This window comes from Dunckerocampus dactyliophorus, chromosome 8, assembly GCF_027744805.1.
Source record: "Dunckerocampus dactyliophorus isolate RoL2022-P2 chromosome 8, RoL_Ddac_1.1, whole genome shotgun sequence".
Classification (NCBI taxonomy): domain Eukaryota; kingdom Metazoa; phylum Chordata; class Actinopteri; order Syngnathiformes; family Syngnathidae; genus Dunckerocampus; species Dunckerocampus dactyliophorus.
Window position 1 is genome coordinate 26,378,570 of NC_072826.1, and position 238,676 is coordinate 26,617,245.

The 238,676-nt window shown below is 40.4% G+C and overlaps 1 protein-coding gene and 1 long non-coding RNA gene across 12 annotated transcripts; both read right to left on the reverse strand.

Annotated features, from left to right (window-relative positions):
• Positions 1 to 1,376: 1,376 nt before the first annotated feature.
• Positions 1,377 to 231,852, reverse strand: ptprt (protein tyrosine phosphatase receptor type T). 11 transcript variants are annotated; one of them, XM_054784604.1, is made up of 37 exons: positions 231,538 to 231,852; positions 209,569 to 209,694; positions 186,233 to 186,405; positions 184,379 to 184,489; positions 183,561 to 183,642; positions 180,150 to 180,265; positions 178,171 to 178,345; positions 162,826 to 163,119; positions 137,360 to 137,475; positions 135,340 to 135,520; positions 125,318 to 125,427; positions 103,637 to 103,838; positions 100,622 to 100,724; positions 99,309 to 99,585; positions 94,176 to 94,212; positions 92,095 to 92,142; positions 82,484 to 82,619; positions 73,520 to 73,552; positions 57,255 to 57,409; positions 53,412 to 53,492; positions 51,327 to 51,362; positions 43,896 to 43,988; positions 43,569 to 43,678; positions 41,940 to 42,027; positions 27,833 to 27,918; positions 24,366 to 24,402; positions 24,005 to 24,102; positions 23,306 to 23,422; positions 16,961 to 17,115; positions 15,043 to 15,178; positions 10,023 to 10,172; positions 9,074 to 9,247; positions 8,868 to 8,999; positions 7,376 to 7,501; positions 5,448 to 5,611; positions 2,849 to 2,984; positions 1,377 to 2,727 (listed from the first exon to the last, which is right to left on the reverse strand). In XM_054784604.1, the coding sequence occupies exons 1-37, from the start codon at positions 231,623 to 231,625 to the stop codon at positions 2,674 to 2,676; spliced, it is 4,536 nt and encodes a 1,511-aa protein (XP_054640579.1). In that variant the 5' UTR covers positions 231,626 to 231,852; the 3' UTR covers positions 1,377 to 2,673. The 11 variants fall into 11 exon arrangements, with proteins under 11 accessions (XP_054640579.1, XP_054640577.1, XP_054640576.1 ...); XM_054784602.1 differs by lacking the exon at positions 73,520 to 73,552 and adding an exon at positions 65,687 to 65,713 and having other exon boundaries at positions 92,095 to 92,151; XM_054784601.1 differs by lacking the exon at positions 73,520 to 73,552 and adding an exon at positions 65,687 to 65,716 and having other exon boundaries at positions 92,095 to 92,151.
• A 407-nt stretch (positions 231,853 to 232,259) lies between these two features.
• Positions 232,260 to 237,649, reverse strand: LOC129186572 (uncharacterized). Its single transcript, XR_008572254.1, has 3 exons — positions 237,516 to 237,649; positions 236,233 to 236,345; positions 232,260 to 232,532 (listed from the first exon to the last, which is right to left on the reverse strand). It is a non-coding gene; the product is annotated as an uncharacterized LOC129186572 (long non-coding RNA).
• Positions 237,650 to 238,676: the final 1,027 nt, after the last annotated feature.

Here is a 238,676-nt window from a genome sequence, read left to right on the forward strand (position 1 = left end):
CCCAGCATGCCTTGCGGCATTTGTTTTGTAAGAAGTGATTAGAGTTAACGTAGCCACGAGTTTGAGTGCCCTACTCTAAACTGTCAGGCATGCTTAAAAAGATGCTTGGCTTCATCCAATCACAGCAGCGGAGCTTTTCGACCACCGGTGTTAATAATCCTGACAGGGTGAAAAAGCAGAAAGCTGTCATGGAGTTAGCGAGCATCACGACGGCCCAAAGCCGAGCTGACGGACGTCTTCCCTCCCGGGAGCGCCGCCGTGTTCCTGATGAACGGTCAAAGTGCCAAAGTACAGGCAGTGTCCTTGTGCGCATGCTAATGCAGGCGCATGAATATTAATGAGCTCCTGTGGGAAGCAAGCAGCTAAATAAAGGATGAAGCGTCGGCTTCTCTCCGTTTATCACCCACTGATTGATTGGCAACGGAAACAGATCAGGCTGCTTGTGGTGACTTTTTCTTTCTTTTTATTTTTAAATTTGAAGGATTGCAGGATTTTCTCTTCGTGATGCGTTCAAATTCCACATGCAAGCCAGAACAAGCAAAGGTCTCCTTGACTTTGCACATTTGCATACAATCATCATGTGCTTTAACATTTGTGACGAACTAGCCTTTCTTTGAAAAAAAACATTTTTTTTGGCTTCTTATTTTTGATTATTGTTGAACTTTCACAGCAAAGTGTATTTTATCTCAACGTTTTATAATGGCCATGTTTTTGAAAAGTGATTTTTTTTTTTTTTTTTTTACAAAGCATTCAAAACATTAGGGGCACCCGAGGCCAAAATATTAGGAACACATTTGACCGCATTATAAGGTATATATGTGCCAAAATATTAGGTACACCCCAAAACTATGTACACATCTGGCCAAAAATAGTAGGTACACTCAAAACATTAGTGTTGCGGGGGTGTGCTGGAGCCTATCCCAGCTGCCTTTGGGTGCGAGAAGGGGTACACCCTGGACTGGTCGCTAGCCAATCACAGGGCACATATAGACAAACATATATTCACACTCACATTCATACCTATGGACAATTTTTGGTCGCCAATTAGCCTAACATGCATGTTTTTCTGGAATGTGGGAGGAAGCCGGAGCACCAAGAGAAAAGCCACGCACGCACGGCGAGAACATGCAAACTCCACACAGAGATGCCCCAACGGAGATTCGAACCCAGGACTTATATTAAATACACATTTGGCCAAAATATTAGGCACACTCAAAACATTAGACACCTGAAACCAAATTATTAGGCACATATTTGGCCACACCAGTGCCAAAATATTAGGTACAGCCAAAATATTCTACTTGGCTTCAGCTAAAATGAGCAAATATTAGATTTTTGATGACATCACACGGTAGAAGATTTAATGAGGTCAAACATTCAGCATTTTGGTCCCTTTATTTTATTTTATTTTATTATTAACCACATTTCAAACAACTAAACAACCAATGTCAATCTAAACACTCTGCTGGACAAATCATCTTGGAATTATCCAAAACAAATGTACAAATTCAAGACAAAAACCAAACAAAAGCCAAAAGCAGCTCAAGTGGAGGCCTCACCAGCCTGGGCCTGTCTGGACCCAAAATCAACCAACCAAAGAAGGATCAACACTTTGCTAAAACGTTAAAAAAAGTTGCATTATGCAAAATAAAAAAAAGAATAAGAAAAATATTAAAATAAAAAACAATAAATAAATAAAGCAGTGTGATGTACATAGACGTAACAAACAACAAAGAACGTAAGAGGATGCTCCTTGTCCTTCTGTGAGGAGAACAAAGACAAGTGTTGATGGTCTCGTAGGCCACAACATGAATGATGGACACAAGAAATCATTTCTCCCATTTGGCGTATTCTTCTTCCGCATGCGCGTCCAAGCACAGCTGAAACCAAAGAAAAGAAACATCCCAACGTTTGGACAACGTGGACAGAATGCAACAAGATCATAAAGAAAGGACGGGATGACTGTTTGACTGTGGTTGTCTTCTTATTTACAGCGAGGGTGGATGCACACCAGCATGTCCACTCGTCCAACCGTCTACGTTTGCAACAACGTTCAAACCTGCACTCTCGCCCTTCTCTTCTGATAGAGGCAGCATGAGGTGGTCCTTAAGCTCTTCTGTCTTCTTGACCGTTGACCAAAAAGAATACAAAGCTAACTCAGCTCTCTTATTCATCTTTGGCAGCCAATCAGTGGACAGCAGTGTGTCTAGCTCCGCCCTTTAGCAAACTGGAGCCTGTATGTATTTTCTTACTGCGTTCTCCTCTCTCCTGACCCACAAGGATGCTCAGGTTTAAAGAGGCGGGGTTTGCTGCTGTTGCACGTGACTCCGCCCTACAAGTCCTTTGAAATGCGGGCAGGGGGCGGAGTCAAGGCCACATGTGTGTGCAGGTGTGCATCCAGCATGTCGAGGGAGACAACATTCAAGGCGTAGAATAATCTAAAAAGTCAAAGACTGTACAATAATCACATGACAGCCTGCAGCCACACAAAGCCGAAAAAGCTTTCATGAACGTCTCATCTTCTTTTCTTCCTTTGTACACGTCCTTCAACGTGACGGAAGCCAACGCAGACGCACGCATCCTGACAGGTTGGCGTCCGTCAACGCAAAGCTTTGTTTTGTGTTTTGTTGTGCGTCCGCATGTTGCCTTGATGGCACATCAGCGACGCTCCAATCAGAAGGAGCTGAGGGCCTCCAGAGCCACCTCATAGCAGAACTTGTATTGTTCCTGGCAAGAGAAAAAACATCTAGCTTACTTTTCAGCATTTTTTTTACCGCATGAACTGGTGTTCGTGACTTTTTGTTTTGTTTTTGTTGGCTATTTTGGCGAATAAAGAACTCCTCCTCACCATGGTCTCCACCATGTTGGTCTTGTTGTTCCTCAGGGTTTTGACGGTGTGGAACACGTCCACGATGTTCTGCTGCTGGATCATCTCGTTGATGCTGCAGATGGCACAGAAGGTTCCCGAACGCCCGCCGCCCGTGCTGCGGAGAGGAGAGGTTTGTTATTAAACCATCTACGTCGGGTCTGAAGTTCACCGCTCAAAAACAGACAGCGATCTTGAGAGACGAGACGCAGCATCTCAGAATTGTCTGCGGTGGCGCTGGAGGTGAGAACACTTTCAACACACTTTCATGACGGCCTTTAAAGCAATTTGCGAGAGGCGAGATGTGGCTGTGCGCGAGTCCTTTCCCACTCTGTGAACACGCGCTCTGATTGGACAAACAAATTGCAGACGATATGTAATTAGTCAGAGCCGGTGGCTGTCGACTCTTTGAATGTCCGAAAACAAACTGAAGCTTTTGTCTAATAAAGTGCAGCTATTGATTTGAGATGTTTTATTCATGACCGTGCACACGTCCAACTAATAGACTGCTTTGGTTTGTTTAGCTTGTTAGTTTTTAGCCTCAAAGGCTGATTCCAAGATAAGATGGAAATAACTACTTGCTGGAAAGTGACTAGAATGTTATCAAGGTAACTAGAGAAGGGAGCTTGTGTCCAAACTGCGGGTGAACATGCGGAAAATGTGTGAATATTTGGGATGTGGAAAATGGTCAGCTCGAATGCTTTGATGCCGGAGTGGTTTGAATGGGTTGAGAAATGGGAATATTTGGCCTGGAAAATGTGGAATTCTGGGAATTCTTGGAAAGTGGAAGTGGTCCTGGAATGAGCTGAATATGTCGATGTTGGAATGGGTTGATGGTCAAGCTAACTTGAAGGTAGTTTGTGTAGAAATTGCTGAAGAGTTGATGCTGAACTAAAATGCAAATACATAAAATGTGGAGTTACGGGAAAAGTGGGAATTTTGGGGACGTAGAAAATGGTTAGCTTGGATGTTTTGATGTTGAAATGGGTTCGGAAATGGGAATTTATGGGCTGGAAAATGTGAAAGGTTGGGAAAAGTGTGCAGTTTGAGAAGTGGAAGTGGTCCTGAAGGAGCTGAATGTTTTCATGTTGGATTGGTTTCAATCGACTGAGAAATGTGAGAAATGTTGAAAAAAAATGTTTATTCATCTTCAATGGGAATGTTGTGGTGGAAAATGAAGAACTGTGGAAAATGTGGGAATTTCCTGGAATGTGTTGCTAGATAGCCACTGCCTCCAGAATGAGCTGAACATTTTGATGCTGGAATGGTTTGATTATCAAGCCAACTAGGGAAGGTCATCAATGTAGGCATCGTGTGTAAATGCTTAATTATGTTTTGATGCTGTAATGGTTTCAATGGGGTGAGAAATGGGAATTTTTGGCCTGGAAAATGTGGAATTGTGGATGTGGGAGGAATCTGGACACAAGAAAAAACCCTCACACGCGCAGGGGTGGACACCCCCTTGAAGCCCTTGAAGCCAGAGTGGTGCGACGGCCCTTTCAACGCTGCTTGCAACTTTATGAGAAGTTCACAAGGGACAAATAAACCCCCCCAATGGAGGTCAAATTCCTTAAAGGGAGATATGTCTGCCAGGAGTCCTCACCCTAGACGCCCCTCGGCGGAGCAAAACATGCCAACTCCATACAGAGACTACTTCAATCTCCTAACTGCGAGGCCACCACGCGGCCCTGATACACATCCATCCTTTTCCTTACAAACTACTTCAAAGTCTTACCTTGAGGTTACCTGAGACTCATAAATGGATTTTTTTGGGTTTTCATTTTGTCATTCAGTGAGTCTGTAGGCCACGCAAGGCAAGCATTCTCTTGTAGTTCTCAGCCAAAGGTCTCTAAGTGCTTTGTGTTCAGCGAGTGATGCTACTTTTTCCAACTGGAACAAACCTTTCAACATTACAACCTCCCACAGAGCCAAGTGTCAAACTTTCTACAAAATAAACTCTTCAACCTCTCAGCATTCCGCAACTTTTTGGCTAAATTGGCTAAAAAAAAAGGTCATACTTTGGTCATACTCTAAGTAAATGTAAAGCTTTCCTTGAACCATTTGGAGCAGAGGTGGATTTGGGCTCCTTTGAAAGCTAAAAGCTGCATTTTATCCCCCAAAGACAGAATCTGTCGAAGCGCTCCTGACTGAGGAAGATGAGTTTGAATACAAAAGAAATATTTTAACATTTTCTTTGGAAAAAATGTGCCTTCAATATAACTAATTTGGTGGCGTGGACTGGAAAACACAATGGGAGCTGCACAGTCTTTGAGTTATGCCATTTTTTAGTTGGAGATGTACTTGCAGTTGGAATACTCTGGGACTTCAAAGGTGAGTTTTATCTCTGCAACGGGTCTAACATTAGTGTTGTGTGTCCCTGCAGTTATAATTGCATCCTGGATTGATGTATATCAGTAGAATCTCCATGAAATAAGCTTTTCAATGACGTATAACATATGTATATGTACATGGTGTCAAAGTTTGGGAACCACCATGCTAAGGGGTTCAACTCCACATGTTTCCATATAGTTCTACGTCACGTACAGTGGAATGACAGGCCACATGTTTCACTGGGACTTACAGGCAGTGCACGACGGTCCTCCCGTCTCCGCCGTCGTACTGCTCTTGCCACTTGGCCAGCCGCCTGACCAGCTGCAGGATGGAGCGCTTGGAGAGGGGCGTGTCCCTGTAGGCCGGCCAACCGATGAACTGGAAGTGCTGCACCAGGCGATAGCCGTCTTGTGGCTGAGGAGAGATGAGGCCGACGTTACAAACTCAACCTCGGAGGCCAAACATCCTTCATCCATCGCCTGGAAAATGATTGATTGCAAAAGAAGCACACGTCCCAAAAGACCAACGCATACCTGCTGAAACGCAGACCTAACGTCGTCAACATTCAAAACAACAACCACATACAGAGTACATACAGAAACCTTCAAAGACATACTTTGAAACATTTTTTGCATGAAAGATGCTAATCCTACGACCAGATGCAGCCAGATTCAGCCCGCCATATTATGGTTATAATGCACATAAAAAGGACACTTTTAAATATTGTATTTTCTTTTTTTATTTTTACTATAATAATATATTTTACATTTATTCCTATTATTTACATACATGTAAATTTTTTTTTAAATATAGTCATACTATATTAAGTCAAAATTAAAAAAAAATCACAGATAATTATTTTTGTATTATTTCATTTTATTTTAGTATTATTTTTTAATGTTATTTCCTTTTTTAAAATTATTTTTGAAATATTTATGTATTTTATTTTATTACTATTATTTATGTAGATTTTTAATGTTTTAAAATATATTTATATTAAATTAAGTAAAACATAATTCAAACATAAATAAATGAAAAAAATCATATTTAAATGTTATTTTAGTATTATTTTTTAAAATCTCATTTAATTAACTTTAGTCTTATTTAAAAAAATATTTATGTATTTTCAAAAATGTATTATTATTATTATTTATGTGCATTAAGTAAAAAAATACAAAAAATTATTTTAAAATCAAAACGACACAAACATTATTTTTAAAATTATTTTTAGTATTTTTTTTGTTATTATGTTATTATTTTTAGCATTATTTTTAAATATTAAAATCTTATAGTTACTTATTTACATGTTTTATATATTCATATTAAGTATTTTAGTAAAAAGACAATCTTTCTTGCTAAATGTATTTGTTCTGTCAGTTTCGACAGAAGATTTGTACCCCATTCAACTGGGCTTTCTTGTTGTCAAACGCTACTTAATATGAATGATCAATTATCAATTGATTGCTTTGAGATGTAAAAAGTACATATAAAATCATCATCAGCATTGTTGCGTCACAGCGCTGGCGGAAGAAGGAGAGGGCGGGGCTTCCTGGGTAAAAATGTCAAAGCGATGCCAGAGGGAATCGTCCTATTTGCCGCTGACTGAAATGAGTCATTTTTCATGTTGTTCTCGCACTAAATGTCTTTTCTTTGGGAAACCTTTCATTCAATTTCATGGCACTTTTGGCTCGACGGGGCCCGAGGCACCTTGGCATCCGTCGCCCTGAAATAGAAAAACTCCGACGCCGCTGTCAGGCCGATTTGCCGTCGCCGGAGTTGACGCACAAAGACAAACGTTTCTAAAGCTTCTCCGCTTCCTGTGGGGATTGCACGGAGCCTCTCTCTCTGCACCTGATGGCTTAGTGCCGGGCGTGGGGGCCATGATTCCAACTATTTCACGCTCAGCTGGCGATGTGTGCGACCAGCGAGAATGAGCGTGGTTATGGGGGGGGGGTTCAGGTAGACGAGGCCACACCGGAGTCTGCCGACAACAGGGCGCCGCCAGAGTGCTAGCTTTATTGATCGTGTGGACAATGAGACGAGGGGGACGGAAGAGGACGAGGGGGGTCGAAGGGAGGGTGTCCTCCGGAGACTCACTTAGCTTGGCTGCGACACTGCGTGACAAATATACAGTATATGCGGGAAAGAAACAAAGGCGGTTAAGAATAGCGTGCGTACCCTGGCCATGTTGCAGATCCTGAAGATGCGATTGATGATGTCATCATCGATGTCTGCTGAGATGAATTCCACCTGAATGGGTCCGTAGCAGCAGGAGCTTTTCTCCGGCCAGTACTGCATACATAACTGAGGAGGAGCCGAGTCTTAGTGACTTTTATGACAACATTCCCTGTCCTTCACATCAACACATTTGACTGCAATTTCCCTGATTTTTGTGGAATATTTCCAGTCTTTTTTTCCAGTCGTTCTGATTATTTCTTGTGTGCCAGGGGCCGGCTGTCACGCCTTACTTACAAGAGGAGAGATGGCATTCATTAAATGACACATCTATATTACACGCACACGTCGTGGCTGGTGAGCGAGCATGACTTTTAGATTATGTTGAGGCTTTCTATTGTATTTAAATGATGCATTTGTTGAATTTGAGGATCTTGTACAGAGTCTAAAGTGTGGACACAGGAAAAAAAAAAGCATACAATATATTATGCATAATTATTTAAAAAAAACTTTTTATATTATCTATTTTCATATTAACAACTTTAATATGTATGATATACATAGATTATACAATAAATAAATAAATGTTCTATCTTTAATGTAATTGATTAAATTTAGCATGTATTTTTTACAACAATATACATCAATTCTACATGTCTTTATTGAATTATTTTAAATAATTAATTATTTACTGTATTATCTATTAATTAATTACATTAAACTTTTTAACATAATGAATAACTATAACTACTAAATTGCATTTTATGTCAATTTGGAAAATAAAAAAACAGCAGAAATTGAAAAATCAGCAGTAATTTAGCAAGAATAAAGTCCAAAATAGTAAGGGCAAATTTGTAATTTAAATAATAAATAAAAAGTTGTAATTTTACAAGATATCGAGAAAAAAATAATGTCATTTTAGTAGCATCAAGTTGAAATATTAAAAGAACAAAAGCAATGACAAAAAAAGACACTTTTCAAAAATATATTGTTTTGATAATAACTAAACTGGATTTTATGTAAATTTGTTAAAAAAAAAAAAAAGAGCAAGAGCAAAAATGGAAAAATCAGCAGTAATTTTACAAGAATAACGTCCAAATATTAGGGCAAAAATGCTGTAATTTAACGAGAAAAGGCTGTCATTTTACAAGATATCGTCGTACTATTATGAGAACAAATACTGTCATTTTACTAGCATAAAGTTGAAATATTAAAGAACCGAGGCAGCGATTAAAAAAAGGACACATTGTTTTAAAAATTGTTTTCAAAATAACTAATTTGTATTTTATGTAAACGCATATCCATTTTGGAAATAAGGGTGTTTTGTTTATTCTGACCCAAAAGGCTCTTTTCATGCTAAAAGTTGCAGACCACTTTGCCAGACTTTGCTGGCGTGCAGCCGTGATGCAGTTGGGCTGGTGTGAGTACACCTAAGGGGGAGAACCAGTTGGCCAAAAGCAGGAAGTGTGGGCGTGTGTGCGTGCATGTCTTGCACCTGTGCGGCGTCCATCTCGTTGAGCATGACGATGGACGAGCAGTTGTAGTCAAACACCAGCCTCCAGAAGTCGCCCATGGTGTTTGGCAAAGGATGCTGGGTAACGATGAAGGCCGCCGGCTGTTTGTGGCTCTGGGGGAGTCAAGATGGAGTGTGCATGAGCAAGCACGCACACACGCACACACACAAGCTGCATCCATCCTTACGTCCATCAAAGCTGCGTTGATGTAGTTGGAGCTCTCGCCGTCCACAGAGATGAGGAAAGGCAGGCAGCGGTCCGCCGAGAGAACATCCATGCTGCGGTTCTTGTCGTGGTTCCTGGGTAGCAAACCTACACTGCAGTCCTCTGGCCGCACTCTGGGGGTCACTATATTTAGGGTCTGGAGAAAAGAAATAGTATGGAAAGTATGGAAGGAAGTATACAGTGTCCCTGAAGCCGACATAATAGTACAGTGCAAAGTACAGTACAAATAGTACACAGTCGCGGTCCAAAAAATATATCATGAAAAATGTTTGTGTGCATCTTAAAAATAAAACAAACAGTTATTGAAGCAAAAAATTTAAGTCACTCCCTAAATTTGTGGCCAAAACTAAAATATAAACATACAATATACACAAATAAGTTTCAATGTTTATTTAACTAATCGTTCTTGAAAAATATGTGAAATCATTAAAATACATGTAAATGTTATTTATTTTAAATAAATATAAAACAACAAGAATAATAATAAATATTAATATGAAAATAATTACAATTACAAACATAATTTGTGCAATAAATGAAAACATTACCGTTACTAATTTAAAAAGAAATAAATAAAAATAAAAGTATAATAATAAAAAAATAATATATATAATTAAAAATAATAAAAAAAATTATTTAGATTATATTATTTATTAATTTCATATATTAATTAAATTTAAAAAAATACTATACATCCTCAAATTCAACACGTATACCCCACAGCTCCCCCTACAGGTGTGAGGAGCAATGCACTTTTAACCCAAACGTAGCGTAGTAGTCCTAACAGAAAAAAAGGAACGTCCGTGTTCAACAACACAAATATGAACGATTAGAGCGGCGATGTATGGTCGCCGTGGCAAAGACAGAGATGCTGTTCTCCTCATTCCCACACCATGACCTCAGGACCTCACCTGGAACTCGTCTTTGATCTGGCTGGAGTTGGTCTGAGGATCCAGTCTGTTGATATTGTAGTAGATGGCTCGGAAATCACACACGGGGATGGCCGTGTTGCCGCACAGGCACGCCTCCAAGATGGCGTCGTGGACGAACACGTACTGTTCCTGCAAAACAGAAGACAAGAAAATTTAAAAAAAAATCTTCGTAGACACAAGAAAAAACAGTTACAGTTAGGATAGAGCCCCACGAGTTCTGCCTAGCAACAAGTGACCATGTGACAAAAAAGCCAGTTTTGTCTGCTGTGGTTTTATGAAGAAGCCAAACCAGGGAGGGGTGTACAAAGTGTGGCCCCAGGGCCATTTGTGGCTTAAAGATGTTTTCTTGTCGGCCAGCGACATATTCTATAAATGTAATTTAACAAGAAAACTAAAAACAGCAAAAATGTACCAGCAAAAATGTAAAATTCGATAATTTTACAAGAAATGCCTAAAAATGCCATAAAGTTTAAATATTAATATTAAATATGAAGTAAGATGTTATTATTTTAAGTTATTAAGTTATAATGTTACAAGAAATATAAAGTAAAAAAAAAAAACAACAACACGAGAATAAAGTCAGAATTATGAGAAGAAAATCTACAAAAGGCAAGTCTGAAATCGTTGGGAAAAAATAGCAGAAATGGGACAAAAACAGCTGCAATTTTACAAGAATAAAGTCTACATATTAAGAGAAAAAGTTGCATTTGAATGTGGAAAAAAGTCACCATTTTAAAAGAATAAAATCATCAATTTATGAGGAAAAATAATGTCATTTTAGTAGCACAGAGTTGAAATATAAATGAAAAAATATGTTATTTTTATAAGTCACAGCACTATGAGATACAAACAAAACAAAACAAAGTTGTAATTTCTGGAAAATTAAGTTGAGGAAAAAGTTACAAAGTTAGGAGAAAAAGTCCAAAATATTTTGGGACTAAATTCATAATTATGAGAAGAAAATTTACTCAGCAACAGCTGAAATAGAAAAAACTGGTAGAATTTTACAAGAATAAAGTCAAATTATTAATAGCAAAAACAGGAATAAACTTGTAATATTATGCAGAAAAATGATGTCATTGTTGAAATATTAAAGAAAAAAAATGTTTTTTTTAAAAGACATAATGTTATGAGAAACAAACAAAAATGTTTTTTGGAAATTTTGGAAAATTGAGGAAAAGTTATAATATTATAGAAATAAAGTCTATACTATGGAAATAAAGTAATAAAAATACGTAAGAAAATTTACAAACATTTATTTAAGAAGAAAAAAAACAACAGCAAAAATGGGAAACTCACTAGTAATTTTACAAGAATAAAGTCAAAATATTAGGAGATTAAGAAAATTGTAATTTTATGAGAAAAAAAAACTATAATTTTACAAGAATAAGATTATAATATTAGGATGAAAAATAATGTCATTTATGCATGAAGTTGAAATATTAAAGAAAAAAATATTATTTAATTATTATTTAATATTTATTTAATATTTATTTAATAATGTAATTATTATTATTTATTATAAGATTATTTAAGAAGAAAGTGAAATATTTACAATATATATGTTTTTATAATACAGTATATAAAAACAATTGCAAAAATGACGAAAAAGAGTGAATATATTGATATTAGTAATGGGCTTTTTCACCTCCAGTATATGACAAAGCTGAGATGCAGTTGTTTTCTTGAAATATACTGTATATAACTTCTTAGCACATCTACATGTGTTGCTTATAAATAATCATAATAATATGATAAATATCAAAGTGGCATTCAAAGTTGCATCCTTTCATTTTTCACTATTTGGCCCTCGCTGTTTGTAAAAGTTTGGGCTCCCCAGATCCATGCAAATGTTTTTGCCCACAGACGCCATCAAGGGTCCGTCAAGAGCAGTGAAAAATTAGTCTTTTTCAACACGTCTTTTTCATTATTTGCTCCCCTTGCAGGCTTGCCAGAGAATTAAAGGGACGGGTGCAGTGTTTCCGTGCTCGGGATCAAGCGGTCTCTTTGTGCTCGAACCAGCGCACCACGGCGAGCGGAGCGCACGCCGCATGCTAATGTCGCTGCCCACTTTGCACACACGCATCTGTTGTTCCAAGTTTGCTGAGCCGAATTTTGATTGTGGCCCTACGGGCGGAAGGGGGACTTCCCCCCTTAGGCCATTGTCTGTGCTTGTAACACACACACACGCGCGCACATGCACGCACATGCACGCACATCCATGTCCTCTGCCTTTGAAAAGATGAATTACTGTGAGTGAGGGAAGCATCCAGCAGTGATACAAAGCACTCCCCCACTTTTAAAAGTCTTCACTTGTCATTTGTTGGTGACGCAGCGATTGAACATTCTGGAGGTGAAGTCAAAGGTTTCAATTGTGAGACAAATGTGCCAAAGCCTTGGATTAGCTCAATTTATGCTGGCACACAAATCATACGCCTGCGTTTGATGACGATATCTCATATCAACGCTGACGTTGCCGAGAAAGCACGCCACTTAAGGAAGCAGGGGAGTATTCAAGGTACTTGGAGCGCAAACTGCAAAATCAAATATAAATCAAATATATAAATGAAATATAAATATAATGACAAAACTTGCTTTGACTTTATAAGTCAACGTAACAAGCCGATATTCAAGTAGTTTTCTTTCATAACACACAAAAAAAATGCTTGGAATACCTTGTTGCAGGATTCGATAATATTAAAAGATGAGGAAAAAAATGCAATTGCATGCACAATGTACAATTTTTCTGTCGAAATTGAAAAAACAACTTCATTTCAAAACAGGAAAGATGAAGTGACTTATCGACACTTTTGCGGGCCACATAAAATGATCTGGTGGGCCGCACCTTTGTTATGATGACACATGTGACATACCACATTTAACTGTGCCACACTTAACAATATTAAGAAACACATTTTATTTATTATCATCAATATGTTATTGCTCAATTTGTATACCACTTATACCTGCTTTTTTCACTTTTATTCAATTTTAATATTATTTTTAAAATTATACAGTGGTATGAAAAAGTGTTTGCCCCCTTCCTGATTAGTTTTTTGCACGTTTGTCACACTTAAATGTTTCAGACCATCAAACATATAAATATGAGTCAATGACAACACAACTGAACACAAAATGCAGTTTTTAAATGAAACTTTTTATTATTAAGGGAGAAAACAAATCCAAACCTACATGGCCCTGTGTGACAAAGTGATTGCCCCCCATTAAACTTACTGAGATTAATTGAGATCTATCAGTCTGGAAAAGGTTATAAAGCCATTTCTGAAGCTTTGGGACTGCAGCAAACCACAGTGAGAGCCTTTATCCAAAAAATTGCGAAAACATGGAACAGTGGTAAACCTTCACAGGAGTGGCCGGCCAACCAAAATTACCCGAGAGCGCAGCGACTCACCCAAGAGGTCACAAAAGACCCCACAACAACATCCAAAGAAGTGCAGGCCTCACTTACCTCAGTTAAGGTCAGTGTTCATCACTCCACCATAAGAAAGACACTGGGCAAAAACAGCCTGCATGGCAGAGTTCCAAGATGAAAACGACTGCTGAGCAAAAAGAACATTACGGCTCGTCTCAGTTTTGCCAGAAAACATCTTGATGACCCCCAAGACCTTTGGGAAAATACTCTGTGGTCTGACGAGACAAAAGTTGAACTTTTTGGAAGGTGTGTGTCCCATTTCATCTAGCGTAAAAGTAACGCCTCATTTCAGAGAAAGAACATCATACCAACAGTAAAATGTGATGGTGGTAGTGTGATGTCTGGGGCTGTTTTGCTGCTCCAGGACCTGGAAGACTTGCTGTGACAAATGGAACCATGAATTCTGCTGACTACCAAAAACCCTGAAGGAGAATGTCCGGCCATCTGTTGGTGACCTCAAGCTGAAAGCAACTTGGGTTGTGCAGCAGGACAATGATCCAAAACACACCAGCAAGTCCACCTCTGAATGGATGAAGAAAAACAAAATGAAGACTTTGGAGTGGCCTAGTCCAAGTCCTGACCTGAATCCTATTGAGATGCTGTGGCATCACCTTAAAAAGGCGCTTCATGCTGGAAAACCCTCCAATGTGGCAAATTACAACAATTCTTCAAAGATGAGTGAGCCAAAATTCCTCCCCAGCGCTGTAAGAGACTCATTGCAAGTTATCACAAACACTTAAATGCAGTTGTTGCTGCTAAGGGTGGCCCAACCACTTATTAGGTTTAGGGGCCATCACTTTTTCACACAGGGCCATGTAGGCTTGGATTTTTTTCCTCCCTTAATAATAAAAAGTTTCATTTAAAAACTCTATTTTGTGTTTAGTTGTGTTGTCATTGACTAATATTTGCATTTGTTTGATGATCTAAAACACATAAAATAATAAATCAGGAGGGGGGGCAAACACTTTTTCACACCACTGTATATATTTTATATGCATATATATTTTATTATATTATATACTGTATATTTTATTTTTGCTGCTTTTGTTTTCTTCCTTTTCCGTAACACTGCACAAGTGCACAAGTGTCATTATTTGAATCCTATTGGTTTAATTGTGCAATTATGTAACCACGTGATGTTCCTTAATGGAACTTGTTAAGCATGTCTGAAGCTAAGAAAGCATCCCATACATCTTATCAATGAACACTCAACTTTGCACAGCCAGCTTGAATATTTAGAGCAGGGGTCACCAAGGTTTTTCCTTGTGAGAGCTACTTTTACAAAATGAAAATGGCCAAGAGCTACTCATTTTTGTAACATTTATTTTCAGAGCTTATTTTAAACCCAAACAAAGCGAATATGCTTGTTTTACCAAACATTAACAAAATGCTGGTGTCCACAACTCACATTTTGTATTTCAGAATGCATTTCTTTCTACTGTTCTTTCATTATTAACTGAAAACCTGAATGAAACGAGGAAACGAAACGTTGGTGACCCCTGATTTAGATCATTTGTCTACAAGAGAGTCATGCCTTTAGAAGAACACACACACACACACGCTCACCTCTGTCTGCACCATGTTCACCCGCTGGGACCGCAGCTCGCGGATGCAGTTGAAAATGTCCACCACGCCTTCGTTCTCCGCCATGTCCAGCATGATGTCCACGGCAATGAAGCAGCCTGTCCGTCCTGCACCAGCACTGCCGCCACCAAACAACACACGTGACTCACCGTGTCTGGCTAATTACGTTATAGTTACCAGTTCCTTTCCCCAAAAAGTCCTTCAATTAGTCAAGAAACTACAGTAATCCCTGATTTATTGCAGTTAATTGGTTGCACACCCGACAGTGATAAGTGAATTTCCGCAAAGTAGAATTCCTTATTTATTTTACAACCTTGTAAATATGGTTTTTAACATTATCAGAGCCCTCTAGACATGAAATAGCACCCCTATAGTCACCTTTACATTATATTTATATTTATTACCCAATATAGGAGACACAACAAGATAAATTAAGTCCTTTAAGACATAAATAAGAGCAAGTCTGGTGGTTGTGTCTCACCCAACATTACAGTAACATTAGTGACACCTAGTGTCCAGTGTCGAACACTACATATCATCACAATGTCTTTGAATGAGTCTTCTGAATGCCTTATATTTCTAGTTTGCTTTGAGCCACTTATCCATTTTTATCATTTCGGCACAAAAAATACATAAAAATACACGGAATTCGAAGCGGCGAAGTGACGAAGGATTACTGTGCTCTTTCGTAAAGGGAATTAATTACCAGGGAAAGTAACTTTTGTGTTACTTTTTTGAAAAACCTTCATATGTGTCAAAGAATTTGTATTTTTGAGCGGCTATCACGGAAAATGGGCCGGAAATGGGCCCCCGTCTGCACGTCACACACAATTGAGACTTTAATAACAAATGTCAAGTGTTTGGGCAACATGTTCTGAAAGATGGATGGAGAGACACATGAGAGGTTGATGGATGGATGGAAGGAGAGGGTGTGTGTGTGTGTGTGGGGGGGGGGGGGGTCAGAGAGGTAGGAACAAAAAGAGGCGTCGATGGAAAGACAGGAAAGGAGGGGTGAGGAGATGGAAAAGGAAGAGGAGGGAGCGCCTCTGCAGATTACCTGTCACCTGCGTGATTAATGTTGAGTCTACAACAGTGTGAGTGTGTGTGCGTGTGCGTGTGTGTGTGTGTGTGTGTTTGTGTGATACAGGTAAATAGCATCACAGTGCCCCCGAAAATTGGAAGCGACTGCCATAACTTTTCCCGCTGTCTCCTGTCATACGTTTATGTTTATTTACATGTGTCCATTGCCTGTCCAATGTTTGCCATACCGTTTTCATTGTATCTTTTAAAATAGCGCCAGTTTACAATCAAAGTAATTTAAGTATTTGTATCATTGTATTATATATTATATGACTGTATGTTTATGGGTGTCAAAGCTCAGTTCTCCCCGCTGCTGACACAATCACTACCAATTTAATAATAATAATAATAATAATAATAATAATAATAATAATAATAATAATAATAATAATAATAATAATAATAATAATAATAATTATAATAATAATAATAATAATACATACATACATTAAATAAAAATAAAATAAAAACAGACATATTGGCTCCTTCACATGGAGAGGAGCCAGTTGAGGTGGCTCGGGCATCTCGTTCGGATGCCCCCCGGACGCCTCCCTGGTGAGGTGTTCCGGGCGTGAGGAGGCCCCGGGGCAGACGTAGGACACGCTGCAGGGATTACGTCTCACAGCTGGCCTGGAAACACCTTGGTGTCCTCCTGGTGGAGGTGGAGGACGTGGCCGGGGACCGGGAAGTCTGGGATTCCCTACTGAGACTGCTGCCCGCGCGACCCGGACGCGGATAAGCGGAGGAGGATGGATGGATGGATGGATGGATGGATGGATGGATAGATATTGATGACAGCCTCATCAAGCATGACTTTTACCTGCAGTGCGCCACAATGGGCCCGGCGTCCGGCGGGTTGAGGAACTTGACCTGACGTATGAACCCCAGCAGTCCGGTGGCGTAGCAGGGAACGCCATGGTCGGGCCAGCTGGTGAAGTGGAACTGTCGCAGTTCTCGTAGTTCATGGTGACCCTTCTGAAACACACCACAGCAACAGTCTTCGATAAAGATACAAGCCATCCATTTCATTCCTCGTTTATATCGGTTTTCATACGATTCAATTTTAGATGGACCCTTTGGAACGCAATCCTAAGAAAAACCAAAGTACCACTCCACAATGTATGAACACATGCAGGTCATAGATGACACCAGGGGGGTCCAAAGGTTTTTCCACATAGTGAAAAATGCAAGGATGGCACTTAGATATTTTGTAAAGCAACACATGGAGATACGCTACGAAGTTAAATATATTTCAAGAAAATACTGCATCTCAGCAGGCACATAATGTAGGTGAAAAAGTCCATTACTAATATCAACTTCACTTTTTGCTCTTTTTTTCCCATTTTTGCTGGGTTTTTTTCCCAAATATGTCAACTTTCTTCTTCAATAATCTTTGTCAATTTTCTTTTTGTAATATTTTGACTTTATTCCCATAACATTGAGTTTATTTGTGTAATATAACTTTTTCCCCAATTTTCCTGAAATGATCATTTTTATTTTGTTTTGTTTCTCATAATATTATAACTTTTCAAAAAAATGTTTTTAATATTTCAACTCTGTCCTACTAAAATGACATCACTTTTCCTCCTAATATCACCAGTTTATTCTCGTACCACTTTTATCTTTCAATATTATGACTCGTAAAATGACAGCTGTTTTTCTGTTTCTGCTGTTTTTGTTTTTTTAAGTTTCCAATATTTTCAACTTTCTTCTTGGAAACTGTCTTCCATAATATTATGACTTTTTCCCATAATATTTTGAATTTATTCCCTTGACAACTTTTTTGCCAACTTAATTTTCCTAAAAATGAGACATTTATTTTGTTTTCCTTGTTTCTCAAATTATGACTTGAAATAAATAGATATTTTTTTCTTATGCCACTAAAATGACATTATTTTTCCTCCTAATATTACCACTTTATTCTTGTTAAATTACAACTTTTTATCTTAATATCTCAGACTTAATTCTTGTAAAATTACTGCTGATTGTCCCATTTTTGCTGTTGTTTTTTTCCAAATATTTGATCTTTCTTCTTAAATAATCTTTGTACATTTTTGTCTTGTAATATTATGACTTTATTATTCCCATAATATTATAACTCGCCCCCACCTACTTTTCTCAAAATGACAACTTTATTTTGTTTTATTTGTTTGTCATATTACAGCTTTAAAAAAAAGCCAAAAAAAACAACATTTTTTTCTCCATGCTACTAAAATGACTATCCTCATAATAGTACGTTATTCTTTAATTAGTTACTTTAATCAATTACTGTAAAAAACAAACAAACAATTTTTGCAGTTTTTTTGTTGAATTAAATTTTTCGAATGTGCTGCGGGACAGTTAAAAACAGCTGTGGGCCGCAAACGGCCCCCGGGCCGCACTTTGGATATCTCTGGACTGTGTAGTAACTTAGTAGGTAATGATCAATGCATGAAATCAGATATTGGTCAGCCTTGGGCCTTGTAAACAGCATAGAAATAAAAGTAAACAGCAAATACTTGCAGTGTTTCTTAAAGGGGCTGAAATAATTCGCACATTGTCGGAGTTCTTTGCTGAGTCGGTTGTGTCATTTCCGGAGTAATCCATCTCATGAAAAGAGGCAGGCGCCGTGCTGAAGACGCCATCCGTCACAGCCCGTGATGGCCCTTTTGGGAAAGTCTGGAGGACCATCAGCGTTCAGCAGCAGCCTGGGAGCCACGCTGACTTGAAACGAAATTGAAATCGCTCTCTCGGATGGCAAGATGGCCGCCTTTAATGAAGGACACGACGACTCAGCCAGGGCCCATTTGTCTCATTTAGCAAGCAGATGAGAAACCTCCTGATCTCATGATAGACCTCCTTTGGGAAGCTTGGACTGGAGAAGATGACCTGACTCGCTTCAAGGAGGCCGCATTCTATTTATGGCACACAGGAAATAAAGTCTACTGTATGTTTGGGATCAAATTCTTCATGTTTTATTTCACTGATTGGGAAATTTCAGCTTCAGAGGCACAACTTTGGAGGTTCCACCGCATAAAAAGTGGGCGTGTTTGCTTCCTGAGGTCAGCTGGTGTGCTTCTGAACCACGGAACTATTCCTGGCACCTGCATCACCGCGCATCTGATGCGCCTCCCTGGGCGTCGATAGATTTCCCAACTTTTGGGCAGCTCTGAGAGGAAGCCTTGTTTCTGTGGCTCCCAGTGGATCCGTACCACCCCTTCAATAATTCACCACCATTGATTCCGCGGCTGCAGACCGAGCGGAGAGTCTCATCTTTCTCTCGTCAGGTAAGAATGGGATCCCTGGTGTTATTGCAGCCACCCGCCACCTTAAATCCCAGGTACGCACCAAACCATGACGATGGCGTACCGCACCAGTGTCCAAAGTGAAGCCCGGGGGCCATTCGGGGCCCACGGCTGTTTTTTATTGGACCGCAGCACGTTCGAAAAATATAATATAAACAAGAAAACTAAAAAAGAAGCAACAATGGAAAAATCTGCAGTAATTTGACAAGAATAAAGTCAAAATATGAAGAGAAAAATAACCTGCAAGTTCACGAGAATAGTTGTAGTTTGACAAGAATAAACTCATCTTTATTTAATAACAGAGTTGAAATATGAAAGAAAAAAGTCTTTCTTCTTTGCAAGGTGCAATGTTATGACAAACCAACAAAACCAAAGAAAAAAAGAAAGACTTTAATATGAGAATAAAGTTTGAATATTACGAGAAGGACATTTACGAGAAGAAAGTTGAAATAGTTGAAAAAAAAAGTTGAAATCAGCCGACATTTTACAGGAATAAAGTCCAAATATTAAAAGAAAAAAAGTCACGACAAAAAAAGGTTGCAATTTCTCATACTATTATGACGAAAAATAATTTAATTTCGGTAAGATGGAGCTGAAATATTAAAGAAAAAAGGCGTTCTCTTTTGCAAGGTGCGATGTTATGAGAGACAAACAAAACAAAGTAAAAAAATAAAATAATATGGGAATAAAGTTAAATATGACAAGAATTTCATTGACAAGAAGAAAGTTGAAATAGCTGAAAAAACAAAAAAAAAACAGCAGCAAAAATGAGAAAATCAGCAGACATTTTACAGGAATAAAGTAAATATGAACGTCTACTGATTTGTATATTAAAAAATAATAAGAGGAAAAAATCTAATGTCAAAAATCATAATATTATGAGGGAAAATTGTGTCATTTTAGTAGCATAAAGTTGAATTGTTAAAGAAAAAAAGAGGTTATTTCTTTATAAGTCGTAATATTATGAAAAAGAAACCCAAAACAAAATAAGGTTGTAATTTGGGGAAAATGAGGGTAAAATGGGGTAAAAAGTTATAATCTAATGGGAATAAAGTCAAAATATTCTGGGAATGAAGAAACAATATTAGGAGAAGAAAATGTACAAGAAGTTGAAATTGTTGGAAAATTAAAAACAAAAAGAGCAGAAATAGCATTTTACGAGAATAAAGCCAAAATAATGAAAAAAAAGTTGTATTCTAATGAGAAGAAAAGTCTCAATTTTCTGAGAATACACTCATAATATTATGAGGGAAAAGAATTTCATTTTAGTCGCATGAGGTTGAAATATGAATGAAGTTGGAATATGAGAAACAAATAACACAAAAAGTTGACATTTTTGGACAATTTGGTTGGGGAAAAGTTATGATGTGATTATGGAAATAAAGTCAAAACATTCTGAGAAGAAAATTTACAAAGATTATTTAAGAAGAAAGTTCAGATATTTGGAAAATAAAAAAAATGCTAAATTTAAAATATTAAGAGTTGTTGTCATCTAACAAGAAAAGGGTACAATATTATGAGGAAACATAATGTCATTTTAATACATTTAAAAAAGAAAAATTCAAGTCAAAACAACAAATAAATTTGTAATTTTAGGAAAATGAGGTTGGGGGAAAATACTATTAAAAATTATTATAAAATTATGGACATAAAGTGAAAATATGGGAATAAAGTCATAATTGTGAGAAGAAAATTCACAAGTTGAAACAGTTTGAAAATTTAAAAAAAAGTAGCAGAAATAGAAAAAAAAAAAGCTGTAATTTTACAAGAATAATAATATCAGAAGACATTTTACAAATATTATTTAAGAAGAAAGTTGAAATATTTGGGAAATTAAAAACGTGGAAGAAAAGAGCAAAGTAGATGAACAATATGTTGTTTTACCTGCGTATACCGTATACCTCCCGACCAAAATTTTAAGACCAGTTGAAAAATTTCAGTGTTCCACTGAATGAAGAAGCACCCCAGACCGTGATGGATGAATGAATGAATGAATGCCTGACAGAAAATGAACATTTTGAGCAGATTTTGGCTTTTATAGCCTGGTCTTAAACTTTTGATCAGGTGATAAACAGCCTCTTTCAGTTGAATTGTTGTTTTCAATAAATGACTTTTTCAAAGTGCTTTTTGTCTCACTCCCCCTTCTTGTTTTTGCATATTGTAGCGCTACTTAAAACCTCATTAAGATCCAAATGTGCAAAATGCAAATTCTAGCAATTTTTCAACTGGGCTTAAGATTTTGATCAGGAGTGCATAACAAAGCTGAGATGGAGTTTTTTCTTGGAACGTACAAAACGTCTCCGCATATCTACGCTACATGTGCTGCTTTACAAAATATCAAAGACTTTCATTCATTTTAATACCACACACACACACACACACACACACACACACACACACACACACACACACGTGCGTGGTAAAATCAAGCATGTCTTTTGACCTTCTCACAAACTGACAGCTCATTTGCAAAGATGTTCTCCCGTTTAGCGTCTCACTCTGCCACGTTCTCCTGCTCCCTTAATCTCCTGGGATTTGCTTTTAATAAACCTTTTCATTAACATCCTGTTTGCCACATTCCACGCAATTAAAACTACTTAACGGGGTGACAAACCAGCACATTAGCTTATTTTGCTCCTGTTTCTTCGTCTTTGTTCTTACACGCACGCACGCACGCACGCACGCACGCACGCACGCACACGCTCACACTCACGCACACACACACCCACACACAGAAAGAGAGGTGATAGGGATTAATGGCGTGCTAAACGAGCTGACAGCGTGGACTTTGAGGCGCGTCTTCATAAGCTGCTTTGGCGTGCCTGAGGAGGAAAAGCCTGGGGAGGAAAAGCCAGAGGATGGAGGACGACAGCGGCAAAGGAAGAGCGACATGACACGGCGGCTGTGGGAGGGAAAGTGAGCAAAGTAACGAGTCGGAGTTCTTCTGACAGCTTTCTGAAAAACGCACGCTGTTGATTTCTACTTAAGTCTGCCGTGAATGCTGCCTTCACATTTCCGCAGGCAGCTGAAGAGGATAAACACCTGCATGACTGACACAGCAACACTCCCTCTTACCTCATCCTTACCTCCTCGTTAGCTCCTCATTAGCTTGTTGTTGTTAGCTGGTTGGTAGCTCGTCGATAGATGGTTGTTAGCTCATCATTAGTCCATTATTAACTGGTAGTTAGCTTATCATTACCTGGTCGATATCTCATTGTTAGCTGCTTGTTAGCTTGTCATTAGATGTTTTTTAGCTTGTCGTTCGCTACTTGTTAGCTTGTTGTTAGCTAGTTGTTACCTCACCATTAGCTCGTTGTTAGCTCATCATTAGCTGGTTGTTACCTTGTTGTTAAATGGTTGTTAGCTCGTTGTTTAGCTTGTCATTGGCTGGTTGTAGGCTTGTTATTGGCTGGCTGTTAGCTTGTTGTTAGCTGGTTGTTAGCTTGTTGTGAGAAGGTTGTTAGCTTGTCCTTAGATGGTTGTTAGCTTGTTGTTAGCGCGTCGTTAGCTCATCATTGTTGTTAGCGTCGTGTCAGCTTGTTGTTAGCTAGTTGTTAGCTCATCATGAGCTGGTTGTTAGGTCATCATTAGCTAATTGTTAGCTGGTTGTTAGCTTGTCATTAACTGGGTGTTAACTTGTTATTAGATGATTGGTTGTTTGTTGTTAGCTCATTGCTAGCTGGTTGTTAGATTGTCGTTAGATGGTTGTTAGCTCATCATTAACTGGTTGTTAGCACGTTGTTAACTTGTTATCTTGTCATGAGCTGATTGTTAGCTGGTTGTTGCAGAGCAAAAAGAAAACAAGTCCAATGACATCTTGTGTCATGTGAGAAGGAGTACTTTACGAGGCTTATTTTGAAAGTTCATGGTTCAAGCTTTACCTTTTGAACGGTGAAGGTGCGAATGACGTACTCGGCCAGCGGCTCCGTCTCTACCAAGGTGACCTTGATGTCGCCATAAACCTCAGTCTCGTCGGGCCAGTAACGCACACACTTCACCTGCACACACCAGGACATGAATGCCATCATGCAACAACATCAACATTACAGTTAGAGTATCATACCATACCATACACCATACCATACCATACTGTACACCATATCATACCATACCATACATACCATACCATACCATACCATACCATACCATACCATACCATACCATACCATACCATACCATACATACCATACCATACCATACCATACCATACCATACCATACATACCATACCATACCATACCATACCATACCATACATACCATACCATACCATACATACCATACCATACATACCATACCATACCATACCATACCATACCATACCATACCATACCATACATACCATACCATACCATACCATACCATACCATACATACCATACCATACATACCATACCATACCATACCATACCATACCATACATACCATACCATACATACCATACCATACCATACCATACCATACCATACCATACCATACCATACCATACCATACCATCCCATTCCATACCATACCATACCGCCGCAATATCGCTACTTTTCAAACAACAAAGGTGGACAACATTTTATTCACCAGCGACTCACCCTGCCCACCTCCACTAGGTTGGTCACCATGACGATGGAGGCTGAGTTCTCCTGCCACACCATCCTCCAGAAATCCCTCACTGTCTCCTGCATAGGCCCTGATACACACACGCACACACACACACACACACACACACACACACACATTAAACACATGAACGCACACACACTATGAATAGCAGACAGCAGTTGGTGGCTTAGAGGTAATGGGCTCTTAAATTTGTCGAGGGGACTTTTTTTATAAGGCGGTTTAAATTTAGGAGGTTGAGGTAATAGCATCCGGACCAAAAGGCCCACATGGAGCATGCATGCACACACACACACACACACACACACACACACACACACATAGTTAAATTACCTTGCGTGGCAATGTAATGTCTGGGTCTGTGGTACCCCTGAGGGAGACAACAAAGGCAGACGTTAAAAGGTATCTGACTTCTCACCTTCTGCTTCCCTCCCAAAGTTCTACACTGGCGTCAACGTCACCTGTTCCACCTGCTCTCGCCACCGTACATCTTCTGCTAAAAATAACATGCAGTGTTTACATTCATCAAAGTGATGTCATGACACATTATGATATGATTTATTTCACAAAACTGTTGTTTATTGTTGCGATTTCCTCTTTTCCGCCTGTGTTCATGTGTTCATCAGGAGGTCTTAGGCGGCATTTCAAGCGGTATTTGTGAGTGTTCAGACTGTCTGTGCTTTTTTATTTATTGAGTATGGCTGCAAAATAACCGACAGAAGGACCAAAAAATTGTGAGTCAGAAGTTTGCTAAAGAAGGTGAGAAATACAAATAAAGTGAAGAAAGAAGTGGTAGCAAAATAGGAAAGTAGTGTCTCTTACTATTAGGTTTGCAATGTAACGCTTCCGAGTTAACACAGATTGCAGGGGGAAGGGTTTAGGGGAGACACATAACAGGAAGTGTGCGTAATGATGATTGTACCTGCTGTTGAAGTTTCCATAATTGTAAAACTAGAATTATTCTCCATAAGGCCCCTTTTGAAAGGGATTAATCATCAAACTCTACTTTGGTCCCAGCCTCGTCGTTATTGCTGTTGTTTTGGAGCATTTGAGTGTTACCAGGAGGAAAGTGTTTTTTGTACATCTTTCTTGACTCTGCCATCTGCGTTAGAAAATGGATGAAATTGCTGCAAAGCTTGATGTTTTTATTTATTTTCTGCATTGTGTTTATTTCCTGTCCTAATTATCTTCTCTCCTCCCACCACCGTCCTCCTCCTCTCCCTGAAGTCCTCTCCCTCCTCCCAGCAGCATAAGTCAAGGTTGTTTTTATGCATAAACATCAAATTAAATAATAGGGGGGGGGGGCTCTACATTCACCCCCCCACCCCATGTGGGAGTGACCACCACGCGGCTACACGGCTAACGACCGTCCTCAACATCCTCACCTTCCTCATCCTCACGTCGCTGGAGATGAAAACATTTATCACGTTCACATTTTCATTAAAAAGACGCTGAGAGAATGCTTTTATCATCACGGGGGGGGGGGGGGGGGTGTTTTGTTGGGGTTTTAATTTTCTCATTTCCAGCACCACGTTTGTTTCCTATCTCACACTTTTTTCTCATATCCTTCCTCTTCGCCTTCTTCCTCCTTGTCTAATTAAAAGTATCCTAATTACTGGCATTATTAAGACACACAATGACCAGTGAGAGACGCTGACATTCGATGAACTCTCCATCATACAATACAATACCTCTCTGACGGTGTATGCCTTAACTTTGCCATACAACTGGTCCACATCACACACTGTACACTCTCCACTTTGCGTTTCAAATTTCGAAAAAATACAAATAAAAAATACAATAGGGCCTATTATTAGACCAAAAAACATTCATATCTAAGCACATTTTATATATGTTTTGCCCAAATGAATCATTTTCAAGCATAAACATGGCTAAATTAAGTAAAATACAAACATAAAGCATTCAGAAGACGCATTCAAAGACATGTTGTGATGATCTGTAGTATTCTACCTCGGTCACTAAGTGTCAGTAATGTTACACGGATGACACAATAGTCTCCAAAGGAAGTACAGGAAGTATAATGAGACCCTACTAATGCTAACATATGAGTCTGTATGTCTTGTTTATGTCTTATTTTTCTCTTATTATGTCCACTATATTGGGGAATAGGAGCGTAAATGTGACAATGGTTATTTCATGTCCAGTTGGCTCTAATAATGCTAAACACCTAACCCTCAGTCCTAACAGGTTTTCTATGCTGTGTGGGTGTCAGGGGGACTGACCTTCAGTGGTTTAGGTCTTACTTGTCAGGGAGATGTCTTACTGTGGGACTGGGTGACTCCACCTCGTCTACCGCCCACCTGGACTGTGGAGTCCCCCAGGGATCAATTCCGGGGCCCATCCTATTTGCTGTATAGCTAATCCCAATTAGTACAATATTTTATGCAGATGTACTTACCTCTTACAAAAAATGACCATGCCCCCCTGACACCCCTTCTTGACTGCTTAAGCGACGTCAAGGTCTGGTTGGCTCAAAATTTTTTAAAGCTCAGTGAGGGGAAGACAGAAGTTATCGTCCTCAATAATAATGACACCCCCTTGGTCTTGGGCCCCGTCACAGTCGGGTCCACAGCCACCAGCCTTGGCGTCATAATAGACAGTGATTTTAAACTTAATAAACAAATCAACGCCGTTGTAAAGTCCTGTTTTTATCATCTTCGGCTTCTATCCAAGGTCAGACAGTTTTTATCATTGCGACATTTTGAGCAAGCCACGCATGCTTTTATTTTGTCACGTCTGGACTACTCTAATGCCTTTACTCTGGAATAAACTACAAATGACTCTCTCGCTTACAGTTAGTCCAGAACTCTGTGGCACGGTTTTTAACAGGAACCAAAAAGAGGGAGCATATTACCCCAATTTTAGTCTCCCTGCACTGGTTGCCTGTGCGTTTTAGAATTGATTTTAAGATTTTATTCTTTGTTTTTAAGGCATTGAATGGGCTGGCCCCTCAGTACATCTCGAACCTCATCCAAATTTACACTCCAGCGCGCACATTGAGGTCCGAAGGCCAGCTCCAACTGGTGGTGCCTAAGACCAGACTTAAGACCAGGGGAGGCCGGGCCTTTTCCGTAGTTGGCCCAAAGCTGTGAAACACTCACCGCCCTCGTGTAAAAACAGCCCCCACAATTGAAAGCTTTAAGTCTCGTCTTAAAACCCACTTTTCTTGGTTTTATTTATTTTAATGGTTTTTTAATGGTTTTATTTATTTTAGTTTTTTTATTTAATTTAATATATTTATTTATTTATTTTTTTACCTACTTCTTGCATTTATTGCTTTTATTGTTTTTACTTCTTGTTTTAAATATTTTACTGTTGTACGTTTCTTTGTTTTTATTTGATCTTTTTGTTTTTACTGTAGTCATTTGTACTTTTACTTATTATTTATGGTTTTACTAGTCTGTGCAGCACTTTGGAAACAGTGTTTATAAAATGTGCTATGTAAATGAAGTGGATTGGATTGGATATGCTTTAACCAAGAAACTATTCCGTTTATAAATAAGGAATCCTACTTTGCAGAAATTCACTTATCATGGTCGGGAATAATTAACAGCCATAAACAAGGGATTACTGTATTTCTATATTTCATATTGTTTTTCATGTTTTTCATGTGAGCAAAAGGATTGGAACATGTGGCTGACAGCTGTGTCCTATTAGAATGTCCACGTTCACCTTCAGATTCCAACATTACCCAATCTGAAAGTGAGCGTAGACATCCAGTGCTATTTATCGATTGAATCGCTACACTCTAATGTGCGTGCGTGTGTGTGTGCACTCACATCAATAAAGTTGGCGTTGATATAGTCCGAGTGGGGCTCTCCGTCGAGCAGCTGCAGTCGCACCCTAGTGTGGTCGTCTGTGGGGTCAGATAACACAAGAACACAACAGGCCTAAAGTTACACTGACCCACAAAGCACAGCTGCCAACTGACTCGGCACAGGTGGCACCGTGCTGGAGGTCACCATCATGGCTTCTTCACATCTGCCACGTACTGTACGGACTAAGGAGAAAACATGCTAATGCTTTGCTTGCTCACAGCATTTACACACTTGGTACCATCTGTCTTACTCTTTTTACACCATTGCCATTACTAACGGAATTACTGGTTAATTACTGGTAATTTAAGTAATTACTGCGTTACAATTTTGAAAAACCTTCAAATATATCAAAGAATGTGGATTATTGAGCGGGTTTCACAGGCTAGTTGCTGCTAGATGAGCAGTGGCGTGTGCAATTGGGAGAGTTTGTCACAACGGACGCGGACAAACAGTTTGCCGTGGTTTACATCAATGACGTTGAAGGAGTGTGTGTACTTCCATCCTGGATAGCACTTTTACCTCGACAGAGCGCTCCAGACTCCCCATTGTTGCATTAAGTTCCCTTGTGTGGCTGTTTGGAACAACACCACCCACCTACCTCAACTCCGCCACTGATTGGGTTACCATGAAATTGTACTCTACCTTTTGCCAATCATCATTACTTATGTGTCTGCCGCCCCTCCCCCTCAACAAAGAAGGACAATCAGAAAAAAACACCCTTTCTTTGCAGTTCCTGTCCTGTGGTCAGCTGTTAGATACTGTATCTGTGCCTACCGCTCGCCGTAATGGCGCTGTAACGTTTGAAAGTGTAATTCATTAGTCAAACCGTTTTTAAACCATCTAGTCCAGCCAGCCCCGCGTCCCCCTGGGCTTGAGCCAGTGTGCGCAGAATGAGAGTCGAGCGCCAGCCATCGAGCTAAACGCCCAAGCTGTCAACCTGATGTCCAGAGCTACTCTTACGACGTCAGGGAGTGAGGATTACCAACATTCTCTCGCACAGTCACACTGGCTGACATCCGTTACACCCAGCTGGTCCAACCCTGTGCACACCCGTGGCTCAAACCAGGGTCTCCAGATTAAGAGCGAGAGGCATCAAGCTAAATGCCCTGAAAGTTCGTCTGAACATAACAAATTGCATATTCATTTTTTAAGAAGACAAAATGAACCTAATTGCGCCGCTGTCAACTCCATGTCCAGCGCGACTCTTAAGGCATCAGAGAGTGAGGTTGACCAACATACCTTCGCACAGTTCCACCAGCTGTTACACTCACCCCCCTGAACCTCACTCTCATCTCGGTCACGGCACCAGTGCAACCCTCCTGGTCCAGCCAGGCCCTCAAGGGCTTCGACCAGGGTCAGAAGAATGACAGTCGAGAGCGCAAACCACTAGTGGTGTAACAATTCATCTACTACATTGATGCATCGATTTATATTCTATATACGTTATGTTCAATCTACATCGATCTGTGTTCAGCAAGTTTCCATTCCGGACGACATATAACCATCTAACATAATTTAAAAGGTAATCAATCAATTTGAGTCGATACTAGGAAATAAAGCATTGGATTTAAGCATGGCAGACTTTATATGAATGTGTGGGTTTTTTTCACACTTTTAATGATAAAGACATTAAACGTTACTCGATTCAGTCTGTGTCTGCAAGGTCATCGTCTTTTTCTTCTTTTGGTCAGTTGATTCACTTCATTCAGTATTCATATTTTCATATTTAACTCATCTGTCCTTATTTGAAACTCTTTTTAAGAGACATTTATGGGGACAATGTGCAAAGTAAGGACGTTTTGTACGCCTCTAGATGGAAGTTTACGGTCCAATAGCAGTGATGCTTTGTGACATCATCATCTAGCGCGGCGTGCCCGGGTCAAAACACATATGTGCGCTACAAAACTTCTGTCATTTGTGTATTCTTGCTAATTGCTGCACCATTCTTTCAAATGGATGCTCTGATCAGGAGGATTATCAGCACAAAAAAAAGCCCCTGCTGCTATTGGGCCGTACAGGTGAGAAAGTTTCACCTAATTGAAGACACCATACCACCTTCATTCCTTCATTTGCTGTTCATCCTGATTTTGTACTGTATTTTTTGTACTCATTGATAATTTATTCTTAAGTATGTCAGTATTACTAATAATTTATACCTGACTCCCTTACAAAAACCAACAGGAATCTAGGAAACTTCACCTGCACTGTCCAGTATCCAGGTATTTATTTTACAGTCACACTGGTTGAATATTTGGTTAAAATGTTACTGAATCTATTTAAAGTTACTGAATCGTTTCGGATCATATCGTTCTAAATGAACCAATATCATCCTTGAATTGTATCGGCAACCACAAATCGAATCGTTATTAAAATGAATCGTTACACCCTAACAAGCCATTGAGCTAAAGCTAAGATGATGTATTTACACTGTTTGACGCATCTATACATTTTTATTAACCCGAACGGTTGATCCCAAAGACGTCTTTTATGTTCTTTTGCACGAGAGGCAAAAAGAGGTGATGACGCAACTGCACACTAGTAGATGTCACATTTAGAGTAGTTTTAAGCCATAAAAATGGCCACAAGTTGGCAGAAGTGCATTTGATAAGAGCTCGGCATGGATTATTTGCATGTAAAACACACTCGACAACAAGGAGGAGCAGTCAAAATCATCTAAAATGGCCAGTACTGAAGGGGTTGTTTTTTGAAAAATGGCTGGGTTTAAATGCGTTAATGTGTCAGGGACGGAGGTTTACCAACCTACTCTTGCACAGCCACACTGGCTGGCATCCGTTACACGTTGGAGGGAAACAATAACGGCCTTACTAACGGCCAACACTGGTGATGACAGCATTGAAGAGACTTTGATCCACCCGAACAAGATAAGCTTTTGTTGCTATTTTTTACTCCAGTTTAGAGCAGTGGGCCTCCATGATGCTCAATCAGTAAGCTGCATCACATGATCAAGATGAACTGGATCCAGTGGGATCACCTTGAGGAGAATCACATGTGGAGATTCTGACAGCCGCCTTCCATCAATGGCACTACAAAGCCGCTCTGCCGCGACAGGAAACTGTCATCCTCTTACATCCTTTTCCTGGCCAACAAACGCAGCCGGGGGTCGTTTGTCCGCCCGGTGCTCCTTCATTACTCCTCATCCTCGTGCCTCTTCTTCCTGTAGTTCTTTTCCCCATCTACCTTGTTGCATCCCCCTCTCCCGCTCCATTAGCCCATGCTGCTTTGCCGCCTCACACGCTGGTAATTGCACGGGGCCGGTGTCAGAAGCTGTCATAACACCACAGCGACCCGTGTGAAGCCTGGAGGGAGGGGCCCTCTCTGCTGCTCTCTGCCCAGGGAGGGGAGCCTCTAATTGGGCTGAGTTGGCAGGAGGTGCTGGCTTGCAAAAACACCGCAGATCTGGACACAGTCCACAGGTTTGCAGAGGCTGATTGTGTGTGTGTGTGTGTGTGTGTGTGTTTGTGGGTGTGTGTGTGTGTGTGTGTGTGTGTGTGTGTGTGTATGGACAATATTCAAAAGTTTTAAATAGCTGCAGTCCACTTGTTCAGAGTAAAGAGTTCGTTCTTAGGTTGATATGAGGACTGTGGGAAGTACTGGATGGAACTGGATGCTGGTTCAACCCTCAGTAGAAGCAACAGCTAAGCCAGGGAGGGACCTGTTTTGAAAAAACGTTCTAACAGCGAGGCGGAGACAGGCATCGTGGTCGATCGGGGGATAAGCTGTACAAGCGACCAAGGCCTGGAACCTGAGCGAACATCTTCTCGTAGCTATTGCTAGTAAATGTCTGGTGCCGATAGCTGGATTTATATCATTGTTTTTACAGAGTGAAAGTCCCCCCAGATTCATTTATTCTAACAGCTGTGCAATGAGACTAGGAGTCTCAAGGACAGTTTACAGTTTAATTCAAGCAATTGTAATGACAGCGCTGGAGAGATTGATTAGCTGCCAACGAACGTTTAGCCAAGTCAAATGGCTCTCCAAAGCTTTTGTCAGAGAGGTGGTCACTGTAAGAGTGACAATAAAGTTGTATTTTATCTCCAGCGTGGATGTGAACGGGCAGAATACAGTAGTTGTGTGTTCATGTTGTTCTCTGCAGCAACATCCCAATGAGCGTAGTCTGAGGGTGAAAGGTCACAAGTCCATTACTCATTAATGAGCTGCACTTCTCTGCTGAGTCTTCCTCTCCTCAAGACCTCGTGACCCGCCCCCCCCCTCAGCTTTTACTTTCTCTCCACAAAGTCTTGTCATTCCCCGAGAGCTGCTGGACAAGTTTTGTTGAGGAAAACTTCTCAAGTGAACCAAGCTGCCCTGAGTTCATATTTCAGCCGCAAAGAAGAACAGAGATGGAATTTGGAGGCACAGAAACAACCTGACGGCATCACAGCTAACCTGGCAGCTGCTGTTGCTTGAGGTCCTTCTTGCAGGCGAATGCTAATCATGACATTTAGCAGGACGTAAACACAAAAAGACCTTGCACAATCTTTACTTTACTTCTATTCAATCCACCATTATAACAATAATAATAATAATAAGACGAAGAATGTCCACAACAATACAAACTCGTGCATCTCACACACTTGCATAATAGAAAGCACTAAAAAACTCCAAACTAGTTCAAAAAGTCAAAATAAAGAAGTGCCATTTACTGTAATGAATGCTGTCACTCCTCCGCACAAGATGCAGACAGCAGGTGAGAAATTGTAAATGTGCGGCCATGTAGAGACACAAATGACATGCGGTCGTGTACATAAGATACATAACATACCGTGGTACCTTGGTTTTTGGTATTAATTCATTTCAAAAGGTCAAAAAAACCCAGCACACCGGTCAAAACACAAACCAAAGCAATTTTTCCCCCTAGGAAATAATGCAAATAAACTGGAACACAAAACCCTGTACAGTAATCCCTCGTTTATCACAGTTAATTGGTTACAGACCTGACCGTGATGAGTGGATTTTTGCAAAGTAAGAGTCCTTACTTATAAATGGATTAGAAATTTTGGGAGTTAGAGCATAGAAAACTTGTTTATGACTTTCTAAATACAGTTTTTAACATTATTAGAGCACTCCAGACATGAATGAACACCCCTATTGTCACCTTTACCCTCCTATTACCCAATATAGTAGACATGATCAGACAAATTAAGACATATAAGACATAGCAAACCTGATATTGACCTTCTAAAAACGGGTTTTAACATTATTAGATCCCTCTAGACAAGAAATAACACCCCTATAGTCACCTTTACACTCTTATAACCCAATACAGTAGACATAATAAGAGAGAATAAGACATCTAAGATGTAAATAAGACATAATATAGACTCACACATGTTAGCACATACCTGTAGTTCCTGGTTGTTTCTTGCAGTACCTCCTGCGGTGGCTATTGTCTCATCAGTGTAATATTACTGACACCTAGTGACCAGTGTAGAATACTACATATCATCACAAAGTCTTTGAATGCGTCTCTGAATGCCTTATACTATTTGTATTTTACTTAATTAAGCCATTTTTATTATGTTTACATTTTTTAATTTAGGCCCAAAATACGTAAAATTAGCTTAAATATGCATATTTTTGGGTCAACAATAGGCCATATTCAACCACGAAACAGCATGATTTATTAAGTAATATATTTCCCAAAAAACGTGATCGAGTGAAGCCGTGGAAAATTCAACGCGGAGAGTGGTGAGGGACGACTGTATTATAATACGCTGAAGATGACAAAAAAACAAATGGGCATACAGTATTGTGTCATATGTGTTGTCAAAATGCTTGAAATCTAGTTACGACACACATGGATTATAGAATGTCCACCTGTGACATTTATCCAGCTACTGTACGATAAACTTTCGCACAATCATGAGCGTTTGCGCATCAAGTGATGACGGATGTTATTGTATAAGAAGAATATCATCAGCATATGTTCTTAACAAGCCAAACCCATTCATCCTCCAAAACATGGCACAGAAATAAGGACCGCGGTGGCAGTTAAACGTCACACGAGCATCCTCGCGGGAAGCAAAGGAGGTGTTAACGTGCGGAGCGGCTTAAAGTGATGAAGTCGACTTTAATGGAAAAGGCAAACAAATTTGCAGCAGCGCCTTGAAAGTGCTGAACAACAACTTTTGCCTCCTTCAATCCTCTCTGCCTGAATCTACAAGCCACTAAACACACACACACACACACACACACACTCTGCTTGCACGCTTCAGGCGCCGCGTAGCACGACTGCGTCCGTCACGGATCTCGCTAATCAGTTAACTCGCCGCAGAGTCAGCCCGACTCAAGGCGTTAGCGAGCTTAATAGACTGGGCGGTTGTGTGTTTGTTTGTGTGTCTCTCTGTGCTTGTTTGCGCGTTGTACGACACGTGTGTCTGTTGTGTTCAACAGGCTTGACGATGTGCGGGTGTGTGCACTTTTTTAAATGGACACTTGTGTATATTTTCTGACATTATGCACAAATATGTGTGCGTGTGCGTATGTGTGTGTGTGTGTGTGTGAGCAAGATGGAGGGTATTAAAGTGTGTAATAGCCTATTAAGTCCGCAGCTCCCTCCAGCTGATGTGTCAAACAACTTGGAATGTTGACTGACAGACACACACACACGCACGCACACGCACACGCACACGCAAACTGTGGTGAAGAAAAATTTCAGAATGTCTTTTCTGCAGGTGCCAAGCAGAAGTAAATGTGTCTTGACTACAACAGCAATAAACTGTAAAATAATGTTAAATAAATACCTCTCAAAAGTGTTTTCAAAATCCAAATTCAACATTGTTACCGTATTTTCAAGTACGAGGTACAAGTCACACTTTTCTTTCGTAGGTTGGTCCTGCGACAGAATACAGTTATCCCTTGTTTATGGCAAATAATTGGCCTCACACAGGCCGTGATAAGCGTATTTCCGGGATTTATAAATGCAATATTTTCATAGTTATGGCACAGAAAACTTGTTAATGACCTTCTAAATATGTTTTTTTAACATTATTAGAGCCCTCTAGACATGAAATAATGAAAAAACACCCCTAAGTCACATTTACATTCCTATTACCCAATATAATAGACGTCATAAGAGAAAATAAGCCGTTTAAGACATAAATAAAACTTGTGGTCGTGTTCCGGTGCTTGTAGGGGAGCAGAATGGGTGGCGGACAGGAAGTGAAGTCGGAGGTTCACAGCTTGTCGTGAGTTATGGCCGCAACAGTAGCCCGTTTTATTATTATGATGATATCATTATGTTATTATTATTATTGGGCCTATGGTGAGTTAAAGCTGCCAATAACAGCCTGTTGTTCCAGTGATCAAGTCTGGTGCTTGTCTCACTGAACAATTACTGACACCGAGTAACCAATGTAGAATATTACATTCACAATTTGAAACTTCTTCTTCTTCTTATAGTTGTGTTTTAGTTAATTTAGCCATTTTTATGCTAAAAGATGCTTAATTAAGGCAAACGCATGCATACAATTGGCTTCAATATGCATACTTTTTTGCTAATAATAGGCCGTATTCAACCACAAAACAGTGTGATTTATTAATTAATATATGTCTGAAAAACCGCTGCAATTTTCAAACCGAGATGTGGTGAGGGACTACTGTATATCAAAATATTTACAGCATATAATTGAACATGTGCTGCCTTAAACTTAAAATGGGGCGGTGGTTGTTTTTTGGCATCCCCTTGTGGCCACGACAGTTTTTAAATAATTGAGCTGGGCTTGTTGTACCAGAGTTAGGCACACAAATAGAATGATACCGGACGTTTTTTGTTAAGGGCCCTGTCACACCTTGACGATTTAGCCAGCGCATGCCTGACGTCATCATTTTGATGGCATACGTTGAACTGTCACCTCACTAGACATCGCAGTGTCAACATCACCATCATGCCGAAGAAAATTTCGAAGACCGCTGCCAAGAAGTATCAGGGCAGTGACGGAGGCCGAGGGCGAGGACGTGGACGTAAGAAGGATCCATCGCCACCCACACCCTACCCCTCCCACTCTCACTCTGATGGAGATGACGCAGGTTCTAACACCTCTTCCCCTCCTGTTGGTTCCATTCCCAGTGTCACATTGCCCTCTACTGGTCAAGCATGTAGCAGTATAAAAATTGAGTTACTACAAGGCATAGCATAGTCTACTGTATCTGCAAAAACAGCAGCCTCCATCTCCTCTCAGTCAACGCTTGCCAAGAAGAGAGCCAAGAAGACAGTTCTGTCTCAAGGTCTGTTGACGTATTACGACTTGTGCGTAACTTACAAACAACGTGTGTGAACGGGCGTCAACGATCGCATAACTTATTGCCCGCGTATGCGGGACGTATGAATCATACGTTGACAGACGTCGAAAAGTTTTTGGACGACTTGGACGTACTACGACGTATGCCGGCGTGCTTCCGCGTGCTCTTAACTTATACAAAACTTACCCATAACTTATTCGACGTACGCCAGCGTATTGGCCAAATTTTTCATACGTTGGCGTCAGCTGGCTAAATCGTCAAGGTGTGACAGGCCCTTTACGGATGACTTTCTAATATACTTCTGTCAGTAAGTAATGTGCAACTGTGGGGTGTGGATTTACAAGTGTGCTATTTTTGACTGCAGTGTTGTTTCAGGAGGACGCTAATCATGTCTAGCTTGGAGATTGTAGCTACTGTGTCAACCACTGAATAAATACACACGTAGAATTTTTTGTCTATTTCATTCATTTGTAAATACATGAAGTTTTGGTGTTAAAATACAGCTGATTGATATGTCCCAGAGCCATGTCACGTATTAAAAGTGTGACATTTATTAAACGGGTAAGGCTTTATAGTATATATACATACAAAAGCGACATTGCCCCCTCCCTCTGCCTGAAGATGAAGAACCTAATGAAGTGCCCAGCGAGTACAGTAGACAAGAGTGTCATGATTACACATTGTTCGTGCTGATCAGCCAATATCACACTGTCACCCTCTTAAATTCGAGACAATGCTGAACCTTCTAATTAAGACTCGCTAATTGTTCTGATCATCATCTCTTCATCTTCCCTGGATGTTTTTTTCTGTCTTTTCACGCCAGCAATTGTTTCAAAAGAGCATAAGAACTCGCCACCTACTGTCACCCCAAAGTGATGGAAAGGAGGAAGCACTGATGAATGCAATCAGCTCCGTCATTCACGAGCCACACCGTAGGTCGTTAGCGCAATTATCTACCGACCTCTTCATCATGTCCTGTTGGGAGGGCTGTTGACCTGGTTTTTGTCTTTGACACAACTATAAGAAAAAGGCAAGTTATACAACTACACTATAAACTACACATGACAAGCCAGCGCGTTTGACAAGCATGTTAGTGCCAAGTAAGTTCACCAAACTCCCGATCTCATTCCACATCACTCAGTTTTTAAAAAAGATATGAATTAATTAAAGCTACGAGCAACGTTGAACTGACCCTCGCACTCCCTTGCAACTCGGGCATTGTTTAAAATTTCCTGTCGCCACTGGGTGGCGCTGATACAAATTCAGGAAGTGACCTACGCATAGCGTCAAGGCGCCGTCTTCATCATATGAACAAATTGTAACGAAGATTGGACCTTGTGGATGGAGCCAAGTTAAGAATGCTTTTAGTTTTGCGGCGAATCGTCTGATTGATCGTCAGAGTTTGTTGCCATGCCCCGCCCACATCCTCTGGCATAGGCCAAATTGGGTCGCAATATATCATTGGCCAACTGTCTGTTATGTGTGACTTTAATTTGCGCTCATATGGTCACAGTCCCTATGACTAGTTCATCTAAGCACGACCCCTGGTTTTTGCCCAAAAATGGGCGCTTCAAATAAAAACGTCTGACTTCTTGTTTGTTTTGGAACATGGCTTCTTGACTTTTTGTGCCTCCTTACATGTTAGACGTCTCCACCAAATTTCATGATGATCCGTGAAACTGCTGGCAGGGGCTAATTAGAAGGGGGTACTTCTGAGTGAGTTTTGGGGGTTCGTGTTCAGAACCCCTAAAATTTTTCGCCAGGCCAGATGCGCTTGCAAATTTTCTGGAGTTTTTGTGTGTAGTAAAGCCTTCAAAAATGCCAGGAAAGTTGCGGAACAATAATAATAAACAGCAATTGTAAATCATGCTGTTTCATGGTTAAATACTGCCTATTATTAGTTTTACATTTTTTTTTTCCCTAAATGAAGCATTTTCGTTTGTTTTTTTTAATACAATAAATAGGCTAAAAATAAATGAAGCATTTTCAAGCATAAAAATGGCTTAATGAAGCAAAATACAAATATAAAGCATTCAGAAGACGCATTCAAAGACGTTGCGATGATATGGAGTATTCTACACCGGTCACCAGGTGGCCAGAAAAGTACTTACAGTGGTACCTCGGCTTCCGTACGTCCCAGCTTTCATGACATTCAATTTCCGATGAAAATGATTGCAAAAAATAACTTTTCGTACACCGTGTCAGTTACTGCATGGCCAAACAGTAAGCGTAACAAACATGAAAAACAAGTGCAATAACATTTGGATGATGCAAGAAATATGCAAACGGGTCATAACACCAGCAGCTTTTCATACTAGCACTTTAACGCCTCCGCACTTTATGTGTCCCTGAAGTCATGGTTTTGTCAAGTATTTCACTGATGTCAAATGCTCTTTTTACGGTACTTAAACATTAAAAAAGTCAGTGTTTTGCAAGTCTCAAGTAAACCTCAAGTCTTTAATCTCAAGTCTCAAGTCAAGCCCCAAGTCAAGACAAGACGGGTCGGGTCAAGTCTGAAATCATAGGCTTGAAATTTCCGAGTCCTTACAAGTCTTAAGCACTGTTTAGTGTTTAGCAAATAAAATTCCATTTTAACAATGTAACAATCTATTGCTTTTGACAAATACAATGAATGCATTTTGAACTGTTACTGTTTTAAAATGGCACTGGTGTAACAAGACTTAGCCACAGAAAAAGAGTGCTGACATGCACTCAGCAGGGGTGTCCAAACGTTTTTCCAGCGAGGGCCACATCGTGAAAAATGAAAGGATGCAACTTTGCCACTTTGATATTTTGTAAAGCAACACATGTAGAAGGAACAAAGTGCATCTCAGCTTTGTCATGCAGGTGAGAAAGCATATTATCAGTATCAACTTCACTCTTTGCTCTTTTTCCAGCATTTTTTTAAACTTTTTCCAAATTTTCTTCTTAAATAATCTTCGTAAATGTTCTTCTCATAATATTATGACTTTTTTTTCCCATAATATTATAACCTTTTCCCCAACCTTATTTTCCAAAAATTAAAACTTTATTTTGTTGTGTTTGTTTCCCATAATTATTGCAGCTTTTAACAGTTTTTGTTTAATATTTCAACATTATTTTCATAATATTAAAAGTTCATTCTTATAAAATTGAGATTGAGATTGAGATTGAGATTTGAGGACTTTTTTCTCTTAATATTTTGACTTTATTCTTGTATAATTCCATTTTTTTCATTTCTGATGTAGTTTCCATCCATCCATCCATTTTCTATACCGCTTCTTCCTCATTATGGTCGCGGGGGCATGCTGGAGCCTATCCCAGCTGACTTCGGGCGACAGGCGGGGTACACCCTGGACTGGTCGCCAGCCAATCGCAGGGCACATATAGACAAACAACCATTCACACTTGATGTAGTTTAAGTTTTTTATTTTCCAACTATTCCACCTTCCTTCTCGTAAAGTCTTTTCTCCTAATGGTGACTTTAGTCCCATAACATTTTGACTTTATTTTCGTAACATTAGAACTTTTTCTGCAACCTAATTTTCCAAAAATTACAACTTTATTTGTTGTTTTTTTTGTTTCTCATAATCTTACGACTTGTGTATTTTTTTCTTTAATATTTCAACTTTATTCTCATAAATGTTAGTTTTCCTTATATTACGACATTCTCATAAAATTCCAACTTTTTCTCGTAGATTACAATATTTTTCCCTTAATATTTTGACTTTATTCTACTAAAATGACTGCAGATTTTTTTAATTTTTGAATTTTTCTTGTTAAATTATATTTTGAGAATGTGCCACGGGCCAATTAAAAAACAGCCGCGGGCTGCAAATGGCACCCGGGCCGCACTTTGGACACCCCTGGTGTATCTCCATAAATCCAAACAGCTGTAAGTGTGAACATCATCTCTCTCAAAGCTTTGCTTTGCTTCCGGGGAGTAGACGCGCGTAGCAAGAAGGTGAAGTAAAGTTTAATCCCAACGCTTTTACTGAAGCAAGTCGTCTAATAAAGACAACGCACCCCGCTGTCCCCCTCAGGGTTTTCCTTAAGAAAATGAGCCTTTGTACGATGGCGGCAAGCAAGATGGACACTTTCCATTACCAGGCGCTGGTAATTAAAGCATTTGTCCTAATAGCAAATTTATCATAATTCCTGTTGGCCATCGAGGCTGTGACAGCCTATTTCACTTCTGCGCGCTTTCATTTCAAAGCCTTCACGCTGGTGTCGTGTCTCCGCCTCGACACCAAGACCTTTAATTGGACGTGCGCGCCCACATGCACGCCCCTGGTGGAAGCTCTCACTGTGCACGACAATGCGACACAATGACGTTAAGTGCATTTTACACTGAAATAACGTCTGCTTCAAACTGTGTTAATGCTTTCACACGTTGCACTCCTTTATCCCAACTTGTGTGTGACATCGAACCACTTGGAAAATGAATACAATGCGCACGCAGGCAAATCTTTTGTCCTTGTTCTTGTGTACCGTTGGTTATGGTGCGATATTGTGCAGAACAAACAAATACGTCGCTCCATGTGTGGTGCGTGGGCTTTGTGTGCTCTGAGCAAGAAAGTTTGAAAGTTACCGCCCCCCATGGAGTAAAAAAAACCTAGGGTGACCTAGGGTGCTTTTTGTTTTTTTTTTTAATAAAGTGATGAAAATGTCCAGGTTTTCATTGTTTTTTCGCTAATTAGATAATATTTCCTATTTTTTAGTTATTTGTCCAGTAAGACTTGAAAAGAGAACTATTACATTCTTACAGGCAGATTTTCCTCATACAGAAGGGAGATCCTTTCTATCATCATTTCATTTTAAAGTCATTTTTGCACCACTGAAATTTATGAAAGATTATTTCAGGCATAATAAAACATGTTGAGGAACCTCTGAGAAGCTTGTGTCAATTTGTGTCTTTGGTTTTAGTTAGTATTTGTATTGTATTATTTGTTTTAATATTTATATAAAATAAATTTATTCCTAATTAATAAAAAATTAAAACTGTCTGTAATGTAAATAAAATGTATAAAATTATTACATATTAAATATTTAATATTTAAATACTTAAATATAAAAATAAAACTACAATAATTATATTTAATATTTAATAATTAAATAGTTTTTAAAAGTAACACAAAAATAAAATAACTATATTACACACTTAGTAATTAAATCATTTTAAAAATAAAAAAATATAAAATATTTAACAATCAAATTTATGTTGATTAATTTATTGTATAAAATAAAAATAACTGCATTAAATATTTTATATTTAAGTAGTTTTATTGTTATTGTATTTATCTATTTTCTATTTATCTATTTCTATTTTAAATGTATGGAAATCGAGTTAGACTTGGAGTGTCCTAGTATTTGATCCTTCTTTTGCTCAGACAGCACCTTTAATTTGGAGTCTTTCTAGTTTGAAAGTTTGTGACATGTTACCACGAAGGAGCAACGGCGACGCTAGGCGGCGCACACGTGCACGTCTGAGCATGTTTCTGTCGAAAGCGGTAACCCTCGGGGAAACACTGAACTGCTGAACTATTTGTCTATGTCCTCACTCACAGGCACTGAAGCACATACAGGTGGCGCTATAACTCCTAACTATGAAGACATTTTAAGTGTGATGATGGTTATTTTGGGAAGAGGTGGCATTCAGACAAAGATGGGCTACCCTAAACCAGACAAAAGCCAAACAATTGTTGTGGACACAACCTTTTTGTTATCCATGGCAAAACCAAACAAAAGAAAAAGATGCCAACATCACGTGATATGCTAACAAGGACGGCGGGCAGGCATAAAGAGCGCGAGTCATTGCGGTACTCACAAGCGATGATGTTGCCGTAGCGATTCTTGTTGCGGTTCTCGTCCTTCTTGGCGCTTTCCCAGGGTGCCGTCTGTCCCTCCGCCAGGGCCTGAAGACACGCACACGTCACACATCAGTTAGGAGAGTGTGGCTATGCAAGTGGTGCATTATGGGTGGCACATATGGCCCGGTGCCCGGGGCGTGTGGACGCTGTCGCACGGGCTGTGAAAAGTGACATGAATATCTACGATGCTAACCTTAGCGTTGCAGGGGGGAGCGCGAACGACGTGGAACATCACTCAAGTACCAATAAGGAGTAACCCAACTCCAAGAGTCAAAAACAAAAAAAACAAGCCCTCATGATCTCCTTGTGCGTGCTGGCGGACTCACGCTACGCCACTTGTACCCTGACGGACTTGGCCGCCACTCCCCCTCCCCAGCCTGGGCACCGCTGGCCTGCACTCACACTGAGTATTCACAAATCTACTTGTCTAGTCTGCTGTTTTACTACAATTTCTCAGACTTTTTGGATTATTTCCATTCTTATTGCAAGTCATTCTAATGATTTCTATCGTGGAAGGCGGCGGCTGTGAGCAATCGTGTGAACTAAATCAGGGGCGTAAATATTATTGTCATAATATTTTGACTTTATTCTAACAAAATGAAACTATTTTTCCTAAACTAATGTCCCAGAAATTACTAATTTATTTTGTTTTGTTCATTTCTCATAATATTGCGAAAAAAAATCTTTAATATTTTAACTCTATGGCACAAGAATGACATTATTTTTCCTCATGACTTTATGATTTTATTCCTGTGAAATTGAAACTTTTGTTCTCCTTGTCATTCTCTTAATATTTTGACTTTTTTTTCCCATTTTTGTACTTCTTATTCTTATTATGACTATATTCCCATTACATTTGAATTTTATTCTAGCAACATTATAACATTTTCCGCAACCTAATTTTCCAAAAATTTTATTTTATTTGTTGTTTCTCATATTACAATTCTTAAAAAATAATATCTTATATACTAAAATTACAATGTTATTCTCACAAAATTCCGCCATTTTCTTATTAGAATACAATTTTTTTTCTTAATATTTTGACTTTATTTTTCTTTTTTTGCTGTTATTGTTCAGGTTTTTTGTTTTTTGTTTTTAGTTTTTTTGTTAAATTGTAATTTCTGAATTAGCCACGGGCCAATAAAAAAACAGCCGCATGCCGCACATGGCCCCCGGGGCCGCACTTTGGGCACCCTAGAACTAAAAGATGTCTTTCTTTGTTATCCACACAAATGTAATTCAGGATGCATTTATTTATACAGGTGGTCCTCTGTTTACAACATTCCGTGTTACGACGTTTTGCGGTCACAAACGGGCTCCCATAAATCAATTAAAGGCGTCGTTTTAGTCCGTGAACAGAAGACTCGCTGGATAACTAGTTCCTAATGACTTACTAGTTACTAGCGACTAGCAAGGATGCAGTGTGCGCCTGCAAAGCCACACTGAGCAAGAATAAATTGCTTCTTAGTTCACTTTTTGCGCTTCATTATGTCTCCCAAGCGGTAGTGCGCCAAAGAAAAGGAAAGCCATCCCTGTGGAAGTGAAAATGAACACCAGCAAAAGAGAAAGTGTGTGTGTGTGTTTACCTCGTACTCCTCCTTGAAGCCGTATCCTTGACCACATTTCATCTGAGTGATGTGTTGGAGGAGGTCTGCCACTCGGATGGCAGGTTGAAACTGACCCGCCTGGAACTGACCTGCGAGATGGACGGAGGACAAAGATCAGCAGACGCACAAAAGTACTCGGACACAGCTCTTAATGAATGAATGAGAGGCTGGATGCGAGTCAGCTAGTACAGTCGTACGTATGCCACTTCGGGGAAGCGCCCTTTTCTGTTCCCAGGCAACATCCATTGAGGCGCGCTTGGAGGAGTTTGCTGTGGAAGAACTAGAACAGAGACGGCGAGCACGTACCGCTCTGGTAGGCGAGCTCCACGGACTCGCGTCCGCCGTACGGGAAGCTCTGCAGCGTCAGCGAGGGCTGGGCGAGCGACGGCTGGCTGCTGTCTGTCAAGCGGGTTTGGCAACAAAATTGAGGCGGGGTTACCGTGACAATAACAACAACAACAACAGCAAGCATTCAGTGCATCCAGACAGGAGTTGATGCAGTGGAGGTGAAAGGAAATATATAATTTAATAATGAAGTCATTATTTGAATGAAGTGTTTTTAATTTTTCCCTCCATGCATCCACCGCTTATCCTCTTTGGGGTTGCAGCGTTTTTAATTTATTATTTTTCATTTACAATCATTTTGTAATTTTATATTTTAAATGTATTTTATTTTATGCATCCAATTATAATATTATTAATAATATTATTATAATATTATTATAATATAATATTATCAATGTTAAATCATTTTACAATTGTTTAATAACATTTTTATTTGTAATTCATTTCACCATTCATTAATTAACTAGCTATTAAAAATGATTGATTAGTTAATAATGAATGCGCTTTTCTCTCACTGCCTTTGTGGTCATTTGACTTCGTCGTGTTCTTCTTTTCTAATGCTAGCATGAGTGCTAACGCAACGCAAAACAGTTGATGCAGTTGTCGCCGTGGCAACCACTTTGCTCCTTGGTGCAAACCAGTGGGGGCATCGTTATGATTACTTTGTTATTTTTAGGTCACATTTAGTTGCTTTCAGGCCTTAAGAGGGTGTCCTGAGTTTGTCGAGAAGGTGTGTCAGAGTGCACACACACACACACACACACACACACACACACACACAACCCCCAAACACACACACAGCCACTGTGACGTCAAGGACACACACTTTTTTTAAATGCAAATGTGTTCATGCAACTTCCTGCCAGTGCACACTGCTATTTGGCTTCCCTGTGTACGTGCGCGTGCATGTGTGCGCATGTGTGTGTGTGCGTGGACTCGGCAAGGTCATATGTGCATCAAGCCAGCCATGAAATGGAGTCATAGCAGCAGCTGCACAACACTGACTATGATGAAGACATCTCTGTGCTAATGGGAGGATTTACTGACCCCACACTGACACACTGTGTGTGTGTGTGTGTGTGCGTGTGTGTGTGTGTGTGTGTGTGTGTGAGACCATGAAGGCCAGCCACTATGTCAGAGAGCGTGCACTCTCATGCTGCAGTTTATTGAAACTCGCTTACAGTTGAATCTGTGACACTTGACTCCGCCCACATGACCAGCGCGCATGTACATCATGGCATGTCTGCGTGTGGCGTGCACCTGCTGGCACATTCTAAAAGGTGTTCCTAATAATAGGACGCATCTCCAATGGCCCGGGATGAAGTGAATGTTTCAATATGTGACAGAGTGGGAGTATGAGAGAACATGTGATCTTGTGTGAGGCCTGCTGTGATTGGCTAGAAGTCACATGGAATTTTCTTTAGTAAAGAGAGAGAAAAAGAATCCCAAGACTTTAAGGCAGAGTGAAGTGTAAGTGTGAAATGTGGAAACTAACAGCTGAGCTCATGACTGGAGGGGCGAACAGGACACAAATGTTGTCAGATGCAACAGAATACAGGGAGGTGTTAAAAGAAATAAATATGTAAATGAGATCAATATTATCAAAGAAGATGCCTGCAGTGGATTGTATGGTGCACTATTTTGCTAAAACCTGTCTCTATTGACCTTAATGGTGCACTATTTTGCTAAAACCTGTCTCTATTGACCTTAATGGTGCACTATTTTGCTAAAACCTGTCACTATTGATCTGAGTGGTGCACTATTTTGCTAAAACCTCTCACTATTGACCTTAGTGGTGCACTATTTTGCTAAAACCTGTCACCATTAACCTTGGTGGTGCACTATTTTGCTAAAACCTGTCACTATTGCCTTTAGTGGTGCACTATTTTGCTAAAACCTGTCACCATTAACCTTGGTGGTGCACTATTTTGCTAAAACCTGTCACTATTGACCTTAGTGGTGCACTATTTTGCTAAAACCTGTCTCTATTGACCTTAATGGTGCACTATTTTGCTAAAACCTGTCTCTATTGACCTTAATGGTGCACTATTTTGCTAAAACCTGTCACTATTGATCTGAGTGGTGCACTATTTTGCTAAAACCTCTCACTATTGACCTTAGTGGTACACTATTTTGCTAAAACCTGTCACCATTAACCTTGGTGGTGCACTATTTTGCTAAAACCTGTCACTATTGCCTTTAGTGGTACACTATTTTGCTAAAACCTGTCACTATTGATCTGAGTGGTGCACTATTTTGCTAAAACCTCTCACTATTGACCTTAGTGGTACACTATTTTGCTAAAACCTGTCACCATTAACCTTGGTGGTGCACTATTGTGCTAAAACCTGTCACTATTGATCTTAGTGGTGCACTATTTTGCTAAAACCTGTCACTATTGACCTTAGTGGTGCACTATTTTGCTAAAACCTGTCACTATTGACCTTAGTGGTACACTATTTTGCTAAAACCTGTCACTATTGACTTTAGTGGTGCACTATTTTGCTAAAACCTGTCACTATTGACCTTAGTGGTGCACTATTTTGCTAAAACCTGTCACTATTGATCTTGGTGGTGCACTGTTTTGCTAAAACCTGTCACTATTGATCTTGGTGGTGCACTATTTTGCTAAACCCTGTCTCTATTGACCTTAGTGGTGCACTATTTTGCTAAAACCTGTCTCTATTGACCTTAATGGTGCACTATTTTGCTAAAACCTGTCACTATTGATCTGAGTGGTGCACTATTTTGCTAAAACCTCTCACTATTGACCTTAGTGGTGCACTATTTTGCTAAAACCTGTCACTATTGACCTTAGTGGTGCACTATTTTACAGAAGTGTAGATTTAATGGTTTAAAATCAGCTTGAATCCACACACAAGAGAAAAGACTGGTCTCGCAGCTTGTTTTACAGCACATCCGTCTCACTATTATGCTATCAAATGTATCTGCAGCTACAAGATAAAGAATAAAACATTGATTGTAAGAGAGCGCAGGCAAAGACAGAAATAAAAGAAGAAGAGGCCGGTGGGCAGAGAGCGCTATGAATATAATATATAACATATAATATGTCATATAAGCTGTGTAAGCAGAGAATCAAGATGCGGCTCCATCCACTCGGAGCACATAAAGGTTAAAAATGACTCTCTCTCAACCCAGCACTCACCTTCAATTACCCAGCGCTGACACATTATGGCCACACAAAATGGCTACTATTAGCTGTAATCACCCTGCATTCAGCTAATGCTATGCTGAGCGAGACCACGGGAGAATAATTGCCCATGAGGGGATAAAACACTAAAAAAGTCCATTCAGTGAGCGCATGTTCCATGCTTGGTGATGAAGACTAATTGTGTTTCATGTTTTTCTAGTTGCCGGCCTTTACTTTCTTCACTTTTATTCCTTCGCACTTCTCCGCGCAACTTTACGCGGCCTCGCCAAAGAAAGCGGCGACAGGCTGTCCTTGCCGTGACACAAAAGGCCGCCCAAGACAAGCAAGAAGAGGACGCCGGCGCGGCCTTGCCGCGTGCGTCAGCGCCGGGAAAATTGATTGTGAGAGAGCGAGACGTGTTTGCACATAAGAGGTGCGAGGCTGCGGCCGTCTTCTCCTGATCCCCGGGATTTGCATGGCATCAGCATTAACGCCCCCAACTTCCCCCACGCGTCCTTGCGCCTTTGGGCGGTGACCGAGTGTTGCTTTGTGTTTGCATGAATGTGTGTCAAACAAATCTGAGGCAACACCTGAGCCGTGCACAAAGCCACGCAGCTGCTACAACACACACACACACACACACACACACACACACACACACACACACACAAACACACCTACACACACACCCACACACACACACTCTGCCTGGCATCCTGGATTTATCCAAGATCCTTCCTCCCGACTTTGATCCCTCAATCTGCACGTCCCTCTTTCTTAATAACTCAGCTCATTTTCCAATTCGGCTTTTGACACACGACTCAGGCTCGAGTCGCTGACTTCCTGAAATGTGTCGGAATGTTGAACTTTTACTTTGGGAATGAAATGTATTATTTTCAATTTTAAAGGGCTGCTGAATATGAGGAGAGCAGAACATGGCAGAATCCTCCTGCTCGCCTGTCGATTACACCTGATGGTGTAAAGGTACAGCTGCTACCTTTCCAAATAAAATTCTGCTTAAGGCCCCAATTTGACCACGGGGGAGTTGATTGCCACTTAACAGGGTAACGCCCCCTAAGCAGGGATGTCCAAACATTTTCCAGCAATGGCCACGTAGTGAAAAATGTTTGCTACCAAAATGACATTATTTTTACTCATACTATGACAAGTTTATTCTTGTAAAATTGCTGCTTTTTCTCATTAGATATGACTGTTGACTTTGACTTTGTATGACTTTCTCTTAATAATTAGATTTTATTCTTGTAAAATTACAGTTGCCCCCCCCCATATTTTTAAAAATTGTCCAACTATTTCAGATTTTTTCTTGAAAATTTTCTTCTTGTAATTTTGACTTTATTCTCATAACACTGTAACTTTTCTGCAACCTAATTTTTCTAAAATTACAACATTATTTGTTTCTCATAATATTTTTTCATACAATAATAAATGTTTTCTTTAATATTTAAATTTTATGCTACTAAAATGATGTCATTTTTCCTCATAATATTACGACGTTACACTAGTAAAAAGGTCTTTTTCTCGCAGGATTACAATTTTTTTATTCGGAGGAAAATTACTGCTAATTTTTGCGGGGGGTTTTTCCTCTGTTTTTTTTTTTTTTTTAGTTTTCTAGTTAAATTCTATTTTTAGACTGTGCCATGGGCTAATTAAAAAAACAGCTGCAAAATATGAGAAAAAATAAATGTGTAACTTTTTGAAAGTTTGGTTGGGGAAATAGTCAGAATATTATGTTAATAAATAATAATTATTATTTCTATATAACAGTATATAATAATATATAATAATAATAAATATACAATAATATATATATATATATATATATATATATATATATATATATATATATATATATATATATATATATATATATATATAAAATAACCATATAATATTAAAATAATTATTATATTAATAATAATACATTATTTAAGAAGAAAGTTGGAAATATTTAGAAAAAAAACAGAAAAAATGGGGAAAAGTTGCTACTAATAATTTGCTTTTTCACGTATACAGTATAACAATATTCTTGAAATATATACAGTATAACTTCTTAGCACAGCTACATGTGTTGCTCTACATAATATCATACATTAGTGGCAAAATTTCATACTTTCAATGTGTCAAAAAACAACAAAAAACATTTGGACACCCCTTGATGTAAACAAAGACAAGTGATCAGTCAAAACTTTGGAGACATTATGTCATGTTAATGTATGGGAAAGTGTCTCTAAACTTTTGACTAGTACTGTGTTCTTTCATTTTTATGTATTTGAAATTATTTTATTTCATTATTTGAAAAAAGTTGTATATACAGTCAAACCTGTCTTAGCGGCCACCTGTATAGAACGGCCACCTGCCTATAGCAGCCACTGAAAAATCCCCCGCAGGAAATGTACAGACCCTGTGTATAGCAGTCACGTGTCTAACGCGGCCACTCATTTTGTATCCCTTGGTCAATATCTGACCGCATATAGTGGCCAAAATAGTGACTCAAGCAGAAGCTTCATGCACGAAAACGTTTCGTTTTTTAAGCAATGAAGCCGTCGTGTGTAGACTTTAATTGACTGAGTCCTAGTTCGACATAAAAAAGCCGTCTTCTTACTTTGCAATGCCGCCCTGAAAAGATTCAATGACGGCCAAAACGGTAATCTTCCCACTTTGCAATGCTGAGAAAAAATTCTAAAATACTGAAAACACCTGAATAAAACATCTAAAATATCACTTCATTGCCGACTAATTAGAGATTAGAAGCCCATTCAATAAGAAAGGAGCGATGGTATTGTTAGTTTACGACGATCTTCGCACCTCGTCCGCACTCGATTGTTCACGCACACACCCATTCATGACTGCTTCACGCGTATCCTGTACATATATCCTCAAGCTCGTTCACTAAAATTTTTATTTCTTGCTTTTAAAATCGTGTTTTAAAAAAAAATCAAAGATGGAAATTTGTGACGTTCTGCAGGACAGGAGCGAGCGTCCCCTGTCCTGCCTCTTATTTGGCGGGCTGTGCCTTCTCCGGGGAGGAAGAGGCAGCCGCTTCATGCCTGGTGGCCCCGCAGCTGCGGTCAATTAACATTTGTGGCGGATAAAATGCCAGCGCCGTCAAATGTGCGGCGCTGGTTCATTGTTGTTATTGATATTACTAGTTTCCTCACCGGAGCTGTTACCTAGATTTACCTACCTGTTTATGTGTCAACAGAGCGTTTTCCCCTATGTCTCTTGGTTTTGCTCCAGTCTTTTTGTGAATACATGTTCATATGTGTGCGCACAAATTCAAAATGGCCGCCAACCTGTCTGTAGCGGCCACCTGTCTATAGCGGCCACTTTTGCTGTTTCCCTTCAGTGGTCGCTATAGACAGGTTTGACTGTATTTGTATTATTTCTTTGATGTTTTGCATTTTGTTCCCTTACTGTAGCCAATCAGAACCAAACCGTGTTCTTAAAACTGAGGTACGGACCGAGCGGTGATCAGGGCAGAGAAGAAATCATTTGATCCATCCCAAAATGTAAATGGGTCTTCCTTAACCGATCAGGTATGGAAATTAGTTCTGTACTTGCTATCTATCTGTCAAGGTAAATAAGAAGATGAAATGATTCACACACAAAGAATCAGAAGACACGAGATGAAAATCTGCCTCCTGAGGCATGGAGAAAAGATGGTGTTTGGGTTGGATTGGATTCTGTGCGGGTGCTACATTGTCAGGAGGAGGAGGAGGATTGTGGAAAGAACATTCTGGAAACATCATGCTGGGCGAATGCAGTCGATACAAATAAGTGTTCTGCTCAGCAGGATGTACAAAACAGCATATGGTCCTGGAGATGGATGGGGGCGGGGACGACGGGAGATTGTGTTCTGGTGGGAATTTATCTACATGGTGTGGACAAAAGTATTGGGACACCTAGGCTGTCTGCAAGAAACTACAACCTCTGACTGATTGATTGATTAAGAGCCGCATCCATATACTTTAGTCCGTCCGTATCAAACGGCCGCGGAGGCCGGTGGTGATGATGGATGGGCGGATGAGGAAATACGCAATTGATGAATAGATGGATGTCAGGGAGCGGGACGGCGAAGGTGTGACGCGAGGTGACAGTAGCAGCAGTAAAATGTAGAGGAAGAGATGAGCGATGGTGCTAATTAGCATAGCGCTCATTAGCTGAGGACACACAGTCAATGTTAATGTCTTCAAGTGAAGGTGAGGACACGCTTGTCTTACCCAGGGACGTGGTGGCAGGGACGGGCTCTTTGGACACTGCATGTTGAAGAACACAACACCATCATTAACACAGACGACACACCACGTACTCTTCTGACCCCCGTCATTGGATCGAATGGTGGGGAAGAATGGCACATCATAAGGAACGGTACAGACCTTGTTTTTTTACATTTATTTGGGGTACAGAATGAGAACAAAATGCAAAACTGCTCAGCCCAGGGGTGTCCAAACGTTTTTCCAGCGAGGGCCACATAGTGAAAAATGACAGGATGCAACATATGCTAAGAAGTTACTGTATATAGACTTTATCTAAAAACAAAAAAATGCATCTCAGCTTTGTGATATACGTGAAAAAGTCTATTATTACAATCAACTTCACTCAACTCTTTTTTCCCCCATTTTTACTGTTGTTTTCTTCTTTCTTCTTTCTTCTTAAATAATCTCTATAAATCTTCTTCTTGTATTATTAGGACTTTATTCCTATAATATTTGGCTATATTGCCATAACATCATAACATGTTCCCCAACCTAATTTTCCATAAGTTACAACATCATTTTGTTTGTTTCTCATAATATTACAACTTACAAAAAAAATAATAATAAGATTTTAACTCTATGTTGCTAAAATGTTCCTCATAATAATAGGAGTTTATTCTCGACAAAATTGCAGCTTTTTTTCTTGTTAAAATGTGACTTTTTTTCTATTTTGACTTTATTCTCGTAAAATGATCGTTTTCCCTCACTAGGGTTGCAGGTATGCTGGAGCCCATCCCAGCTGTCTTCTGGCGAGAGGCGGGGTACACTCTGGATTGGTCTTGGAAAATTACATACAGCTGTTTCTTTTTTTTTTCAAATTTCTGCTGCTCGTTTTCTTCTTTTTAATTTTCCAACTATTTCAACTTTATTCTTGTAAATGTTCTCGTAAGTATGACTTTATACCAATAATGTTTTGACTTGAACATAGTAACTTTTTCTGCAACGGAATTGTCCAAAAATGACAACTTTATTCATTGTTTTCTTTGTTTTTCATAATATTACAACTGTAAAAAAAAAAGGTCTTTCTTTAATATTTCTAAATTATGCTACTAAAATGACATTATTTTTCCTCATAAGAGTTTATTCTCGCAAAATTGCAGCTTTTTTTAAATTTATGCTGTTTTTTTAATTATCCAATATTTAAACTTTCTTCTTGAACATTTAATCTAAATTATGACTTATTTACTGTAATTTTTTTACTCTATTCCCATAATATTATAACTTTTTCCACAACCTAATTTCCCCAAAATTACAACTTTATTCTTTGTTGTGTTTGTTTCTCATAATATTACAAATGTTAAAAAACAACTTTCTTTATGCTACTAAAATTATGTTATTTTTCCTCATAATATGACAAAGTTAATCTCATAAAATTATGACTTTTTTCCATTGGATTACAACTTTTTTCTCTCCATATTTTGACTTTATTCTTGTAAAATTACTGCTGATTTTTGCATTTTTACAGTTCTTCTTGTTAGTTTTTTGTTTTCTTGTTATATGATATTTTTGGAATGTGACAAGGGCCAATAAAAAAACATCGATGGGCCACAAATGGCCCCTGGACTGTGCTTTGGACACCCCTGGCTTAGCCTAAAACAAAAATGTAATTATGAATACCATTTGCTTCCATGATTTCTTCTGTCCAGGCCAAGATGGAACTTATTGTTGACTAGTTTTGTGTTCTTTGAGTTTGCCAAATGAACGAGCCTTACAGGATATCGTTGCATCGTGCCAAGTAAGGGCCTGTGTTCAGGTGGAAAGGATAAAGTAATCCATGGTTTTGGCCATTCATCCACAAGGAAACGGTGTTCTGGGTGCCCTGAAACAGTGTTTTTTTTTTTTTTTTTAAAGCGGCATCCAGAGTGGGAATATCTGACAGTGCTGCCTTGTCGCTGCCGTACGGACAACCAACAATGACCATGCCATCACGTGACCAGAAGTGAGTGGTGCATAGCGCTGCCGAAAGGCCAACAGAATATCATAACATTTCCACTGGCGTGATCCAAATTAGTGACTGGCAGACGTAAGTGTAGGCGTGAGTGTGTGTACCTGAGTAGTAGGAATTGAGCAGGGATTTGCTCTGCAGCGTCTTGCTTCCCTGCATGGAGAAGGAGCAGGAGGAGGGAGAGGCTGAGGAGGTGAAAAAGAGGTGAGATGCACAGTAAACACAGGCGATAATAGAAGATGTTAGAAGACGAAAAGAGAGGAGAGAAAAGCAAGAACATTGACACGAGTGACCTCTTACGATGGAAACATCACACAACACCATGAGGGAAAAAAAGATCAATAGTCCATATTCAAGAGAAACGCTAATGGCACCATCCCCGCTACAAATATCGAATTCTCCAACAAAAGCAGTCGCATGCGACTGAGCACTTAAACGTGCCGCACTCTCTCTTTTGTGAGCGTGCATGTTAGAACTGGTGGAAAAGTCGATATAAAAAAACGCAACAACCGCTGGGAATGAAAGACGAAATTGTTTTGTTCTGACAACAATCGCTGGACACTTCATTAGGTACACCAGAAACTGTATCACACGGGCCACTCATAATCCTTTCACCCTCTAATCAGGTGTGCCTGGCTGTTTTTTTTATTGGCCCGTGGCAAATTCTGAAAACATGATTTAGCAAGAAACCTAAAAAAAACACCCAAAAAAGAAAAGTGAAGAGGAAAAATCAGCAGTAATTTTGCAAGAATAAAGTCAAAATATTAAGAGAAAGAAGCTGTAACCTAACAAGAAAAACACCCTAATTTTACAGGAAAAAAATTTAAATTATTTAAAAAAAATAACATCACCTCAATAGCACGGAATTTAAATATTAAAGAAAAAATGTGTTATTTTTTTAAATGTCGGAATATTATGAGAAACAAACAAAACAATGAATACATTTTTGGAAAAAGTTATCATGTTATGAGACTAAAGTAGAAATATTATGGCAATAAAGTCAAAATTACTAGAACAAAATTCACAAGAAATGAAATATTTGGAAAATGAAAAAAAAGGAAAAACGGCGGTAATTTCACAAGAATAATATCAAAATATTAAGAGAAAAATTGTCACAATTTTATGACAATAAAGTCATAATATTATGAGGAAAAATAATGTAATTTTAATAGCATAGAGTTAACTCATTCAATCCCAGCCATTTTTCAAAAGACAACCCCTTCACTACCGCCCATTTTAGACCATTTTGAAGTTTCAAGGCACACAGAATATTTTGTTCTATGGCTATAAAAACATGGAACCTACTAAAAGAAAGTCTTTCGTCAGAAAAAAAGTTTGTTTCAACCTTTTCCCGCTCTTTAGTAATCAGCAGTAGAACATAGGTATGTTTCAGGAAAATATCAGTTTCTGACTAAAAAAGGGAGAAAACCAGCTTTTTGTGAAAATATCCATACATTCACTTGGACACAATTGTTTTGCTTTTGTGAAAGCTCAAATATCTAAACAACTGTACTACAACACAAAAAAGGGGTTGTTTTACAACAAAAAAACAATTTTTTTGACAAATTTAACACCATGAACTATTTACAATTTTCACATTTGGAACTAAACTGTGTGTGTGCACGTGTGTGTGCACGTGTGTGTGCGCGTGTGTGTGCGCGTGCGCATGTGTGTCTGTGTGCATGCGTTCAAATTTCCCTACAATGCGTAACCTTCTGCCTGCTACAGTCTTTCATGCTCTTCCACTTCCTCCTTGCCGTGGAGTGTGTTAATACATGTAAATGATCCATGGCAAGCTCTTATCAGATGCACTTCTGCCATCTTGTGGCCGTTTTTATGGCTTAAAACTGCAGCGACAGTGACCTTTATTAGTCTGCAGTTTGTCTTTACCTCTTTGCCTCTTGCACAAAAAAAACATAAAGGGAGTTTGGGTTTAGAAAACCGTATAAACACGTATTTGGTATTGAATGAGTTAAAGAAAAAATTTTATTTTTAAAAGTCGCAATATTGTGAAAAACGAACAAAGCAACATAAATGTGCAATTTCTGGGACATCAGCTTGCAGAAAAAAGTCATGATATTATGGGAATAAGTTACAATATTCCAGAAAGAAAATGTATAAAGATGATTAAAGAAGAAAAAAGTTGAAATCTTTAGAGAATTTACAAAAACCCCCCCGCAAAGATTAGGACAAAAAACAACAAAGAGTGAAGTTGATATATAATAATATGCTTTAAACCGAAATGTCAAAGCTGAGATGCATTATTTTCTTGAAATATACAAGTATATAACTTCTTAGCATATCTACATGTGTTGCTTTACAAAATATCAAAGTGGCAAAGTTGCATCCTTTCTTTTTTTTACTATGTGGCCCTCGCTGGAAACACTTTGACTTAAATCAAGTCAGCAAATATTGCGATCGTAATGCTTAATAATAAGACAGGGTGGACATTTAGGACGCACACATTTGTTCTGGTTCTGCAACTTGTGCACCCCTAAGAAGATGCCTCACATTAAATGCACGCGCATACACACACACACACACACACACACACACACACACACCTACACACTCACACACAAATGCGCGCACACACTCGCACACACACATCTTTGCTCTGCCAGCTTTCATCTTTGCAAATGTTATTGACTCCTCTCACATGACTCAGCATTTTACTCTGTCTTATTAAGACTTAGCCTGGATCTGTGTGTGTGTGTGTGTGTGTGTGTGTGTGTGTGTGTGATGACACTGCAAAGTCCCCCCCAGCCAGTGACTACAGAGCGTAATGACTGGCAGTAAATGTGATATAGTTGTGATTTTATTGGTTACTGGCACAAAGCGGAGTATATCTCCGGATGGACAAAAAACACCTGCTGGCCTCCACAACAAGTGTTTTTTCTTGTGTTTCTTTGATTCAAAACTGTTTGAAACTGGAGCTAAATTAGAAATCATTCAAACAAAAAGTGTTAGAGCATAGATTAACCACCTGTTTACCACCCTCTAAATAGGCCTTTTAACATTACTAGAGCCCTCTAGACATGAAATAACACCCCTAAAGTCACCTTTGCACTCCTTTTACCCAATATAGTAGACATAATAAGAGAAAATAAGACATAAATAAGAATTGTGCTTGTGTGTGTTGCTGTAAATGTGTTCCGGTTGTAGGAGAGCTGAGTGGGGTGGTGAGGTGGTATTATTATCTGTATTATTATCTGTCAAAATCAATGCTTATGAGAAGTCAACTATGATGCCTGTGGTTCTCTTTGGGCCACATGCAGCAGGAACGAAAGTGACTTGGGTTCTGGTCCGTGTGCTGGTGTAACACGAGTGCAGCGCTGACTCACTGCAAAGTAGCTCAGTGCTAACCTTGGCTTTCAGTGGCTAAGCACTCCCGAAAGGCCAGCGTGACATTTTCAGGTGAAAAATGCCCTCACATATAGTACTCTATCATTATGGTACTCACACTCACACACACACATATACTGTACATACACACGCACACACACACAGAGCAATCTCCAGAAACTAAAGCGGCATATAATGTAAAAGTATAAAGCAGGAGTTTTTCCAGAGAGGACCACATCCAGGAAAATACAATAAACGTCCCAGTTTTCATACGTAAAATTTTGGGTCTAAATTTTTCTCTAGTTTTACAACAGTGTCTATAATTCTTCTCTATAAAATGTATTTTTTTGTCAATGTTTCAGGGTGTCTGGAGTGGATTGAATGGCTTTCCATTATTTCCTAAAAATAACTTTGGAACAAATTAATGACAAAAACCGAGGTTCCACTTTATGTCTCCTTCATAATAAAATAACTGCATTTTTACAACATGCTAAGGGCCAATAAAAAAATGAGCTGTGTGCCAAAATGGCATCGAGGCATGTTTGGGAGTCACACGCTCTTACAGTTTGACATGCATTCACCAGGAAAGGGACGGGACTCACTGAAGCCGTTGAGGTCCTGGCTGGAGGTGGAGAAGGGGTCGTCTTTGTGCAGCGTGCTGACTTTGGTGGTGCTCTTATCCGCCGTGGTGACGGGCCCCATCTCTCTCTGCTGGGTGGAGCTGCTGGCCGTCTCCTTGTGCTTCTTGGCCAACTTCCTGCGGAGCAAACACATCTTCACTGGCCATTTCATTAGGAACACGTGCACAGGAGATCCCATGCAACAGAGATAATAATGCTGACTGTGGATGGACACTGCACTGTGTCATTCTGACAGCTGTTTGTAATATTTAAAGTTTTAAAAACAGCTCCCAATGTGACGCATTGCAAGAAGCAAAGTGATAGGAGTAGAAATTGCGGGTGAATGCCGAAAACCTGAAGCTGACGTGAAATGCTGTAATGTGGAATTGAAGGAAAGGAGGACATGTTTGGGATCTGGAAAATTGAAGCTTGAACGTTCTGGTGATGAAATGTGCAAAAATGTTGTTCATTTCAATGTGGGATTCCAAGAAAAGCAGGGATTTTGGGACTGTTGGAAATAGATAGCATGAGTGTTTTGGTGTTGGAACGATTTGAATCAGTTGACAAAGGTCGTAGGAATTCTTAGGCCCAAAGGGCATTTGTATGTGCAAAAAATGTGGAATCACGGGAAAAGTTGGAATTTTTGAGATATGGAAAACAGATTAATTGGAAAACAGTCGTCCCTCACCACATCACGCTTTGAATTTTGCGGCTTCCTCTATCATGGGTTTTCAGAAATATACAAATTAATAAATCATTTTGTTCTGAGGTTCAATGGCCTATTATTAGTCAAAAATATGCATATTTAAGCAAGTTGTACTTATTTTTGGCCCATATGAAGCATCTTCAAGCATAAAAATTGTTAAATGAAGTAAAATACAAATATAAGGCATTAAGAAGACGCATTGAAAGACGTTGTGATGATATGTAGTGTTTTACACTGGTCATTAGGTGTCAGCAATGTTACATTGATGAGACAATAGCCACTGCTGGAATTTACTGTACAGAACAGGCAGTAAAAAAACACAAGAGTGAGTATTATGTCTTATTTTCTCTTATTATGTCTACTATATTGGGTAATATGAGTGTAAGGGTGACTATAGGTGTGTTGTTTCATATAAAGAGGGCTCTAATAATGCTAAAACTAATATTTAGAAGGTTGCAAACAGTTTTTCTATGCTCTAACTAACAAAATATTCCATTTATACATAAGGAATCTTACTTTATGTAAATGTGCTAATCACAGTCGGGCCTGGAATCAGTTAACCGCAATAAACGAGGGATTACTGTAGTTGATTGGAAAATGCAGAATTTTTAAGATGAAAGGGAATTTGTGTTTGGAAAATATGGAATTTCAGGAAAAGTGGAAAGTGGTCCAGAATGAGCTGAATGTTTTTCATAGTGGAATGGTTTCAGTCAGTTGTGAAACGTGGAACTTGTAAAACACATCCATTCATTCCCGATGGGAATGATGCTGCGGAAAATGTGGAATCGCAGGGGATGTGGGAACTTTTTGGAATGTGTCAATCGATGGCCTGCATGTTCCGAATGAGCAGAACATTTTGACATTGAAAGAGTTTGAGTCGGTTGAGAAACGTTGAAGCAGTCAAGCATCAAGTAAAACAAACGGAAAAGTTTCCATTCATCTTCTTCTGCTTATCCGAGGTCGAGTCGCCGGGGCAGCAGCCTAAGCAGGGAAGCCCAGACTTCCCTCTCCTTGGCTACTTCGTCCAGCTCCTCCCAGCGGATCACAAGGCGTTCCCAGGCCAATGTGTCTTGGGGCTTCCCTGAGGCCGGTTGGACGTTCCCTGAACACCTCCCCAGGGAGACGTCTGGGAGGCATCTTAACCAGATGCGGAGGAGCAGCGGTTCTACTCCGAGTTTCTCCCAGATGACAGTGCTTCTCACCTTATCTCAGAGCCCAGCCACCCGACGGAGAAAACTCATTTCGGCCACTTGTACCCACAATCTTGTCCCTTCGGTCACAACCCAAACCTCATGACCATAGGTGAGGGTAGGAACAGCGATCGACCGGTAAATTGAGAGCTTTGCCTTTGGGCTCAGCTCCCTCTTCACCACAACAGACCGATGCAGAGTCCGCATCGCTGCAGACGCCGCGGCAATCCGCCTGTCGACCTCGCGTTCCATCCTTCCCTCACTCGTGAAGAAGACCCCAATAGACTTAAACTCCTCCAAATGGGGCAGGATCTTTTCACGGCCGCTTCACATTCGGCTGCGAACCAATCCAGTGAGAGTTGAAGATCACGGCCCGTGAAGCCAGCAGGACCACATCATCTGCAAAAATCCTGCAGCCACTAAACCGGATCTCCTTAACTCCATGGCTGCGCCAAGAAATTCTGTCCATGAAAGTAACAAACGGAATCGGTGACAAAGAGCAACTCTGGCGGAGTCCAACCCTCGCTGGAAACGACGGCATCCCTCACCGCTGATGACGGAATGTTTTCGATGCGAGATAAGAACATATGCAAGTGTCAATCAATCGTGAAAGATGAATTAAGCACTGTTATTGGTAGACAGGAAGGAGAGATGAACAGGAGATGAAGTTGAGAAAAGAGAAGATGTCCAGCCCGACCTAAGCTAACTAGCGCTTAGCGATGGTTGGCTAGCTGAGCGCAAGCGGGAGATGAGACAAGACTGAGAGGATGATGATGATGAAGAGCAGGAACAGCGGGATGAGGAGGAGGTGCAGACGGAGACAGCCGAGGGAATTGCACGTGCGCGTGCACGTTCTAAGAGCAATGGTCTCCGCTAGCTGGCACACATTCATCCCGTTAATGGACTCGTTTAAATGACAAATTCCTTGCATATTGTACGCGGCAACGAGAGCGGCCTGGTGCTCTCCGATGAATGTCACGGCGCCAGTTCATTAAGCAACGAGGTGAGCCGAGTGGGCGCCGACCGCCACGAGAATCATGGACTACTTTGTGCCCCCGGAGCGTTAATTGCAGCCGTTTGATGTGTGGATAATGAGCGACGCGTGGATGTTTTTTAGGAGCCGATGAGCAGAGCGCTCCCCTCCCCGTGCCTCCAAGTGGGGGGGCGTTATCTGGGAGAGGCACAAAGCTAGATGAGATGAAGCCAGGCCACTTTGGGGGAACTATTGAGCGAAAACACTGCCTCTTAATTGGCGCTCGTTTGCTACATTAGCCGTCTAACGCTGGCTAACGAGCTCCCACTTCAAATAAACCACCTTTTTTTTTCTTCTTCTTTGGTGCTTTCCTGTCTTTCATTCCAAACTTGTGTCAGACTGATGGGATCTCCGCCACTTGATGAAAACCTTTTCTAGTCTCTAAAAGAGGCTTAGGACTTTCATTTGTCTGAAAACTGAGCTGATGGGTAAAACACGTTGTTAAGAAAAGTTGACAGAATGATCAAAGTCACATTTGATGACCGTGGAAAAGTGCAGTCGTATTTACAGGTGGTCCTCGGGTTACGTACGAGTTCCGTTCCTGGACTGTGATGTATGTCGAGTTTGGGCCTACGTTGAATATTACACCTAAAGCAGGAGTGTCCAAAGTGCAGCCCGGGGGCCTTTTAGGCCCGGAGGGATTGTGTCTCACAGCTGGCCTGGGAACGCCTTGGTGTCCTCCCGTTGGAGCCGGAGGAGGTGGCCGGGGACCGGGAAGTCTGGGCTTCCCTACTGAGACTGCTGCCCCCACAACCCGGACGCGGATAAGCGGAGGAAAATGGATGGATGGATGGATAGTGTTTTTATCTTATATTTGGCCTTTTTTGCAGTGTACACAAATGTTAGCAAATATAAATGGGACTCTCACGGCATCCAGACCTAGCTGGTGACATACTGTAACATGCATGGGGTATCGGTTGAAGGGGTGTTCCTAATCAAGTGACCCATTTTCAACTTCACGGGATTATTGAGTCGTTCTACCAAGCTGCAGGAGGAGGGGGTGCTTTTATTTCGATAGCGTCCACAGAGGCAACCTAAGGCGTCCAATCAAAGGAGCGCTTGTTCGGCTTGTCCGGGGACGGACTGGCGTCACGTGTGAAGGCTGCAAACGTCCTCAGCCGGCACGCTCAAATACCCTGCGGCAACCCGCCCCCAGCTCCCAACGCAAAGGCACGCCAACATGGCGGCAGCTCCAAGGAAGGCTGCAGGCCAAACCCAAACAAACTTTCATGTGCACATCACAGGCACAACTCATCACAGCATATCATACAAATCCCCAGGTAGGCCCTCTGTGTGTTTGGTTGGGTCACGGTGGGGTCGACATCACAGTAATCTGATTGGATGCTAAGGAAGTGCTATTTTCTTCTGGTGATGCCAGGACATCTCTGCTGCTCTGCTGCATGGACATGATCGGAACCTTTTGCTGCTGGCTGTTGGATGTGAAGGGAAAAAAATCATTCATACAAGCTCATATCCATTAACAATAGGGATGTAACAATTCATCTACTTCATCGACGTGTCAATTTATATTGCTATGATCCAACTACATCCATCTGTGTTCAGCAAGTTGCCATTCCGGACGACATAAATCGATCTAACATCGTTTAAAAGGTAATCAATCGATTGCATCGATACTAGGAAATAAAGCACTGGAGTTAAGCAGTTTTTGGCCTGTAAAGAGCGACTCTAGACGCCCTACACCTCGGACGCTACACTCGATTCCGTCTACCTGTGATGTCATCACCACGCTCCGGCAGACGTAGCATGACGGATGGCGGTGTCATTCCGAGCCGGCGAGAGATAAATAATTAAGCCATCACTGCGGCCCAGTGTGTGGAAACACTTTGGCTTTTGTAAAGAGGGACATGTTCTAAATAAGTCGCCCGTTGTTTATAGGATATGTGAAGGTCGAGTAAAATACCAACGCAACACAACAAAAGGCGCCATGGGATCTCACACAAGGTTGACCGTCCTGGGACCTCCTTGCAGCAGCAGGTAGGATTGTTACAATCCCCGTATTTTAGCGATGCAAAAATTGGACACTGTATGTGCACACTTGATTTGGAGAGTCCGTGTGGACGTCCTTGCATTTTTGAGCTTCAGGACAAGATAAAGGGTATGTAGGATATAACTTCACTTTAATATCTGCAGATGGAATTTCGTTAAAATCTGATGGTGCCAAATACGCTAATTTTGGCCTGGAATTACTGTGTACATGCAATTTGTAGTTTGGCGTGGAAACGAGTACAGCGCGCTGTTGCACTGCGAGAGGGAGCCTACATCAAAATTATGAAAATTGATTTTCTTCCCTGGACTTTTGGATTATCAAAAAAATGGGTACACAAAGGTACACAAAATGACAGTAGTTAATGAGGAACGAACCAACCTAACCCTAACCACTACTCATTAGTTCCTAATTAGTTCTTTATTAGTTCCTAAGTGTGGTAGTTCCTGAAGTGTTGGTTGCACTTTATTCAAATAAAATGTGAATGCATTTGCCATTAATTGTTTTTTGCTTGTTTGTTTATATCCATAAATAATTTATACCCGATTCCCTTACAAAAACAATGGTAATCTAGGAAACTTCACCTGCACTGTCCAGTATCCCAGTATTTATTTTACAGTCACACTGGTGGAATTTTTGCCTAAAAAGTTACTGAATCGATTTGGATTGTTTCATTGTTTCAAAAATGTGAAAATGTTTTTTCTCATAAAATTATAACTATTTTGTCATAAGGGTTTTTCTCATAGTATGACAAATTTCATCTTGTAAAATGGAAATATGTTCTTGTAAAATATTTGTACAATACTCTTACTCAGTACTTTGGCATGAAACTGCAGATTGTCTCACAAAAATATGACTTTTTTCCTTGTAATTGTGACTTTTTCCCTTCAGAGTTTTTCTCATACGACAACTTTCATCTTGCAAAACGGCAATGATTCCGGCAATGATTTTATTTCATAAAATTGCGACTGCTTTCTTGTGACATTGCAGTATGCTCTCAAAATATTACTTCATTTTTGTCAAACTTTTTTTAATTTTTTTTTTTACTTTTTCTCATAAGATGACAACTTTGACTTGAAAAATTGCAGTAATTTCTTATACTTTTTTTGTAATATTCTGACTTTTTTCTTGTGAAATTGCATCTTTTCTCATAAAAAAAAGACTTTTTTTGGTAAAATTGTGACTTGTTTTCATAAAATGCTGATTTTTTAAAATAATATTACAACTTTCAACTTGTAAAATTCCAATAATCTCTGGGTAAAGTTGTTTCGTATTATTCTGACTTCCTTCTCATGAAACTGCAGTACTGTCTCATTAAAAAGATGAAAACAGTTTTTGTAAAATTAGGAGTTTTTTCTCCTAAAGTTATTATTGAGTACATGCAGTGAAATAACCCCATCATCAACGGAATATTAGCAATAACCTCGTTGCGCACAGCCATGTAAACACCAATAACCCTTTTGGAAAAACAGAATATTACCCCCGGGTTACTCCTTTTCTAACCTGAAAATCGGGTCATGTATACGCTTATCGGGATATCCCAATAATTTGTGTCTATTGGAAAGGAATCTTGTGCCTTTGGCAGGAACTACTTGTAAACATGGCGACACCCAAAACCCCCCACATTTGGAGCAAGGAGGAAACAAGCCACCTCGTTAGGGTGGTGAAAGACAGGAACATTATGTCTTTTATAGGCCGCAGTAGCGGAATCTATCAGAAGGTGAGCGAGAAGTTACGTGAGGACCTATTTCGTCGCGTTCTCGCCTTCCATTAATGAAGAAAGTGAGACAGAATAGTGTCAAGTACTGGTGGTGGGTCAGTGAAGCGCAAACACCAAAGTGCAAAGAAAGTAGTTCATTATCCGCCGTGCTGCTATTGTTGTTGTTTTTGATACAGGAAGAAGAAGCGGAAATGACGCACATTGTGTCATGACTATTTCCGTGCGTTGAGGCATCGTCCATGCTGTTTTTTTTTTTTTTCACATCACGCATGTAAAGGGGTTATTCCCGAATGTTTCAGAAAGCGGAATATTGACCTTAACCCGAATATTATGCATGTAAATGTCGTCATTATTTCCTCATAATATGACTCTCAACTTTCAACTTGGAAAATGACAACAATTTCTTATGACTTGTTTTTTCTAATATTCAGACTTTGTTCTTGTGAAATTCCAATATTTTCACAGAACAAATTAGAACTTAATTCTTGTAAAATTAACAGTTTTTATTTTAATATTCTGACTTTTTTCTGCTGAAATTGCAGTATTTTTTCATTAAAATCAGAGTTTTTCTTGTACAAGTACAGTTTTTTTTCTCGGAAAAATTGAGACTTGGATCTTAACTCATATTGTGGATGTTTTTAATGTTTCTTAACTCATATTGTGGATGTTTTCAATGTTTCTTAACTCATATTGTGGATGTTTTCAATGTTTCTTAACTCATATTCTGGATGTTTTCAAGTTTTTTTTCTCCTTTTTTCAGTTTTTTTCTGCCATTCTGACTTTGTACTCGTAACATTGCAATATTTTCTCCTCCGATTTTTCTTTTTCTTGCACTGTGCTGTGTTTGTTTAGCGAGGAGGCACGCTCCCTGTCCTGAGTACGGCGACTCAAATGTACCGCAGGGAAAAATCCAGTTGTGAATACGTGCACGGTCTCTTTTGCACCTGTAGCTCATCATGTAAAAGCGTCTTTGCTAACGAGTGAGGAATGTGCACAGCGACTGCGTTGTACATCATGTACAGGTAACTTCCTGTCTATCCTCTTCTCAGCAGTTGCATTCATTGCGTTAAGAGGTTCGGCGTGGGCGGGCCAAGGCGCCTCAGGTGGTCGGCGAGTTCGAAGAAGTAGAGCAACGACTCGTCCAATGAGACGACCGTCTTCCTGCTTCTGAAGAGCTTGAAAGGCAGCTGGAGAGCGAGAGACCTTTAAAATTCTCCACAAGGATTTGAGCGTTTGCACAGGTGTGTGTGTGTGTGTGTGTGTGTGTGTGTGGGTGTGTGTGTGTGTGTGTGCTATAATAGCAGCTCATTAGAAGTGGTTAATGTGCAGGAAAATGGCCACTTGCTGGAGAAGATAACAGTGAATCACATTAACCTTTTAGCGTGAAGAGACGGATCGTGCAAACAACGACACCAAACTGCCGAGAGTCCAAACGTCCTCCTGGCAACTTTTTCGAGTAATCCCAGGAAAGTGAGATGGAACTGTAAGAACACAGCGCTTGTTCAATGTTCCCCTCTGCAAGCTTCAAACAACACCACAACCGCCAAAGCACCACCACAGCGAAGCAACAGGTGGCGCTAAAACGCCTAACCACTGGCCATTTTCAACCCATCAGACAGAGGAGGAAAGCCATTTTGGGAAACAAGTGTGTGCGTGTGTGTGTGCGTGTGTGTGTGTGTGTGTGTGTGTGTGCGTGCGTGAGGGACAATCAGGATGCAAGAGAAGAAGCCACAAGTAAGTCCAGTGAGATGTTTACTTACAGGTAATAAGAGTAGGAATAAGCATGTCTTCTGAGGCATGGTGAAGGTGAGGCCGATGAAGAAGAAGAAGAAGAAGAAGAAGGAGACAACATTCAGTTGATTGATTAGTGAAGGACGTCCCCTGGATTGGACGCACGAGCCAAAACATCCTCATAAAGACCAAAGAGCCTCCGAACAGATCTTATTAAATAGCATTTATTGAAACACTGACCGTGTCAACTCTCATATACTTGATTCATAAAGTCACTGAATCCTTTTTTATGTCCCAACTGCATGGCTTTCTTCAGTAAAGATCTCGATTTCAAGAATAATAATAATAATATGCAAAACATAAGGATTAATATGTGCAGGAGAACGATCCTGTCCGACATCTTTTATCCATTCCTTGCATCCATCTGTCTTTATTTCCTAAGAAAATGCAATGGAGTTCTCGCTTAGTCTCCATCCTGCATTTAATTACACACGATACGACGTTTGTGTCAGCTTGTAGCCCGACTACTTTATTAACTTCTCGATTGATTATAGAACTGTCATTTGCTTGTATGCGTTATTATCTTATTAACTGTTATTATTTATTTATATGGTTTATTTACATGACTTAATGATTATTTATTTATTTCGTTTTATTTTTCCCCTTTATCTCTGCATAAGCCAGGCGTGTCCAAACATTTGTCCAGCGAGGGCCACACAAGGAAAAATGAAAGGATGCAACTTTGATATTTTGTAGAGCAACACATGTAGATATGCTAAGAAGTTATACTGTATATATATTTTAAAAAAAAAATGCATCTCAGCTTTGTCATAGAGGTGAAAATGCCTGTTATTACTATCAACTTCACTCTTTGCTCTTTTTATCCATGTATTTTTCAATTTTCCACAGATTTTTTAAATTTTTTCTTCAATAATCTTCATAAATTTTCTTTTCTTAAAAGTATGAATTCATTTCGAGAATATTTGGACTTTTTTCCTGTAAGATTCTAACGTTTTTTTCCCCAAGCTAATGTCCCGGAAACTACACATTTATTTTGTTTAGTTTGTTTCTCGTAATATTATGACTTCAAAAAAACATTTTTTTCTTTAACATTTACCACTACGGGCCGCACGGTGGCCGAGTGGTTAGCATGTTGGCCACACAGTCAGGAGATCGGGAAGATCTGGGTTCGAATCTCCACTTGGGCATCTCTGTGTGGCGTTTGCATGTTTTCTCCGGGTACTCCGGTTTCCTCCCACATTCCATATATCTTATGTATATATAAATACATATATAATAATAATAATAATATATTAATTATATATATATATATATATATATATATATCAAGAAAAAACTCTCAGCTGTGTCATAAAGGTGAAAAATATTTCAACTTTCTGTTTAAATAATCTTCATATTTTTTCTATCAGCTGCATTCTTTGCTACGATTGGCCACATTAACTAACTTAATTAAACTAAATAAATCGGAGATTTCGAGAATAAAGTTGTAAATTTAGGAGAAAAAATGAATATTACGAGAATAAAGTCATTAATTTCCGAGAAAAACGTGGTAATAGTACGAGAATAAGGTTGTAAATTTCCGAGAATAATGCCGGAGTATTACCCGTCATACGTCTCAGAGGGAAAATAGAGCATAGCTCTTCAGGAAGGACGGAAACTTTCCTAAGCTTTTATTTACAACGTGGCGGCAAAACAGAGCAGTTGAGCACAAACAGATTAGCATGGCTCACCCTTCTCACTTCTGCCTTCCTTACCCCGCACCCTCCACATGCCCAAGGCCAAAGGTCACATAAGTCCCCCCTTTTCATAGCTGTCTCGGGCAATGCCTGTCACATAAAGTTACATTTTTTTTCCTCATAAGTTTACGAATTTATTCTCGTAATATTACGAGTTTTTCATGTTGTAAATTTACAACTTTATTTTCAAAATCCCAGATTATTTTAACACTACGTCCTAACAGGCATTGCCTGAGACAGCTACTTATGTCACCTTTGGCCTTGGCAAAGGGAATATAACATTTTTTTTCTCGCAAATTGACGAGAAAAAAAGTCGGAAATTATTTTTGTAAATTTAGCACTTTTTTTCCCTCATAAATTTACGACTTTATTCTCGTAAATGTACGATTTTCTTCTCGAAATCTCACATTTTTTTCTTTCAACATGGTCCTAATATTCCGTCGTACTTTGCTTTTTTTTTCATTTATTCTGTTTTTTTTAACTGTCCAAATATTTCAACTTTCTTCTTAAATAACCTTTGTAAATTCACTTTTCGTAATATTATGACTTTATTCCCAGAATACTATAATTTTATTTTCATACTATAACTTCTTCCCCAACCTAATTTTTCGTTCTCATAATATTCCGTCTTTTAAAAAATAGCAAAATTTTTCTTTAATATTTAAACTCTTTGCTACTAAAAATAGACTACTTTTCATGATGACATTACGGGTTTATTCTCAGATAATCGCAACGTTTTAGAATACAACCTTTTTCTTTTCATGTTTTGACTGTAAAACTCCAGCTGCTCTTTGTTGTTGTTGTTTTTAAACTACATCAACTTCCTTCTTGTCAAGTTTCCTTTCATAATTAGGACTTTACTCCCATAACATTTTCTCCTTACCTTATAACTTTTTCTGCAACCTAATTTTCCAAAATTTTGTTTGGTTCTCATAATAATACAACTTAAAAAAAAAATAAAGTCTTTTTTCTTCAATATTTCAGCTTCATGCTACTAAAATGACATTATTTTTCTTCATAATATGACAACTTTATTCTCATTAAATTACGACTTTTCCTTGTTAGATTACAACATTATTGTCTTAATATTTTAACTTTATTCTTGTAAATTTACTGCTGATTTTTCAATTTTTGCTGTTGTTTTTTTGTTTTTTTGTGGTTTTTCTAGACTATATATTCTAGACTATATTTTTATAATACGCTGCTGGCCAATAAAAAGCCATTTTATCTCTTGTTACACATTTGGTATTATTCTCTCTCCCTGTTAGATAATATTATTCAAATATTATTACATATTCAATGATACTTTAAATAATAAGGTAATGCTAAAAGAAAATGTAATCCCAGGAAAAGAAGAAAGTATCCAGTCATTGCTGAGGCATGGAGAAGAGGAAGTTGCGCTCCTTCCTCCTCCTTTTCGCACATGTTGCGCGATGCAAATGTGAACATGTGATGTTCTTCCATTTGTTAAGCGTGTCTCCCAAACTAACACAAGCTTTACCAGTAGCGCTCAAGAAAGAAAAGAGTATATATATTTATATATTTAGTGTATGTGTAAGAAAGGAGCACATCTGACAGCTCCATCACCCGCTGAGAGAGATGGAGAGGAAGAGCAAAAGAAGACAAGATGAAAGGAGAGATGAATGTGTGGCGTGATGACAGGTTCAGATGATCGATCCGGACCTCCATTGCCAAGAGCAGAGCGCGCGCTCTCACACGCTCACACACACATGCCACACACACACACACATACACACACACACACACACGCATGCACACATTGCCTCTTTATTAAACGTAAAACAGAACACAAAAAAATTCCCTGCAGATCCACTTCCTATTTTTGCCAATATTGGACAGAGTGGCCCTCGTACCTTCACAGACAATCTGTGGAAACTTTTTAACAACATTCTTCTTCTCAGGATGTTAATAAAGTGCACGGCGCCCACAGCCTCGCTGTAAAAGCTGCAGATGCTAAAACTGCCCATAAATATTCATATGCTGTGAAAAAAAAAGAAGAAAAAAACACTCACACAGGTTGTGTGCGTGTGTGTGTGTGTTTGTGTGTGTGTGTGTGTGTGTGTGTGTGTGTGTGTGTGTGTGAGTGTGAGTGTGAGTGTGTGTGACAGCGAGAGAGAGAAATAAAGACAAAGAAGCAAAATTAGTGAGAGCAGCTCTATAATGCTGACAACTTCACTCTTTTTTTGCTAGCAGTAAACAAGATGATAACAATAAAAGTCCCAAATAATGAAGGTAATTCCGAGAATTAAAAAACGTACTACAGGAGTTACGTAATAACTCCACAAGGCAATTTGTGAATGCTGAAAAGCTGAACTGAACTGAAATGCTGCACGGAAAATGTGGAATTGCTGCAAAAGTAGGACTTTTGGGGAGCTGGGAAGTTGTTAGCATGAATGCAAATGTGGAATTCTTACTGAGCTGGATGGTTTGCTGTGGGATCGGTTTGGATTGGTTGAGAAATATGGAAGTAGCAAGAATTCAAATGTGGAATTTTAGAAAAGTGGGAATTTTGAGGAATTTGGACGATACGTAAGTGGAATGCCCTAAATGAGCTGAATCCGTTCATGTTGGTACGGGTTGAGAAAAGTAGAGAGAATTCTTAAGATGAAAGGGAATTATTGAATAGTCAATTTAGAATTAGGGGGAAAGTGGGAATTTTTGGGATGTGGAGGTGGACTGTCCTGAACGAGCTGAATGTTTAAATCAGGGGTGCCGTAGGCGTGGTCCGTGACAGATTCTGAAAATATAATTTGACAAGAAAACGAGAAAAATAACGATAACAGCAAAAATTGAAAAATCTGCAGTAATTTTACAAGAATAAAGTCAAAATATAAAGAGAAAAAAGTTGTAAGCTAACAAGAAAAAGTCAATTTTACAGGAAAAACTTTATATTAATATTAGGAAGAAAAATAACATCTACCCATCGATTTTCTATGCTGCTTATCCTCACTGGTGTCGCTGGGGTATGCTGGAGCCTATCCCAGCCGACTTCGGGCGAGAGGCGGGGTACACCCTGGACTGGTCGCCAGCCAATCATTCACCCTCACATTCATACCTATGGACAATTTAGAGTCTCCGATTAACCTAACATGCATGTTTTTGGAATGTGGGAGGAAACAGGAGTACCCGGAGAAAACATGCAAACGCCACACAGAGATGCCCTAGCGGAGATTCGAACCCAGATCCTTCCGATCTCCTGACTGTGTGACCAACATGCTAACCACTCGGCCACCGTGCGGCCCGTACTAATAAATGTTCAAGAAAAAAATGTTTTTTTGAAGTCATAATATTACGAGAAACAAACTAAACAAAATAAATGTGTAATTTCTGGGACATTAGCTTGGGGAAAAAAACGTTCTAATCTTACGGGAAAAAAGTCAAAATATTCCGGAAATGAAGTCATACTTTTACGAAAAGAAAATGTATGAAGATTATGGAAGAAAAAAGTTTAAATCTGTGGAAAATTGAAAAAAAACATGGAAAAAAAAGAGCAACGAGTGAAGTTGATAGTAAAAACAGGCTTTTTAGCATATCTACTGTATGTGTTGCTTTACAAAATATCAAAGTGGCAAAGTTGCATCCTTTCATTTTCCACTATGTGGCCCTCGGTGGACAAACGTTTGGACACCCCTGGCTTAAATGATGGAGATGAAGGGGAATTTGTTTATGGAAAAATGTGGACTTTTTGGAAAAGTGGGATTTTTTTGGTTGGGGGGATGTGGAAAATAGCCTGAATGTCCTGAATGAATTGAATGTTTTCATGTTGGAATGGTTTGAATTGATTGGAAATTGTGGAAGTTACACACAATTTGAAGGAAAACTGTAGGAATTCGGGGGAAAATGGGAATTTTTGGGATATGGAAAATGTTTTCATGTTGGAAACGAGGTAAACATGGAACATGTCATTTTCGTGTCCATCTTCAATGCGAAAGTTCTCCCAAAAAAATGCAGAATTACGGAAAATTTGAATGGTTTGAGAAATGCGGAAGTAGCTGAGTGTGAAAAAATGAGAACGGAACAAAAAAAGAAGAATTATAATGGAGAATAACAAGTGATTGTTCTTCAGCAGTGGCAGGAACTCAAGCTAGTTAGAGAAAAGATGCTAAGAGACGCCGAGGTCGGACATTTTAGAGTAATACGCCTCCAACCTTGCCACAACAGCGCTTCACTTCATTTTACACTTGTGGAACAGCTACACACGTCAACATCTGAATGTTAGCACTGAGACCAGCGTGAAACACAACACCAGAGGTGTCCTGGCAGGTCCAGGTGAGGAGGTGGTGGTTGCTACGACGATGACACGATGGCGTGATGCAATTTGTCTTCTTCCACACCCGAGCAGCATCCTTGCCCTCACATTGTTCAACAGAAAAGTGAACTTTAAAAAGCTTCATTTCACACTCGGGATGTAAATGAGGCTTTTACGGAAGAAGCGAGGTGAGTTTTGAGTTTCATCAGCACGACAGGCGCACGCTGTCTTTGAGCCCACGGCGGCGTGGGTGGAAATGCTTCATTTGGCCACAAATTAATGCATATTAATGCCACTCCTCCGTTTTATTTGCACCAGCAAAATAAATCAACATCTACTGTAATTATCAAAGTTGCACTACAATGTTTCCCCTGCCTTTCTATTGGGGGGGGCCGGCCCCTCTTCATTTTGACTTCCTATTATGAAATTACGTGCATGTGCTCGCCCCAAACGGAACCTCTCGAGCAGGGGCATCAAACTGTAACATAACTGTGACATAAAGTTACAGTTTTTTCTCGTAAATTTACGACTTTATAAGTTTTTTTTAAGAAAAAATACATTTAGCAAGAAGTGTTTTTTTATTTTAAAAAAAGATGTACTTACTATACTTACATACTTTACTAAAAACACTAAAAATAATAAAATACAATTTTTTAAAATAAAACTAAAAATAATAAAAGAAAATAATTCATTTAAAAGCAACATTTTTTATTCTTTTTTAAAATTATTTAACTTATATATAACTTCATACAATACAAATATATTTTAAAAAATAAAAAACGTGAATACTGTAAATAACATGAATAAAAATACAAAGTAATAAAACTTAAAAAAATAATAAAATAATAAAAATAAGTGTTTTAATTTATTTATGTTTTAATAATTTTTTACTTTACATATTTTTTAATTAAAAATGTACATAAATAATAGCAATAACAATTTAAACTAAATTTAAACTAAAAATAATACAATTAAATTGAAAAACATAATAGAAAAATATAAAATAAAAATAAGTGTCTCTGATTTATTTGAATGTATTTATGTTTTAATTATTGTTTACATAATATAATATAAATATATCTTAAATAATTAAAAATGTACGTAAATAATAATAACATTTAAAAATACATAGATATTTTAAAAAAATACTAAAAATAAAATACAATTAAAAAAATAAATCAATCAAATGAAATAATAAAAAAATAAGTGTCTCTCTGATTTATGTTTTACTTAATATAATATAAATACGTTTTTACATAATGCATATAAATGATAGGAAAAAAATTAAAATATACATATATTTTGAAACTCTACAATATATATATATATATATATATATATATATATATATATATATATATATATATATAGTATAAGTATATAATATATATAAAATATATAAAAATAATAACAATTGTTTTCAAAAAGTGTCTTTTTGATGCGCATTATTTCGCGGGTCACATAAAAAAATATGGAGGGCTGAATCTGGCCCCTGTGCTCTAGCGGAATGACCCCATTACAGTCAGCTACAATGCACACGGGCATCCATACACGTGCTCGCTGTGAACGAATCCCCTCCGACCCACACACGCACACACACTCACGTACTGTACAGTACGTATGTGCATCCCAAATGTAACCTATGAGTGTCTCTGTGGCCCCCGGCCCCACAAAGCCCCACATGCAGATGCACGCTGCTCCTCCTTCTGCTAACGTCATTTTTATGAAAAAGTTAGAAATGGTGATGAGCGTGCGTGTTGCTTCGCCTGACAAGATGCGTTGGAAGGGAAAGGAAAGAGGAGAAGAGGTGATGTTTAGAAGCAAACATACGATACCCCACGCTCAGAGTTCTCCATGTGTGAATCTCTCTATCGGAGCAAGGGCAAGGCAGGTACAGGGCAGGACAGGAGGGGGCGGAGCCAAAACCAGGAAGCAGGATGGAGAGAGACATAAAAGGGCGAGAGACTTGAGTCAGAGAGGTCATGAAAGTGAGCATACGTCCTTTTCTCTCTTTTTTAAAAAAATGTTTTTAGTTCAATCCATCATTTCATTGACTGTTCATGTAAAATAAATAAATAAACATTTTCAGCTAACGTGTGAGAGAAATTCATCATTTCCATCTTTGCGGGCGAAATAAGAAAGTCTTTTGAATGATGTTAATTACAGAATGGTGCTGATGTTACACTTTTAGGAACATTCTGCCAATCCTCAATGTCACATGACAATGTCGCTTTCCCAACCTTTCTTTCTGACACATTTTGGAACAATGGAAAGAAACTATTCTTTTTTTTTGTACAACAATAAAATCCTCTCAAATGTGAGCAGCTAATTATTCTTGTGGAGAAGCGTGATCGTGTGTGTGTGTGTGTGTGTGTGTGTGTGTGTGCGTGTGTGTGTATGTGTGTGCATACTTGACTTCTTGTACAAATTTGAATTTAGAGTTTCATCGCTTCATTATTGAAGACGTCCAAAGCAATGACCTGAGGCGAGGGGGGTCCATACTTTTACCACAAAGACCTGCACACTGAAATATCCAATACTGCAGAGGTCATTTTCATTGTTTTCATTTTCTAAAAAGGCTAAAACTCATCCAACCTAGATATGCTAATAAGTGACAAAGCGTATTATTATTATTATTATGATTACTATCATGATATAATGAGTGCAATATCCATATTTTGAATATTTTTTGAATATTTTAGTAGAAAACTGCCTGGAGAGATGTTATGTTTTCACCACGCGGTATGTGCCAACTAATAATGAAGCCAGTATGATAGTTTCACTTTGTGCTACAAATCAAATAGTGTCACATGTCCATTTGCTGAGTGCTGAGTGGAGCAATGACGCACCTAATTCAGAAAAGATGAGTACTTTCAATTCTCCAAAAAGGCTAATCCAACATAGACATGCTAAGATGTTTTACTATAATCCGTCCGTTATCGTGGTTAACTGGTTTCAGACCTGACCGTGATAAATGAATTTCCACAAAGTAGGATTCCTTATTTATAAATGGGATATTTTCATAGTTGGATCATAGAAAACCTTCAAAATACGTGTTTTTAACATTATTAGAGCACTCTAGACATGCAATTACATCGCTATAGTCGCCTTTACACTCATATTACCCAATAAAGTAAACGTAATAAGAGAAAATAAGACATAGAAGACATAGTAAACTTGTTTACGACCTTCTAAATACAATTTTTAATATCTTAGAGCCCTCTAGACAAGAAATAACACCCTTATAGTCATCTTTACACTCCTGTAACCCAATAGAGTAGACATAATGAGAGACAATAAGACATATAAGACAGAGTAAACTTGTCTACAACCTTCTAAATACAGATTTTAATATTATTAGAGCCCTATAGACATGAAATAACACCCCTTTAGTCACATTTACACTCCTATTCCCAATATAATAGATATAATAATAGAAAATAAGACATATTAGACATAAATAAGACTGTGCTCATGTGTGTTGCTGTAAATGTATTCTGGTGCGAGGGGAGCTGAGTGATGGGTAAGGGTTATGGGTGTGTTAGTGATTATTATGCCTGTTGTGAGATCATTCAAAGCTGCAATAAAAGCCTGTTGTTCCACTCATCAAGTCCGGTGTTTGTGTGTCTCACACAACACTATAGTAACACTAAAGACACTTAATGACCAGTGTAGAATACTACATATCATTACCACGTCTTTGAATGCATCTTCCTTATATTTGCATTTTACTTCCTTTAGCCGTTGTCATGCTTGAAAAGGCTTCATTTAGGGAAAAATACATAACATTTTTATAAATATGCATATTTTTGGACTAATAATAAGCCGAATCCAACTACAAAAGAGCAATGATTTATGAATAAAAAACTGTGAGGACTGTGAAGTGGCGAGGGATGACTGTATTGGTATTCGTCCCCAATATGCAAAATACCTCTCTCTGTAATGCCATGCCTTGTAGTATTGCCTTTTTGTATATTATTGATGGTTTGCATCACTGTGACGTGATAGTGGTGCGATTGACAGCCCCCACTGAAGGCCCATGTACCAAATGCACGGCCCGCCACTGATAGAACCGGAACAGAGTTGTTGTCTCCAGAGGGTGTGGCAGGGAGGTAATGCACATTTTTGCAAGCTAAACATGGCCGCAGGTTGGGCATTTTGATGTGCGGAGTTGAAGGCCGTCAGGGGTGTAAAAGGTTTAAATAACACGTGTTTTCCATCAGGGTGCAGACGTCACATCAGTCACATCAGGCAGCCTTTCATTACTTATTGATCGCCATCTTTTGGATAGAAGTGGACCCTCCGGTGTCGGCCCTTCAAGCCCTGAGGGCCGCCCGGCTGCAGGAACATCACATTCCCATTAAGACTTCACTTGTGTCCGACATTCCTGGCTGGCACGCTTCTTTATTAGCAACATCTTCTGTCTTGCCTGGAAGATAAACTCCAGGAGAAATGCGTGTAAACGTCGCTCTGCAAGATTAATCAGACAATCCTGCGTGCTCCCATCAGAATTTTTTTTTTTTTTTACGGGAATAATTTATGGGCTCTGAAAGGCTTGCGAGACATTTTTGATTGGGGGGGGGGAAACAGTGCTTAAATGCGTGGAATGAAATATGGATGGCGCTCGATGATATGGCCAACGGTACCCCGTCTAGACGACTTTCTGTGCAGGAAGTCGACACAAACAAGTTCCTTCGTTCCTCTACTTTACATTCATCTCCATATGGCATCCATGACACGATCCTCCTCATAGCTTCTCCATTGCACCGTTGGGATGCTCCCATCGTGCATTGCTGCTTCTCTCCTCTCCTCTTCCCTCCAGCTGACACAATAGCCTGTTAGCCTTGTTAGCATCTGATTAGCATAAACGCTTGACCCCAGCCAGGTTTTCTGTTAATCTTTTATACTCGTTGGGGTTATTCTTCATACCACACTCACTAACAGGAGCAACTGGGTATCTTGCAAGGACATGGTCGACATGGTCACGGGAGGACGGCGAATCGAGCCTTCAGGTCGGGAGACGACCACCCCACCACCTGAGCAATGTCGCACTACAATTTTACTCGTCATTAACTTGACTTATTTCATTTTAACACCCTTAAAAGTCTATTTTTTTGTTTTACATGTTTTACAAGTACATGGAAAGCTGTCCATGAATCATTTGGAGTAGAGGCATGGCTTTAGATTCCTTACGAAAGACACACTCGGAATTAGAGCACCTGTCAGAATGTGTCTAACTACGACAAAGACGAAGGAATAGGTGGTTCAGTACACTTTTTTAAAAAGTTTGCCTCTGACGTAATCCCTTGTTTATGGCAGTTAATCGGTTCCAGACCCGACCGTGACAAGAGAAGTTCCACAAAGCAAGATTCCATATTTATAAATGGAATATTTTGGTATAAAACCTGTTTACAACCTCATAAATATGCTTTTTTAAACATTATTAGAGCACTCTGGACCTGAAATAACACCCACAGTCACCTTTACACTCCTATTACCCAATATGGTAGACATAATTAGAGAAAGTAATACATATAAAACATAACTAAGACTCTGAGCTATGTGAGGGGCAGACAGGAAGTGACGTCAGGGGTTCAGAGTTGAGTTTTAGCTTGCCGTGGGTTACAGCCCGTGTTAGGGATTATTGGACCTGTTGTGAGATCATTAAAAGCTGGTGTGTCTCACCCAACATTACAGTCACATTACTGACACCTAGTGACCAGTGTAGAATACTACATATCATCCCAACGTCTTTGTATGCGTCTTCTGAATGCCTTATATTTTTTATTTTGCTTTATTTAGACATTTTTATGCTTGAAAATGCTTACTTTATGCAACAAATACATAACATTTGCTTCAACATGCATATTTTTTTACTAATAATAGGCCGTATTCAACCATGAAACGGCATGATTTCTTAATAAAAATATTTTTGAAGATCTGATAGTGTGAAGTGGCAAAATTTGAAGCGTGATGTGGTGAGGGATTACTGTACTTCTTATGGAAACATTTTCGGTTTGAGCCGGACCAACGTCCTTTTTGTCCTACTTCTATCTGCTGTTGGAAAACTGTGAGCCTTCCAAGGTGAGTTTGAGCTAACATTTGTGTTTACTGAGCCTGCAGTTGTTTCTTGGAATGATGTATCATTCAAATCATCATTCAAATCTCCCAAAACAAAGCTTTCCAACGACAGAGAACACACCAAACACCCGGCTTGGATATGTCAGAACAGCAGCACATCTTTATATGATGTCTTGTTTACATTACGGACATAAAATATGCTTCTTTGAGATTTCATTTCATTTTGCTACAAGTCTTTATGCAAGTCTTTATCTCCTGATCAAAATGTTAAGACCGTTTGAAAACTGCACTGTTAAATCTTAAAGGGATAGTTTGAATTTTTTGACATGAAGTTGTATGACATCCCCATCAGCGGTGCAGTACATCAACAATGACTTACCCCCCACTTTGTCCCGTGAGCCGAGTTCTGGACGGACTTCGGTGATGAGGAACGTAGTTCCGGTTAGTTGGTGGGGCCGCTTAAGTAGAGAGTTTGGCTTCTCAAAACAATTTGCGTTCAAAAGAGTAATAAATTTGCATCACTGCGTGCTGTCGCCTGTCCATTGCTGTGTTTACATGCGTGGATGAAGACCGCAGCCGTCCTCACTCCACTGCGCTTCACTACACTACACCGCTTTAAGGAGGTTCTAAGTGGAGCTAAGTGCAAAAGGAATGGGGGTGAAACAAAATAAGGTGGAGTAAGAAACTTATTTCAAACAAGCTAGCAAGCGAGCATTAAAGTGAAAATAGGCTGTTCAACTTTTGAACAGCAGGTTGTGTCAGGTATTCAGACTGCCATGATCTCTTGATGGCAAAGGCAAAAAAGCTTTCTTTCATTGAACGCGGTGTGACTGTTGAGCTGCACAAGCATGGCCTCTCGCAGCACGCCATTGCTGCTGAGGTTGGACACAGTAAAATGTCTCCAAACATCCTGAGGGTTACGGAACAAAAAAGTCAAGCGGTAGACCCATAAAATGTTCTTGAGCCAGAAGATCAAACTGGCTTTACGTCAAAATACGGGACCATCCTGGGCCCAAATGAAGGTTGTTACTGGTGCCGAGTGCAGTCCAATAAGCACCAGACGCCATCAGCCAGAGAAGACTTTTAAGAAGAAAAAAGGTCTTCAAGGGTCTCGTCTCCTTCAACGCCACAAACCTGGGCGTTTGGAATTTGCAGGAGACCACCAAATATGGGACATTGAAAGATGAAATTAAGTTTTATTCTCTCAGAAAAAATGTAACCTTGATGGTCCTGATGGCTTCCAACGTTACTGGCATGACAAGGAGATCCCACCTGAGATGTTTTCCACACAGCTTAAAGTTGTGCAGGGTCATCAAACGGCGGCTGGCTATGTGAAGATGTTGCAGGGGGCATCCCTCATGGCTGAAGGCCCTTGTCTGTGTGGGGATGACTGGCTTTTTCAACAGGGCAACGCTGCAGTTCACAATGCCCGCCTGACAAAGGACTTCTTCCAGAGGAATAAGCTCACTCTTTTGGACCATCCTGCGTGTTCCCCTGATCTCAATCCATTTAAGGACATTTGGGGATGGATGAGAAGGGAAATTTACAAAAATGGACGTCAGTTCCAGACAGTGGATGCCTTCCGTGAGGCCATACTCACCAACATTCCCACTAGCCTCCTGGCAACACTGGCATCACGCATGCCCAAACCCATTTTTCAGTTGGTGAACAAGACTGGCGCAGCTACTCATTACTGACTTCTTTTTCAACATTCGATTTTGATAATTTAGGGGGGTTTCAGGTTTTTTTAGCTATGGTCTTAAACTTTTGATCAGCTGATGAACAGCCTATTTCACTTTAATGCTTGTTTGCAATAAATTGCTTACTCCAAGATTGTTGTGTCTCACTCCCATTTCTTCTTCTTTTCGACTTAGAGCCTCGTTAAGATTTAACAGTGCAAAATGTAAATTCTTGCCATTTTTCAACTGCTCTTAAAATTTTGATCTGTAGTGTGTATCAAGCTATTATTATGGGGAAATCAGCGTGACTTTGAGCTCCCTGATTGCTCTTGCATCTTGTTTTTGGCTCCTTTCAGACACTGAGTCTGAGACGTCGTCAGCCCCTTTTGAGCCTCCCACACTGTTCCGCAAATGTGACTTCTTTTTTTTTTTTTTTGCTTTGAGTACAAACAGGCCTGAGTGGCTCCTTGCTGTGGAAAATTCTATATGTCAGGGGAACATGACGATGATTTTCAAGAGTGGCAAGCATCTGAGAAAAATGCTAATGCAATCAGCAACAAAGCACTTACTCGCCATCCTCTGTCAAAAGTGACACGTGTCGCATCAAACGTGTGGAAGGCTTCATCGTCTTAACTAATGTAGCTCAATTAAAGACACTTAGAACACGCTGCTAAGTTGGACGACTGGCGGATTACACCATCAACTTGGGTGCAATCTGCTTGTTTTTTCTACCTGGCAACAGTGATGAGGTGAAGACGTGGCTGGATGTCTCTCTCTCACACACACACACACACACACACACACACACATGGCATGTAACAGGTGTGCACATGGAAGTGGCGCGTGTACGCTGGTGTGATAGAGAGAGGAGAGAGCAAAGAGAGGCAGGTGATGGCGGCAAGCAGGTGCGCATGTTAAAACATACATGAATAACTCAATAAAACGCTTTCATTCCCTTTGAGAAAAGGGTTCATGTTTAAAGGTGAGCCTGCTTAAGTGACCAGAAGATTTGTTTCAAATCAACTCTAAACGTTTTGGACGTCTTTTATTTGGAAATTTCCTTCACCTGAAACATTTTTCCCCATCATTGACACCACTATATGCATTTTTCATTTCCCCCCGGAATTTTATTTCAAAGCTCTTCAGTTGCTGAAACATCTGCACTTGATTGCAAAAGAGAAAAAACATTGAAATGGTTGGCAAACACTAAATATTATTATTATTATAAATATTATTATTATATTATATATATATATTATCAATAATGAAATTATTAATAATTATGAATGCATATTAATACTAATTATTCATAGTATTATTACTAAATTATGATTGTTGTTATTGTTAATAAATTATTAATAATAAAACATATATAGATAATACATGAAGTAATTATTTAAAACAGAGTAATCATTTTAATAATTACGATAAAAAACAAAATTATATATCATAATAATAATAAAATATACTGTGCCTTAAAAATAATACAGTACATACAAATACAATATTTATAAATACTATGTTATATTTTTTTCGTAAGTGTAGACTATCTTAGTATGGGTTTTTGTGCTCAGACTTAAGGGGCACCCTGCACACTCACTAGCCATAACATTAGGGAGAGTTGTCAGCATGATACACTACACAAGAACAAACATATTGATACATCAAAAGCTCAAAACAAAAGTCCACATGATTTTTTTTGATTGATTTTTGCAAAGGCCCAACGTTTGGATTGGATCTCATTAGATGATGTACCCAATGAAGTGGCCAGTGAGTGAATGTGAGTTACAAACGACAGTGGAACCTCTAACATGCTCCAACGTGCCATCGCGCCAACAATTTAGAATTGACCAATAATCAATATATGGCAAATACAGAAAGCTTGGGATTGGGGGTGGGGTCCAAACATTTTACCCTGAGGGACAAGTATTAAAGCAGGAGTGTCCAAAGTGCAGCCCATGTTTTTTTTGTATAATATATATTAAAAACCAACAGCAAAATTGAAAAATCTGAAGTAATTTTACAAGAATGAAGTCAATATATAAAAGTAGTAACTTGTAACCTAACTAGAACAAGTCGTAATTTTATAAGTTGAAATATAAAGAAAAAGATGTTTTAAAAAGTTATAATATGATGAGAAACAAGCGAAACAACAAATAAAGTTGTAATTTGGGGAAAATTAGGTTGCAGAAAAAAATGATAATGTTAGACGAATAAAGTCAAAATATTATGGGAAAAAAGTCAAGTATGTTCAAGTATGTTGAAATGGTTGCAAAATTTTTTTTTTTATTACAGAGATCGAAAAGACACGTGTAGTTTTACAAGAATAAAGTGAAAATATTTGAAGAAAAAAGTTGTATTCCAACATGAAAAAAGTCACAATTTTACAAGAATAAACTTGTAATATTGTAAGGAAAAATAATGCCATTTTAGTAGCATAGAGTTGAAATTTTAAAGAAAAAATATAGTATTTTTTTTTTAAGTCGTAATATTATGAGAAACAAACAAAACCATATAAAGTAATTTTTGGAAAATGAGGCTGGGGAAAAACATATAGTATTATGGGAATAAAGTCCTAATGTTACAAAAAGAAAATTTACAAAGATTATTTAAAAAGAAAAATTTAATATTTGGGCTTTTTCAGTTTTTTTTCTTGAAATATATATAACATCTTAGCATATCTACATGATACAAAATGTCAAAGGGGCAAAGCTGCATCCTTTCATTTTTCACTATGTGGCCCTCACTGGAAAAAAACGGACACCCCTGGATTAAAAGAGTGTGGGGGACTCTGGGACACTCTGTCATCCTTTACATTTGAACTCACCAAGCAGGCAAATATCCATCCAAATATGATTATTTCGGCAACTAAATCACTTTTTGAGGGCTTTAACATACTAGAACTCTTACTAACTTGTGTATCCTGGCGAATGTTTACAAATTTTAGGGGTGTGGGCACGACTGTGTCGGACATGAGAGGTTCCAGTGTGTCAGAAACGTCTCAACACACAAATACATCTTTTGAGTCTGATGACCAACCTGCGCTTGAAGGTGAGGACCACACCCAGAAGGATAATGATGAACATGAGGATGCCGGTGATCACACCGGCTAGCTTGACCGTGCCGTCAACGGGCTTCTCAGGCTCGATGGCGTCCGAGTCCTGCGTGGACGCGCCTACATATCACAATACACACACACACACACACGCACACGCAGTCATGGGAAAGTAATAGTGTATAATGAGCCAGGTGATTCACACACATTACAAACATAGCAAAAAACACACACACACACACACACACACACACACACACACACACAGAGGCAACAATCCCAAGGTGAAGATGTTGGAAAGTCAGCATGCAGGAGGCAACATCACAAACGATGAACACAGTGCACGCTTGCTGTGGAAAGTGTGTTGAAGCCGTCGTGTGTTTGCTTGGTAAGAATAGCATGAACTCTTCTTGCAACAATATCAACAACTATGCTATTAAAAGGTAGAAGAACAAGCAGAATGTTTCCACCTCCATGTTTGACAGCAGGGATGCTGTTGTTGGATTCATATTCTCCATTTCTCTGCTGAATCCACCTGATGCACGCTAAGAGCTCCGTGCTAAATGCTTTCCTTGCTGACCGTGCTCCCAATGTCGTTGATAGTCTTGTCGTCCATTCCAGTCTTGTGCAGGTCTACAATCTTGTTGATGGTCTTGTAGGCTAGTCCAGTCTTGTGTAGGTCTACAATCATCTTAATGGTCTTTTAGTCCATTCTAGTCTTGTCCAGATCGACAATCTTATTGGTGGTCTTGTAGTCCATTCCAGTCTTGTGTAGGTCTATAATGTTCTTGATGGTCTTATAGTCCATACCAGCCTCGGGTAGGTCTACAATCTTTTCGATGGTCTTGTAGTCCATTCCAGTCTTGTGCAGGTTTACAATCTTGTCGATGGTCTTGTAGTCTGGTGGCTGAGTGGTCAGCATGTTGGCCACGCAGGAGATCGGGAAGACTTGGGTTCGAAACTCCGCTTGGGCATCTCTGAGTGGAGTCTGCATGTTCTCCCCGTGCGTGGGTTTTCCTCCCACATTCCAAAAACATCCATGTTGGGTTAATTGCAGACTATGAATTGTCCATAGGTATGAAGGTGAGAGTGGATGGTTGTTTGTCTACTGTATATGTGCCCTGCGACTGCCGACCAGTCCAGGGTGGACCCCGCCTCTCGCCCATAAGTAAGCTGGGATAGGGTCCAGCATACCCCTGCGACCCTAATGGGGATAAGCGGCAAAGACAATGGACTGCCCATTCCAGTCTTGTGTAGGTCTACAATCTTGTTGATGGTCTTTATTGTAGATTAGGTCTATAATGATCTTGATGGTCTTGTAGTCCATTCCAGTCTTCTGTAGGTTTCCTATCTTGTTAGTGGTCTTGTAGTCCATTACAGTCTTGTGTAGGTTTCTTATCTTGTTAGTGGTCTTGTAGTCCATTACAGTCTTGTGTAGGTTTCCTATCTTGTTAGTGGTCTTGTAGTCCATTACAGTCTTGTGTAGGTTTCCTATCTTGTTAGTGGTCTTGTAGTCCATTACAGTCTTGTGTAGGTCTAGAATCTTCTTGATGGTCTTATCATCCATCCCTCGGGTAGGTCTACAATCTTGTCCTTGAGGGCAGATCTTGGTCTTTCTCATGGTCGTCTCTACCATGGTGGTGGAGAGGTTTTCATGGAAGAGTGTTTGTGTGACTTTTATAACATTTTTAGGAACTTAATTCAATTCATTTCAGAATAAAATTGAAGTTATTTTTTTCCATTCTTTCTCTCTCTGTTAAAATAAAACTACTCTAAAAACATGGACAGTTCATATATTTGTAAGTGGAGTAAACCTGTAAGATCAACAGGGGATCAAAGGCTTATTTCCCTCCAGTGTATTTGGAAGATGATGAAAAGATTGGGCTCTGCGCTTGAAGTTCTGTTTGACATTTGCACGGTTGTAAAGAGAAGGCGTCCTTGCTTTAAGACCATTCTTGCCAAAGCGACGGAAGACTCCTTCAAAATGTCAAGTGCTGAAAAACACCAAGCTTCACTCAGAGAGCATCCTCCGATGTTCACACAAGCAAAAACACATGTGCAGGTGCACCGACGCACACGGTCATGGTCACGTGCATTCAAGGTCACGTGCAACATGCAGTGAATTGTAAACAGAGGGTGGCCGTAAGGTGGGGGTCAAAGAGTGTGGTTATCCAAGCTTAAAAGATCGGAAGGTCATGTGTTTGTGTGCAAAAAAAGAGAAAATGTTTTCAGGGAAAGGTCAGGGGTCCCCTAAGTGAAGACGAGGAAGGTTAAGATAAAATAAAGGACAAAGAAAGACAAAGAATTATAAATATTGGAATAAAGTTCTAATATTACAGGAATATTTTTTTTAATAAAAAGTCTTAATATGAGAATAAATCAAGCAATAAGATTTAAGCGTCCTCACAAGTGAAAAAAGTTCTTCACTTCCTGTCCGGCTCCTTTCCAATATCATAAAGACCTCCCCCGTCATGCACGTTTTCCTCACACAGGAGGCGGGGTGAGTTCAAGCACCTCCGTCCTCCCTGCCCTCCTAATCAGCCCCAGAGGTTCATCACGGTTCCATCATTCCGTACTAAGCGTCACCTGGCACATTAGCACGCGACCCCCATTTGTCCACACTTAACCGGCTCACCGTGGACCGGCTTGACCAGTTCAACGTGTCACAGTGGAGGAGGCCATCTGCTGATGGGTTCAGCTCCATTTAACAGCACTCTGGTCCACTCCAAAGGCCCCTCAGCCCCCTCCACCCATCCCACCCGCGGTCTGACTGAGCTAGAGCTAATGTGGCCAGGGGGAGGGGGGTGGTTAAGAACCCAGCACGGCTAAAGAAGATTGATCGACAACACGTACGTATTAGTTTCTTGGAACTAATCATCATGGATGGCTGCTCATCAGACAAGACTTTAGGGGCCATCTTGTGGAGCATCCACCATCACATCTGCCAGGTGCTGCACAAGTTTTTGGCCTTGGCTGCGTCTCAACTGGAGCACTTACTTACTTACACTTAGTCTTCTGAGTACATAGGTACACAATTGTGTACTCGCATTCAGTCTTTGAGTGAAAGAGAGCACACTTGAGTACTTACACTTTGTCATTTGCGTTCCTAAGAGCATGTTTGAGTGCATACGTGCACACACTTGCGGACATACACTTAGTTTTTTGAGTGCACAAGTGCACACTTGCGTACTTAGACTTAGTTTTTTAAGTGCGGAAGTGCATAAGTGCACACTTGTGTATTTAACTTTACGTTGCAATCCAAACGTTGGCGAAAATGTTTCCGTCGAGTGGTTGCAATTCACCATTAAAAAGGAGAGAAGAAGCAGGTCAATACTGCACGAGGGTTAAAATGCTAGTTAGCTGAGCTAGCATCACCAAGTGTCACGATAGCAGTCAAAACAAAGAAAGTTCTTGCCCTAACGTAGAAAAACAAATGAAGATACGATATTTGTTACGGCCAAAACGGACTTTGTTAACACGGAGCATTTCATTTATTCAAAGCTGTGTTTGCGACGGTAACCATGACAACAGCAATCCTATGTGATGTGTACGTGTGGTATAATAATGCGTTTGTCTACATTTTTTATTTGTTCTTGTTGTTTATCCCACTCGGATTCCACGATGAAATGTTCACAGGGGAATTATGGGTAAGACAGCAGATATTAAAAAGTTAATCTCATCCAAACGCAGAAGATTGATTCTCACAGAGGCCCCGAATGAGATATTAGGTGCGTCTTTATTTTTATTTTGTGTGTGTGCGTGTGCGTGTGTGTGTGTGTGTGTGACAGAGTGTGTGTTCTTGCATATGCAGTACGTGTTCCCAGCCAGGCAGAGAAGTGCATGTAAACATAAAGTGTCCTATATGATTCCATATTTATTCAAACACATGTTGACTTACACATGCATGCATAATGTACGGAAAATGAATGCAACTCCTGGCTGCAAGTCTGTCTGCAGCGTGCACCTTATGCAAGTTTCATGTTTAGTGGTGGTGGGGGGGTTTGCTGCCTGCATCCTCTGCGGATAAGCGTTAGCATGACTGAGTATGTTTAACAGGATTACTGATCTGAACTATGCTGTGTGTGTGTGTGTGTGTGTGTACTTTAAAGATGTATTATTTGTGTGTGCATTAACACACACTGAATGTTTATCATGTCTTGTTGTTGTGTCGAGTCTCTTATCCCTCTGTCAGCTATAAACTAGAGCTGAGCAAATTAGCCCATTAGTACAGCGTTCATTTACGAAATAATTGAAGTGTGAAATGATTATATTTGTCAAGAATTTTCATCGAAAACCAAATCCAGGTGTAGGAAGACCGAGGTTTAACCGTATTCTATTACCGAACAGCGGGAGTGATTAACAATGAGATTAATTGTACAAACCCACATGATTACCATGATTAATTGCACCTCTACGTGATGAATTGTAGACTGCCGCACATTGCTCGCATGTTGATGGGGATTAATAGTGCATACATGTGATTAATTGTGATTAATCACACACCATTGATCGCACATACCGAGATGAATTCATTGAGATGAATATTTACAGTAACTGCCCATCAGTCATTTTGTCAGAAAGCTTTTTCATCATGAGTAAAAGAAATGATGAAGAAATGAATGCGACGCCCCAGTCAAAAATGCATGACAGGGACCTAGAGAATAATAATGAAATTAATCACATAAACCTAAGTGATTAATCCTGGACTGTTGCATATTGCTCATGTGTTGGTGGCGATTAAAAAGGCAAACGTGATTAATTGTGATTAATCACTTGAGATTGATTGCACAAACTGAGATTAATTAATTGAGAGATATGCAATAATTACTCATCAGTCATTTTGTCAGAAAGCTTTTTTATTGTGATTATAATAAATAATGACGAAATGAACGTGACGCCCCAGTCAGAAATAAAGCCAGGCACCTTTGACCCCGACACCTCCCCACCCACCCAGTGAGGAGATGTTTGTGCTGTTTTGCTAAGTGAGAGAACGCAAACATCCTTGGGTCACTTTGTGTGTGTGTGTGTGTGTGTGTGTGTGTGTGCGTGAGCCAGCACGGGTCAGTGGTGGTTTAGACAGCGCTGATGGGGTCTTGGACTCTTCTTGTATTTCAGTCACGCTCGCTCACGCCCACGTTTGCGCTCAGCTAACTACCAGCACCTTGTTGCATCAGCGGCAGCAGCGACGGCAGCGCACCTCGCCGCTAATGGCAACGACGATTGAAAGTGACACCTCACGGTGGCAACACACACACAGCAGCAGCGTGTACGTCACACATGCGCTCCTGCGTCTCCTCTCTAATGAAGCGTCTGCATTCAAGTCACAGCCCCCCCGCCATCCCCTGACTAGAGCACAGGCGCGCCTGCATGGGTCATTTCCAAGTACAAGTCAGCACGACTAGCTTGATGAACTGCAGCAAGCTCACTATTGATTTTCTCAGTGACAACAGACTGGAGGAGGGAGCTGGGGTCAAAGGTCTAATTAAAACGGAACTGGTCACCTATTTATGTGTCAAAACCAACTAGTTTTTTTGCACTTCTGGAATGACTCCTTTTCAACCTACTACTACAAATACTACTACTACTACTACCACTGGTGGTAGTATTTAACTTGAATTTACACTACCAGTTAAAAGTTTGGAGACACTTTCTCATGTTCTCTCATGTTACATTATTCTGAGTGCAAAATAACACATTCACATACTTAGAAAAAAAAATGTTGGAAGCCGTGCCCTCTTGCCTTAAAAGGCAGCAGCTGTACCGTTACACCACGAGCGCCGTGTCTGATAAATCAGCTTTTGTGTTTCTCATTCCAGTTTGACACGGCAGCGATGCACATCCTTTACACATTTGCAGAGAATGCATCGCCTTGCCCTGCGCTAAACGCGTGTTCTGCGTGGATAGGAAAAGGCGACTCTGATCCTAACAATAAGATGAATACGACATGTTCTACCACTACTGCAATCTGTATCAGATATTGCAGGGGTGTCCAAACATTTGCAACTTTGCCACTTTGATATTTTGTAAAGCAACACATGAGGATATGCTAAGAAGTTCTACATATTTCAAGAAAAAACTGCATCTCAGCTTTGGTGAAAAAGCATATTGTTAGTATCAACTTCACTCTTTGTTCTTTGTTCTTGTTCTACTCTTTGTAAATGTTATTATCTTTTTATAATATGATTTAGCCAATAATATAAAAAAAATTACAACTTTATTTTGTTTTGTTTGGTTCTCATAATATTACAACTTTTAAAAAATAATATTTTTTCTTTAATATTTAAACTCTTACTAAAATGTTTTACTTTTACTCATTTTAAGAGATTATTTTCGTAAAAATGTGACTTTTTTTCTCATTAGAATACGACTTTTTTCTATTAATATATTGGCTCTATTCTTTTTTTTATTCCGTTTTTTTTTTCATTTCTGCTGTTTTTTTTTTCATTTCCAACTCTTTCACCTTTCTTCTTGTAAATTTTCTTTTCATAATTCATAATAATTTAAATAATTTCAATTATGACTTTATTCCCATAATGTTTTGACTTTATTCTGGTAACATTACAACCTAATTTTCCAAAAATGACAACTGTATTCATTGTTTTGTTTGTTTCTCATCACACGTCTTTTTCTTCAATATTTCAACTTTATGCTACGTATGCTATTTTTCCTCATAAAATTACGACTTTTGCTTGATACATTACAACTTTTTCTCATAATATTTTGACTTTATTCTTGTCAAATTACTGCTGATTTTTGCTGGGGGTTTTTTCTTTTCTTGTTACAGTATATTTTTAGAATGTGCCGCGGGCCAATAAAAACACAGCAAATGGCCCCTGAGCCCCTGAGATAGTGGTTGATAATCATAGTAGTAGTAGAAGTAGTAGTAGTTTCTGTCCCTCCTAACCCCGAAATATTTCTAAACTTGTCAAAAATACAAAGAAATGTTGTTGTAAATTTGAGGAGTCGATCATTTGATACAGTTTTGCTGTGTCTCAGAAGGAATACTTCAGTCAGTACCTTTAAATAAGTGTACTGCATACAGTACAGTAGTAGTTCCCACAGTGTACTGCTGTCCCAAAACCATCACTGTTGTTGCTACCACTCAGTGCCAATAATAACAGTAATAGTAACATCAGGGACTAACAGCAGTACTGTAATAGTAATATCGATAGTGGTAATATTTGCATTTCATTCCACTGGTACGTTGTCATATAATCATAAGCTGTGTTTCCTGTGGGACAATGAGCGCCATCATTAAATTTTGGATTATGACAGGCGTGCACGGTAAACACGATTCAGCTCACATGCATGACTGGATTTACGAGCGAACGCCTGTCATCATAAGATCTTCATCATTTATTATTAGAATAAAAGTATTAGTATAATAAATGAGACGGGGAGGAGGGGGAGGACTGACATCAGATTAATTGCTGTCATGTCAGAGAGGAATTGATTTAGGAAGACTGGAAATGCACCTGGTATGGAAAAGCCTCAGGCCTTACTGGCTAATTGGAAGGATCAACCAATATAAATGTGCTCTTTCAGTGGATGTATATCTCATATACATACATATACTGTACATCTCAGTATATTCTCTAGGATGTACATCACATGTAGTACGTCTCATAAACCCTATACTCTCACGGGCCAACATAAGCTCGTCACTGTGAAAACACACATCACAAATCATCTGATAAAAGCTTGTAAACAAGGACTTCCCCTCAAAGACGAGGCGGACGAGCGCGGACGAGCGCGGACGTGGTTCACACAGCAGCAAGGTTTAGCCAAAGGTTTTGCAATGTTCAACATAAAGTCACGCTAGCAATAAGTACATTACTCTTCTGCTAGTTGCGCATCATGTGACACACCTTCATCCAATCGCCTTGCACCAGGGGTGTCCAAACCTTTTCCAGCGAGGATGCAACTTGGCCACTGATATTTTGTAAAGATGTGCTAAGAAGTTATATATATCGAAAGAAAACACTGCATCTCAGCTTTGTCATGTAGGTGAAAAAGCCTACTATTAGTATCAACTTGACTTTTTGCTCTTTTTTTCCCCATTTTTGCTGTTGTTTTTTTTTAAATTTTCCAAATATTTCAACTTCATTCTTAAATAATCTTTGTAAATGTTCTCCTCGTAATATTCTGACTTTATTCCCATATCATAACTTTTTCCCCAACCTAATAAACAAAAAATGCAACTCTATTTTGCTTTGTGTGGTTGTCATAATATTTTAAAAAATTATGTTTTTTTCTTTAATATTTCAATTTTATGCTACTAAAATGACTAAAATGAATTTATTCTCATAAAATTGACTTTTTCTGGTTAGAACACAACATTTTTCTCTTAATATTTTGATTTTTATTCTCATAAATTTACAGCATTTTGTTCTGGTGTTTTTTTTTTTTAAATATCAACTATTTCAACTTTCATCTTGTAAATGTTCTTCTCATAATTATGACTTTATTCCCATAATATTTTGACTTCATCCTAGTAACATTATAACTTCTTCGGAAATCAGATTTTCCAAAAATTAAAACTTTATTCATTGTTTTGTTTGTTTCTCATAATATTACAACTTACAACGTTATTCTCGTAAAATTATGACTTTTCTCATTAAATATATAAAAAAACAAAAAAAGCTGCGGGACACACTTTGGACACCCCATGCTTTAGCCCCTTTTGGACCACAAGAAGTTCATCCACAAGCTAAGAACTTTATCGTGGAACGATGCATGCTTGGACCATGGGAACTGAGCCTAAACGTAAGCTCCCGTCCGTGTTCGAGCTTCAGCTAGTGGGCGGTCTAAAGGGAAACAGGCTTCAGCTGGGGTGGGGTGGGGCGTTTTTCACTTGGTCCTAATGCTTGACTGGTCTTCATTTAATATAACAGAATTGTTGGACGGTAAAAACTGTCTTTTGAAAGTGCCGGGGGGGACTACTGAGCTTTCTGTGATGGGTTCCTGAGGGCACACATTCTGACAGTGTAATGCTGTCTCCAAATCCTTTACCCGAAATGACAATCTCAGTTTTTACCCGCTTCTTCTTCTGCTTGCCTTTTTAAATCGGAATTGCAAACACTCAAGTTAGTCCTGCCCCCACTGCTACGTAGCCAAGATGGCGACTGCTGGGGGTGGTAAGTGTCCATTTTGGGCGTTTTGAGTGCGACATCCAGACACTGACAGTGCACTCAAAAGAATGTGTACTGTAAGTACGCAAGTGCACCAATTCACACTTTTGTTGGGAAGTGACACAATGAAGCCAAAAAAGCTTCTCAAGTTCTTAAGTGTGTGTGTGTGTGTGTGTGTGTGTGTGTGTGTACATGCTCAAACACAGCCAGCCACACCGAAAGCAGACAAGCAAACAAATGCTGCAAAATGATGATGACAAGGAAAGACGACACCAAAAAAAAAAAAACCTACAAAAATAACGTCCATCAACACAAAGATGGGGAAGGGGATGGGTTGGACGGGTGGGGGTGGGTGGAGTGGGGGGGTATTAGGTTTGCAACCACCAAAAATGAGTGAGGGTTTGTGTCGTGTTGACTGTGATGACACGGGGAAGCAAATATTCTGCCTGTAAAGCAATAATCACCTTCGCTTGGGATGACTAGAATGTACGGCGTGGTTATTTGTCCCCTACCTATCACCACTAAGGCCCCGCGCCGCACGTCCCCGCCGGCCAGCATGAGAGGGACAGGCAGGAGAGAGAAAAAAAACAACAACCACAAAAAAAAAAGGACAGAAGAAAGAATAGTCTAAGCAAAAAGGCACATGAAGGTTTGCATCAAGCTTCAGTGTGCTCTAGAGGACAGAAGCGCTCACAGATCATTCTAGAACATTCTCATCAACAAACATGGCGGAGCTCAGATACCCTCCGCCAGGAAAGGGCCCACAAAGGTGCATTTGAGGTGGTGTTAAGTTTCGGGGTTAATGCAAATGTGGTGACGACTGGGATCTGATCCATGTCAGCCTGCAGGCTGGAGGCTTGGAAAACAACTTTTTTTTTCTTTTACACAGAAAATGAAGAAGTAAAAGCATGGACGAGGATAAGATGGTGGACAAGAAACACATAACTTTGTGGCTTGTTGTTACATGAACACAGCCTGATCACACACACCAACGTCTCCGCCTCGCTTACAGGTGATTACAGCTAATGAACACGTCTCAAACGGAATACTTCTGTCAGTACGCTTCCGTAAGTATACTGTGCACATTGTGTACTTAGTTCCTGAGCAAAAAAATCCTAAATCTATTTTAATTCTAAATTAATTTTAAAAATTATTTTTTATTTTTTTAATAAATTTTTTGAAAAAAAAACAAAACTAAACCTAATTTTAAAATTATATATCTTTATTATATAAACAAGTATATCTATTTTTTCATTCAAAATGAATTCAAATTAATTTTTATTTTTTAAATATTGTTTATTTTTTAAATGATATAAAATTAAAATAAAACGTTGTTGCGTTTTGTTTCGTCTCTCCCCAGTGTTTCCCATCTATTTGTTGATTTGTTGATTTGTTGCGGCCTGCCACTGATTCATTTTGACCGCCACAGATCACCTGCCGCTACCTGTCAAGAATTCTCCATGTTCATGCATTTTAAGAGGTATATTTGAAGCATGAAAGGCATCTATCATTATAATCGCAAAGACAGCTGCATTTATTTACCATTGACCATCTGACTGTTAAACCAATGAGGTATTATCGCTGATTTAAGACTACAGTTTCATTGCACTTATGCAAGCATATTTGCTGGCATTGTTTATATTACTAGTCAGTTTATATGCATACAAGATAGAGGCATTGAGTTTATTTAAGTGAAGTAATGCACCGTGCATACACTTCAGAGTCCACAGCATCTGATGACTTTGTGTTCTCTGACCAGAACCCCAGAGGGGTCACTATTCACTAGTTTCAAACTTTAATACTTTAGTACACTAGCTGCTGGCCCTCCTCATAAACACATTACGATGGCACCCATCCAGGCTTCTCTAAATTAGACGTACACCTCTATCCATTATAGATGTTTTTCTTGCCTGTTCTTGGAAAAGGTGTATGAATTTAGCTCTGGAATGATTTTGATCAAGTTTGCAAGTATACCTAATGTTATGTCCAGCGTGTTTTTTTGTGAGATCAGGCTGGCTCTTAAATATAGTTTGTTGCGTACGACAGTGGTCCAAACGCCCGCAGACGTGGACTTGTGTGGCTGCAACGAGTAGCAGCAGTGAGTCACAGGAACCCACTCGCCAGCTGCCAGCCTCCGTGCGTACGTGAAGACGGCCACAAAGCTAAACGTGAGCGCACGTGCATGCTGCATGGACACACTGCACACCTCCACGCGCGCACACACACACACACACACACACACACACACACACAAAAAGATGACATGAGAGAACAAGGAGGTGTGGAAGCACGTTTCACGCTCTGCATCCCGACATGATCCGCGTCGGGATGATGGAGGAGGATGAAGGTAGAAATATTGAGTAACGATACTGAGTCATGGAATCATGCAGGGTCACATGACGTGAGGTTGGGATGGGAGTGTGTTGAATGTGCACGTCTGATTTAGCACCTTCGCCTCACCATGTATGTGTTACTCTAGCATTAGCATTGATGCCGCTACATGAACAACTACATGAGTAGTGCGTGAGTGGAGGGCTGCTCATACCTTTGTTCGCCAGACGCACGCAGTTGATCTTGGTTTCCTGCAATGAAAAGAGACCAGAGAGAGCGTTTAGGTCAGAAGACAACTGACTGACGCTAACAATCACACCGCTGAGCGATGCCTTTATACGACTTTTGCTGATGTCTACGTTGCATTCCCTGAACCAGTCCTGTCATTGGCTGTCAGACTGAAAAGGCCTGAAGGTGTCTTCCTTCATTCAGACGCTTCCATCTCACTCTTCAATCACTTGCTGGAAAATAAGTATTTGATCCCGTGCTTGTAAAGTCCAATCTTTTCATGGTAGGTTTATTGAAAAAGAGAGACAAAATGTAAAAAATAAATAATTTACAAGCAGCACCATTATATAAAGGTTCTAAACTGATTTGTATTATTTTGAGTGAAATAAGTATTTGACCCCCTACAAATCAGCAAGCCCCCACAGAGTGGTTATGTGTCCATCAAACACACAAATGAGTCCTGTCCCTTTAGAAAGCATTCCTTCACGGGCAGGGCCAAAGAGCTGACTTGACGGACACGATTATAGACCTGCACAAGACTAGACTGGACGACAAGACCATCACCAAGATTGTAGACTTACAAAGACTGGAACGGACTACAAGATAATCCACAAGATTGTAGGCCTATACAAGACTGGAAGATAAACAACAACATTGTAGACCTACACAAGACTGGGATGGACGCACGACCATTGCCAAGACTCTTGATCTGCACAAGACTGAAATGGACTACAAGACCACATCCAAAATATTACAGACCTGCACAAAATTGGACTGAATTGGACTTCAAGACCATCGACAAGATTGTAGACCTACACAAGACTGGAATGGACTACAAGACCACCAACATAATTGTAGACCTACACAAGACTGGAATGGACTACAAGACCACCAACATAATTGTAGACCTACACAAGACTGGAATGGACTACAAGACCACCAACATAATTGTAGACCTACACAAGACTGGAATGGACTACAAGACCACCAACATAATTGTAGACCTACACAAGACTGGAATGGACTACAAGACCACCAACATAATTGTAGACTTGCACAAGACTGGAATGGCCTACCATACCATCAACAAGATGGTAGACCAACACAAGACTGAAGTAGAAGCACATAAAGAAGCAGCTTGGTGAGAAAGAGAGCACTATTGGTGCAATCATTGATAAATGGAAGAAATCCAAGATAACAGTCAATCACCCTTGCTCTGGATCTCCCTGCAGGATTTCACCTGATGGGGTACGGATGATTGTGACAAAGGTGAGGGAGCAGCCCACTAGGATAAGGGAGAAGCTGCTTGATGATGTCAAGGGATTTGGGAGGACAGTCAGCAGGAAAAGCATGAGTAAGAAACTTTGCTGTCATGGATTGAGATCTTACTGTTCATATTTTTGTAAACTTACAAAATCAGCAGGGGATCAAATACTTATTTCCCCTACCGCATATAATTATTCATGTTCATTCTTTTCTGCAACAGGTAAAACCCTGGTAACTCAATTTCTCCCCGCTGTGTTGAAAGTCAGTGAAATTCCTCCAGAGCAGAGCTAACGTCTTAAGCCGGCTACACATTTGCATATAGCGGAGGTGTTGAAAAGACAACTTCACGCCGTTCGGGCGGAATTCATTTACCAGACAATCGCTTTTCAGTGCGCGGGTTGTCGTGGACGCAACAGCTGCTCGCCTCTGACGCCAAAAAGAAAACATTTTAAAATGCGAGATGGCGAGCTCCAGCATCCAGGAGCAGCACCCGAGGGTGATGGATGGCGACGTCCGCTCTGCACCTGCTTCTGATGCCTGCATTACTGCTGCACTGACATCCAAACATTTACTGTAAATATACTCCCACTGGACACTCCTTTAGGTACACCATCTAATAACATCCAATACAACAATCCTGTCATTACAAAGACAATAATGTTCACTTTTGATCTACACTGGCAGCCAGCTCTTTTAACAATACAGTCTCCAAAACATGCTGTTATGTGGCGGCATACAGCCTATTATTAGTCCAAAAATATGCATATTTAAGCAAACGTTATGTATTTTTGGCCTAAATGAAGCAATGTCAAGCATAAACATGGCTAAATGTAGTAAAATACAAATATAAGGCATTCAGAAGACGCATTCACCGATGTTGTGATGATATGTAGTATTCTACGGTGGTCACTAGGTGTCAGTAATAATAGGAGTGTAAAGTTGACTATAGGGGTGTTATTTTATGTCTATAGAGCTCTAATAATGTTAAATTAATGTTAAAATGAATAATTGGCAAACCACTGTCTTACTGTAGAAGTGTACAACCACTGTTGGAATTCAGAGGCTCTACTGCACAAATTGAAAGGAGAGAAATAAATTGTTTAAAGCCGTTTTGAGTTTTAGCATGGTTTTTTGAGTACGTATCAAGCCAACAGCCACAGTGAAATAAGATTCACTCGCTGCCATGACCCGTGTCTTATGTCACGGAGAGAGAGTTCACTCGGAGGACCGGTTCTCTCCACCAAGCCGCCGCACTGCCTCGTCTGTGCGGATGCTAATGGGCCGAACCTCAGGAGGATGCTATAGCAGCAAAGTTAATAAATGGAGGACTAATTTATTGCCTCCATCCAGAGAGGCTGCATGTTGTTTATGGTGAAGATGTGTGTGTGTTTGTGTGTGTGTGTGTGCGTGTGTGTGTGTGTGTGTGTCAAACCTGATAAGAATTCTAAGTGTGTGTGGGTGATGCAGCTGCAATGCAAGCTCCTCTCCTATACTTATTTCTGTCCAATCATCAGGTACAAGTGCTGTACATGTTTTTGTTCATGAGTACTTTATGGCAGCACAACTATGAGGCAAACATTCATAATGAATAATAAACAATGATGCAACTACATGATTTGGGCATAAGTCTCTCATTCATCAATGAATGAAGCCTTCGTTGTCCTTGAATCGTCATGTTTCATCCTAACAAGACATTTTTATGCTTCCGAACTTTTCGATCGCCACTGCACCATTAAGGCATGCTTGGAAGAGTTTGCTGTGGAAGAACTAGAGCAGGTCCAACATCACAAACGGACACACTCCAACATCTTGTAGAAAGTCTTCCCAGGAGAGTAAAAGCTCTTCCAGCTGCAGAGGAGAAATAACTCCAAAATGTTCAGAGTGGGTGCACGTTTAGCACCATCACCTGTCAGCTGCTATGTGTGTGTGTGTGTGTGTGTGTGTGTGTGTGTGTGTGTGTGTGTGTGTGTGTGTGTGTGTGTGAGTTTGAGTGACAGAGATCTTGGACAAGCGACACTTTTTGTTACTTGTCAAAGAAACAATGCCAAGCATTTTTCCACCTAGTGAGATGCCAGTTGTTGTTGTTGTTTCTCTATGATGTGTCACCGTCTCCTCAACCTCCTCCTGTCTTTACAACTGTGGCGGCTGTGTGTGAGCACAGCACGTGAGCTAACGAGCAGTTCCAGCCCATAAGAACCCATAGTCATTCGTGCTTAAAGGGAAACGATGGTGGATATACCGCATGCAGACCAAGCAACAGTATCGTGTATCGTATTGTGGCGCTTTCGAGTCACACAAGAGATGGTCAGAGGCACTTCATTTTGCTGAAAAGGAAGTTGCTCTTTACTTGAGCAAGCAGCAGCCAAGACGAGCCCCAGGAGGTCAGGAGAGTCGGGGGCAGTGGACACCTCGCCTGTCTGAGCAGCATGTGCCGCAAGGCATGCTGGGAAGCCGGAAGTAGTCCCACCCAGTGCAAGCAAGGTTGCAGGGAAAACGTGGACTTGTGGCTTTTCAGTGATGAGGATGTTCTCGCTACGAACAATCGGGATGGATTGTATACCAAAGCACTGAAGCGGCTCTCCACCGTACGCTCTGAAGTGAAGGGAAATTTATGATCATATTTAAGTGAATAATGGCAGTTTATATCATTGTTTATTTCAAAAATCATATTCTGGCCACTTTATGTTTAATATGTTTGCACTTTTTGTTTAGTTTAAATATAATATAAACATATTACATTTTATTTAATAATTAAAAGTAATTATTTGCAAATAACAACTTTTACAAATATTAATTATATGTAATAATATCTATTACTGTATGTATATTATACATGTTTTACATGTATGTATCATTAATATTTCATAATTTACAAATATGTTTTCATAAATAAATAAATACATGTGTTATTATAAATAAATTTGGGGATTAAATTTTTTTTTAATCACATTATTATTTTTGTAAAGTTTTTAATCATTTTTTAAATAACATTTTAGTATTTGTCTGCACTTTTTGTTGTGCAATTGTTTGTATAATATGAAAATCTTAAATGTTATTGACACACTTGGATTACTTATTTATAAATAATTACTACTATATATACATCGTATATATACTGTATAGTATATAATGTATATTACATATACCTACTGTATGCAATATACATACATTCTTACTGAATTAATAAATACATGTATTATTAAAAATACATTCGAATTTTTAAATATATTTTAAAAAATAAAATTTTTTATATATTTTTTGACAATATTTAAAAAATAAAATAAAAAACAGCCAACTATTTAGGGGGGGCTAAAGAATATTGATGCCACTGTGTATATTAATAAAACCAAGCTGAGGAAGCTTATTACCCCGCACCCCGATTGGACTGACTGAGATGATGTTGCTGCAAACATCTGGGACACATCACTCTTCCAAGTGCCCCAAACCAGGCCGCCATGCGAAACCCCAGCACGTCTCCGAGGCAACGCACGGTGAGAAATCTGCCTTCCGGTACATGGCGGCATCACCAGACCAGCTGGGCCCACTCCCCCCGCCTGCCAAAAAGTTCTGCCAGTGGTGGAAAATGACAAGAAAGCTCACAGGAATTTGGAGCGAGTAAAAAGCAAAAAGCCAAGTTGTGAATTATATTTGAGGGACTTTTTTTCCCGACTGAAGTTGTGATTGTTGCTGCTTTGCTACAAAATAAAAGCATCAAACCTTCAAAGTCCTTAAATTTGACCTTGGGGAACCCAGAGGCTCCAAGCACCAGAAACACAAGCACAATAATAAACATATTCTTACACGGCCAAGCTCTTAGATCTCGTTCCGTTGTGTCCCTAACGAAGTGACTCACCCCGCTGGCTCTGCTCACGGCCTGGAAGTAGATGCTGTAGCTCTTGGCGGGGGACAGCGGGGGGTTCCAGAAGCCGCCGTAGCTCTTGTTGTCTCCCACTGTGAAGGGCTGCACCATGGTCAGGCTAGACGGCGGCAGCTCGGCCGCCATGTAGTATGGTGAGTTCAGCACGGAGGCGTTGCGGACGCTGAAGGGGGCGGCGAAGCACTCTGGGGCCTCGGAGGCGGCGCGGCGGGCCTTGGACTTGCGCTCTTCTTTCACGACCAGCTGGTAGGAGCTGATGACACAACAATATGACTCCTGTTTTAACGACATGACCACATTAAAGGAGCATTACCTCCTCCAAGGCGGCTATGGCTGTGCCTCAAATAGAATACTTCCGCCAGTCCACATTAATGCTTATACTTTGTACACCAATGACTTCCATCACGTTGATGCTAATGTGTGTTTGCGTGGCGGGGGCCAATCATCGCCAGCTTTCATTAAGATAATTGCTGATGACCAAAACCAAATGAGCTTCGCCCTCACTTTGCTCTTTGGGGCATGTTGGTGAACAATCCATTTCAAAGTGTTGCTACCTCCTCCAGGTATCAAGTCAGTCTCCCAGAATAAATAAAAGCTGAAAAAAGAAAGGAAAATCACCTCCACGCTCACTCTCCTTATATCTGCTGGCACCTATTTCATTGGATTGATCTCAGATTGAAAAGACTGCCAGTAATTACAGCGCAGCCGTCTTTGCACCAGAGAAAGACCATAATTGTGTTTCAGAGAAATCAGAAGATTAGCAAAGGGATTTTACACAAACCGGCAATAAAGTCAAATACCAGATGACTGCTAACAAGTTCAAATTGAACTTGTTTGTTTGCTGTTCAAAGTGATGGAAGCTGGACCTCCCCAAAGGCTGCACCCATTGGGACAATGCTAGTTTCATTCAATTCACAATTAATTCATACATAAATAATACATTTATGTAAAAATAATACAAAGATCAAATAAAAAAATATAATACATCCATAAATGTTTGACCTGTATAAACATATAAAAAAAAATACATGAAATACAAAAGAAAAAAAGAATGTTATTATTGCTATTATTGTTAATTAAAAATATTAAATCCTTTTTTAAGTCATTGTAAACTGCATTTTTGCATAAGACCAGGACTTTCGGGACACCCTGTCGTGTTTAAGAGCATATATAAAGTATAACCCCCAACAAAAAAGTGAACAGTCATGTTAATACGCAATCTGTCTTTTGCGTTTATGCTTGGAGGAAGTAAAAACCAAAAAAAGGGCAGGGAGGTTAGGATATGTTACCTGATGGGCGCTCCACGGGACTTGGCGGGTTTGAGCAGGATGGTGATGGTCGACTCGGTCTCGTTCAACGGCGCGTCAGACTCATATTCGGGCATCGTGGGGGCTGGAGGAGAGGACAGCTGGGTGTCACAAATGATAATGCTTTGATTGCTAACTTACTGTTATAATACTATAATAAGAAAATAAAAATAAGCATCCAAATGGCTTCCGACATCAAATCTATGGCCAGAAATCACAGTGGAAGGCAGTCTGGGACATAAATAAGAACTATTATTATTATTATTGTATTATTATTCGTGACTAAAGACACTTCCATGCTTTTCCATGAAGGCTCCACTCTGAAAGCTTCTTCCTCTTCCCTAACTTATGAATGTCTGCCATGTTGTCATCTTGAAGGTCACCAATGTGTGAACTGGACCAGAACATCCACATTTTTCCCACATTGCTGTGGCATTTTGGTAATTAACACCCCCTGGCCCCCTCCTCCCCAAACACTCCCACCACACCCCCACACCGTACATCTATCAAGTTCCTTTGGAAGCGTTTTATCTTTGGACTCCTGAGTGAGATCAACAAGATTGGCCATGGCGTGACATTTAGAGCGAGGCGTCCGTGTTCCACACGTGGATGAAACTTTTTTTCAATCGTCTTCTTTTGTTACTTCCTGTCTCTTGGCAACACGTAGGAGAGGATGATGGAGGAATGGAGGTTCACTGGAAAGGTCACGCTGAAGATATGTCGACGTCAATAACGCAGGATTGAGACCTACGGAGGCTTGTCCAATCAGAGCTCGACAAGACCGGTCGAACCCAGTTGACCGGAAGGATAACCGTGACTCATCGAGGACCAAACAACACCTTGGGAATGTTTTGGAATTCACAAAACTTGGTTGACGATAGAAAATGTGAGATATAATCAGTCACCTGGCGTAATTCAGTCTTAAGATTTCTGGGCGCCACACACGGGAGGCGACAAACAACTCATCGCCAACGCATAGCAAACCCTGCACAAGGGAGGCAACGAGCGTCTGTAAACAGCCACACTGGTGAGCGACGCATTCACATCCAGAGCAAATTGTACGAGTCTTCCACGGTTTTGATTAGCTGTCAGAGGTGGAGGGAATTTGGCGGTGTCAAAGTAGTTCAAAGGAGCAAAAGAGGCCGGTGTTGATCGAGTACTCTTGCTAGTACCGGATCTTGCTGGTACTGAAGATAAACTTACATAAATGTTTATATTTATATAAATAGCTCTGGGAACGGCAAGTATTACCCGCCATGTTTATCTGCGAGAGCGTACTGAATAGCATCCTGTGCGCTCATTGGTCGATCATTGAAACTCCCGCTGATCGGTCCTCGTCTGTGTGACAGTGATAAAATGTTAAACGTTTTTCAACTTTCTGGGAGCGAGTCGCAAGACAGCGTGTGCACGATGACATGCACGAGCACAAACTTTCACACGCACAAATTTCATGTGTCGCTGGACAGTGAAATCGCCCTATCATGCAGGTTCCATTGTAATTGAATGGAGTAGAGGCCTCCCGCGGTGGCGCCCATAAGGGGTATGACGGCTCACTATACGTGATTATGGCATACTGATATACAAATAAAGTTGTAATTTGGGGAAAATTACGTTGCGGAACAAATTATAATGTTAAGGGAATAAAGTCAAATTATTATGGTAATAAAGTCATGAATAAAAACACTGCAGAAATTGGAAAGACAGCTCTAATTTTACGACAATAAACACAAAAAAATTAAATACAATTTTATATATATATATATGTGTGTGTGTGTGTGTGTGTGAGATAATAAAGGTAAAATGTACCACTATTAAAAAAAAAAATGACAATTTTTTAAATTTGATGTCTCGATGCTTCACTGACCATGCACCAACACACCAATATAATGTAACAAGAAAACTGGGGAAAAAAACAACAGCAAAAACAGAATTTTTTTTGACAAGAATAAAGTCAAAATATTAAGAGAAAAAAGTCGTAATTTTAAAACAAGAACATTGTAATATTATGAACAAAAATGATGTCATTTTAGGAGCACAGAGTTGAAATATTATTTAAAAAATATTCTTTAAAGTCGCAATATTATGATAAGCAAAATAAACCAAATAAAGTTGTCATTTTTGGAAAATAAGGCTGGGGAAAAAGTTATAATATTATGGGAATCAAGTCCAAATATTTTAGGAATAAAGTCCTAATTTACAATTTCCAAGATTATTTAAAGAGAAAGTTTAAATATTTGGAAAATATTTTTTTAAAAAGCAGTAAAAATGGGGGGAGAGCAAAGAACAAATTTGATACTAATAATAGTCTTTTTCACAAAGCTGAGATTCCGTTTTTAATTGAAATATATATAACGTCTGAGCATATCTACATATGTTGCTTTATAAAAGTTGCACCCTTTCGTTTTTCACTATGTGGCCCTCGCTGGAAAAGGTTTGGACACCCCTGGCAACGGAAGAGAGAAGTGGGAGGAGCCCGCATGATCTACACACAATCACAAGCATTTTTAACTGCAAAGGTTGATCCAAAATTTGAGAATGTCACCGTCAAACTAGCAGGAGGGTTCGGATCATTTTTATGAGCGTATGAGCGCTTACGAGCTTGGGGATTTTCGCCATTCGCTGAGAGCCTTGGAACGTAAACCCCACAATTGGCATCTCATTTAGCAGTCATGAGCTTCATTGTGAAGCAAAGCAGACCTTCCCAGCGTAAAGAAAGGATTCAGATCCACACCAGAGGAGCTTTTCTCAGCTCAGCTTCCAAACTTTACCGCTCTCCTTTCTTGTGGTGACATTTGAGAGGCGGCTCACTATCATGTCAAAAGTCATCTCGAAATGGACTTTCTGATAAAGAAAAGACAAAGAGTCAGCAAAAGAATGGCGCCATCAGGTCAGCAAGCCCCACCCGCGCTGGCCCAAACAGGCTTTTGTGATGGGGAATGTGAAGAGAGCAAGGAAATGTCACCAGAAAGCAACCGGGAAGACATGTGGAGGTCTTACCTGCTATCTTGGTGGTGATGCGGGTGGTGACGGGGGGGCCGGAGCCTTTGCTGGTGGAGGCTTTGAGCGTGAAGAAGTAGGTGGTGCCCGGGTAGAGGGCTACGAACAGGTGGTGTGTTTCGTTGGTGGGCTTGGTCACCTTTCCCCACTGGGTGGTTAAATCAGCGCTTGGGTCCAGAGAGCTCAGGCCCTTGTAGGTGATCTGGAGGAGGACAGGACACACTCACTACCCCGGAACTGGATGGACGAGGAGGAGAAGTACTCACAATGAGAAAAAAACAACTGAAAATATAAACACTTACAAAAAAGCAGTCTCATCCCCACCTACGGACGATTAGATATTCCAGTTAACCTAACATGCTTGTTTCGGTTCGACATGCTAACCACGAGGCCCCCGCGTGCCCGCTATCTAACCAATCCACTGCACTTGACCAAATTGTCACACAAATCAATTTAGCACTTCAAGCGATCCTCGCTCTCCAAATTGACTCAGGGCCACAAACCCAGCAGACGCACTTCACTAAAGCGTCTGTCAAAAGAACGTCAGTGTGCAGCGCCATATTGCCCGGGGCTCGCTTCCAGTCGATGACCACCCACCACAACACACACACACACACTCTGCCGTCAATGCGGATGACAGTACCAATGGACGGGGGGAAACACATTAATAGTTCCAGCCCAAACACTTCCTGATGTGCGTTTGTGTGCACGAGGCGTTCAATGTCAGCCTGAAAGTCAGGAAACGGGGAGCGTGGAGGCAAGGCGACACACATGTTGAAAAGAAAACAACATGAGCGAGTCATTTCAAGTACAGTGGTACGAATCATACAAAAAACAAATCAATTTTTCCCATAAGAAAAAATGTAAATCCAATGAATCCATTCCAGACACGCAAAAATTTACATTAAGAAACAGCATGTTTGAATTTATACAATTTAACATGTCCGAAAAGCAAGTGATGCAGTGATGAAGGGAAAAATAAATAAATAAATAAATAAATAAATAAATAAATAAATAAATAAACAAGGAAAACATAGACAAGTACAATTAATAAAAGAAAAACACATGAATAAACAAAATAAAATGCACTCAAGTAAAGAAATGATAGCTACATTAACAATAAATAAATACAGAAGCAAGAAGTAATTGTATAATGTATAAATTATGCAGAATATAGACAAAGCAGTAACTTATTAATGATGGATGAATGACAAGCAGGATAAACGACAACAGTGTTTTTCTCAGCCTTCTTCTTCCTTACCTTGCTTTAGTACATTGTAGTTGTAACTGTACTCCACTTGTTGACACAATAAAAGTTTTTAGTGTTTTAAATTCAATTTTCCCCTAAAGTTGTATTTCTCCTGTCGAGTTGGGAAAACAATGTTGTACTTGATTTGGTAGCAGGGTGTCGTTAGCTTTGTGCGTGTACCACATCAGTGAATGTCATGTTTTCATGAACAGAGTGTTAGTGTGTTCTCTACAACCATCATTATGTATTATTCTAACTGCTCTTTTTTGTTGTTATTTCCTCATATCGCCACGTTCAGATACACTAACACCAATGAACAGTAACGACTTTCAAGTGATGATTTGTCCACAGCTTTTTGCTTTATTCAGTACTGAAGTGCTAATGTGAGATTTCACGCTCATTTTATCATGCATGAGGTCGGGATACGTACCAAAACTCAGTATCATGATGGTACCGGTGCCGACGTAAATGAAAAACTACGTAGCTATCGATGCCTCATTTGGGTGCTAAATGAATGCAGACTCAGCCACCTGCAACAAGTGCTTGAAAGTGATATTGTGCAGGTCATGTATTGTAAGTAAGTCTGGCGCCGTTTTTAAACTTTTTTTTATACCTATACCTTTTATACCTACCTTACCTTTTATACCTGTGCTCAATTCCAACACCACGGATATGTTTTGCCATAGCGCTCCACAAAAGCAACACTTTGTTATCCGCAAGCGAGGTGCATTCACAAACACCGGACTTCTGAACATCAGCATGTCAGCACAAGAAGGTTGTATTTTTGCACTTTTCCAGTGTTGTGTATTGCTGCTGATTTTTCCTGTGACAGCTATGACAATTTGTAGTGGATTTTACGTCATATTGGTGAATTTATGACTTAGTTATCATTTTATTTATATAATTGAAGTATTTAAATGAAATGCATGTCGAAAAATACCGTCAAAATAAAAAAAAAAAATTTGACAACATTTTTACATTTTCCTTTTTTTAAGTATCGCTTCAGCACCGCTTAAGCACCGATATCGTTTCAAAAGTACTGATTTGGCACCAGTATCGGATAACATGTAAACGATACCCAACCCCACTATTATGCCCCCTAAAAAAGGATTTAAATACATATACAATGTCTTCATAGTATATTTGTATTTGTGTTTGACTGTATTTAGCATTATTTTAGTTTAATTTAAGTTCGGTAGGTCAGATTGTTTTCATCACACCATTTTTTTTATTGGTTTATTTCACCTCCAAGGTTTTAAAAAACTAAACTGGCCATGTGATGTGTACCTGGAGATGACATTTTGAAAAGTCATCACCTGCATTGTGCTGCTGTTTGTGAGCATAGTGAAAGCTCCGGCAGAGGTCACCAGGTCCTCCTGGGCCTGAATGGACACTCCATCTAAGCGACTGCAAATGCGATCGTTTATTTCTTCTCTCTTTGCCAACACACGGACAGTAAAAACAGTATTTTTATTTCATCATCTTTCTTGGCATTTAACTCCCCCGCGACAAAACAAGTGAGCGCCTCTCAGATTGAGCCACGCGGGACAAAACCTTTGGCCAATAAAACGTCGCTCTGCAATGGCGCACAAAGCGGCGCTGCAGATACGGACGTCGGCCCGCCCACTCAGCAAAGCAATCAATAACCATTTACACAAGCTGGATTGAAAGGCTGTACAATAAAATATCATCTATTTTATCTACGCCTTGCACGTTGTCAGGAATCTCTCAACGTTTTTTACGCTCGACGTTATTGACTGAGCCGCTCTCTCTATCATCCCCACCCCCACTCCCCACCCCAATTTATCTTCATAACTTGGTCTCCATGGTTGATGGACTCCATCCAGCCACATGCACACAAGCGTTTGTAAAAAAAAAAAAAAAAAAAAAGGAAAAACAAACATTCGTATCTCCACTGTAGAGACAATTTCTGCAGAAATTGCATGTGAATGCTGAACAGCTTCTGGAATGAAAATAGACAGCTTGAATGTTTTGAATGAACTGAATGTTTTGGTGTTAGAATGGTTTGAATCGGTTGAGAAATCTGGAAGTAGTAGTAATTCTCACAATCAAAGGGAATTTATGTTAAGGAAAATGTGAAATTCCGGTAAAAAGTGTGGATTTTTTTGAATGTCAATATACTGTAGCTAGCCTTAATGTCCTGAATGAGCTGAAGGTTTGCACGTTGGAAATGGTTTGAATCGTTTGAGAAATGTGAAAGTATTAGGGATTCTTGAGCTCAGAGGGAATATGTACGGAGAAAATGTGGAATTTCAGAAAGTGGGAATTTGTGCATGAGAAAAGTTGTTAGCTCGGATGTCATTAATTAGCTACATTTTGTAGTGTTGGGATGTTTTGAGAAGGCTTGTGGGACTCCTGAAGCAGATGACAGGTACTGGCAGGCCAGGTGGCACACAGCTTTGGCGGTGGTTGAGGCAAAACCTCAGGTGTGGCAGGAGGAGTCTTGGTAAGGCCATGGAGCACAACTTTTGGTCGGCCTCGATGAGGTTCTGGCAAACCGTCCGACTCCTCTGAAAAGGGAAGCAGCGCCCCGAAGCGTGGGGTTATAGTCGGACGGTGGAAGGAATACTTGGAGGTCCTCCTCAATCCCACTGACATACCTTCCATGGAGGAAGCGGAGTCTGAGGACACAAACGAGGACAGTTCCATCACCGTGGCTGAGGTATCTGGGGTGTTTTGCAATGAATTCCTCAAGGCTCTGGATGTCGAGGGACTGTCTTGGCTGACACGTCTCTTCAACATTGCATGGAAGTCAGAAACAGTACCTCTGGATTGGCAGACCTCGGTGGTGGTCCCCCTTTTCAAGATGGGTGACTGGAGTTTGTGTTGCAACTATAGGGGATCACACTCCTCAGCCTCCCTGGAAAAGTCTATTCCAAGGTGCTGGAAAGAAAGGGTATGACAAACCTCGGCTACTGGAGCTGCAATGCGTTTTTTGGCCCTGTCACGGAACACTGGACCAGCTCTACACCCTTGCAAGGGTACCAGAAGGTACATGGGAGTTTGCCCAAACGGTCAACATGTGCTGTGTGGTCTTGGAAAAGGCATTCGACCGTTTCCCTTGCGGTTTCCTGTGGGAGGTGCTCCGGGAGTACGAGATTGGTGGCGCGCTACTACGTGCCATTCGGTCCTTGTACAAGCGCAGCAGGAGGCTGGTTCACATTGACAGCAGTAAGTTGAGCCTGTTTCCGGTGAACGTTGGCCTCCGCCAAGGTTGCCTTTTGTCACCGATGCTGTTCATAATTTTTATGGACAGAATTTCGAAGCGCATCCAAGGCATCGAGGGAATCCAGTTCTGGGGCCTTAGGATCTCATCTCTGCTATTTGCAGACCGTGTGGTCCTGGTGGCCTCATCGGGATGTGACCTTCAGTGTTTACTGGGGCGCTTTGCAGCTTTTGGCATGAGACTCAGCACCTCCAAATCCAAGGCCATGGTTCCCAATCGGAAAAGGGTGGATTACACCCTCCGGGTTGGGAATGAGGTCCTGCCCCTGGTGGTGATGAGCGAGCTGAGCCGGAAGGCAAAGCCCTCAATATACCGGTTGATCTATGTTCCCACGCTTACCTATGGTAAGCTTTGCGTTGTGACCGAAAGAACAACATCGTGGATACAAGCGGCTGAAATGAGTTTCCTCCGTAGGGTGGCTGGACTCACCCTAAAAGGAGCTCAGTTATCCGAGTGGGGTTCAGAGTGGAGCCGCTGCTCCTTCACATGGAGTGGAGCCAGTTGAGGTGCCTTGGGCACCAAATCCTGTGCCAAATGTAGAACATGTGCCGCCAAATTTTATAAGAAGGGAAACGCCAAATCTTTCAAAAATAAAGATTGCAGCAAATCAGAAAAAATGCTCAATCTAAACAAATTTTGAAAGAAAAGTAGTGCCAAAATCTAAAAAATGGTTGCACCACATCTAAAAAAAAGTAACGCCAAATCTGAAAAAAGCCACAAATCTAAAAAAATACAGTCTAAAATCTAAAAAAGGAAGAATCAAAAGTAGAAAAAAAAGATAGCACCACATTTAAAAAAAAGGCACCAACAAATCTAAAAAATGTAGTGCCAAATCTGAAAAAAGTGCCAAATCTAAAAAATAAAAAAAAATGTACCACCAAATCTAAAAAAACAAGGTAGCGCCAACTGTACAAAGAAAGAAAGCTCCAAATTAAAAAATCAAATCTATTTCCCAAATCTATTTGTGGTGGTCCAAATGTATCCATGGTGGGCCGCCACAAATACATGAATGTATGGGAAACCCGGCCGTGTGTAGGGCAGTTTAACATACGTCCTATCCTGCTGTGTCCTCATGCTGCTGAGTTGATTCATAGAAAATAATTAATGACTGCAGTTTAATCTTTGCCTTCAATAAGAAGATGATTGTCTCGTGGACAGATGCAGCCATTTTTTTAATAACCTGTCAAGCTGAACGTTGTTTCAGATGATCCACTGTTGATTATTATTGAGCTTAATGATAGAAAGAAAGAAAGAAAGAAAGAAAGAAAGAAAGAAAGAAAGAAGTGCACTGCCTTTGGACCATTGAAGGAGCTAACAAATATAATCTGCAGTCTGTGTGTGTGTGTGTGTGTGTGTGTGTGTGTGTGTGTGTGTGTGTGTGTGTGTGTGCGTGTGTGCACGCGCGTGTGTGTGTCTTTAGAGAAATAAACAATGTTTACGAGGCACCGCTGTGGGATGTGCGCGGCAGCAACGCTATTTCACTTCAGTTTTTCCATTTTCCTTGCTTTATTATTCTTAGCGTTTGCTGTATGAGAAAAGACGTCTTTGGACTCCCATAATGTGCTTTGCTGTCTCCTACTCATGTGCAACTTCCAATTGATCTTTTTACTTCTGTACTTTTTATGCTTTGAGTTGATGCTCTCATCATCTGAAGCCAATAAAAGCATCATTATTGAATAAAGCTTCCCTTTTGGCCGTCTCCAAGGCTTCTGCAGCGGATGTATTGTTGCCTTACTAAATCAGCCCTCTCCATCCTCTCTCAACTATTGATTAGAAATATGAATTCAAACAGTCTGAACTACACAATGATCTTTTTCATCCACATTTACTATCTTTTACTTTAAGTTGAAATCTTGAAATCTTGAGGTAAATGAAAGACACGCGTCTGAGCTCGCAGGAAGCTGCATTGGGCACGCTCCCTCCGGAGTGACGCCCACACAAGAGCACTGAATTAGAAATAAAACACCTCTTCATCCTGCACTTGTGTAACCAGAAATTATTATTTACATGCTTCACACCTTGACGTGATGCTGAATTATTATTATTACTGTTATTATTGTGTGTATAGTAATTACATTAATTTCACTTTTCTCTCCGCATTCAACCCATTCCCACACAACAACATACAGCCCAAAAAGGATCTACTCCTATGAAAGCGACAGTAATAACTAAGCAGTATATCATTTTTACAACTGTTACATTGAATTCTTGTATTTTTGTTATGGTATTTCATGTCCTTCATGTGTTCTATGCAGTGTGAGTGACTTAAATGTTGATTTAAGTCAGAGTTCTGACTTCATAGGAGCGCAATGCATTTGTAACCCAAGGACCTCCTGTACTTTTGTACCTGTACATTTCTCAGCATTCAGCTCATTCAAAACATTCAGGCTATCTAAAAATTCCCACTGACACGAATGTCATTTTTTCCCCAAATCGAACCACTCCTGCCTCAAAACATTCAGGATAACAATTTCATTTCAGTTCAGCTCTTCAGTATTCACACGCAATTTTTTCTCTCGTTATAAGTGAAAGCATCCAACTCGAAAATACCGGTCATCATGCGTTGTCAGCATGTGCTTGGTGCTAATCTCGCAAAATAGCCTGTCAGATTTGAGTCACCTCTTCTTCCCAAGAATACATGCGAGAAAAGGAGGACAGACGCTCGCAAACTCTCAACGTGATCCCCACATGTAAGTACTGTGCATCCCATAATGCTCTGCTGCTGCAGCAGTTCCCTGCGGTGACGGCGTGATACTCAGCATTGTCTTTCAGCCGCAAAGAGCAGAATAAAACCAAAATAAACTGAAAGTTCTCCACTGTCGCATAAGCTGTTCTCTTTTCACAAGTTTCCTTTTGGAACGCAGCTGTCTCCTTCTCCTCCAATTTAGGATGTCACAGTAGTTCCTTCCGGCTGGCTATGAATAGACGCAAACTCTCACTCACACAACAATAAACACCTGGAAGCTTTTTTTAATGGAACGCATTATAGTTTCAACTGACAAGTAGAGTTTTGAAATATATGTATGTGGTGCAGGCATGCAGCTATACCTGCCTCACTTTCTGCTGTGCATACGTAGAACCATATCAAACAAAAACAGCACCTTGCAAAAATAATAATAAAATCAATACATAATTCACAATTCACCTCAACATGGCAATAAAGATAATTACCCATAATTCACCAATAGATTCAGCAGTATTTCAATCCAATCAACTAGTGTTCGTACCGTTCGTTATACTGCTTATATACGCATCCAGTTTGCTACTAAACATTACAATGACAATGCAGCCGAAGTCAAGGCAACACATAAAAAACTTAAGCCACAAGAAGATTTTTTTTAGTTCATGGTAAAGTAATAGCAACAATAACAATAAAGTGCAGAAGAACATATTTCCGTAATAGAGTTCAGGGCACGCATGGCACAACTGATCTTTTTTGAAGGTCTTCCATGGAACCAACAACAAATGCAATTGTATTGTATGTACTTTATTTATCCCACAGCGGGGAAATTTACTTGTTACAGCAGCAAGCAAGCAAGACAAGTAAAGAGAATGAGGACTTTTATTGTATGTTCATGCATCTTACCGCTGACTTATTTGGATAACAAAGAGGAAAAATGCAGTTTTGCATGCCGCTTGAGACGCCGTCTACCGCGGAGAAGCAACAGTCAATCAAGAGGGGACTTTGATGTCAGTTAAATGAAGTTATTTGACGTTTGTGACTTGGGTTACAGTATCGTTCGAGGTCACTGCATCATGTATTGTTGCACCTCTGGTGTTTATCCCTACAAAACACTGTATGAGTTGCTGGCACCAGCATCATCCAGGCATGAATAGAGACACTAACAGATCTTGACGAAATATAAGTATAGTATTGTATATACAGTAGTACACAGCAAAGTTCCCCCTGCCTCTCAAGACCTCCCAAGGGGCAATGTGCTTTATCTACCACAGAGACATAACACACTCAGAAGACCTTTCACTTGGAAAAGATGCACCTTGTTGTTTTTATCTGCACACACACGCAAATAGTTTCTTGATGTGCCACTTTTTAAATCTGTCTGTGGAGCGATAAGCTGTTCAAACCAAGACTGAGAGCCAGTTTAAACTACTATTCAAACAACTCAAAAAGTGACACTTACACACATTGTACCACCTCTCTGACAGAAGTCATAAAATAAAGAGGAAAAGGGTTCCTCCTCAGTGAAAGATTTGACTTCGCTAAACCTTCGTTGGCCACCAATTGCTCTCTCCGGCGCTGGCATTGGAATTCCTTGTATCTACTCCTGTTTGAATTAAATAGCAAATTGTCCTTCAGACTCCTAGACTCATTTCACAGCTGTTACAATTAAAGAATCCATGCAGACTTTTGCCCTGTAAAAGAATGACTCAGAACAGTCTAAGGAGAACCTCCTTAACCTCCCGAAGTAAATTGGTAGTTAAACGTCTGAATCATACAATGTGAAGGGAATGGATTTTCATCATTTTTCAACATTTATGCAGAAATGGCCACCAAAATGAAGCTCAGCAAAGACACACAATGACAAAAACACAATCTCTGGTCTTCTATTCGTTCCAACACCTTCTGTTAATCACGGGACCAGATAACGTGAGAGCAACAGTGCAATAATTCTTCCTTGCAGAGCTGCTTCCTTCCTCGTGCACGCTCTTGATAAGCCAACAGTGAGAAGACCAACTAAACACAGCCTGGTAACAGTTGTTATCGCTGCCTGAAATGAGTCAACACACGAGAGCCGCACAAAGACAACAAGCCCAGGACCAACCATAATCAAAGCTCATGAGCAGCTGGGATGCTAATCTTCCAACAGAGGACGCAATCTCTTCATCCAACAGACCAACCAGTGCAATGCTACTTTTGAAACAGGAAGTGGCTTTCTGGACAAGGGGAGAGAGGAGGGAACTCTCTGGCTGGTGCGTATGCTAATACACCTCATTAGCTTTCTACCTGACAAGCCATTTAGCAGGGTTGTCCTTGTGACGTCTGATTGGACGGAAAGATTGGGAATGGCCGGAAAGAGTGTTTGCAGGCAGGAAGCAGTCGTTTCTGACAAATGAGCGTATAGTGGATAATTGTGTGTAGAGAAATGGAGATGGATGCTTTCATACGCCACCGACTCTCCCTTAATGGTACTCAAAGAGCAGTGTGGCCTTGTTCATACACACACACACACACACACACATACACACACACACACACACACACACACACACACACACACTCTCCTGTGACAGTACAAAATGTGTAAGACTCTTCTTCGGGGGACATAAAAGTGTCTTGCTCAAGGACACTTGGACATGGTCTCCAAGGGACGCCCCCCTCAATTTCCCCCCCCCAGCCCCAGCTGAGGGCCAGTGAAGCTCCTCCTTCAAACATGTTCATGACCCGCTTCACTGCACAATCCTCTTCCCCAAGAGCCCAGACAATCTCTCAGTTTCTCTGTCATGTCTTTGTTTTTTTACGTTTGACATTTTTAGACTACAGCAGATCCCCGCTTTTCACAAGAGTTACCTTCCGGGACCGCCAGCGAATGGCGAAAAACCATGAGTAATTGAGATGCCCATGAAAATGGCTATTTTCTCAGACCGCCCCCTCATTTGCGACATTTGCGCTCAAGGACCGGAATACAAAGCGCAAAATCGCAACGCTTGAGGAAAAAACATCACCTGTATTATCACATATTATTACAGTGTTCCCTTGCTACATTGCGGTTCACCTTTCGCGGATTCGCTCTTTCACGGATTTTTTTTAAACTGCAATTTTGTACTTTTTTTTAACAGCGTATGAACTTGCATTGTGTACTGCATCCTTGTGGTGTATAAGAATGATCCATCAGTTCTCTGTTGCATGGGTCTGTTATTGTATTTACTACTGGTACCAGTAGAAGGTGTTGTATACTAATGTGAGTCGAAGGCGTGTCCAGACGTGTCCACTTCATCTCAGTATGGACAGAGCCACAACAAAGAGAGAACACGCCCATTCTGTTCTGCGTTCTGATTAGCTGTAGACCCTTGTCAATCAATCTCCATGCCTGTTTCCTATTGTATGATGATACATGCTGAATGTAGGCAGAAGTTACGCGGCTGTAGGGAGACTGGAATACTGTAAATGAATCTCCAAGGAGGAATATGTTTTAACAGTGATACAAAGACAGGACAAGCCACATGATCAGAGGAGTGAGTCACTTAATTTCTTGTGTCCAATCTCGTAAGTTGATCATTAAAATTCAAACAAAATTTGAACTTTGACAGTGTTTAAAGAGAGAAATGTGATAAACTGCAAACGCCTGTCTGAGAAAAGTGTATATGGTGAGGGGTTTTACAGCCTTAAAACATATGTAATAATTGTACAAAAATGTATCCGGCTACTTTGCGGATTTCACTTATTGCGGGCTATTTTGGGAACCTATCCTCTAAACGAGGGAACATTGTATCCCATATCTTATGGGTTCTGAACATAAACCCCCAAAAGTCACCGAGCGCTCCTTTTAATTAGCCTCTACCAGCAGTTTGAGGGATCATCACAAAATTTGGGGCAGACGTCTATCATGAAAGGACGCACAAAAAAGTCTCAAGAATCCATGTTCCAAAACAAACAGGAAGTCAGCCATTTTCATTTGAAGCAGCCAATTTGGGTAAAAACCATGGGTTGTACTTTAACAAACTAGTGCTAGGAACTTTGACCAAATGAGCCCAAATTAAAATCACACATACTAGACAGTTGGGCGATGATATGTTGTAAACCAGTTTAGTCTACGCCAGAGGATGTGGGCGAGGCGTTGATGAAGACGATGCCTCGAAGATATACATAAGTCACTTCCTGAATTTGTCTCAGCACCACTCGACAGGAAAGGACAATTTTAAACAAATTAAAAGAAACAAATTTCCTTCAAACCGATGATACTGGTGTTGAGTCCTGTGTCCCGCGTGCCCGCTGACTCATGTGAAACCCGAGTTGTGTGGGGGAGTGAGGGCCCGCTCAATGCTGCTCGCAGCTTTAATTTCATGCTATTTTTTCAGACTTCATTTTTTTACATTGTCTCTCTCTCTCTCTCTTACAATAAACCCACTATAAGATTCTGGACTGTTTGTATCTTTGGAAGGGGGTAACAACCTACACAATCAGCAAGGGATCAAATACTTATTTTCCCCACTGTAAATAAGTCTAAATAAGTATGTGACTGTGTGGGAATATACAGGGGTCACTAATATCTATGATAGAGAACCAAGCCCAACCAGGATTGTCGAGCTCTGCAGTCTACTGAGTGACACTGGAATATTTTGCATGCTTTTTCCTCCTATCTTTCAGTGCTCATAATTGCAGCCGTGCAGAAACTTGAACCCTTTTACTGCCTGAGATGTTCCGCCGGGAGTTGGTCCACGCCAGGCTATGATGAGTAAATGAGTCGGGCCGGCACAAAGGCGCTGAGAGTCGACACAGGTGTAAGCGATAGCGTGCTATTCCCCTGCAGGCCAAAGAGGCGACGTGACGGAGTAAATGGGGTCAGCAGCTCAAGGACTTGAAAGCCCAGCTAAACATCGTCCATCATTGACAATGCAACAAAGCCACACAGGAGACAATAAGCCATGGAAGATTCACTTTCTACAACATTTAAGATATATTTTGAGCTGTGAATGCAAAAACAATAGTTTCACATGCAGACTCTGGAATCATTGCGCACCCCTCCCCCACGCGTGATGCTGCTGAATCAATGATGTCTTTGTGAACACACCAGAGACAGCACAGAGATGCTAACAACTTTGCGGCTGCGCTTTTACTCAACGCAACAGCTGCATCACAGCAACTCTCTGGAGTAAATGCCAAATTGCTTGCCGGTATTGATTATGGTGATTGATTAAAGTCCTGCGTGAGGACTGCAGCGTTTGGTTATTCACAGTAATGATACAACTTTGTGTTGTGATAGCTGAGAGCTGGACTGTGACGAGCTACAAGGTCTGTCTGCAACATCTTTATCAGCGTCAACTCTTTGGAATATACAGAATATTTTGAAACATAAGACTGGCGGCTTTGAGATATGAGGTCATAAATCATAAAAGTAGGAAAGTTTATAGATGGGTATTCACATGGGCTTTTTTAACCGTGGGCTTGAGAGGCTTTTCTCTGCATCTATGAGGTCTATATGGATGATCTTGGTATCAAAGTAAATGGAGGACTTATATATAGATATTATAAATGTAAAAAGGTACATACAGTGGTGTGAAAAAGTGTTTGCCCCTTTCTGATTTCTTATTTTTTTGCATGTTTGTCACATATTTCGTCAAGATCTGTTCGTGTCTCTATTCATGCCTGGATGATGCCGTCAAGTGCTCAACAGATTTACTCTGCCAGGGAGAAGTGTGACATACACTTCCCCTGTTATACAAAATTTATTTGACTTTGATGCTTGTTATTAAGCAAATTTGGAGCGACCGGACCGGAGCAGGAGGGGACAGAGAAGAAGAGAAAAGGAAACATGTTTGTCACACTTAAATGTTTCAGATCATCAAACGAATTTAAATGAGTCAATGTCAACACAACTGAACACAAAATTAAGTTTTTAAATGACACTTTTTATTTTTGAGGGAGAAAAAAATGGAAACCTACATAGCTCTGTGTGAAAAGATGATTGCCTGACAAAGTGAAATAGACCAAAAGATCCTCAATAGCTGGACATGCTGAGATCGAAAGAAATTCAGGAACAAAACAAAGTAATTGAGATCTATCAGTCTGGAAAAGGTTACAATGCCATTTGTAAAGCTTTGGCACTTGCCAAGTTTAGGGTTTTGTGTTATGAAATTATTCATGAAATATGCTGGTCTCAGACTGCTTGCTTGTTTTTGACATTTGCCCATTTGTGGTTTGAATTGCCTTCTGTTTTTGTAAAATTGGTTTGACTGAGCTTTTAGCTGACTTCGTCTGGTTACACATGCCAGTGATGTGCGGTCAGGGGAGGCAGGTGAAGCGGTCATCATGAAAAGTAAAAAAATCAAATGATAACAAAATAAATAATATTTGCACATTGAACTTACACATAGATGCATTTTCTTCCGATTTTTTTCACATTTTCTAAAGTAAAAACTGCTGAATTTGCATGTTTGAGCTGGAAGGTCCTTGTTACTGCCGTCCACAGCCCACCAACCCACCAACCCACCAACCAATAGCAGCAAGCATTTGGAAAATGGAAAGATGTGGTACTCTCCAGTCTTACTGCTATTATTAGTTGTGTGGGAATATTTTTTTTGGATGATGTTGCATCCCCTGTGCACATCGCTTGTGTGAGCTTTCTATTCAGAAATCCCTAGAGAACCAGTTCGGGAGGGGCCCTTACTAACTGGGTGGTGACGATGGGTGGGAGCTTGCAACAAATTCCTTCTGCGCTCCAGTAGAGATTGGGACAGCACCGCACCATGCCCCTCTTCAGTTATTGCCTCTACCTTTGCTAATCTATATATACTTATATAGTGTAGCTTAGATAGTGTTCTAACTGGGTGTTTTTTTAACACATACTGTATAAGGGAAAATTAAGGGGTACAAATAGGCCCTCAATTAGTGAGAGCTGACAGTCACTAGGACATACACCATGTGCTGAAAATGTGCGATATGATACATGCTTACATTGCCTACATATACTGTAGGACTGCTGATATGCCAGTTAATAAAGTGCACGCGCTACACATATTGCTATGATGACACTGTTATGCTGTGTTGGATTGGTGAACCTTTGTTACAGCTTTCACTGAATTGAATTTGGGGGCGCACATTCAAACAGCAAGATGTTGGGTCTGGGCAATCTCAACACCTCACTATCCTGTGTTGTTGTGAGGCGACTAAAGGTCACCTCAGTACGGGGACTGTTAGGATGGAAAATTTTCCACTCTGTTTTGGGTAAGTAATGCAAGATATTTGTGGTAGTTCATAACAGAAAGATAACACGAGCAGAAGGTGCCCTGTTACTTTTAATTAATCTCTCACATACACACATAGTTTTATTATGAATCATCCCTTCTGTCGTCTGGCTGAGAGGCTCAGCCCACCCCCTGACCAAGGATTTGTTGAAACCAGATCAGACCAATGCATCAACAAACAGTTAACAGGATGTTTTCTGATTATTGGGACTGCCTCCACAGCAGGCATATGAGGAAGAGGAACTCAGTTTCAATTTAGAGATCGCTTGGATCTCATTAAGCCTTGGTTGGTGGGCTGAGCGATTCTCTCCAGTGCTGGCATTAAAATTGCTTGTATCTACTCCTTTTAATATTATATTGTAAAACTAACTTGAGACTCTTAGCATTATTTCAAAGCCGGTAGGGCAAAAGAAACTGGGTGGACTTAGCCCTGATAAAAGGGCAGCACCAGCATTTATTTTAACTTTACTGAAATCCAAACCACAGCACCAGCTAGAGCTGGATTTAGCAACAAGTGAAATGCATTCAATATATTTTGGTGCTCTGCTGAATGAATGAATTAATTTGACTGCCGAGATGTAGGATTATATATCCAAGATCAAAAACTTCCCCAAAATGGACACAAATGCTTTTCAGTTGGGACTAAAAAGTATTTGTTGTATATTTTTCATCTTGTTATGCTCAAAATCAGAGGCCCCCAACTGGTACCGACGCATTGGCAGGGCAGAGGAAAACTTTTAGACACAATGACTACAATTATTTCAAATAGCTTTGTAAATAACTCCATAGAATTTTATGTAAATGCATGTACATTTTGGAAGTTAAAAAGCCCATGTTTTTGCCTGTTTATGTTGTTTAGTTTCATTATGTATCTCCGAGCGTGTTCAGCCGTCCTTTAACGTAGAATAGGTCCACCAGAAATGTGCTGGACAGCAAACAGGTCCATAGACTCAAAAGTGTTGTCGACCACTGCTGTAAATGAGCAACCTGCATTAATATAAAAAAACCTCCTAAGGCAGTGAACCATGAACCATAAACCTCACCACATGTCACTGCAACATGAATGCAAACACTCTGCCGCCCTGGACTGGAACAAATGTGTGAAAAAAAGTGCCTTTCGAGTGCGGTTGTTATAAACTACTATTAAATCAAATTCAATCTTGTGATTCTTGAAATTGAAAAGTATTCAAAAGCCTAGTTTGATGGCAGCCCGGGTTGTGCGGAATGTGACATTTATCCAGCTGTCAATCATGCTGTCACGCGTTATTTGGCCAAGGTTTGCTCTTTGTTGCTGCATTTCATTGACATTCGGCGCTCGCTTCCTTCCTGAGTGTGTCCCTATTCTCTTTTTAGGTGGTCTTCACAACAAATCGGCAGCACAAAAGGAAATCAATTGAGGAAATTTCAGATGTAGCTAATTGAAGCCACAAGACGAGGCGGTGCGAGGAAGCTCTTTGACTTATCGGTTGCTCGGTGAGCCCTGCGCTTTGCTTCACTGCTTTGATCTGATCGATGTCAGAGCCGGCATCTGTGGGGTTTGCAGGTATCTGAGAATAATAAAGGACCGGCGGGGGGGGACAAGGTGGCCGATGGAGAGGACCCCCCTCATGCTGGGATGTTCTGATGAGTGGATCAAAGATGGGCTTGACAAGGTCATGATCTGTGGGTGGCATCAAGAAACCGTCAATACCAGTCCATGAGGAGCCGTTAAGGATGAAGCAGAAACATTTACCTTATTGATTCATGAGGACGCTTTCAGCTTCACCTAAGATGAAAGAGCTGCTTCCATACACAAATGTACTTCTTTACTTCTGTTTAGTCCGACCACCTTTTAGTTCAACTACTGTCCTTCCACCAGAGATTAAAACTACATGTGGACATCCCACTTCAAAACTGAGCTTTGTGCACTGGGAACAGAACAGGACCTTTAGAGTTCTAGCAAAGATGGAAACACAATTACCACAATATCTTGCCACAATTAAGATTTATGGACAACTAAGGTCTCTAGTCTAACCTGTCATTGATTCCTTCATTGATTAAGAGCTGTGTCCTAAGGGTGTAACTATAAGTGTATTTTGGTACGGAACATTTGCAGACTTGCCAGCCTTACTCACCCTAGATTTTATACATTGAGATCCATTTTGTGTTGCGCTGTTAAAACAACAGAATGTTTAATAAACAAAAATTAGCATAACGCAATCATATTATCCAGTCTCATGTTGATAGTTGTATTAAAAACTTTAAAATGATCTTTCAAAGTTGCACATATTATAGATAAAAACTTCTTTCCATCTGTGATTAATTGTGATTAATTACGAGTTAACAATGGACAAAATGCAAAGAATCCACTTTGTTAAAGCCATTCTATGGAACGCGTTTTCGATGAAGCGTCAATCAATGCACAGAGTGAACTCTCTTGCTGCCTGTTTGGAGGTGAGAGAAGAGGAAAAAAGACACGCATGTACAATATGTAATATATGGAGACCAGCAAAATATCCAGTTCATTTTCATTTTTCCAAACTAAAAATCTCATCGTGTTTTGATCTGGAGACACAAATCTCGTGCCACCTCTATTTAGTCATTCTGATGTTTGGTGGTGTTTTCCAAATGTTGAAAGACACACCATGACCTCACGTTTCAAAGTCGAAGTACACAAGAGTAGAACATTTGTGCTATTTGACACACCGCCCTTCAAACTGTATCTGTATCTATATTCTCATATTGCTCCTTCACGGCGTTGTCTCTCCTGTCTTTCATGAACAGAGCGAGGGTCTGGACTCCGACCCCATTAGATCCCTGAAGATGCTTGCTTTAATCCCGTAATTAGCTGCAATTATCCGCGTACATTGAAGAGACGTGATGTTGTGATTTGCATTCAGGTGGTCGTGCTTCACTCATTCAGGACCTTTATCCTCTCCTCTGGTTCTTCTCATTCCGGCTTATCTCTCCTCACAGTTCTCCACCTGCACCCTCCTATCTCTTCCCCCCTCCTCCCTGTTATTGTCCACAGACCAGATCATCTGGTCTCCCTCCTCAAAAGCGAGGGGGGCAGAAGAGGGTTAAAAAGAGAAAAGACAAGAGACAACAGAGCAGGATGGGACGTGACAAGAGCCCCTTTAGATGTTGCAGATGATGCCTTTAATCCCCACAATAGCTGCAATTATAGTAATTATCTCTAATAGCAGTGCATTGTGTGCAGCCTCTGATATGTTTAATAGATGATGCCGCATCCCCGCCGCCTCCGCCGGCCTGAGAGCACAGAAAGCCGAAATTCATGTTAATGAGGGACACGAAATCAAGCAAAGCTCACGAGAACTGCATGAACAGCTTTTCAAGCTGTGGGTCAAGGGCCGATGGATGTCTCATAGACAGCATTGAGTGGTCTCCGCCGTGTACGGTAATACTGGAGGTGAACGTAATTCTGGAGGAAATGTGCGCGGGAGAAAGGAAATTTTGTGAGAAGATGGTGCCAAAAGGACATGGCTTGACGATAAAGACATGTGAGGATGTGAAAATGGTGGAAAACGCAGCTGAAATACGACATTAAGAAGTTACTAGTGCTAATGTTGTTTAGTGACATCATCTCTCAGCATTCAAATTCCATTTATGATTAAATTAATTTAGAAATGAAACATCCCATAGGAATAATAATAATAATGATGATGGATTAGATGTTATAGCTGTTTTCAAAGCACCCAAAGCGCTTCAAAATGAAGTGAACCCATTATTCATTCACTCCTCAGTCACACACTGATGGTGGTAAACTAAATCTGTATCCACAGCTGCCCTGGGGTAGTCTGACAGAAACGTGGCTGCCAATTCGTGCCCACGGCTTCTCCTTTCTCCTCTCCACTTTCATACACCAGTGTGGGCAGTACCGGAGTCAAGGTGGGTGAAGTGTCTTTCCCAGGGACACAACGACAGTGACTGGGTGGAGGTTGAACTTCCAACTTTCCGGTTTCTGCACAACCTGCTCTACCTCCTGAGCTACTGCCACCCCAGGAAGGGAGGGAGCAATAAAAACGCTTTCAATTAGGGCTGTCAAATGATTACAAATTTTAATCAGATTAATCACATTTAAAAAAAAAAATTAATCATGATTAATCACCATTAGCAACTATGCCTGCAGGACAGGATTATATACAGTATATTTGTATATATTAACAGCTCCAAATGAAGTGAACATGTCAATCAAGCTAAAAGATACCACACAAGTCTAAAAATCTATTTGTCTAACACTAGTTTCTTTAATAGTACCAGAACATTTGAATCACACTTTAAACCGTGTTGTTATGAGCAATGAGGGGTTGCGTTCAAAGACATCACGTAATTTAAGGTAAATTTACTTATTTTCAGTGTATTTTCCAGGATACTTAAATGTAGCAAATTATACATCCGAATTAAGAGTTACGCAGTGAGTGATAAGAGTATCCACTTCATGTTTTCTTTATCTTCCTGTTTATTTACACACACACACGTATTATAAAGCTGTTTTTGTGATGTTGAGTGCTCCTGAATGCATGTTGCGTTCTTGTAATGAGATTGAGGAAGTATCGTTCCCAGGATGAACGGATGAGAGAAGCATTTGAGTTGGAGATACAAACAGTATATGGTGTTGCAGTTGTACTGCTGATGATGTGTTCAGGTCAGAATGAAGTTATGAAAGAGCGTCAGACAACGTTAATTACACTAAAAAACATTAATGAAATAAATTAGTTACGCCGTTAACAGATTATTTTTGACAGCCCAATGTGTTCTATTCAGCTTTGTGCTTGACTTGAACTCATTAAGTCCCAAAGTGATGTATACCAACACACACGTGAAGGAACTAGCCCATTTCCAAAAGCTTATTTTTTGCCATTAAAGGTCATTTTGAAAGCCATTTAAAAACTTCCCGTACATCCTGGAGATATTTAACTCAATAGTATTTCTGCAGAAACATGTACAAGTATTATGTACAGGTATTAGGACTTTCTACAGCCTGTGTATTGTCTTTAATGGAAGTTTAATGCCATTTTTCTTGCTAACCCCACAATAAAATACACACAAATGTCACACACGGAGACACTGGAGTACTGGCCTCATCCTGAGGGGGTGGGTGTGCGTGAACACAAAGGTGCTTGTCAGTGTCGTCCTTCCATAGAAAGAAAAAGCCAGTGTTTTTTTTTGTTGTTTTTTTTTTATAGCAGCAGCACCAGCTGCAGAGCAGCAAGGGAAATACATGAAATATATTTTTATGCTCTGCTGAATGAATTAATCAATTTGACTTGCAAGATGGATGATTATACTAATATTATATCTAAACCAGTGGTTCTTAACCTGAGTTCGATCGAACCCTAGGGGTTCGGTGAATCGGTCCCAGGGAGGTTAAGGCACAGCGGACCCATCGTGTCAATTCGTGATGACACGCCGCCGCTTAGCCATCACAGGCTGCAGGTAATCACATTACATTGCTTGCCTTGGCCAATCAGTGCTGCGAAGAATTTAGCGCACTCATAGTGCGTTCCATTTGTACTTGGAAGTCAGAATTTCCGAGTTCCTAGTGGGAACACCCGACTGAAACGCCCCCCGAAGTCAGAATGTTCAACTTGGAAGTCAGAGCATCCACACCACCTCTGAGTTAACAATCAATGATGGCTGCCTCGTGTGTAAACGATAAAAAATATTGTTATAGTGTGAAGTTTTTCTGACTTGGCAACTGGAACGCTTTTAACTCGGAGATCACGTCATTCTCACTCCGACTTCCCAGTTCCAAATACAAATGAAACGCACCATCAAGTAGTCAACGTGTGACTGATGTGGTAGTACGTCGTGTGATTTAGTTCTTAATATTTTAATCCATACTAACTATGTCGAGCAAAAAAAGGAAGTGGTCGGACGGATATGTACAGCATGGATTCACATGTATCACGAACAGTGATGGGAGTCAGTGTCCTGTTTCTGTCATTTTGTGCACCAGTAAACAAACATATACCTATATACAAACATATACCTATGTCTTGAATTTGAAAAAAATATATATTTTATTTTTCACTAAAGAAGGGTTCGGTGAATGGGCATATGAAATTGATGGGGTTCGGTACCTCCAACAAGGTTAAGAACCACTGATCTAAGCTCACCAGTCCAAGCTCACCAGGAGATGATCAGACTTTTACAACAAAGTATCAGAACTATTCCAGGAGAAGGATAAGGTGCATGTAATTCATGTACAAATAAAAGGTAAGACCACAAATGTTTTTAAAGAAAAAAATAAAAAGAAACTATTTCACAACAACATTTTTAACACAAGTGAATTATTCTGTTCTTTTTCTTGCTAATGAGCAACCTGTATTAACATTAAAAAACTCCAAGGGAGTTAAGTGCCTCACCAGCCATGAACCTTACGTCCCTGGTTACAGTCCATTAAAAACGACTTATTTTTGCATTTCACAGATGAAAAGACAGAAAACCAGCTCCAAGTACTGCTGCTGAATTGTCCCAATTTCCAAAGGCCAAGCAAAGAAACGTGTCTCATTGCCCAGAGTGAGTGTCAAAAAAAGCACTTTATTCTTTCGGGATCATTTTTGTCATCTTGGGGAGCAGCGAGACAGACAGCCAAAGAGATGGAGGTCAATAATTCATTAGTTGGAAGGTTCAACTCAACTTTAGCCTGAAGAAACCATCTCACACACACACACACACACACAGAGAGAGAGACACATACACACACAGAGCCATCTATTCCAGTAAATTCCTTCCCAAAGAGCACGTGAAGGCTGTCAGGGAGTAACTCCACGGACCACCTGCTCGCATTTCCACACAGTTCTTGGATCACGCTAAGAGAACTTTTTAATAACTTCCTCTGACTCTTAACATCAATTCCTGGATATGGGTTATACGTTATGTGAATGGAAGCTGGCAGTAACATGCTGAGATAAAATATTAACTTACCACTGAGTAGGTCTGATATTTACTTGATTTTCCGTAGACCCATGAATTTCGCTTTGATATAGTTCATGTTATTATCTCCTTGTGCAGGGTGAGGTTGCAAAGACCTCTGATCTACTTTCTGTGGTCCTGAACTAAGAGCTAAACTACAGAAGACTCAACAAAATCACTGCAAGAACTGGACCAGGTCTAACTAAGCACATGCTAAAGTAATGGAAGAACCAGTCCAGCTAATCAACTGGCTGATCTTTACTATTTGATCCCACAAAAAACATTTCACATCAGTGGATGGTCTGTGTTCGAGAACTGGTATGATGGACAACTGCTGACTCACCTCGTACTGCGTGATGATTCCGTTGGTCTCATTGGGAGCCTTCCACTGGAGGAAGATCTTTTCCTCGTAGGGCGTGTTCTGCAGGGACTCCATGGGCACTGAGCCAGGCACTGCACCAGAACATCAAACACGTCCACATGAGTACCTACTGGACCTTTCACGTTCTATGTCACAGGATTTGATCCGTTATTACCGCCAAATGACTGCAATTATTTGGATTATGACCATGAAGGTGAAGGTTAGGGAGTGCCTGAGCAATTTAGAGGAATCACCAGAAACCTGAAAATCATCACACTGAAACAACTGAAATCTTTCTAGTAACAAGCGTGCCAAACTGTTTTTTTGTACGTTTAACCAAAGACACTTTGCGGCGTCTTTGAGTGCGAGTGTGAGCAGACATGTCAGATGTGTTGTCAGCACGTGAAGCTGCGAGCACTCACGGTGAGTACGCGCTACAAACATGATGACTGTTCACACCTTCAAAACTGCACACTAACGGTGTGGATATCCAAATTCCTACTGCAATGTGTGATCATGTACAGTCGTGGCCAAACGTTTTCAGAATGACACAAATATGAATTTTAACAAAGTCTGCTGCCTCAGTTTTTATGATGGCAATTTGCATATACTTCAGAAAGTTATGAAGAGTGACAAGATGAATGGCAATGAATTGCAAGTCCCTTTTTGTCATGAAAATGAACTTAATCCCCATAAAACATTTCTACTGCATTTCAGCCCTGCCACAAAAGGAGAAGCGTTAACACAGGTGAGAGTATTGACAAAGACAAAGGCTGGAGATGACTTTGTCATCCTGATTGAGGACTAAAAGATTTAAAAAGAAGAGTGGTGCTTAGTATCTTGGTTTTTCCTCTGTTAACTATGGTTACCTGCAAGAAAACACATACATTCATAATTGCTTAGCACAAACATGGCTTCACAAGCAAGGATATTGCTTCGAGTAGGATGGATCACGAATTTCATGGAGAGACAGTCAGTTGTTGTGAAGAAGGCTTCAGGGTGCGCCCAAGAAAGTCCAGTAAGCGTCTGGACTGTCTCCGAAAGTGGATCTAGTTCCGGGATCGGGGCACCACCAGTGCAGCTCTTGTTCAGAAATGGCAGCAGGCAGGCATGAGTGCATTTGCTCGCACAGTGAGGTGAAGACTTTTGGAAGATGGCCTGGTGTCAAGAAGGGCCCACAGAAGGCACTTCTCTCCAAGGAAAACATCAGGGAGAGACTAGTATTCTGTAAAAGATACAGGTATTGGTCCTGAAGACTGGAGAAAAATCATTTTCTCTGATGAATCCTCTTTCTGATTGTTTGGGGCATCCAGAAAAAAAACTTGTCCAAAGAAGAAAAGGTGAGCACTACCATCAGTCCTGTGTCATGCCAGCAGTAAAGCATCCTGAAATCATTCATGTGCGGGGTTGCTTCTCAACCAAGCGAGTGGGCTCACTCACAATTTTCCCCAAGAGCACAGCCATGAATAAAGAATGGTACTAAAACAACCTTCGAAACAACTTCTCCCAAGCATCCAAGAACAGTTTGGTGACAAACAATGTCTTTTCCAAAGGCAAAAGTGGTAACTAAGTAGCTTGGGGAACAACATAGTAACATCTGAAGATCTAAAAACACTCAAATTCTCAAAACTTTTAGCCACGACTGTACATGTGGGTTTGCCTGTACTTCCTGTCCACTTTTCTATCTAGTGTATATATCTACCTACCCATATAAATATCTAAAGGGGGTGTAACAAATACATGTATTCATATTCAAATAGAATTGGCAAACAGCTGTACTGAACTGAAAACTCTGTACTGATTTCCCACTCTGCACTCATTTCAGGTGAAGGACAGAAAGTGTACATTTGGCATTGCCATGCACCTCCACAAGCCCGTATAGTGTGACTAAAAGTGGACTACATTTTGGACGATACAGCTGACCCTTGCCACTACGCTCTTCAAATTTTGCAGCTTCACTCTATCACGGCTTATTGGTGCCTAACATCCCAACAACAAAAACAGGGAAGTTTACATCCATTGTACCATATTTTTGACAGAAGGCATAAAAGAATGCGGAACAGGGTTCCTCTTCGGAGACCGACTGAACTTGGCTAAACCTTCGTTTGCCACTAATTGCTCTGTCTAGCACTGGCATTACAACTACTTGTATCTACTCCTGCTGTAAAAAAAAAAAAGATCTGTCCTTGAGCCTCCTCGACTCGTTTAACAGCTGTGAGAATAGAAGACTCTGGGGGGATTTCCACCCTGTAAAAGGGCCGGTCTGAACAGTCATTACTAGGGGTGTACCGATTCATTCACTACATCGATGCATCGATTTATATTCCTATGATTCAACTACATCGATCTGGATTCTCAAGATTCCATTCAAGACGACATCTATATCGATCTAACATTGTTTAAAAAGTAATCAATCGATTGAATCAATACTAGAAAATGAGGCATTGGGTTTAAGCACGGCAGGCGTTATATGGATGCGCTTTTTTTTAGCATTTTTAATGATAAAGTCGTTAAATGTTACAGTCTGGATGTCAATGATGTCATTGTCTTCCAGGTACGTGGTGGTCATGGGAGCTGTAGTTGACATGTGAAATACAGTTGATTCGCTTCTTTTTGTTTTGGTCGGTTCATTCACTTTATTCAGTATTTATTTGAAACTTTACATTTACATTTACATTTACATTGCTTTATGGGGACAATATGCAAAGTAAGGAAGGTTTGTACACCTCTGGACGGTAGTTTACGGTCCAGTAGCAGTGACGGTTAGTGACGTCATCATCCAGCGTGTCCAGCTCTAAACACATGTAGGAATGTTACAAATACATCCCCGTATTTTAGCAATGCAAAACTCGAACACTGTGCATGGGCGCTCGATTAGGAGAGTCTGTGGGGACATCCTTAAAAATGTACTTCTTTCATATGATATCAGGTGTATTTTCATTCGTATACAGAAAAGTTAAATTCAACTTTAAGCCTTTCAAACTCATGGATCGGCGCTTCAGGACAAGATAAGAGGTATGTAGGATATAAATTCGCTTTAATATCTATCTGCAGATGAAATTCCATTAAAATCTGATGGTGTGAAATATGTTAATTTTGCCCCAGAATTACTGTGTACATGCAATTGGTAGTGTGGCGTGGAAACTAATACAGCGTGCCGCTGCAGCATTTCCGAAATGATTTTCTTCCCTGGACTTTTAGATTATCAAAAAAATGGAAATGGCTACTCTGTTGACTTTTAAAACAAATGTCACAGCCTAAGTTATGATACATTTTGTAGTACGGTTGCACTTGCCAAGGTCTGTGGGTCAATCACAGCTTTTGTCTTGACTCGATATTAAAGCAATGGGAACCAAAGGCACTATTTTCCGGTATGAAATTTGCTGTAACTTCTTTAATACTTCAGGTAGAGAAGTGAATGAGGTATCAAATTAAAGTTCCCGTCATGTTTTATCAGATAGGCTTAACCATAGACTTGATTTTACATATTTAAAAATTCTGTAACACTCCTACAAAACTTCTGTCGGTGTATTCTTGCTAGTTGCTGCACCGTTCTTTCAAACGGCTGCTCTGATCAGGAGGATTATTAGCCCAAAAAAAGCCCTTGCTTCCATCGGCCCGTAGAGGTGAGAACACCTAATTGAAGATACCATACCACATGCTTTTCCTGAGGACTTTGCCCTATGTCCCTCATAGGGTGCAAAGTGCAGGTTTGGATTGCACTATTTAAAGTAAATAATTCATGGATTTTGTATTGCATTTTTAACTCATTTTTTGGACTCATTGACAATTTATTCTTGAGTATGTCAACATTACTAATAATTTGTACCCGATTCCCTTACAAAAAACAACGGGAATCTAGGAAACTTCACCCCTACTGTACAATATCCAGGTCACGCTGGTTTAATTTTTGGCTAAAAAGTTACTGAATCGATGTAAAGTTACTGAATCGTTTTGGATCGTATCGTTCTAAATGAACCAATATCATGCTTGAATCGTATCGGTGACCACGTTTGTGATACAAATCGAATCGTTATTCAAAAAGAATTGTTACACCCCTAATCATTACACACAGAAGCTATCTTGTTCCCTTTCTATACCAGAAATGAACCAAACTGTGACCTTAATATCGAGGTACGAATGAAACAAGAGGATACTGCGCCATTACACCCCTACTACCTTCCTATCTACCGATCCATGTACGTACCCGTCCATCAAATCATCATCCATCCATCTATTGATCTATCAACAGTATCTGTTTAAAATAGGGGTCATCATTTTATACCAGTTTTATACCAGTTTTATACCAGTTTTGCCCATTTCCAATGCCTTCTTGACAAATAAAGATGTTGAAAGTTGTTGCAAATTCATGTGTAAAGTTTTGGTTCATATATAATGGTTTTGTTTCAGCTGTGATTGTTTTTGTGTCACACCAGCGACAAGGATGGTCTACCGGTGGTGGTGTATGATGGACACTGACAAATAGCCACCAAACAATTACAGACTGTTTTGATTTAGTAATTAAAATGTGTTGATTAAGGCCGCGCCTGCAAATGAAATCAGCCTAACAAAGAAACGCAATTAGATTCTGTCATTTCCATTCAACACCTTATCATTCACTTGTGCATGTGAGCGTGTGTGTGTGCGTGTTCATGTGCGCGTTGCCGCATACCTTGAGGATTGAGCAGATAACGCTGACCTCAACTTGATTAACTTCCAGCATGCTCCACTTTTAAAAATGTGCTATTCTTGTGATGAAGTCCTACATGTTTAATTGTCTTTAGCGCCATGAAATCAATTTACTTTTCCTTCTTTTGCTTTCCTTTCTCTGTCTCCCTCCCTGTGCCCCCAAAACACGATTCCTCGTCATTAGCAGCACTACTTTCACTCTTTAATCAAGGCTTTCATGTGAACGTCTACTTTTCCCTCAATTCCCTGCTCGTGCACGCCCCCACCATTACTCTGCTGGTGTTCCAAACCTTCAAGCTCAGCCTGGATGTGCATATACATCCTCATGCTCTCACTGCCTCCATGTATGGGAGTGCCATGCCTGAAGAGCGACTAAACTGCTAAAAAAGAAACTACTTTGATTTAAAAAAAGGATGTCCCTCACTTTTACTTCCAACATTTTTGTGTGATCCTCAGCTCAGCCTCGTTTGGAAGTTTGACTCTTTGTGAAGGCTTTTATTTGTAAGCCTGATGTGTTGATGAGCTTACTTACAGTCATCACATTATTAACGACTAATATCAGCTGCTTCAAATACCAAAGAAAGTAACACATTTCATGGGGAATTTATGAAATTGTTTAAATTAATAAATCATAAAACAATAAGTGCTGTGAGCAGCACTGATCTTAGGGTTCACAGAAGTCAGTGGGCACATTATTCTATGAGGGTAGCCCAAAGTGCAGCCCGGGGGACATTTGCGGCCCGCGGCACATTCTAAAAATATCATTTACAAGGAAGCTAAAAAAATAAATGAATAAATAACTCGGGGTGCTCTGATCGATCGGCCACCGATCAGTATCATTCGATTTCCGTGAAAAAGCAGGGTATTGTCATATGCCAATACATGTTTTATAATGCCAATCACAGTTCCGGCCCCATTATTATTACAACGCCATTCATTTCAATGGGAATTTTGGGGACCAGAAATTCCTGGAAAACCGGGACATTTTTGAGTGTCAAAAAAAATAGATCGCATGAATGTTCTGAATGAACTGAAGGTTTGTGGTGTTGAATCGGTTGAGAAATATGGACGTAGTGTGAATTCTCAAGATCGAAATGCGGAATTTTGAGGAACAGTGGAAATTTGGGGAGGCGGAAAATAAATGTTCTGAATTAGCTGAATGTTTTGGTGTCAGAATGGTTTGAATCCGTCGGGAAATGTGAGAAATGTGGAATTGGTAAAAATCGTCCCATAATTTTCCAATGGGAATGTGCGACTCGATATGCCAGATGTCCGGAATGATGTAAACATTGAAATGGTTTGAATCGGTTGAGAAAAGAGGAAGTAGTTGAGCGTCAAAAAAACAAGGCGGAATAAGAATACCAAACAGAAGAATTTTGACGTGTGCATGCTACTCAACATGTGGACGTCAGCCTGCCTCCACTCAACAGTACTGCAAAATCAATAGCATCCTGACATCATCTAATCTGTCGTTGCGGGTTTTTGGTCTGAGATCGTGTAATTCCATGATTTTCATCACTGCACTGCTGGTCTGTGCTGTTCTTGGACCAAATCCTCATCTGGCTCCAGTGAGGACATGCAGTAATCACTGTTCTTCTTCATCTTCACTCTTGTCTGGATTAAGTCCACATGGGATTACAAGACATGTGTCCATTACGTCTTACAAGGGGGGACAATATTGAAAACGTCATGTTTTTGTTTTGTTTGTGCTCGGTAGCCATTGGTGGCACAATCCTGTTGACATAGAAAGTGGGAATTGGAAATGCATCTTTCATACATATACTGTATTTGTCATTGGATGTACAAAAACGGATCATAAATGACATCTAACGATCATGTGTGCATCCAAACAAATATGAATGAACACTTGATTATTTCTCAGCATCCTAAAGGGGGGTGTAGACATTTGTGACACTGTGTGAGAATGAATAGTGAAGTGTGAAGGCGGCACGGGGCTGTAGAGGTGACATAGCTTTGACAAATAGGACGCCTGGCGGGAAAGCAGCTGCATCGGGTCCACCTGACAGCGTCCTGACAAATACCAGTGTCACGTTTAGGTTAATGGGCTGCTGTGAACAATGACGGCACGCAACATTTGTCTCCCAGGCACCTTTGGGTGCCTCACCCTGGGTTTGTAGTGTCAAACTGTCGTTTGAAATTACCGGCGTATGGAAAAGTGGATGAAAACAACAACAGCAGAGGGAGCACTGAAAGATGTGTGATACAGCAGTGTTTATTACATCAGGGTGACACACCCCTCCTACCTAACGGCACACCCCACCACTTTAAGAAGGTCAAGTTATTTTATTTTTTATATTACAGAAATAATTTAAGGATAGCTTTCATATACAGGGTTAGGCAAAATGATCTGACACATTTGTAAGTTAAATAAAAGGCAAATAAAGTAAAGAAACAAAAAAGTGTTTTTATTTTCGAAAAGTACATATAATGCCATTTTTTTCATATAATGCCATTTTGCTTTGTTTCTTTATAATGCCATTGTTTTTAATTTCTTTTTCAGTTGCTGCCATGAATTGGACTGGTGAGCATCGCGCTTTCATTGTGGAAACGTTTATCAAAACAAACAAATCTGTAACTGCAACACAACGAGCGTTCCGTTTGCACTTCAATCTTGGTAGACATGATCCCGTAGCAGCTCCAAACACCATCTTGTTATGGTTACCAACTTCACAGCTACTGGATCTGCATTGAGTGTGTGGGCAATAATGGATCCCATTTGACTGGTTTCATTTTTAAAACATAATGAAACAGAATGGCATTATATGTACTTTTCCAAAATAAAAACACTTTCTTGTTTCTTTACTTTATTTGCCTTTTATTTAACCTACAAATGTGTCAGATCATTTTGCCTGACCCTGTAGAACAAACATATACATTGTTCTTTTATTAAACAAACTCAACAGCCTTATTTTAGTTATCTTATTTACATGACAGCATGTCTCTGCATGATTTTCTGAAAACCTTCAAGTCATTCAGAACACTCAGGCTATCTATTTTATTCAAAAATGTCCCGGTTTTCCAGGAATTCCTCATTTCTGGTCCCAAAAATTGCCACTGAAATGGATGGCTTTGTCCCACATTTCTCAGCCCATTTAAACCATTCCAGCATCAAAAGAGTCAGGCTAAGCATGTTCCACATTCTAAAAAGTCTCATTTTCCCCATAATTTCAAAATTCACACACAATTTCTCCAGAAATTACCTTGTAATTATTATTATTTGGTCGCATTATGGGGGGCCTTAACAGGCATGAAAACTCACCAATTTCAATTCACCAGTTTCCTTGGCGTCATCTCTATAAAATAATTTTTGTTAATAAGAAATAATAAATTATTATATCAGTTATTCATTAATAAATAAATCATAATTTGACACAATAATTGGAAATAATTGGACAACAAATTGGACAACAAAAAAACTTTAGAATTAACAAAACATTAGCAAGAAAGATGGTGTGTCTTTTGGATTATAAAGAAAAATATTACATTTTGTTATTAATTTTTACTTAATATAATATAAATATATTTAACTAAGTTAAAAAAATATACAAATTATTTTTTACAATAATATAAAAAACATAAAATATAACCATAATAAAAAGGTAAACAAATAAAATTAATAATAACATTAAACATATATGCAAATATTTCCAAAAATAATATTAAAATAATAAAATAAAATTATTTTTGACGTGCATTATTTCCAGGCTTTCACAGGCCATATGGCTGGTCGAATCCGGCCCCCGGGCTTTGCGTTTGACACCTGTGCTCAACACGATCACGTCTGTGTTGGATGTCATTAGATGTGATACATGCTGGATATCAATATGAAGAAATGTGCACGTGTTAAATGATGAAGAAGCGTCAGACTACTTTGTGTTAGTCGGTGAGTGAAGCTCAGAGTGACTGCAATTTAACAAAAGGTGTACTTTCACACATACGGCAACGGCCGTGCCAACTGTGCACGCGCACGTGCACGTGCCGCTTCCTTGCAGTCATCTCGATAAAATGCCATCTAGCGCAAACAGTAATTAGCCTCCATGCGCACAATAGCTTTTCCGCTCCCTAATTAGGGAATTACAAACTGGAGATCAACGACGGTTAAATAAAAAACAATTAAGAACAAAGCAATTATGCCTTTCCCCCCCTCCCTCCCGCATCCCCCTGAAGCAAGTGCTGCTCCACAGTCATGTCGGGTGGGTTTTAAAGGCTTTGGAAGACGAGCATGCACTTGGCTGGGATGCGATGTTCCCTGGAAGCTAATTCCGTGTATATTAGCGTGGAGATCATCAGGCGGGCGGCGAGGCCTGAGGACGTGTGGGATCATTACAAGGAACTTTTTAACCTGCTTATCATGCACGCTGCAATAATGGAGTCAAGCTATTCCACTTTATCACAGACATGTTGTGCAGAGAGCCAACAGCCATCCAAGCGTTATTACCCAAACATGGAAATCTCTTTTGGAATGTTCTTTCTCCACCAAGCATGACTTGGTCAACACTTGGTACTGTCATACAGCACAAAAATATATATGATATTATTATAATGTTAATTATAATTAAATGTATATTCATTTGTTTTTCAAATATGTGTAAAATTGTAGTATAATTCACAATAAATCTTCTTCTTCTTTTTCTTTCGGCTTTTCCCTTCACAATAAATATAATTATGAATATCAATATAATTTGAAAAAATATTATAAAACAATAAGAATAAACATAATGTTATATCATAAAATATACATTTATATAAATCTTAGAACCTAATTGTTATAATATTAGTTATAATTACATTAAAAAGGAATTAAAATGTAATAGAATTTAAAATTATAATTAGTTATACATTTTACATATGTTTAAAATATAAAATTATAATATTATAATAATATAAGTGCTGTGTCTCAATTGTTATATAATATAGAGTAATATAGATCATAAAATATAATTCTTATAATATTAATTATAATTAAATTAAAATGAATTAAAAATGATAAAATGAATATAATTTATAATTATAATCAATTATACATTTTTTAAATTTAATATAGAATCAAATTTTAATAAGTGCTGTGTTACAACTGTTATATAATTCAACATGATTTAATACAAATCATAATCAGAATATTGTAATTACAATAATGAATTATAATTGTATATAAAAGTATCATAATAATTAATTATTATTACATTAAAACAAATTTTGGCAAAAATCAAAGAGCTCGGGTTAACCGTCCACACGCACCAACAATTCTGGATTGTACTCAAAATGATCAGCTGTGGTGTTGTGTTTGTGCTCACCATCCTCCTCCGTTTGCTTGACGATCTCCTCACTCTCCTTGCTGCCCTCGGGGTTGGCCAGAACCAGCCTCAGTCGCACCGTGACGAAGGGCCTGAGGTCCCTTAGGGTGTAGCGGGACGACGTCTGGATGAGCTCCTCGGCCGCAAACTCCTGTTGGTTGAAGACGTACTGGTACTGCACCTGCACAGGAAACCAGCAAAGTCGAGGAATGAAGACTTTGGGGTGTTTCCATTTGTGAGGCTGGTCCTGTTCTTTGTTTGTCTCTTCCACAACAAACTCCTCCAAGCATGCCTTTACGGAGCTTGATTTGTGCACTGGGAACAGAAAAGGGTCTTCCCCAAAATCTTCCCACAAAATGGAAAGCATACAATTGTCCTTTTTATCATTAAGTGATTCCAAAAAGTCTGACACAAACTGAAAAGTACAAAAAAACTATTTTTTCCCATAGCAAATAATGTCAATCTGTTCCAGATACCCAAAAACATGAACAAGAAAGATTAAGGGGGACCTATAATGCTTTTTCTCTTTTCTGACCTATAAATGTTGTTACAATGTTGTATTCTCACGTTAAAAGATGCCAAAGCGTCAGATAATGAGGTTTGCGCATTTGGAAGTGAGACCTGAAAGCAGTTTTGGACGGCTCTGCATGTTGTGTTTTACAGTTTTTTTTAACACCCAGTACCATTGACATCACCTGGACTTCCTTATATGGGCATGCTCAGGCAAACGCCGCCCTCCCCCCGATCTGCTTCGCTCTGCTCTGTTCACCGTGCTCCCAGGAAATGTTTGTTGGGGTGTGCCTAAAGAGGCAAGCATCAGGCAGACGTGGTTGGAGTTGCTGATTCCCGGCCAACAAGAGAAAAATATTCTCATCTGTCAACAGCACTTCACACAGGACTGTTTAGTGAACATGGGCCAATACGAAGCTGGACTATCCGCCAAAATGTTGATGAAGTCTGACACCTTTCCAACGTTACTTGGTCGTGGTGAAGAATCAGGAGACAATCAGGAGAGCAAGCTTTAAGTAACAATTTATCAGCGTCTAACTGTGTTTATTTTGTGCAAGTAATCGGACAAAAGGGGTTCGGCAACTGTCCGGAAGTCCTCGGGAGCGCTTGGGAGAGTGACCAATCACAGCGGAGTGGGCTCGGGGTAGAGTATATTAAACAGACCTTTTAGACGGGAGGCAGGAAACACTGCAGGAAGAGGTGCAGAGTCTGGAAGAGCTCAAAAGCTTTCTGTGCGGGTTATCGTGTGTAGCTGCTCTGTAGGACTCCAGAACTCAATACAATGGCCCGAAAATTAGTATAATAGGTCTGCTTAAAAAACAAAATTCTAGTTTTACATGCATAATATAATGCAAAATAATTATAAATGAATGTAAGAATGCAAATAAAACATTTCAGTAAAAACTGAATCATAAGACTGGGGCCTTTAAAACCCGAGGTTTGGCTGTATGGCAATACAAAATGATTATTTAGAAGTAATCCTGATCCAATATTGATAACGACCCAATACCAGCAAAAAAACCCAGTATGGGCTCATATCGGCTTGCATCTAAGACCTCCCATATTAAGCACTCGGATACAGGCGGCCTATTACAGCGTCCAGATAGACCCCACGTGATCACAACAACAGCGTGTGCTTACATGCTAACATGTCCAAAAAAGACGTTGGCGCCAAATACAAAACCTACACAAAACCGGGGAAGCTCAACACAACCAACCCAAAAAGCAGCACCCCAAAAAACAGGACCATGACCAAGAGCATGGGTAAACCCAACCCCCCCAAAAAACAACACTATCCGAAACATCTGCAAAGCGTAAAAAAGTTAATTTTCCTCATACCTATTGTCTCTTTCTACAACAAGTATATACGATCTTAGACGATACTAAAGGTTGCGATATCAGTATCGTATCGTAAGGCTTGTTTGGACAACAACGTTATAGACTTTAAGTTGTACGTGCTCAAATACTGCTGTCATGTGGAGTAATGTGATATCAGCAGGGTGTATAGTACCGTCAGATTGTAGCTGTGACAGCGTGTGACGGCGTAGCCAAACGTCTCCCACTGGATTGTCAACAGACGAGCGCGGACATCCACCACGTTGACGTTCTGGGGACCGTGGACTGGATCTGGAAGAGACAAAGTTGGACAAAAGTTACTTGTCATCATTTACATTCCTGTTCCAAGCTGCTGACTATAGCAAGACTAGTATCACCTGCAGGTATGGAAGAGCACATTAACCCAGCAATTACTTGAAATGCATATGCTGGCCAGGAAAGACAGTGGAACCTCAGTTAGCGTAGCGTGTTTTTCGGTTAACGCTGAAAGTTCACACGAAAATGTTTGCATACAATATGTTGTGTTATTAATACACTTTGTGAGTCTAACTATGTTCATAATGTATTTTTTTATGACAAAACATCCTTTTTAGCAGCCTATTAGCTTGCAAATGCATGGAAACAGGAAGCGAACTATGACGTCATTAGCGGCTTACTCTGTAGTTCTTTGCCACAGTTACGCCACAAGTCTCCAAAATGTTAAAAACAAAACACGTTTCAATAGTTGTACAATTATAGTTTTACATGCAAAAAACATTTTTAAATGAATATAAAGGATGAATGAAAGGGATAGATCAACATTAAAGGTGATTTTTACCCTCATTAAAGATGCGATTGTTGACAAAGACACGATGTGGCAGCGAGATCCACTCAGACACCAACTTGGTGTTTTGCTATGACTTATTTCTTGAATTCAATTTTGTTTCTCACCTTCTTTACCAAAATGCTGCCACTTTCTTTGGCTCCATTGTGGCTTATTTTGCAGCTGTGAACAATATAGAAAAGCAGAGACTTGTGTGCTAGTTAGCAAAGTACTACAGAGTCAACCGCTGATGATGTCAGTGAGAGACAATGCCTCGCGGTTCCACTTCCTGTTTTGTTAGCATGCTAACAGCAGGCTGCTAACAAGGACGTTTTGTGATAAAACAAAAAAACGTTACGAACGCAGTTGGACTCGCGCAGTGTGTTGATAACACAGCAAGAAGCGCGCTGAATTGTATCCCCAGAAAATGTACGTACCAAAAAACACGCTAACTGGGGCTTTAGCCCTCACGCAGCTCTATCAGATTACTGCAGAAACAATGTCTTCGGCTAAGCAGCCATTAAAATAAAGACATAAAGTGTAAGCACTGTGATGTAATAGCACCTTGCCAGCTTAGTGTCTTTCTAAGCATCCCCCACATTGCGGGGAAAACACAAACGCACCATTGTTTCCGCCATATGTTGGACTCCCATCCCGCGCTTTGTGTAGCATGACTGACGGCGAGCTAACAAGCTCGTTTAAAGCTGCAGCGCCACAAAGCCGGTTCTGCCTAATTAGCGTCAATCAGCCAACAGTGCAACTTGAGCAGGTCACAAGATGCACTCATTAGCCACGTGCTTTTACTCGTGTTCCACTAATCAATGAATGATTTGCAACACGCTGAGAGAAACTCATTCTGTGTGTAAAACAACAACTAGTTTTGGGATTTTCTCTTTCTTAGAACGCCGCCGGGACCAACTTTTAAAGTCCTTACTGCTAAACAAACACCCAATGTAATTCCATTCCAACATTCTAACCGTTAGCACTGATTACATTTTCTACATGAAAGAAATTAAGCTGTTATTGGATTTTTTTTAAATCCCCATTAAGAATATCAGCCCCAGTCCAAACAAATGGATGTGATAGCCTTACAAGTAAACACATCATGTTGCGATGACCAATGGATTTATGGATTAGCCCAATGAGAGCAAGATTAGCCATGACAGATAAAGCCATTTGAGACGGGATTGCGTTGATATGTTTCATTTCTGGCAACAGGAGGGCTTGAAGTGGCAGGACGAAGGAGGATAAGAGGCGGTGGCGTTCCACAAAGTCAGAGATACCGTGTCCATGTTTGGCTGCCTAGTTCCGACTCCCTGCGGATCCTGAGGGGTTTTAAAAGTCTGGTTTTGACTTAAAGAGCAAATCCTGTAAAGTAATCTACCGTTCCTGGATCAGACTGCCACAGACTGACATTTGAAAGCCTTCAGAGAGGCTGATGTCTGGCCCCACCCTCAGGTCAGCACTGTGGGCCGTCAGCTTTCCCACAGGAAATAAAAAAAACATTAGCCTGAGGTGGCCTCAAAGTCATGAAAACACCATCAAAACATTCACTGAACATATGAAATAGTGTCCATCCATCTGCTCCCTCACTTCAACCCGAGACAAAAGTATGATGACACTGGACAACCGCCAAGAAGAAGTCCAGTTCCACTTTCGTAGACCACACTATGCCTGCTGAATATGACGGGTGTCCAACCTTTTTGCAATCAGACTCTGCAGTCAGTCCATTGTGGTGAAGAGGCAGATGAGCCGAAATCTAAAGCTCTCAATTTGCTGGTCGATCTGCGTTCCTACCCTCACCTATGGTCATGAGCTTTGGGTAGTGACAGAAAGGACAAGATCGCAAAATGAGTTTTCTCCGTAGGATGGCTGGGCTCTCCTTTAGAGGTAAGGTGAGAAGCATTGTCATCCATGAGAAACTCAGAGTAGAACCGATGCTCCTCTGCATTGAGAGAAGCCAGATGAGGTGACTCGGGCATTTATTTGGACAGGATGTCTCTCAGCTGGCCTGGGAATGCCTTGGGATCTGCCGGGAGGAGCTGGACGAAGTAGCCAGGAAGAGGGAAGTCTGGACTTCCCCCTCGCTTAGGCTGCTGCCCTCGTTACCTGACCTCGGATAAGCAGAAAAAGATGGATAGATGGATGCATGGATGGATGGAATTATACGCAGACTGAAATCATAGCGATCACGAGTGTAAAGGTAAAAGAAGCTCAAGTTCAAGAAAGTAAAGCTCGAGTTCAATCCGTACATCACAAATAAAAGATATGCAGGACGATTACTTATCTATTATTCAGTGCTCGGGTGAAAAATCAACATCCGACGGATGCAACAGCATCATATCTCCTGACAAAAGTAACTGTAACGTACTTAATGCTGAAGAGTTTAGATGTCTGATTAGATAGATTACATGTTATACCATCTCTACAATGACGTACCATCCCATTCCTCAACCTCACAAACACCAACACTCAGGAAACAGAGCCAAATAATCAGATCCTGCCGGGATTAGCAATAAATCAAACCCCTCTCCGGCCTACAAAGACTCAAACTATGTTAGCTAAATCAGATTTGGGAGACCAATGAGCCAAACGGTGAACAGCAGCCAAGCAAATCCCAAGCATGGCGGCCATCTTAATCCAGCAGTGGAAATAAAGAAGCTAATCTTTCGGGATAATCTGACCGTCTGGCAGTCAGTCGGAGCCCAGCGGGACAGATTGCTAATTTCTCTTTGACTCAAGCACTACGAATTGAGTGAAGAATTTAAGGACCAGCATCACTAGAATCCTTTGGGAATTCATATCTTTATTGGAAGATTCATATAGTTAAATCTAATATTGTGTTTAATGTACTTTAGCTTTCTGCATTGCTAGCATTGCTACGTGCTAATGTTGGTTGTTTATGGATGGAAAGGTGCTGAGTTGGCATCAAAATGTGTTATAAACACAAAGTGGAGCATTGGAAAGTCAGAGACAAGTTCTGTATGAAGAGAAAGGCTTCCAGAAGGACCAGAGGGGTTTGCGTCCTCATTAGTCAGGACGTGTCAAAGCTCGTCATGTTAGCAATCACACACTGTGAAAGGTCACAGCTGACACAGTGTGACAAGGTCAAACATTGAAGCGTGTCGCGGCGTCGCACGGCGCCCGTCCCCTAGACAAGCTGATACATGTGACCCTCGATACCATGACCATTAGCAGGAAATCACAAGGTCGTAGCAAGCTGGACAACCAAAACAACATGTGGTTCACATCTAGTCAGCGAGACAAGAACATTCAATGACATGACTGAAAATACAGTCAGAGGACTGGGGGTTGGGGTTAGGGTTAGGGTTGTCGTTAGAGTCAGAGTTACGGTTAGGATTTTTGTAGTTTAACACAAGGACTCTCCCCAAAAACACTCTTTGTGAGTGCATGGCTTAACCAAAAGTACTAGCATGTGAGTGTATGGTATACTAGCGAGTCAAAGGGATGCACTAGCTCACGCACACCACTTGGAACACTCTGGCACCCGGTTAGAAATATTCACTATGCGGTTATTTGAAAAGCAGCAGAATAGCAATTACTGGGGTAATTTTATACTGCTCAAAGTGAGGTCAGGGATATATTTTTAAAGACCCATCGTCAGCTTTGATTTTTTTTCGTAAGGACCCATCGGCCATTTTTTTTCAAATATGTCTGCCCCCTTGAGTGTCTTTGTGAATATATAGTTTAGTTTTAAAGGACACCTGGTCAGTAGTGCACCTTGGAATCCTTGGGTGACAACCATCTCCAAGGATGGCCCCAACAACATAACCAGAGACACAGCAGCTGTGCGGCAGCTGATCTCCCTTGCCTCCCTGCTGTTTTTGGTGTTTCCCTTTTATTTTTGTGTGCTTGTCACCAATAAAGTCTTGGTCCTGATGTTATTGTTTTGTTTTTTTTTAACTTGACATGACTTAACATTAACCATGGTAAGAGGTAGGGTTAAGGTTTAGGGGCAGGGGTTAGTTTTCAAACAATGTGATCATGTGACTACTGCAGCATCCCTCCTGTGTCGACCACAAGAAGAGGCAACAATGTTGTTGGTGTTTTTGCAGCTCTTAAGTGGATGTTTGGGCAGGTTGGAATCTAGTTCAGGCGGCAAGAATCCAGCAAGGCCGTGTGTTTTGGGAAGCCTTTCTAAATGTGATGAATGAGCAGCAGGTATGGAGCCATTAATCCAAAGACTTGAGGGAGAGGGTCCAGGGAGGAGTGGGGGAGAAAAAGAAGAGCGGAAATCAATCTTGCTGCCTCCAGACGCTCCTCATTCTCCTCTCTTTTCTCGGAGTCCCCCTCCTTCCCATTTCACTCGCCTCCTGCTTTTATTTTAGACATCTCTACATGGTCTAGATCTCAGCAAGACTTCTCTCTCCATGGATGGAAAACTCCAAATGACTTCTCCTCTGCTGCCTTCTGTCCTGACAAGGTTATTTCTACAAAATTTGTGCTTGATCGACACCGGCAGAGGACAATGATATATGAGAAATTTGAACACATCCGAATCCGGCTAACTCCACCCCAGTCACTGCTTATTATTGCGGCGGCAGTGGTGTTTCTATTATTTTGAATGTTATATTACCAGTCAACCGCCGAACATCAGCAGCGGGATCCAACCGAATGCTCATCATGCACAGCAACACTCAGACGCACATAAAAGTCATAAAAGGCACACAAAGCGACACCCTGTGGCTTCACGACTCGGATAAATTGGATTAAATCGACAAGAAGCAGATGCCTTTTAGTGGATTTTAATTACGTCTCCCTGCGAGGGCCCGATTGCTCGTTTGAAAGCGTCTGACTCAGGGCAACTCTGAAGCACAACACCCCGCCGTCCCCGTCGCCCCCCTCCCAAAGGCTCTAATTTGACATTTGCTTTCATTTTTCAGGGAACAATGTCGTTTACAGCGGAACTAATAACTTGTTGTTAAAGCAAATGATGAACTAGCCTATGAATCTTTGGCTCCTGATGATGAATGTCGATAACAAAGAGTACACTTGCTGTCAGCAGCAGGTGTGCAGTGTTTCACCGCCATGAAGCATTCGCAAGTCTACATTCTCGAACCCACAAATTTGCAGATTTTTCGTCCAAAAATTATGTTGAACAATTATTTGTCCACAGAAAACACATCTCATTCACACAAAATGACTAATAATGTATAAATATGCAGTAATACAGGTAAAATGTACAGAATACATGTACTAGCCCCCATTTTTCACATGTTTAGTAAGGGTGCAACAATACACAACCAACAATACTGAACCGTTCCATGCAGTGGTCTCGATTTTATATCACTAGGAATCGACCGATACCGTCACCCAAGACACAAACGTCATGACATCAGTCAGCTGACATTAAAGTCCACGGTGACAGGCAGAAGCAGTCAGCGGCTCCTGTTGTGGCTGGCGGCAGACGGCGTCTCAAGCGGCATGCAAAACTGCATTTTTCATCTTTATAATCCAAATTGCGGATAAAATAAGTCATCGGTAAGATGCAGAGAGATACAATAAAAGTCCTCATTGCATTTGTAGCGGCTAGTTCCACACTTTAAAAAAAAAGGCGTCTCCTCGCTGATTTTTTGCTTTGAACTGCGAGCAAAAATTTGGGTTATGAACTGCTATTTACAGGCTGTCAATGTGACGACCATGGCTGAAGTCGAGAATGGCTGCAAATAGCATTAGCAGTGCTAGCATTAGCATCGAACTAGCTAGTCAACGGGAAAGATTTTCAACACCTCAGTAAACGATACGTCCATTATAGCGATCTGATTTATCTTATTTATGAAGTATTGTGTAAAACTATGACAGGAACAACATCAAATTAAAAGGACGAAATGAATACAGAGCCACCTTTATGCATTCCCATTTAGTATCAGAATTTGGGACCAAATATGCATATGTATATATATATTTAATTTTTTTTTTTTTTTTTTTTTTGGGAGGGCTGTCTTACCGTTATCTATTATGTATTATCCTGACTATCACAGAAAACATGACATGGAACGCAGGAAGTGAACTACATGTACTGTACCAGATGTAGAATGGATGGGGGGTAGGATTAAATAAGCTTTGCTTCTTCCTACTCCTTTTGGACATGTGGAACTGTCAAAGAATGATTCATGAGATGTATTCCATTGTAACCTTCATGTTCAAATAAACTAAACCAAACCAAACCAAACCAAAATATGAGGTGACAGAAACAGGGGAAAAATACAGTATAGTAGTCCATCTGTGCATGGGAGAAAGTTAGAAGGTGCGTTCAAGGACCATCAAACAAAGTAGTACAATTGTCCGCTTGCATTAAGCATTCAAAAACTGGGGGATTTCTAACTAAGAGTTACTGTATTTTACATTACTGTATGTTACATTATTTTGTGGGCGTGGTTAAGAGCTAATACGGCAATAACAAAATAAAAATAATAATATGCTTTCTAACTTCTTCTGTATATATATATTTTTTTTAAATAATGGCCCATTTTTCCAAAATTGACATCCCTTTACATAAAATTGGATGTAGTTATCGTTATAGTTGCGTATGGAACTTATTTCTATTAAGTGTGATTCATAATGAGTTAACTATAAACAAAATGTGATTAATCATGATTAAATATTTTAATCGATTGACAGCCCTATTATTTTTACAGGCTGTTTGTGTATCGTATCGTGAGAACTTTTAAGTATGCACATCAGAAAATGAGTTGGGTATAGCTGCCCCACATACATTTCATTTAAAATCTCTACCTTTAAGTTGAAGCAAATGTTGGCCAGTTCAATAAAAACGGTGCGAAAATGTTTTTTCTTAATCAAAAAACTGTTGAACCATGACACTAAAGTATCACACCAAACCGAACCGTGAATTTTGTGTATCGTAGCACCCCTAACGTTTATGCCTTTGTGTTTCACCGATCATGTTTTTTTTCGCCAAGCGTTGGGATGTAACACTTTGTTCGGCGGCCCTTGAACGCACCGTAGTTGCCTGCTGCAAAGCGAAACTGAAGCTTCTATATAGCTTTCTCCAGTGCTGCCACATCTTAATAAATCCAGTTATGATGAAGCCCTAATAAAACCCAATTTTTACATGGCTATGCTTCACTGGTAATGTTTTTCCCCAAGCGTAGACATTTCGCAGTTTGCTCTGTGGTCCTTTAACACACCACCGTTGTGTGCTGTGACACAAATGTTTGCTTGGCTACGTTAGCACTAACTTGGACGGTCAATCCGGCCTCAAAATTTGCAGTGAGGTGAACCCGTTAATATATGATGTTAACGCCTCACTGGAATGACAACAGGCAAGCAATGTGGATTATGTAGACACGGCTTGGACGAAGGCCTTCTCTCGCTTGCTAGCCCCTAGCGGTATCCTGACGACCAAGCTAAAGGCTACACGGTGACTCCCATTCCATGTATTCATAGATCATTTTACATTATCATTGATTAGTGGTGTGTAGCCTTACATTTATACTTTACATGTGACAGGAGGTCTTGGATGGGGAGGAGCGATGTCAAGACATTTTAATGGGTGTATCAATTACTTGCAGATTTTCACCTATCATGGCTGGGCCTGGAAAATCTAGTGTATTGGGGGGTGCCTAAGAATTAAATGACATGTCTTTTTATTATGAAAAGCCAGTAAAATGTCACTGTAGAGGAGCAATCGCAATACAGCCGACTGTTTGTATTATTTAGGATGCGTTTGGCCTTTGCAGAGGCCTGAGGTCCACCAAGTGCGATTCTAGTTGGCTTGCTGTGATCTAGCGGGGGTTCGGGGTGGGGTTTGGTCTTCACTGCACCACCATGCTGGCTGCTTGGAGACAAGATGAAGACATTCAGTAATGTCGTAAGCTGCAGGGAGAAGACGCTCAGAGCTGAAACAGTACAGTAGAAAGTAAATCAGCCTCAAATCTACTTTTATTAATATGGTGGTAGCCTCCGGGATGTGGGTTGGGGGGGGGCAACAATTGAGTTGTGGCAATATGAGAGAGAGAAAGGGAAGCCGCTGAGGAAAAATGAAAAATTAAATGTATATGAGTTTGAAAGCGCCGCACGCTTCAACTCCTCACTTTTATTGACGCCGCCGTTGATGCACAGCGTCTTACTCTTAAATGCTTCGCGTTTTACATCCAAAGCATTTGATTGTGTGTCAAATGTTACAATTCAACTCTTCTTACTGTCTTTCTTGCATGAACTCACTCAAAATATCTCTAAAATTGCAATGGATATCCTGGCGTGTTGTATTTACCACGACAGCAACAATGCGTAGAAGATACTCCATACATGTGATTTAGTGCTGCATGTCGTGCTGCAAGGTGGATACACCTGTGTTATCATAACGCTGGACTCTCAGTTTATACTGTTTAAACAGACAGAAAACAAACAAAAATACTTCAATTGTTATTTTATTTTTTTAATTGTGTTGTTTTGAACTAAAACATACATTATTGAACAATTCATTTCCCGTGTATTCGTACTACTCTAAAACCTGCATCAAATTAAATTCAGGTTTGTGTCAAACAGTACAAAATGCTGTACTTTTGTACTAGTCATATAGTACTATTGGACTAAATAGGTCAGGTTAACAAAAGGAGTCTCACTTGAACTGCTCTCCTCAACTTTTCCGTTAAATTAACAGTTTTGCAATGTTCTCAGCTCATGTTCTGCTGGTTGTTGAAAAATGTTAAATACATAGGTTAAATACATCAATAAATAAGTCATAAAAGTTGTTATTTGTCATAATAAGAAAACAATTGCAGACGCAGCAGCGGCCCAACACCACAGCTTCAGAGAATCCAAGGAGAGACCCTGATATCCACCATCATTTTCCTTTAAGCACAAATGAGTCTGGGTTCTTATGCCTTAAAAATATGCAAGCTTCTTAGCATGATTGGTTTTTTACAAAGTAAAAAATTATAAAAGTGGAAAAAGGCATGTTTCTCAAAAAATATGGCCCTCTTAGTGCAGGATGGAAATAACGTCAAGCGTTTTTTTGTTTTTTTTTAAATATCCCCCTGAGCCTGAGAATGCATTGTGTGCTGACGCAGGTTAATTCACGTTGACAGACGGAGTTTGATGTGACGCCTGGAGGGTTGACGATCGCTCAAATAGTTGCTGTTGACATTGGTCTTGGGGGGGGGGGTCGGAGAGGAGGAATAAGACGAATAAAAGGGGGCAGGTAACAAAGGAAATGTAAAAGTATGGGATCAAAGCTGATGTGATCATGAATGAGGAGAAGGATCTGCAGTATTAGTCTGCCAGATAATGAGTGGATTGACGGGCAGGCTGGGGGGGTTAAGCACCTGAAGCCGGCCGCTAATTGGCTGACAAAGACAGAGTGACGGGCCCACAGATTTGGGCTGTGACCTGAGGGGGTTTGGGGAGGGCTCTCAAAGAGGAAATGTCACGGCGGGGCCGAGGGGCCGAGAGGAAAGTTATGAAGACGGCTCGTTAGCATAATGTCCTTCAGCCAATTAGAGGCAGAACACTCCACTGCAGAAGGAAAAGATTGTGACGACTGATGGCCTCGCTCCAACATTTACACGGAAGCCAGCAGCAGCGAGCAACGCCATGGATTCATAAAAAGCAGCCATAAAAAGACGCCATAAAGGGGAAAGGATTCATAAAACAAAAAGGATTGATAAGTCGTAAAGGAGCATAAGAATGTTTTCAAAGTGTCTGTCGTCAATCTTGGCCTGAACGCTGACTGACTTGTCGTCTTCTCTTCAAAGAATAATGCATATCTTCTACAATAACTATATATTTTATTATATAGCTAACATATGTATTATACCCTAATTGTATGTACACTAAATCCCCACTTTTTGCAGCAAATGGCAAAAATCGCCGCCCATAAAAATGACTCTTAACACACTCTTAACACACGGCTCACTCCTCCCCCTCCAAACCCTCCTGCTAGCTTGATGTTGACGTTCTCCAACGATTTGGGATCAACATTTGCAATAAAAGTGACTGTCGTAATGATGACATTAGACTCAGCTCCAGAACGCTTCCCTTCTCTCTTCAATTGGCGACACAATGCAGGTTTAAATCCCTAATATTGCCTCACACATGTCAAGTTTAAAATGTATACTGTAGCTACTCACCACTAATCAATGATATTGTAAGATGATCATCAATGGTGTAGAAATTATACACAAGTATAAGTTTCACTTTTGCGTCTCACAGCAACTATGGTGCGTTCAAGGCCTGTCGAACAAAGCGCAAAACCTCAAAGCTTGAGGAAAAAATATTATCAGTGAAGCATAAAGACATAAACATGAAAAAAACAATGAGGGCTGGTACATGTATGCTGTGTATTTTACATGTATTATTATGTATTTATGATGATTTTTATAAATTATGGTGAATGAGATTTTTTTTTTTCCTGTGGAAAAACAACTGCCTATTTTTGGAGAAAAAAAATATTTTTTGGACCAAAAACCAGCAAATGCATGTGGGGATCCACTGTATTTTATCAAACAGCCAACATACTGTTTGCTACCTAGCAAAGAGGAAACAATTTGTAAAGCTAGGAGAATATACATCTGGGAGTCTACACAATACGTGTGGAGTACCACAGGGGTCCATACTGGGACCAAAACTGTTTAACTTGTACATTAACGACATCTGCAAAGTAACAAACAAATTAAAATTGGTCTTATTCGCCGATGATACCACCGCTTTCTGTTCTGGTGAAAGCACACAAGAACTCATTAAAAAGGTCAAGGATGAAATGGTCATATTAAAGTCATGGTTTGACAAGAACAGATTATCTCTGAATTTAAATAAAACTAAAATGATGTTATTTGGTAATAGTAGAAAGGACACGTACGACCAAATACAAATTAATGTAACGGATATTGAAAAAGTGGAAGAATATAAATTCCTTGGGGTTATAATAGATGAAAAAATGAGTTGGAAATCTCATATTAAATATATACAGCAAAAGGTGGCGAGAAATATCTCTATATTGAATAAAGCAAAATATGTTCTTGATCAAAAATCACTCCACACTCTGTACTGTTCCTTAGTATTACCATATCTAACGTATTGTGTGGAGATATGGGGAAATAACTACAAAAGTAATCTTCACTCACTCACTGTACTGCAAAAAAGATCTGTGAGGATAATTCATAATGCCAAGTATAGACAACATACAAACCCTTTATTTTTAAAATCACAGATATTAAAATTCGCAGATTTAGTACACTTTCAAACCGCTAGAATAATGTATAAAGTTAATAATAACGCGTTACCCAAAAACCTAATTAAGTATTTCTCAATCAGAGAGGAGAAATATGATCTTAGAGGAAAATTAAACCTAAAACATTTATATGCGAGAACAACGCTGAAAACCCATAGCATTTCCGTGTGTGGAATTAAATTATGGAACGGATTGAGTAAAGAACTCAAACAATGTACAGAGATGAGCAAATTCAAAAAACAATACAAGCAGTTGATGTTTGCCAAATACAAGGCAGAAGAGTCCTGATTGTTCTGTCAGGTTTGTTATTTTATTTTATTTATTTATTTATTTATTTATTTTTATTAATGAAATTTTAATTTTTATTTATTTATTTATTTATTTTTATTTTCTTTGTTGTGTTAAAAAAAAAAAAGCCTTGTTCTTATTTATTTATTTAGTATGGTCATCATTATTATCATTATTATGAATGTTCTTTCTTTTTCGGGGGGAGGGCTATCTCACCGTTATCTATTATGTGTTATCCTATCACTGAAAACATGACATGGAAAGCAGGAAGTGAACAACATGTACTGTACAAGAGGTAGATTGGATGGGGGGTAGGATTAAATAAGCTTTGCTTCTTCCTACTCCTTTTGGACATGTGGAACTGTCAAAGAATGATTCATGAGATGTATTCCATTGTAACCTTCATGTTCAAATAAACTAAACCAAACCAAACCAAACTGTATATACCGTATTACACAATAATTGTATATAAAGCACATTTTATGGGCTGTGAACCTTATAAATAACGCCAAGATAGAAAATAATAATACCTAAATGTCATTTCACAATTGACATGACACATTTTAGAACGGAAGTGACTAATACTATTGCCACAAACTGTAGTAGCACAGGGAGAAGAAGTACAGTATGTAGTATAATTGACACTATTCACTATATAACCATAATAAAGTCCTGGAGGCCTTTGAGAGTCAACTTTCCCTGGAGGAGATGACAGCAAAGCTCAAGAAAAAACTCATATATATACTGTAGTTCATATATACTGTGTATATACACACTAGTAATGTTTTTGTGTGTCTGCAGATGGGAGGGTGCGGCGTAGACGACATGTTTGTTTGTGCTGGGATGCTTTCCCCCCAAACGTCACAATAAAACATCTAACAAGTTGCAACACGTTCACGTCTGCCGAGCGTGGAAGGGAGCGGGAGCGTGTTAGCGTCTTTGTGCTCGCAGCGCTTTGATGGCGAGTGAAAGAGTGCAAAGTGGAGGTCATTTTAACGAGGCCGCGTTCATCTCACAGCATCTTCTACTAACAGGCATGGAAGGCCCACCTTTAATAATCCCATCATGGCTCACAGAGCACACGTGTGACACCTTAAAAAAAACAAACTTAAACCGAAGCTCTGACATTTTATTTGGGTTCTGCCGGTTTGACATAAAGCCGCTAAAAGATTGTGACTATGCATACACCAGCATTTTTAAACGCCACAGCTGCTTACCCTTGCTGTTTTGTTGTGTTCATAAACTCCAACAAAGTCTCCCAACTTCCTGTTGCTTTGTCTCATTCCGTGCACTTGGATACTTACACTTAGTCTTTTGGCTGCTTACCACTAGGTACACTAGGTACACTTGGTACACTAGGTACACTAGCTACGTTTACACTGAAGTACTGCAAAATGCAATACACTGTCACTACCCGGATGTTGCACTCACAGCGCATAAAAAATGGGTTGCTGGTGCTTCGGCTTTGATTTTTTTATCATGGAACCTCGGTTAGCGTACGCTCCGGTTAGCACGTTATTCGGTTTCTGTCGAAAATTCACACCAAAATGTTGCTTCCGTTTGCGTACATTTTCCAGTCAACATACAATAGTCTTGTCGTGTTATTGATACACTATTTTTAATTCCAAAACGTCTTTGTTAGCAGCCTATTAGCTTGCTCACATGTAGAAACAGGGAGTGGAAGTCAGCTACGTCGCCCATCTATGATATCGTCAGTTCTAACTAACACACTTACGCCACAAGTCTCAAACATAATAACACACATGTTTTTAGAATTTTGCAATTATAGTTTTACACGCAGAAAACAATAAATGGACATTTAAGGTTATTTTCACCGTCATTGAAGCCCTGATTGTTGCCAAAGACAACACCGACACCACCTTCCTGTTTTGCCATGAGTCATTTCTTGAATTCAGTAGTGATCCTCAACTTCTCTATCAAAATGCTGCCACTTGCTACTTTCTCTGGCTCCATTTTGGCTTATTTTGCAGCCGTGATCAAAAGAAAAGCAGCAACTCAAGGGGGAAAACACAGTTGAAGTCAAGAAATAAATCATGGCAAAACAGAAGGTGGTGTCCGTGTTGCTCTCTCTGACACATTGTGTCTTTGGCAACAACCACGTCTTCAGTGAATGTCAAAATAAATGATTATTTATCCCTTCCATTCATCATTTATATGCATTTAGACTTATTTTATGCATGTAAAACTATACAATGTTGTGGTCTTTCTGGATTTACATTATTTCTTATGGGTCAAATGGATTAGGTTAGAGCAGAAGTTCTCAAAAGTGAGTCGCTGAGAGCCAGTCAAAACTGAAATAAAAATATGTACTATGCAATCAAATTGAGCCACATGTTAGTCATCTTGCTCCTTGGTATATGTACTGTACATTGCTTAGTTATAGGTGAAATATCTGATTTTGTGGTGTTCTTGATATTTAATTTTACTTTATGCATCATTTGTATGCATACAGTTATGTTCTGCCTCATTTCCTTGATAAAATGCTGTAATAGATTCCTTTAAAATGTGCTTTAGACGTGTAATTATGTCTTAAATCTTTCAAAAGATGACAGGCGATTAACAAAAAGTACATTTGTAAAAACAAAAAGACTTTAATATAAGTGTAAAAATGAATAAAATAAAAAAATATCTTCACTAAAATTGTAAAAATAATTAAAATATATAAAAATATAAATAAGTGTTAATTTTTTAATGACTTTAATAAAAACATACAAAATAATCATAAAAATAAAAATGTCTGAAGTAAAAGTGTAGAAATATCAAACATGAATACAAATGCAAAATGACTTAAAAGTGTACAAAATAATACAAATAAAAATGACAAAGTGTAAAAAAATCAATAAAAACGTCTTAAATACATGTGGAAACAATAATACAAATAAAAATGACTTAAATAAAAGTGGGTCACGACATAATGACCATTGGAAAATGTGGGTCCCACGTTGAGACCATTTGAGATCCCCTGGGTTAGAGTACGTTTTGGTTTGAGCCCGACCTTCTAAAACGGCTTCATGACGCTAACCAAGCTTTCACTGTATTACCATTTCATTTCATTATTGTATTTTATTTGTTTTATTACTTTATTTTACGTGTTAACGTAGGTATGTGTGACCTACCATTGGCTGGCGACCAGTCCAGGGTTTCCCACGCCTCTCGCCCAAAAAGTCAGCTGGGATAGTCTCCAGCATACCCCCACGACCCTTATCGGATTAAGCAGCATAGAAAAAGACTGAATGAATGCATTTAGGAACAATTCACACCACCTGTACATGTTTATCTATCAGAGCGCTCATGTTCCAGCGTGTCAGACTTGACTTGGCCGTGATTCGCTTCCTCAAATACAGTAAAGAAAGACGGCGACGGAACAGGTGGAAAGCGAAGGAGTCGGTGTTGCTTTCAGTTGACTTGTAAAGATGTGAGCAATAAAACCATGTCTGACAGACAAAAAGCAGACACGGAGTCGTATTGTCCTCCGTGATTCCTCCTTCGATTACTTTCTCCATCTCCACCCCACACCTTTGTACTCTTTCTTCGTGTGTTGTGTTGCGTTGTGTTGTGTTGTGTTACCGTGGCCTCCCTCTCCCCCCTGTGTGTCTACTTTACATGCGCCTCTTCATCAGCCTCCTCTTCCCTCCAGCTCTCAGCGCTCGTTAGACGCTGGACAAAGAACAGAGGGGTCGCTCAAGTCTGCTGGCTGCTCTTAATGAGCTCAGCACATACACACACACACACACCACTGTGCATGACCACATCTCACACACACACACACACACACACACACACACACACGCACACACACACCCGCACACACACACACACACACGCATACACACTTGCTGCCCTGATCAGTGAATGCTATTCATCTTGGTTTTATTTGTAAGTGTGTGTGTGTGTGTGTGTGTGTGTGTGTGTTTGCGTATCACTTCCTTAAAAACACGGCTAACGCCATACGCTACAAACTACTCCACCACAGGGTTTCCCATAAATTCCATTTAAGATTAAGCGCTCACATTCACACAATAATGTCAATGAATGGCTTGTCGTTAAAACTCCGTCCAGTAGATGGCCCCGTAGGTCTGCATTTTCCGAATCGCATTAGCTTGCGTAAGACTTTCTTCTGTTTGCTAGCAATAGCTAGCTGATGATGAACTACCCTTCCATGTACACAACAACTAAGCGATACGCCATCAAAATAAAAGCATGCCAGTAAAGTAAAATGGATTCACAATTTGGGAAAATATGGTTTGTTATAGAACTTTAAAAAATGCCTTGTGTCCATTATTCCATTCGATTATACTAATATTAGTACACATTAATGTCACACTGACTTGCTATATTTATCCGCTAGAGGCTAGAAGCCTCTTGTCTCCAAAAACAAGTCATCCACATGCTTATCACCTGATTTAAATAGCCATATTGAATGAATACTCATGAATGAATGAATTTGTCTCCTTAGGTGCAAGTTTTATTCCATTTACACAAAAAAATCCAATGAATAAATAAAAGAATAATGAAATAAATCAATCAAATGTGTTATTAAATTGAGAATAAAATACAACAAATAAATAAAAACAAATTAAAAATATAAAAGTTGTATTAAATTGACAAAAAATCCAATGAATAAATAAATATATAATAAAATAAAATAATTAATTACAAGTTGTATTAAATTGAGCAAAATATCCAATAAATAAAATAATATGCAAATAAATAAATAACAAAATAATTTATTTAAAAAATCAAATAAATAAATAAAAAGTTGTATTAAATTGTACCTCTCATTCTCAAAAAACGTGGCTGGTCTATTGTCTGTTTTAGAGCTAGCAGCAGATTTTCCCTAAAGGGACACCTAAAAAACTAACCCCCAGTAAGTCAGTTAGAAACATGACGTCAACCAAAAAGGCTTTATTTTACACTGAGTTTTGCATCATCACCCCGGGCATCATCCCATTGTGTCTTTCAGCAACAATCTCCAGTATTTCCAGTATCCTAAAATTCTATTCCACACACATTCCAGCCAAAGACCTGACAGGGATAACGTCGTGTGAGATAATGTTGTAGTTTCAGCGCACGCAATGAGTGCCGACATCCTGGCTTCATCCCTCATTGCTTCTCTCTTGACTCCATCCAAGCATCATCACCCTCACTCCCCCTTAACATCAACACCACCTCCTACCCTCCCTCCACCACCCCTCCCCCGAGCACACTAAGTTTAGAGACGAGAAACTAGCTTGTTGCCCTGGAAACAAATCTGCCCCAACAGGCCAATTATGAAAGAGCACCAATTAAAGCGCAACCTGTGGTCTTTAATGGCTTTCATCCTGTCAGCCAATGGGCTACAACACACACACACGCACACACACACACACACACACACAATCACTGTAGGAGTTTGACAAGGAAGCAAGATGTTCTCATTTTGCCCTCAAATAAGATCCAAACACACAAGTCCAAGGCTGCAGCAAAGGATCCAATTTCTGCTTCATTAATTGTGAGTACAAGTACAGCCTGTAGGTGGCCCCCACACACACATACACACACACACGCACACACAGGGTCCAAACAGCCCCTTATCCCGCTCTAAACGAGACACATCAGTCCTTTGTAACAACAAAGGCAACACACAAATAAAAAGACACTCAAACAAGCCGAGAACGCAGACGCCAATAAAAAGCCCACTTTGAGTTCACAAAAATAAGACGTTCACAAAGTGTGTGTGCGTGTGCGTGTGTGCCGAAGCATATTGTTGTTGTTTTATTGCAAGACACCAAAGAAAGTAAAAGACGGACATAAACACAAAAGACCCACACAAGAACCCCGAAGGATTCTGGGGCGTCACATGATCTGCGAATGATCACAAACTAAACGTGTCCAACAAGGTCACATGACCTCCATACGTCATTTATACACTGATAAAAGCTGATGGACCATGGATGGAATACTTGCATCAGTGCACTTTCGTAAGTAAACTGTGTACACTGTGTACTTAGTTTCTGAGTGTGCACATTGTAACGCTGTAGCATACCTGTCAACTCGCCCATTGTGCCTTTCTTTCCTGTGTAAATAACTTCCTGTAAATTCCCGTATTTAAACTTTGACCCATCCATCCACCTTCTTCCGATTATGTGAGGTCGGGTTGCGGGAGCAGCAGCCTAAGCAGGGACGCCCAGATTTCCCTCTCCCCCGGCTACCTCGTCAAGCAGGCGTTCTCAGGACAGGGAAGACCCAGGACACGTTGGAGAGACAAAGTCTCTCCAAGAGACAAAGTCTCTCCAACGTGACAAAGACAAAGTCTCTCCAACGTGTCCTGGGTCTTCCCAGTGAGGCGTCCGGGAGGCATCCTGACCGGATGCCCGTGCCACCTCATGTGGCTCCTCTAAATGCAGACTAGCAGCGGTTCCACTAGAGTTTTTCTCACCTTATCTCTACGGGACAGCCCAGCCATCCTATGGAGGAAACTCATTTCGGTCACTTGTACCCGCGACCTTGTCCTTTCAGTCACTACCCAAAGCTCATGGCCATAGGTGAGGGTAGGAACGTAGGTCGACCAGTAAACTGAGAGCTTTACCTTTCGGCTCGGCTCTCTCTTCACCACAACAGGCCGATGCAGAGACCGCATCACTGCAGGCACCGCAGCAATCCACCTGTCCATCTCCCGTTCCATCCTTCCCTCACTCGTGAACAAGACCCCGAGGTACTTAAACTCCTCCACTTGGGGCAGGAGCTCATCCCTGACCTGCAAATTTCCCTCCACCATTTTCGAGGCAAGAACCATGGACTCCGACTTGGAGGTGCTGATTCTCCTCCCAGCCGCTTCACACTCGGCTGCGAACCAATCCAGTGGGAGTTGAAGATCACAGCTCGATGAAGCCAGCAGGACTGCACCACCTGCAAAAAGCAGAGATGCAATCCTGCAGCCACCAAACGGAATCTCCTCAACACCCTTGCTGGCAATTTAAACTTTCATCAAAAAAAAAAAAACAACCTTCCGGTACTGTGACGTAGCCACGCTGGAGAAACAGCAATCTGCGAGGATAATGATGCAGTGCATTGGCAGTGGCCACTTGGATGGCCCCTGGGGGTGGGGGAGGCAAGCAATTTCCCTTATTTTCTGAAAAATGTCCCTTATTTTCAGATGCAAATGCAAACCCACTTCTCTCCTTTTTAATTGACTCGCTGGAGAATGATGGCCAACATTTGGATTCCCAATAAAATTGTTATGATCTGTAGTGCTGCTCTGCTGCCGCCGATCTGTAGTCCGTTGCAGCACACTGCCCACTGGGCTGGGAGGAGTCACCTGGTCACACCTGCAGCCAATTAACCTCGGACTACTTTAGCAGTGCCATTGTGTGAAGTCATTGCCAGATTGTTTCCTGCTTCATGCTTGACTCCCCCGTATCCTCTCCTCATGTTCTTGCTAGAACCATACTTTCTGGTCCACTCGTGTTTCATTGTGAGTGCTTTGTCCCCTGCTTGGCTTTTCCAGCCGCGGTGTGTTTTTGTGTATTTTTTGTTCTTGCTACCTGCTCGGTTTTGTTCTACGTAGCTCGTTTTCCTGCTGGGTTGCAGCTGTGATTTGTGTTCTACGTTAGTGTGTTTGCCTACTTGTCTTGGCAGTGCTTTTGATATTTTTTGGTTTTGTCCTGTTATCTCCGTGTCTAGCAGCGCACTGACTTTTAGTGGGGGGAGGGAACCGTGGATCGGCCCAGTGGTTTTGGTTATACTTTGCCATTTTGTGTTTTTCATTTTTAGCCTGTCAGGATACCTTTTTGTTACTCGGACTGACTCGCCTCTGCATTCTTGAATGCTATACATTGGCCTTGGCCTCCTGTGACAAAAATATCTGCCAGCTTTTCCCCCCCCACTCCCAACTTCTAGATCAGGGGTGTCAAACTGGTGCCATGGAGGGCCGAGACACTGCAGGTTTTCTTTCCAGCCAGTCACTAAAGCAGGTGATTTTAATGATCAACACCTTCAGTTTGAGGGAAGGAGCTCATCAATTAAATCACCTGCTGAAGAAACTGGTTGGAGAGAAAACCCGCAGCGTCTCGGCCCTGCAGGGCACGAGTTTGACGCGTGTTCTAGGTATTACGCCCATCACTTCTTGTTTGGTAGTCCTTTCCCTTCCGCTACATAATAGTAGTAGCAGCCAAGATGGCGACTATTGCTAAGTGTAAGTACACAAGTGTGCCAAGTGAGACACTCTCCTGTTTCTTTTAAGCCTGTCAAATGAACAATTTTCATCGGATCAGTAACGGGGTTGCTGTGGATTAATTTCAATTAATCACAATTAAAAAGTAATTTTTGCAATAACCGTGCATGTAATAAACCATGCAATAAAAACATGTACACAGCTGTAAATAGTATAAATACCTTGATTTGGCACCCTCTCTGCTCTTGTACTACCTGGAATTTCATATCTTATCTTGTTTTTAACATCCAGTACATGAATCGTGTTTCATGCTAAATGAACTAGTACTAACTGAATCCACGTTTTTTTTGTTGGTCGACTCGTCATTCTGTGCTGTAAATGGATTGAATTGCCTTAAATTTTTCATCAGACTAAAAATCTTGATGGATTAATTAACACATCAATCTTGACAGCCCTAGTTTCCTTACAAAAGTGACGCAGGCAACTCGAGGCCTGGCATGCACGTGTCACTTGTTTCTCTCCTTTATGCAACGTTTTGTGAACAAGAATGATTTTGTTTTCTTTCCCATTTTGACTGGGCCGTTGATGTACATTTATCTTGTCTTAATCCAAGATGTTTTCATCTCTGTTGGACTTTATCAGCCCACATTCAGCAAGCTTTCATCCAAACTCCCTCTGTGAGACACACACACACACACACACACACACACACACACACACTAGCTGTGTTACTCATCGTCTCCTCACAGCTCAGTCAAGTGTTGATTAAAGCTGCTACACTATTGAGTGTGAACTGCACACTAATGTTCCGCAGTAAACAAGCGCTGTACCTCAAGCACGCACACACGTACAGCATATATGCGCACACTGTGAGAGCACATGTTGGCATGATACATGTTTATGTCCCAATAAAGCGATGAGTCTGCAGCTTTGTTGCTGCATGCTTGTGTGTCTTTGTGTGTCTGTCGCCGCCTATTCAACGCTTCACACTCTTCCAGCCCGCTAGACCAACTTCACACCCCCACCACCGTGACGAGCACAAGCTGCTCACTCGGAACGGGGAACAAGACCGATGAGGCCGATGAGCAAACCTTTGCGACATTTTCAATGGAGACACGTTTCTAATATTTGAATATTATTATCAAACATTTTGAAAAATACACAATTACAAAGAATATTTAATATCATTAAAAAAAAAATATCAATAAGAATGTGTAGGTATGGTATGTCCATGAGAGCTCAGTTCAGCCAGCGTCTGCAGCTCGGCTTGGCAGAAAGGTGGCACCGATGAAAACGCAGAGGAAAGTAAAATCTTTTCTTTTTTTTTTTAAACATCTTTATAGTGGGAGTGCCAACACTTACATTAACATCTTTATGGGTGTGTATCATTTATGGATGAAGGTGTCGGCATACGCTGCATACGAGCGTCATGAAGGCCAGTTAGCCAGCACTCACATTAACATCTGCCGTGCATAAAGCAGGAGGAGGAAGGGCACACAAATGGAGGATTTATGGCCAGCTGGGGAATTAAAAGTCTATTTTATTCAGGAAAAACAAAAAAAAAATTCCTATATGGATTTCCAGAGAGGAGAGGCTCATGTCTTCTTTATGCACAACATGATAATGGGTGAATAGGAGTGTGATATTGTTGTGGAATATGAAATGACTGCACGTAAACACATCTGCACTTGAGTTCTAAACGATAACAAATGATGGCATAACCAGAACGTTCCTCATTCTTATGAAAATGTATCCATATTGGGACATCGTGAACCTCATGTTCCACATGTTTATCATTACTGTCCTTGTTTGTCCGTTCACCCGCCTGCCTTAAAAGTCACTTACAAATCCGACCTGCAAGGGGAGTCCTGGAGAGCACTGTGACTATGACACTAATCCCTCACCACCGCTTCACTCTATCACAGTTGTTCACAAATATAGCAAGGAAAAAATCATGCTGCTTCTTGGTTGATAATCCAAAAATATGCATATTTAAGCAAATTTTACACATTTTCTGCCCCAAATGAAGTATTTTCAAGCATAAAAATGACTAAATGAAGTAAAATACAAATAAAAGGTATTTAGAATACACATTCAAAGACGTTGTGATGATATGTGGCATTCTGCACTGGTCACTGGGTGTCACTAATGTCACATTGATGAGACAATAGCCAGCGCAGGAAGTACTGTGCACTGTCCAGAAAACTCTCCCAATACTAATCTGTGAGTCTATGTTATGGCTTATTTATAATAAGCAATTATGAATAAGAGCTTTTCAAGGTACCCAAAGCGCTTCACAATGAAGTGAACCCATTATTCATTCACTCCTCAGTCACACATTGGTCGTGGTAAGCTGCCCTGGAGTCGTCTGATGGAAACGTGGCCTACGGCATGCCGACCACCACCAAACATTGACTCGCCATTCATACAGCACTGGCAGCACTGGAGGCAAGGTGGGTGAAGTGTCTTGCCCAAGGACACAGCAACAGTGACTGGGAGGAGGGAGAGAGGATCTTCCGGTTTCTGGACGACCTGCTTTACCTCCTGAGCCACTGGCGCCCATGTCTTATAGTGTCTTACACCGTAGTGTAACGGTGACTGCAGGGGTGTTATTTAATGTCAAGAGGGCGCTAATAATGTTAAAAAGCGTGTTTAGAACTAAACAGGTTTTCTATGCTCTAACTACCAAAATGTACCATTTATAAATAAGGAATGCTATTTCGCGGACACGTCTGGAACCAATTATCTGCCATAAACGAGGGATTACTGTACTCTTTATGTGTTTGTTTGGCCACATAGAGCAACACCAAAGGTACACAACTAGGAACACACACACCAAAGCTACTTGTAGCCAGCAGGCTTTAAAACACCTGTCATACCTGCCTGCTCCAATACCATCACATGCACACGCACACACACACACACACACACACACACGCCATCCTGTGAATGGTTGTGACAGCTTAACACAGTGCAAATAGCCCTGAAACACATGTTCCTCTCTGCTACACACACACACACACACACACATTGAACACAGCACCTCTGTTCACCATCACTTCCCATCAGCCAGCATCTATTCTTTTGTAAACAGGAAGTGGCGGCAGGTTTGTTTCAGCGGTGGTTAAAGAAGTTGTTCAACCAGTGAGGGCGTCATGCCAACACCGCATCTTCATCCGTGTGGAGAATGTTAGCATGTTACCATGTTAGCATGCATAGGGAATTATGCTGTGTGGTAATTATGCTTATTAGTGTTGTTTTTTTGGCAACACTAATTCAAGAAGCCCCAAAGTCGCATGCAGCGGAGTGCCACTCAAATGGATGGCGAAAAACAATGATAACCAGGACATTTTCATCACTGACCAGGACAAGGAAAACAGGACGTTTGGTCACACTAGTCTACGCTATGTACAGTCATCCCTCCTTCATCGCGGTTAAATGGTTCCAGACCCTATTTCCTTATTTTTAAATGGAATATTTTCATAGTTAGAGCAATGAAAACCTGTTCACCTCCTTCTACATATGGTTTTTAACATTATTAGAGCCCTCTAGACATGAAATAACAACCCTATAGTCACCTTTACACTCCTATTACCCAATATAGGAGACATAATAAGAGAAAATAAGACACAATTGAGACTCACGCATGTTAGCATTGGGAAAGTTTCTTGTTGTTTTTTGTTCTTTATTTCCTGGACTTCTTGCGGTGGCTAACATAACGTGACTGACACCTCGTGACCAGTGTTGAATACTACATGTCGTGTCTTTCAATGCATTTTCTCAATGCCTTATATTTAGGGATGTCCGATATTGGCTTTTTTGCCGGTATCCGATATGCCGATATGCCGATATTGTCCAACTCTCAATTTCCGATTCCGATATCAACCTATGTGTAACATAGATAGATACTTTTTATTATTACTGTAATGTATGTATGTATGTATTATTATTATGTATTATCTGTCTATCTATCTATCTGTCCATCCATCTGTTCTCCTACTATTATCATCTTTTAAGTGATTTATTCTATGCTATGGATATGGACTCGTCCACGTCGAGACTTATTTATTCAAGCGTGCCATGAGAGTGAGGTCCCACATCGGTGGGCATCAGAGCCAGGGTAAGATGAAAGCTAAGCGGCGAGCAAGGAAGTGGATATTCGAGCCTTCGGTACCTTCTATTATCATGGGAAACGTGAATTCACTACCGAACAAGATCGACGAGCTGACAAAGAACGTCGAGACCTTGGTGGGCCGATATTATCAGACATCCCGACTTATAGTAGTTCATTTAGCCATTTTTATGCTTGAAAATGTTTAATTTAGGCCAAAAATACTGACAAATTGCTGAAATATGCATATTTGTGACAAATAATAGGCTGTAGTCAACCATGAAACGGCATCATTTATTAATTAATATATTTTGAATCTGCAAAAGCGCAATGTGGCAAGGGACAACTGTACTTAACTTTCTGAGTGCACACATTTTGACAGTAGAGTGCTGTCCCAAATCCACTACTTCTTCTTCTTCTCTCCTTTTTAACGCTAAATTGCAACCACTCCACGGAGCATTATCGCCAACATTTCATAAAATATCCATAAAATATCTGCCAGCTTTTTTTTTCCTCCAACTTCTCAATTCTGTTATCACCTTTTTTTAAAAGTTCACTTTTTGACTAAAAGACATGACATTGTTGTTCACTACGTTCCACCACTACGCTACCATGCCAAGATGGCGACTATTTTTGGAGCGCATTATCATAGGGTACTGCATTTTGCAGTACTTCTCAGTGTGAATGCACTTATGCACTTAAAAGACTAAGTGCAAGTACACTAAGTGTAAGTAGGCAAGTGCGCAAATTGAGACACAGCAAGAAGACAGGAAGTGTGCGGGGATGAAGATGTGACAAGCGGCCACTTGATCAGATGAAGGAGCACTCCACACCCCCGCTGGCATCATCATTACTTGCCATGATTGCCCCAACCTGCCCCCACCCCGCTTTTATCTCCCGGCTGCTTCCTAACGTCCCAATTATCCTCATCTTTGATTCTCTCCAAGAAGACGATGGAAATATGTTCTGATCACTTTTGCTTCCTTCTGCTTGTGTAAGCGTGCTTCCATTTCAGCCAATCACAAGCCTGACAACCAAACAGGAACCAATCTTACCTGCACATTTGGTCCTGGTGACCAGCGGTGGTCCTGGGGGACCCGTCCCTCCCTCTCCGGGTCTGGACAGCAAGACCTTGATCTCGTATTCCACATCGGGGTCCAGGTGCCACAGCTTGTATGTGGGGGCGTCCACCACGTGGGTCTCGGCCCAGTTTCCGGAGGTGGTGCGGTACTCCACCTCTTTCAGGATGATGGGCCCATCGCCGATGATGCTGTTAGCGTTGGGTTTGATCCACAGGTAGGTGGCGCCCACCGCCAGGAGCTCAGGTGGGGCGATGGGAGTGGGCGGAGCTGTAAAATAGAACAAAAACAAACATCAGTTCATATTATTTTCTGTATAATTTAACGTCTAGCTTCCCAGAGTGAGGTACAAAAAATGAAAAACAACATGACTACATTGGTGTTTGAAAGCCTCAAACTCAGAGTAACGCGGTGCGCTTGAACGCCTCATCATATGGACGCCTGCAGGGAGTACAGTGCAGACAGACAGACAACAAGTTGTTCATTGTTTTGTGTGCATTATATGAACAAATAAGTATGTTTATATCAGGGGGGTCGAAAATGCGGCCCGGCGGCCATTTGAGGCACGCGGCTTGTTTTTTATTAGCCCGCAGCACAATGTAGAAATAAAATTAACCAAAAATTGGAAAAATAGAGCAAAAAAGCATGTGAAGAGAAAACGCTGAAATGTTGATACTAATAACTAATAATAACACAAAGCTTTGTCTTGAAATAGATATCTATTTTTTTGTAGCTTTTTTACAAAATTTTAAAAAATGTATCAAAAATATCAATATGGCCCCCCTGCATCTTTTGATTTTTCAGTATGTGGCCCTCGGTGGAAAAACCCTGGACAACCCTGGTTTATATAAAATACTAATAAATAATTAAATAATGACATTGATAAAATAAATAAATACTGTACATGCTCCATATTATGATACATATAATATTGATTATTTAATAGGTTATTAAATATATCAAACAAGTGAGAAATAATTGAAGCTTCATCCACGGAGCGCCGTGGGGGCCATTTTACATTTTAAAATTTTGTAAATTTGAAAAGAAACGGCTAAAAAACTGTATATAGAGTATATTTAAAGACAAACTTTGCGTCAGCTTTGTGTCATAGGTGACCGAGCGTGCTATTATTACTTATTAGTATCAACGTTTCAGCTTTTTCTTGTGACGTTATGCCTTTTTTCTCCTTTCTCCATTCTTTTTTGGTTTAATCTTATTTCTACAATGTGCCGCAGGCCACACTTTTGGACACCCCTGCATGAAGGTATCGCCACGGTCGTAATATCAATGCAGCTTTTCACGCAAGTAATTACAGTGAGTAATCGGTACGCCCATAAAAATGTGTATTTTTGACATATGGCTTGCTCCTCCTCCTGCAAACTTGCCTGCTAGCTGACGTTCTCCTTCAATGTATTTTTTGTCCTGTCCAGCCATTAGGGCAGATAGTATTGTTCATATAAATACCATTACATGCTAAGTGTAAGATACTCTTCCGCTGTTATATAGATTTTATTTGACTTTATTTTTGTTGTTATGCAAATTGAGAGCAGCCGGATCGGAGCAGGAGGGGATAGAAAAGAAGAGAAAAGAAAACAGAGAGTGGGGCAAAAGAGGGACAATACAGAGAGAGACAAGAACAACAGCAACAAAAACAACTGCGACGACAACAACAAAACAACAGAAATAAACAGGACTACATCTGCAAATGTCTATGATAAAATAATATCAAGAGCCACAGCGATAACACTAAATTGAAACGGTCATACTTATTGTTGGTAATAATAGTAATGAAAATATTCACCATGATAGTGAACAGAATGACAGTAACTGTAATGCACACAATTGTAAGCATTACAATCTTATTGCCAACATCACCAGCACTGTAAAAAAAAACAACAACATGATAACAACATGGATAAATCAGTGAGTTATGTGAGGAAGTACTTATGTACTCTGAGTGTGTATATGGTCTGCAATTTCTGATCAACATTTGCAAAAAAGTGCCTGCTGTAATGATGAGGTTGCAATGAGATGTGTTTTCTGCGGGGAAAAAACAACCTATTTTCTGAAAATTGCAGGACTTCGCCTGCCGATTGGCAAAAGGGGACGGGGATCCACTGTACGGATCTTTCCCGCTGCTTGAGCTGTCAAACGCCACAATGCTAAGTGACGCTAATGTGAACTGAAGGGAGACATGTGCGTCTCACTTTAAATATGACAAAATTAAAAAAAAGCTGGTGTGGAGACGTTTGATAAGTGAAAGTGTTTGGCTAGAAAACTCATTTATCACTTTGTTGACAGCAACTTGACTTTCTCATTTGAAAAAAAAAACAAAAACAAGGCTGTCAAGTCTAAAAGCATTTGCTTGCTTTATTGCTTCCATTTCGAGCACACAGACATATATTCATATTTATATTGATATACTAGCTGACAGTATTAACATGTGGGAGAAGGTGAACTGACCCGAATATTTGGCTTCCCTCAAGGCCCCGTCAGAATATTTATGAATAGAATTATGGATGAAGTCTGCAGGCCCAGTGAGCCAGCTGTCAATCACTCACACACACACACACACACACACACACACCTTTACACTGGCTGTGTGTGTGTGTGTTTGAGTGCAACAATCTGCTGAGAAAATCCTCACAGAATAATTCCAATGTAGATGTCATTTCCAGAATGAGCGAGGACAATAAAACAACCTGGAGAAGGCAATTTGAGTAGAAATTGCGAATGAATGCTGAAGCTGAAGAGCCAAAATGCTTTTACGAAAGATGCGGAATTATGGAAAAAGTGGGGCTTTATGGAACGTGGAAAATACACAGCCTGAATGGTTTGACGCTGGAATGGTTTGAGAACTGTGGGGGGGGGGGGGAGGAAATGCAATTCATTTCAATGGGAATTTTCCGGCCAGGAAGTGTGGAATTTGGACTTTTTGAGATGTGGAAAATAGACAGCCCGAACGTTTCCATGGAATGAATGAATTTGTAAAAACTGTCTGTTTTCCATTGTCCATGGAATTTTGTGGGATGACGAAAAATGCGGCAATTTATGATGTAGAAGTAGTAAAAATAGTGTAGTTGAGTTGATTTTTAAATTCCATACTTTTTCCAGACTCAGTAAATAGATGTATCAGTAGAGCTGCAACAATTAATCACCGATTAATCCATTATCCAATTAATCAACTATTTTGATTATTTAATTTGGTTAATTTGATTTAAAAATGTAAATATCCTCTGATTTCAGCCTCTCAAATCTAAATATTGTTTTAAATTTCCTTCAGTCAGCCATGAACGCAAACGGCGGTTAATTGGTCCCAGACCCAACCATGATGAGTCTATTTCTGCAAAGTAGCATTCCTTATTTATAAACGGAATTGTTTCATAGTTCCAGTATAGAAAACCTGCTTACCTTCATCGAAATTAGCTTTATACCATTATTAGAATCCTCTAGACATGAAATAACACCCCTGTAGTCACCTTCACGCTCCTATTACTCAATATAGTAGACACAATAAGAGAAAAATAAGACATAAAATAGACTCTTGCTCATGTATGTCGCAGTAAATGTGTTCCGGTGCTAGTAAGGGAGAAGAATGGGTGACAGGCAGCAAGTGAAGTTTGTATGGGTGTGTTATTATTATTGTTGTGAAATAATTTCAACCTGCAATAAAAGCCTGCTGCTCTGGCGATCAAGTCTGCAACATTACAGTGACATTACTGACACCTAGTGACCAGTGTAGAATACTACATTCATAATTCTACTTAATTTAGCCACTTTTACCCTTGAAAAAGCTTAATTTAGGCAAAAGAATCCATACATAAGGGTGTGATCAAACACGCTGGCATCGACTAGCATAGCCTGTGTCACGCTGTCCATCTGAAGCCATTGAGGTTTTACAGACTAGTTTTGATTCTCGTGGCAATACGGGACGAAGTGCGTCCCTTTTCGGCACGATACGAGACGCGTCATTTTGTTGGCAACCCTACGTGACACGGCAGACATGTAGGCTTTGCAGCCGCACGGCGATCCGTCTTTGTGATCGGCCTGGAAAGGCGTTTACCGGCATGTGGCATGATCCCGTGCTTTTTTTTGTTTTTTTTTTACGGAAATCGGCTGATGCTGATCGGTGGCCGATCGATCGGAGCATCCCTAGTTTCCATACATCAGTTGAGAAATGTGGAAGTGCACTGCCAGGCAAAAGTTTGGAGACGCTTTATCATGCTTATGTATGACAAAGTGTCTCCAAACTTTTGACTGGTAGTGTAATTGAGTGTCAAAAAAACAATGTACTTGCTAACTCTTCATTTTCATTGTATTTAGAGAAAAGACAGCTAAGTGTGTGTCACAGCTACGTGTGTGTCTGTGTGTTTGATTGACAGGAGCTGCCTGCGAACGTCTCGAGGAGCTGGTGGCTGCCGTTGACTCTCTGCTGAAGTCACACCGTCTAAAATCAACACTCTGTGTGTGCGAGTGTGCGTGCATGTGTGGGTTTGTGTGTGTGTGTGTGTTAAAAGAGTGGTGGTGGTGGGCTTACAGGGAGATGCACAAGAAAGTCAAAAGTGAGCCGCATTACGACGCCCGGAGGGTTAAGAAGGACACTGTGCTTCTTTTTTTTTTACTGTTAATGTCTCAGCGGAGGGCTCGCTGTGTGTGCGTGTGTATGTGCGTGTGTGTGTGTGTGTGTGTGTGTGTGTGTGTGGGTGTGTGTGTGTGTGTGTGTGATGCTGACAGTGCATCACTAGCACCGATGAGGCAGACAAATAAAACAATGCAGTATGTTTATTACCATTGTTGTTGTTGGTGTATAACCGTACAGCCTCATCCCGTTTCTAATATTTTGGTGTCCTTGTTTAGCGGACGTGAGAGGGTCACAATATTAGAAACAGCTCTCAGTGTGACACAGCTCACAATAATAAACATACTGGAAAATAAATCCCCGGTCAGTCGACACGATAACCGGATGTTTGGAACTCGGCGGATGGTGTACCTAATGAAGTGTCCACATTGCAGCGTATTTTGGGCTCCGTGCGCTCAGCAGATTGAAGACACTTCCATTCGTGTTTACATCATCATCATCATCATCCGCATCCTCCATTGCGTTCAACTTTTCACCCTCACCCCTCTGCTCCTCCTCCGCCTCCTTCAGTCATCCCCCACACCTCATACCTGCTCATGCATTACTTATACTTCTCCTCACAAATTCCCTAAGAAGTGTCCTATTCTGCTCTCTCTCTCTCACACACACACACACACACACACACACACACACACACACACGCATATGCAGGATGATGCACATGAAAGAAAGCGTGATGGTCATAGAATACCAATGACATTACACGGCTCTTACACACACTGAGCTGCGTCTCAAATGGAACGCTTCCGTCAGTACACTTCAGTCAGTATACTGTGCACACTGTGTACTTAGTTCTTGAGGGCGTGAACGCTGACATTGCAGTGTTGTCTTACTTACTTAAAATGACAATCGCATCATTTTACCCGCTTCTTCTTCTCTCCTTTTTAATGGTGAATTGCAACCACTCCAGTTAGCCCCTCCCCTTCTGCTACCTGGCCAAGGTGGCGACTATTGAGGGTGCTGAGAGCGCACTGCAAGTTGCTGTGCTCCTCAGTATGTGCACACTTATGCACTCAAAAGACTATATGTGTAAGCACACGAGGGCGCCAATTGGGACACACACACACGCGCACACGCACGGCAAGAGTTGCCTTGTGGTGGCGCTAGTGTGCTCTATTTGTGGAGACTGTGGGTGGACTGCCGAGCCTCCACAGAACTCTTCGTACTGTGTCCACGCTCCTATTGATTTTTTTTTTTTGATCTGGTAGAATATATAGAAGATGTATGTGGGCAAGGAAACACAAACACACACACACGTTGCTGGGAGTTATTTGTGAACCATACCCAGGTTCATGACCACCCAGACACACACACACACACACACGCACGCACGCACGCACGCACCTCCGCTGGCCAAGAGTGACAGTTGTGAATCTGAGCTACGCCCCGCTGAGTCTTATCTCTGGCAGGCAGGCAACACACACACACACACACACACACACACATATAACAGCATAATGACACAAAAGGCTGTTTTACAGCAGTGCAACTACACAGTGTGAGGCATCCACACAACACAGCGTAGCTGCACCAGGGGTCCAGCGAGGGCCACATGCAGTAGTGAAAAATGAAAGGATGTTTGCCAAGTTGATATTTTGTGAAGCAGCACGTGTCGTATGCTAAGACGTTACATATAAATATCAAGAAAACAACTGCATCTCAGCTTTGTCACGAAGGTAAAAAAGCATATTCACTTCTTTTTTTGCTTTGTTTTGTTTTTCATTTTCCAAATATTCCAACTTTTTTCTTAAACAATCTTCGTACATTTTCTTTTTGTAGTATTTTGACTTTCTTCCCGTAATATTCTAACTTTTTCCGCCGACCCCAAAAAAAAGAATTTTATTTTGTTTTGTTTTTTTCTTTGTCATAACATTACGACTTGGAAGAAACAACATCTTTTTTCCGAAATATTTCAACTCTATGGGACTAAAATGGCATTATTGAAGTTTATTCTTGTAAAATTGTGAGTTTGGTCTCTTTAGAATAAACTTTTATTGATTCTTTTATTTATTCTTGTCAAATTACAGATGTTTTTTTTTTTTATTTCTGCTGGGGGGTTTTTTCATCTTCCAATTAAATCAAGTTTCTTCTTTTAAATTTTGCTCTCACAATTCTGACTTTATTCCCATACTATTTTGACTTTATTCTCAAAACATGACAACTTTTTCCGCAACCTAATTTTCCAGAGATGACATTTTTATTTGTTTTGTTTTACAAATATTACGACTTGAAAAAAAATTATTTAATATTTCAACTTTATGCTACTAAATTGACACTGTTTTTCCTCATAATTTTCTTTTTCTTGTTAGATTACACCTTTTTTCTCTTAATATTTTGACTTTATTCTTGTAAAATGAATATAAATGAATCTGTCCATTTTTGCTGTTGTTTTTTTTTTTGGCACATCTCTGAGCTACACAAGGAAAGCTTTTTTTTATTTATTTATTTTATTTTCCCATGCCAAATATTTTCCAAATTGCAGCATCGTCTATTGTTTGTACTTCTACATCAAAGGTGTCAAATGCAAGGCTGGGGGCCCAAATTGGCCCGCCATATCGTTTTATATGGGCCGCGAAAGCCTTGAAATAATGCATGTATAACTGCTGTTTTACTATGCACATGACAATAAAACTCTCTTGTATCTTGTATGTCAAAAGGACACTTATTTTAATATTATTTTTTAAAATACGTAAATATACATTGTAATTTTGTTATTAATATTAATTTTGTCTTTACTTTTTTAAGCTTTATTTTTCATTATTTTACTTTTCTACTATTGTAAAATTAGATGTATTGTATTTTGATATGTATGCTGTAATTTAATATATTTTTTAATTAATAGAATATTTTAACAATAATATAAAAAATGTAATATTTAAAACATATTTTACAATAATTTAATAAACATGTGCCGTTATGTTTACAATAAATAATCAAATAATATATTAAAGTAAAAACAAAATTAATATTACTTACAAAACAACTTAAAAAAAAATATTTTTTAAATCAAAAAGACAATCTTTCTTGCTAAATGTATTTGTTGTCAACAGAAAACCTTTTTTTTGTCAAAGCAAATTTAAAATGGCTGTTTTTTAAATTACTTATTAATGAAAAATGAATGTAATAATTCATTATTAACACATTTCTCAAATAGAATTATAAAAAGTGGCCCTAAAAAGGATAACCATAGCTGCGATGTGGCCCACGGTGAAAAAGAGTTTGACGCCGCTGTTCTACATAGACGGGCATCTGAGCAACAGAGCAGCTACACAATAACGCAACTTCAACGTTAACTTAAATGATTTCCTGTGGGGAACAGGTAACGCACATTACTATACGTACCATATTTAATGACATGCACCTCACAATAACAATACGTGAGATTTGAATCCGTTGACCTTCAGATGTTTGCTGTCCTTTGCAACTAGAACACACTTTTGAAAGTCCATATTATTTTACATGGGAAAAAAAGATGCGTCCTATATATTTTTACAATGTAGAACATGCAACTCCCAAGTGCACACGCACTGCCCTGGTCACACCTGGATGAACTCAGCACTAATTAACCTCTTCGGCGCCCAGGAGGACACACAAACACATGCGAGGCAAAAGTGCACACAGCAAGCATAGAAACTCAGGTGACAAAGGTGCACTCTGCATGCATGAAAACAGGAAGATGCACTTCCCAGCACACACACACCTAAAATAATGCACAAATGTAACAAAATAGGGAATAGTACAGACAGATTCAGCAACACACACAGTCTGTGTGTGTGTGTGCATGATATTGTTCACTGATGGCATCACGGACTATTCCCCCGGCAGGACGCATGGCACCTGAGCTTCACACACGTACGCCGAGGCAAAAACACACACGCACACACACAGGGTGCATGAGTGTGTGTTGCGCTAACAGATGGTAATGACAGTTCGGGTCCCTGAACTCATCAAAATGTGGCACGCACACACACGCTCCAGCTTTGCCACCAGATGCAAACATCCTTCACAGCCAATAAAAGGTTAACTGCGTCATTTATAGCAAATACGCACTGGCTCTTATTATTTCATTGCAATTTTCATTCCATTTCCAACCATAAATGTCCGCCAGAAAGTTGAAGCGTCGTGTGAAATATCTTTGCACGTTAGAAAACATTGGCATATTTTTAGAAACCAAAACACACGTGGATATCTTATGAGGTACACATCCAAATACCCTGGTAGCGGGGGGGGGGGGCAGGAAGGCTCTGGAAATAGGGCTATACCAGCAGTCTCCAAAGCGCAGCCCGAAGGCCGATTGTGGCCCACAGCTGTTGTTTAAATTGTAATTCAAAATTCTAAAAATATAATTTTACAAGAAAGAAAAACAGCAAAAACTGAAAAATCTGCAGTAATTTTTACAAAAATAAAGTGAAAATATTAAGACCAAAAAGTCTACGTTAAAATTAATGTAATTTTCGTAGAATCAAGTTGAAATATTAGAGAAAAAAGACATTTTTTTAAAAGTCAAAACCAATAAAGTTGGTTTTGTTGGAGTTTTTAAAAAAAAAAAAAAAAAAAAAGGTTGCAGAAAAAGCCAGAATATTGCAAGAATAAAGTCAAAATATTATGGGAATGAAGTCACAATTATCAGTAGAAAATGGAAAAAAAACCCAGCAGAAATGGAAAAAACAGCTGTAATTTTACGAGAATAAAGTCAAAATATTACAAGAAAAAAGTTGCAACCTAACGAGAAAAAGTTTATTATATATTATATAATATTATATTGTTATTATTATGATAATATTATGAGGAAAAATAGCATCACTTTAGTGGCATGAAGTTGAAATATTAAAGAAAAAAGATGTTCTTTTTAAAGTCGCAGAGAAAGAAAAAATCTAATAAAGTTGTCATTTTTGGAAAATTACGTTTAATAAAGTTGTAATGTTGCGAGAATAAAGGCAAAAATATTGTGGGAATAAAATTAGAATTATGAAAAGAACATTTACAAGATAAAAGCTGTAATAGATGGAAAATAAAAATAAAAAACACAACAAAAGCAGAAACAGCAAAAACAGCTGTAATAACGGGAATAAAGTCCAAATATTAAAATAAAAGAAAAAAAAGTTGTACTCTAATGAGAAAAAAATTCACAAGTTTAAAAGAGTAAACTTTTAATATTAGGAGAAGAAAATAATGTCATTTTAGTAACACAGTGTTTAAATATTAAAGAAAAAAGTCATAATATAATGTATAGACGTGTTGTATATTTTTTAAAAAGTCATAATATTAAGAAAATCAAAGAAAACACAGAATAAATTTGTAATTTTTGGAAAATTTGGTTGACGAGAAAGTCGTAATATTACAGGAATAAAGTCCAAATATGATGTACTTTAGTAATTCAGAAAATAACAATTACAAGAAGAAATTGATATTTGGAAAATGCAAAAAAAAAAAAAATGGGAAAAAAGAACAAAGACCAACATTCATACTAATAAAAGTCTTTTTCATCTACGGTATATCACAAAGCTGTGTACCAAATATCAAAGTAGAAAAGTTGCATCCTTTCATTTTTCACTATGTGGCCCTCGCTGGAAAAATGTTTGGACACCCCTGGACTATACTGTTTTTATAATGAGGGTTGGGATCGAGCATTGATGGGGACCGGGTCTAACATTCCAATTCACCCGGAATTTTTCCTTTTTTCAAATTTTGATTCCTACTTTTGATGATTAACTAGCCTGCCGGCTGGAAAAAATGTCATAACACCAACAAAAAAGAAGCGTCAGGAAGCGCTTGTGTTGGTCCATTTCAACCATGGACAGCGTGCGACGGCGCTGTAAAGTTTGGCTGAAATGCTGCAAAAAACTGAACGGTCGGCACAGTGCAACATTTGCAACATTTGCAACGCCATGGTATCATGCAAAGGAGGGTGCACCACTAACATGATTAAACATCTCCGTGTTCACGGTGTACAGAGTGCCCTGTTTCAGACGCGCAGTCATGTAAGTAAAACAATAAATGACATCAATCTTATGCCAACAGTGGCTACGTTTACATGCACTGAAATAACCCTATCATAACCGGAATATCAGCAATAACCCGGTTGCGCACGGCCATGTAAACACCAAGAACCCTTTTGAAAAACCCGAACATGCTCATATTCCGATTTTTAAAAACCCGAACCCCTAGGTTACTCCGTTTCAAATCCAAAAATCAGGTCATGTACACGCTTATCGAGAGATCCCGATCAAAAGGAACATTAATTTGTGTTCTGCACATGTTCTGTTCAAAAGGAATCTTGTGTCTTGTGTCAGGATCTACTTGTAAACACGACGACACGCAAAACCCCACACTTTTGGAGCGAGGGGGAAACAAGCCACGTCGTTAGTGTGCTGAAAGACAGGAAAATTATGTCTTTTATTGACGGTAGAACGTACCGCAATAGCCAAATCTATCAGAAGGTGAGCAAGCAGGGTTTGTACGAACGCATCTTCAAAAGTGTCCGGGGGGCTCTGGGGGTGTATAGCATGGATGTGGATGGCACAGCTGTGGCTCCATTTCCTATTTCTTCACGTTCTCGCCTTCCATTAATGAAGAAAGTGAGACGAAATAGTGTCAAGTACTGGTTGAGGGTCAGTACCAGCACCAAAACGCAAACAAAGGCGTTCATTATCCGCCGTGCCGGTGTTGTTGTTGTTTTTGGAAACAGGAGGAAGTGGAAATGATGCGCATTGCGTCATGACGTTTTCTGTGCGTCGAGACGTTTTTGTATTTTGTTTTTACGTTGCACATGTAAGCGGGTTATTCCGAATGTTTCAGAAACCGGAATATTGACCTTAATCCGAATATTGACTGCATGTAAACGTAGTCATTGAAGAGGCAAACAAATGATACTTTTCACTGCAAATTTGGCCAACCCAAATATCCAGTTAACTTAAGGCTGTGTATTTTTTCATAGACAAACGACCTGACGTCAATGCTAGCTTTAGCCATAAAGTTGCCCAGACCCCATATTAAGTGTTACTCCATTCACCGTACTTGTTGGATATCCTAATTTATAAGAAACAAACGAACTTTGGTTAGCGCCCTCATTTAAACCACGCAAACTTCGGCATCGAGAATCGTTAGGAACGGGAATCGAAACGAGGAATTGGAATCGGAACAACAATCGCTCAAATTCAAAGGATGGCCAACCATATTAATAATAATCCACAGTCATGACTAGACCCTGGCTATACATTTACGTAACGCAACAAACGTCCGCTAAAACCTCAGCAAAAGCAATTTTTGAATTAAGTAAATAAAGCAATTTGAGTAGAAATCGTGTGTGAATGCTGAAAAGCTGAAGCTGAACTGAAATGTAGAATGAACGTTGAAATCTTTTCATTGACCGAGGATGGAACCAGCAACCATCAGGTTTACGTGTAATGAATTTCCACCAATAGGGGGCGACGTACCGTAGGAAAAGAGAACCAAGAGGGGCGGGGTAATGACGGTCAAGATGTGATGCTTACTTTTGATTGATAATTTAGTTGCCTGCTGATGAAGAAAGAAGAAGCAGGTCTTCAAGGTGGAGGCTTCACATTACAGAGGAGGAGGAGGAGTGGTAGGAGGAGTGGGAGGAGCCAAGAATGTCATTACGTGTGACAGCGACAGATCACTGCCATGGTGTAATTCTATGAACTGGCTAACCACATTAGCCCGCCGCCTCCGCACATCCATACCATTCTCAGCAGGTCGCTTCCTCCTGTTGTTGGCATCAAGCTCAGGATGGAACACGGCAAAGATTCTTTCCTCCTTCACGAAGTAGCGTGTTGACGACATGAGAGGCTTTTCATTCGCTCAGGGCGCGGGTGCAAAGGCCAGCACAAACCAACGCAAAAGGAGATGTCTGCTTTCAGATCGTCTTTCATGCGCTTTGCAAAGGCCAAATGTGTGCATCAGCAAAACATGACGATAAACGACTTTCACACACGGCAGCGAGGCAGAGGTTATTCTGCCTCTCGCTGTCTCATTATTTAAACACAATATAAAAACCTCCAGGACTATCTTTGACTCCAATTTCAAGTCCGACAAGCAGCCAAACGGGTCAAAGGCTTCTTCATGTTGGTGGAGGTCACACAAGCCTTCATTTCAATGCATGGACTTCTCTGAGAAAGACACCTCAACATTCTCATGTCGAACGCTCTGAGCGTTTACATAAAACACGCCTCTGAATTTACACAATATTTCGCTTCCAAAGCACCGTTCATATACAACACGTCTATACATTATTATACATCACAGGCGACAAACGTCCGGGGCCCCGGGGGCGAAAGTCAGACATATCATTTTAAGAGGCCCACGTCTAAAAGACACTTATTTTCTTTTATCATTTTTATTTATTTTCTTTTATTATTTTTTAAATATCTGTATACATACAGTAGTTGAATGCAATTATGTTTTTTTGTTTTTTTAAACTCTTTTAATATAGTTATATTATATTTTTGGATTATTTTTAATATTGTAAAAAATACTTTGTATATTCATTTTGCTTTACTTATTTAAATATATTTATATTGTATTAAGTAAAAAAAAAAACAGAATTAAAATGGTATTTTTTTAAAGTCCAAAAGACACTTAATCTTGTATTGTTGTAAATGTATTGTTGTCAATTTTTACATAAAAGTTATTATTTTTTGTCAAATCCAATTCACTATACATTTTTTGTATTTATACATGAATAATTAATATAATAATTATTATTTATTTATATTATTTAATATAATTAATATAATATTATTATATAATTATTATTAATAAGTTGTTATTATTATTACTATTATATTATACAATAGTAGTACACTCATTTATTCCCAGTTATGGGTATTATTGGGGTTGTTTTCTTTCCTTTTGTTATTTAAAAAATATATATATTTTTAAAAATCTCCAATATCAGCACTCTGATTCAGGCAAGTACAGCCCACATGATCACAACTAACGTGTGCTAACCAAGGAGAAGGAGCAACGGCAATGTCCGAAATAGACGTCCAGTGCAAAACCCGCCATGCACAAGTACCCCGTGGTAGCACAGAATCCGGGAAGTTCAACAAGACCAACCCCCATCCAAAGCAAAAAAACAGCACGAGGAGCCTCGCAAAACAAACCTCCGCCCCCGCCCCAAACAACCAACATTGCCCAAAACATCGTCAAAGTGTGAGACAGTGAGTTTTTCTCATACTGTTGCTGACTATTGTTCTCTTGTTTGAGTGACATCGCTAGATCAAGCCTTCTCTAACATTGCAGGCTACTAAATAACTCATGAAAGTGTGTCCCGTATGATTCATGCTGATACTGTATATGATCTACACTCAATAAAAATATAAACGCAACACTTCTGTTTTTGCTCCCATTTTTTATGAGATCAACTCAAACATCTAAAACTTTTTCCACATACACAATATCACCATTTCTCTCAAATATTGTCCACAAATCTGTCTAAATCTGTGATAGTGAGCACTTCTCCTTTGCTGAGATAATCCATCCCACCTCACAGGTGTGCCATATCAAGATGCTGATTAGACACCATGATTAATGCACAGGTGAGCCTTAGACTGCCCACAATAAAAGGCCACTCTGAAATGGGCTGTTTTATCACACAGCACAATGCCACAGATGTCGCAAGATTTGAGGGAGCGTGCAATTGGCATGCTGACAGCAGGATTGTCAAGCACAGCTGTTGCTCGTGTATTGAATGTTCATTTCTCAACCATGAGCCGTCTCCAAAGGCGTTTCAGAGAATTTGGCAGTACATCCAGCCAGCCTCACAACCGCAGACCACGTGTAACCACACCAGCCCAGGACCTCCACATTCAGCATGTTCACCTCCAAGATCGTCTGAGACCAGCCACTCGGACAGCTGCTGAAACAATTGGTTTGCATAACCAAAGAATTTCTGCACAAACTGTCAGAAACCGTCTCAGGGAATCTCATCTGCATGCTCGTCGTCCTCATCGGGGTCTCAACCTGACTCCAGTTCGTCGTTGTAAACCGACTTGAGTGGGCAAATGCTCACATTCGATGGCGTCTGGCACGTTGGAGAGATGTTCTCTTCACGGATGAATCCTGGTTTACACTGTTCAGGGCAGATGGCAGACAGTGTGTGGCGTCGTGTGGGTGAGCGGTAACCCTAAACTCCCCAATAAAACAAAACTGCACATTTCAGAGTGGCCTTTTATTGTGGGCAGTCTAAGGCACGAATCATGGTGTCTAATCAGGCATCTTGATATGGCACACCTGTGAGGTGGGATGGATTATATATTTTTGTTGAGTGTAGGTATGGGCTGATACTCAAGGCTGCAATATCGGTATCTTATCGGAAGTGGAAAAAGTTGTATGGGACCACACCTAATGTTTATAGTTCTTATTGTTATTTGGATTATTTTTTGTTTTCTCTTTTACCTTCATGTCATTTTTTATTCGTATGTTATTCTTCATTTTCACGAGCTTTTTTGGCTGGGGGAGGGGGCGCTGTCCGTGGTGCTGGTCTGTTTCCTCAGCCCTCAGTCATACATTTATTTGTGTGTTTGTGTTGCATTTTAAAAGTATGAAAAGAGCTTTATCAGTAAAGGTTGATCTTGTTGTCAGCGAGACGCACTTTGCAACAATGCTTGTAAAAACTCTCTCATCGTGTGTGAGTGGATGGATATTTGCCTGAAACTGACCTTTGACAATGAGGTCGGCGTAGTTGGACACTCCCGAGCCGCCTTCTGTCCGGATGACGCAGCGGTAGCGGCTGGTGCTGCGTTGCGACGTGTCGCCCACACTGACGGTGGACGAGAAGCGTCGGTGGTTGACCACCCTGGTGACCATGAGCGCCGTGTCCTTCCCGTTCCACTGCTGCAACCACAAGAGCGTTCCAGTTAGCCAACGGGGCCAAATAGGACGAGTTATGGGAGGTTGTTTTGTTGTTCCGTGTTCGGTTACCATGACTACAAAAGTGTGATGAAGCAGAACATCCACTATGGTCAAAAAGTTGAAAATGGGGAGAGTTTGCAAGAGCACACCCCACAACCCACCCACACGTGTCTTTTTCCTCCTCCGCACGATTTGATTTTCAGCCACTGGGGTGCGACCTCCAGCCTGTCAGTCGTGCATCGTGTGTGCACTCCGGCTCGCCATGCCGGTCACATAAACGTAGACCAGGAAGCAAACAGATGGAGTCGTTGGTGCAAAGCACGACAAACGCTTTTTAATCAGCTCTGAATTACAGCTGGGAACGCTGAGGTGGTCCAAAAGCGCCTGGGTTTTTTTCTTATCAATTAGCATAAATGATGAAATATGGTTCCATTTGACCGTTAGAATTCATAACAGCCCACATAAAGTTAGCAGAAAGTATCCAGAACGACTTGGTACTACAGTCATCACTCATTAATTGGTTTGGTTTGGTTTGGTTTAGTTAATTTGAACATGAAGGTTACAATGGAATACATCTCATGAATCATCCTTTCACAGTTCCACATGTCCAAAAGGAGTAGGAAGAAGCAAAGCTTATTTAATCCTACCCCCCATCCATTCCACATCTATTACAGCACCTGTTGTTCACTTCCTGCATTCCATGTCATGTTTTCTATGATAATCAGAATAATAATACATAATAAGTAACAGTAAGAAGACAAATATATATATATATTTAGCCATTTTTATGCTTGAAAATGATTAATTTAGGCAAGAAATCCGTAAAATTTGCATGATTTACTTATTAACTCATTCAATCCCAGCCATTTTTCAAAAGACAACCCCCTTCAGTATCGGCCATTTTAGACAATTTTGACTGATCTTTCAAGGTACACAAAAAATTGTGTTCTCTGGCTAAATAAACATGGAAGCTACCAAAAGAAAGATTAGACTCCCATCTTTTGTCAGAAAAAAAAAAGTTTGTTTCTATCTTTTTCCGTTCTTTAGTAATCAGCAGTAGAACGTAGGTAAGTTTTAGGAAAATACCAGTTCCCGACTAAAAAAGGGAGAAAATCAGCTTTTTGTGAAAAGATACATTTCAAGCATAACTTTCATTTTGACACCATATTTTTTGCTTTTGTGACAGCTCAAATATCTAAAAACTATACCACAACATAAACAACACAAAAAAGGGGTTGTTTTACATCAAAATAATATTTACAAACTGACACCATGAACTATTTACAATTCTCACATTTGGAACAGAACTATGTGTGCGCACGCGTGTGAGCATGCGCGTGCGCGCGTGCGTGCGTTAAAATTTCCCTACAATGCGTAGGCTTCTGGACGCTACACTCCTCCACGCTCTCTCACTTCCTCCTTCCTGTCATGTGTGATTCTTCATTGAAACGATACCTGCCGAGCTTTCAGCCAATGCACCTCTGCCACCTTGTGGCTGTTTGTATGGCTTACGAGTGCTCTGAAATGTTAATGCATTCGTGCAAAGTTGCATCATCACCTCTGTTTGCCTCTTGTGCAAAAAAACGTAAAAGAGGCATAAATACGTTGTTGGGATCGGGCGTTCGAGATTATAAAAACATATAAATATCTCTTTGGAGTTCATATATTTGTGAAAAACTGTGATAGAGTGAAGCCATGAAAATCAAAGCGCAACACGGTGAAGGATTACTGTACTGTCCATGTAAAAATACAACATGTCCGTGGCGGACTAGACAAGCATACCGACCTGGAGCCACAGCTTATCGTGCTGAGACCACTTTCCTCCGGCCGTACACTGGAAGGAGGCGTTCTGGCCCACGTTCACCTCCACATTCTGGAGACGCAGGAAATGAGGCGCCTTCCCTGCAGCAAATGCAGCAAACACGAGGGACAGACAGAATCGCATCAGACATCTTTGGAGGACTTCACTAAAGCGGACGTGACTCTTTTCACGCAGCAAGCAGAGCATCACTCGATTTTGAGGGTGGCCCAACATCAGCTGAGCTTTTATTTCTCTCAACCAAACACTTCAGAAATACACAAGAAACTCTGAGGTGAGATGTTTACAGTAAATCCCCACCAGCGAATGTCCAAAGACGCCCATAAAATGTCTATTTTTGACACGCTCCTCTCCCTCCAAACCCTCCTGATAGCTAAACGTTGAGGTTCCCCTATGATTTCGAGAAGCTGTTGTAATGATTACATTACATTCAGCTCCAGAACCCACCCCTTCACTCTTCAACTGCCATTGTTCACTCAGAATGCAATGCAGATTGAATCCCTAAGTATGCCTCATACACTTATTAAATCCATTTCACGTATAAAGCGTATAGCTACTCACCACTAACCAATGATAATGGAAGATGATCCAACTATGATGCGTTCAGTGAAGCATAAAGACATAAACATGTAAAACTGGTGGGCGTTTTTTAACATCGGCACATGGAAGCTGTACATTTTACCTGCATTGTTACATATTCATACAAGACTACACACTTATGGCAAACAAGATTTTTGTTTGTGAGCGTTTTGTGCCAGAAAAAATGGCCTATTTTCGAAAAAAACAAACAAACAATATACAGTATATATATATATATATATATCTATAGATATATATATATATAGATATATATATATATATATAGATATATATATATATCTATATATATATATATACATATATATACATACATATATATTGATAATAACAAACAAATTTCTAATAACAAGTTTTAAAAAATACACATTGAAGTTCTCCTCCGATTTCGAGTGGCTGTTGTCATGATTAGATTTATATTATATTACAAATTATATTATTAGAATTTCTATTTGCTTTTTCAAATAAAAAATACATATACATTAATTTAAAAAATAAATACAAATTATAATATAATATAATATAATATAATATAATATAATATAATATAATATAATGTAATGTAATGTAATGTAATGTAATGTAATGTAATGTAATATAATATAATATAATATAACAAATATTAATTTCTTGGACCAAAAATTGCTGGCTCGAAGTTGGCTCGCTCCTCCCCCTCCAAAGCCATCTTGCATGGCTTGACGTGCCCCTCCAAAGAAATCTAACCTTGCGTTGTGGCTGTGATCGACATTTATAATGAAAGAGACAATAAAAGTAACACATTGATTAGTTGTAGCTCCAATAGCACTCCCTTGTCTCTTTAATTGCCATTGTTCTACAGGGTGGGCCAAAAGGAGTTACCCATCGCATATCTCTATCGTGTTCGCTTAGGTTTTGTCCTAGAAGCTTAAAATTTTGGATAGTTTCTCTCAAAAGGTATAGCTTTTGATGTACCAAAGTTCAGTTGTTTACTCCTAATGAGTGTCGAGTATGGCATCGAAGGGTAAGCGTGACCAGATTGTGGCCTTGAAGGAGGCTGGACTGACAACAAAGGAAATCATGAAAAAGGTGAATGTTTGTCGTAAGACTGTCTACAATGTCATGAAACGATACAAGGAGACTGGCGAGACCACCAGCAAGCCAATCCCTGGAAGAAAACGTTCAGTCCGAACCAAAAGGGTTGTTGAGATGGTGAGGAAGAGAGTCCAAAGGAATCCTCGCAGGAGCATGAGGGCAACAGCAAAGGAAGTGAACATCTCAAGAACTTCATTGAGAAGAATTGTCAAACAGGATCTTAGACTGAAAGCACTAAAAATGCAACACAGACAACTAATTTCAGCCGCTTCAAAGAAAAAACGGCTTCACAGGGGGAAAATGATGCTGCAGGAGATCCAGAGTGCCGCAAACAAAGTCCTGGTTTGGTCTGATGAGAAGATCTTCACTGTTCAGGCAGTGGTCAATTCCCAGAATGACAGGGTTTATGCACATAGTACACAGCACCTACCAGAAGGCTGCAGAACTCATTTCCGTCGTCAGAAGCCAGCTGGAGTCATGGTGTGGGCTGCTGTTGCATCTGATGGCTCAAAATCTCCTTTGGTCTTCATTCAGGAGGGTGTGAAAGTGAACAGCCAGGTCTACATTCAAATGCTTGAAGAAAACGTGTTGCCATGGTGTACCAATGCGTTTGGAAACCAGTATATTTTCACACAAGATGGTGCACCCGCTCACACATCCAATGTCACACAAACCTGGTGCAAGGAGCACTTTCCTGGCTTCTGGGACAAGAACATGTGGCCTCCATCAAGTCCGGACATCAACCCAATGGACTTTGCGATCTGGTCTATCCTGGAGAGGGAGGTCTCAAGAGTATCTCACAGCAGTGTCACCGCTTTGAAGAAAGCTTTGATGACATCATAGTCAAAACTTGATGCAGAGATAGTGCGGCGCTCATGCCAGGCAGTGCCAGGTCGTCTCCAGGCTATGATAAAGGCAAAGGGTGGCCATATTGAGATGTAAATCTTTTTGGTGGTTGACAATAAAGTATGGAAACTGTGTTCAATGTGTGTCATGTTTGTCTGCAAGCATTTTTGAATAGTGCAGAAAAAACGATGGGTAACTCCTTTTGGCCCACCCTGTATAGTGACAAAAGAAGCTAACATGCTACATAGTCGTCAACGGTAACGGTTACTCACAGAGGTGACTCCGCGGACCACACCGTCCCTAGTGTTCTAGAGGGGAACCGCACGGCACGAAAGGTTCACGACGGTGTTCGCAGGGATGGAGCAGAAACACCGAGCTCAAGGGTGTACTCAGGTTCTACTAAGCCACGTTCCGGACGGACTCCCTTTGCTGGCATGTGAGCAAAAGTGGGTGCTCGTGCATGTGTGGCCCAGGCCCTCCTCTACAAACTGGACTTCAAGTGTCCAACATGGGAAAGCACAGCATGAGCATGAGAGGCTCCATAGCTACACACGTGCGATGCAGACAGAAGAAGGCGGGCGAGGACGGGGAATGTTGTCGGCAGGCTGGGTGAACAGTGGGAGGGGGAGGAGCCTGCGGGGGCCGACGCTGCGAGTTTGTTGGAGCGGAGTTTCTTGTCAGATTTGAGCGATGAAGACCCTGAGTTAGGACCTTCTTCCTGCCTGCCTGCAATCTGTCTGCAAGCCTCACAATCACTCTCTATGTGTGTGTGTGCGTGTGTGTGTGTGTTTGAGAGAAACAGATGATGCTCAGTGGGGCTACAGTTGTGCAGGGTCAGCTATTAACACACACACACACACTTACGGCATGGATGAGCCAGAACTCGAATGTCGTCAACAGCAATGACACCCGGATGTCCCTGGACCGAAACTGCTTCAAATATTACCTTGAGAGGAAGAAAAAAAACAAAAGGATGAGTGAAACACACACACACACACACACACACACACACTTTCCTTCACACACTGATGAACTCCTGAGGGAGTTTTCCAGTAAAGAAAGTCAGCAAGTGTCCTAATGCGCTTGTTCTTCAGGCTCATGGAGCCTTTGTGTCGTCTTCTCATCCATCCTCATTTGTCTCATGACTCTTCCTCATCCCCATCCCCTGACTTGATATTCCTTGGCTTTATTTTCACGGCTGTGTGCTTTCCTCTGCCGTCGCATCTTTAAACATTCAGCAGAGTGACAGGCTGCCAGCAGGGCCGTGCACTCCTGACCCACACATACGCACGCACACGCACACACACACACACACACACACACACACAGTGGGCTGTACTTGTCAGTGTTGTGACCTGGGCTGCATATCAACGACTTGTGGGGGGATTCAACAGTGGAAGCAGCGAAGTATGACGCCCGACTCCTGCGGTTTCTAATATTTTGACCTCTCATGTAGCTCAACACACGGTGGTGGGAATATTACAGATATTCTTCCACCAATTTCTAGTGGAAAACGTGTGGACACCACTGCTGGAAAGGCTGACTTGAATTCATTAGAGAGTGTACCTAATAAAGTGACCACTAGCAAGTATTTGATGACGTTCATGACGTATAGTATAGAGTGCGGATGTTACGTAACGTTAGCAAACTAATGAGCGGAGGCCTATGGTGGTGGGGGTCACCTGGTAGGAATTGGGCCAGAAGGTGGAGATGGCGAGCTCAGCCTTCACCCAACCATCAGTAACGGTGTCCGAAACGTTCCACACCGGGTTGCTCTGAGCGCCGCCGTTCACCTGCAACACACACACACATTGAAAGGAGCGATGACATCATGAGGAAACACAACAACGCTCACAAGCAAGCAAGGTTATTCCCTTGCAATACAGACTCAACGGAAAAATAGTATATTTCCCGGAAAAATGGCTATATTTTCAATTTTAAAAAGATGTTTATTTTCAAGAAAAAAGTAGTTTATTTTTGGGGAAAAAAGTTTATATTTCCAAGAAAAAGATGTATATTTTCAAGAAAAATGTAATGTATTTTTGAGGAAAGATTTCTATATTTCTAATTAAAAAAAACCTGTACCTGCATACAGTCGGGAAAAAAGTAGTAAATTTTAATCAGAAAAATGTCTATATTTTCAAGAAAAAGATGTATATTTTCAAGGAAAAGATTTTTTTCCCCCCCAAAAAAATCTATTTTCAAAAAAAGTCATTCTTTTAGGAAAGATTTCATTACTTTTAAGAAAAAAAAATATATATATATATTTTGGGGAGAAAAAAAAGAAAAATGTATATTTTCATAAAAATAAAGGTACTATATTTTTTGGGGAAAAATGTCTATATTTTCAAGAAAAATATGTATATTTTCAAAATACATATAATGTTTTTTTTTGAAAAATGTCTACTTTTTAAAAACATGTATATTTTTGTGAAAAAAAAGTAATTTTTTCAGGAAAAATGTCTATATTTACAAGAAAAATATTTATATTTTTTGTATAAAAATATATTTACTGTATAAAAATACAGTATGTAATGTATTTTTTTGGAAAAATGTCTACTTTTTAAAGAAATATATATTTTTGTGAAAAAAGTAGCACATTTTTTTCAAGAAAAATGTCTATATTTACAAGAAAAAATAGTAGCTTTTTTCCACCAGAAAATTCTATTTTCAAGAAAATTTTTAAAAAGTAATTCTTTTAGGAAATATTTCATTACTTTTAAGAAAAAAATATACATTTTTGAGGGAGAGAAAAACAGGCTTATTTTTTCAAGAGAAAAGATATATTGTGACAAAACAAATTGTTCATTTTTTTCAAAAAATGTTTTATATTTTCAAGAATGTTTTTTTAAACCTATATTTTCAAGAAAAAGATGTTCACAAAAATAAGTAATAAGTACGATATTAAGTACTACATTTGTCGGAAAAAAATATTTTAAAAATGTTTATACTTTCTGCTTAAAGATCTTGTCCAGTGTCACTTTCACAAATAATGAAATATGCTTTTCTACTCACTCACGCCGCCTAATATCAAATTATTAAAATTAGGCTATAAAATTAGCCATCAGCGCATATGGGGGGGGGGGGGATTTTCAATTTCACATTGAAATATTTATTCTCATAAAAATGCAACTTTTTATTTTCAAATTTGCACACTTACCCTTGAGAAGTATGGCAAAATGCAGTGCACACTTAGTACGCCGATGTTACACTCAAAACAGTGAGTGTGCAGTGATGGACACTTTGCACCCTCACCAAAAATTTGTTATTTTGGCTACATAGCAGAAGGGGCGGGACTAACTTGAAGTAGTGGAGGCTGAGGAGCAACGCGTAGTGGTGGAAAGTAGTCAACAGAAGAAGAAGAATATTAAAATACACAGTAAGTATTGGAATCATCATTTCCAGTAAGTTGGTACAAACAGGAATGGATTTAGGAGAGCACTACACTGTCAAAATGAGTACACAGTGTACACAGTATATTTATTGAAGTGCACTGACACACACACACACACACACACACACACACACACACATACCTTGATGTAGATATTGAGCGTGCCCGGGCTGGCTCCATCCCGACTGGAGAGCGAGTAGAGGAAGTCGATGCAGTGGGTGTCGTTCTCCTTCAGTTTGGGCATGTACAGGTGCGCCCGCTGACCTGATGCCCGGCCCGACGCGTTCACCGCCATGAAGCCGCCTGTAGCCACGCCTGCAGGGAGAGAAAGATGAGCGTCTCCAAAGAAATTCATGGCTGCTTGATGGCTAGGACTGCTATGCCAAACTTAAAAATGTGTGTGTGTGTGCGTGTGTTGTATTAAGGCATCCTCTCCCCGAGGGCTCACATAAAGAACCTTGCGCCTGTCGCCTGGCGCTCTGATTATGTTTTACGGTACAGGTTTGCTCTTTGGAGCGCTGCCATGGGACGCAAGCAGATTTACTGTACATGTTGCTGCCGAGACACCCTGAATCATGCAGGTGTGGTAGATGTGTGTGTGTGTGTGTGTGTATATAAAGCTGCATGATAGGCATATACTTCCTGTTTATGTAGCAAGTATTGAACAAGTCAGAATATCGTGCATAAAATGATCTGACTGACAGTTGTGGTAATGCAGCCACCCCCCCACCCCCTGCTGAAGCGGATAAATGCTGGAGCAGATTCCGCTCTGATGATGCTACTTTGCAGGATCTGTCCCTTGTTGTTGCTTTAATGGCCGACGTGCAGTCGTGACATTTTATTTTGAAAGGCCAGTGCGGTGACTTTTAGGGAGTTAGAGAAGAGGAAGAGTCACAAAGCAAAAGTAATGTCTGTGCTAGAGGGTGACCTTCAACCCCTCACCTGCCTTTCACCCAACAAGGACATCAGGTGCATGCACACGCACGCACGCACACACACACACACACACACACACACACACACACACACACGCACGCACGCACACACCCGCACACACACACACACACAAGAACAGAAATTGCTTTCAGTAAATGGTGCAAATCTACAGTAGCAATTCATGAGTGTGTGTGTGTGTGTGTGTGTGTGTGTGTGTGTGTGGGTGTGGGTGTGTGTGTGTGTGTGTGTGTGTGTGTGTTAAAGTAATATAGCCTTGGTCTAAACAGGTCTCTCCAAAGTGAACCCACCCTGATTACATTTCTTATTCACACTTGTGCTCACTCATATAAACACACTCAAACACCACACACTTAAAGACACACACACACACACTCCTCACATAAAGATTTATGTTTCTTTTGCAGCTCTGTGAAGCTTTTTGCAAAGTGTTTTGTTTTGTTTGAAACTCACTTTTTAAATGAAGCCAACACAGAAAGTTTTATACTTCGATGTGGCTCAAGATGCACGTATTACGTATTGTTGTGATCATATTTGCACCAGAACCTCATCTTACGATGTTTCATGGTTGCAAAAAATGATGAGTGCAGCTGTTTCGTGGTTGAATACGGCCTATTATTACTATGTATGTATGTATGTATCTATATATGTATGTATGTATGTATCTATATATGTACTGTATGTATGTACTGTATGTATCTATCTATATATGCATGTATATACAGTATGTATCTACTGTATCTACAGTATATATGCATGTATGTACAGTATGTATCTATCTATCTATCTATATATGTATGTACGTATCTATCTATATATGTATTATATATGTATCTATCTACAGTATATATGTATGTATGTATGTATGTATGTATGTATCTATCCATCTATATATGTATGTATATATGTATCTATCTACAGTATATATGCATGTATATACAGTATGTATCTATCTATATACAGTATGTATGTATGTATTTATCTATCTATATATGCATGTATATATGTATCTACAGTATGTATGTATGTATGTATGTATGTATGTATGTATGTATGTATGTATGTATGTATCTATCTATATATGTATGTATATATGTATCTATCTACAGTATATACTGTATGTATGTATGTATGTATGTATGTATCTATCTATATATGTATGTATGTATGTATCTATCTATATATGCATGTATATATGTATCTATCTACAGTATATATGCATGTATGTACAGTATGTATCTATCTATATATGTATGTATGTATGTATCTATCTATATATGCATGTACTGTATATATGTATCTACAGTATATATGTATGTATGTATGTATGTATCTATCTATCTATATATGCATGTATATATGTATCCATCTACAGTATATATGCATGTATGTACAGTATGTATATATCTATATATGTATGTATGTATCTATCTATCTACTGTATATATGCATGTATATATGTATCTACAGTATATATGTATGTATGTATGTATGTATCTATCTATCTATATATGCATGTATATATGTATCTACAGTATATATGTATCTACAGTATATACTGTATGTATGTATGTATGTATGTATGTACAGTATGTATCTATCTATCTATATATGTATGTATGTATCTATCTATCTATATATGCATGTATATATGTATCTACAGTATATATGTATGTATGTATGTATGTATGTATCTATATATGTATGTATGTACTGTATGTATGTATCTATCTATACATGTATGTCGCGGAATTAACACCACTGCCACGACTGGCTGCCTTTCAAGCAGCTCTGTTTGTTTATTCAAGCACATTTTCCGTGCCATGAGAGCGACGTCCGGCATCTGTGTGATTCCCTGTCTACCCATTGATATCGAGGCAGCAGTCAGAGCTGGGGCTATGATGAAAGTCTAGCAAGGAAGTGGAGATTCAAGCGTTTGGTACCTTCTATTATCATGGGAAACGTGAATTCACAGCCGCACGGTGGATGAGTGGTTACCATGTTGGCCACACAGTCAGAAAGTCTGGGTTTGAATCTCCGTTGGGCATGTTTGCATGTTCTCCCGGGTTTCCTCCGGGTACTCCAGTACCAAATACATGCATGTTAGGTTAATTGGGACTGTAAATTGTCCATAGGCATGTGAAAGATTGTTTGCCTGTATATGCCCTGCGATTGGCTGGCGACCAGTCCAGGGTGCCTCTCGGCGAAAGTCAGGTGGGATAGGCTCCAGCATACCCCCGCGACCCTAATGAGGATAGGCGGCATAGAAAATGGATGGATGGACGTGAATTCACTACCGAGCAAGATCGACAAGCTGGCAAGAACGTCAAGACCTTCATGGAGTGCAGCTTATTTGTGCTTCACTGAATGCTAACAGCTAGCGTCCCAGGTGCTAACTTGAGGAGCTAGCCGACTTGAGTGCAGTCAGAGCGTCCAGGGACAAAACAGCCTGTGAAAAGCGCAAAGGAGGTGGGCTTGTATGTGAACAATCAACAACAAATCCTGGCCATGTGAACATTAAAATGTCCATCGATACAGCATTTTTTTAATATCGGTTTTCATTGTCGGAAAAAAAACAACAACACCAATGTCCACCGATATCACATTTTTATGCTAATATCAGGCCAATATTATCGGTGGGCCGATATTATCGGACATCCCTAATTATTATCATTATGTCTGTTATATTTCTAATTTCTTTGCAGGACGTCTTGTTATATTGCCTTAACACTTTCTTGGGTATTTACGATTGGCAAAAAGTACATTTGGAATACAGGAGGTGAACAAATGTTTTGCAACTGATGCGAAACAGAGGCAGGATTAAATAAACTGTGCTTCTTCCTACTCCTTTTTGGACATGTGGAACTGTGAATTGTACTATATGATGTACTCCAGTGTAACTTGTACGCATGCTCAAAATGAATTAAACCATTGCCATTTCTCTTATTATGTCTATATTGGGTAACAGGAGTGTGAAGGGGACTATAGGGGTGTTATTTCATGTCTAGAGGGCTCTAATGATGTTAAAAAGCAGATTTACAAGCTGGTAAACAGGCTTTCTATGCTCTTTGAAAATATTTCTTATTTAGATTTCTTATTTATTATATTTAGATTATTTATTAAATAAGGAAAACCTATTTCACGAAAAATGACTACAATCAATTAACCACGATAAACAGCATAGAGTAAGTAATAAGAGCGTTAGCTATGTTTGTGCAGCGGAAGGATAGGTAGGCGGATGAATACGTAGTCACTACTCTGAAGAAGGACACCATCATTTCTGTTCTTTTTAATTCACTTTTTTATCTCCATGATGACAGGGTGAGGCTGACCCTTTTCGTGGCAATGCGTCAAAGAAAAGGAAAGTGGAAGGTGAAGTGCAACTACACATGGTAACATGTTCTAAAAGTGGAGACATCAACACCGGTTGCATGTTCGCTCAAACGGCTATATTACAAAACACTTCAATCATCAACACCCATTGTGGTGCTGATGAGACAAAATACACGCTTGTTGAATAAAAGGATCAATAATCATCATCATTACCTTCATGATAGACTCAGCAACACACACGCACGTCACATTTGTCCTCCATTTCATGCATTCATTGCGCTCAATTCCCCCTCTGAGGCTTTTCTCTCACACACACACAACCGCACACACACACACACACACACACAAGGTCCCATATGTTTTGTGTCCTGGATGTGTAATGGACCCAGCACAGATATATATATATTGTATAAACACACACACACACATATGCAAACAGGATGTTGTGAGGGTTGCTTTCATTAAAAAAAGCATTCCATGCAAAGATGCTTTGATGTTTTTTCTACATTTTAGTGCATACGAAATGAATAGCATCCCTACAACTACGTGTCATGCTACGCTAACAGTGTAGTCTGCGTACACCGCAGTGAGCTGCGTGAGAACAAACTAGAACGTTCTTTAAGCTCCGCCAGCAACAAACACAGCAACGGTTTCACACCGAGAAATGAAAGCGGCAAAGCAGAAAGCAGCTTTTTGAGAGATCAATGACATGGAGAGCACTGCGAGATCTTCTCATGGAGCTCAAATAGTTCCCTCGGGTCTCGGCTCAAAGCTCTCCTTGTTTTTTTTTGTTGTTTTTTTTTTTAACTGCGTGTAGCTCTTAAACCTCGCTTTCATTTGGCTGATGGGCTGTTTTGTCTGCGTCTTCTTTTGGATCAAACAGCCTCCGAGCTCCAAGTGAAGACGTCTCGGAGAGATGACTTTGTTATTTGGACAACTTGACCGGGGTGAAACGCTGTTTGCATGCTGTAGAAGGCCCACGCTTGATGTGATGAGAATGTTTTGGTGTGTCATCACACTGATGAGACATTCCTTGCACAGACAAGTTAACTCTGCAGGTGTGCAACATGCTGACCTTCATGTGGGTCCTTCTGATGGCCATCGTTAAGAAACAGCAGACTACTTTTACAAGCTTTGACTTCATTTGGCTGCTCCAATATCACACATGGTTTTACGGCTCCGAAAGCTGCATGGCTCACTGGAGGAGAGCCCTTCAAAAATAAAAACATCTTTATGACGACTCTTCATTGGCCGCCAGAAGATGAGGAGAAGCTGCTCTCTGAATGAGCAAAGAAAGGCATCATGCTTGCAGTTGGAATGAGAAACACCCGCCATTGTTTCTGTTAGGAATGGAATATGTTCCCTCTGTTGTAAATAAGTGCTGAGATATATCTCAGACTTATTTGCTGCAGAACTATGAGACTTATTTGCTGCAGAACTATGATACAGAACTCAAGGCCATCTTTGTCAGGAACAAGCACACCCTGTTCTTTGGAGCTATCCCCCCCCCCCCCCACACACACACACACACACACACAGTTTCATCATGAGTCACCCTCCTGTCTCCTGCGTGAGACACTCAGCCACGGGCCAATACTGTTTGAAGCCAGATCATACCAATGCACTAACAAACAGTAAACGGGAAGTTTCCAGATCACCTCCACAAAAGGCTTATGAGGAAGAGGAAGTCAGTTTAGAGACCACTCAGGCTTTTCTAAGACTTTGGTGAGGTGGCTGACGGCTCTCTCCAGCGCTGGCATTGCAGTTGCTTATATTCACGCCAAATAGAATAACCTGTGGACTTGGAGAAGGCATTTAACCATGCTCCTCGAGGAATCCTGTGGGGAGTACTCCGGGAGTATGGGGTACCGGACCACCTAATGGAGGTGGTTCGCTCCCTGGATGACTGGTGTCAGAGCTTGGTCCGCATTGTCGGTAATAAGTTGGATGTGTTTTCAGTGAGGGTTGGACTCCACCAGGGCTGTTCTTTGTCTCAGATTCTGTTTGTTACTTTTATGGACAGAATTTCTAGACGCAGTCAGGGCGCTGACGGGATCCGGTTTAGTGGCTGCAGGATTACGTCTCTGCTTTTTGCAGATAATGTGGTCCTGCTGGCTTCAGCCAGCCGTGATCTTTAGCTATCACTGGATCAGTTTGCAGCCAAGTGTGAAGCAGCTGGGATGAGAATCAACACCTCCAAATCCGAGTCCATGATTCTTTTCTGGGAAAAAAGTGGAGTGCCATTTCCGGGTCGGGGATGAGATCCTGCCCCAAGTGGATGGGGTAAAGTACTGTACCTCCGGGTCTTGTTCACGAGTGATGGAAGGATGGAACGCGAGATCGACAGGCGGATTGATGCGGCGTCTGCAGTGATGCAGACTCTGCATCAGTCCATTGTGGTGAAGAAGGAGCTGACCCGAAAGGCAAAGCGCTCAATTTACCGGTCAATCTGGGTTCCTCCTTCTTGAAAATATAGAGCTTTTTCTTGAAAATATTCATTCTTCCTAAAAAGTATATTACTTTTTTCTTGGAAATATACTTTTTCCTGAAACTATACATGTTTTTAAATATAAAAATGTTTCTTACAAAAAAATCACACTTACCATTTTGAGTGTGTTGAGTGCACCATGCGGGTAATTACAGTGCACTGCATTTTGTCGTACTTCTCAGTGTGAACACACTTATGCACTTAAGTCCACAAGTGCACCAACTGAGACACAGCTCTTTACTGTTTGCCAACACCAAGGCTCATAAGAGACTTGACAAGTTGTAGTCAGGAGAAAAATCTTCTCCAACAGTATCATCTGGCTCGTCATATACGCATCAGGATAGCTAGCCAATTAAAGTACTGCTGCGTGTTTTATGTGTTTCATCCATTCATCCATTTTCTACCGCTTATCCTGGTCCAGTTCGCAGCGGCAGCAGTCTCAGTCACGAAGTCCAGACTTTCCACTCTCCAGCCACCTCTTCCAGTTCCACCGAAAGGACACCAAGGTGTTCCCAGGCCAGCTGTGAGACATAATCCCTCCAGCATGTCCTAGGTCTGCTCCGGGGCCTTATCCCGACTGGGCATGTCCAGAACACCTCACCATCCGGACTAGATGCCCGAGCCACCTCAGCTGGCTCCCCTCGTTGTGAAGGAGCTCTGAGCCCCTCCAGGATGACTGAGCGCCTCACTCTATCTCTTAAGGTGAGTCCAGCCACCCTACGGAGGAAACTCATTTCCTCCGCTTGTATCCACAATCTCGTTCTTTCAGTCACGACCCAAAGCTCATGACCATAGGCGAGGGTGGGAACATAGATCGACCGGTAAATTGAGAGCTTTGCCTTCCGGCTCAGCTCTCTCTTCACCACGACGGTCCGGTACAGCGGCCGCATTACTGCAGACGCTCCAACCTTCCCTCACTCGTGAACAAGACCCCAAGATAGAAAACAATAGACAGACAGGTTTTATGCGTTTCATTCAATGCTGAATGTTCATCTCAATCACACGCTGCAACAAGCATCCACTAGTGTGTGCATCACAAGCACATGTAAAAGTTAACAGGATTAAAATAGATCATATTTGTACAGGTTTGTATTATATACTGTATCTTTGGTGTGGGTGTCAATGTTTTAGGGCTGTGGATGGGTGCACACACGTTTGTGTATTCACACTGTGGAGGCTGCTCATTGATTTCCTGCCGTTAAAGAAGGACGGATGACACACACACACACACACACACACACACACACACATACGCCCGCAGGCCTTTGCGAGGCGGCCATAATCCCTTCCTAATAAGGTGGTAAAGACAGGTGGGATCGGCATTATCGATCAGGCCTTTAGGAAAGCCCCCCTCACCACCACCACCGCCCCTGCCTCATGGTGATGGGTAATAAGTCACATGACACACTCAATCCCACTGACACAAAGGACCACTGGGAAGTCCAAATCCCAAAAGCCTTTGCCGCATGGGTTGTGTTGACCTTTCAAACACCCAAGGTCGACCGTGTGACCGGCAAAGGTGCAGCTGGGAGCGATACACCGAGCGTGGAGAGCAACACATGACCTGGTACCACCCGAAAATCATCTTTAAAACACTGCTTGTGCTGTCTGTGTGTGTGTTTGTCTTCACGTTCATCCGCGCGAGGCAAATTTATGAGACTTTGAATTACGCATAAGTGACTCTTTGCCGTATTGATTTGTGAACACACACACACACACACACACACACACACACACACACGCAAGATCAGGACGCATGTCACGTTCACAGACAGTCAGACATCACAAAACTCTTTAATACTACACATAACATTATCCTTGAGCATGTTAAAGGACCTGCTCCTATGAAAGCGGCAGCAATACTTAAGCAGTGCAGTGTTTCTTTTTAAAATTACCTTTTTCAGGGAATTGAATTGATCAGACCTGGACTGTTCAGGTTGTCCAGTGCAAGTGCAATGATCTGGATGAATGACAATATTCACAGGCGCTTTTTGTGTTATTAGTTGATTTCATTCTTGTATTTAGTGTTTTTATGAGAGTATTGTATGTGGTCACGTGTTCAGTGTACAGTGTGAGTGGCTTCAGGGTTCATTTAGGTATGAGTTCCTCTGTGTCTGCTCAAAGTCTTCACTGACGTCTTGTATGCTTTCAGTGTTTAAATGTAAACAGCAACACTTGTCATTTTCCAAAACGTGCACTTTCACTTTTCAAATGTTGGCGTTTACGAGCGGTTGTCATGGATACCAACGTTATCCCCCCCCCCCTTTGAACGAACGAGGTCAAACTTGCCAAACTTTACCAACATTCTTCTTTCCGTCTTTGTAACTTTGTGATGCGCAAGCGACACCTTCTCTCTGCTAAAGAACCCTTTGGAGATCTAAAACAAGTCTCTTCACACCCGCAGGACTTTGAGACTGTGCGAGACTGTGACGTTTGAGAAACATGGTCTGATGGAAACACGGCTGATTAATAAATAATGCATTTGGCGGAGGAGCCTCTTCTGCTTAACTGTCAGCCACAAGACGACAATATGATGTTTGAGGATTATTCAGCAGTGTGATGCAACACGATCCTATTTGTGTCCAAGAACCCCAAAAAAAGCATCAGTTCCACTCTGTCGCCTGTAGTGACCAGCTTATTTTATTATTATTTATTATTATTACAGCAGGGGTCGCCAACCCGGTGATCGTGAGCTACTGGTCGATCTTTGCGACTTTGCCAGTCCATCGCGAGAACATTGTGGAAAAAAATGTGGTATCACATCAGTGCCCTCACGTCCTGGAGAGCGACCAACAGGCACGCATTTTCTCCACTGAATACGGCCGTACGCCTCGCCGCTATCCAGGCAGCAACCCGCAAGCCCCAGCAAAGAGCCCAGGGGTACACTATTACACAAAATACAATTTAAAAAAACAGCAAAAATGATTTTTAAAAAATACAGCAAAAGGCATATTATATATATATAAATATTTAATTACAAAAAACTGTGGAAAAACAGTACAGTCAGTGGGAAGTTATAATTCTAATAATTCTGACCCCCACAGAGTGGTTACGTGTCCATCAAACACACAAATGAGTCCTGTTGCTTTAATAAAGTACTCCCGATCTCAACTCATTACGTGGATAAAAGACACTTCACACAATTCAAACCTTCCACCATCATGGGCAACACCGAAGAGCTGACCTGAGGGACAAGATTGTAGACCTACATAGGACTGGAATGGACTACAAGGCCATCAACAAGGCTGTAGGCCTGCACAAGACTGGAATGGACTACAAGACCACCAGCAGGATTGTAGACCTACACAAGAGAGGATTGCACTATGAGCCCATCAACAGGATTTCAGACCTATGCAAGACTGGAATGGACAACAAGACCATCAACAAGATTGTAGACCTGAGCAAGACTGGAATGGACAACAAGACCATCAACAAGATTGTAGACCTGAGCAAGACTGGAATGGACTACAGGATCATCGACAAGACTGTAGACCTCCATACGACTGGAATGGACTACAAGGCCATCAACAAGGCTGTAGGCCTGCACAAGACTGGAATGGACTACAAGACCACCAGCAGGATTGTAGACCTACACAAGAGAGGATTGCACTATGAGCCCATCAACAGGATTTCAGACCTATGCAAGACTGGAATGGACAACAAGACCATCAACAAGATTGTAGACCTGAGCAAGACTGGAATGGACAACAAGACCATCAACAAGATTGTAGACCTGAGCAAGACTGGAATGGACTACAGGATCATCGACAAGACTGTAGACCTCCATACGACTGGAATGGACTACAAGGCCATCAACAAGATTGTAGACCCGCGCAAGACTGGAATGGACTACAAGACCATCAAGAAGATTGTATATTTGTATTTTAATTCATTTTGCCTGTTTTATGCTTGAAAATGCTTCATTTAGGCCACAAATAGTCAAATTTGCTTAAATATACATATTTTTTTGCCAATGATAGGATTAGGGCAGGGGTGCCCAAAGTGTGGCTTGGGTGCCATTTGCAGCATGCGGCTTATTGGCCCACGACACGTAATAAAATTCAACTGAGAAATGGAAAAAAGAGCAAAAAGTCACAATGTAAAAATAAATATACACTAGGTCCCCAACTTACGAACAGCCGACTTGCGAACATTCGCGGATATGAACACAAGCCCACTGGTCTATATTTTATTTTATTTTGCTTTGTAGTCGCTCAATCAGTATTTATACTGCTACTGTACATGCTTGACCAGTAGAGGGCACTGCTAAGGGGACCAACAGACGCTGGGTGGAGAAAGCTAAATGGAAAGCTAAATTGTATGATACAACTCGGACAGAGCGTGTGATTAAAGTTTATGAAGAGTTAATAGGCCTGCTTAATTCTACACCACCCACAGAACACTACCTCTTTTAGAAGAGTCTAACCACGACGACCATTTGTCCTTTTTTTCAATAACTCCTCCTCCTCCTCCACAACAACGTATGCTCGACCACTCCTCTTCAAAGGTAAATAACATTTATCATTACGTATTATTATATCATTTTTATTATTGTTTTTTTCATTAATTATCCTGGTTTAATATTACTACTGCATCCAAACTCATATTTACATACATACACATATACTGTATATGTATACACGTACATGTAGTACCTATATCATTGGTAATATTACCGTTTCCCCTACTTAAGAACAATTCGACTTAAGAACGGTCGTCTGGAACCAATTATGTTCGTAAGATGGGGACCTAGTGTATATAATTAATAAATACATAAGCAGCCCATCGCATCCTTTGAATTTTCAGTATGTGGCCGGTGGTGGAACATTTTGGACACCCCCGGGTTAGGAGTGTTCAACCATGAAACAGCATGGTTTACCAATTAATTTACGTTTGACAATCGTAATAGAGTGAAGCTGTGAAATTTGAAGTACAAAGCGGCAAGTTTGACATCTTTGTGTTCACTTCATGAAAAATGGGAGCCAAAACGAAAGTGACAGCAAGCGCTCGCGTGAACGTGTTATCTGTGCGTAATGAGAGTCATTTCCTGTTGGAAAGAGACAAGCGAGTCTTTCAATCATGGAGCAATTCTCAATGTGAAAGTAAAGCATTTGTTTTATAACACAACTTTAAATAAATCTTCAGAGTGGAACTTCTAAAGTGGAACAGCTCCTGCGACGCTAAACAATACAGAATTAGACCAAAACGACTCCATGCTGTAGCTGTGTACTTAGCAGCAATGCTAACACTTTTATCCAGTAAAGTCATAGAGGCATTGCATGGAGTATTTTGGGATCACCTGGCTCTGCTTTCAGCATCCAGGAGCAAATTCGGCTGCAAGTGGAGCTTTTTGCCGTCCGTGTTGCGCACACACATTCAGTTATTTCCTCTAAGAGCTTATTTCTTTTCCATTTGCCTCAAGCCAAGAATCACTTTGGGAATATTACGGTCATTTATATGGCCTGACAGCAGCAGGATCCGCGAAGACACGCAGGTAAGCGCGCACAAAGGCGCAGCACGGCCGGGCCCGGGGGCCCATTTGGAGCGGGTAATGAGGACCCGGCAGCCGGGCGGCGGGCGTATCATCTCGCCGCTAACTGCAAATGAAGAAGAAAACCATCAGGGGCTCCGACTGGATGGAAAAATGAAAGGAACGGAGCTGGCTCTCCTTTCCTTGCAGCTTGTGTGTCATTTCCAGACATTATTGCCTCCCCGTCTAGCTGGCGCTCACAAATAAACACAGAGAGTTATCACGGGCCCACAGGGAGCCATTACTCCTGCCATCCCCGCTTTTATATGCTGCCTTGCTCTTAAAAATGGGCATTTATTGCTCCCCCTGATGAATCGTGTGCGAGTGTCTAGTGTGTTTTTTATTCATTCCGTCTGCTGGCTGCTGTCTTGCTCTTATTCACACGCAGAGGAAAGACTCCGGCGGAGCTCTTTAGGCGCAAGATGGAGAAAATATCAAGTGTTTCAAGACGCACACATGCTGCTTGCAGGCTCAGCCATCACTGACAGCAACAAGGAATTATCAAACATCAGCTGTAATCTTCAGTGTTTCATTTGACTTCATGAATTTGATTAATCCAAACTTTTTCCAGCGAGGGCCATAAAGTGAAAAATGAAAGGATGCAACTTTGCCACTTTGATATTTCGTAAAGCAACATATGTAGATATGCTAAGAAGTTATATACTGTATATTTCAAGTAAATATAGATGACATTTAGGTGAAAAAGCACATTATTAAGATCAAATTCACTCCTTTTCTTATTTTTGCTGGGGTTTGTTTTTCAAAATGTTTCAATTTTCTTCTTAGATAATCTTCGTATCTAATTTGTAATAATATGACTTCAGTGTCATAATATTTTCACTTTATTCACATGATATTAGAACTTTTCCTCCCACGTAATTTTCCAAAAATTACAACTTCCTTTTGTTTTCTTTCTCATAATATTAGGAAAAGTCAAGCATAATCTTTAATATTTCAACTCTGTGCTACTAAAATGACATTATTTTATTCTCATAAAATTTTGACTTTTTTCCTTAATAGTTTGACTTTATTCTTGTAAAATTACAGCTGTTTTTGTTCATTTCTGCTGTTGTTTTTTTTTTCAACTATTTCTTCTCATACATTTTTAAAATGACTACATTCCCATAATATTTTGACTTTATTCTTGTAACATTAGAACTTTTCCGCAACCTATTTTCCAAAAATCACAACTTTATTTGTGGTTTTGTTTGTTTTTCATAAAGTGACGACTTAAAAAAAACCTTTGTCTTTAATATTTCAATGTTATGCTACTAAAATGACACTATTTTTCCTCATAATATCCCGAGTTTATTCTTGTAAAATGGCGGCCTTTTTCCCCATTGGAATACGACTTTTTTCTCTTAATATTTAGAATTTATTCTTGTCAAATTACAGCTGTAATTTGTCTGCTGTGTGTTTTTTTTATTTATTTTCCAACTATTTCAACTTTCTTCTTGTAAATTTTCTTCTCGTAATTATGACTTTATTCCCACAATGTTTTCATTTTATTCCCATAATATTATAACTTTTTCCTCTACCTGATTTTCTAAAAATGACAACTTTATTACAGCCGCCAAGCGCAGTGCAAAGCGCAAGCGCAGCACGGAAGGTTATATTTCTGCCAGCGTTTATCTGTTTGTGTTCAAAAAAACTTGAAGTTCTGAATGGATTTGGATGAAATTTTCAGGAATTGTCAGAAATGGGATGTGGAAGAACTGATTAAATTTTGAGGGTGATCCCGTTCACCGTCTGGAGCCAGGAATTTTTTTTAAAGGATTCTTTAACATTGCGAGATAGGACCATTTTCGGCATTTGTGCACTCCACAAAAAATGGTCAGAGCACTTGGAAAAAAAAAAAAAAATACAGGACAAGTTTCCAACAGGTTCTACAAAATATCAAAGACTGATCCAGATAATGAAATAGTTTATAAAACTACGATCCAGAAGATGAAAAAAATAGGGGACGTTTGGAATTTTCATCATAGGACGACAACAAATGAAGCTATAAACATGCAACAAACACCATTATACTGTATATAGCCATGACACTGTGCAATCTAGAGTGCGCTAACGGATTTGTTGTATCTTCAAAAGCTATGGAGCTACATCCAGAAGAAAACCCCCATTACGAAAAATGCTATATTTGTGTATAACTACTGAACTAATATTGATATCATTATGAATCCAACTACTAATGGTATGTTTTCATGGTCAAAGCATCTAAATGTGTAGATAAAATACATGTGGGACTAATATTTACGGTGTAAGTCACAATATGGGGGGAACTACGGCGCTTGGCGGAGGTCTGCGCTCTCCAAGTTCTTGTTTTGTTTTGTTTCTCATAATACGACTTTTAAAAAATAAAATACTTTTTCGTTGATATTTAAATGCTATGCTACTAAAATGACAATAATTCTCCTCATAATATTACAAGTTTATTCTCATAAAATTGCAAAATGTTTTCTCTTTGGAGTATGATTTTTTTCTCTTGCTATTTTGACTTTATTCTTGTAAAATTCCAGCTGTTTTCTTCAATGCTGCTGTCTTTTTTCCCAACTATTTCAACTTTCTTCTTGTAAATTTTCTTCTCATAATTATGACTTTATTCTGATAATATTTTTACTTTATTCTTGTAACTTTACAACTTTTTCCGCCACCTCATTTTTCAAACATGACAGCTTTATTTGCTGTTTTGTTTGTTTTTCATAATATTCTGACTTTTAAAAATGTCTTTTTTCTTGAAAATGTCAACATTATGATAGTAAAATTATTTTTCCTCATAACATTACAACATCATTCCCGTAAAGTGACCACCTTTTTTCTAATATTCTCACTTAATATTAGAAAACACTGCTGATTTTTTTCATTTTTGCTGTTGTTTTTTTCTTATTAAATTTATTTTTTAGTATAAAAAAGCAGCCATGGGCCGCCAATGGCCACCGGGCCGTATTTTGGACACGTCCGCTTTACCAGCAAGATTCCGAAATGTGACAAAAGACTACAAAAAGGTCACCTTTGAGTTATTTCTGCAAAAATATGCTTTTCCTACATACACAAGTTGTGTGTGTGTTAGCTAACTCGTCTTGTCTCAAAGCACGAGACAACTCCACGCTGACTCTCAATGATCCCAAAAGAAAAAGAAGCCTCACGTCTGAGAGCACGTTTCACTTGCCTTCAAACACGGCTTGCATTTCCCGTCAAAAGTGAGGAGCTTGTATGAAGCGGAGGCTCAACGCTGACAAAAAACAAAGGCTGCGTCTCAAATGGAATACTTCAGTCAGTACACTTCAATAAGTGTACTGTGTACACGTTGTAGTTAGTTCCTGGGGGCGCAAGGTTTGACAGCGCACTGCACTTACTGGAAATGATGATCACAAAATGTACGCGCTTCTTCTTCTTCTGTTCACTGCTTTCCACCACCACATTAGTTCAAGTTAGTCCCTCCCCTTCCGCCATTTGTGAGCGTTATGAGTGCAAGATACGGGTACTGACAGCGTACTGCATTTTGCTGTACTTCTCAGTACGAAACACGAGGAAAGACGTCGGTCTGTCCGTCAACGTGTCATTATCGCCGCTTGCATTTGTCATTTGTGCAGCACGACCCGCCCACAAATCAAAAACGCAATCAAGTCGAGCCTCACGAGAGCTCTCCAATCAGCACCCAGACCAAAAAAGCAGACGAGATGTTTAACCTCTGCAGCCATCAGCCCCACTTGACGCTCACACACACACACACACACACACACACACTCAAACACTGTCATTTACAAGTCTATTACCGTGTGTGTGTGTGTGTGTGTGTGTGTGTGTGTGTGTGTGCGTGTGTACGTGTGAGTCTCTGATTAGCCTTGGTTTGTTTTCAGCCTCTGGAGGAGAAAATAAGATGCCGAACACACACCCACACACACCCGCACACACACACACACACCCGCACACACACACACACACACACACACACACACACACACATTAGCAGACAAATGTCAAAGTACAACTCTTTGCTGTCAAGCTGTCAAAGTTAAAATAAGATCACTGATGGAAACCTAGAGGCACATTTTAGGACAGAGTCGCCTCAGGAGGCGGGGACGTCTGCGATGGAAATCTTGAAAGGCAACGCGAGGACAGGCGGAGCCGAGAGGCTTCACGTACGCTGCAGTTTGCTTGTCAGTCGCTGTTCAAAAAAAGTCTAAAAACAGACTTTGTTTTGCTCTGACATTGTCAGCTGAGCCCACACAGACTTTCCCAAATTGCAAATTGCTCCAATGACGAAAAGAGTAAAAAGAGGTTTGGGCTGTCAAATGGCGGCTAAAACTAAAGGAAAAGCAAAGGACCGGAGCTTCTGGAGATGCCATTTAAATAAAGAGCAGTGATGAAGCCACTGATTGCTTTAGTTCAAATAGTTACAGTAGATACCAATGAACACACACAAGGGCTAGTTTCCATCTGTTGTCCCTGGCCAGGTTCATGTAGACCACGGAGACCATTTGGAACATGTCCCCTGCACTTTTTCTATAGGCAGTTTTGCTCCCCTGCAGTTTTTACCGTCCAAAAACGGTAAATGTTACGCTACAGTCAGTGGAGACAGGTCAAGCATTAGGAGCTGAAGCCCGTAACCCTTTGGACCGCCCACAAGCTCATCGATTGCCCCGAGCAATTTTCTGCTAACGTGTGATTGGCCATCCTCAATTTCTCCCCTCCTGTGATATTCCTGGGTCAATATGACTCGCCATTCGCTGGGGGTTGGTAGATGGTGGTCCAAACATTGGAAAACATCTCATGTTCACAGATACCAGTCTGTGATAATCCTTCTATTTGTACGAGTCCAACTAGAATCAGAATCATTTGGAGTGTATGCTTATTTATACTAGAAAATGAGGTATACTTTTATGTCTATTGAGCATACATAGCCAAAATAAGTGTAAAATTGCTGGTAATGACTTGGAGTGCTGAAACAAAGGTGGAACAAAATTGGTTGATAATTTGATGCTTCATGCTTTGCAACCAGTCAAACCACAAAGGAAACAACTGAAAAACGAGAAGAACTTCCGTATTTTGCAGACGTTTGTCTATTCTCTTGACTTATCAAAAAATATATATAATTTAACATGTTGTGACTTCATACTGACTGACATAAACCAAGGGAGCGAACGTTAGCGTTGACACCCGCAAAAGGGCACTCTAGGCTTGTGACAACAACAGTGATGTGGAATGAGATCGGGAGTTTGGTGAACTTGCTTGTTCAACTCGCTGACTCGTTATTTTCATTTAGCCTACTCAGCCTCCCAGGAATGTTCTTCATGCTATTGTGTAGTTCAGTAAGTGTTCATGTGTTAAGCTAACATAGCGGACACCTTTTCAGCCTGTTGTTCTGTGTGCTATCGTGTCGGTGAATAACTTGCCTTTCCAGATGAAATGTCTGTTTTTGGTCTTGAAATCAATTTGTAAATAAATGCGACATAGTCCAGTGCAACTTACAGTGCGGGAAATATGGTACAAGAAAACTAAGTGAACTGAAAGAGTTCTGTATTATTTAAGCCAGCGGTCCGCACGGTGGCCGAGTGGTTAGCATGTTGGCCATACAGTCAGGAGATCGAATCTCCGTTTGGACTCTGTGTGGAGTTTGCATGTGTGTGCGTGTGTGGGTTTTCTCCGGGTACTCCGGTTTCCTCCCACATTCCCAAAATACGCATGTTAGGATGACTCGAGACTCTAAATTGTCCATAGGTATGAATGTGAGTGTGAATGGTTGTTTGTCTATATGTGCCCTGCGATTGGCTGGCGACCTGTCCAGGGTGTATCCTGCCTCTCGCCCATAAGTCAGCTGGGATACCCCTGCGACTCTAGTGAGGACAAGCGGCAAAGAAAATGGATGGATGGTTGGATGGATAGGGCAAGGGTTGCCAACCTGCCGATCGTGATCGACCAGTCGATCTTTGGGATTTGTCGGGAAAAATAAATCTATTATGAGTGTACTCCCCTCCGAGAGGATGACCAACAGGCATGCATTTTGCCCTGCGGGCACGCAACCCTTAAGTCCCAGCCCGGAGCCCAGTCCCCAAAACCTGACCGGAGATGCCAGCGCATGCCACACCAAAATCTTCAAGCTGCGGAGACGCGGATCGTTAGGGCTGACTGTTAGGCATTGACCAGCCCCTCTCTCCTCAAACACCATCGCTCGCCCGCGACTCTAAACGCCAACAAGCCAAATAGAGTTGCGGTTTGCCCACAGCGCCAACCCAGACGAAGAGCGCAAATGCCCAAAGTGCGGCCCAGGGGCTATCCGTGGCCCGTGGCTCATTTGTCACTGGATCGCTTGCGTAGGTTCATGGCCAAGACCAGGGATCTTGGCCTCAAAAAGGTTGATGACCAGTGCTCTAAGCTGTAGTTTTATACATATTTTGAACTTTACATTGCTTTGAGGTGTAGGGTAGATATCATGGCAAATACGTTCAAGCAGTTCAAACCCCCACCCCGAACTCCCCCAATCCTGAAGTACACACACACACGTGAGTAAAGATAAAAACAGCAAAAGACAAATATAGAGAAAGACCGGAATGACAACCATAGACCTGGTCTGGTGAAAGAGGGCTTAGAGAGCAGGTACGCTACTCCTCAGTTCCCATTACGTGCTGTAATATAGTGCATTGTGCACAACAATGTGCATCCAAACACAGAGATGCTACCATATCAGTGAAGATGACGGATTCCATCAACAAGAAAAGTTTCAGTGGTGGTTTTGCGGAGATGAAAAGGTCACGTGACGCTCACTGGTATGGATCGTATGCATCATCATTAGCCGTCTTGCGAACGCTCGCTGTCATACGTCCGATCTGCAAAGACGATTTCATCAGCGTGCCAAAACAAAAGACGATAAAAAGTTAACAAAGCATTCGCACAAATCCAACCGCAGCGTTCCCAGAGATCTACGAGCCGTCAGGAACGTGACAACCACGTCTGAACGCAGATGAAGAAGACGGAGCGCGAGCGGAGCTGCCGCCGATACGGTCTTGTCAAATCTACGAGCTGTCAAGAGACGACTGCATCGGCCTCGTCGCTCTTTGGAGGCCGAGAGAGGAAAAGATTAGACGACAACTGTGGTGATGATGACACACGCAAAGAGGCTCTGTGAGCAAATACAACAATGCAGTAGTAGAGTATATGCAGTATTTAACCGGATGACTTCATTCTACTACGCTCATGGACGTCACATGCGTGGGTCACGTTGCAGTTCTGGTTACGAGTGATGTGTGGATTGATGCTGAAACATCAATACTTCCAACACCAGATCTTTACGTGCTAAAATCCATTCTCAAATCCAAATACAGATACTTTGATACGCCAGTCATTTGAGATCATCTCTATCATTAACAGGAACACAGTGGGAAGTAACTAAATATTGAGATCTTTTCAGCTCATAGTAGTTCTTAATAATTAATACATTATTTGAATGGCTTTATTATTTGACTTTTTTATTGTTTAAAACACCATTTACACATATTTTATACGGTTTTGTTTTTTGTAATCATGCCGCTACCTCAATATACATCAGAGTTGAAATAAATGAATTATTTTGATATCTTGCTTGCTTGGTTTATGCTGTCAGCTACCTGTGTGCTATGATTTGAAATTACCACACACATTAGGTGTATTTGCACAAAGTATCAGATCGGTATCACCGATACCAGCCTGAATTTGACTCAGTATCGTACCGAAAAGGAAATCAGTGGGGTTGCACATCATGAACGGTTACCCTCAGACGGCCACCTGTAACTGTGAAACCATATTCATGTATCATCACCTCATGATATTACGATGATATGCACATTTGATTGTTATCATTTTCACTTTGTATTGTTTTACCAACAAACTTACATTGAAAGAAGTCAAAGAGCCAAGCAAAACAAATTTGAGTATATAGCTATTGTATAATTCTAATAATAATAATACTAATTTTAATCATTATTATTATTATAATTTTATAAATGATAATCAGTGATTATATTAATTATTAATTATTAAATTATAAGAAATAATAAGTTTAAATTGGATTTGGCAAAAAAAAAAACTAAGAACTTTTCAGTCAAAATTGCCAATAAATACGAGAACATTTTACTGAATATAATCTAAATATTTCAATAAGTAAAAAAAATATATACAGTACATATAAATTGTTTACAGTAATATTAAAATAATAACTAAAAAAATAAAAAATAACCATATTTAAAAAGTAAAGAATAAGATAATATAATTGCAATATACGGTGTTCTTCACCCCATTTTTCACGGATTCACTGTTTCACAGATTTTTTTTTAGGGCTTCTTTTTTTTTATTACAGCTTATGAACGTTGTTACAGGCTGATCCTGGCCCTTTAAGAAGAATTGCATTGTGGGAAGTTGAGCGTCTATGTCTTCCCTCTCTCGAGCATTGTTTTCTGCGTCCTGATTGGCTGTAGACCATTGTCAAGCAATCTCCTTCGTGCCGTCCTGCCACGTCTCCTGCGTCATCGCTAGCTTGCTTGCTAGCTTGTGAATTAATCTTCAGTTCGTTTGCAGCAATATGTTTTAACAAAGACACAACAACGCTACAGTACAGCAGAACGGCGCCAGGAGGAAACCTAATGATTTCTTACGTTGATCATTAAAATTCAAACAAAGGTTTGAACTTTTTTGAGAGCGTTTAAATAAGAGAGAAATGTGAGAAAATGTTATTGCCTGTCTGAGAAAAGTGTATAAAGTGTACGGTGAGGGCTTTACAGCCTTAAAACATTTATAATAATTGTAAAAAAATGAAGTTGGCTACTTAGCGGATTTCAATTATTGCAGGCTATTTTGGTAAACCTATCTCATGCGATAAACGAGGGAATACTGTATATAATATTTTTTAAATGAATACTAAAATAATAAAATAAACTAAGTTTCTTTTGTGCATTATTTCCAGGCTTTCCGGGACACACACCCGAATCCGGCCCCCGGGCCTTGAGTTTGACACCTGCGTTGTAGTTGGTCCACCTGGATTGTTCGTATCTTCGCCAGGGGGTAAACTTACAAAATCTGCAGGGCATCAAATGCTTATTTTCAACAACTTGCTACATACTAACATTACATTAAAGTAGAGAAAGACACGCGTGTGCAAATTAAAGTCTTTGAAGCAGGAGACAAAAGAGACTTGACAGACACAATTTGTCGTCATCTCGCTCCATCACATCTATATAGCTGCCACGGCAACGTGCGCTCAATAAGTCGCCTACGACGTGACGGCCGTGATGGTTATCGGCGGCGACAAGCACCGCCCGCAACCAGAGATGAGACAGATAGCCGCCGAGAGACGAGCATATGGAGGGGGGGAGCATTCGTTCACTCGCATCAGATCACGGCCGGCCGGGTGGAGACTGACGGATCTCCCTCCGCCGCATCTGACAGACGCCAATCATCGGTGTGTGATCATTGGCCGACATCACAGAGCTTTGACTGGCGGCAACGTCAAAGACGGAGAAGTGATTGATAAATTGCAGAGTGTGCGCTCTGTGTGTGTCCTTTTAAGACTCTGTTGCAGATGTCGAAGCTGTTTATGACAAAATGCTGTGAAGTCTATTAGCTCAGTGCATTTTCAGTCGTCTAATAGAAAACCTTCTTGACACACACATACTCACATAGCACAATTAGAGTTGCGCAACACTTACATAGGACTGATGAAAAAATACTGGGAGAAGAGAGAGGAGGCAGTCACAACATTAATGGATTGTTTTCACTCTCTCACACAAGCTTAACCTTCACTTTCTAGAAAGACACAGCAAAGACTCTGTGTACCTTCGTTCTGTGCCCTTCGTCCGTCTTCCTTGCTAGAGTCAAGCACCGTAACCCGATATATAAATGTTACATGTTACGCAACATTGGTACCCACTCTAAAAGGTAAAAACGCATCTTTGGAATATCGACAGTCATTCGTCAACATTTGCCAACGTGTTTACCCCAGGGGTGTCCAAACTTTTTCCACCGAGGGCCAGATACTAAAAAATGAAAGTACGCCACTTTGATATTTTGTAAAACCAATTGCTAAGATGTTATACTGTATATATTTTTTAAATGCATCTCAGCTTTGTGAAGGGTGAAAAAGTTTATTATTAGTATCAACTTCACTCTTTGCTCTTTTTCCCATTTTTGCTGGGGTTTTTTTTCCAAAATATTTCAACATTTTTCTTAACTAAACTTCGTAAATTTTCTCCTCATAATATTATTCATTCCCATAACATTTTGACTTTATTCCCATATTATAATTTTTCCCCCAACTTAATTTCCCCCAAAATACAACTTTATTAATAATAATATTAATATTACAGCTCTAAAACAATAATGTTTAATATTTCATTAAAAAAGCAACTAAATTACATAATTTTTTCTCATAGTATTACAAGTTTATTTTCGGAAAATTGCAAAAAAAAATTTCATTAGAATATTCTTTTTTTCTCTTAATATTTAGTTTTTATTCTCGTAAAACTACAGCTGTTTTTTTCCATTTCTGCTGCTGTTGTTTTTTTTTTATTTCCCCAATATTTCCACATTCTTCTTGGAAATTTTTCTTCTTGTAATCATTATTTTATTCCCATAATATTTTATATTTTTATCCTCGTAAAATTACAGCATATTTTTTTCTTCCCATTGCTGCTGGGGGTTTTTAAGTTTCCAAATATTTAAACTTTCTTCCTGTCCATTTTCTTCTCATAATTTTGACATCATTCCCATAATATTTTGACTCCAACCTAATTTTCCAGAAATGACAACTTATTTTGTTGTTTTGTCTCTCATGATATTACGACTTTTAAAAAATACATCTTTTCTTTAATATTTCACCTTTTTGCTACTAAAATGATGTTCCGAATGATATTATTATTCTCATAAAATTACTCTTTTTTTTTTTTTTAGATGACAATTTTTTTCTCTTAATATTTTGACTTTATTCTTGTAAAATTACTGATGATTTTTCCATTTTTGCTGTTGATGTTTTGTCTTTTTTAGTTTTCTTGTTAAATTATATTTTTGGAAAATGCCGCGGGCCAATTAAAAAAAAAAACCGCGGGCAAGAAATGGTGTTTACGTAAACACCTGCAATGAAACAATGAAAAGGATAGAAATACGAATGGGAGATTGACTGATTGATGGATTGATTGACACATACCTGGATGCATGGCATGGTCCAAAGTGGGCTTGTCCCATGAGCTCACTTGTTCCCAGGTGAAGCCATTGGTTCCCAGAGAGACGCTGTAGCCACAACTGTTGTACGAGTCCTCAAAGTTACAGCCGCCTGCCACAGAGATAACACCAGTCAATCAGCATCAGGGTGATCAACAACTCATTCCAGCCATTTAAATGGCGCCTATTTCCTCCACACTGTGGCGCTATGAGCTTTCTTGCACTTGGGGGATGTTTTGACTCCTGAAGCTGCTTTGCAGACGACTGAGAGGCGGACCAAGTGTCAACATGATTAAGTCCCAGATGCTCGTCGCTACTTTGCGCGAAGGCACATTTTTTTCCAGTACATTAGCCTTCTCCGCTAGCCTCCAGCGCCGCGAACGCACCCCACTCCGCTAATTAGGCATATGCTTTGACGCACAGCCCCTTTAATTTGTTGAGAAGCGTTTGAAAATAGAAGCGAGCGCCCTCGCTTTAAGTCGTGGAATCAATTAACGCTCGCTTCTTCATCCGCCTCGTTTGTCGCTGCTGGCGTTTGGCAGACGTCGCTCACTTGGATGGGCTCCTGCAAGTCAGCCACGCCCCAAAGATTTTTATGCTGATTCTCACCAAATTGTGATGGTGTACTCTTTGGGCCATGCCGCACTGCAAGGGTCAAGTTTATTATCAAACGTGCGTAACACGGTTCCACCTGCACAATTCAACACGTCCCAAAAGGAAAGGAAAGGAAGGAAGAAGCAATGCTACCCCTCAACATTCCTGTCTCAGCAATGACTGATACTTGCTTCACTTCCTGTGTTGATCATGCACAGCAGGGGTGAAACCAACCCATGTAGACGTGCAAAGACATTTTTTTCAAGAAAATCTCCGATTTGTGTTATCAGTGACAGAGCGTACTATTAGTATGTACTTTTCTATTGTTTTATTATTATTATTTTACATTTATTTGTATTTTTTATTAGAAGGTGCTTTTTTGCTTTTTTTTATTTATTTTATTCTCGTACCTTTTTTCTTGTAATGTTATGTCTTTTTATTTTGGCTTTATTAGCGTAATATTATATATAGCTTTTACCCAACCTCATTTTATTCTTTGTTTTGTTTGTTTCCCATAATATTACACCTGTTGAAAGAAATTACATGTTTAGTCTTTATTATTTCTACTTTATGCTATTTCTCTCTTAATATTATTATTATTACTGTAAAATTACTGCTCTTTTTTCCATTTTTGCTGTTGGTTTATAGCTTTCTTGTTTAACTGTTTTCAGAATGTGCCGGGAGCCACTTAAATAAAAATAAAAAAACAGCCACTGCCGTAACTGGCCCCTGGGCCGCAGTTTGGACACCCCTGATGTAGGCTATAGTAATCCCTTGTTTATTGCGGTTAATTGGTTCCAGACCCTACTGTGATCAGTGAGTTTTCACAAAGTAGGATTCCTTATTTATAAATGGAATATTTTCATAGTCACAGAATCAAAAACGACCTTCTAAATACACTTTTTAACATTATTAAAGCCCTCTAGACACCCAAATAGTCACCCAAATAGTCACCCACCGAACATTACAGTAACATTACTCACACCTAGTGACCAGTGAAGAATACTACATATGTCACTACGTCTTTGAATGCATCTCCTGAATGCCTTATACTTGTACTTTTCTTCATTTAGCCATTTTTATGCTTGAAAATGCCTCATTTAGGCAACGAATACGTAACATTTGCTTGAATATGCATATTTGTTGACTAATAATAAGCCGTATTCAACCAGAAAACAGTGATGATTTATTAATGATTCAATTTTTGACAAACCGTGATGGAGTGAAGCTGTGAAATTTGAAGCACGAAGTGGCGAGGGACAGTGGCGGAGATACGGGATGGCCAGGGGTGGTCACACTCCGGCCACCCCGACGGCTGTGGCGCAATTTTGACAAACGCGGCTCTGTGGTACAGAACATTAGTTCAGCCCAACTGCCGTTTCCGCTTGGACACATTTCACTGTCAATAAAAGCGCGTCTTGCATGAACTGCAGGCGGCAGGTACGTTTTCCATGATGACTTTGGTCGGTTCCGGTCAACTTTTCTCACTATGTTGACTTGGACTTAAACTCTGAAGAGTCATTCAGCACATGAATCTGTTAACATTGGAAGCGCCCTGTGGCAGCATGAGTGGGCGTGTCAACCAAGGAGTCTAGAGTTAAATCAGGAGTTAAAACATCCGCTTCCGTATTATGCCCTGCGCATATATTACCACATTATTCTCATAAATTTGCGACTTTTTCTTGGTAAATTACACATTTTTTGTCTTAAAATTCTCACTTTTTCTATTATTGCAGATTTTTTTGTTTTTGTTGTTGTTTTTCCTCCTCATTAGGGTCGTGGGGGTATGCTGGAGCCTATCCCTGCTGACTTCGGATGACAGGCGAGGTACCTGCTGACTTCGGGTGACAGGCGAGGTACACCCTGGACTGCCAATCGCCAGCCAATGGGAGGGCACATATAGACAAACAACCATTCACACTCACATTCATACCTATGGACAATTTAGAGTCGCCAATTAACCTAACATGCATGTTTTTGGAATGTGGGAGGAAACCGGAGTGCCCGGAGAAAACCCACGCACGCACAGGGAGAACATGCAAACTCCAAACCCAGGTCTTCCCGATCTCCAGACTGTGACTCTGGGGCCAACATGCTAACCACTAGACCACCGTGCGTGTATATCCATAACAACTTAAATATGATGGTGTGCATCAATGGGTGTAGGTACAGAAACACTAATATTTATATACAAGTAAAAATAAAACCTTCAGAACGTGGCTTTTGTTTGTACAATTGTTGATAGTATTTCTAGAAATAACAGTTTGAGAAGCCATATCTTGAGAGAGTCACATGACAACCACTCCTAAATGCTTCCTATAGGAGCTGAATGAGCGCAAATCAAGCGCAAAGCTATACGCTATATAATATAGAACACACTTTAACACACTTTAAGTGTTGTGGAGGCGCACATCACCATGGTTTCTTACGGGTTAACGGGAATATTGCGTGCATGCAAACATGGTGAATGTTGTTACAAGTATTTATGAGTAAAAGCAACACTTTGTAAAAGAGTAAAAGTAAATAAGTGTAGTTTTCAAGTTGAAGAGACAACATTCCCATGTGGCCTGACAGTCTGCAGCCTTTAAAAGCAAACGTAAAGCGTTAAAGACGTTTGATGAAGACACGCTGACGCCTTCAGCAGCAACACTTGCATCAACGCTCGCATCCACGGACTTGAAAAATGAAAAAAAAAAATCAAAACAAAAACCTCCAGCAGCTCACAAACCAGAAAAACATTTCTCTAACTAGTCGCTATGAATTCATCAATGAGCATAATTAGCATTTATCGCCCCCTCGTCTTCAGTCATCTCATTAGAAAGGAAGAGAAATCAAAGAGATCTACTTAGATCACTGCTGTAAACAGGTGGGGGGGGCAGCATCAATATTCAACATCATTTCAGTCGTGGGGGGCGGGCCCACAGCGATAGCACAGTTCTACTTTTTGAAAGGGAGCGCAATTCACACACACACACACACACACACACACACTAATAATTAGGATCTATGTCAGGAAATGTGCATCATGAAAATGAATGTGATTGGGAAAATGTTTGCCTGTACAACGTGTGGCACCGATGCGGCTGCGGGGGTGCTGGTGGTGGGCGTGGGGATGACGGGTTCTTCCTTTCGTGGCGGGTGTCATGCTGATCAACATTTCCGCTAACGGCATAAAGAGCGGGGCATGAAGCACATGTTTATTTTATCATATTTGACTTGAACTTCACTCTGATTTATACCCTGGTGTTGCATGGAATACTTCACTTCATGAAGTATACTATGTATGTATCACTATATACAGCATATATACGGTATATCACTGTGTACTTAGTAGTGCTGTCCCAAATCAATTCCAGCTGTTCATTAAATGCACAATACACTGCATATTTTCAAATCTGAGAATAGTATTTATGAGAGTGTTTTTTATGTTTCATTGTTTTACATCATTAAAGCCATGAACACAAAAGCTAACCCAGTGTGCCAAACATTTTTCCTGCGAGGGCCACATAGTGGAAAGTGAAAGCATGCAACTTTGCCACTTTGATATTTCGTAAAGATGCCAAGAAGTTGTACATTTTTAAAGAAAAAACTGCACGTCAGCTTTGTCATATAGGTGAAAACGCCTATTATTAGTATCAACTTCGCTATTTGCTCTGCTTTCCCCCATTTTTGCTGTTGTCTTTTGTTTTCATTTCCCAAACAGTTCAACTTTCTTCTCAAATAATGTTTGTAAATTTTTTTCTCATAATATTACGATTTTATTCCCATATTTTGACTTTATTCCCATAATATTAGAACTTTTCCCCCAATCTAATTTTGCAAAAATTAGATTGATTTATTTTGTGTTGTTTCTCATAATATTACAACTTTAAAAACTACAATATTTCTACAATAACTACAATAACTTAACAACGCTAAGCTACCAAAATGACATTATTTTTCGTCATAATATTCCACCTTTATTTTTAAAAAAAATTGCGCCTTTTTTTCCTCATTCCGACTTTTTTTCTTTTAATATTTTTGGCTTTATTCCCATGAAATGACAGCTGTTTTTTCCATTTTTGCTGCTGTTTTTTTCTATTAATTCTATTTCAACTTTCTTCTTGTAATTATGACTTTATTTCCATAATATTATCACTTTTCCCCCCACCTCATTTTCCAAAAATGACAACTTTATTTTGTTATGTTTGTCTCTCATAATATAACAACTTATTTTTTCGTCAATATTTTAACTTTGTGCTACTAAAATTAAATTTTTTCCTCATATTACGTTATTCTCGTAAAATTACAACTTTTTCTCTTAATATTTTGACGGTATTCTTATAAAAGTACTGCTGATTTTTCCATTTTTGCTGTTGCTTTTCTTTTATTTTGTGGTTGAATCTTAATTTTAGAATGTGCCGCGGGACGCAAATGGCCCCTGGGCCACACTTTGGACACCCCTGAGCTAACCAGTCACTTTCTGTTTTTTCCATCCTGTCCATAATTTGTTCTTCCAACTGTTTTTTTTGTGTATTTCCTCTCCAGATCCCCTAATTTCCCGTGCAGGGCGGAGAAACGAGGCAAACCTGCCGCTCCTTTCCAACTGGTGTTCTTAATCACAAGAGCGGCTGTGGCAGGAAGACGCCAGACTGTTCCTCTTCCACCTCCAGTATCTTTTTCCCAGTTTAGCACACCTCCTCCTGTTTTGTGGTTAATCATTTTTGTACATAGTTCATCCTCTTTTATCTTCGATTTCCTGACAGCCTCGCTGCTCCGCTCTGGCTGCCTCTTTTTGGTCTAATCAGTTTATTATTATTTCATGGTGCCTTTTTGTATTTTTTCCAATAAGACTTTATTTTTTGCCAAATTTGCCTCTGTCTCTGCATCTGGGGTCCAATCCATGTTTTTATGTTCTGCATTTTCTTCCTTTACTGTACCCAAAACAAACCGAACCATTATCATGGTGTAGCGTTACACACCTAACATAAACACCTCTGTACAAATCTAAAAAATACAAAAATCTACCCCAAATTTGGACTGGTGGAGCGCATGAAAGCTGTGATTAAAAAAAAAAAATCAGGGTTAATCCACCGAATATTAATTTCTGAATTCTTTAAATTAAAACATTAATATTTGTTGTTGTTTAAAAATGAAAAAAAAGTTGTTTGTTTTTCCATTTTCCAAGAATAAATAAAAAACTATACTTTTTTCATCATATTTTTATCACATTATTAATGTTATAATATTTTTTTATTTTTGTTCTTAATATTATTATTATTATAACCAGTCAATGCTTTTAAACATGAAGCAATGATGTATATTCAGTGATGGCTGTAAAAAGATAGATTTACATTAATAGTGGTCATTGGGGGCCGCCTTTTTATTTGTAGCTATTTTTGGGGCCCCTGAGTGGCACTCGGTTGTGTTATTATGAAATACGTTGCTGTTTTGATGGCTGCAGGCTAAAGGAAGGTCAGTGGGTGACATGTACAGCATGTGAGTCTCAACATCCACGTGGAAAACATCTCATTAGACTCATCTCATTTATTCTTTAACAACAACAACCATCAACATTTTATGAATATTCACATGAACTAAAGAGCTCATGGAAGTCACGCAAGCAAACACACACACACACACAGACGCACACACACACACACACACACACACCCTGCAGTGTTTTGAATCCCCCCATCGTCTTCATGCAAAGATCCCCCTCCCCACCCCTGAGGCAGCCGTGCAGCTATCAGAGGCCTTCACGTGCGATACAGCTAACGCGTGGCGACGGAACGCAGCGAGTCACAACGCAGCGCTGAATCCATGAGACCAGACCAGACTAGACGAGGCCTGCAGCCAACAACCCTAAAGAGTCTGTTTACTGCTCACTTACATCACATCCTCACTCTGTGTGTGTGTGTGTGTGTGTGTGTGTGTGTGTGTGTGTGTGTGTGTGTGTGTGTGTGTGTGTGTGTGTGTGTGTGTGCCAGGAGTACAGGGGGGGCAGATGGCATAACTCAGCATATGCTTTAAAGCGGCTTAATGGGAATATTTAAAGGCATCACCATGTTTGCTGACAGCTGATTTAATAACTGTTAACAAAGAGGCGCCAAGGGAACGTGCATGAAGAAATACACACTCACACACACGCACACGCACCGTAAACATCTAAATGTCATTTAGCGCTACCCCAACAAGACAAAAAGACGGGCTTTGTTGTCCTGTCATGCCACCGTCACCCTCTGGGGGCAACAGCGAGTGGTTTGAGGCCATGATAACACAAACATTAAGTACAACATTAAGTATAGAATTAATATTTTTTTAATTCATTCATAGTCTGACCACAGGTGAGGGTAGGAACCTCGACTGACCGGTAAATTCAAAGCTTTGCCTTTAGGCTCAGCTCACAACAGACCACTGCAGAGTCTGCATCACTGCATGTACAACGCCCGACGAAGCCAGCAGGAGACCCAATCCTGCAGCCACCTAACGGGATCCCCTCAACGCCCGGGCTGCGGCTAGAGATTCTGTCCATAAAATTAATGAACAGAATCGGTGACAAAGAGCAGCCCTGCAGGAGTCCAAGCCTCACTGGAAGCAAGTCCAACTTATTGCCGGTACCGCGAACCAAGCTCTGACAGCGGTCATACAGGAAGGGAACTGCCTGAATTAGGTGGTTCAGTACCCCATACTCCCAGAGTACTCCCTACAGGATTCCTCGAGGAACACAGGCCCCATGCACCCTCGAGGACCCTGCCGAGAGTGTAGAGTTGGTCCACAGTTCCACGAGCAGGATGAAAACCTCCTCTCCAGAACCCCTGAATATATGTGACCCCACGATAGTTGGAATACACCCTTAGCACCCTGGTCTGCCAATCCAGAAGCATTCTACATTCCTACAGTATGTTCCTACCCTCACCTATGGTCATGAGCTTTGTGTAGTGATCGAAAGGACAAGATGGCGGGTACAAGCGTAGGGTGGCTGGGCTGCCCCTTAGAGATAAGGTGACAAGCACTGTCATCCGGGAGAAACTCCCAAGTAGCCAGATGAGGTGGCTCAGGCATCTGGTCAGGATGCCTCCCAGACACCTCCCTGGGGAGGTGTTCAGGGCACATCCAACCGGTAGGAGACCTCGAGGAAGACCCAGGACACGCTGGAGAGACTATGTCTTTCAACTGGCCTGGGAACGCCTCGGGATCCGCCGGGAGGAGCTGGACAGTGTAGCTGGGGAGAGGGAAGGTTGGGCTTCCATGCTTAGGCTGCTGCCCCCGAGACGCGACCTCGGATAAGCGGGGAAGATGAATGGATGGAATTTATAGTATACCTCATTATAATGAAAACAATTAAAATAAAATAATAATGAATTATACTAAATACATGTTGTTAAAAATGTGGGATCAGGAGGACACAGGGAAAGAAGGGCGAACCACGAGTTTCCTGGCAAAAACAGGAGGGTGGATCGGGAGGGTGGTGTGCGTGCGTGTGTGCGTGCGTGTGAGAAAGGCTTACAGGGTGGCCAAACGTTTTCAAGAAGGTTGTGTTGGCACTTTAATTAACTGCAACATGAATTGGGGGACTGGGTGGTGCGCTACCTTGTAACCTTTAGTTCTGCATGAGGGGACACACAATACAATGTCAACACTCATCACAATTACACACACACACACACTTGATGAGATTCATGCTGCTGTAATTGTTTTTCTGCCTCCAAAAACACACACACACACACACACACACACAGGGATCATGTTAACCTTTGACAGGAACACAAAGCTGTTGAGGTTGACCCCAATCTTACACACATCGAAAGGCTGTCTAATCCACTTTGATGCTAATGTCTCTCTCACATGTACGCACGCTCACACACACACACACACACACACACACACACACACGCACACGCACAGATCACGTCCTGTCACTATGGTAGCGTTCCCGTGGTGTTGAGGATTAAATGTGAGCAGAGAAGTCATGATGACAACCTTGAAGTCTCTCACTATTTCACCACATATACACTCCTGATCGAAATCTTAATAAGACCAGCTGAAAAATTGCTAGAATTTGCATTTTGCACATTTGGGTGTTAATGAGGTTTTAAGTAGAGCTACAATATGCAAAAACAAGAAGGGGGAGTGAGACAAAAAGCACTTTGAAAAAGTAATTTATTGTAAACAACAATTAAACTGAAATAGCTGATCAAAAGTTTAAGACCACAGGCTGTAAAAGCCCAAATCTGCTAAAAATGTTCATTTTCTGTCAGGCATTCACACTGTCATGCCCTCCTGATGGCTAAAGCTAAGAAGCTTTCTCTTTTTGAACGTGGTCGGATTGTTGAGCTGCATAAGCAAGGCCTCTCTCAGCGTGCCATTGCTGCTGAGGTTGGGTGCAGTAAGACAGTCATTCTACATTTTTTGAAAGATCCTGAGCATTATGGAACAAAAAAGTCAAGTGGTAGACCCAAAAAAATCACGCCTGCGCTGAGCTGAAGGATCCAATTGGCTGTCCATCAAGACGCAGGGCGGTCTTCCACCCACATTAAGGCCCTTACTGGTGCCGACTGCAGCGCAATAACCATCAGACGGCATCTGCGGGAAAAGGGTTTAAAAACAAAAAAGGAATTTAAAGACCTCGTCTCCTTCAAGGCCACAAAACTGCCCGTTTAGACTTTGCCAGGGAACATCAAACATGGGACATTGAAAGGTGGAATAAAAGTTTTATTCTCTGATGAGAAAAAATGTAACCTTGACGGTCCAGATGGCTTCCAACGTTACTGGCATGACAAGGAGATCCCACCTGAGATGTTTTCTACCCGGCACAGTGGAGGGGGGTCCATCATGATCTGGGGTGCTTTTTCCATTCAGTGGAACACTGGAGCTTCAGGTGGTGCAGGGTCGTCAAACGGCGGTCGCTTATGTGCAGATGTTGCAGCGGGCATCCCTCATGACTGAGGGCCCTCGTCTGTGTGGTAACAGCTGGTTCTTCAACAGGACAACACTGCAGTTCACAATGCTCGCTTGACCAAGGACTTCTTCAGGGAGAATAACATCACTCTTTTGGACCATCCTGCATGTTCCCCTTATTTAAATCCCATAGAGAACATTTGGGGATGGATGGTAAGGGAAGTTTATAAAAATGGCCATCAGTTCCAGACAGTTGATGCCCTTGGTGAAGCCATCTTCAGCCTCCTGGAAACACTCGCATCAAGCATGCCCAAAGCAATATTTGAAGTGATTAACAAGAGCGGTGGAGCTTCTCATTACTGAGTCCTACTGAGAACATTTTTTGTTATGGTTTGGAGAGTTTTTGGTTATTTTTTGAGCGATGGTCCTAAACTTTTGATCATCTGATAAACAGCCTATTCCAGTTTAATTGTTGTTTTCAATAAATTACTTTTTCAAAATATTTTTTGTCTCACTCCCCCTTCTTGTTTTTGCATATTGATGCTCTACTTAAAACCTCATTAGGTCCAAATGTGCAAAATGCAAACTCTAGCAATTTTTCAACTGGCCTTAAGATTTCGATCAGGAGTGTATATATATGTACTGCATGTATATAATCCTTGTCAGGCACACAAGTAAAGCAAGGGCGTAAAGCAAATGCTGAGACTGCATTCTGCTTTAACACCACCTTTTCATTTGCAAACATTTGAAAATGTGTGTTATGAAATATAACAGCGTTGTTATTCAACCTTGTGTGTAAGCAAATGCTCACGGGACCAGTCAACGTGCGCTTTCTTTATCCGCCTGCACGTCCCAGCAGCACTGCAGTGTGTGTGCGGCATAAAAAAGCAGGAGCTAATCATCTCGAACTGACAAATTTTACGAGTTTGCTGCTTTTTTACTGAGCTATTCATCATTTCACCGCAGCCTTGGAAAGCATAAGGCTTTTTACTGGATAGTTGTTGGGTTTTTTTACCAAGCACATAATAGCAAAAAAGACAACAAAAAAAAGAAAGGATGGAATAAAAAGCTGAGCAGCATTGCCAAACATGCATAATTGTCTTGTTAACTTCTCTGAATTGATTTAAAACTTCTTGTTGTTCCTTAATTGACGGCTCGGCCGGTATGAGATTCTGACCGTATGATAACCTTGGACAAAAATATCACAGTTGAAGAGGAAAAAACTCTGTTTGAACGGTAATTTCTAAACAATATAATAGAACATGATAGAAGTGTAATATATGTATGTAAAATAAATAACAAAATAATTGAATTATTTCTAAATAAATAATAAATGAAATGCAGTTCTTCATGCAGTCTACGGTGGCTAACCCTGCGACTCATGTCACACGACCATAAATGCTTTCTTATTTAAAAAACAAAGCAAAATGAAAATAAACGCAATCACTGGCTCAATCAGTGGTTCAAAAAAGGTCACAACTGGGGATGTTTGATAATATCGGTCGATATCGGTATCATGTTTTCCCTTATAATGAAAACCGATTTTAAAAACTGCTGTAAATTGGCCTACGGGCTCCTGTAATGGCCGTCGTCGAGGCATCCAGTGTGGCCACTACGTGGAAATATGTCCTGTGTTATTCCTCGCAGTAGGAACTGACCTTCAATATGTGAAACCACAAGCATGGGTTGTGTTGCCGGCGCAGATAGCACCAACGTTAGCCAACTTGTTAGCTTGTTGCGGTGCCGGTACAGCCTCATTGTTGTCACTGTTGTCAGTCGACATTTTTACCCACGTCGAGTATCACCAAATGTGGAGATGGTTATGGTTATTGTTTAGCTTATTTCCAACATGCATACAGTTTACACTGAATGCTTCAAGTTATTCCACATATGCAAAAAGGAGTAGGAAGAAGCAGAGTTTATTTAATCCTACTCCCTCTCTGTATGACGTATCTTCCAATAGTGCCTTGATATCATCCTGTAGAACCCTAACATCCTTGCATAATGCTTTATTTTCTTCCATAGGGTTTACAGCCTCCTTAAGAACAGCGCACATCGCAGCATTGTCTTCCAATAATGCCTTGATATCGTTCTTAAGAGCAGCACACAAGGCAGCATTTAGATCTTGTATCTCCTCGATTTCCTCTTCTAGTGCCTTGGTATCCTTGCTCAGTGCTCTATTTATTTCCATAAGGTTTCTGACATCTTCATGGACCCCCAGGATCATATCTATGAGGCTGTCGTTCTGCGCGTCTATATATTGAATATCTGCTTGCAGACACTCATAATCTTGCTGTGTATTTGCAAATATTTACTTTTTTGCTCTGTTTGTGCTGCGTATAGTAATATCAAATTTTTGCTCTTGAGTATATTTTCTGGTGAGGAAGGTATGGGAAGCATCTCCGACCAGTGATGCTGTGTTTTTTAGTTGTTTGTTTAACTTTTTTGCCGTTATGATGGACTAATTGCGAGATCACGTGCAAGTATCACAACATTTCGCCTTTGGCGCATGATCCAAGGTGGCGGCGTAAACAAACCAGACATTATTTTGGACGCTAAACAAGCGGGCGAACGCAAGCCAAGGCCAAATTTTTGCCAAAATTTTGAATGTTAACCAAAAAACACGCTAACCGGGGCGGATCTTAACTGAGGTACCACTGTAAATCCACACGCTACGGGATGCAGAACTCTACGAGGGCACACGTCTTGACACACCGGTGATGCTAACGAGGAGGCTAACATCACTGCTAGCTATGCCGCGACAGTTAAGTTGCAAGACTTCAGCAACACATCGCATGCCCGTAGCTTCAACACATCGAAGCCCAGCTCCAACTGCAAGGAATAACACAGGACTAAATATGTCCTCCACTGTCTCTCATACCGTAGGACCGTATGATGGACTATTTTAGCAGTTTTGAAACCATGACTTTTTCATACCGTGGTATACCTTGAAACCGGTAACCCACTTACACGCCATCAAAGTACTACCACATACTACAGGACACGACTAATGTGTTCAACACCAGAACCGGCTGGCCCATTAGGCAATATCGGAGACTGATTAGGGCGCCATGGAAAAAAATTCACCTGTCACAAAGAAAAAAAAACACGCTATGGAAATGTACCCGCCTACGCATGTCAAAGCAACAGGTGGCGCTATAATATAATTGTGAGCACATTTTAGCCAAGCATAAGCATGAATTCATTTACAGAAAACACAACATGACAGCGAATGGAGAAATCATGCAAAATAGTTTGATGTTTCCATTTGCGATCATGTCAGGTGCCTCACACACACACACACACACACACACACACACACACACACACACACACACATCATACTCAACCAGACAAGCACTTCATGGTCTCGAAGAAAGTATCTGTGGATGGAAACGTGTTTTCTACCCTACACTCTCCTTTCCACAACAAAGCTGATAGTTGTTGTGTGTACATGCGTGTGTGCGCGTGTACGTGTGTGTTTTTACCACCTGAGGTCACACCGGCGAAAGCGGGTCATACTGGGGGTGCGGTCCAGAGAGCAAGGACAGTCATGGCCGAGGGCATGAAAGTGTATTTTTTATATTTATACTTTTAGACAGGTGCACGCACCTTTCAGCACTGGCCCCATTTTTTCTCCACACACATACGCACACATACGCACACATACGAACACATACGCGCACATACACACACATACGCACACATATGCACACATACGCACACATACGCACACATACGAACACATACGCGCACATACACACACATACGCACACATACGCACACATACGCAAACATACGCACACATACGCACACAGAGTTCCAGTAGCCTACTTGAGAGCGTAATGTTTGCTAAGCTGTCAGTGACCTTGGAGCGGACTCTAATGAAGTCTCGTGTACTGCATACACTACTATGTGTGTGTACTCTAAAGTGTACACCAAAGTCTCTACATTCAGTCATTGTAAAAGAAGGCTTCTTCACTTCTTTTTACACTTATACGATAGTTGGTATTGTCATTGCCTGTACACTTAATAAAAGTACGATGACGGCCACAGTTTGACCCTGGAACAGATGATTTCTGTGGGAGAGATGCTAATTGGGCCAAATAAGAGCAGACGTTTTTTTACCTCAGCTTGACAATGTTTGAGTGTTTTTTTTCAGCGCAGTAGGTACAGATGTCAAAGTAAATGCAAGGGAGGCACGGTGGGTTGGTGGGAGGTGGGAGGGATTAATTGATTGACAGCCGGTCTAGACCGAGGCGCCCGAGTGGAACAGACACACACCCGCACACAAGCATACAAAGACACACAAAGACCACAGGGACTTCTCGTCACCTCCACTTGTTTGCTATGACAGCCTTCAAAACACACACACACACACACACACACAGACACACACTCACTATAACCTCCTTCATGGGCACAGACAGCTTGCCTCTTACTCAGGTCAGAACGTCAACTTGTGAAAGCTCAAGGACACATTCACTCTCTTCCATTTGTCCTAACTACTTCTCTCACACACACACACACACACACACACACACACACACACACACACACAGACATACACGTGAAAGTGTAAAGGTGAGCTGCATGATTGCTGTGCGGAAAAGGTGGAATTTCAGTGGAAGTGGGAATTTTTGGAGTGTGGGAACTTGCTAGAGTGAATTTTTGATTTTGGAATGCTTTCAATCGGTTGAGAAAGGTGGAATTGTGTGAATTCTTAAGATTAAAAGGGAATTTGTGTTATAGCAAATGTGGAATTTAGAGAAAAGTGCCAATTTGGGGAATGTTGAGCTGAATGTTTCCATGCGGGAATGGTTGGAATCAGTTACGAGATGCGGATATTGCTAAAGTTGTCCATTTATTTTCAACGGGCAATATATCTGTTTGTGGAATTGTGGGAAATGCAGGAATTTTGGGGGTTGTGCTAATAAATGGACCATGCTGTCCTGAATGAGACGAACATTTTGATATTAGGATGATTTGACTCGGTTATGAAATGTGGAAGTGGTAAGAATTCTTAGGATTAAAAGGGAATTTGCGTTTCGGAAAATGTGGAATTTGAGGAAAGGTGAGAATTTGGGAAATGAGGGAAACGAAGCGGAATCGGTTAAGAAATGTGGGCCTTATAAAAGTTGTCGGTTCATTTTTAATGGGAATATATTTGTGTGGAAAATTTGAAATTCCGGGAAATGCCGGCATTTTTCGGAGTGTCAATAGATGCATTATGGCGGTTGGTCCCAAATGAGCTGACAATTTTGACATTAGGATGGTTTGAATCGGTTCAGGCATGTGGAAGTAGCAAGAATTCTTCAGATTAAAAGGTGGAATTTGGGGGAATGTGGGAAATCGTGAGCCTGAATGTTTTGATGCTGGAATGGTTGGGATGGGTTGAGAAGTGTGGGAAGATGCCGTGATGTTGATGATGATGATGATTCAAATCACAATTTTGTGGAAAAAAATGGACAGCTATGTGTAGACCCGTACAGCTTCAAGGTGTCGTCTTCATCACACGTACCAATTATGATGAAGATCCGACCTTGTGGAACTGAGTTATTAACGTTTACAGTTCAGTGGCGAACTGTCGGTTTGTTGCCACGGAACAGCCTAAATCCCTCCGTAAAGTAACATCGTCCGTCTGTCTAGTATCCGTGATTTTCATTTGGGCTCACTTGGTCAAAATGTCTAGGACTGGTTCGGTTGAAGTACAACCCCTGGTTTTCGCCCAAAATTGCTGCCGGAAACCAAAATGGCTGACTCCCTGTTTGTTTTGGAACATGGTTGCTGAGACTTTTTCATGCGGGTTGTCATGACTGACGTCAGCACCAAATTTTGTGTGAAACTGGTGGCAGGAGCTCATTTTTTCAAAGTTTAAAAGAGGGCGCTACTGAGGGAGTTTAGGGGTTTTATTTTCGGCACCCCTGAAATGTCAAAATTTTCGCAAAAACTGAAATGCTTGCAAATTTTGGCAAGTTTTCATCACGTTAAGGCCCTCAAAAATGCAAGAAAAGTCGCGGAATACATGAAATAAAAAATAATAAACTGCCTCAGGCACCTAATGATTTTGGTGCAAAGCAAGATATGTTCTTTTATCTTCGCCTTTCACACAACAAAGTCAATATTTCCAGCCTTTAAAGGCTCTCCTAACTTTTAAAGGAGGACACCACATGTCTCCTCCTTCAGATTGCCAGCATTGAAGTCACTGAATCGGAATAACGACGGAGATCACGCACGTGTGCTCCCGCAGCACGTCAGTGTCTTTGCAGCTGTTTCACACTCATTAGCCACTTCGCAACCGACCATGCTAACATGCTAACAACCCACTGCTATCTTTGTGTCTTATGCCTCATTTAGCATCAAGATCATTTGGGCATCGGCTCGTGGAAGCTACAACAAAGATCCTCTTCACTCTTTGTCCCAATGCTAACCTTGATTAGCAACATAAATTACACCACAACTCCATAATTACATGTTTTTCAGTTCAATCTTATATAAAGTGATCCCTCATTCATCACGGCTAATTGGTTCCAGTGAATTTTTGCAAGGCAGGATTACTTATTTATGAATGGAATATTTTGATAGTGAGAGCACAAAAAAATCTTTAGCACCTTGGTAAATGGTCTTTCACTGATATAGTGCTTTTCCACCTCCAAGGCACTCAAAGCACTTTGACACTGTTAGCATTACTGACACCTAGTGACGAGTGTAGAACACTACATCACGTCTTTGAATGCATCTTCTGCATGCCTTACATTTGTATTTTACTTCATTTTGCGATTTTTATGGCAAAAATGAGCTTAAATATGCATATGTTTACTAATAATAGGCCATATTCAACCACCAGCAATGATTCATTATTTAATATATTTTTTAAAAACTGTAATAGAGTGAAGCCGTGAAATATGAAGCGCAACGTGGCGAGGGATTACTGTAGCGCCAAAGCACAACACAAGTTATTTGAGTGAGCACTTGGCAGCGGAGGCAAGGAAAAACTCTGGCTTGGGAAGAAACTTCAAACAGAACCCAGGATCTGTTTTTTTCAACCGGTTGGGTTGAGACAGAGCGACAAAGTAGAGGGACAGATGGTAGAGAGGAAGAACAACATAGAGGGGTTGAGCGACCAGCCACGGCTACTAACTGTGCTAAAGTGCTAACAACCTTGTGTTATCGTAGAAAATATCCACTTTATTCAAGAGTACACATCCAATATGTCAACACAGCAAATAGCATTTGTTTATTTCATCACTGTACAGCAGGCGTGTCCAAAATGTGGTCCGGGGGCCATTTGCGGTCGGCAGCTGTGATTTTATCGGCCCGCAGCACAGTCTAAAAATTTAATTTACCAAGGAAACAGCAGCAAAAATGTGAAAATCAGTCAAAAGTCAAAATATTAAGAGAAGAGCTGTAATCTCGCAAGGAAAATAAGACATAATTTCACAAGAATAAAGTAATAGTATGAGGATTTTTTTTTTTAAGTCAAAAACAATGACAAAAAGTAAAACAAAAAGAAACATAGGTTGGGGGAAAAATTATAACTTAGAAATAAAGTCAAAATATTAGGAAAAGAAAATATATACAGGACGAAAATTGAAATGTTTGGAAAATTATTTTTTTTTTAAATTAACAGCAGAAATTTGACCAGCGTAAAGTCAAAAATATTAAGAGAAAAAAATGAGAAAAAAATGAGAAAAAATTCTAATGAGAAAAATGTTGCAATTTTATGAGAATAAACTTGTAAAATGAGGAAAAATATCATTTTAGTAACAATGTTGAAATAAAGAAAAATACATTATTGTTTTAAAAGATATGAAGTTATAATTACGAGAAAAAAATTTACAAGAGGAACGCTGAAATGGAAAAAAACAGCAGAAATGGAAAAAAACACCTGTACTTTTACGGAAATAAAGTCAAAATATTGAGAAAAAAAAGTCATAATCGAACAAAAAACAGAAGTCGCAATTTTAAACTTATATTATTATGGAAAAAACGTCATTTTTAGTAACATTTCACCTATATTACAAAGATGAAATGCAGTTTTTTTAGCTAGCTATAGCTTCTTTGCATGTCTCTATGTGTTAGTTTACTAAATATCAAAGTGGCCCTTGCATCCTTTCACTTTTCACTGTGTGGCCCTCGCTGGAATAAGTTTGGACACCCCTGCTCTACAGCAATTCCAGTCTTTTGGTGTAACAGAATATTTATGACATATATGACATCCACGTCCGCTGAATCAAACATGCATAGATACAAAGCACGTAGAACTTCAACAATGCATGGATAAATACTCCACTCATTACCATGCAGCACCTGGTTGATGCTACTTGTGAAGATGTGCTTGTTTTTCCTCTCTTGACTGATGGTGTGTGAGCGAAGGCGGACAACAACGTACAGAAAGAAAGGGAGCAGAGGAGGAATGAATGATCAATAAGTCAGCTCGGTATTAATGAGAATTAACCTCGGACCTGCACTCGTCATGGCACACGTAGCGCTGATTGCGTGACTGCAAATGTCATGTAGCGCGCTGCTAGAGATGCAACCACTTTACTCCACAATGTGTGTGTGTGCGCGTGTGCGTGCCTGCATGTGTGTGACGTGCACATCAGTCAGGATTTATTTGGACATTCACAGCATGAACATACACCATCAGAATTCCATGACAGCATTCCACGTTGTTTTTCGCACAATGGGCACCAATTAGTGCTGCCCTTCTCACACACACGCACGCACGCACACGCACACACACACACACACACATATATATTTATAGATTAGCATGATATAAAAACGCAATAAAGTCTTCAGTTGGTTGGTGAGAACAATGAGTGCAATAAAGCATGTTGGCCTCATTTGCATCTGATTAGCATATGAGGCCAGCTCAACCAGGGCACAACGTTGCTGAAAGGCAGCGTGTCAAAATCATCTGGATTCATGCTCATCCCAACCAATGCCTTTTGAGCACCAATGTGACCTGCTGCCTCGGTCATCTGGGGTCGGATATTAAAAGTCAGCGAGGTTCTTGCTCGGACACAGAACCCTTCCTGAAGTTAAACGACGTAAGGACATTGACCTTTCAGCTCAGCTTCCTGTTTGACTTGGCGTTGATTTAAAATGAACAGATTTAAGTGTTCATTAGGAAAACACACACACACACACACACGGTGAGTCCACAGGGGGCCGTGCATGTGCGACAGTGACATTAAATCACTGCACAATATTTACCTCACACAACCAATTAACTCACTCCTCAGTGCGTGTGTGTGTGTGTGTGTGTGTGTGTGTGTGCGTGTGCATGCGTGTGTGTGCGTGAGAGAGAGAGAGAAAGAAGGTAACAAGGCCTGCCTCATTGTCTTACCCTCTTGAGGCCCTATTAACCTTTGCACACACGCACACACCAGGCTGCTTGATTAGCATCCATGCTAACACTCACAGTAATGCTATCGAGACACAAGACGCTACTTCCGCTTGTTTACCACTGGCTCTACTTTGCAAAGTCCATGCTAACGCTAACACGAGTGTGCCAAGATGAGGACACACTAAAACTTTGTGATGTTTTGAAGTTGGCAGAAAAAGAGTTGAAAATTCGCAGCACCTCAGCATGATGGCGTTTGCTGAATAATTGGGACTTGACTCGCAGCTTCAAAGCGCACTTATGGAAGAGAAATGGGCCTCACACCTGCTCAACACGGGTCCTCGCATGTTAGGAGTGTTTTACTGCGCCATTACCTCAGCCAGTGCAACCGTGGAGAGCTTTAAGTGCTCCTCTAATTAGTCACCACTCATTTCGCATCCACGCCATTTGGCATCCAAATCATTCACCACATCATCCAGCATCCGAGTCATTCAGTATCCATGTCATTCAGCACAACATTCAGCATCCGGGTCATTCAGCACATCATTCAGCGTCTACCACATCATTCGGCATCCTCGTCATTCAGCATCCACATCATTCAGCGTCCACGTCATTCAGCATCCTCGTCATTCAGCATCCTCGTCATTCAGCATCCTTGTCTTTCAGCATCCTCGTCATTTTGCATCCACATCATTCAGCGTCCACGTCATTCAGCATCCTCGTCATTCAGCATCCTCGTCATTCAGCATCCTCGTCATTCAGCATCCTCGTCTTTCAGCAACCTCGTCTTTCAGCATGCATGTCTTTCAGCATTCTTGTCATTCAGCATCCATAACATTCAGCATCCTCGTCTTTCAGCATTTACATCACTCAGCATCCTCGTCATTCAGCGTCCACGTCATTCAGCGTCCACATCATTCAGCGTCCACGTCATTCAGCATCCACATCATTCGGCATCCACGTCATTTGGTATCCTCGTCATTCGGCATAAACGCCATTCAGCATACTCGTCAAACGCCATGTCATTATGCATCATCGTCATTCAGCATCCCTGTCATTCACCACATCATTCACCATCCTCATCATTCATCACGTCATTCAGCATCTATGTCATTCACCACATCGTTTGGCATCCACCCCGCTACCCACCGCCACAGACGGATGGCAGCCCTGTGGGAAACACTATTAGACTTTATAAATGATCAAAAGGTGAAAGGATGAATCAGCATGTGTTGAGGAGGCGGAGCTAAAGAGACAAACAAGTCATCTTCTTCATCCTCATCCAGGTCACATACGTCCTCTTTCCCTCCTCCATTAACCCTTCACTATCCTCCAATGTGCACGTCCAGCCAAAGCCTGTGCACGTGCGTCCCATCAAGGGCTCCTTAATGGAGTCCGTGCATGAATCAAAGAGTCCTCCCGCTCACAAACAAATCTCGTTAAGTGTCGACTAACGATGAGAAGCCTCCTCCAAGGTCACAGCCGAGCACCTCTCAAGGTCAGCAATGCATACTTTTACAACACCACTTTGAAAAGGAGCCACACATGCCTTTTTCATCTTTGCAACTACTAACAGCCAGAAAAAGACACAAAAGAAAGTAACAACACAATTCATCATTTTCACAAATGTTAAACAGCATTACAGCAAACCAGTGGTGTCCTAACTTTTTTTTTTAATTGAATGACGGGGGCCCCTTTTGTACACAATAAAATGCTAACAGCAATCCATTGTAGGCCAATACATGCTAAACGATCTGAACAAAACATCTGAACTTTGTGTTATAGCTGACACAGCAATTAGTGTAATATCTAATAATGTATTGCACTCATTATTTTATTTTTAACAATATAAATGCGGCCAATAAAAAATGAGCTACAGGCCAAAAATGGCCATCGGGCTGCACTTTGGACACCACTGCAGTGCATTAATTCATTTTTGTTTTTGTAAGTGTACTATGTGGTCTTTTACATTTTTACGCACACACACGCGCACACAAACACAACAACAGTGATTTTGTGTTGCAAAAATTTCCAACGTGAACTCTTATAGGATCTACGGTTCGGTTAAACAGATGAACAAAGTGATGTGTTTTCAGTTGATATATATGATATAAATTGTCCTGTTTCGAACTCCTCATGATTTGAAGTTAATTAAAAAAAGGCAAATCACCTCTTTTGTGTAATAAACAACTATTTAAACGCACTTAACTGCTGAGAAGACCACACAATTACAACAAAAAAAAAGACTCAAGTCATTCATGAATTCAGCAATGAGTCTTGCAAAATTAAGGCATTTTTTTTTTTAATGAGAGCAACATGATCTCATCCGAGAGGCCAGTGTGTGTGGGAGCGAGAGACAGACAGCGAGCGAGAACTGATGGGCCGCTACCGCCCCCTAACGACACACAAGCAAATGACACATGCAACAATTAATCAAAATTGAACTCAAAACACACACAACCACACACACACACACACACACACACACACACACTCACACACACAACACATTAAACAATACAGAACGAAGTTAAGTAAATAAACATTAGCATCCTAACATTCTAATACTTTGACAATGTAATAAACCTAAAGAAAGGTGTCACACTGTTCACATGTATGTGCTATCATTATTACTATTAAAATTATTAAAACAATCCAAGCTCAAGGGGGTGTTTTTTTGTGAGGGGGTGGGGGTTCTGGGGGCTCTGTGCCTCTTGCATTCAGCCTGCTTTTCACCGGCGTGCACGTTCTGAATACTAAACAGAAGATGCTTTCAAAGTTGCACACTTTTAGAAATACATATAAACTTAACAATTACAAATAAAATAGATGAGATACAAAGCGGATATGACGCCCCCCCCCCCAAATAAGCCCAGCAAAGTGACTCAGCCAACACTATTGTGAAAATAAAGTATTATTAGTATTATTGTTATAAAACATCATTCTTAAGAAAGAGTTAAGGTGTCCGTCAGCATTTCACACTATTGTAGTTTTTTAGGAGTCTTTGAGGGGGGGACACCACCAGCAAATGCACCCGGACCGGCGTAGCATCTCTCAGCTTAACGACAACAAAGCAGAAAAGCAGATTCAAATCCAACAGAATAGAATAACATTTTACTGTTACTTCACCTGGGAAGAATTGAGCGCCAGTAAATCCCAAACGCGCCAAGTAGAAGAAAAGTGTGCGCAAAAGCAGCACGCGATCCCACGAATCCATTTCTTTATCTTCTTTTTTATTCTGCTGACAAACTTCTTTCACATGCTCGCGCCTGCTCCCGTGCGCTTGTCTCCCGCGATGGTCAATCAAAGAGTGACAACACGTGCACTTAGAATCCGCCGTTGGCGCCAAACACGCCGCTAAGGTGCGCACATCTTTCAACTTAGGCGCTGGGGATTGGTGCGTGTGGGCGCGCGCTCAGAGGCTCTCTGTCCGACTGAAGGAGGCTCGTGCGGCAGCGCGCACCTCACCCGGTGTCACACGCCCCGTGTGCGTGGACGCGAGCACGGCTTTCCGGCGAGACGTTTCAAAACAAGACGCAGCAAGCGGAGACTCATTGCCTCTGCCCTCGCACGCGCGCGCGCACACACACACAAAAAGTGGACGAGTCGTGCTTATACGCTAAAAGGTAGTATTAGGTTAAAACAAAACTAATAACAACACACAATATCAGCGCTATATTTCATTCCTTACTTACTACCTACTAAGCATTTGAATAAAACAAACACGTATTTTCCAAATATTTCTCCTTATCCTATTCCAGATGACACCTGAAAGCTTTTATTTTGTCAAGACAGAGCTCGTACTTCTTTCAATACAGCATCTTGACGACAGCTTGCTGCTCCCCCAGGTCTTAGTGCCTGATTTCTCCGCTATCCTGAGTGGAGGGGGCGGGGCCCGTAGAAGCTGCTTGAGGAGGAAGATGTTAAAGTAATGAATGAATCGGTGATTCACTACTTTTTACACCTGTATGACACGTAAGGATGTTAAAATGTGACTTACTGTACAGTTAATAACTTTTTTGATGGTCACGTCAAGATGAATTGGAGGAGCAGAAATCCAAACACATCATGTCCAGGTGTAGAGGTTCTACCGAGTATCCTGCGTGGCCTCCACTTGACTCCCACTGGATCACAAAACCAAGACACGTTTCACGTGATGAATACTATCCTCACCTTATATCCTCTATCTTACATCCTACACCTTGCATCCTACATCTTAAACTTATACATCCTGCATCTTACATCCTACACCCTGCGTCCTCCACCCTGTCGTGGATCCTGCCTGCATCTTACATTATACACCCTGCATCTTGCATCCCATACATCCTACACCTTATCCAGCATCCTACCTGCATCTTACATCCTACATCCTGGATGTTGCGTCCGATACATTTTGCATCCTATCCTGCATCCTACGTGCATCTTAAATCCTACAGATTACACCCTAATCCCTGCATTTTACGCCCTACATCTCACATCCTAAACCATTCAGCTTACATCGTACATCCCGTGTCCTAGAGCCTACACCTTGCATCCTATACCCTGCGTCGTGCATCCCACAACCTACAGCCTGCCCTACACTCTTCACTCTGTATCCTACACCCTGCATGTTACATCCTAAACCCTATATCTTCCATCCTACACCCTGCAGCTTGCATCCTACATCCAGCATCCTCGAGCCTAAAGCTCGCATTCTACACCCTGCATCCTACAATTTACAGCCCCCACCCTACACCCTGCATCCAACTTCCTGCTTCTTACATCCTACACCTTGCATCCTACACCCTGCATCCATTATTTAGATATCATTTATTTAGATATCTGTCAGTATGGTACAGTAATAATAATAATAATAAGTCATATTTTTGTGTACAAAAAGCCATCATCTCCTGAAGTGCCAACATTTGCTGTCACTTTGAGTCGCCCTCTCTGGTCCATGATGTGTGTCACACTGACAGCTAATGAATATTTTCACGATTTAGCGATGCAAGGATCGATGATGATTAGCATGAGGACATTCTCTCACCTCTGCATCATCACTTATTTAGCACTGATCAATTGTGCACACCCCTCACCCCCCTGCACCAAGGGGGTCAGCTGCAGATTTAGGGTCTCCTCTGGGTACTTTCAGTAGCACACACACACGCACACACCAGGGGTTCCCTATGGGACCAACATGTGGACTTTCACTAGATGATGATCAGCATGATATGTCCCATACTGCAATTTTTAAAAAGAAAGGATGAAAACTGGTTTAAAAAAACATACTTACACAGCATTCCGTGTGTGTGTGTGTGTGTGTGTGTGTGTGTGTGTGTGTGTTGTTGGGTGAGGCTGATAAATGTGTTAAAAGTTTCATGATGTCACATGTTGATGATTGGCTGCTGCTAGGCATCAGAATGTCATGAGTCACGCTGTCCAAAAAGCCTAACTAATATTCGTGGATGAGCACCAAAGAGATTTATGAAGCCGTGACAGAAGCCAGCAGGGTCAGAAGGATGCAACCACATCCCGTAATAACTCCCCCAGTCAGGAGTGAAGGCGCCTCGTTAGGATGAGATATTGGCAAGTTGTGGTGTCAACGTGCTGGTGGTTGTCTTGGTTACTAGTCCTAACTAAGAATCAAAGCCACTCCTCCATATACATGCAGACAGGTGTGCCCGCATTTGGGGCCCCATGAAAAAAAAACTGTCACTTTGGGCTTCACCATACTAATATTTGACTTATTTCTGATTCCCTTGGAATTGTCCCAACCCACCCCCTGTATTGCATAACTGGAGTCATCTTGTGGGCAATTTCATTTCTTAAAAGCAGAATATTGGTTGCATATAACATGATTTATTATGTCTATATTAAGCATAGTACATGCATACACATGTATTACTAGAACAAGAAAAGAACAAGGAAAGTTGATCTGCAAACGAAAATGACATGAAGTGAATGAAAGCACCTGTGTGGTACAAATGAAAATGTAACGAGCGTGGAGGGGATGGGATGATGAGGAAATGACATGATGGCTGCAGCAGGATGTTAAACATGACGCACATCACAGCAGGAGAGCATCCTGTGTGACCTCCACTTGACTCCCACGGGATCACAACAGCACCATACTATTCACTGGATGAACACCATCCTCACTTTGCATCCTACAACCTGCATCCTATACCCTCGTATCCTACACCCTGCATCTTACACCTGTATCGTTCATCCTGTATCCTCCACCCTGCAGCCTACACCCCTTTAACCTACATTCTATATGCTACATTTTATACCCTGGACCCTTCATCCTGCATCCTACATCTCACACCCTGTACCGTTCATCCTGCATCCTATACCACCTTATCCTACATCCTGCCTCCTACATCCTACACCCTGTATCCCACACCCTGCATCCTACACCCTGGACCCTTCATCCTGCATCCTACACTCTACGCCCCACGTTGTACTTCTTGCATCCTCCAGCCTACATCCTGCATCCTACACCTTGCATCTTACAACCTGTATCCCACATCCTGCATCCTATGCCCCTTATCCTACATCTTACAACATATTATCCTTTATCGTGTTTGCTACATGTCACACCCTGTATCCCACATCCTGCATCCTACATCTTACACCTTGTATACTGCAACGTGCATCGGACATCTTGCATCCTACACTCTTCACCCTACTCTCTGCATCGTACTCCCGGCATCCTACATCCTGTTATAGCTCGGATCACAAAACCAGGCTACAATTCACTTGATCACCCGTCATCCTAAAACCTATGCTGCATCCTATACTTGGTATCCAAAATTCTGAATCCTGAATCCTTCACCCACCATCGAACATCCTCTTACACTTTGCACCCTACACTCTGCATCCTACTTCGTACACCCTACATTCTGCAGCCTTGTCATTTTCTTATATATGGTTCAGTATATAAACTAGAATGCTCTTCAAATGTTTATCAAGGTTGTCAGCAATTTTTTGGACAGGAATGCTACGAGGTCAGCCCTCATAAGCTGGGATGTTTCCCCTTTCCCACTTTCCTTGAAGGCAGCGCTCCTGCTCATCCTTCATGGTGCGACGTGAGCGAACAAGACGACGTTAAAAGGATTTAGTCGTCTGGATGACGAGGTTATTCAATCAGCAGGTGGCAGAGGTTACAAGTAGGACGTTGGTGCCACTGTCCCGTCCTTGCATATGGGTGTGTGTGTGTGGGGGGGGGGGGTCCTCCCTTGACGTGAAAGCAAAGTCACTCATGAATTTGTCTTTTTAATTGGAGTCTTGTTTGTCTCAAACAGAATGAGTGGTCAGTAGTGAGTCATATTACATCAAACACATACACACCCTAAGAGATAGGGTGGGAGCTCGGTCATCCGAGGGGGGCAGAGCTCCTTCACATGGCGAGGAGCCAGTTGTGGTGAGGTGTTCTGGGAGAAGGCCCTGGGGCAGACCTAGGACACGCTGGAGGGATTATGTCTCACATCTGGCCTGGGAACACCTTGGTGTCCTCACGGCTGACGGAGACTGCTGCCCCCACGACCCGGACCCGGATAAGCGGAAGAAAATGGACGGATGGAGATACGCACTACAATAATGCACTGATTCCCAAACACTGTGCCGCAGCACATTAGTGTGCCGTGAGAGATGATCAGGTGTGCCACAGGAAAATATTCAATTTCACATGAATGGTCCAAAACCTATTTGCTACAAATGATCCATCTTTGTCTACAGCAGGGGTCACCAACCTATCAATCTACTAGTCCATCTTTGGGACTTTGCCAGTCGATTGCAAGAATCTTTTGAAAAACATTTATTTTGTCACATCAGTGCACTCACCTGCCGCAGAGCACGCATTTTGTCCACTGGCAGCGACCCGCAAGCCCCAGCAAGGAGCCCAGTCCCCAAAACCCAGCCAGAGGCACACTAGTACACCGACTCACCCCCCGGCTCTAGCAAAAAGGTCAAGCAAGAGAGTGAGGAAGTGACAGCGCTGCAACGATGTACCTGCGAGCACAACAGTAATTATTGCACGTTAATAGGACTCAAAATCTGCCTTTGCTACATCAAAGTTAAGGCACAAAAACAGACACCTCCCAAAAAAATCTTTACCCGCGCCGATGACGCTCGTTAATGGCTAACTGTTGTCGCGCTTTGACCAGTCCCTCTCTCCTCAATCGGCATCGCTTGTCAACTAAACTGGGCCAACAAGCCAAATAGTTGGGGTTTGCTCATGAAGCCGACACCACCCAACCCCAACCAAGAGCCACAAAAGTAGGGGTTCCCAAAATGCGGCTCAGGGGCCATCTGCGGCCCATGGCTCATTTGTCATTGCATCACTGCAGAAACAAAAAAAAACTTAAAAACCAGCAAAAATGATAAAAATACAGCAAAAGGCATATTGAGAAAAAGCCGAAATGTTGAAACCAACAACCAATAATGGGGGAGCTGGGGGCTGAGGGAGCGCTCTTTTGCTGCCGAGACCAGGAATCTTCATCTCAAAAAGTTTGGTGACCACTGGTCTACAGTGACAGGCAGAACAATTCGAGGTTCTTCCCCTAGATGGCAGAATATGCATGAAATTCTGCAGAATATTCTGATTCTGAATGAAACAGGTAGACTCTACCTGTTTCATTCGTGCTACAGAAGAAGTCACAGCAGGCTTAAATGCTTACATAGAATACGTGCCGCGGCTCATTAAAGTTTGGGGAAGTGCACAAGAGGACACGCGTGTGTGTATTGCGACCACAAGGGGACCAAAGACAAACACTGTCTGGCAAAGTGTTTTGTACTTTTCAGGTCTCCGTAGCAACAGTGTTGTCCATTTTGTCCCTGCAACAACAACACTCTAACAAGTGTCCTTGCAAGGCATGAAGGTCTGCATCAGTACTCAGCGTGCACATGACTTTGTTTTGTCCGCAGACGTCCGCTGTGTGTGCATCACATGGTCCACTATGGACACACCCTCTTTGTCTGGACCACCGTCTCATCCTAACAAAGTGGGCCGTGTTCAATATGGCACAAGAAGAGTAAAAGAGGCAGTTTGACCCTGGAACAGACCATATTTCTATTTCCATTACTTAGGGACAGCGTCTTTACATTGTGAGGGATGTCAGTCCAACCTTGCATCCTGTTTATGTGCGTCTTCCAAGGACGTTTTGTGTGTTGCAGACGAAGATGTGTAGCCGGAGGTCCCGTCAACACAAAGCCAACACTTGTGGCTGTGATTTATAGCGGGCTCACTTGTGTCCACGCCGCCTGCACTGGGAGGTAAAGGACGTGGACAAACACACACACACAAAGATGGCGTCCTTAAAGACAACCTCAGAGTTCAGTGTGTTAAATCACCTTCTCATTAAAGACATATGATCACATGGAGGCGGCCGTGTTGGCAGCGTTGCCAACCATCCCTTGAAAAAGGAATCACCCCATATTTCAGGGGTGTCCAAATTGTTTCCAGCAAGAGCCACATAGTGAAAAAAGGATGCAACTTTGCCACGGTGATATTTTGTAAAGCAACACATGCAGATATGCTAAGAAGATGTACATATTTCAAGAAAAAAAAATGCATCTCAGCTTTGCGATAAACGTTTGGTAAAAAAGCCTATTATTAGTATCAACTTCGCGCTTTGCTCTTTTTTTCCCCATTTTTGCGTTTTTTTTTATTTTCCAAATATTTCAACTTTATTTGTAAACAATGTTTGTAAAATTTATTCTCATAATATTGTCACTTTATTCCCACAATATAACATTTTCGCCCAATCCAATTTTCCAAAAAATACAACTTTATTTTGGTGAAAAATGGTTAAAAAAAAATTTAAAATAAAAAAAATTCTTTTATATTTTTTTCCTGTCGTGTTCAGTAGCTTAGTCATGCAGTATGAGTGAACTGTATGATTGTTTTGCCAGAACAGTTTTGCTTTACAACAGGTGAGTCTGGTGGACTCCTGCTGTAACTGCATTGCAAATTTATTGTTAAAACCACCAAAGAAGAAGGAGAGAGAAGAGAAAAAAAGACCGCGTTAGGTCACGTCACTGACTGAGATCAGAGTCAGAAATGTTTCATTGGGATGGCCAAGGTGAGACCATTACTCACATAGGGGTGGCAATAAATTGATACCTGAAATGTCTAGATGGCCATGGCCACCATGTACTTGTAGCTCCGCCACTGAGGAAGACAAGGGATCAGGACGTAGCCAAAGATGGTGAGAGCATCCACCATCTTTGGCAGATAGTCAGCTGGTGCAGGAATAGTAGGGGTGTCGTTGTGAGAACTGATTGAA

What these genes read in the sequence shown, in the direction of transcription:
- ptprt (XM_054784600.1), bottom strand. Translation starts at nt 231,625, where the DNA reads ATGGATTCGTGGGATCGCGTGCTGCTTTTGCGCACACTTTTCTTCTAC. An exon ending in TCAACGCCAACTTTATTGAT is followed by an intron (nt 24,403 to 27,832) that starts GTGAGTGCACAC and finishes TGTCTCCCTCAG; the next exon opens with GGGTACCACAGACCCAGACA. An exon ending in CCAACATGGTGGAGACCATG is followed by an intron (nt 2,728 to 2,848) that starts GTGAGGAGGAGT and finishes TTCTCTTGCCAG; the next exon opens with GAACAATACAAGTTCTGCTA.